This window comes from Mustela nivalis (genome assembly GCF_964662115.1).
Source record: "Mustela nivalis genome assembly, chromosome: 1".
NCBI lineage: Eukaryota > Metazoa > Chordata > Mammalia > Carnivora > Mustelidae > Mustela > Mustela nivalis.
This window is the reverse complement of record NC_139020.1, coordinates 201,339,271-201,615,316: the sequence shown is the minus strand read 5'-3', so window position 1 is coordinate 201,615,316 and position 276,046 is coordinate 201,339,271. Positions and strand designations below refer to the sequence as shown.

General features: G+C 52.4%; 13 protein-coding genes across 57 annotated transcripts; 5 read left to right on the top strand and 8 right to left on the bottom strand.

The window, feature by feature from the left end:
- Positions 1 to 5,708: 5,708 nt before the first annotated feature.
- SUGP2 (SURP and G-patch domain containing 2) lies at positions 5,709 to 36,445 on the bottom strand. Of its 33 annotated transcripts, none has more exons than XR_014304686.1 (12): positions 36,336 to 36,445; positions 34,524 to 34,655; positions 29,007 to 30,611; positions 25,691 to 25,811; positions 19,796 to 20,283; positions 18,650 to 18,761; positions 14,056 to 14,576; positions 12,239 to 12,300; positions 9,231 to 9,367; positions 8,417 to 8,537; positions 7,845 to 7,936; positions 5,709 to 5,977 (listed from the first exon to the last, which is right to left on the bottom strand). XR_014304686.1 is itself a non-coding variant. In XM_082706228.1 (12 exons), exons 2-11 carry the CDS (start codon positions 34,642 to 34,644, stop codon positions 8,417 to 8,419), a joined length of 3,216 nt encoding a protein of 1,071 aa, XP_082562354.1. In that variant the 5' UTR covers positions 34,645 to 34,655; positions 36,336 to 36,417; the 3' UTR covers positions 5,709 to 8,216. The 33 variants fall into 33 exon arrangements, 29 of the variants coding, with proteins under 29 accessions (XP_082562354.1, XP_082562365.1, XP_082562377.1 ...); XR_014304687.1 differs by lacking the exon at positions 36,336 to 36,445 and adding an exon at positions 36,045 to 36,124; XR_014304688.1 differs by lacking the exon at positions 36,336 to 36,445 and adding an exon at positions 36,004 to 36,091.
- Positions 36,372 to 51,551, top strand: ARMC6 (armadillo repeat containing 6). 4 transcript variants are annotated; one of them, XM_082706660.1, is made up of 9 exons: positions 36,372 to 36,515; positions 40,557 to 40,730; positions 41,839 to 41,921; positions 45,619 to 46,192; positions 47,830 to 47,975; positions 49,073 to 49,204; positions 49,536 to 49,673; positions 50,792 to 51,034; positions 51,447 to 51,551. In XM_082706660.1, the coding sequence occupies exons 2-8, from the start codon at positions 40,604 to 40,606 to the stop codon at positions 51,002 to 51,004; spliced, it is 1,413 nt and encodes a 470-aa protein (XP_082562786.1). In that variant the 5' UTR covers positions 36,372 to 36,515; positions 40,557 to 40,603; the 3' UTR covers positions 51,005 to 51,034; positions 51,447 to 51,551. The 4 variants fall into 4 exon arrangements, with proteins under 4 accessions (XP_082562786.1, XP_082562785.1, XP_082562787.1 ...); XM_082706659.1 differs by having other exon boundaries at positions 50,792 to 51,551; XM_082706661.1 differs by lacking the exon at positions 49,073 to 49,204 and having other exon boundaries at positions 50,792 to 51,551.
- A 5,152-nt stretch (positions 51,552 to 56,703) lies between these two features.
- Positions 56,704 to 83,581, top strand: SLC25A42 (solute carrier family 25 member 42). Of its 2 annotated transcripts, XM_082706727.1 has the most exons (9): positions 56,733 to 56,821; positions 63,889 to 63,985; positions 72,433 to 72,547; positions 76,122 to 76,227; positions 77,792 to 77,817; positions 78,685 to 78,851; positions 79,227 to 79,343; positions 79,945 to 80,096; positions 81,281 to 83,581. In XM_082706727.1, the coding sequence occupies exons 2-9, from the start codon at positions 63,924 to 63,926 to the stop codon at positions 81,586 to 81,588; spliced, it is 1,053 nt and encodes a 350-aa protein (XP_082562853.1). In that variant the 5' UTR covers positions 56,733 to 56,821; positions 63,889 to 63,923; the 3' UTR covers positions 81,589 to 83,581. The 2 variants fall into 2 exon arrangements, with proteins under 2 accessions (XP_082562854.1, XP_082562853.1); XM_082706728.1 differs by lacking the exon at positions 63,889 to 63,985 and having other exon boundaries at positions 56,704 to 56,821.
- A 4,776-nt stretch (positions 83,582 to 88,357) lies between these two features.
- TMEM161A (transmembrane protein 161A) lies at positions 88,358 to 104,943 on the bottom strand. Of its 2 annotated transcripts, none has more exons than XM_082706624.1 (12): positions 104,869 to 104,943; positions 101,957 to 102,060; positions 101,220 to 101,303; positions 100,764 to 100,861; positions 100,497 to 100,653; positions 98,701 to 98,852; positions 90,338 to 90,398; positions 90,092 to 90,235; positions 89,856 to 89,969; positions 89,510 to 89,684; positions 89,287 to 89,383; positions 88,358 to 88,960 (listed from the first exon to the last, which is right to left on the bottom strand). In XM_082706624.1, the coding sequence occupies exons 1-12, from the start codon at positions 104,869 to 104,871 to the stop codon at positions 88,707 to 88,709; spliced, it is 1,443 nt and encodes a 480-aa protein (XP_082562750.1). In that variant the 5' UTR covers positions 104,872 to 104,943; the 3' UTR covers positions 88,358 to 88,706. The 2 variants fall into 2 exon arrangements, with proteins under 2 accessions (XP_082562750.1, XP_082562751.1); XM_082706625.1 differs by having other exon boundaries at positions 100,497 to 100,578.
- A 4,031-nt stretch (positions 104,944 to 108,974) lies between these two features.
- On the bottom strand, positions 108,975 to 126,723 carry MEF2B (myocyte enhancer factor 2B). Of its 2 annotated transcripts, none has more exons than XM_082706688.1 (9): positions 126,508 to 126,723; positions 112,930 to 113,012; positions 112,187 to 112,390; positions 111,073 to 111,207; positions 110,470 to 110,617; positions 110,167 to 110,300; positions 109,980 to 110,073; positions 109,708 to 109,819; positions 108,975 to 109,415 (listed from the first exon to the last, which is right to left on the bottom strand). In XM_082706688.1, the coding sequence occupies exons 1-9, from the start codon at positions 126,653 to 126,655 to the stop codon at positions 109,190 to 109,192; spliced, it is 1,284 nt and encodes a 427-aa protein (XP_082562814.1). In that variant the 5' UTR covers positions 126,656 to 126,723; the 3' UTR covers positions 108,975 to 109,189. The 2 variants fall into 2 exon arrangements, with proteins under 2 accessions (XP_082562814.1, XP_082562815.1); XM_082706689.1 differs by lacking the exon at positions 126,508 to 126,723 and adding an exon at positions 120,557 to 120,796.
- Positions 126,724 to 132,114: 5,391 nt separating this feature from the next.
- On the bottom strand, positions 132,115 to 142,349 carry BORCS8 (BLOC-1 related complex subunit 8). Of its 3 annotated transcripts, none has more exons than XM_082706778.1 (6): positions 142,245 to 142,349; positions 139,224 to 139,336; positions 138,681 to 138,745; positions 134,957 to 135,067; positions 133,594 to 133,669; positions 132,115 to 133,355 (listed from the first exon to the last, which is right to left on the bottom strand). In XM_082706778.1, exons 1-5 carry the CDS (start codon positions 142,279 to 142,281, stop codon positions 133,636 to 133,638), a joined length of 360 nt encoding a protein of 119 aa, XP_082562904.1. In that variant the 5' UTR covers positions 142,282 to 142,349; the 3' UTR covers positions 132,115 to 133,355; positions 133,594 to 133,635. The 3 variants fall into 3 exon arrangements, with proteins under 3 accessions (XP_082562904.1, XP_082562903.1, XP_082562905.1); XM_082706777.1 differs by having other exon boundaries at positions 132,115 to 133,241; XM_082706779.1 differs by having other exon boundaries at positions 132,115 to 133,237.
- A 6-nt stretch (positions 142,350 to 142,355) lies between these two features.
- On the top strand, positions 142,356 to 148,150 carry RFXANK (regulatory factor X associated ankyrin containing protein). 2 transcript variants are annotated; one of them, XM_082706742.1, is made up of 10 exons: positions 142,356 to 142,442; positions 142,691 to 143,295; positions 143,741 to 143,935; positions 145,208 to 145,291; positions 145,430 to 145,495; positions 145,705 to 145,805; positions 145,977 to 146,102; positions 146,466 to 146,532; positions 146,910 to 146,990; positions 147,930 to 148,150. In XM_082706742.1, the coding sequence occupies exons 3-10, from the start codon at positions 143,749 to 143,751 to the stop codon at positions 147,998 to 148,000; spliced, it is 783 nt and encodes a 260-aa protein (XP_082562868.1). In that variant the 5' UTR covers positions 142,356 to 142,442; positions 142,691 to 143,295; positions 143,741 to 143,748; the 3' UTR covers positions 148,001 to 148,150. The 2 variants fall into 2 exon arrangements, with proteins under 2 accessions (XP_082562868.1, XP_082562869.1); XM_082706743.1 differs by having other exon boundaries at positions 142,393 to 142,482.
- On the bottom strand, positions 147,603 to 149,690 carry NR2C2AP (nuclear receptor 2C2 associated protein). 2 transcript variants are annotated; one of them, XM_082706765.1, is made up of 5 exons: positions 149,344 to 149,690; positions 149,084 to 149,174; positions 148,746 to 148,851; positions 148,603 to 148,670; positions 147,603 to 148,328 (listed from the first exon to the last, which is right to left on the bottom strand). In XM_082706765.1, exons 1-5 carry the CDS (start codon positions 149,379 to 149,381, stop codon positions 148,212 to 148,214), a joined length of 420 nt encoding a protein of 139 aa, XP_082562891.1. In that variant the 5' UTR covers positions 149,382 to 149,690; the 3' UTR covers positions 147,603 to 148,211. The 2 variants fall into 2 exon arrangements, with proteins under 2 accessions (XP_082562891.1, XP_082562890.1); XM_082706764.1 differs by having other exon boundaries at positions 148,142 to 148,670; positions 149,344 to 149,683.
- Positions 149,691 to 154,913: 5,223 nt separating this feature from the next.
- NCAN (neurocan) lies at positions 154,914 to 180,585 on the top strand. Its single transcript, XM_082706211.1, has 15 exons — positions 154,914 to 155,067; positions 159,722 to 159,801; positions 160,901 to 161,314; positions 163,453 to 163,627; positions 163,741 to 163,868; positions 164,407 to 164,700; positions 165,074 to 165,664; positions 165,859 to 167,304; positions 171,090 to 171,206; positions 172,244 to 172,357; positions 173,708 to 173,866; positions 174,860 to 174,942; positions 176,900 to 177,044; positions 177,789 to 177,971; positions 178,213 to 180,585. Exons 2-15 carry the CDS (start codon positions 159,729 to 159,731, stop codon positions 178,356 to 178,358), a joined length of 4,068 nt encoding a protein of 1,355 aa, XP_082562337.1. The 5' UTR covers positions 154,914 to 155,067; positions 159,722 to 159,728; the 3' UTR covers positions 178,359 to 180,585.
- Positions 180,586 to 184,694: 4,109 nt separating this feature from the next.
- HAPLN4 (hyaluronan and proteoglycan link protein 4) lies at positions 184,695 to 190,908 on the bottom strand. The gene is made up of 5 exons (XM_082706714.1): positions 190,819 to 190,908; positions 189,787 to 189,904; positions 189,129 to 189,491; positions 187,639 to 187,974; positions 184,695 to 187,248 (listed from the first exon to the last, which is right to left on the bottom strand). The coding sequence occupies exons 1-5, from the start codon at positions 190,819 to 190,821 to the stop codon at positions 186,857 to 186,859; spliced, it is 1,212 nt and encodes a 403-aa protein (XP_082562840.1). The 5' UTR covers positions 190,822 to 190,908; the 3' UTR covers positions 184,695 to 186,856.
- Positions 190,909 to 192,344: 1,436 nt separating this feature from the next.
- TM6SF2 (transmembrane 6 superfamily member 2) lies at positions 192,345 to 198,525 on the bottom strand. The gene is made up of 10 exons (XM_082706757.1): positions 198,317 to 198,525; positions 196,584 to 196,687; positions 196,078 to 196,175; positions 195,907 to 196,010; positions 195,412 to 195,494; positions 194,893 to 195,017; positions 194,594 to 194,695; positions 194,190 to 194,282; positions 193,376 to 193,495; positions 192,345 to 192,655 (listed from the first exon to the last, which is right to left on the bottom strand). Exons 1-10 carry the CDS (start codon positions 198,409 to 198,411, stop codon positions 192,449 to 192,451), a joined length of 1,131 nt encoding a protein of 376 aa, XP_082562883.1. The 5' UTR covers positions 198,412 to 198,525; the 3' UTR covers positions 192,345 to 192,448.
- Positions 198,526 to 201,300: 2,775 nt separating this feature from the next.
- Positions 201,301 to 233,093, bottom strand: SUGP1 (SURP and G-patch domain containing 1). Its single transcript, XM_082706579.1, has 14 exons — positions 232,992 to 233,093; positions 230,930 to 231,104; positions 225,748 to 225,848; positions 223,519 to 223,719; positions 221,307 to 221,430; positions 220,673 to 220,773; positions 219,614 to 219,737; positions 211,809 to 212,164; positions 204,486 to 204,592; positions 203,445 to 203,622; positions 202,927 to 203,033; positions 201,967 to 202,112; positions 201,752 to 201,881; positions 201,301 to 201,498 (listed from the first exon to the last, which is right to left on the bottom strand). Exons 1-14 carry the CDS (start codon positions 233,023 to 233,025, stop codon positions 201,472 to 201,474), a joined length of 1,911 nt encoding a protein of 636 aa, XP_082562705.1. The 5' UTR covers positions 233,026 to 233,093; the 3' UTR covers positions 201,301 to 201,471.
- A 220-nt stretch (positions 233,094 to 233,313) lies between these two features.
- On the top strand, positions 233,314 to 259,535 carry MAU2 (MAU2 sister chromatid cohesion factor). Of its 3 annotated transcripts, none has more exons than XM_082706588.1 (19): positions 233,314 to 233,659; positions 241,192 to 241,209; positions 241,616 to 241,681; positions 242,357 to 242,452; positions 243,854 to 243,948; positions 245,657 to 245,684; positions 245,984 to 246,139; positions 247,344 to 247,490; positions 247,574 to 247,664; positions 248,827 to 248,930; positions 249,486 to 249,563; positions 249,846 to 249,911; positions 251,885 to 251,971; positions 253,055 to 253,104; positions 253,298 to 253,375; positions 253,537 to 253,648; positions 254,961 to 255,051; positions 256,126 to 256,253; positions 256,636 to 259,535. In XM_082706588.1, exons 1-19 carry the CDS (start codon positions 233,384 to 233,386, stop codon positions 256,708 to 256,710), a joined length of 1,842 nt encoding a protein of 613 aa, XP_082562714.1. In that variant the 5' UTR covers positions 233,314 to 233,383; the 3' UTR covers positions 256,711 to 259,535. The 3 variants fall into 3 exon arrangements, with proteins under 3 accessions (XP_082562714.1, XP_082562713.1, XP_082562715.1); XM_082706587.1 differs by having other exon boundaries at positions 233,315 to 233,659; positions 251,885 to 251,968; XM_082706589.1 differs by having other exon boundaries at positions 233,315 to 233,659; positions 256,643 to 259,528.
- The last annotated feature ends 16,511 nt before the right edge of the window (positions 259,536 to 276,046 follow it).

Sequence of the window (276,046 nt, the reverse complement as noted above, 5' to 3'; positions counted from 1 at the left end):
GTCAGGGGCTGGAGAGGTTAGGAGAAATAGAGAGTGATGGCTAATGGGCACAGGGTGTCCTTTTGGGGTGATGGGACAGAATGTTCTAGAACTGGACAGGGCTACTGGTTGCACAACATGGGGAATGTACTACCTGCCACTGAATTGTTCCCTTTAAAATGGTTAATTTCATGTTATGTTTACATGAATTAGAAACCAAAAAGTTGGGGCAATGCCCATGGAACCCAGCAGGGAGGGGGCGTCGTCCTTGCCAACACAGGCAAGCAGGCAAGCAGGCAAGCGCTGGGTGTTAGCCGTTCTAACATTTAGCTGGCATGTGGTCAGCAGGAGGGCACTTCTTCTCGGGCAATTTATTTGCTGCCTGCGTTGCTGTCCTCTGAATCCCTTACACAGAAATTCTTCTTGGCTGATGTTCCAGGATGGGAGGGATATCCTTATTCTACAAATGAAGAAACTGAGGCATTAAGGGGTGAAGGGAATTTTCCGAGGTCCCCCATTGTGGCCTGCCCAGCACATCGCAGGGTTTAGGTAGAGGCTTGCGACCTTTATCTGTAGCAGGAGGAGCACATGCCAAAGTCGATTATAGTATTCCAAACCTCAAGTTCCGCTTTGCTCGGAGCTGCCTCTGGGCGAAAAAAGCAAGTCACCGAGACATGGATGTTGAAATCTCTGAAGCGGAAACTTCACTGCTCACAACCAGACTAGGAGCTCCAGGAACTGAGAGCAGGCGGCACTCCCCCAAGTGTGACCTGAGAATTCCCTGGAGAAAACTAGAGTGAAGCAAAGATCAGCTCATGAGGTCCCCCTCCTGGGGTCTGAAGGAAGTGGCTGGTCCCCGAATCAGAGAGAAGCTCAATTCCTGGGAATGTCCAAGTGCCCACGGCGGTGATGTGGGCTTGGTGGGAAGTAAACCGCGAGCGCATGCATACCTGTGAGTCTGCCCGTGTCTGCAGGTGCCCGTCTTTGAGCTTGTCCAGGCACACGTGTATCTTTGGGTGTGGGCATGCACGTGTTTGTATGGGGCTGTGTGTGTGTGTGTGTCTGTGCCAAGCTTCAAAACCAGATAAGACCAAGTGGAAATCCTGGTGTTGAGTGGGGGTCTGGAGTCAGACTGTTCAGGGCCCGTTTCTCCATCGAGAAATGGACCTGCTTCTGCTGGATGCGAGGATTGGACTCCACGGAGACCAGGAACTATCAGAAGATCTGGCACAGGATACAGTCTGTGCTATGGGCTCTGAAGTTGACACCTGTGATATTCTTTGACTCTCAAAGCAAATTCAAGGCTGAGTTTATCATCCACATTTTCAGACCCTTAATTTTCTTGCCATTTTAAAATGATACAAGCAGAAGCTTCAAACCACACAGAAATGTATGCAGTAAATTGAATATTTGGGGTGCCTCGGTGGCTCAGTGGTTTAAAGCCTCTGCCTTTGGCTCAGGTCACGGTATCAGGGTCCTGGGATCAAGTCCCACACTGGGCTTTCTGCTCAGCAGGGAGCCTGCTTCCCCCTCTCTCTCTGCCTGCCTCTCTGACTACTTGTGATCTCTTTCTCTCTGTCAAATAAAATCATAAAAAAAAAAAAAGAGTGAATATTCTACCCACCACCCAGCCCGCTTCCCAAAGGAACATCTGTTAATAGGTGGGTGTGGAGTTTTCCAGAATTCGTGACCACGCATTTACAGATTGGAGTTTGTTTTCTATTTCTATATAGTCCAATATAGTATATTTAAATGGTGATGAAAATACTGTAAAAAGTGGATTTTTTTTTAGCAGCATCTTTATTTTTTTAAGATTTTATTTATTTATTTATTTGACAGAAGAGATCACAAGTAGGCAGAGAGGCAGGCAGAGAGAGGGAGAAGCAGGTTCCTGCTGAGCAGAGAGCCCGATGCAGGGCTTGATCCCAGGACCTGAGATCATGACCTGAGCCAAAAGCAGAGACTTTAACCCACTGAATGACCCAGGTGCCCCGAAAAATGGATTTTCAATTAATGGGACATCCTTGACTCCTCTAGCACATTCTTCCTTATCCAATGTTATGGACGCAGGCAATAGAGTCCCAGAGGGCACAGAGCTTGCTCAAGGTCACCTGTTGTCATAACCCCAAGCTGAGACGTGGCTAGGGTTTACCGTGCATCCCAAGGTGGGTCCCTTCTGTAAGGATGGGACTTGAGACACAGTTCACTTGTTTGTTGTCCTTTCATTGAACACTTACTCGATGCGGTCCCCTGTGGAGGTGGTCCCAGCCCGGGTACAACAGAGCTGGGCACCCTTAGGTGCCTACGGAAGCCAGAGGGCTCTATTTGGAGAGAGAAGGGTGGCAAGTGGGCCTTGGAGGTTGAGTGGAGGTCCCCACAGGCATGGTGGGGTCTGGGGGCAGGGGGAAGCGTCCCCCCGCCATGTTGACCGGCTGGGTGGCTTTGGAGCCAGACCCACAGACCCACCCACATGGGGAAACTGAGGCTGGAGCAGGTGTGGAGACTTTGAAGGCTTTGAAGAACCGGTGCAGCCTGGGGACAGGCTCTTCCTCTTCCGGAGCCTCAGTTTCCCCAAGAGTACAACGCGGCGGGGGCAGCTGGCAGAGTGGGAGCTAGGCAAGAATCTGGCTCCAGCTCCAACACGGTCACCCTCCCTCCACCCCGCAACTCTCAACCCCTCAAACACATGGGAGTTCCACATTACTCCTCTCTGGCTGACCCTAGGCCTCAACCCTTCCTCTCTCAAAGTGGGTTAATTTGGGGGTGTGACCCCACCCTCCAGCTGGCAGCAGAGCAGGGCCTGGGTGTACCGTGACTGGGCTTGGGGAATCTTCATGCACAAGGTCTGCCTCCCAGGAGGGGAAACAGGTTCCAGATCAGGACCAGCCCCTCCTAAGTAAGCCATCTCTCCATGAGAGGTCCTGGATTACTGCTTTTATTTTATTTTTTTTTTTAAAGATTTTATTTATTTATTTGACAGAGAGAAATCACAAGTAGATGGAGAGGCAGGCAGAGAGAGAGAGAGGGAAGCAGGCTCCCTGCTGAGCAGAGAGCCCGATGTAGGACTTGATCCCATGACCCTGAGATCATGACCTGAGCCGAAGGCAGTGGCTCAACCCACTGAGCCACCCAGGCACCCTGGATTACTGCATTTAATTCTGTAAGGCCAAGGCCTCATTTTCCAGGAAGGCAACCAAGGCTCGGAGAGTCCTACTGCTCACCAGCTGTGGGGAGGGTTGCCGTGGCCTCCTCCCTGCTGGCCCATCTCTGACCTTTGAGACCCACCTCCATGGGTGGACACCAGACGGCCATTGGATGGAAGGGGACATCAAGAACTGGAGGGACCCAGGCTCCCCTCTGCCCAGGCCAAACAAGGTCACCTGCAGGAAGCTCAAGGTTAGGGGGCTCAGAGTGGGGGAATCTGGAGGAAGCACAGAGGGGTGGCAGCTGGGTCCCTATCTGGAGCAGAGCATGGGGACTGGGTCTGGAGGGGTCAGAGCCCACGCTCTGTGGTTCAGTCCACCTTGAGGGTAGAGCCTGCCTCTTCTAGGGACCATAGCCCCCCACATCCTGGAGGCAGGTACAGCTAGGGAAACTGGGGTGCTAATGGGGTCACCCCAAAATCGCATAGCACAGGAATGCTGTAGAGGCAGGCAGTGAAGTAGGGGAGATGCCAGGAGCATGCCCTTGGTCCCAGAAATGCCATTTTGAGGGCTTTATCCACAGAGAGTGCTGGGATGTAGGAGCCAAGGTTTGGGAACAACTCAAATGCCTCTGGGTGGGGAACTTAAACAACAGTTCATTACATATGTATGTAAATTTTCTGGGGAAAAAATTTTTTTTAAAGGATTTATTTATTTGACTGTGGAGCTCTAGTCGCATGAGGATGCAAGTCTCCAGGGAGCATACCTGGCGTCTTTTTTTTTTTTTTTTAAATTTATTTGACAGAGAGAACTCACAAGTAGACAGAGAGGCAGGCAAAGAGAGAGGGGGAAGCAGGCTCCCTGCTGAGCAGAGAACCCGATGTGGGGCTCGATCCCAGGACTCTGGGATCACGACCCAAATCGAAAGCAGAGACTTTAACCCACTGAGCTACCCAGGCGCCCCCAGCGTCTTATTTTGAAAAAAGTTTTTATTTGATATTTATATTTCATGTTTATGTGGGGGGGGGCAGCTTCTGTGTCTTACTCTGCAAGTATGTGCTGCCATCATTTGCAAAGAATACATACACGTGTTGCTTGAACATGCAGGTCTGTGTGCGTCACGTACCCACTTTACGGACACCCACGTGCGTGCATGCGGAGCAAAAGCCTGCTTTAAAACCACAGCTGCTTTACACATTCTTCTCAGGGCCTTGGGACACCCCAAAGGCTTCCAGGAAAGGGTGCTGGGGAGGAGAAGGAAAGGGGAGGGGCCCTCTGGGCCAAGAAAGGCATATTTAGGTCCCAGTTAGCTCTGAACAACAAGAGAGCAGAGGAAATCCTTCCTGCCAGACTAGAAGAAAATCCTCCCCAGGCTTCGGAGTGGAAACAAAGCCGAAGATCAAAGCCTAAACATGGGTGTCCCAGCCTGGAGACTCTTCCTCCATGTGTCCTCATCTAAGTGACCTTCACCAGCCCGGGGAGGTGACAAAATGAGATGTTGGCTTGTTAGGGGCAGCTGCTGGAGAGCCAATCTGCACATCCCCTCCCTCCAGTCTCTTGAGAAGGGGTGGGAGAGGAGGGGGGGCAGCTGTAGGGTCCGAGTGACTGTCTCAGGGAGGGAGGGCACAGAGGTCCACAGTCAGGCACTGTCCTCTCAGGCTCTTGTCAAGATAAAGGCAAGAGGAGCACCTGGGTGGCTCAGTGCGTTAAGCCTCTGCCTTCAGCTCAGGCCCTGGTCTCAGGGTCCTGCGTGTTGAGCTCTCTGCTCAGCAGGGAACCTGCTTCCCTCTCTCTCTCCCTGCCTCTCTGCGTACTTGTGATCTCTCTCTCTGCCAAATAAATAAATAAAATCTAAAAAAAAAAAAAAAAAAAAAAAAGCCAAGAAAAGCATGTTTTCTAGGACACAGTAGGGTAAGGGGCACCTGGGTTTCCACATCAGTTCCTTGGGGGCCCTGTTTCATCCAGCCCTAACTGGCCCCTTCCTGGGTCCAACAGCAGCCTGGCTCCCGCACATCAGTCCGCCCTCAGGGGGAGGCCCCTGCAGGTCTGGTTTGTGCCTGATGCAGCCTCTGCCCTCAGACCTTCCCCACAGGGCCAGAAGCTGTCGGTGGGGGAGTCAGACACAGAGTCGCAGCCCGCAGAACAGCAGGGAGCTGAGGGAGCTGAGAAGATGCCCCATAGGCAGGCCTCTTTGGTCAGGGGGAGGCCCAACCAGTAGCCCCGGTTGAACACCTGACAGCTGGAGCGCCGACCTGGGAGCGGGTGAAGCCTTGAAAGGGGCAGTAGGGCGGGTATCCCTGATGCTCTTGAAGGTGGGTTTCATATCCAGCAGTAATCCCCACTCAGAAGAGGACATGTCCATGCCCTCTGGTTAGCCCTGGTCCCTGTCTGCTCTCTGGCACCCTCCAGGCTTTCCCAGCAACTCAACAGGCCCGCCGGTGGGGGCGAGCTGGCAGAAAGGCTCTGGAGGACAGAGGGCGCGCCTGCGGGGTCTCGGTGTGTCCAACCGGCTTCCCTGCAGGTACTTCAGCATCCGTCACGTGGTCCCTGACCCACCACATTTTCAAAACACATCACCAGAGACCATTGGATTTCCTCTACATTTATTGCAACTGCTAAATGATTAACAACATTCACAACTTCTTAGATTAAAAAAAAGAAAGAAAGAAAAAACAAACCGAAAAACTTCCGTTTTGTAACATCACAAATGTCTTCTAGGTTTTATCAAGGACCAAAAACGCTAAAATTCTCTATATGATTTCCAGTGATGGAAACAAGCCAGAGACAGTAAGCACCCAAAGTGGCGAGTTAGCACTTTCCGGATGCCTGTCGTCCTCATGGAAGAGACCCTGGAACTAGAATGACAGAAAAGACACTGTGACTTTGACGAGGCTATGCAACTGCACATCGCGCTCGCACACACACTCCCTGCGAGCAGCCCCTGCCAGAGAGGGCAAGGGCGAGTGCCGAGGGCCTGTGTGCCCTGGTCCCTAGCCAACGGCTGGCATGAGGACACACCACCAGGCTCCGCCCCGGCTCCCATGACGCCACCCCCCAGGAAAAGCATCACCTGAGTGCTCAGAGGACATTCCAGGATCAAGAAGGTGTTCCCTTTGACGTTTGCCAAAGGCTCCCAGGGTCAGCTCAAAGCGGGATGTCCCCAGGAGGAAGAGTGGCAGGAGGCTGCAGGGACAGGGCTTATAGCCTGGGAATCCCTATTTTACTTACAGATAAAAGCGGAGTCGACCAAGAGCGAAGATACTAGCACAGAACCAAGATGATGGGCAGAGCTATCTACGCTGCAGAGAAAGAGCCAGAACCTATCTGGGGAGTCCATGTTTTGCTTGGGGCCAACGGGCGCTCTGTGAAACGCCAGAGAAGACCAAAGCCCTGTTCTCAGAGTTCCATCCACCTGCTCCACCCACGGCCAACAAGGAAAGCTACCGGAAGGATGAGGAAAGAAAGGAGATGAACCCCTACAGCTGTGGTCCCCACACCCTGCAGGCTGCTTCAGCTGTGCCGAGGAGTCTCGTCATCTGCCCGGCCACAAAGATCCGCCAGGAGCCCATGCAACAGAGCAGTGAGAAGCAAGGAGAGCCTGGAGGCCGCACCTGATGCGAAGAGACAGCACAGGCCTGCGACGGGGGTGGTGGTGGTGGCTGTGGTGGTGGGGATGGTGTGGGCCCCTCAAGACGGAGCCTGAGGAGCCCAGGCCTAGAGGCGAGGCCTACGGCTTTAAGAAACGGAAGATGCGCCGACATGGTAACTCACAGCTGTGCCCCTCTGTCCCCCCAGCTTGCAGAGTCAGCAGGATCCCAAGGTTCCCAGATCCAAGCATGCATTTAAAGCTTCCACACTGCTGCTTTACGAGAAAGGCTTGAGAGCCCCGCAGCCCGAGAACCTCGCACATAGCTGCAAAGAGTGTGCACCGGGAGAAGAGGGAAAAGCGGCGATCACGCGCCTAGAAATAGCGAACAGCTGCGGGCCCGCCCCACAAGGATGACGCTTTCTGTTCTGTACAAGGGCCCTGACAACACAATTCTTTGCCGAGGTGCATGCCAGAAACGATGCTTCCTGAAGAGTCTACACCCCCGCCCCTTCATAGAAGAGACTCCATATGTGGTTTTTCAAAAAAGCAAACTGCAGTGTGTGGATTCTAGGGAGATCAGCGAATTTGAAGGAAGTTTCATCAACATAATGATTACTCCCCACCAAACACAGCTCTGTTATCCTGTCGCTCAACTTCCACTCCGTCTCTCGGGAGCCGAGCCTCCATCAGTCACATGTTCGTGGAATCCAGCATCTCCGCTTCTCAGATCCTGAGCCCCAGCCCGCAGGCTGTGTGCCAGAGCAGACTCCACTAATACCGGATTACAGCCCCTATTTACGGCCTAGAAGCAACGAGAAGCCCCCATCTGTCATCATTTTGGCACCAAGTTTGCAAAGAGAGCACCAAAGAGAGCAAGGCGCCCTGCGACGGGAAACCCGACCAGAGCCGGCGCTAGAGCACAAACAAGGAAATGGTGCTTCCAAGGGCAGCACCACCTTCTGTGGTGGGAGCCAGGAAAGACTTGCAGGGGACTGGCTGCCGCAAGCATTTGGAAGAGGGGTAAAGGCAAAAGCAGATCAAAGTGGTGCACTCTCTTTTAAGAAGAAAAGCCAGGGGGACCTCCACACCAGAGCTGCAGAGGCGCTCGTCTCTCGAGGACGCGCCAGACCTACTTGGCCACTGGCTCCAGGGCAGATCCGGGCAGAGGTGGTGCTTTAAGAGTAACTGCTGCTTCGAGCCTTATTTGTCTCACCAATGGTTTCATCTATTCAGGGAGAGAATGATTTTGTTCATAACTGAGTTGGAAATTACAGGTGGGAAGGCTACTAAGAAGAGAAGAGAAAGAAGGGAATGTTTATATGGGCCCAAGGCCCTTGAGAAGGAAAAGGATTTGAAGATGCTCAGAAAAGGGATGTGGCAAAGCAGCTACCCGGTGCAGCGCCGGTTTCCAGATCGCCCTCACACTCGTGGGACACCAGGCCCCTCCCAAGGCCCGCTGGTGGGCTGTACGCCTGTGAGCGCAGGGCTTGCGCCTTCAACCAAACCTGGAAGGGGAGAGGTGGGACACATCCACATCCAAACACTCCTTGTTAACCTCACAGAATGTTTTCGTGCACGTCCGTGTGTGTGTGTGTGTGTGTGCGTGCATGTGTGGTTTCCTGTTTGGTTTTGGGGGAGGAACCGCCTCTACGTACCAGCACGTCAGCTTGGGCGGAATGCCCCATGCACCAGCTCCCACACATACCTATTTGTTGGCCCGCTTGTGTCTGTACATCTGCATCATCCTCTGACGGAACACGTCAAATGTGTCTTCCTTGTGCTCCTGCCCGTCGGCACCTAACCCCTCCCCTTCCGACGCAGTTCCCCTAGGAGCAAAATGGAGAGTTAGCCACACCCATGCACAGAGCCTGGCCACCAGGGGACTGGAAATGGCACAAGGGGTCAGAGTGGATGGAGGCATGTGGGACACGCAACAGGGAAAAGGAGAGGGAAAGTGAAGACATGAGTCACCGCGTCGAACAAGGGTACTCACCTGCGCGGGTGTGTGGACTTTCTGAGGGGTGCGCTCACAAGCCTGATTACAGCAGAAAGCCTCCCCCAACAGGTGGTAAGCTCAGTTTTAAAGGCAATCCCTGCTGGATATTAATGGGGCCTAACAAACTCTGGGCCATCTTCTCCCACCCTGGCTAGCTGGCTTATGGGTTCCCAGAAAAAGCAAAGTGGTTTTTATTGGAACTACCTAGATTACCACTGAGCTTTTCTGACAATAAGGAATGTGGCTGAAATGCCAGGGGCCAAGAAACCATTTAACTCATCTGTGTGAGTGCAACAAGGAGCCTGTAGGAACACCTGTATATGTAAATCATCTGCTTCTCACCTCATCTGAAGACTCCCTTTGTCAGGGAAAAAACCCTGCCAGTTTGAAGCCATGTTTAACATGAGGGGAGCCAAGAAATCAGGCTGCGGATCAAAGACTCAGGACCAGAATCCCAGAGAAAGCCTCTTCTCTCCAAGCACGCTGCCCACCCCATCCCTGGCCCCAAGCGCCTGCTGCGTACACGCTGACGGGCTCCCTGATGCCCTTCCCGCAGGAGCCCAGGCCGTGGCCCTCCTTCCAGCCCATCTTCTGCAGCATCTGGAACCCCAGGTTCTTGTCAGTCAGCTTCTGCTGGGCGAAGTCAAAGTCCTTGGGTTTCTGAAGAGAGATAAGGGTATAGCACGTAAGAACTTTGCAGACTGCAAAAAGCGCCCGGAGCAAGGGCCTGCTTGTGCTGCACCTGGCACAGTCCAGCACCCCCCCCCCCCCCCCCCCGCCGCAACTGACTCTGATTCCACAGACACTGGGGGACACTGGGATGAAGCCACGGGCTATTTCCCACTTCCCAGCAACACTCCCTGGGTGGGCTGGGGCTTCTAAAAGTGAAGAGTAAGAGATGCCCGCACAGAACCCAGCCAGACCAGGCTCTCAGGCCCCAGTGTGACCACCAGCACTGTAGTGCTAAGACCATGAGGAAAACCCCGAGGGGCTGGAGGGTCTTGGGGCCAAGAGGTTAGCAGGAAGAGCCCAAGGTGGTGATGACCAGAGGGTACAGCCCCACACTGGGGTAACCAGAGGAGAGGCTTGAGGCAGCAAGGCCCCTGGTGTAAGGAGTCAGAAGGGAGGCAGGGCTGAGGCAGGAGGGGGCTGAACAGGCCATGAACCTGCTATAGAGACACTCTGTGAAAAAGTGGCTCACAGGGTCCTCCCTACTCCCCTACCTGTTTGGAACACGCCTATGGGCTTCCGGAACTTGAGCAGTGACCCTATCCTGGAAACCTCTCCGCTCGCCCTCAGACATTGCTCAGCAAACCTGAATGACTTGTTCATCTGTCCAGCTGCCCCGTCCCAGGTCTGGGAGCTCCCCAGGGGCAGAGACTGGGTTTTACTGGGACTCTGGGATCCATGTCTAGCACAAAGCAGACCTCACTGAGAGCTGGGAAAGCTGGAAAGAAGGACTAGGGAAAGACCCTACAAGTAGAGGAGCAAGAAGCCCTGGATAAGACATGGGCACCAGAGCTGGCTGTGGGAAGACAGGTTAAAAGGCCTGGGGGGCCTCTGGAGAGCCTGCCCAGTGTGAGCAGAAAATATTTCCGTTTATGGGGTGCCAGGATGGCTCAGTCAGTCAAGCGTCTGCCTTTGGCTCAGGTCCTGATGGAGCCCCACATCGGGCTCCCTGATCAACGGGGAGCCTGCTTCCCCCTCTCCCTCCACCCGCCACTTTCCTTGTTTATGCACGCATGTTCTCTCTCTGCCAGATAAACAAGTAAAATCTTTAAAAAAAAAAAAAAGTTTTCATTTACTCATGAATATTCATAAGTACACACTGTCCCTACCACCTGAGCCTATTTTTAAAAACATTTAATTAACACCGAGGACAGTCTGGGTAGGCTGAGAAGGCCGCACGGGGAAAGGGCTCCTGCATCCTGATCAGCTGGTACTGAGGGTAATGGTGAGAGTCTGAGGGTCTGAGCAGGAACACGTGTGGGAGGACAAGGGGGTGGCTAAGGCAAGGGAAAGGCCGGCCACAGGTCCCCAAAGGGCAGATCCTCACCCCTCCGGGAAAGCGGCTCAGACGGAGCAAGCTGGAAGCTCTTGGCCCACCGAGAGACTGGAGCTCGCAGGCCTCGGCTGCATAGCCAGTTAACATGCATTTCTTTTCACCCATTAAACCCCCTCTGAACCAAGTCACAGAGGTACAAATGGAGACTTGGGAACCACATGCTGAGATCAGGGGGCCAGGTTGAGCCCGAGCCTGGGTGCCCCCTCACCCCGACCACCGGAGGCGCAGCACCAATTCGAACTGAGCGCATCAGTTAGGACCACGAGCTTTGGGCCCAGGAAAGTGCCCCCTCCCTGTTGTTCGCCGACCCTGCCTCTGGCTGCTGAGACCGATAGTGCTCTCGAACAGGTGTCCTCCACACAGGCTTTCCTGACCACCCCACACCAGCAGAGCCCTCACCTGGTTCCCGACTCATCTCCCTGACCTCTAAGGACCTGGGATGTGCCACATATGTCCTAGGTGATCTCGGCCAGCCTTAACCTGCCCCCACGTATGCACCTGTCTGGAGTGCACCCCATCTCCCTGAAGACCTGCCCCCCACCCCCACCCCGGGTCTGTCCATTTCAGACAGTGGCAGCTCCGAACTCCGAGCTGCCCGGGTAGACAACCACGGAGGCGGCCTGCTTGCTGGGCTTTGGCTATTCCACACGCAATCCATCGGCAAGTCCCACTGACCGTGTCTTCACCCTCCTGGGCCCCTGTTGACAGGCTGCTCTCAGCACAGCAGCCACAGCGGCCATGTCTTCCCCTCAAACTACCACCATGGGTCCCTGCGGGCCTCGCCCAGAGAAGCAGCCTCACTGCTGACATCTGTCTACGGGCCTTCCATGAGCTGGGGCCTCACTGCCTTTATTTCCTCACCTCCTTACCCCATGTGGGGGCCACAAAGGGCTACCTGTTGACACAAGACCACCCTGGGGCCTCTCCCAGGCCTCCCTAAATAAATGGCACCCCAAACCCCACATTATTCCCTATTTCCCTTAGACCTGCTTCTAGCACACGGGCCACAAGAGTCTCACATATTCCTGTCCCTGTTGGCCCTGCTTGCTGCTGCCTCCAGGTGGCAGACGGGGCCTGGCACATGCGCAGGGTCTGCCAGTTACTGCACACATGTGTGCACACACCCATCCACACAATGTCTTGGCTTCTAGCCAATCAGTGAGCTCTTTAGCTACATTTACAGTCCGCTAAATCCGAACTGTAAGGGCCAGGACGTTACCTTGTTCATCTCTCCCAACACAGTGCGTGTATCAGGCCTCGCCTATTGGTTAAATAAAAATATTACTACTCACCTGTGCTTCTGGCAACATAAATCAGTTTCAAGAAATCCCCAAGAAAAAAGGCTGTTTGTTATCCTTTGTACATTGTGCGGTCTAAAGTACCAGTGTCCTTAGTTATAAGCCACAGTGTCCTTTAAAGCTCCGGCAAATCCCAACTGGCATGTGTGAGAACTTGGTCATGCTCACCTTCTTTTTGGACACGGGCCGCCCCCGAGGTCTGTCATAGGCGATGCGAACTGGTTCATGAACTGGAAGACACGAGAAACATACCCGTACACACACATCAATTTCTCCGCATCTCTCAGCACCGCCCGCACCGTGGCCTGCGGGCTGCCTCTCAGGAATCACGGGCACCAGGAGCACAAAGGCAGGAATACACGGGCCCCAGTGAGGGCTGCTCAACTGGAAAGAGTCTACTTTAACAAAGGACTTCCTGCATCTATGATGAAGGGTTCGATGCACAGGCCACTTTCCATGACTGTAACAACACGTTTTGCTTCAACAAATAAATTATTCGCAGTCTCCAGCCCTCCTAGAGTTTCTGCAACTGTTCTGCTGATAAAGACTTAAACGTCCACATAGAACTTTCCAGTACAAAACAACCGTGCTTCTCATACTGAGCACTGCATCACATTATAGCCTTATTTTTAATGAAGGAGAGATCAGCAGGGCTGGGTTTTTTCTCATCAACCACCCAAGGAACTGAGAGCTTCCAAAACAGAAAGAGCTCCACTTTTTCCCCATGAGAGACTTGAGGCATTGGGAGAGGCTGCCAGCAGCAGCAGGAAGTTCTTACGGACATCTGAATTGGGTAGAACAGCTGGCAATCCGTGGTAGCGCCAAAGTTTCCAAACACAAACCACAGGACTGTTCTGTCAGCAAGAGAAACTGAACTGATGCTCTTGGAAGTAAGTGTGACAGTGAGCACAGAAGTGACACAAGACGGGGCACCGTTTGCCACAACCACCTCCCAGGAAGGTACGGCAGCAAGCACAGCCCAGGCCTGCGTTTGTGACGACACCTGGAAGGGTGGGGGGCACGAGGAATAACGAGGGCCAGGGCCGGTCCATCAGAAGGTCGCACACGATCCCATTCTGTCTGCTGACAGTCTAGAAAAGGCACGACCACGAGGCCAGAAAATGGGGAGGGGACCACAGAGAGAGAGACAGACATTTCTGGAGAAAGGCTCCAGCTCCACCGTGCTGGAGCAATTCCTGGCTGTACACGATTGCCCAAGCTCCTCAGACTGTGCCCTTAAGAAGGACGTGTGTTACTGCTGTTAAACGGTACCTCAAGAATCTTAACCCTCCCCACGGAAGAAGAGCAGATGACCTCCCGTGGCCCAGGCAGCAGAGCACAGGGCACATGGCTCCCACTAACCCTGCCCAAGACCAGCCCCACCTGTGCCCTCCTTCCTCATCATCACTAAGCAGGCATCAGTGCCCTGGGCCGTCCAGGGACTCAGAAGGCTGGGTACTCCCCAAGGTCACCAGCAGGAAACAGCTGACATGACCAAGGCCTGTGCCCTTCATGGCTGGGGCTCCTCCTCTGGACTGTGAGCAATCCTGGAAACACCGAGCAGCCTCTGATGCTGACACACGGCCGCTGCACCAACACGGCAGCATGTCCTCGGACTGCCAGCCCTACACCAGCTGGCAACGTGAGCTTCGCAGGAACATTTCGGAGTGGTATGCAAAACCACTACAATTATTTTAGGTTAAAAACACAAGACCAAAGAACTTCATGTTCTGTTGGCCCTGGGGGGTTTAGGGAGATAACGTCCAGGCTGGCAGGTATAATCAGAGGCGGGAAGGGGGACAGGGACCGGCTGGTCATCTTGTGGCTAAAAGCCTGGGCTAAAGGCCAGTAAACTTTTCCATACTGTCAGGTGACGTCACCTGGTCTCCACAACTTTTCCTGGTCACTACTGAGCAGCATAGCTCCTCTGAGGTGCTGACCGGAAGGCCGTGTTAGGGCAGATGGGACGATGACCTGGCACTCACCTTTGGGCTCCTGGATGAGACACAGCCTCTTGGGAGCTGGGATCATGCCGACCTTCAAGGACTTGCTGCTGACCCTCTTCCGGGGGAAGCAGGACCCCGAGGAGGCCTGGGACAGCGCAGGTGCCCCAGCTGGGCCATCTTCGGCCACCTCACTCGGGAGGCCATCGGTGGGGGGGCTGCCCTCAGAACCCTTGGACTTGGCCGCTCCTCCTGCGGACCTGGAGGACCCTCTAGGAGTGGAGACCTCTTCACCCCCCTCCTCCTCGTCGTCATCCTCCTCCTCCTCATCCTCCTCCTCCTCAGGCATCACCTCTGGGCTTTCCAGCTCAGCCTCGTGCTGAGGGGGCTCATCTTCGAACTCTCCTTCCCCTTCCATGGGATCAAGGGGGCCTTCCTGAGAATCTGCGCCCTCACCAGCGTGGAGGTTCCGTGGAGACGATGTAAAACAAATCGACGGGCATAATTCAAATACTTTCTTTCGATAGAATTTGAAGGCTGAACTATTTTGGTCATGGAGAAACCTAGGACAAGGATGAAGGATACTGGTTAATCAGAGTGACCTCTGAACGTTCATATTTATTACACTGTCCAGAAGAGATCCAGCAAAGCTGGAGTGGGACCAGGAAACAAATAACCTAACCCCTTTCTACCAAATACGGTTGATGGCGCAGCCGCACAAGGAGATAGAGATCCGAGGACTGGTGGTAACCAAGCAAAGAAGCCTCATTGCTTTTCAGGGGAGGGAGGTGGAGGAACATGGTACGCAGGAATGACTAAGGAATGTGCTGCTTTAGCATTGTAGTCAGAGATCCAACCTGGCCCTCTCCTCATCCCCTTCTAGTCTGTCACCAGACACTCTGGGACTCCCGTGCACTCGCTGTGACTGTACGGTTCCTTTCACACCGCCAGGTAAGACAGAGGAAAGCACATCACTCCTGCCCCTCATTCTACAGTGAAGCTGCGTCAGCATGGTGGCAATACTGCCTCTCTGAGCCTCTGGGTCCCCCGGCCACCTTGATCCAGGGCCACAGCTAGTGTGAGAAACTGAAAACATGCACGAGGACACAAATACACTTGGATCCAAGTAAAGAAACCCTTGTTCTTGGCTAGAACAACTCAACCTTATAATGATGTCAATTTTTCACTGATCAAAGTATCAATGCATAAATCTATCTCAATAAATGCCTCATTTTTTTCCTGCATTTGAACATGATTCTAGACTTCACAGAGGAAAAAAAAAATCTGTAAGAGTATCTGGGAGAACTCTGAATAAAATCAATGAAGGGTTCTGACCTTACAGATATTACAGTGTACGAGGCCCCTACAGTTATAGCAGTGTGGTACCAGTCCTTGGATACACGGACAGAAAACACCAACACAAAGGTCAGAAACATGGTATCTGAAGTCAGCTACAGAGATGGCTTAGAAATAAACTACACTGGGGTGCCTGGGTGGCTCAGTGTGTTAAGCCTCTGCCTTTGGCTCGGGTCATGATCTCAGGGTCCTGGGATCGAGCCCCACATCGGGCTCTCTGCTCAGCAGGAAGTCTGCTTCCTCCTTTCTCTCTCTGCTTCCCTCTCTGCCTACTTGTGATCTCTGCGTGTCAAATAAAAAACAAACAAACAAAAAACAGAGAAAGAAAAAGTCCCAAAAAACCAACAGAAAGAAGGGCAAAGATTAAGAATTTGAGCCCTCCAAAAGACAGCTAGAATGAGAAAACAAGTCACAGAACAGGAGAAAATATCTGCAAATCATACACCTGATAAAGGACTCCGATAAAGGATGTATGTAGTGAACCCTCAAAACTGATTAATAAGTAAAAAAAAAAAAAATTCAATCAAAAGATGGACCGAAGATCCAGACACTTAAGTATAGAAAACACACAAGGACACTTGTGGGCACTCAGCACGGCTAGTCCTTGGAGAAATGAGAACTACGGCGCAACCCCGTCTCCCCATGCTGGGACGCTAACATGACCAAGCTGACACGAGCAAGTGCTGGCGAGGATGGGGAAGAACTAGAACTCTCGTCCAGGCTGCTGGAAATGCAAAATGGTGCCACTCCTCGGAAAGGCAGCTTGGTAGTTTCTTCAGAAGTTAACCATAGACTCATCATGGAGCCAGCCTTTCCTAGAGAAAAATAAAGACCTTATCCACAGCTGCTCACAGCTGCTTTATCTGTAACCATCCCAGACTGGAAACATCTCGGTGCCATCAACAGGCAGTGCGGAAACCACTGGTCTAGCCGCACAGTGGGACACACTCAGCAGCAAAGAGGAATGAAGTGGGCGCACACGCAACAAACACAACTGACTCTGAACAACTGCGCTGGACAAAAAGTGAGAACAAGCTGCATTTACAAAAAATTGTAAAAAATGCAAACTATTTACAACACCAAAGCTTTTCTAAAGGACAAACGTTTCTTTCTTTCTTTTGTTTTTTTAAAGGGACAAATGAACAGTCCACAGGAAAATAAAGGACACAAGTTTATGAAAAGATGTTCAATTTCACTCCTAAGGAAAATGGAAACTAAAATTTCATGGAAATGAGAAATTTCTCATAACTCCTACTGACCCTAAGGCATGCCAAAAGGTGAGGGGTGGGGACAAGTACTCTGGATACTGCTCTAGGCGTGGCCCTCGGGGAGGGGGATTTCTATTATCTAACAAAATTACAAGTGCACTGACCCTGAGGCCCTACAGTTCCCCTTCTGAAAGATACATGAAGATTCTCTCCAGGAAGTCACTGTGTGTGAGGCCACTGATAAGGCCATAAGAACAATGTGAATGTCGAAGGCTGGGGAATGACCCTGGTGTGGCTACATGTGGAGAATGACAGTGGACAAAAGAATGAAGGGACAGGTGGGGAAGGCACAAGGGACTTCTGGATAGGTGGTGAAGGGTAAAAAGCAAGATGCACAAGTGTCTATTACATATAGAAAGTTACATGTAAGAACAAAGGGGTTAGTGGTAGAAGAACAGGGGGAAATGCACACACCCCCTATAATTGAATGAAAATGGTTTCCTGTTGTTGGTGGGGGGATTCCCACTCAGAGACTTCTCTGAGCTTATCTTCTATAATTTCTACTTTAGAACCATTCAAATGCTGAATTTATTTTTAAAATTAAATTAAAAAGGGTAGAAAAATATAGCCCTAAACTGAATCTCTGTAGAAACAAATGAACCTGACAATATGTCAAATTGATGACCTAACCACACACAAAAAAAGGATTTAACTCAGATGACTATTGAGCACGTTAGAGGTATCATTTTTCTAAAGGAAAAGAAACACAAAGTCACTTTGACATTTATTATGTATGTGTGCTGCCAGGTGCAGTCATTCTCAAACTGCTCCCTGAGCACCGGACTGGCGGACAGGGGGAATCACTCCACCTAATGTTGCTGTACAGTGGGGGACTCTGTGTGGGGACAGAAGGGACAGTGCCGCCTTAGGAACATTGCTCAGAAAAGGCTGTCAGAAATGGTGACAAACTCAAACCTGGCAGTTGCAGGTTCCTAGAATACTGCAGAACTCTCACTTGGAGAAAAACAGACAGACAGACAGACAGACAACACAACCGATGGAATGCTCCCGGCTGCCCTTAGCGGAGCCATCCCCTTACCTGGGTCCTGCCCAACTGTGAGGCGTGCTAGGCCTAGCTGGCCCCAAGGTCACCAGGCCTGTAAAAGGCAGGACGGGCTGAACCCCATGAAGCCGTCGGTGCTCCCCAAGGCTGGACTGGGTCTCACAGGAAGCAGGAGGCAGGCCCAGTGCAGAATCTACTCAAGGTCCCCAACAAGCTAGAAGAATGTGCTGGGTCACTACTGGGTCCCAGCAATGCTCTAGGACATGTGTAGTTTTCAACCCTAGTCTTCATTCATTAGACTAAGGCATGGCTCTCCAGCATGGTAGGAGCAAGGCAAGGGTCCAGAGTTCCCAGCCGATGGGAGGATAAAATACACACAACATGGGATCCCCACCTGGGTTACGGCTCAGCACCAGGAACATGGAGCTCCTGGGCAGCCTCCCACTGAAGGAGGGGAACCCACCCCACAAGGCAGTGCAGACTCCTGGTTCTGTCACCCGCAGGCTGTGTGCTGTTGAGTGGGCACGGCATCTGAGGAATGACAGTGGTAGCAGCACCCCCTCCTGGCAAAAGGATGCCAGGCCACTGCTAAGTGGAAGTGCCAGCTGCCCACGGCTGGACCGGGCGCCATCCATCACCACCCGGAGCACTGGTGTGACCAGGGACAGTGCCCCCCCTCCCCCTCCCCCACAACACTTGACCTCTGTAAAGATTCTGGGGAACCCACTGGCCTCTATGCCTGGGTGCTCTCTCCCCCTTGCCCTGATCAAAGTCCACTTGACCTTCAAATACAGCTTAAACTTCCCTCCAGGGGAGGTTTTTTCCTGATGCCACAGATGAGGGCAGTACGGTCCAACACCCCAAAGCAGATGCTTCCTCCTCACAGCCCTGAGCTTGGCAGAAGTGATGCCATGACTTCTCCTCAGGTGCCTCTCGGGGCAGAAGCGTCTGCCAGGCCACCCAGAGGCTCTCAGGACACTCAAATTCAAAGGGCACGATGGCTACATACCACAAGTCGGGGTTGTCGGTGCTATTTTCTATGCTGAACTGTTCAATCTCTGGTCCCACCTGAGCAACAAATCTGGCCAGTTTCTCCGCAGTCTCCATGGTCTTCGTGTCAACTACAAAACAAAGTGACTGTCACATGTCAATTCTGAGCTGCTGCTTCCAATTTCTGCTTTGGGGGTTGGGTATGGAGACTAATTATAAAGACAGCCCCTGGTGTCCCCTCACTGCATCCCTGCCCTTTGCATGGGACTCTGCAGCTCTGTCCAGCAGAGGCAGATCCTCTTCTGTCCCCCCAAATCAGGGCTGGCCTGGAGCTGCCTGCTGACTGACAGGAGGAGGCGTCAGTGTGGAACCTGGGCTTGAGGCCTTGAGCACCATCACCGCCCTCCTGACTGTCAGGTGAACAAATCGAGGCTGACTGCTAGGGGGCGACAGGCATGTGACCCAGGCACCAGTTACTTCCGCTGATGGCCCCATAAAACCTGCTGCCTGCAAACACATGTGTGGGCCCAGCCCAGTTCAGCAGACTCGGGGCACTGCGCCCCCCGTCTGAAGCCACAGTTCAGAATGGCTAGTTATATGGCGACAGCTAGAGAATGTAGCAGTGGTGTAGATTCTGGTTCCCCTCTCCGTTCATACCCAGTGCTAAGTGGGCCAGGGGCAGGCTTGCCACACAGAGAAAAAGTAATGGCCAGGAGAAACAGAAGAAACGGCAGGTCAGCTAAGTCTGAGGAAGGAAACAGAGACCTCAGGGAAGAAGGAGCAGAATAAGAGACGAGGGCAGCCCTATGGAACGTAAAGAGGGGCAAGAACAGAGAAATGGATCGAGCAGCTCAAAGCCCCAAGCATGGCCCACGGCACAACTTGGGGGCGGGGGGCAGTAAGACGACCTTGCAGGGGAGCGCGGTGAGTTAGCTCCATCCCCGGACAGGAGGAACACGGCTACAGGACTGGAGGGCCAGCCCCTCTAGGAAATAAGTGGAGTGCGCCTCCACGTGCACCTGTCCTGACCAGGTCCCCGTTGCTTCTGCCTGCTGCACCACCACTCAGGCCACCCAGGTCTACCACCCCCACTCCTGAGAGACCCCTGGAGGTTGGAGAGTTGAAGCTGGGGCCCGTTAAGAGGGGGATGGGAGGGAGCACCCACCGTCAGCAGATGGGCAGGGAGAGGAGGTTTGAGGGGCTCCAGAGACTTCCACTCCTGCTGGCTTGGGGGATGGGCCCGAGGCTTCTGGGCTGGGGTCCCCAGGAGAGGGTCCGGCCGGGTCAGGTGGGCAGTCCTTGGCAGTATCATTTCCATCTGGCTGGTACAGCTTTCCCTGCAATGAACCTGGAGCCTGCCGGCCTTGGTGTTTCAGTCTGGTGCCCGAGGAGAGGAGGGTCTGGGTCCCAGTGGTTGCTCTCCTCACCTTCCAGCCCCGGAGCCCTTGGGTGCGGAGCAGCCCCCGCCGCCGGCCTGGGAGGAGCCTCTTCTTGAGGCTCCGGATGGCCCGGGCATACAGCATGGCCCGGACCGCACACTCGGCCGCTGTCGGCTTTTGATCTGCTCCCGGCAAGGTGTGGCTGACCCGCTGCACTTCTGCCAGCTTCAGTTTGTAATACTTGTACTCCAGACTACTGTCATCGGACAGAAACCTACATAACAAAACAGACACAGAAGGATATCGGTTAAAACACCACCACGTAGGGGCACCTGGTGGCTCAGTTAAAGCCTCTGCCTTCGGCTCAGGTCATGATCCCAAGGTCCTGAGATCGAGCCCAGCATCAGGTTCTCTGTTCAGCATGGAGTCTGCTTCCTCCTCTCTCTGCCTGCCTCTCTGCCTACTTGTGATCTCTGTCTGTCAGATAAATAAATAAAATCTTAAAAAAAAACAAAAACAAACAAACAAACAAAACCACCACCACGTACCGAATCAATGCTATGATCCCATTTCTGTACACCCTTGCCTGCCGTCTGAGAGGCTCTGCCCCACGGATGACCCGGGTCCCCTCCTGCCCAGAGTAACTGCAGGGCAATAGGAGCTCTAAACCAGCACTGGTCGTTCCTCCTTGGGTTTCATCCCCAGTGATGAAGGTGCTCACAACTCGTGGTGGCCTCGTAACACATTCACTCTGTAGCCACAGAGACACTGCCACTCTATCGCTTGTGGGTGCCATTTTTGGGAGATGACATACTTCAGAGGGCCCAGGGACGCTGGGTACTCAAGAGAGCCTGGCTTCAACTGCACCACTGAGGCCAGGGTGCTGTGGCTGTGAAATCATATGCCGGCGTTATAACGAGACAGAGATGCTGGGGTGGTTAAGTGTCTGCCTTTGGCTTGGGTCACAATCCCAGGGTCCTGGATGGAGCCCATCAGGCTCTCTACTCAGCAGTGAGCCTGCTTCTCCCTCTCCCTCTGCCTGCTGCTCCCCTGCCTGTGCACGCTCTGTCAAATAAATAAATAAAATCTTTAAAAAGAAGAAGAAAAAGAAGAACAGTATAGGAAAGAGAAGGAGGGTGAGTCCCAAGCGCTGACACAGAAAGACACCCACGATATAGGCGGAGAAGGCAGCATGTTACAGAAGAACAGCATCGACATGGACCACATGAATCTGCTCTGTGTACACGGATCCATGTGCATCTGCTTTCTTCCCATGGGTAGAAAGAATATAAAGCAAACTTAATTAGCCCTGGGGAAAGGACATAAGAGGCACGGAGGGGAACTTAAACTCTTTACTGTTTTCCACTTCGTGAGCACCTTCTTTCATCTCCATTAATCCTTCCCTTCTAGGGTCTGGGCTTTTCTCGCCATTTCCTTCTGGCCTCCTGGGTGAATGCTCACATTCACTCTATTTCTGACAAAGGTGTCCCACATTGAACGGTTGCAGCTGGATGCAACGGGTGCAGAGCGCCCCCTGCTGCTTCCTTGTGAAGTTTCTAATGTCCTTGCTCCTCCTCCTCCACTCAAAAGTTATTTAGAAGCAAGTTTTATTTTGGTTGTTGCTAGTTTTGACTTATATGCATTGTGTAATGTGGCCCATGTGATTTTCCTTTCCTGGGATGTGCTGAGTTTCTCCGGGACCTCGCACATTTCAGGAGTTCAAGAATGTTCAGTTTCAGTTTGTGTTCAAGAGGAATGAACACTGGTGGGCAGGGGAATATTTCAGGTGGCCTTCAGACTGCCTGACATTAAAAGGTGGCTGAACTGGTGAGGTTCCCGATTAGGAATGACAGAGGCTGACTGGAGGCAGGGCTGCGTGAAGCAGGGTGCTGGCAGCATGGCCTAATGTGGAGAGCTGCTGGGGGGCAGCTTCCCGGGCAGCTCTCGTTAAGGTCTGCCTGGATCGGATGGAGCATACCCTCTCCATCGCTGCCCTGGACACTCTGCTGGGCCAACACCACCATCCCGTCGGATGGCCCCATAACAAGCAAGGGTTCCCACATACAGGAGCACTGACTAACAGAAACGGTCTGGTTATCCTGTTAATTAAACACAGCCCCAGTAAGGTACCCCCTCACCCAGAGCAGAAAGCAGAGTCAGCACCCAGGTGACTCCAAAGCCCAGGATACAAGCCCCATCCCCTCAGACAGTTTTTTTTTTTTTTTTAAAGATTTTATTATTTATTTGACAGAAATCACAAGTAGGCAGAGAGGCAGGCTCCCTGTTGAGCACAGAGCCCAGACTCGGCTTGATCCCAGGATCCTGGGATCATGACCTGAGCCAAAGGCAGAGGCTTAACCCACTGAGCCACCCAGGCGCCCCAATTCAAATGATATTTTTGATGAACTACATACATGTACTCTTAGTCCTAAGTTTACTAGTTTCTTATCATTCTTTCTTGGCACCACATCTTCTCCTCTGATAGTCTCCAGTAATTCCTTCTGAAAGAGTTTTCAGAGTCAAGTCTGAGTTCAGCTCCCTAATCTGTTCTTCATCTGGGTCTATTCTAGCCAACCACTGACATTTTTATTTCAACATTGAGACTTTTCATTTCCAAGATCTTTAACACAGGTTCTTTTCAAAAACAAAAAGCTCCTATTTCATGGATACAATATACTATTTTCCACCTAAGACTGTTAATTACACACATACATGTTTAGACTAATTATTTTTCTTATAGTAACTCCATCTTCTCAGGTGTCAGCTCTATTTGAGTTTGGTGACTCTTCTTCATGATGATTTTCCTCAAATATTTGATTTCTAATTCAATGCTTACTTCTAATTTTGTACCTCCCATAGTTACAACTCTGGCTATGATTCTGTCTGTTATCACTGGCCGTCAGGGACCATGAGCCTGGTCAATTGTGATGCAGAGGTACATGTCCTCAGTCTTCTCGGGGTCCCCTTTCTCTCCAGCCCAATCACCTGGAAATTGCCCCTAGGCCTTCCAAATCTGGAGTACCTTACCCAAGAGGATTTGGTCTCTGCTTTCACCCTTCAATCTGAGGTTATCTAGCTTCCTTCCTTCAGCATGCACACTGATTGAGGCCAAGAGCCTGGATGAGAATCTCAAGTTTGTCTTACTAGTTTTGCACTCTTTAGGTAAGAGGCCTCTTTGATCCTCAAGTTTCCTATCTATAAAATAAGGATGAGAACATATCTGTCTCACAAGGTTTATGAAGATTCAGTCAGCTAGTGCTTAAATCAGAAAAGTGCCGAGAATAGTACCAAGTACAGAGAATGCAAGAGTGTTTGACAATCAAGATTTCAATAAATTATGATGGGACAATTTGTTTATTGGGCTGTTTGTTTTTTTAATTTTTAAATTATATGCATACCTCATTCTAAACATGAAAATAATCCAAATGAGTCTGAGAATCCTGTAAAAGTAAAACCATGTAAGCTCCAACCCTCCCGTCTGGTAAATGATGCTGGTTAAGACCAAAACTCTAGTAACGTTACAAGGAAATTTATGCTTTCAAAGCACTTTTAGCGATTACAACAGCAAGAATATTGAGTCCAGAATGGGTACAATATTGATCACACAAGACCTAAATAGACACATAAAAAGAGGAACTACAACTAGATATACTATGAGGAAATGTATAATCTTTGTTAATTAACAAAGGACTAGGAGGTAAAACATCACACTATGAAATTATCTTTAAGTTAAAACACAGGTGAGGGCATGGCATGCTTAGAGAGTGGTAACAGGTCTCAACTGGGACAGATAAGCCACAGAAAGTAACCTGATGATAAAGACTGATGGCTTCCATCAAGGGCAACTCCTGCCCCCAGTGGGAAGGAGAACTCTACTGGCATCTAGTATAAGGGGGAAGGCCAAGGATGCTGCTAAGTGTCCTGCAAAGCTCAGGACAGCCCCCACCAGAGGATTATCCAGTCTCAAAGGTCAATTGTGTTGCAGCTGAGAAAAAACAACAGAGATCAAAGGCTTCTCAAGTTAACTTTCTCTTTAACCCAGAAATTTCACTCCCAGATATTACCCTAATCAACTGCCAGAAATGTAGACAGAAATAAATAGAAAACATTGTTTATCGTAATGGTGTTTACAGTGAGGAAAAACTGGAAAGAATCTAAGAACGCATCAACTGGCAATGGTTGACTGTGCTCGGGTACCTGCGTACAACAGAAGAGCACGCAACCGCTGCTAACAGGGACAGCGATGTTAGGTCTGAAACACAGGACACGCTGAGAGGGAGAAGTGGTGGAGTGCTGAGTGATGGCATCTTTACCTTCTTTATTACTTTTTTCTATTACATTTTTCTAAAGGACATATGCTACTTTTAGGATTTAAAAAGTAAGGGGCGCCTGGGTGGCTCAGCTGGTTAAGCTCCTGATTCTTGGTCTTGGCTCAGGTCATGACCTCAGGGTCCTGGGATCGAGCCCCGAGTTGGGCTCTGCTCTGTGCTCAGTGTGTTGTCTGCTGGAAACTGTCTCTTGCTCCCTCTCCTTCTGTTCCTCCCCTGCTTACATGTTCTCTCTCTCAAATAAATAATAAAATTTTAAAAAATAGAATCTTACAAAAAAAAAGTTAAAGTGTGAATATTTTCCACTTGCAGCAATCTAGAGGTAATCCTAAACACACCAGAAAATGGGATGCATTAAGCCATTCACTTAACCAGTTTAAAACAGTATGCAATCAAAATCATTCTGAAAGTGTAGCCAGAGAGGGATGGCTGACTGAACTCCGGCCACCTCCACTATGGACTAACAAACGCAGCTGTCTGAAAATGTTTCTGAAAAATAAGGAATACGAGCATTTTCCTGTGCTATCTAAAATGAGCAAGAAAAATACATACATAAACCGCAAAAGAGCAACATACATTATAGCACAGTGAAATCATAGCTACATGACACGAAAACCCAAACAGTCCACAACAGGCAGAAAGACTGGAAGCAAATAAGGAAAACTGGCAGTAGATACCGGCGGCACATGGGGGGCTTCCCTCCACTGTCTTATTCTCGATTTCCTCTAATAAGCAAGTACCGTATGTATGTGTATATTAAAAGATTTTATTTACTAAAAATTTTTATTTATTTATAGACAGAGAGAGACACAGCGAGAGAGGGAATACAAGCAGGGGGAGTGGGAGAGGGAGAAGCAGAATTCTTGCCGAGTAGGGAGCCTGATGCTTAATGAATGAGCCACCCAGGCGCCCCAGCAAGTACTGTATTTATGCTGAAAACTTTAATTTTAAAAACTTGTTCCACTGGCGTGAAGAGGCAATGAGGCAAAAGGAGAAGAGAGTTTAGCGGACAGCAGCAGGAAGTCATAAGCAACTGAGGTGACCCACCCTGAACTTCATGTGCTCTTTACATGCGCCTCTCCCCTCATCCTTAAGCCAGCACAGAGGCATGAGGGGCTCCCTGCCCGGATGAAAGAAGGCCAGAGTGGCAGGGAGACCATGGCAGGGTGGCAGGGCGGCAGCGGAGCTGGGGCTTGAATGTAGGTGAACCCGACCCTCTCTCATGCTCTTCCCACTGGCTAATACCATGCCTCAAAATCGCTATCTTACCCTCCGCAGCGGACACCATTGAGACACGAATTTTGCTGTGTGTTCTATGGGAGGGATTCAGAGGGGCAACATTTAAAGACCTACCAGTAAGCAGGGTCCTCCTTGAGAAGAGCTCTCTCTTTGGGAGACAAGCTGCCTTCAACAACACGAGTGACCAGTTGGTCGATGGTGTCCACCACCTTGTGATCCGCTCGCTGGGGCACTGCTGGAACACAAAAAAAGGGCTTTTCTGAGAAACACACTGGACCAGATCGGGCCTGAGATGACCAGGATGGAGTCAAAAACTTAGGATGGAATCTAAGCAGGCACCGGTGACCAAAATCCTCATTCAAGAGAAATCAGCATTGAAAAGAGGAAAGCAGCCCAGTATTCTAAAAACCAATACCCAAAACATCCTCCCAAAAGACAGAAGAGCATAACCACTAGAAGAGAAAGTCACAAGCTTACAATGACTGTACAGAGCAACATATGCACATATTCTACAAAAGGAAATGATACGAAGCAATTCTATTCTGCTTGTCAGGTATCGCTTAACTGGAATGTTCACATTAAGTGAAAAACATAAAGATATAAAATGTGACTCTGTACAAAATACATAAAAAAAAATCTAGATTATGATTCCCAGTGTGAAGGCAGGAAGAAAAGATACATAAATAAGGACACCCAGGGACAAAAAGGAAACATGCCAGAATATTAATAGATATTCTCTATGGGTAGATTAACCAGTGACTTCATTTTCTTTGTGTTTTATCTATAAAAAATAAATATGCATGTGCTTTATAATCAGAAAACATATATGTAAATTTGCAAAGAAAAATTCCCTAATCAAATAAGTCAGTGGTCATAAGATAGGTGTTTACAGAAAATATTTGCTGAATGTATGAAAAGAAAAACATTTCTCAAAGAGTAAATCTCCTTCAATATGAGGTGTATTTCTTGTTTTTGTTATTTTAAATAAGCACCAGACCCAGTGTGGAGCCCAATAGGGAGCTTGAACTCAGGACCCTGAGATCAAGACTCAGAGCTTTAACTGACTGAGCCACCTTTTTTTTTTTTTTAATTTCTTTTTTCTTTTTTTTTTAAATTTGACAGAGATCACAAGTAGGCAGGGGCAGGCAGAGAGAGAGGGAAGAAAGCAGGCTCTGTGCCAAGTAGAGAGCCCGATGCGGGGCTCGATCCCAGGACCCTGGGATCATGACCTGAGCTGAAAGCAGAGGCTCCAACCCACTAAACCACCCAGGCGCCCCCTGACTGAGCCACCTTAACATAAATTTCAATTTAAAAAAGGCCCCTGGCAACACAGAAAAGCATCTGGCACTCAATTAGTAAGACTGTTTCATTTTCAGATATTTGCTGGTTTTAACTGCACAGAACAGTCTGTTTGTTTAGTCATTCGATAAAAACCACTTCTGAACTGGAGAGGTTTCCCAGTTTGTCCTGTCCTTGCTCATGCCTGAGTTGCAGCTTTGAGCTTATTTTAAACCTCACTGTGAACTCTTTATACCCGCTAAATGGATTCTTCAATTGTCAGGCTACTGCAACTATTTCCCCGTTGAAATTGCTTCCTTTTTTTTTTCTTTTTTTTTAATATCAGGTTTCATCTTACAGAATTGCTAGTTTTACATGATCTTACCAAAGAATAAAAGGTTCAAAGTTGGAAGCTCTTAAAAACAATGCAATTTGTGGATTACTGCAACCATCTCTCGAGAAGGCAACCATAAGCAAGTATCCCAGCTTTGATCCCACACTCCTCCTCCCCTGACCATATTCTGTAGAGGGGAACTTAAAAAATAACAATAGCAGTAATCCAAACATTCAACGGAAGATGTCATCCCTGTGTTTCTGACAGTAATGGAAGCAGTGGCGGGGCAGTCCCCCATGAGACGGGCGCTGGTGCCAGCAATCTGCTGTCCAGACAGCCCATGTTTGCAGACATCAGTTACAAGAGAACCCGACTCTGCTCAGCCTCAGAGGCCTCTAGTAAAAGGCAGCCTGAGTCCACATCAAGGGAAGGGTGAGGTCATTTACGTTAGGTCAGTATCATGAGGCAGCAAATGCTGCAGAAACACAGAAAAAGGCCTTTGATGATCCTGTAAAAGAACAGACTGTAGTGTTTTCAGTACAGCAAGACCGCTGCTGTGGGGGGCACCTGCAGAGCAACAAAACCAGAAAACAGTGGTGGGCGACTTTCAGTTATGGGTGTTTTCTTCCTCCTTCAAACAAAGTTCTTCATTATCATCATTACACTAACTTTCCACTCCACCACTATGAAGGATGTGGGGAGGAGGGGTCCTGCTTCAGCCCTAAGCTCACTTCTGGAAGGCTCCCTCTCCAGGATGAGGGGTGGCTGCCCATCCATGGTGGGACCTACCCAGTGCCTGATGTAGTCAGGGCTCCGCAAGGGTGTAGAGAAGTAAAGAGACTCAGGGACAAACAAGGCCTTCCCACTTGGTTAGGGCACTGGAAGCTGAACACTGCCTTGTGGGGAAAAGGACTTCCTCTTGAGATAAAGAGGGGGAAAGTGCTTCCTTGCTGGTCACATGGGCACCACATATGCTCATGACTTCTGGGATGTCTGGGCTAGGAGAGCATCCATCCTTGGTGCTAAGAGGGAGAGAAAAGGGACACTAAACAGCCAAATATTTCTATTACTACTACTTCTTCCTTTTTTTAAAAAAACTATTACCTCTTTCTTGGCCTTTCTGGAACCTCCACGAAGCTGACTCATTACCTACAGATTACCAGATGTACCTAACTGATGTATCGACTTTTAGTCATTCTAGAAAAGCAAGTGGGTAGAAAGGTGCTTCTACTACCTGGGCTGATGTGGCTAATCTCCACTGATCCATCAACACAGCTCAAACATGGCCTCCCGGCCTCCCCCGGGCTGGGGGCTCTTCCATCCCCTTCATCCTGGCACAGGAGGGTTTTTTGACTTGTCCCTTAGGAGCCTAGGGATTCCCCAGAGACAGTGTCCAGTGCTTCCTTTCCCCTCTATGAATGAATATCTTAGAGTGGGGGGAGGGAGATGCTAACAAAGGGTTCTTAACCTTGGCTGCAGGATGGTATAAGCCCCCCAGAAAGCACAGACAGAATTGTGTACAAATATGTGTGCCTTTTTCCTGGCAAGCGCCACACCTTTTCATCAGATTCCCAAAGGAGTCTGTGACCCAGAAACGCCTAAAAACTTCTGTGGTAGACAGAAGATTCCTAATATATGCTTACAGAATGAACAGCGCCCACGCACACTGGCCAATATGAGTTTTCTGCTAAAACTCTGAATGTTTCCAGTTGGCTAAAAAAACTTCGGGGCAAAAAATCTCAAAAATAAAAGACATTGCAAGAACACGTGAATAACAAACTAATCACAGTAAACAGGAACTTTCGGTGCTTTCCTTACCATCACTCAGACCACTCGGAGCCTTGGCCTGAACTTCGGGTTTGGTAGGGGGAGCCATTTTCTCCTCCTCTTGGGCTGGCTCAGGTTCGGCTTTCTTGACCTGGAGGGGACACCCACTGCTGACCAGCCAGGCCTTCAGGTGATCGATGTACTCTCTCCCAAACAGAGTAGAGTCCTCAAAATTTGGAAATGCGGCAGGAGAGGGAGCTATATCTTGGAGGCCCACGGCTTCTAAGATTTTCTCTTGCCGGAAAGAGGAGGCCAAGGAGAAAGTCTGTCCCAAGAGGGCTAAAGATTTCCGGCAGAGAGAATTGGTGGTCTCCAGGGCAAGAGCCAAGTCCAGGGGGTTACTAAGGGTCTTCATCTTGACACTCAGCTCATAGGCGTTGCACGCCATGAGCAGGGGTGTGACACTCTTCAGGAGCCGGTCTTGAAGCCGCATGATGTACTTGTCAAAGGGCTTTATAATTTCAAAAAAGCAATTTTTGGTCTTCACAGCACCTTTGTCTAAAAGCATGTTTAAAAACTCGTTATCAACTCTGGGTGTTTTCAAAGCAGAGTGCTTTAAAAATTTGATAGTAAAAAAGCAAAAATCTCGGTGCTCTGGTTTTAAGGAGCATTTGAACGAAGCAAGCATTTTAGCACAGGTTTCGGTTTCGAGTTCAAAGAGAGTCTGGAAAAGCTGGGAAAATTTAACATCATCTTTTATGGTGTGAAATCCTGCCCATTTGATTATTTCTATCCCAAATCTTGAAAAGACATCAGACTTATCTATGAGGTCAAAGCTCATCTTTCTTCTGGGGAGCCGAATATCCTTCAGATTAAGCCCCAAAGGGATCTGAGTGGGAAACTGGATATCTTCTGTCCCTGGGTTTGTCCCCAGGGTCACATCAGGACTTGAGGTGGTTTTCTGGATTTGGTTGGTGCCCTGAGTTTTGGGAGTAATACGATTTACAGTGGGTACTTTCTTTGTGCTCACACTTCTCAGTGTGACAAGTTTCCCAACTCCCCCTTTAGTTGGGAGCAGGCCCTGAGTCTCTCCCTTTCCTAAAAGGGCCCCTTCCTGGTCAACGATGTTTAGACCTCGGCCTCTGCCCTGGACTTGGGCACTGCCCCTGAGCACAGAGTCTGCCTCTGCTGGACGGTCCACGTCATAATCCCGACTCTCTTTCTCCAAACACTCTTTCTCAATCAGCCTGGAGGAACCAAAGTCCCCCAGGAGTGCAGAAGGACCAAAATTATACTCCTGTGACCAAGGGGATTCTTGAGAAACTGGGTGGGCAAAGTCTTGTTCCCAAGAGCCACGGAGCGCAAATTTCCAGTCCTGAGAACGGAAATGTCCCAATTTCCGGTGGCCAAAAACCTGGTCTCGGGATTCAGGGTGGGAAAATTCCAGATCCCGGCCACACTCTTTGCGAAAGTAGTTGTCTTCACTTACAGAAGGATTGCTTGATCTGAAGGAAGGTCCTGGAAATACATCACCTCGCAGGCTTTCTCTTCCAGTGTCTCGAGCATGAGCTACAGATCCAGCCAGAGTATATCTGCTGTCACTAGGAATGTCATCATACATATCTGCTCTGGCTCTTGGGACTGTCCTTAGAAGATCTGAAATAAATGATTCAAAGAGAAGCACAAAGGTAATTTAGACCAGAGGTTGCAAAAAGACAGTCCACATACCAGCAGCCAGGAGGGGTCCTTTTTTTGCCAGAATACATTTTAGAAATTTGTATTTGTTTCTAACATTTAAAATGTGGGTGGCTTTACTTAAAAATCCGGACTGTCAACTTATAAAAATAGGAGACCTCCAAGCACTGGCCCTGCATGTGCCTGGGTGACAGGCCACAGAGGCTGGGCAATAGTGCCCGTCACTCATTTGGCCTTGCTGTCCAGGCTCTGCAGTCATCTTTTATTAGCCCTCTTTTAGACTCACAGAAGGGTGTCTGACCCCCAAATAACCCGGGCTTCTTTACTACAACTTTACTACAACTACTACAACTTTATACAACTTATGTATTTCTACCTTACCACACAGTAGACAGCTCCTCTGGCGGCTGCCTGCCCTCCCTGCCTCTGAGGAGAAAATGTTAGACCACAGTGCCACTGTGGCTGGAGCCATGTCTGACACTACACCCACCAGAGCCAACCATAGCTGAGCATCTGACCCAAAGGTGGCAGACAGGCTCCCTTACAAATGTCCACTGGGCCAACCAATTCTCTGAAAAAACAGAGAGACCAAAACAGATAAGAGAGAACGCAGAAGCTAAACAAGCCACAGCGAGAGAGGTCCCAATGAAAACAGAACAGAATGTGTAGAAATGAGAAAAACAGGAGCCTAAATTTGCACTTGCTTATTCACACATAAAGAAACTCTGTAAGAAGCCAGGAACACGGGAAGAGCAGGCCTCAGGGAGACTTTGCAGAGTTGCTTTCTAACTTTCTAGCTTATGGCAGAATATTACCTAGTCAAGAAGTCAAGTAAAAGGTAGGAGAGATGCCAGGAAGGAGTAATGGGCCAAGATACCACAAGAAGCTAAAGCTATGTATAAACCCAAGTTGATTTGTTCAACAAATAAGCAAATGAACAACTACTGTGTGTGGGCACTACTCAGGCAATGGAGTTATAGAGCAGGGAAAGGAGACAGCGAAGTCCCTACTCCTCTAGATTTATCTTCTAGATTTATCAGTTGAGGGAGCCAGCAGTAAACAGAAAGCCACCATACGTAAGAATCAAGCAGACAGGAGCAGGAAGAAGAGAGCCATTTTCGGACAGGTTGGTCAAGGAGGGCTGCTCTGACAGCATCGTATCTGTGCAGCAAAGGCCTGGTGTAAGAGGTCAGACTGTGCAGTTATGGGGGAAGCCTTCCAGGCAGTGGGACATCAGGACAAAGCCCAGAGCTAAGACTAGCAAGGAAGGAGCAGAGCCAGAACGGAACAGAGGAACCAGGGGCAAAGTGATAAAAGGTGGCCCCTAAACTCTACTGCTTACTGGAGTCCTTCAGGATCCCCAGGCATCCTTATTTAAGTAATTGGGATGGGGATGTGGCCTGGGAATTAGGAATTTTTTTTAAATATTTTATTTATTTATTTTACAGAGATCACAAGTAGAGAGGCAGGCAGAGAGAGAGAGGGGGAAGCAGGCTCCCTGCTGAGCAGAGAGCCCAATGCAGGGCTCGATCCCAGGACCCTGAGATCATGACCTGAGCGGAAGGCAGAGGCTCAACCACTGAGCCACCCAGGTGCCCCAGGCATTAGGATTTTTTTTTTTTTTTTGCATTAGGATTTTTAAAGGGTCCCCAAGGGGTATCTAATTAGCTCAGTTGGTTGAGTCCACTCACGATCTTAGGTTCATGAGATTGGGCTCCACACTCATTATGGAGTCTGCTTGTCCCTCTCCTTCCCCCTCTGCCCCTCCCCATGCACGTGTGCATGTTCTCTAGCTTGCACATGTGCTCTCTCACTAAAATAAATAAATAAAATCTCAAAGGGTCCCCAGATGATTCTAACAAGCAGCGAAGTTAAGGACCCGCTATGCTAGAAGATGTGAACAGAATGGGGGTAACAAATCAAGTCAGGCCCTCAATGGGACTCCACAGTTTATTCTGAACAAGATGGAAAGCCATGAAGGGGTCTGGAGCAAAGGGGAAACCTCCCTGGCTAGTGCACAGGACTGACCACTCAGGTACAATAGTGAATATGGATGTTCCAGCAAAAAGTCCACTGGGATAACGCAGGTATTGATGGCTACTGACAGCACGGTTAGGGCAACAGCATTAGGAGTGGTGGGGGATGGGGTCTGCACAATGGGGTTTTCTGACGCCTTATAAAGCAATACAGACTAGAACAGACACAGTGAAAGGCCGGTGGATGGACCACGCAGCTATCCCTGTGACAAAGTGGTGGTTCCAGAACCATCTAGCATCCTGCTGGTTTCCTGGTACAGCTACCATCCCCCATTTTTCTTGAGGAGACTAAGATACATTGTCAGTTAATGTCTGAGTCTCTAGATAAAAATAAACCAAGATTTAAATCACTAGATATATACATGTGTATACATACACATAACAAATATATACATATAAATGTGCCTGTATGCATATGTCTATACGTAAATATTTAGGATTACATAAACGTATCATGGAAGAACTGAAGTATTCACAAAACACCACAGATATGGTTACCTCTGAGGGGTAAGGAAGCAGCTAGAAACTTTTACATTATACTCCTAACTACTGCTTTTTAAAAAAATTTTATTTATTAGACAGAGCACGCTCACGTGCACACAAGCAGGGGGAGCGGCAGAGGGAGAAGCAGGCTCCCCACCGAGCAGAGCCAATATGGGATCCCACCACCCTGGGATCGTGACCCGAGCCTAAGGCAGATGCTTAACTGAGCCACTCAGGCGCCCCATACTCCTAAGTACTTCTTAATTCTTCCAATCCCTTATAATGGGAATGTTCCTGTGTAGAAATATTCAAGCATTTAAAAAAATACAGTAGCTGAAGATAGCTTCTAGGCTTTGGTTTCTGCCCATCCAAAGTACACAAGTTATCCCTGCCCCTGCATTCAGACTCACTTGATCAATACTGAGGCAGCTTCCTCAGTGGACACTGGCTCAGAGGCTGGTGCAGGGGACAGCACAGGCCCAAAGAAAGCCTGGAGGAGGCTGGCCCACCTCAAAAAAGGGAGTGCTCAGTGGGCCCAGGAGAGCAATCAAATCAACCTCAAAACCTGCCGAAGCTTCCTGAGGGAAGGCACGTGTAAGCTGGGACTTAGTGCCCGAGAGACTTAACCAGGCTGGCCTGGGCTGGGGAGGGATTCAAAGCACAAACAGGCAGCACAGTGTCACTGAAACATGAGCCCCAAAGGTAGGAGACGAGGTCTGGGAGCGTTAGGTGCCTGGTGAGGGACCCCCGTCATCTTGCAAACGGTGTATGCACCATTTTTGATTCTGTGGGTGTCACATTTCAAAACTTTCCAAGGACAATGTTTTCAGGCAAGGCCTACACTTGGCAACCTCCCATGCCCTCATCTTGTACACACCACTATTACCATTACCTGGTTGCTCCTGCACTTGTCCTGAGGATGTAACCCCAAAATGGGGAACCCCGAAGAATCCAAGCAGGACCTTGGCCCAGCAAGGCTGGCATTAATAGACCTGTCGGGGAGGGCCGATTTGAGGGGAATGGAGCCAGAAGCTGAGAGACGGTTCAGAAGATTACTGCAATAATCCAGGCGAAAACTAGTAAGAGCTCAAATGTGGGCAGCGGTGGTGGGGACAATGGAGACAGACTGATTCAAGAACCCTTCTTCAGGTGGGGGAGGACAGAAGCAGAGAAGCTTCAGACCATAATGCCCACTTCTGCATAATGATTTGACAGGTAGACCAAAAGATAACTTTATCTCCCCTATTCAAGGAGTTGAATAGTTTGCCCAAGGCACTGATATCCTACTGCCCTGACGCTAAAAGAACGCCCAATAACTACCCTCCCCCCAAAGAAACCAAGCACTTTAATTCACCTTGAGCTTTAAACTGAAGAGCTTCACCTACGGCCTCACCACTGGGGTCCATGTGATATCGGTTAGCTTTTTCTTGCAAAACAGCATCAAAAGTCTCCTGTGCAATTCGCCTAGCTGCCATGTTTCTCTGACCTGTAGCGAGAGGGGAAAAAAAGACACTAAGAATGACAACTAACGCTCACACACAACCTGCTTAATTTCACCTAATCCTCAAAGTAATGAGACAGTAATTTATAATTCAGATGGTGCTTCAGAGGGAGGCTGGATTATTTGAAGGGGGCTTCTGCCCTTACGGAGCTCACAGGTGTGTTGGTTAGAAGGAACAAAACGAGCACTGTGACCTTAGACAATCTACCTTGCTTCTCCGAGCCCATTTCCTCAGACTCCCTACCTGTTGGGGCTAAGAGGAGAACTGCAGTAAAACAACACACACAAATGAATGTAAGTGGGGGGCGGAGCATAACCCTTGCAAATGGTGGTTAGGAAAGATGGGATCTTTCCCATTTCTATTCTCTTGTATCACAGACATGCAAAGAGGCTCTGAGAACTGCCCAGCCCTCTGAGAACTGCCTCTCAACAAGTGAGTGGAGGAATCCGTGGCTAGTGACAGAGCTTGCTCTGTACCAGGTCCTCTCGGAGGAAAGGGACTCTCACAATCTCCTTTAGTTTTTCCAAGAACCCAGTGAAAAGCAGATCCTGTTATGAATGACAGTATACAGAAAAAGAGAAAGACTCGGGCTAAGTGACCCACCCAAGGTCAGAGAGCCCAGACCGGAACCTGGAAAACAGGGCACTGGTATCGGGGACAAAGCCCTGAAGACTGACTGGAAAAAGACTTGAGAAGCAACGCTCAGGAACCCGGTGGCTGCGTCCTTAACCAAAATACCCGTTCCGTCTTGAAATCTCCAACCTCAAGACCCAAACCTGCCCTTCCTTCGAGCTATTTCTTATAACCATCATCCCCTTTTCTCATCCCTAAACCCTTTTCCTGGGGCGCCCCTTGTTCTCTGCTGTCGAAGGACAGGGTCTCCCAGTCAGGCGGCTCCGGATTAAATCAAGTGACCGAACCTTTTTGCGCCTCCGTTTCCCCATCCATGTAATGGGCAGCTAATGGTGGGGGCTGTTGTGGGGATTGAACCGGGTGAAAAATGGTCAAGAGCCCGATACAGCGGTCGGCTGCGGTAATCCCCGTACGAACGGAACTGCTCTGGGCTCGGGTGGAATGAATGAACGAATGAACCCTTTCGGGCGTGGCCCGCCTCCTACCGGCCTCCGAGAACGAAGACAAGGGGGCGTCGGGCCCGGGAGGCCGAAGACCGCCCCCCAGGCCGAGCAGGCGGGGACGCGACCGGCGCGCAGCCCGAGGGCCGAGCTCGCGGCGTCATCGCGGGGCCCCTGGGCCCCGGAGCGGAACCCGGGCCTCCCACCCGGGGACCCGCCCACCTACGACGCCGGGGCCCAGGCCTCACCCCGAACCCACCGCGCGCGGAGCCGCCCCCGCCACCGCCTCAGGTTCCTCACCCGCCGCCGCCGCCGCCGCCGCCGCCGCCGCCGCGCGAGGCGGGGACATGCAAATGAGCCAACGGTCTCCGCAGCGCCGCGCCGCGCAGGCGCAAGCTGCCGCCGAGCCCTGATGCGCAGGCGCAGGCGGCCGCCGCCAAGTTCTCTTGCGCAGGCGCGTTGCTCGCTTCTCAGGGCAGACGCTCCCGAGGCGAAAGATTAATTTGTTGAGAGCGGCGGCAACGGAAAGCGGCCGGGAAAACGTGCCAAAGACGCCGCCGCTGCACACCTGTTGGCTCTTTCTGCTTTTACCTGCGCTCGCGGTCTCTCTTGAGCTCTCCGGGAGCGGTCCGTGGAGCTGCGGGAGGCCGAGGCGAGTTGGCGCCAGCGCGGCTGCGCCCGTACGGTGGCCGGAAGGGACCAGAGGTGGTTCTGCCGGTGACAGTCGGGAGCGGGAGCCCCACCCTTTCCCCACGTGGCTGTGAAAACCGGGTGAGAAGCCGGGGCTGCGGAGTTCCCTCGCGCGGGGAGGGGAGTGGGCACCGCGGGGTCGGACTGGTGACTGTGGCGCCGCCCTCGGGGACTTGATTTTGGGGAGTGACTTACAGAAGCCGCCAGGGAACAAAATCCCTGTTTCCCTGGCCTCCTCTTTCTTTTCATTCATTTGTTTATTCATTTCTTTTCATTATTCATTCATTCATAACCTATGTACTGAGTGACTGCTGCGTGTCTGACTCCATCCTGGGCAGGGGGGGGGAAGGTGAACAAAGTTAACTGAGCCCCAGTTGTCCTGGAGGTTAAATTTTAATTGGGAGGGGAGGCTAGACAGTAAAAGGCAGTAAGGTAAATGGACATGTCGTTCCAGGTAGATACAGTACTCAAAAAGGATGATGTGATAGGAGGGTGGGGCAGCTTTAACCACAGTGGTTATTAAGAGCGTCCCTTGGCTGGCTGGGATGCGCAGGTGAGAAGGTCTAGGTTAGAGACCTAGGTAAGGTCCATGTAGAGAAAGTGCTGGTAGGTAGATTGGATTTTGTTGAGAGGGTTGGGACGCCAGTGCAGGATTTTGAGCAGTGAGGTCTCTGTGATTTCAAGTTTCTCCCTGCCTGCTGAATGGAGAATAGAGGTACAGAGTGTGGCAGGGAGGAACCTGGTGAGACTACCCTTAGGACTGTGCCTGAACCAGGGTGGTTTTGCCGGGTGGAGGAAGATGATAGAGTCCCTGCTATGTCCAGGGCACCGTTTTCTCAGTGAGTGGAACCCTGGCTTAGAAAGGAAAACCGGCTGTCATTTGAGGTCTTGCTAACTCCCTTTCTTTCCTCCAGGACACCTTGCTTCTATCATGGGGACTGGTAATGCTGTTTTTCCCCCTTCCCTAACCTGGACTGTTCCCAGGTGGCTCCCAGACGACCATTCCTAGGCATTGTCTTTCTCATGAACTCCAGATACGTACTTTCATTCTGCCACCTAGCCTCGTGCCTAACCTAGGGGACCCCTGTAGGACTTGCCGTAGAGGGGGATCCCAGAGCCAGACATTGATCTCCCAAGCACAGGACTGGGCAGAGGAAGGTTCATGGGGTAGGGGAGCCAAGGCCAGAAAGCACATACAGGTTCTAAGTGGTCAGGGAAGGCACCCAGGTAGCAGACACTCTGCAGAGAACCCAGGTGGAGGGAAGGCATTAGTGAAGCAAGGCGGCATGATGGCCAGGCCTCTTACTGCTTGTGTGATCTCTGGCAGGTTCGTCCCGTCTCTGAGCTTCAGATTTCTCATCCATAAAGTAGGCATAATTGACATTCGCCTTTTGGACTGTGTCGCTGTGGTAGTGTGGCCCCTCACTGTTGGCCCACTCAGGTCTGAAGCATGGCTGGGGTGGTGGAAGCATCATTTGGTGGCAGAGTCGGAAACAGAGTCCTTCCAACAGCCCCAGCGGGGATGTTTCTGCCCCTCGAAACTGGTCAGGAACACCACACACGCATACCAGCCTGGGTGCCTCACTGAGAGGCTCTTTATTGAAACAAAATCCTTATTTTTTTTCCTTCACCCTTGACCATGGAAATCCTTAGCAACCCCTAAAGGGATCCTTGTTCTTCTGGGGCAGAAAGAAGTAAGGGGGCTATCTGCAAGGAAACAAGGTGAGGTGTGTGATGCCCTTCTGCCTCTCCCCCCAATTAAACTGGTTGAATTACTTCTAGACAGCAAAGGAAAGGAACAACCGCTAATGTTTATTGAGCTCCTACTCTGTGCCAAATCCTATTTAAGCACTTTATAGGGATTGTATGCTTGAAATGGCACTACAGTCCTATGAGGTAGATTCTCTCTGTTCATCCCCATGTTACACAAGAGAGAGTTGACCAACAGTGAGGTTAGGTGGAGGGCCTAGGATTCAAGCCGTCACTGCTGGCCCCAGAGCGTGTCCTCCTCTTCCCCCAAAACATCTGCACAAACACAAATGGAGTCTTCACTTCCTGTGCCACCTCCAGAAAGAGAAGCACAGGCTTGAGTGGCCTGTTTCCCATACAGCCCAAATCTGCCCTTGGACTTTTGCCACATTCCCTTCCTGGCGTCCTAGTACTCCCTGTGCCTTTGTTCCCCTTACATTTTCTGTGATGTACGATTCTTTAACAGACCTGGGACGGAAGTAATTGTTTTGAAAGACAGCCTTAGGACAATTGAGAAAGTTGGTCATGGAGTGTCTATTAGAAAATAGTAACGTATCGCTGTTAAATCTCCTGTGTTAAATTTTCGATGCACATTGAATGTGTGAGAGTGCCCTTTTCTTGGGAGATTCATGCTGACGTCTTTCAGAGGGATTCCTGATTCCTGGAGCGTATTCTCACATGGCACATGTGTGTGCAGGAACACACGCTCTCAGAGATTAACTTGGCAAAATGTTAACAACTGGTAAAGTTAGAAGGAAATAGGTGTTCTTTGTACTATTCTTGAAACTCTGTTACAAATTTAAAAAGTGATGTATTTTAACAGAAACTTAATATTACTTCGATAAACAAAGTAGAAATAGCAAAAGAAGCAAAATGAAAGGAGTTGTTAACCCCTGTTAGGCTCTAGGCCAGAGGCCCGTTTCCCACTTTGTTGAAAAGAGAGAGTAGAGCGCCTGGGGGGCTCAGTCGGTTAAGCAGCCCACTCTTGATCTCAGCTCAGGTCTTGATCTCAGGGTTGTGGGTTCAAGCCCCATGTTGGGCTCTACTCTGGGCGTGGAGTCTACTTAAAACAAAAAATAAGTAAATACAATGTACAAAAAATAAAAAGTACACGTTCAGTGCCTCCGTCACCTTAGCTATATTTCAAGTGCTAGAACCCACCTGGACGGCACAGATAGGGAATATCCCATCTTCACAGAAAGTTCTGTTGGATCCATTGTCAGATTGGGTTTGAGTTTTTGGCAAGAAGACTTCACAGGTGCATTTCATTCCTGTCTGGAGACAGGTAGTATTGGGTTTCTCTTCTGGCCATGTGAAATCACACAGTGGATGAGGGAACAGTCCCCTCATTGTCACGTTCCCCATCAGGTTCACTCCTCATGGTTTTACGGCCTATGGGGACTGTCATCTAAATCTGGCCTGTTGTGGATAATTTGTTGGAATTCATCTACAAAACAGAACTTTTCCTCTTCCTGTCTTTATAATCTGGTAATTAGGAAGTAGGATGAATGCTATATTCTTTATTAGCCAGTTTTCAGCAAAATGAGATGCCTGAGTGGCTCAGTCGGTTAAGCGTCTGCCTTCAGCTCAGGTCATGATCCCGGAGGTCCTGGGATTGAGTCCTGAATCCGGCTCCTTGCTCAGAGGGTAGCCTGCTTCTCCCTCTGCCTGCCATTCCCCCCCTTGTTCTTTCTCTCGCTGACAAATAAATAAATAAAATCTTCAACAACAATAACAACAACAACAAACATGAAACAAGGTACATTTGAAGAAAATAATCCAGCTTCTATTCCTGGCTTCATCCCTCTTTTTCCAACTTCCCCTTATGGTAATTATTTCTATTAGTTTTTGATTTAGCATTCCACTTTATTATAATTAACTTTTATTTTGAAACTTTTGTTGGTATAACAGCATACCATTGTAAGTAGTTTTATTACATAGTTACATATGAAATACCTAAAGTATATAATAAAATGCCATATAGTTCTCGTGTTACATATTACGACAAATATGGCATATCATAAATAACACATTATGTAAAATGTGGCATTATAACCGTGTTATTTCATTATGATCATGTAACAACTTACAACCTGTAATATTATTAAACTATTATTTTATTCTTTGTTAACTAAAAGGACATGTATTAACAGTCTCTCTTTCTTAGATAAAATGTCAACTATCTGCCCTCTTCTGCACTTCTAGAAGCTGTGCAGGTGCTGGGGTATCAGCCTTCCCTGTGACCCAGCTTGTAAGACTTTTTCCTGGGAGGTCCTGGGCTTTGGCTCTTGGTCACTCTTCCCTAAGTGATAGCCAGGCTCGCGGTTATCATCTCACCCTCCATGAAGCTTTCTTCCTGTCTTGATTTCTCAGTTTGAGAGTGTCTGTCAGGCGGGCACCTGCCGCCCCATGAGCAGGAGATGAAGATGTCCGCCAAGCGCATCACCCAGGAGACCTTCGATGCAGCCGTTCGTGAAAACATTGAAGAGTTCGAGATGGGGCCAGAGGAGGCAGTAAAAGAGGCTGTGGAACAATTCGAATCACAAGGTAAGGCACTGTGGCCAGGCCCAGCGCTGGTCTGGCTTTTTGGCCGAAAGTCAGTTCCATTCCCCAGCTCTTAACGTGCGAGAATGATTTCCCACCATGGCTCTGTCTTGCCTCTGGTGGCAGCCCTGGTCCCCGACCTGAGCAGGCTGGCGGCTTCCTCCCACTTTGTTCTTAGCCTCCCTCTACTTGCCTTGACCCACTCAGACATCTGCAGGGCTGAATCCTTCCAGATGGGTCTCTTTTTTAATTGCCACTTCCTTGAAGAGGCTTTTTCTGACTGCCTCCCAAGAAACAGGGCCGCCTGCCTCCCTGCCTCACCGACACTCCAGCCTGAGTTCATGGAGGGTTGGTCACCAGCCTGTGGCATTTTCAAAATAGGCTATGGAGGACAGTGGTTAGGAGGGGATTATTTATAGTGGTGTTGCCAGGGTTAGGAGATCCTGCTGGCCATAGCAGGGACCTCCCCAGCCCCACAACAGGCCATGGCTGGGGTTGGCGAGCCACCTGGCAGAGGCAGGGAGCTGGGAATAAATACCCCACCCTCCCACTCCTTTTGATCTGAAGTCCTATTTCCCATTGGCCAAGCCCAGTCAGACTCAAGAGGGCAAGGGTTCAGGGGGTCCAGCCTCAGATATCAGAGGCTGGTGTCCCCAGCACAGAGTGAGATCTAGATACTGGCCAGGGACTGGAGGAGTACCCGCATGTGTGTTGTGCAGTGCAAGCTTCTCCTGGGGGTGTCAGGGAGGGTGGGGGGTGCAACCAGGTTGAAGAACAATGGGAGCCCAAGGGAAAAGGCTATGGGGTCCCCTCCCCTCTTAGACCACCAAGTAGAACATGTCCCTCACTGCAGTGATGACCTGTAGCCTCACGACTGCTCTGCTCCCATTGGCTGGACAGGGCCCAGGGGCAAAGACCACCCTCTCCATATCCTATATCCCTTGTATGAATGTGGCCCTGGTAGGGAGGGGGTTAGGGTGGGGAGCTGAGCAGACCCCCAAAGGCCTCCAGAGTGGGGTGGTTCCAGAAGAAGGGACATGAGTATGTTCTGGAAGGCCTATGGGGATGTTGGCTGTCACTTGTTTCCTAAACCCCCCCCATCCCACTGCAGGGGTTGATCTGAGCAACATTATAAAGATGGCACCCAAAGTCTCTGCAGATGGACCCCAGGAACCTACACACGACATCCTGCAGGTAGGTGGGCGTGGCCCATGTGGGCATGGCTGACCTTACACATGTGGTTCCACACACGTCACCATTGAACAGTCTGTTAGGGGCACCTTTCCACTGGTTCCTAAATGACAGATGCCAGTTCTGAAGGGCAGGCACCCAACATGTACATGGGAGCCCGAGCTTGCAGCCAGGGCTCCCTGAATCCACATTTGAGTGTCCTTTTTGGGATGAACAACACTCAGGTTGTCCCCAGTGTTGGCAGCCTTGGGGGAGAGGGCACCATGGAGGAGCCTTTCAGGAGGACCCTCCCAACCGCTAAGTCTGCTCAAAGATGAATAGGAATTACAGAAAGTGTGCTCCACCACCTGTGGAGCACTGATTATTCAGCAGGACACTATTTAGCCCCTTTAGCACGAAAACTGGCCTGTGAGGTGGGTGTTGTCATCCTTCCTGACTTACTGATGGGCAAACAGAGGCCCAGAGCCTACCCTCACTCTCTAGCACACAGACAAGGAAGTTAAAGATCACAGAGATTATATGCCATCCTTAAGGTCACCTATTAAACAACGATAAGCTGTTGATAAAAAGGCAAAAGGCTGTAGTGTTTATTGAGAACTGACTGTGGAGTCAGTTCTGTGTGAGGCGCTTTCTTTGTGCTGTCTCAGTTGTTCTCTCAAGATCCCTGCAAGGCGGGGATTACTATCCCATTTTATAGATGGGTAATCCGGAGACAAAAGCAATGATTTACCTGACAGCAAGTGAATATCGTGACAAAAGAGGAAGTTGGAGAACACAGCCTTGGGTATGAACCCAGCTCTGCCTAAGGCAACGTGTTTACTTCTCTCTGCTCTCAGGGTCCTCACCATCTCCAGCCTCACAGAGATTTTGAGAAAATTACCTCATTGTTTTGACTTATTTGTTAGTAAGAAATGCATTTGTTGTCTTGGCAGTTTTTTTATTGGGTTGTTCATCTCGTTCTCATTGATTTGTATGTGCCCTTTACATATGAAGGGTCTCAGTAACAACAGTCTCTAAGAATCACTGAGCACTTCTTAAGCACTCAGCATTGTGCTAAATCCTTAAAACATATTATCTCAATCTGTTGTTAGCCTATTTTGCTGATTAGGAATCTGAGGCTTCCAAAAGATAAATGACTCACTTGTGGTCACAGCCAGTGAAGGGCAGATCTAGGACCCAGATCCAGGTCCATCTCCCAGGGAAATCAAGCTGGGAACAGCTCTGTTGTTTTCTACCAGCAGTACAGAAAACTCCTTTTGTTTACAACCTTCACTTTTTTATTCTTCTTAATTTGACTTTTAATTTTATTTTTCCATTACTGAAGAAGAATGTGAATATGTTCTTGGCATAAAAGATTCAAGCAGTACTCAAGCATTTATAGCAAAATCTGATAGGCCCTGTCCCCTTCTCTCCCACCAAACCCCTTCTCTCCCTTCCTGTGTGGGAGGCGCCACACGCTTTGGGTTTCATATCCTTCCTTATTCTCACCTTGCAATTGAACCAGCCCCTTCTCTTGCCACGGCAGCATTGACCTCTGCTGCTGCTGCAGCTTCAACCTGTGAAAAATGCTTATCTGTGGGGGAAAAATTCAACTCTGCTGATGTCTTTTGAAATGAGTCTACCAGAGTCAGGAAGTTTGTTGCACACAAACTTGCAGAAACAAAACCAAAAAGTCTTGGAACACTAAGGAGAAAACAAGCTGGACTGGTTTTATATGCGAGGAGTGTCAGAATCCAAGCCATCAGCCATAGAGAGAATGACCTCCCAGGTTAGTGGACAAAGCCCCCATCATCAGGCCAAGGTGTCACAGGTGGGGCACAGCTGACTCTGCCACCTTCACTTCAGTGACTATCCTCTCCTCAGCCACCCACAGGGTCTGGGGTCTCAGGCAGCACCTAGGGGCGATGAAGACCACTGTCTCAGCCAGCCAGCGCAGAGACTCACCTTCCTGATGCCATCTGGGGCAAGAGGAGATTCCGACAAACTGGATAGAGACTAGTGTGCAGCTTGTGCCCTTTATCTTTTCCTCTCTCACCTGACTAAATCCAGAGTGTTGTAACTCCAGCACTGTGCATCTTAATGGCACTTGGGCCACCGCTTTTCAGGTTTCTTGCCAAGTTCCTTCTCAAATGCTCCATCCTCTGCTTTGGGTTTGTGGTAAAATATTACACAGATTCACCATCTTAACCGTTTCTAAGTGTACATTTCAGTGACACGAAGTACTTTCACACTGTTGTGGAACCATCACCCACCAGCCATTTCCAGGACTTTCTCATCTTCCCAAACTGAAACCCTGTCCCCATGAAACACTAACTTCCTGTTCCCCTCTCCTAGCCCCTGTCACTCAGCATTCTCCTTCCCGCCCCTCTGAATGGGACTTCTCTGGGGACTCCTCTAAGTGCAATCACAGAGTTTGTCCTTTCGTGGCTGGCTTCTTTCGTTCAGCGTAATGTCATCAGGGTTAATCCATGTTGGAGCCTGGGTCAGAATTTTGTTCCTTGCTATGGCTGAATAATATTCTATTGCGTGGATGGACCACAGTCTGTTTATCCATTCGTCCGTGGATGGAAAGTTGGGTTGCTTCTAGCTTTCGTCTCCCAGAATTAATGCTGCTGTGAACACGGATATACAGACATTTCTTTAAGACTCCTTTCAGTTCTTCAGGATATATCCTTGGAAGTGAGATTGCTGGATCACGTGGTAATTGTATATTTACTTTCTTGAGTATTTCCCTAACCACTAGCGATGTGGACCATCATTTTGTCGCCATAGTAGCCACCAGTATATTTTCTTTGGTGAATGTCCATTCGAGGCACATTCTCTGCTTTAGGCCTATTAATATTCTGTGTCATTGTAACATATCCTCAGTTAAGTCCAGCTCAGGGACAGAGAGCCAACTGGCATCCTTGCCATTCAGAGCAGTGGTGGCCAAATCCCAGCCCTCTGCACTGGGTTGATGGCATCTATAGAGCTGCTCTCCCTAGGGCCAGGGACCGGTGATTTCTTAAGTCCCAGGAGGCTCAGGTTCATCTTGGGCTCATTGCTGAGGCAGATCTGGAGGTCATGGAATTGAATGGCAGCTAGAGTTGGATGCTCTTTTCAAGTCGTTTCCTCTCATTATTACTGTTTTTCCCCCAAAGGCTTTGAGTTGAATTTGGGCAAATCAACAGTGTGTATGGTGTGGTTTCATTTGGCAGATAAACGTTTGTGGAATGGATGGGAGAAACAAACAGGAGACATCTGGTAGGGGCCGGTCTGGCAAAGGTAACTTTCACCTTCCTTGGAGAGGTGGCCACTGGAGGGTATGTCGGTTAGTTGTAGCTGCACAGTAAACAACCCAGAACAATGGCCTTTTCTTGTTCCTTATGGTTTGACTGAGCTCAGCCAGATGGTTCCACGGGTCTTGCTTAGAGAGCCTCTTGCAATGGCAGCTAGGGTTGGAGCATTGACTGTGCCTGCGCTCACATGTGTGGCTCCATGGAGGGACCCTGAGATAGCTGGGTCTCTCCGTCTCTGTGTGACCTCTGGAGCTCGAAGCTCCTAGAAGCCCATATGTGGAAGCTACCGCGGCTGGACTGCATTTCCACCACAGGCCTAGGTCCCGGGAAGGGGGATCTGACGGGGTGGGGGCACAGGGGCATTGTTGCTATAGAACCTCTTTGGGCTGAGCTGACACTGAAGTCTCTCCCGTGTCCTCTAGGCCCTGGATGACCTGCAGGAGTCCGTGGCCCGCTCTCACCCCCAGGAAGTATCCGCACACCTCACCCGCTTTTTAGAGCAGTGCAAGCAGCATAAGGCGAGCCGCTTCCTGGCAGCCCAGAAGGGGGCCTACCCCATCCTTCTCGCCGCCTGGAAGCTTGCTGTAGCAAGCGACCAGGGCCTCCTGCTCCAGGCCCTCAACGCCCTGTCAGCCCTGACCGATGGCCAGCCTGATCTCCTAGACACCCAGGGCCTGCAGCTGCTGGTGGTCACACTGGCCCAGAATGCCGACGCGGCTGATCTGACATGTTCTGGCATCCGCTGTGTGTGCCATGCCAGCCTGAAGCACGAGCAGAATCGGCAGAGCCTGGTGAAGGCCGGTGTGCTTCCTCTGCTGACGGGTGCCATTACCCGGCATGGCCACTGTGCTGATGTGGTCAGGGAGGCCTGCTGGGCCCTTCGAGTCATGACCTTCGACGATGACATCCGTGTGCCCTTTGGCCATGCCCACGACCATGCCAAGATGATTGTGCAGGAGAATGGAGGCTTGAAGGTACTCATTGAGGCCGCCAAAGGTAGGAGCGGTGTGAGAATGAGAGTTGGGTTTTAGGATGGCTTCAGGTGTGGCTGGCTCCAGGCTCCACTTGCCTCTTCTGGCTTACCAACACCCACATGCCAGCCCTAGTGGAATAGTTCCTTACTCTTGGTTGCTCTAGGTGAGTTCCCAGCCAGGTCTCATTGGCCAAGACCAAATCTTGTGCCCATCTCTGGAGCCATTTGAGGAAGGGGCTTGGCTCTGTTCAACCACACAGACTGAGAGTACACGGAAAGGAGAGCTCCCCAAAGGGACAAATAAGGGTGTTTTCTAAAAGTGGGGGAGTGTGTCTGGTTCCCAGTGAAGGTTTACAGTTTGGTTCATACTTAGCCTCAAATTGTTATGCACGTACATGTTCCCAACTGGGATGACCAAGACAAGCCAGCCGTAGGAGACCACAACACTGATGTTCAGACCCGAAATTCCCTGCCCCCATCCATTGTACCCACTAGAAAAGGCCTGACTGTGGTCTGGTACACAGAAGGTGAGAGAAGAATGAGTTCTTCCCAGCCTGCCTGTAGCTCTGGCCCTATAGCCAGTCTTGTTTGTGGGCCTTTGGCCATCTTCTGGAGAGGCGAGCCTACTACCTCAGTCTCATACCTCTGGAGAAGGTGAAAACAGTCCCGCCATCTGTGAAGTCGAGCTCCTTTTCTGAGGGGGAGTTTACATCTCTCTCATTTGTTGACAGGAGCTCCTATTAGTCTGGGTTCTGCCAGAGAAGTAGAGCCATTGGCGGGGGGGGTGGGGGGGGTTTCAAGGAATTGGCTCATGTGGCCGAGGGGCTGGTGAGTCTGAAATCCACGGAGTAGCTTGGGCAGGAGCCAACAGCCAACACCACCAGAGAGCTCTCTCCTCCAGAGAGCTTCTTCCTCTTCAGGAAGACCTCAGTTTCCCTCTTAAGGCCATGAGCTGACTGGATGAGGCCCAGTCAGACCATCAGGGTTCATCTTGAAGTCAGCTGATCACAGATGTCACCACATCTAGAGAATTCCTCCACCCAGATTAGTGCTCCCAGCATTGCTGGGGCTTCACCCTGACCATGGAGACATACCAGCTGACTGTCACAGAGCTTTGTATAAATTAGGGCTGTCCACCCGCCACCCTTCCACTCCCCACCACCCCACCCCCATCTGAGCCTCAGCACAGGCCTCTCCTCCCTAGGGCCTCTGAGCTTTGTCTTCGGCATCTGTGTTCAATTTTACCCAGGTCCGCTCTATCCATATGTCGCTCTACAGTTTCTGGGTTTCCCGTTGCACTTAGAAAGGTCATTCCCACCCCAAGAACATAAAAATAGTCTTGGATGTTTTATTATAGCACTATTATGGTTTTCTTTTTTTAGTTGGGATCATCAGTTGGTCTGGAATTTATCTGGGACACGGTGTGGGGGAGGGTGTGTTTGGCTGTCTTCTCCTGCGGCCAGCAGGGGGCACTCCAGGCCTGGCAGCCCTGGTGTTCAGTGGGGCTCTCCTGGTGTGTGTGGCCTGCCTGCTGGGCAGAAGGGCCCCACTTCCCAGGTGGAACAGGATTTGTACCAGGACTGCTGGCTCCTGGTTCCAAGCTGGGACTGGTTCTCTCCATGTCCTCGCCCCAGTGGTTCCTCTCCCTCCCTCTCCACAGCATTCTCTGACAACCCCAGTGTCCTGAGTGAGCTCTGCAGCACCCTCTCCCGCCTGGCCGTCCGCAATGAATTCTGCCAGGAGATTGTCGACCTTGGGGGCCTCGGTGTCCTGGTGGCCCTACTGGCCAACTGCAGCGACCACCAGGTGGGTGTCCAGGCTGTCTTAGGGTATGAAGCACCCTTCACTTGGATTTCGATTTGTCATTTCTCTTGATGCTGCAGGAAGGTTCCAGACCTCCCAGTGAACTCTGCCCCCTTGAGCCCCAGCCACCCAGACCAGCCTGAATCAGAACACACTGGCCCTGTCTGCTGACCCTGGAAGCAAAGTGCAATTTTCACTTCTCATTGACCCCTGGGCAGGAAGTTAAGTTTTGGGGGAAAACAAAGCCACCCACCCTCTCTTACTGACCTTTAACACCTTCGTATTTTCTACCAGCAGTGGGAGGAATGCCAGTGGGTGTTGGCAGGGGCTGGCCCAGCTCCCAGTTCAGGAGTGTGATGTTTGGGTGAGGCAAATCCTTAGTGCCTCGGTTTCTTCATCCATAAAATGGGGCGGGGCCTCCTATTCATTATTCTTTCATTTAGCAGCCACTTAACCCCCTCTCTACATGCCTGACCTAGGGCGGGAGTACCTCCCTGTCCTGTGGCAGCAATGGTCCTGCTGGCCCCAGCTTCAGCTGGTGATATCAGCCAGTCTCCTTCTGGACACATGGCAGAAAGCTGAATCTGAACCAGCTTAAGCACATGAGGGAATGCATTTTGTTTGTACTCCTGGACAGCCAGGCAGTGGGTGGAGGCTTGGTTTCCCTCCCACTGCTTTCTCTTTTATGGCTCTGCCCCTCAGCAGGGCGGTTAGGAGTCCCGGCAGCGTCTGGTCAGCTGTCCTCAGCTCAGGACCTGGGGACTTAGCTATGGCCAGGGGACCCTATGCTTTGATTCCTGGCCTGAGCCACATGCCTGCCTCTGTGCGTGAGGGGTGGATGTCCAGGTTGTCCAGACACTTGGGCTAGGCACAGGCGGGCTAATTCATAGGCTCCACCTCTCTGAGCCTCCCCTGCCCTTACTGGCTCCATGTGTGCCCCAGGGTGGCCCCACCTGTTTTTTGGACCGTGGAACAACAGACTCTCCTCAAGACCACCCCCCCGCACCCTCCACAAACCAGCAACCAAGCAGTTAGTGTCTGGCCCAGCACAGGAGGACAAGCTGGCCAGAGCTGACCCCCACCTCCCCCCATCCCCATAGGATGTTGTAAAGCAAGTGTTGAGTGCCCTGCGGGCCATCGCAGGCAATGATGATGTGAAGGACGCCATTGTCCGAGCTGGCGGGACAGAGTCCATCGTGGCTGCCATGACCCAGCACTTGGCCAGTCCCCAGGTACCTACCCCAGGCAGGCGGCGCACCCGGTGGGGCACAGTGGCTGGAGTCCCAGCTCAGTGTCTGGGTTCACCTGGTGCTCTGCCCCATTTCCTCAAGCGGGGCTAGGGTGGGGCCCATGAGAGGCCTGCGTTGAGACCATGCCCCCTAAGCGCGTGGTTGAGGTTTTTATCATCCCTGTTATTACTGATCAGATATATGTGCAGGCTGGCCGCGGACTCTCCAGGGGAAACTGCAGGGCACTCACCTGGGGAATTAACAGTGGTGGCCATGGAGGGCCGTCGGGGTAATGGGCATCTGATTGTCTCCGCTGTCCCCGTGACCCCCACAGGTATGCGAGCAGAGCTGTGCGGCCCTCTGTGTCCTAGCCCTGCGGAAGCCAGAGAACAGCCGGGTCATCATGGAGGGCGGCGGCGCCCTGGTAGCACTGCGGGCCATGAAGGCGCACCCTGCGGAGGCCGGAGTGCAGGTGGGCCTGGGGGCAGGAGGGCGGGGCAGACCCAGGCCCTCCCTGTCCCTGTCCTCATCCCCAGCCTAGCCCACTTCTCTCCAATTCTTCTTCCTTCCCAGCTCCCGAAGGTATCTACCCATCCTTGAGAATGCACCCAGTTCTGCCCTCGGCTGTCTTCCTGCTCCTTTGCTCTTCCAGCATTGATCTTTTCCTAACAGTTCCTTCAGAGGGATAGGAAGAGGAGGAGATGGGAGGAGAGCAGGTGGGGATCTTCTGGGACTTCGGGAAGGTTCCTTGCTGTCCGTGGGCTGCTCCTTCATGTTCAGCACGTGGGACCCACAGTCCATACCTTACTGGGGAGTCAGTGAAGCTGAGCAGTAGACGGGGCTGCGTGCGCCCCTGCCTGAAACCCACACACTTCCTTGTAGTTTCCAGGGCTCTCCCTGCCTCCCTGACTCCCACCTCAAGCGCCCTCCCAGCCCAGGGGCCTCCTTGTTGGTCTTCAGACATACCAGACTCTGTCCCACTATGGGTCTTTGCCTCCCTCTTCGGGATGGTGTCTCCTCGGGAACACTGCCCTTGGCTCACCAATCACCTTGCCTACCCCTCACCACCCTGGCTGGGCAGCCTCTCCCACCCCACCTACTTCTCTTCTAATTTCCTAATGGTGGGGTGCTTTGTGGCACCCACACACAGCAGATAAGCAGGGCACAGATGTTGATGAACGTGTGATGATATAATTGACAGGTGGGCCCTGTGCACAACCCCCTCTTCCCACTGTCTCTCTGCTCTCCTTTCCTGGGCTTCCTACCCAGGCTCTTGCCAGCCACAGGGAAATCTTGCCCTGAGGCTGAGGGTCCCATACCTGAGGGATCAGCCACACCTGCCAAGCACTTGACTGCCCTGAGCATCTGTTTCCTCACCTGGGAGATGGGGGAATTAGCCCTGCTTCCCATGGCGATTGAGAGGATAAAGTGGAGAAATGAATCTAGCCTGATAAGTCACACAGTGTAGGCACCTACCGGACCTTGACCGTGGTCACCTTTGTCTTGTTATGTTATGATGAGGGGGCCCTGAGGTCAGAGTGGACCCCACCCACTGGCACACCACCACTCACCTTCAGTTCTTCCTCCCAGAAACAGGCCTGCATGCTGATCCGTAACCTGGTGGCCCGCAGCCAGGCCTTCTCACAGCCCATCCTGGACCTGGGGGCCGAAGCACTCATCTTGCAGGCCCGTGCTGCCCACCGTGACTGCGAGGATGTGGCCAAGGCTGCCCTTCGGGACCTTGGTTGCCGTGTTGAGCTGCGGGAGCTGTGGACTGGCCAGAAGGGCAACCTGGCGCCGTGACCTCAGGCTCAGTCTGGGCCATGGCTCTGGGTGAGTTATGTGACTCAGGAACAGGAAGAGGTCCATGTCCTGTCACTCTACTCCCCGGATTCCTCTCCCATTCAGGGACAGGTGTTTTCTGATGGCCACCAGGTACGGGGGGGTGGGAAGGAAGCCATGATGAAGCGTCTACACAGCAGAGAGCAGCCCCTGGGTCCTGGCCTCCTTTTGCCTTGTTCTCCAGGCCAGCTGACCACATTGCTGTGACCCGTCCTGCCCTCCCAACCCCACCCCGTGCCCTTTCCTAGCAGAAGGAGGGCCCTTAGTATTACTTGGGGGCAAAGTGCTAATTGAAATGTGGGATCCATACTGGCCAGTCTCACAGGAGGGTGGGGACCCTGCTTTGGTTCCTACAAGTCTGTTCTCTCCCCTGCTCGTCTCTTACTTATAATATGGTTTGTAGGTGTCTTGCTCTGCTGGACAGAGAGCAGGGACCAAGCTCTTCTGCCTCCAGGGGTCCCAGGTCAGCCAGTACTGCCCAGTAATAAAAGACTCTCTTAGTTAACAATGGAGGGATCTCTTCCATAGCGCGATGGAGTATGGGTGCTGCCTCCATGGCTTCAGAGAATGGGAGAGGGGCAGATGTCTGGGGAGGCCATGGAGTCGCTGAGGAAAGTAAAGGGGTTTTGAGAACCGCCTGGGATATATGGTCTGCTGGGGCCATGGTTCATACCTGGGGTCTCGGCCCCACGGCCACTGTTTCTGATTATGTCTCACTGAGCTCTGTGGCCTTCAGCTAGCGACGTATTCTGTCTAAGCCTTGATCTGATCTTCTGTGAAATGGGGATGGGGTGTGTGCAGGCAGAGCTGGGCACGTGGGAGGCACCTGACCATCTTAGCTTCACCACCTCAGTCACCCTCAAAGGACTGTCCTGTACTCGTCTGCCCTGCTGCTTGAGGTCATTGCTCGCAGGGCGGCTTGGGAAGTCTGCCTCCTTCTTTGAGCCTCAGTTTCCCCCTCTGTAGTATGGACATCAGTGTTACTGCCTCAAATACCCACTGTACCTCCAAAGTGTTCTGGGGGTCCCCAAGCAGCTGTGCTTAGCAAACCCCAGCACTCCTCTGCATTTACACCTGGGGGTTGTGCCGTGGTCACCCGGCAGCTTGTGCATCTCATGTGGCCCAGTCGGGTGGTTAGCTTCAAGAGCTCTGGTGGGCTCCGGGCGTGGTACCTGAACTCTCTTGAAACGCAGTCCACTGCTGGATATACATCTCCCCTAGCTCAAGCAGGACCTGAATTTGGTCCTTAATATCAGCTCAAGCCCCTTCCTAGAAGGCTTCTGGTTGCCATGGCTGGGCGAGTGGCTGGGGTGGCGTGTGGCGTCACCCGGGTCCTAGCTCCCCTTGGTGGCAAACTGTTCCCCACTCCTGGCTGGGAGGGCCCTGCCAGCTCTGAGGGGTTGACATGAACCTCTAACCCAGTCACCTCACCCTGACTTCCCCCACTGGGAACACACCCAGCCTGTAGAAGTTTCTTGCACTTGCTCCAGGCTGCCCTGCCTTGACTTCTGCCACCCATGTGACCTTGGGGCATTCTGCAGGCCCTGTGAGCCTCATATATCATCATCTGTCTCATGGGAGGTGGGTGATGCCAGCCCATTTCTGGGGAAGCCTGAGGTTCCGTTCCTGTAATTCCTGCCCAGGCTCTGCTCTCAATCTGCCCAAGGCTCCACATTGCCCTCTCCGCAAAACCAACTGTCCTCCAGGACCCGTCCACCTCCCAACTTCATCTTCCCCACGTTCTCTTTTATTTATTTATTTATTTTAAAAAAGATTTTATTTATTTATTTGACAGACAGATCACAAGTAGGCAGAGAGGCAGGCAGAGAGAAAGGGGGAAGCAGGCTCCCCGCTGAGCAGAGAGTCCGATGTGGTGCTTGATCCCAGGACCCTGAGATCATGACCTGAGCCGAAGGCAGAGGCTCAACCCACTGAGCCACCCAGGTGCCCCCCACCACGTTCTCTTTTAGTTGTCTTTCTAGCCACATCAGCTTCCCCATTTTCGGGCCTTTGCACATGCTGTCCTTACATGGAGCACCTTTTCTCCAGCCCTCCCCATGGCTGCCTCTTCCCTGGCACCAAGTTCTAGCTCACATGTTGCCTCCAGGAGAGATCCCCTGCTGTTGTCCTTCACTGGTGCCTTGGTCCCATCACCTCTTGTGTTGTGTCTCTGATCTCTGAGCCTACCTGAGGTCTCCTTGCTTGTGTGCTTTTGTGTTTATCTGTCCCCTACTGACCAGGAATTGCATGTAAGCAGGCTCCTCTCCCTGCTCTGCTCCAGCTTCCTCTGAATGTTTTTGAATATACACCTAAATAATAAGGGGGTGGTTTGGAGGGAAGGCCTCTGCCCCCACAGCTCTAGTCCTCTCCCGCGACAAGGTCCTGGCCAGCCTTCCTACAGTTGCAGGCCTCTTTGGGGAGGCAGAGCTCTAGCTTCTCCGTCCTTCCCACCTTAGTCTGAAGGAACGGACTTCGTCAGTGAGCATGGCTCAGGGTCTGTTTGGAGGTCCCCGCAGTGGGTAGGCACAGAATTGAGGCTGGCCAAACCTGGCTTCCAGTCCCTGCTCTGCCGCCTCAGGTGAACCTCAGCCTCCTCCCCTCCCCTGAAAACAGGGTAAGTGTGTTGCTATACAGGACCACAGCCCCAGTAAGATACACAGCCCCTCTCTAAAGAGTGTTTTCCATCTCCGTTGATGACCTGGCTGAATCTCTGGAAGGCTGGCTGTAACTGCCTTGACACCAGCTGGGCCTGGGTGACATCACTGTTGCATTCAGCAGGTACCCCTCCACCCAGGGAAGGACCCAGCATCCTGGCTTATGCATACATCTTTGAGAAGAAGGGCCTATGCACACCATTTCTCAGATGAGAAATAGACTTGCTGGCCTTTGAGGGGCCACAGTGGGATGAGAACCCAGCTTGGCCTGCCTCCATGCCCCTCCTTTCTTGCCAGCATTGCTAACCTGACCTTGGGCCAATGGCTCTCTGGCCTCCATTGATTAAGCCCTGTCACTCTGCCCAGGCCTGGCTCAGAGCCATCGTGTCAGATGATTCCAGGGATCCCCAAGACCTAGAGGAGACTGGGGGACAGAGAGACAGTGTCCTGCCTAGAGCCAACCAGGGTGACATGGAAGAGCTGGGATCCCAGGCACCCTGACCAGGCACAGCTGCAGTGCCCACAGTGGGGGTGTCAGTCGCTGGTGCCAAGGGGCATTACTGGCCATTGTTGGAAGGTGGCAGGGAGGTTGACCGGCGCCAGCATGCTGACAAGCAAAAGAAGCCAGAGCCCAGGCAGTGCCTTTGGCACTCTCAGGAGAGGCAGCCTGGTGCTGGGCTGCTGCCTGACCCTTGCCTCAGTTGGCACTGTCCCTGGGAGTACCGTGAGACCTTCCAGGAGCTTGCTGCCTCCCTCCCAGGACCTGGCAGGTGGGTGCTGTGGGTAGGGACTCCTACATGAATATCTCTCCCTCTTTGGGTGGCAAACCCCACCCATAGTTGGTCTATGTCCACATTCCATGAAGTGCTATTTACAGAAAGGAAACAGGCCCCAAGAACAGTTTATCTATCACCAACACTCAAAAAGCGCTGGCTGTGGACCAGTGAAGTTGTGAGTTTTTTACTTCCATTCATCTCGTTAGTGCTGCCTTCAACCCTGGGATGTAGTTGGAGAAACTGAAGCAGAGAATTTGAGTCTCTTGCCGAAGATCTGGTGGCCAGCGAGTAAAAAACAGCAGGGATTCAAACCCAGCCTCTGGCCATTTCAGTAAGGAACACTTGTAGTGTGAGGCTCAGTTTTCTCATGGGCAAAGTAGGTGCTATCGCCTCCCCCCACCATCTGGGAATCACCCAGTAAGGATCTGATACCCATTAGGTGTTCAGCGGACCTCAATGTCCTCTGCTTGTCCAGAGAGCAGAATGGAGATCAGGACCTGGAAGTTGGCTGGGAAGCAAACCACAGTAGGGAGGTATGGGAGAGAGGCCATATCACGGGAATATCCTGAGTCAGATGGTGGCCTCAGGCTAGTGACATTGACAGTGTGAGCCTCAGTGTTTTCCCCTTCCCCCGTCCTTACCGGCAGCCCTTTGAGATGTTGTGGATTAAGCACTAGGCAGGGGACTTGCCCAGCCCTGAAATGTGAACCCTTATTAAGGCCTAGCTTCAGGTTGCTCCCTCCCAGCATTCCCTGGTTCTGAACTTGATCTCCACCAACCCTAGCCGGCACCTAGAGGAAATAAGAGCCAGTATCTGGGAACATTTGTAACCCTTTCTGCCCTCGAGATTAGGAGTGTGCATTTGGTGAGTCAGAGAACTGGGTGGACTTGGGGGGAGTGCCAGGGACACAGGGAAGCACTGGATGGCAGGTGTCTTCTCTAAACTGCTGGCATCTGTCTTCAAAGAATCCCATGAACTTCACCTCACAGAGAAGCTGAGGGTCCAATGCTTCCACCAGAAGGTCAAGGCAAGGGCTGAGATATAAGTTCTCCCAGAGGAGAAGCCTAAAAGAGTAAAGATCAAGGTGTAGGAATCCCTGTCCTCTGAGGAAACTGATCCACAACCACCTTGCCCAAGGTTATGTCTTGGGCCTATGGCTGGACATGGATTTGGGCCAGTGGCTGGACATGGAATCGGCCCAGATGGCTCAGCGCCCTGGTCGCTCTTCTCTGACACTGCTTTACCCCACTTCCAAAGAGCAGGCTGCTCTAAATTCACCCTTAGATTCAGCCACTTGAAGCACTGTGGGCAAGGAGCTGGACCTCTCTGCACTCTGTTACCGTAAAATGGCCAGTGGTCGCTTTGACCTCATGAGATAGTGGTTAGTTTTCAGTTGATTCACAAAGGCTTATCCGGGAGGAGGCCGGATGGGGCTGCCATTGGATCCCGTAAATGAGAAAGCTTGAAATCAGACAAGTACAATACTTGCGGAAAGCCATAAAGCTCATGGGTAGGGATTCCACCTGTTTCCGCGTCTTCACAACACCCCGGAGCTGCAGAGGACAAGCCTGAGTGTCCTCAGAGAGTCTGCCTTCTTGTAGTTGGCAGGGAAATAGCGGGGAGTGAAGGAATGTAAAATCATCCAGGAGTCTTTTCAGCTGCGATGGCCCATGTTCACAGCCAGAGTTGGAGGTCCTGCCTCCGCGCTGCGAGGTCCGAGGGCCTGCCTCTTCCACACAGCCTCAGGGTACCCGGCCCGGGGCACCTGAGGCCACCTACCGTCGCCGCGCTCCGGGCCAAACTCTGCACCTAGCGCTCTCCTGCCCAGTCGCGAGGCACACCGCCCACGGCCCCTGCGATCGGCCACAGGGCCTGCCTGTCTTCGGCGTCGCAGCCAATCCTCATCGCCCTCTAGGCTACGCCCTCCGTTCTTCTAGCGCCAACCGCGCCAGCCACTTCGGAGCCCTGCCCTTGCCCCTCAGGGATTGGTTACTAGGGATGCTCGTCTTCTGCCAGAGCTCCAATCCTCGCCTACCGCCCCGCTCTCACCTCCAGCACCTCGCACCCTGCAGGACCACCTCTGGGACCGAAAACCTTACCCAAAAGCCCGCCTCTACCCATCAGTGACTGGCCTTGGGAGCTGCCCGTCTGTCTCATGACAACCAATCGTTGTCTTTTTCGACGCCGACTGGCCATCGTGCAGCCAATCGGAGCGTGGCGTGAACCCCTCCCGCCGCGCGCGCTTGGGAGGGGTGGTGCGCGAGGCGGAGCCGAGGTGGCCGGAGGCGGCGGTGGCGGCGGTGGCGGCGGCGGCGGCGGTGGTGGTGAAGGCGACTCGTCCCAGCCGGTGAGGGGGAGCAGAGGGCGCGGGGTGACGCAGGCGTCCGGGGACCCGCGCCCCTCGGGCCGAGCCAGGGCGAGGCACTGTCTTGTCGTGGTCCGGGGGCGGGGGCGGGCGAAACAGGGCGTGACAGCAGCGTCGCAGGGGTAGGGAGAGGTTAAAGCCCCCTGCCCCACACACACCCCGCGTCTGGTGCTCTTTGGGGGCCTTTCTAGCCGGATCTGAACCCTCACAGTCCGCGCACACCTGACACCATGTCCCTCCTTGTTGACACCCCCCCCCCCCCCAATACACCTGAGACTGTCCACTTCACTGACGTCCCCCACGCCTCTGGAGCCGTGTCTCCAGGCGCTTGGCACAGTTGGATCTTCACACCTATACGCACCCGAGTCCGTGTCCCCACCGATATTCTCCCTCACACACCTGCCACCGCCCGCGTCCTTATGGATACTCCTCAGATCACCTAAAATCCTTCCTCTGATGAGACCTCCACACCCAGATCCATGCACCCCCACCTCTGCCACTGGGCCTGCACCCCCTCCACTTAGGCCTGAGCCTGTGGTGCCCAACTCGTGGCCCCCACTCACACCTGGACCGGTTCATATCCCCTCACTGCTTTTGCTCATGTCCAGGTCTGTGCCCCTCTCTTGCTTCTTTCCTTCCTTCAGCCACTTGGGTCAGGGCCTTCAGGTAATCTCCCCCATCCCTCCACCTGCTCTGTGCGTTTCCAGGCCTTCTCCATCACACAGCCCAGGCTGTGTGCCCACCTGTACTTTCTTAAATGTGCACCTGTATTTGTGCCCCTCTCTGTAATCCTTGAACCGCAACCCACCACCACCACCACCACCCCGTCCCGCATACATCCAGGTCCCCCAACATTCACCCAAGCCTAGCAATCTCAGGATATCACCCTCCCCCACCCAAAAGAAGAGCCCACCCAGATGTTATCTTTTCTTTTTTGACAGTCTGTAAAGTGATTTCCAGGCTTACAATAATCCCTTTGGCCACCGCAAACCCAGAATTATCTCCATTTTATCAGCAACAAACATAAAGAGACTTGAATTGGGGAGGCAGAGCCCATCCCTCCCTGAGCTTTGCTGACCCTTCTTTGTAGACCTTCCCCATTTTGCCTATCTGTTGTGCTTTTCTCTGAGGGGTCGGTAGGGGAGGGGACCCCCACCTTCTCTGCAGCTGTTCCTCAGGAGTCATGACTTTGAGTCCGGAAAGACTGAGCTGGAAGGGGCGGCCCCTGATCGTTGCTGTAGCACGTGTCTCAGTGTCCCGGGCTGGGTGGGGGCGGGGATACTGCAGGGGCAGGACTTCAGCACCTTGGCTGCCTCCAGCGGCTGGGTCGTCTGGGAGGGAGTTACAGGCTTCCGGCCTTTGACCCCAGCTCTTGCAGTCCAAAGACCCTCAAGAACTCCTTGGGCTCTTAAAGTTGATAAACCTAGAGAGTAGGGAAACACTCTTCAGATTGAGGAGAGCTAATACTGGGGCGCCTGGGTGGCTCAGTGAGGAGAGCTAATACTATAACCACTCTGAGCCAAACTGTAAAACTGATGAGGTGCTGGGAGTAATGATCTTTCTGGAACTGTGTAAGTTTCCTGGAGTATGATTTGCAAGTGTGCAGCATAGAAGGAGACAGTAGCTTTGTTGTGGAAAAGTCATAACATGGTGTGGTTTCCTGTGAAGTCTGTATAGTGCCTCACCCCCTCTGTCTCTCCTGGCAAAGATGGTGCCAGAATATGCCAGAGGGTCATGTCACCTTCACCTTCAGAAACCGAAGCCAAGGGGGTTTTCTGTCCACATTCCAAGAGTGTCATTTAAGATGTTTGTGTTTATGTATGTGCATGTGTGTGTGTGTGTGTATATGTAGATGTATACATATATATGTGCATATACATACGTTTTATATACTACAGATGTACATATGTTACATATATACATATGCAAATATATAAACTTGGACAAAGTATTTGATTTATATGGTTAAAAAAATACAGAAGGACATACAGTGAAAACCAGGCGGGTTTGTCTGCACCCTGTACCCTTCTGGAAGCATCCATGGTCAACTTGCCCTGTTTCCTACCAGAGATAATCTATGGCTTGTATATCCCCCACCTCTTTTAAACCCCTGATAGATTTACCTGAGATTCTTACCAAATGGGTGTGCCAGTTTTATAGCCAGTCGCTTATCAACGACTGTTGAAGTTGTCACTCATACTTTCTCCTACAAGCTGCGCTGAAATGAATAGATGGACACAGTCATGAGCAGATACGCAACGATCATGTGTGGGTTCCAGCCTGATGCTTCCGAAACCCCTTGGTCTTCAGGGAGCTTCCTAGGAGAGGCCAGGCCAAAGGGCATGTCTATTGAAATGGTAATGTTCCTCCCTCAGTTTTCTCTCCGCTGTAAAACTGGCTTGCTTGTTTCCTCTCCCAGCCGCCAGAACAGTTAACAATCAAGTGTCCTGGTTTCTCTAGTCTGATAGGTAAAGCGCAGCCCGAGAGATCCTTTTGAACGCCACTTCTGGGCTTTCTGTCCATCTCTTGGGTGTTCTGGCCCGTGCAGTGGTGATTAAACATTATATCTCTATTCCTCTTCCCCAGTTGGACTAAAGTTCAATCCAAGGAATATTTGAGTCCCTCCTCTGTAGAGCTCTGGAGGAAACCTTGGGTTTGACGAGGGGCCGGGTTGGGTGAGGGGGGTGGGTCCGTTACTTGCAAGAGACAGACCTGGTCATTGGCCACAGTCCTGGGAGGGGAGATTTAATTTTGGCTGTTACTAAGTTTTTGTTTTTCCCTTTGGATCCAGCAGGAGAACTTGACTGTCAGATGAGATTGAGATAAGTCAGATGTTAAATCTTTTGGGGGAAGTTGTCAGCTGTTTCCCGCCATTGGTGCCAGGTGGAGGGCATCATCAGACTGAGGCCAGGCCTTTTCCCACCCGTCCTGTTTTTGTTTTTCGGTTTTGGCAGTTAGATACTAGAGGAATGCTGAGATGATCAGAACTATTAGCTTGATTGGGTTTTGCCAACCAGCTCTTTTTAAAAATGCGTTATATTTTCTATTTGGAGTGCGAAATATTTCTTAATAGCAAGTCCGTAATGTGCGTGTGAAAAGAGTGTACAGGATAACAAAGGTGACACTCAGCTGAAGAGATAGAACGTGGCCCCCGGCAGCCCCTCCCCGGTCACTGCGCTATTTTTAAAATATGCTTGTCAACGTTTGTTTTCTTCCCTGAGTACCTTTTGCTGCAGCGGAGTGCTTGGATTCTAGGGTCTCAACAAAGGTCAGCAGAAGCCAGGTTTTCTGTCGGAGCTGTGTCAACAGGGCGCCCTGAGAGATCCAGGGAGGGGAGGAATGACCTCAGGGCCATGGGCAGGGCACCCGCTGGTGCCAGGAGCATTGGCCTTAGACTCCTGTGTCAGCATCCTGGGGCTGTTGTAACAGATTACCACAAACTGGGTGGCTTCAGACAAGAGGAAGTCATTCCGCCATAGTTATGGAGGTTAGAAGGCTAAAATCAAGGTGTTGCCGGGTGCTAGAGATGGATGGTGGTCTCCGATGGATGGTGGTCTCCGTGAAATTCCTGTGTGGAAAGCTAATCCGAACGTGATGGCTTTAGGAGGTGGGGCCTTGAGGAGGTGATTAGGTCATGAGGGTGGAGCCCTGCTGAATGGGATTGGAGGCCTTACAAGCGGGCCCTTGCCCTTTCTGCTTGGTGAGGCACAGCAAGAAGCCATCTGTGGACCAGGGAGAGGGCTCTCAACCAGACACGCAGTCTGCTGGCACTTTGATCATGGACTTCCCAGCCTCCAGAACTGTGAGACATATTGTCTGGAAGCCACCCAGGCTATGGTCTTCTGTCACCGGCCCCAGCAGACTAAGACTGCAGGGTCGCTTCCTCCCAACGGACAGGAGGGAGAATGTCACCAGGCCCCTCTCCTGGCTTGGTGGCTGTTGGCAGTCCTCGGGGCTTTGGCTTACAGCCACGTCAACCCAGTTTCTGCCCCCATCTTCACACATCGCTCTTCCCTTTGTGTTTTTTTTCTTACAAGGAAACCCATCCGTGGGATTTAGGGCCCGCCATAAATTCAGTATGATCTCATCTCAATATCCTTAACTCATTTCACCTGCAGAGACCCTATTTCCAAATTTGGTGACTTTCTGAGATTCTGGATGGCCATGAACTTTGGGGGGGGTGCACCATTTAACCCCTCCAGCTGTAAAGCCAGAATTTCTGCCAGGATGTTATTCAAAGAAGTGTGTGTCTGGCTGCCTCTGCTGTTTCGGGCAAAACAGGGCTGGGTGGTTGAAGTGAGCAGCCCCTCACTCAACCTGCCTTCTTACTGGAAGGTGGAGGCATCTGCCCAGAGCTAGCAAGGACGGAGACAAGCGAACATGTTGCATGTATGTTTTGCTCTTTGCCCGCCCTCAGCTTGTGCTTACTGGACTGTGAGCTTGGTCCTAGATATTCCAGTCTGTAGAGGAGTCACCAAGGGGAGAACATAACAGGAGCCAAGATGGACGCAGGTTAGCCCGAATCCAGACCCCTGTCCCTTAGGCAAGTCACCGGTGGCACTCATGCTTTATGCTGCTGTTAGACATGGGCGTCTTTAAGACGGCCAAAACGCCACCATGGTGCCCGGAGCCTGGGCTCCAGGAATGGAACGAACTTGAAGCCTGACCATACCATTGTTCTACAGTCTGTAAATACCTGTGAGACAGGGACAGATGCAGAGGAGGCAGAAACACTGGGGCTCAGAAGGGTAGGGGACGGAGATGTGGATCCGTTCTCACCAAATGACTGGAGCTCTGTAATTGATGAGTTCTAGCAGAGGATTGGGATGCTAACTCAGGGAGCAGAAGATTCTCAGAGATCTGAAAGCCAGCAAGGAGTTAGCTAGATGGCAAAGCATTGCAAGCAAAGGGAACAAGAGAGCCTGGGTATTTGGGAACACAAGGCAAGGAGTGTGAGAGGAGATTGAGGGACCTGGTCCGTGGAGCCCATAACAGGCACAGGAGGGGACTCACCTCGAGGCCACTGCCAACAAGGCACGGTCACCATACCTGAGCTCAGAGCCCTTAGCAGCCCAGCCCGTGCCTCCCCAGCACAGGGGACCGGGACTGGGGCAGGAGGTGACAACACCTTGTGACCATTTGCAAGCCTGCCTTGATGAAATGTGCCCATGAAGTGCTCCCGACAGAAGTCATCACCGTTATTCCATCTCTAGGTCATGTGCCTTTGCCATGGGATGAGTGGAAAAAGAGAACATACATGTTTGCATTCAGTGTTAATTAGCCATGCTGACCCAAGTCCCATCCAGTCTATAGTATGTGTCCCTATCGTAAGGGCAGGTTCCCAGGCCTCACTAAGCAGACCCCAAATTAAGCCTGAGGAGGAGCTCAGGAATCCCGTACAAGTGTCCTGGGGATTCTGGAACAGGTGTTCTTAGAACTCCCTGGAGTAGCAGCCCAGAGCTGGAGGAAGATCCTCTAGCTGAAGGAGGGGAGGGACGAGGCTGGCGGGCCTGGCTTCCAGCAGACTGGACAGGCAGACAGGACCCATTACTGGTCAGGCCTTAGGCTGGTCTAGCCTTGGGCTGGCAAGAGGGCATGTGGGAGCCAGGCCTTGAAGAAGGGATAGATTTGGGGACTGTGAGCAGCCCCTTTGGCTTGGAGCTCACGGGTCAAAGCCAAGTGTCAGCTAGCTCTGAATGTCAGTGTGGGAGATGGCGCCGCCCGTTGTGTGGGACAGGGGCGCTGGCATTGGCAGAGCGCTTGGCTGGAACACGTGCTTCCTAAACCATTGTCATGTGGCGGGCAGCAGGGCCCCACCAGCCAGCTTCTATTTAATGCTTTGGGGAAATGAACCTGGAGAAAGCAGGGGTGGGGCGATGCTGGACGCCAGGAACTGATGCTTAGCTCTTTCAGAGGCCCTGGCATGGGGGATGCAGGCTGAATGGTGAGATCTAGGAACTGGGGAGGCCCACTCAGTAGGACCGGGTGGTGTGCAATGGGCTCCATCCCAGCTCTGTCTGACTCCTTAGTATAAGGCGGAATGATACTTACCCACACCTGTGACCCAGCCGACCAGTGTTACCCCAATAGAGTAACAGATGGAAATGGAGGCCTGGGGAGGCTGGCTGGCTTGCTTGCTTATTTATTTATTTATTTATTTATTTAAAAGAGGGAGAAAGAACACAAGTAGGCAGAGAGGCAGGCTGAGGGAGAGGGGGAAGCAGACTCCCCACTGAGCAGGGAGCCTGATGTGGGGCTGGATCCCGGGACCCTGGGATCATGACCTGAGCCGAAGGCAGATGCTTAACTGACTGAGCCACCCAGGCGCCCCCTGGGGAGGTTTAGTAACATGCCCAAGGTCACACGCCGGATTCCATCTTCCCACCACACCAGCGTGGTGTGGCTGGGAACCTATATGGTTCTACTTGGGGAAGGATGTGGACAGGGTAGAAGAGGTGCATTTCTGCTGCCCTGTGAGGGGCGCCGGAGGGGCCGGATGACAGATAGCAGAAGCCCCTGTTAGCAGGTATGTGCCTCTGACTGCTTGCTAAGCAAGGACCCTGAACACAGCCCTGGGCATTGCCTCCCACAGACACGCCTCCCCCCCACCCGCCCCAGCTGGGGAAGCCAGTGGAAAGCAGCCCGTCTCATGCCACAGGGAACCACAGAGTGCTCAGGATAGGGCAGAGCAACTAAGTTCTGGGAGGCGAGGCCAGGACATTTAGGAAGGGCTTTGCAGGCTGTGGAGGAGTTTGCCAGGCCCAGGGTGGGGAGAGTACAGCCAAAGCAAAACTTGATATGTCCAAAAAATTAGTGACTTCAACCAGCAAATAATTGAGTAGATAACAAGCACTGTGCTAGGCTCCCCCTGCGAAAACCCAAGACTTCTGTGGGGATGAGGGCTTTCCACAGGTGAGAGGAGCGTGAGTAGTGTTGAGTACCTTGGTTTGTTGTAGGTCATTCAAGTGCAGTTGGTAACAGGTGTCAGCAGCCCTGTGTTGAAAGGACCCAGGACAGTGATTGACAGTGAGATGTTCTGTGTCTTGCAGAGGCCAGTTTGTCTGGAAGACCCAAGTAGAAGCGAATGCAGCAGGGAGAGACGGGCAACAGCTGGTCGGGGCTGGGTCACCAGGGAACAGCCATTATGTAAGATGCTACCGCTCTCTTAACGGCAGAAGTTAATGCTCATTAACTGGAAAAGAAAACAGCCTTTATCAACAGCCAGAGAGGATGTTAATTGGCTTCCGTTTACTGAAAGATTACAGGATCCATTCCGTGATGGCTTGTAAACTCCATCAACTGTGAAGCTGCCCCCCCCACCCCACATACCCGCTCAACGGCGTTTGCGCAAACATTTTCTTTGTCGCCTGGAGTGGCGCGCCACGCACTCACCAACAGGAATGGTGGCCCTGGCCAGGGAGCTGAGGGAGCCAGGCACACGTGTGCGTGCGTGCGCATGTACCAGGATGGAGGCACACGCGGAGCTGCTGTGGGGATGGGGGTGCTTACAGACTGGGCTGCTTAAGATCCCAGAGCCCTGGTTCCCATTTCCTAGACCATGCTTTCCTAGACCATTCCTAGACCTCGCTTGTGGAATTGCACCCCCCACCCCCATCCTGCTTTGCTGTGCTTTTTGATGGGTGGTAAGATTGCTTGAACAGAAATACGATGTGAAAAAATGAATTTTTGTTCACTGGGGCTGGTCTGTGACTGCTCTCTGCCCGTGGCATGTGGGGTGGAGGTGGCCCCATTGCACTTGACCCCTGGTTCATCCGCAGTGTGGCTCGTGTCAGAAGGTCCTTCCTCTTTACAGCTCAGTGACATGCCTCTGTTCGGACAGACCACATTGTGTGACTGTGTTTGGATTGTACTTAGACTCAGTCAGTGCTCAGTCTTTCGCGCTGGCTTCTCGCTCTCCACTGTTATGTCCGAGGTTTGTCCCTATCGTTGTGTGTGACAGCAGCTCATCCTTTTCTGTCGTGTGGCACCGGAGGCGTGTGACTGTGTTCACAGAAGGTGCTCGACATCCCCGTGAGACAGGCTGTACTAGCGATCCGAGTCCCCAGATGCAGTCTCAGGGTTGCCAGCACTGAGAGAGGTGCTGGGGGAGGCGTGTGGTGGTCAGCTTGGCTGCAGTCTGGAGGTGGAAGCACCAGCAGGGGTGTTGTGGGGCGTGGGTGTTTGGTGTTCTCCCACAAGCAGAGCCTTCGATAGCCCACGTGCACCAGCCTGAGCTGCCTCCGGCCTTGGGGAGTCCCCTTTCTCCCTGCTCCGGCCACCCCAGGGAGCTCATTCCACCACTCCCACCCTGCACGTTCCTCAGGAGGCCTTCCCAGACCTCAGGACAGACCCTGCCCTGCATCTCTCCTGCCGCAGAGTCCCACTCAGCAGCATCCCTGTGGGCCATCTGCCCGCACTCCCCATGCCATCTCCCCTGCCCACTGTGGTGCCACCTCCCCAGGGTGTACACTCTGTAGGCACATGGATCATCGGATTCAACCCCAGAGGGGTGTCCATATTGGACCAGAGCACGCCGGTCTTCAGGTCTCCCCTTTCTAGGACCATCCCCCTGAGTATCAGGACAGGAGGATTCTAGAAGCGTCAGCCCCCATCACAGGCTCCCAGCCTGGCCAAGGCCTGGCCTGCCCAGCAGCACCATTCCAACTTGCCGGGCTCGTCTTACTGGGAGCAGAGGAGTGAATTCCCTTCAGTGCCCCCTGCCCGGCCTCTGAGTAACCCAGAGTACCCTGTGGAAGGCTGGGGCGGGGGGGAGGTGTCTCAAAGCCGGGGGAGCACGGTGAGCGAGTGGGGTAGAGGGATGACATGGGAGCAGCAAGGACCAGGGAGATGAGCAGCAGAGCTGGGCCTCAGGCAGGAGCTTGCCCTGGTCCCTGCACCACCCAGCCTCACCTCTGTGTCTGCTGAATCAGGCTCGGGCACATTCACACCTGTCCTCTAGCGTCCTGGTCCAGCTCCTGCCGCTGCTGGGATCCTCTGGACTACCGCTTGTTATCTGCACAGTGTCAGTCCTCCCACTGCCCTCCTGCCCCCCACCCCAAACCTGCCCCTCCACGTCCAGTCGGCAGAAGGGATCTCGGCCTGGGGCCAGCGTTGGAACAGCAGATCAGTAACAGAGCCTAAGTAGCCATCCACAAGGTCATTGTGATCTGAGCAAAGGACTGAGGAAGTCGGTCAGTTGGGAAGAAGAGAGCACAGTCTTGGTATAAGAATTCCTAGTCACGGATGTCGATTCTCCTGCTCCAGGAGGGGAGCTTAACTCCCCCCCACTCCCCATGGGGCACTGGTTCCAAAGAGAAGAGTCTGGAACAGGGTCACTCAGCAGGCAGACAGATGGCCGCAGACCCCACCTTGACCAAGAGGTCCAAGTTGGCTTCACCGGGATTAAGTCTGTACTCTCAGGTATAATGTCATGAGGGAGGCTCAGCTCTCCTCACCGGCGAGGTCCTCCCAAGACCACACAACCGCAGGCTCATGGTGAGAAAACACCTCAGACAGATGGGCTTGGGGCATGAGGGCGTGGGATTCTGGGGCAGAAGAGGGCAGCTGGGGGACTAAATGGCCAGACGGAACAAAGCCCAGAGTTGTGTGGACAGTCGTGTTGGAACAGGAGTTGTAACAGTCTCACCGACCCGGCCAGCCCGGGCCGCCTTCACGACCAGCACCTCGGGCCAGGCTCCCTCTTTGGTCGCCCTTCTTGGCTCTTCAGGCCGTGGCACTGCAGGGTCTCAAGAGGCCCCTGCTTCTTCTTGTTCTGTTTTATCAGATTCCGCCATGGGCCACTGTCCACTGCCCCTTATTGTCCTCCACTGCCAGGGAACCAGAGCCTCAGAATCCCTGGGCGCTGCTTCACATGAGGCCCCACGTCCGGAAGGTCGGGCAGCCGGGGTTCCTCCCACTCAGACCTTCGGTCCGTGTTTTCAGATGTCCGTGTTTCAGAATGTGTTTCAAACGCCCAGTCTGTTGTGTGCCTCATGCGCTTAGGTTGTGTCCAGAATATTAGGTTTTTCGAATCATGCAAGGCCCAGGGTATCAACCCCAGACATGATTTCTGCAGGCTTCTTCTAGGCTTGTGGGAGCCGGCAGACCAGGGCTACCTTCCAAGTTCAAGACTGGAAGTTCTCAGGCCTTGGTCCCTCAAGGACCTCTTCCCATTCCTTCCTTCTGCCAGGTGCCAGCCCACAGCAGGGACTGCTCACCCAGTGCCCCTCCTTGTCTGTCCCTGCGGGTGGCCTCGCCAGCCCTTGTCTGCCTCTTCCAGGCTCCCGCCCCAGGCACAGAGCCTTGGGCCCCTTGGCTTGCAGCCCAGGAACCCATGCTGTCCCTTTAGGTGCACGACACTTCTGTGAACAGGTTGTCCGAGGGCTGGGTACAAGTTGTCCTCAGGGGATGCTTGAGGGAGGCCGGACCTTCACCCCGCTTTCCCTCCCCTGCTGTTCCTTCAGGTTAAGCAAAGTCTTAAGGGGCACATGGTTCTCTAGAAGAATCATCAGGTCCTGGGGCTGTCCAAGGGTAAGGACTCTAAGGAGAAGGATATGGCCATTTGACTTTGGATATATGCCATATGACTTTGGAATCTGGTGTCAGGGTTGGATTTCCTTATGCCCTTGGTCTGACCCAAGTTTTTCTGTGTCTCATCAGCAAGGTGGAGAAAGAAACCAGTGATCACGACACCCCTAATTGATGGTGGCAGCGGTTACCACCATAGTTGTCTCCAGCAGGGGAACTCGTGCTGCCTTAGTTTCCCCATCGGTAAAGCAGCACCCCTATCGGTGGTGAAGGCCGGTCAGATTAAAGAGCACGGGAGCAGAGGGAGTTCCTAAAACTGCTGTCATGTCATCGTGTGTAGCGTCTGCCTTCACCCTGTTCTCAGCCCACGTGCAGAGCCACAGGTGGGCCCTGGGTGAAGGCCTCAGCCTGAGGGCCTGCAGCTGTGACCTCCAGCACCCCACTCCCAAGAGAGACCAAGGTCAGGCTCTCCCTGCCAAGAACGGTGCTGGTCTCCCCAAAAACTGGGACCCCCAGTCCCTTGCACGGGGCTCCCAGGGCTGCCAGCGCCCTTCCCCAACCCAACACACTAAGCCCCTGGCTTGGAGGCCCCAAGTGGACAAGAAGGAGCCAGATCAGCCCCCCAGCCCCTCCACAGCCACACGCATCTGAAGTGTGTTTCTCTGAAACCTCTGGCACATCCAGAAGCTCATGGTTTTCATAGGGCATTTTTTTCTTTAGTCTTTATTTTAGGGTGACAGAAAAGTAGCAGAAATGCTAAGAGTTCCAGTAGATGCTCCACCTAGCCACCCCCAGTGTTGGTTAGCACCGTACCCGGCACAGTCAGGTGGCAGAAAATAGGCAGCAATGCCACGTGGGAGCTCCCCTCCAGTCTGGCCGCAGGCCTCCCCAGTGCTTCCCCTAAAGGGCTCCTTCCGGTCCAGTCACACTGTCTGCTTCCTCTGCCCAACCCATGACAGCTCCTCGGTGCTTCCCTCATCGTCCACAGACTTTGGACTTGGGCTGAGAACTGCTCGTTCGGGTGTCGCCCAGTGTCTCCTCGGTGTGGTCTGTTTGCTGCTTCCTCATGATCCTTTGGGAGGAATCCCGCCGACGCCATGGGGCATCCTTCCTGGGGCACCACATGGGGGAGGCGAGCTCTCTGTCAGCCCTGTTGGCCCTGTCACGGGTGGTGTTGACCTTGATCACTTCGTCAAGATGGGGTCTGTTCATGAGTGACAGGCTGGGTGGCCTTCTCCTGTGGGGATGTGAGTCACACATTCCCTCTCCCCACCCCCCCCCACCCCCCGTGTAGCTTCCCTTCCAGGCCTTCACTGGCACTTACCTATTCACCTTAGTGGCCCCGAGTCCTCATGCTCATGTATTGGGGAGCACACATTCCAAGGCGTTTGCCAGACCCCCGCCCCCTCCGCAGAGAGGTGTCCCTCCGGCCTCCCTCCGTGCCCGCCCCCATCTCCTGCCCGTTGCGTTCCTGGCTCTGTACTTGCAAACTGCCTTCACGTGGAGTCGGGCGCCTTTCTGGTTTTCTTTGTTTTTTGTTTTTATCATATTTTAAAGATTTTAAAGTTGTTTCCTGGTGACCTGGCAGTTTCTTTGCCTTTTTTTTTTTTTTTTTTTTGGTCTTGGGTTGGTTTTTTTGTGTTTTACTGACTTGAAAGAGCAAAGAACTCTACTTCTTAGAGAAATTAGCCTTTGGTCCAAGGGACAAACTCTGAGATCTTTCCCCCCTCGCTTCTCCAGGGCAAGGATCTCCTTTCTACCCTGTGAGCCTTGGAGAGCTGCCAGGAGGCGCTGAACCCTAGGGAGCAGTTGGCAGTCTCAGACTGCCCGCTCTACTGGGGTGGGGTGGGGGGCCGGTACACTCCCCGCTTCCCTAAAAAGGGCCCTCAGTCTTAGTGTCCTGTGGCGGCCGTAGCAAGTCGCCACAGACTGGAAGCATGAGACAACACAATTTTGTCTCACCATTCTGAGGTTCAAAGTTCAAAATAGGTGCGTGTCAGAGTGGGGGGGGGGGTGGAGGGGCCCCCCTGCACAGTCTCAGAAGGCCCCAGGGCAGGATCTTGTCTCTCCCAGTTCTGGAGACTCCTGGGGTTGCCCGGCTTGTGGCCACATCACCCCAGTCTCTGCCCCCAGTCGCATGGCATCTGTGTCTCCCCTCTGTCTTACCAGATCACGAAGGTGAGGGGATGATCTGGGATGATCTCCCTTCGAGATCCCTTCCTTAATTACATCTGCAGAGACCTTTTACCCAATCCCTTTGGAATCCAGTCACGAGTCGCAGGTGGAGATGTCTCTGGGAGAGCTCCCGTGACTTGCTTCCGGCGCGCTGTCACCTGCGGTGACACAGTCTCGTAGGTCAGCACGACTCTGTGTGGGGACGCTGTTTCTGTCCACAGCCACCACACCAAGGCCCCTTCATGAGTGGTCGGCATTGAGTTTCCGCAGCAGGTCCCGGAGCCAGGCACCTGAGGGAAGGAAGGTCCCGCGGGCTCGACAGGCAGCCCCCTCTGAGCCTGCTTGGCCTGCCCAGTGAGGAGCCACCCCCACCTCCCGCCCCCGCCCTGCTGGATTCTAACCGGCTGGTGCTGCCTGGGTGGCTTGAAGCGGGAGTTGGAGGGAGGGTGAGGCCACAGAGCAGGGCCACTTGAGGCCGAGACCAAAGGGCTGGATCCTTTCTCAGGAAGGCACTTTCACAAAATGTGTCCACAGTAATGTGCCCACGTCCCCGACACAGCGCTGAGAAAGGCTGCACTGTCCATCGCATGCCCAGATGTGGGCATCGTCCCCTGGGGTCCATAGCCGGGGTCCATAGCCTCGGTCCACAGCTGTCCACACCACGGGTCGGGGTGATGCGGTCTCCATGCCCCCCACAAGCGAGGATGCCAGCAGCTGGCTTGAGACGTTCCCTAGGGCCTAGTGTCTCCCTGTGTGTCATGAACAGTTTGGGGTTTATATAAAAATTGGCAAAAGTACCAGCTCCCCGATTCCCCACACACCTAACTCTCCCTACTAATGACATCTTACTTTCCTTTGGCACATCTGTCACAACTAATGAGCAGATACTGACAGGTGACTATTAATTAAAATCTTTGGTTTATTCAGATTGCCTCGGTTTTCCCTGACGTCCTTTTCTTGTCCCCAAATCCCACCTGACATCTAGTTGTCATGTCTCCTTGGGCTCTTCTGGGCTGAGACAGTTTCTCAAACGTTCTTGTTTTCAATGACCTTGATCGCTTTTTTTTTTTTTTTTAAGATTTTATTTATTAATTTGACAGATAGAGATCACAAGTAGGCAGAGAGGCAGGCAGAGAGCCCGATGTGGGGCTCGATCCCAGAACCCTGAGATCATGACCTGAGCCGAAGGCAGAGGCTTAACCCACTGAGCCACCCAGGTGCCCTGACCTTGATCGCTTTGAGGAGAGCTGGTCAGGTGTTTTGTAGGATGCTCTCCAGCTGGGATTTGTTTCGTGTTTTTTTCCTGGCTCACCTGGGTGATGGGTTCAATGAGGACCACACAGGTGAAGTGTCCTCTTTGTCACACCGTATCCATGGCACATGCTGTCAGCCTGACTCTTGGTGGCTATTGACCTTGATAACCTGGCCGAGGTGGCCTCTGTCAGATGTCTCTGCTGTAAAGTTACTCTCTTCGCCCTGTGGGTGCTGCACTCCTTGGGAGGAAGTCACCACATGCAGCCCACACCCAAGGGGTGGGAAGTCACACACACACCCTTCCTCCAGAGCAGAGCAGCTACACAAATTATTTGGGATTCTTCTGCCTGGGAGATTGTCCCTTCCTATGTATTTATGTATTCAATCATCCTTTTCTTTCTTTCTTTCTTTTTTAAGATTTTATTTTTAAGTAATCTCCACACCCAGCGTGGGGCTCGAACCCACAACCCTGAGCTCAGGAGTCCCACACTCCACCACTGAGCCAGCCAGGTGCCCCTAATCATTGACTTCTAACTGTGGGCTTGGGGTTATCTATTTTATCCCTCGGGCTGTAGTCCAGTACTTGTTGCTCAGGGTGTTCCAGCTTCGGTCACCGGCTGCTCTTTCCTTCCCCTCCCTCTCCCGTGGTCACACCCGCATGGGTTTGGTTCCTCCTTGGCAGCTCCAGGCGCTCCGGGCTCATTCCTGCCCGTCTTCCAAGCAGCCATTCCTCCTGGAGCCAGGGCCCATTTTAGGTAGGAATCAGCAGCAGAGGACAAGTGGAGGGGAATCCTATTTGTGCTTTCTAGGACCTTTTCCGCGCACCACCCCCCAACTCCGGCATTGATGTAGGGTCCCTGGGAGGACCTGGAAGGCAGGAGAGGCCTTCACAGCCCACTATTGAGATGTCTGCGTCATTTGCAGCATTTTACAAGAAAGCACCTTGATTTATTGGATAATCTTGAAGCACAGAAACAGAGACCTCAGGAACACCAGTGCAAGGTTGGCATCTTGGTGACATCCGTCCTTCATCCGTTTTTCAGTCTCTTCCTCTCCCTGTTTGCTGAGCTTTGCAGGTACTTCCTCCTCGAGGTTAAATGGAGGTTTCCAGGGATGAATCCTCAAGTATGAGGACCCTTTACTATAAGCTTGGCCAGAAAGAGGCAAACTTACAGTAGGAAAAAGTAATTTCCTAAGTGTTTCTGTGGAGAGATACTCAGGTCCAAGCTGACGAAAGCCCAGTGGGTGCTCAGGTCTAGGCAGGTGGAACCACCTCTTCCTCCTGCTGTGTGACCTTGCCAGAGTGGCTTCATGTCTCTGAGCCCATCTGCCAGGGAGGTACTAGGTTAAAAAAAAAAAAAAAAAAAAAAAGCTCAGAGGCTTGTGATGATCAGATCAGAGAGCTGACGAGGAAGGCGCTTGTCAATGATTAGGCGATCGGCTCCAGGGACCAGGGTTGGGTGGCAGGATTGCAGGTGCCCACATCCTTCCCCCACAGGGGACGGAAGCCAGGCTGGGATGAGCGCCCTGCTGGGGCAGTTCTGGCTTCAGGTGACTCAGGGATGAGTCACAAGCCTGAGGCAGGTCGGGTTGGCCTTCCTCTCACCAGGTCTCTCACCCTGCCGCTTCTGTCCCAGGACCAAGTCTCCTGCCGCCCAGAGCTGGCCTGGAATGGGTAATGGTGTGAAGGAGAGTACGGCGCGCGTGCGTGAGGATGCCGAGGCCATCCTGCCCTCACCCGTCAGTTCCAAGGCAAGTACCCTGCCTCCCGGATGGGCATCTTCCTGAGGTCCCTCTTCTGTGTTCCTGCACGCCGCGGCAAATCGCACCCCCCACACACACACACGCACACACACGCACTCTGAGCCGAGCTGTGTTGTTGGGAGGCCGTGGGCGGAGTGGGGCGCTGGTTGGCCACCTTCTGTTCCATTTCAAGTCCCGTTTGTGATGTGGATCCAATCTGCCCAGCCACTTGGTATGACGCCAGAACCTCGCCCAGATTTTGGCTAGGATGCCAGAAGGTGTCCTTGAACTCCCCTCCCTGCTTGGATTTGCGACCAGGAGCATGAGAGAATGAGTCACGGGGAGGGCCCGCTGCAGGGGCAGACGCTCGCACGCAGGGTGTGCTCCCAGCTCCAAGTCTCCTCTCTGAGGTTCATCTTTGAGTCCACCCTTCACTTGAAGAGAAGGGATATTCCCTTTGAAAGAAGTGGGAGCAACCCTGTCCTTGTTCACCGAAGAGGCCAGTAGGGGCTCTGGCGGCTGCACCCGAGCACAGGCTGACCCAGCCCCACACAGAAACCCGGCTCTGGCACCCACGGGCCATTCTCAAAGTCCGTGGGATCCAAGGCCGCAGCGGGGTCATCCTCTGCCCACCCCACCCCCAGCTTTCCCCAGATTCTAGATTGTTCTGGGAAGCACCAAGTGGGCAGGAGGACTGCTTTGTAGGGTCAATGTGTGGGGCTGGTGTTGCCATTGCTGGGCATGGTGTGGGGGACCAAGGCCAAAACCCAGAGCAGGCACATCTGTTCCTGGTGTAGCAAAGTCCCCAGCCCCTGGCGGGCTGGCTGAATCCCACCAAGCAGATGTGCCCAGCCATAGGCCCAGCATCTATCATGCACTGGGACCGCTTGCTGGAGCTGGTTTTACTCTGCACTGGCCAGCACGGCTGTGGTCAGTCTGATTCTTGTGGCCAGCCTGATGGGGGGAGCCTACTCTGTCAAGTCCCATGTCTTACGAAGGAGCCGTGGGGCATTCACAGCCCACATGGCTCCTATCTGGGGCTTGCCTGCTTTCTCTCTGCTGCGCTGTCTGGCTCATTCTTCACTTGAAGGTTCTCTCCGGCGGGCGGGTATGAAGCCTGGCCATTCCATGATGCCTGGGCTGAGCTCTTCAAAGAATCAACTGGCCCTGGTCACTTAAGAGTCACCGGGAGCGTTGGCCAAATGCGGCAGTGGCCCCCTCTGCTGAGCACGGGTTGGGCTCGCGGCGCATCCCCAGAGCGCCAGACCCTGAGTGAGGGTTTAAGGATGCACATGCCAGGCTCGTGACCGTGAGCGCCACAGGTGGCCCAGGCACCTGCCTGGTGAAGGCCACGGAATGGGCACCTTGGCTCTGCCTCTAGTAGCAGCAGGGCACACGGACCGACCATGGGTAGGCCCTCAGCTCATGGCGGCTCACAACGAGAACGGTGCTCACCTTGACTCCTAGAGGAGATTGGGGGCCGGCTGGGCCTCGGAGCTGGTGCAAGGAATACCACCGAACCTTCTGGTTCCTGACATCCACGGTTCACAAAGTGGGTGTAGATAGCCAGACCTCCAGAACCTTGCTGTGTGATCCAGAAAAGGCAGGGGTCCCCCAGTGACAGGCTTCTATCAGCAAGGAGGAGATGGAACCCCACGGTGAAGCTCCACCTCAGAAACTTAGAAGGGAAAACAGTGCCATGGGAAGTTGCTTCTTCAGGGAGGGGAGATCCCGGGGACATTAAGAGAAAGGAGCTGAAGCCCTCCAGGGACAGGGCCGGGTCGCAGGGTGTCATGGCCCCAGGGAGCACCCAAACCTGGCCCCAGACAGCACGTTGGTGTGTCAGAGGTGAGGAAAGGGGATCAGAGAGGCATTGGTCACTGTAGGCAATCAGAACAGAGCCCAGGTTCAGGCCAGGTGTGTAGACAGACTTGGAGCCCAGCCCTTTACCCTGATCCACCCACTGAGCCAAGCAAACCTGGGGAGTCGCCCTGGACCCCACCATGCCCACCCAGACCCAGGCTGCCGGTTGTACTCCCCACATGCCCCTTATCTGTGCCCTGGTCTTGCCCCCCATCTTTTCACCCTGAGCTTCTGCAGGCGCTGCCTCCTCTCTGGTTAACAGTTAAAAGGGTCTGCCTACCTTCCGTGCATCTCCATTTCTCTTTGGGTAAACCCCAGCCTGCTTGTTGAGCCCACAGGCACCGTGGAGTCTTGCCCCCACCTGCCTTTCATCTCCTCCTCCCTGTGCCCCCTCCCTTTCCCTGTGTCAGCCACCCTGCCTTTCTTGTGGTCCCCTGGGACCCCCAGCTTCTTCTCAGCAAAGCCCCTGGGTGTTCCATTCCTCCCCCTCTAATACAGTCTCACACACAAATCCCGGTTAGCTGCACCTCAGCCCCCTACCCCCACCCCCCATTTTCTCCTGGGACCCTAAGCCCCCTCATTATGGTCATCCTAGATTGGTGACTCCACACATTTTTATTTAATTTTATTTATTTATTTATTTATTTATTTATTTATTTATTTATTTATGAGAGGGAGAGGGACAAACAGACTCTGTACAGAGCCCAGAGCCCGATGCGGGGCTTGATCTCAGGACCCTGAGATCATGACCTGAACCACAATCAAGAGTCGAGGACCTAACTCCCTGAGCCACCCAGGTGCCCTACACGTTTGTCTAAAGCTTCAGTTCATGTCTGGCTCTCCCTGTGGACTAGCAGCCCCACGGACAGTGGAGTGTTGTACACATCCCTGCCCCCCAAACACAAACGTGTCTCATGGCCCCTCGGGGCACCTGCTTCCTGTCAGACTCCAGGGAGTCCTGGGATCACTGACTGGCCTGCCCCGCACCGTCCTTCCTCACTGCAGAACCACGGAAGATGTGAGCCCCTCTGGTCCCCAGTGCTCCTCATGATTGCTTGGCAAGAGCTCTGTGGCCAAGTCAGCTGGGGGGACGGAGACTCCAAGCTGATGAGGGGACTTCTTGTGCGACTCCTCACGGGGAGCTTCGAGAAGACTCGGGAAGGTGCTGGCTCTGAGGCTGGCCTAATAATGCAGGCTGGCCACCATCACCATCACCCTTGCCTTGCCTGACCACTGCGGACCTGATGGAACTTTGTGGAAAGGGGTCACCCGGACACGGGGTCTGGTTGCCCAACCCCGACCTCATCCCCGGACCATAGGGGCCCTTGTCCAGCACGCACAGGCAGTAGGCACAGCCTGTGTCTCCACTTAGGGTGGAGTGACCCTTCTGTTTGGGGCCAGTCTTACTGTAGGCTGTCCCGAAAAGTTGGAAACTCATGGGACAGCCCACCGGTGGGTCACCTCTCATGCTAATGGTCCCTGTCCTCCGGAAGCTTTTCACTATGTCCCACCCAGGTTCTGTGGCTGTTGGACTCACGACGCCTTCCCTCTGGCCTACGGTACCCTGGGCCCAGCAGGACTGTGAAGCCTGAACAGCTGTGCCTTTTACAGCCCTTGACTGGGGACAGAAGGAAGATGCTTCTGCTCGGGGAGGTCCCTCGCAGAGCCGACCCCTGTCCGTCCCTTCCTCGTGACAGACTGTGTGTGTGTTTTCTTGCAGAGTGATCACAGGCAAGTTCTCAGCTCCCTCCTGTCTGGGGCCCTGGCGGGTGCTCTTGCCAAAACGGCTGTAGCTCCCCTGGACCGAACCAAAATCATCTTCCAAGGTAAATGCCTCCTGTGTGTCTGTCCTGTGTGCCAGAGAGGCTTCCCAGCAGCCCCCCTCCTCCGCAGCCCCCAAACTGCACTTACAAATGGGCTTTAAAAATGCCTCTTTAAAATCCACTTAGAAGCCCCGTTAGCATCCCAGGGCCGTCATCACAAAGCACCACAAACCAAGCAGCTTCCATTCCAGAGGCCAGAAGTCTGAAATCGGGGTGCCAGCGGGTTGGTTCCTATTGTGGACTCCAGGGGAGGAGCCCTCCTGGCCTCGTCCAGCGCCCCAGGCTCCAGGCATCCCTGGCTGGTCGCAGCACCCCAGTCTCTGCTTCCCCCCATGGCGGTGTCCTCTCCTCTTAGAAGGATCCTTGTCATTGGATTTAGGGCTCACTCCACTCCAGTATGACCTCATCTTAATAAAATTATATCGGCCAAGACCCCGTTTCCAAGCCTTCAGTTGTACTGGGCTCAAGGGCACAGACATATCTTTTGGGGAGGCCCAGTTCAGATGACCATCAGCCTCCCTCCTTGGGTTAAGCAGCCATAGGATCCCCTGAGGGTGAGGCCTTTCTGTCCCACAGACAGTGACCGGTGCCTACAGGAGGGCAGGCATAAGCCGGGACCCCTGCCACTCCGCGGTTGGGGAGGAAGGGACTGCAGATTCAAGCCAGGCCGTCCCCATTTGTGCGAGCTGGTCCCTTAGCCTCCCCATGCCTCGGTTTCCTCATCCACAAAACAGGACATTCATATCAGCCTCCCGAAGGCGCAAGCTGGCATGGGAAAGAGCCTTCGGCTGGGCGCCCAGCTCCCCTTGCGTCGGCAGCGTTGTTACCTGGAGCGAAGGCACAGCGTTGTGCCCTGCAGGGTTAAAACCGGCCGCATCGGCGTGCGCACACGTCTGCACAGATGGGTGTGCGAGGGTGTCCTGGGAGCATGGCAGACACTCGGCAGATGCTCTGGGAATGAGGAGAGGGAGGCTGCAGGACACAAACCCTTGTGGCCGCAGCGGCTCAGACCCCTGCCAGCAGGGCACCAGGTGGCGTCGGGGAGCAAGGTGCAAGCGATCGAGGGGGGGAGAGGCTGGTCAGGGGCGCCATGCCCGCCCCCGGAGAAGAAAGGGCCAGCTCTGGGCAGAGAGCACAGCGGGGCCCAAGGCCCTCCGTCGCTCTGCACAGCTGGCAGCGAGGCCTTTCCTGAAGGGGTTTGGTTGACTTGGGGTCCACCCGGGTGCAGGGTGCTGAGTGTCAACCCCAAGAGGCACAGGCATCCACAGAGACCCTCACTTTTCCCAGGAGTGAGGTGGCAGCTCAGTCCCCCTGCCTAGGGATAAGTCAGCATGCGGGACTTGGGGAGTGGGGAGGTGGGCTGGGCAGGGGGTGGTGGTGTGGGGCGCAGCAGGTGAGGCGGTTCCCTGGAGGAGGGTGACCCTGCTTGGGCATGCCCCGCCCCTCGGCCCCTGGCGGGGAAGCATCCACACGGGTGGTTCTCGCTCCCTGTGCATTGGGGGTCCCGCAGACCCAGCTCTGCCCTTCACAGCTAATGGCCTCTGTTATGTTTTTGGTTTTTTTCCAGTGTCTTCGAAGAGATTTTCTGCCAAGGTGAGCCACTAGGTCACCAACTCCTGGCTCTGGGGCCACTACCATGTTCCCTACTAGGCTGGCAGGAGGTGATGGAGGCACAGGGCCCGGGGGTGGAGGGAGAGGCTTTACAGAGTGTTTTTTCCATCTGGTTCCTCCACAAGCCAGTTCCCCGAGCTACCAGGGGGCCACCTGTCCTGGTACCCCAAGCTCTGCCCGGGTGTAGCCCATTCTGGCAACTAACAGGAGACCCCCCCACCATTCTTGGGGCGGTGGGGAGGGGACTTGGAGTTCACATTTTATTCTTTTTTTTTTTTTTAATTTTATTTATTTATTAGGGAGAGAGCAAGTACAAATGCAAGAGCAGGGACAGCGGGAGGGACAGGGAGAAGCAGGGAGCCCGAGGTGGGGCTTGGTCCCAGGACCCCGAGATCATGACCCAAGCCAGAGGCAAATGTTTAAGCGACTGAGCCACCCAGGCGCGCCCCCCCCCCCCATTTGATTCATTTTTAAACAGAGGGGGCATTACTTTCTTGGGGAAAGAGAAAGCATGTCTTTAAAAGCTGGACTACTAGACCGACGGACCACACACCTTCTCTGTGGGGCTGCCGTCTGCAAACCTGGCTTGCCCTGGCTCACTTTACTCCTCGTAAGGTCAGGGCAGTAGGGAGAGAGGGGTCCCCGTGTGGGGGATGTGGGGGAGAATGTGAGGGAGATAAGGCGGCGGGCAGGGTTTCGCTAACGTGGGCCCCTGTCACAGCATCTGCAAAGACCCTCACTTTTCCCAGGAGTGAGGTGGCAGCTCAGTCCCCCTGCCTGGGGATAAGTCAGCATGCCGGACAAAAGAGGGTGCTCACGGGGGAATGCTGACCTTCCCCTCCCCGCCAGGAGGCCTTCCGGCTGCTGTACTTCACCTACCTCAACGAGGGCTTCTTCAGCCTGTGGCGCGGGAACTCGGCCACCATGGTGCGCGTGGTGCCCTACGCCGCCATCCAGTTCAGCGCCCATGAGGAGTACAAGCGGGTCCTGGGCCGCTACTATGGCTTCCGCGGGGAGTGAGTGCCCGCCCCCACCTGTCCCCACTCCCCCCCAACCCTCTTAGCTCTGTCCGGTCACCCTGCCCTCCTGCCCTCCACACGCTCGCCATGGCAGAAGTCCTTCCCTGAGAACCCAAGTCCCCAGAGGTCCCATGATCCCAGCTTGCCCCGCAGTGTCCGCAGGGAAGGAACTCTTCCTTCATTTATCCGCACAAGCCATCGGGAAGGGACAGCAGCCATGGGAACCTCAAAATGACATCCACCCCAGGGACCCCACTACTCAGCCATGAGGAAGCCAGCCCCTGCCCTTCGCTTGGTTCTCCCCACTGGCTGAGACCTGTGGGCACCCCGAGTCTTGAGGGGGTCTCACTTTCTCGCCTCCCCCTCTTTCAGAGCCCTGCCCCCATGGCCCCGCCTCCTTGCGGGTGCGCTGGCCGGAACGACAGCTGCTTCACTGACCTACCCCCTGGACCTGGTCAGAGCCAGGATGGCCGTGACCCCAAAGGAAATGTGAGTCCCCAGGCCGGGAGGGCCGCCTGCAGCCACGCTAAAAAGGCACTAATTGTTCCCCCTCGCCCCGGGCTCAGCTTCTGCTTACATCACGTCCAAAGTCTGCACTTCTTTAAAAGATCTATCCATCCATTTTTAGAGAGAGAGTAGGGTAGGGGTAGGGGCAGAGGGAGAGGGAGAGCACAAATCCCAAGCAGACTCCACATTTGAGTGTGGGGCCTGACATGGGGCTTGATCCCATGGCCCTGAGATCATGACCAGAACCGAAACCGAGAGTCGGACCTTTAACCAACTGCACCACCTGGATGCCCCCGCCCCCCTCCCCCCCTTCGTTTGGAATTAACACAGGTAGGTTACACGTGGCCACAGTTAAAAGACAAAGGCGGCTCCCTGCAGTGATCTGGCCTGTGAAGGTGGGATATGGCCCGAGGCACCCATTTCCCCCTCCAGTGACCAAGATTTCGCAGTGCAGTTGTGTTCCTTAAAGAAAGCAAGCACCTACACCCAGCCCCCATTGGGGGGGGGGCAGCTGTGCATTAGCGGAGGCCAGCGGCCCCTCTCTGTGCCCAAGAGCCACCCGCCCCGTGCCTCTGTCCTGCAGGTACAGCAACATCTTTCACGTCTTTATCCGCATCTCCCGTGAAGAGGGTCTGAAGACCCTCTACCATGGCTTCACGCCCACCGTGCTGGGGGTCATTCCCTACGCGGGGCTCAGCTTCTTCACCTATGAGACGCTCAAGAGCCTGCACCGAGGTAAGGGGCTGGTGGGGAGGCCGCACAGGCCACACAGGCCGTGCCTCCCCGGGGCCATGCTTCCCCGGGGCCACGAAGACTTAAGAGGCGGGCCACTGAGGTCCCTGCCCTGGGAGGGACAAGCTCCCGGCCAAGGTCCAGATCAGAACGGCACGGACACCAGGCCACCACGGAGGCAGCTGGACTCCCAGCCTTCCTTGCCGAGTTTTAAGACTAGCTTGGTGACATCCTGAGTGTCACCAAGAGCAGTGACAGTCACTTGTGCCCAAAGCGTCCGGATACAACCTAGCCAGAAGGGGAAGAGGGCTCTTGGGTGGTGGTAATTTTGAGGAATTCAGAAAGCGCAGAAGTGTACAGAGAACAGTAGACCGCTACCCGGACCGGCTACCCCAGGCAACCAGGTGTTAACAGTGTTCCAAGATGGTTTTTGTTAAAGAAAGCAAATGTTCCCGCTCCCAGCTCTGCTCCCTCTGCAGGGCCCCAAGCCACCTCTGAGTCTATCCTGCAGTACCCGAGGCTCTGTCCCATCGGCTTTGTAAGCCGGCCTCCCCTGTTCCCAGGTTGTCAGGGATCAGCCCGACAGCGATCACAGGTGATCACCCCGGAGTGCCTCCCTGTGTGTTCTGTGTGAGCCCCAGGTTTTGGCATTTACTCCACTCCCCCCTCTGCCTAGCCCCATCCCTGCTCACTCACCACCCTCGGGTGCTGGTGGAGTCCTTCACCCTCGGCCACTGTGCGCGGTGAGGAACGCTGTCTCACGGGGCTTGCTCCTATTAAATTTATAAGCCCATGTTTTTAAAGAACTCTGTTGTTTGGTTGCTGCCCCCCACTCCATCCTGCCCACATGTCCTGTCCTGGCAGCTGCTCGCCCTGCCTGCCCCTGTACCCCTGCAGACAGTGTCCATGGAGCAGGCTGGGGGCGTGGAGAGGGCTGCCAGCCCCAACAAGAGGGATCAGATGTGAGCTCGCTGTGCGCGGTAGGACTTGGCTAAGTGATTATTTGTGCATTTCTGCCTTTCTTAAAAAGTTTTCTTCTCAAAAGGAATGGCTAGAGGGTGAGGAGGCCCAGGGCGGGAAGGTCCTGGGGAGCAGGGGGTCGGACTGTGAGCTCTGAGCTCGTGTGAGCGCCAGCTCGGGGGTCCGGCCCCCACACAATGACGCCGCCCCTCTGTGCCCGCCCGCAGAGTACAGCGGCCGCCCGCAGCCCTACCCCTTTGAGCGCATGATATTCGGGGCCTGCGCCGGCCTCATCGGGCAGTCGGCCTCATACCCGCTGGACGTGGTGCGGCGGCGCATGCAGACGGCTGGGGTCACCGGGCACCCACACGCCTCCATCGTGGGCACGCTGCAGGCTATCGTGCGGGAGGAGGGCGCTGTGCGCGGCCTCTACAAGGGCCTGAGCATGAACTGGCTCAAGGGCCCCATCGCCGTGGGCATCAGCTTCACCACCTTCGACCTCATGCAGATCCTGCTTCGGCACCTGCAGAGCTAGGGACCCGCGCGCCAGGGAGCCGGGCTTCCATGTGCGGTGGACCACCGACCCCGTGTTTCTGAGCCTGTGGGGTGAGGGTGCGCTCGATTCCACCCTGGGAACCGGGACGTCGGAGCACCTTGTAGAACAAGCTGGGGGGCCTTGTTGGGGTCCCAAAGGCAGTGGTCCTTGAAGTGCAATGTTGGGACTGGTGGGCGGGGCCTCTCAGGCTCTCCCCAGCCCTCCTCCCCAGGTGGGAGGCCCTGCGTTCTGGAGGGGCTGCCCTAAATGCCCCAAGCTGGGAGTGACCAGCGCCACCTCCTGGTGCTCTGTGACCTGGGACACGGTCCTGGTTCTAGTGACCCAATGCCCATCGGGCCTGGAGCCAGACTTCGCCTGCCCCTGTTCTTACAGAGAGGAGGGAGCCCCAGCATGGACAGAGAGGCCCCAGCCTCCCAGCCCTGGTGAGGTGGGGCTGTCCTCATTTTCAGCTGGGGCTAGAAAAATAGTATCTTGCCCCCCAACTCTGCCCCCCAACCCCCAAACCCACTTCCCCGCCCACCTGTCTTGCCTTTGCCATTACTTCCCAGATGACATGACTCCTCTGTCACCAGAGCCTCCTGATAGCATTATTTGGGTCCTGGACTCTGTGGCCCAAATAAGGCCCCAGGAGTAGGTCATCTCCTCTCTTGCCCACCCACCTGGTTTGTAATGTTCCCAGGAGGGTTGTGCCGCCTCCAGCCAGCAGGGTTTGTGGAATCGCCATGGCTTTGGGCCTGAGTCCTAACCTGGAGGCATCTGCTGGGACCCAGGTCACCTCCTCTGGGCCAGGAAGCTCCCACCACTGTCCCACAGGCCTCACCACCAGAGGCCAGGCCTCAGGCCCTAACCCTCAGCCCCTAGGCACAGTGGCTCCTGGAGGCCTGTGGCATCTGACGTGTCCCTGGCTCCCCTCCCCCCCTTAGCAGGCACTTGGCCAGGACTCGGCGCAGTTTAAGGCACACAGGGTAGTCTGATTTGCATAAACAGAGTGCATGGAGGTGACCCGCAGCCTTGATCCTCCCAAAGTGAGAGCGCCTGAGACACTGTGTGGCCTGGGGGTGGGCAGTCAGGGTACCCCAGGGAACCCCCAGGGAGTGGTCTCGGAGATGTTCTCTGGGGTCTGCCGGGTATCACAGATGCAGAAACACCCATTTCTGAATGACCTGTGGAGTTTCTTGATTTCTTTTGGCTTTGCTTTTCAATCAGGCTGCCCCTGGGTCTAGTCACAGTAAACCCTAACTGGCCTGATCTGGTTCCAGCAGAGAGTGACCAGAGGGCGACCGGATCCATGGGCAGCCACCCTGTGCAAAAGGGTCTGAGAGGGCGTGCTTGCCCCACGCACAGTTCCAGTCATGACTTTCATTTCTCCCTTGTGTTCTGTCCCATTTCTGTTCTTGCCTTGGACCTGCGGGGGTGAAGACCCCTCTCTCTGTCCTTCCTTGCATGTGTCCCCCGGCCAGCCTGAGTCTCGTCCCCAGGGCCCCTGGCTGTTCTGTTGGGGGGCTTCCCACCTCCTCTGCCAGCCTTGCCCCGTGCCCAGGAGAGGCAGGAGAGGCAGGGGCCCCTCTCAGGGAGATGGGGTGGGGACCCAAGGGCCCGCTGGCGTGAGAGAAAGCAGCAGGGGCTGGGGACCACCCCAGGCAGGTGAGACCAAAGGAATGGTTAGGCGGCACCCTTCTCTGAGCCGCAGGCTGGGCCGCAGAGGGAAGGGCCCCCAGGTCCTGCTGGCCCCAGTGTGCCTCCCCGAGGTGGCTCAGCTGACGGCCTCAGCAGCATCCCCCCCACCCCCAGCCCTGCACACAGCTGGGCCAGTGCCCTCCTCGGCCTCACCCCTCTCACCGGTGTCCATCCTGATCTGGAGTTACATTTTGATGCCATGAAGACACTTTGTTTATATATAATGTTTATATATTTTAAAGATTTGTGCCAAGAGAGTATATTTAATAAAAATTAAAATGATTTTTTTTCCTGACTATGTCCTTCTTTTCTGCGACTTTTTTTTTTTTAAGATTTTTTATTTATGTATTTGACAGACAGAGATCACAAGTAGGCAGAGAGGCAGGCAGAGAGAGAGGAGGAAGCAGGCTCTGCTGAGCAGAGAGCCCCATGTGGGGCTCGATCCCAGGACCCTGAGACCATGACCTGAGCCAAAGGCAGAGGCTCAACCCACCAAGCCACCCAGGCGCCCCTCTTTTCTGCGACTTTAACCCCCAACCTCCACTCCCTGTGAACCAAAAACGGTTAGAGTTGAGGTTATTTTGACAGATTTTTTTAATATATTCTTGAATAAACCTTTTTTTTCTTCTTTTTTTTTCTTTAAAGTAGGCCCCACACCCAGTGTGGGGCTTGAACTCAAGACTCTGAAATCAAGAGTCACATGCTCAGAGCACTCAATGGGTTGAGCGTCCACTTCTTGGTTTGGGCTCAGGTGGTGATGTCAGGGCGGTGGGATGGAGCCCGGCCTCCGGCTCTGTGCTGGGAGTAGAGCCTGCTTGGGAGTCTCTCTCTACCCCTCCCCTACCTCTCCCTCTGGGGTTGGGGGGCAGTCAGAGCTCGAAAGATTGAGCCAGCTAGATACCCCTTGAATAACCCTTTTTAATGTGTTTATTATTTGCATTATTACTACATACAGGTCTTCTAGAAAACTCCCAACTGCACAGAGGGTTGCGGTGAGAAGTAGGTCCCCCTGCCAGTTCCCTCCGCTGAGATGTCTTCTGTTACCAGTTTCTCATGTGTCCTTCCGGAGACATCCTGTGCATGAACACTTGCTCCTTTTGAGGACATAGGTGGCTCGCCACATCCCCAGTCAGCACGGGTTGCGTCCTGCTGCAGCGAGCAGGGCCGCAGAGGCCCGCTGTTTGTCCCCGGTGCCCTGCCAGCGTGCCACGTGCCAGGGGCTCCACTCTGAAGCTGGTTTAGGAGCGAGATTGGCTGTCTGCGGGGCCCAAGGTCGAGGCCGTCAGAGGTCTCACGTCAGCCACTGAGACTTGCTTCTGCTGCAGCCCGGCTCCTGGACCAACTTGCAGGGCCCGGCCAGCCAGAGGCAGGAAGTAGGAGCCTCCACGTGCCAGGGGAGGGGTGACTGGGTGAGCATGTGTGCCTGGGTGGGCGCACTCTGCAGGGTCAGCCTCGGTGGCCTGGAGCCGCTTGGCCTGCTGCTTTCTTCCAGCCGGATTTCTTATACCTTCGTCCCCACTGCGTATGGTTGATCTCATTGTTCAGCCACAGTTTGGTGTTTCCCCCAGGGTGGTGGCCTGTGATGACCTCTACCCATCCTTTATTGATGGCCATCAGGGTTGTTCGATGACAGTGTGGTGGCAGCTCCTGGGGCCCATCCAGCTTGCCTCTCATGTCCTACCGATTTCTGTCAGTCCCACCTCTCGTCCCAGCCCCTGAGCCTCAGAAGATGGGGATCAAATCCCCATTTTCCCCCAACCACCGTTGCATCCCCTAAAATACAGAGGTGGGTACATGACCCCATTTGAGCCCATGACAGCAGGGGAGATGTTTGTTAATCCCTTCCAGGGAGAACGTCTAGAGGCACCCTCCCTTTCTCCCACTGGTCTTGAGGGAAGAAACACCAGCACAGGCAATTGGTGGGACTGTCCTACGATCACAAGATAGGAAGTGATCCCCGGATGAAGGTGACATGCAGAAAACAGAGAAGGAGTGGGATTATTGGTGATGTTGTCTGGGCTGCTGGATCCAGCTCTGCCTGAAGCTCTCGACTACTTCTCAATGTCTAGCAATAGGAGTGGCTATATCCTGTCTATTGAAGACAGTTAGGGTTGAGCTTCCTGGCATTTTCTGAAACAAATCTTGTATATGCCTCTTTGCTTCTATGCACTAGTGTGTCTATGGTCTTTCAGGAACAATTTGTTAAGAAAAGATCAGGGGATATGTTAACCGACGCTGCCAGTGCCCCTCACTAAGTCCAGCGTTCATGGTTGCCAAAACTGCTGTGGGCTGTAAGCCCCTGCAGCCTGGTCTGGGGGCCCCTGTGAAGAAGCCCTGACACCCCAGGAGTGGCCCTCAGCGGATGATTGTGGACAGCTTCTCACCACTGGGGTGGGTCACTCAAGGGAGATCCACTGTCACCCGAGGGCCCCCCACAGGACCAAGCCCAGGTGGCCCACTTCCTCACCTGTTCATCGGCACCTCCACAGGGCTCCTCCCTCCCTGTTTCATGTCTCTGGCCCCAGGGAGTCTCCCTGGGGTGGCCTCCCAAGTAAACCATGGGCCCTGAGTTATCTTTGAAGGGAATCTATCCAGGGAAGGATAGAAATGCCAGATACTCCTGCAAGGACGTGGTAGCATATTTTTTTTTTTAAAGATTTATTCATTTATTTTAGAGCAAGAGAACGTGTGCGCGTGATGGGGGGGGGGGGCAGAGGGAGAGAGAGAATCCCTGAGCGAGAACCCACTGAGCCGAGCCAGATCCCAGGACCCTGAGACCATGATCTGAGCCGAAACCAAGAGTTGGGCACTTCACTGACTGAGCCACCCGGGCACCCCGATGGGAGCCTTTCTTTGTACCTCATACCCTCACTGTCTTGAGTTTCCTGTGGCCGCCATAACAAAGCACCCCAGACTGGAGGCTTAAAACCAATATATTCCCTTCATGGTTCTGGAGACCGGAAGTCCAAAATCAAGATGGCAGCAGGTTTGATTCCTTCGAGGCCATGAGGGAAGGGTCTGTTCAGGCCTCTTGGCTTACAGCTGACCAGACGGCTGTGTCTTCACCTTGCCTTCCTTCTGGGCATGTCTGTATCTAATTTTTCTTATAATGAAGAAAAGGGGGAAGGAAAAAAGCAAATTTCCTCTTATAAGTATACCAGTCCTGTTGGATCAGGGCCCATCTTATGACCTTATTTGAACCTGATCACCTTTTTAAAGCCTCAGTAACCACGTATAGTCCTATCCTGAGATCCTAGGGGTTAGGACCTGCACATAGAATTTGGGGAGAACATATTTCAGCACCTCCCCTCAGTAAGAGCCAGCCATCAGCTGGATGGATCTTTACAATCTTTACAATTCTGACCGGGAAGCCCCAAGACGTCCAGGGCCTGGGTGGTGACCAGGCAGCAACAGGGGAAGAGACAGCCAGGTCAGGAGGCCCGAGGGCTTGACCAGATGGAGGCCCCAGGGACCCGGACCAGAGTGGTTCGGAGGTGTGAGCTGTGTGAATGCATCTTGGGTCCTGCTTCTGATTTGTTATGTCATTTCTTTCCACTGGTTTTTTTCCTTTGCTCACTTCCTAGAGTTGAAAGTTTGACTTGTCATTGGGTTTCTTTCTTCTTCTTCTTTTTATTTATTTATTTTTTGGTAAGATTTTATTTATTTGTTTGAGCCACAGAGATCACAAGCAGGGAGACCAGCAGAGGGAGAAGCAGACTCCCCACTGAGCAGGGAGCCTGACGAGAGGCTCAATCCCAGGACCCCAGGATCACGACCTGAGCTCCCCCAGGCACCCCAATACCTTGTTTCTTGTAACACAGGGCTTCTGACATCCGGGCTCCTCAGGGTGCTGAGCAACATCCTTGGCCTCCACCCTCCAGACAAAGTAGCGTCCCCGTCCCCTCTCGGTCGTGACAACCAAAACTGTCTCTGGAAAGTCTCCAGACACTGACTAGTGTCCCTTGTGGGCAGACTCATCCCCTCCTTTGCAAAGCGCTGATGTGCGGTGATGACCACCGAAGCCAGGTAACAGGAGTGTAACACTTCTGAAAACACAGGATCCTGACCACCCCCTTCTAGCTTCCCTCTTTTTCCCTGATTGTGGTTCCATTTTTTTTCTTTTTCTTTTTTTTTTTTTTCAGTTGTGAAATGTGTCCCAAAGTCTGTGGTTTAACGCTCCATGGTGAGAGCCAGTGGCCATCGGGAGTTCTTCCTGCCTTGGCTGGCCTGTGGGCCCCACACCCTATTGTACCTGCTGTGCCTGATACGGTACCACTCAGGCCCTTGCTTTTCTTTAGGCCGTTCCTGCCTTCCTGTGTGTCCCTGAGGGTGTTGCACTCTGAGAGCAGAGAGCACCCATGGCCCTGGCTGAGCAAGCGAAGGGCTGGGTGGCCAGCCGCACCAACGCCGCTGGCTGACACTGTAGGGGTGAGGGGGGACTGTCCCAGTGGGATCCGGGCGCCGGTTTCGGGGACTCCTGAGATGCTGGCCACAGTGCAGAACAGGCAGAACTAGGAGAAAACTCCATCATCTCCTGATTCCAGGTGTGACCTGTCCTGGCACGGAGCTGGTCTTCATTCTGGAACTTTCCAGACACATGCCTTGGGATGGGGCTCTTGTCCCGCAGCACCTGGAAGCTTGCGGTCCTGGGGATTGCCATCGCCTGGTTCCTTCAGGGTCTCCCTCTGCTCCAGTGTCTCTTCCCAGAAGTCTCTTTCTTTGGGAGATCTTCTGGGCTGGTTCTCTGATTTCCTTTGTCTTCCATATTTTATCATTTTGTTCCTCCTGCAAGATTTCTAAAGCTTCATCTGTCATCTCCATCTCCCTCCTTTCTCATTCTTGAGTCCCCTCCCTTCACTCTCCCCTGCCCAGGCCCACCCACCCCCCTTCTCCTTCTCCCCTGACTTGTGGCATCTCCTCTCAACTTTGTTGCATTTCTTCTCTCCCCTTCACTTCTTGCTTCCAGGCCTTTGCTCACTGTCGGTGTCACCCTGTGCTCTCCCCTGTCATCCCCTTCTCTCAGCACCAAATGCCAACATGGAGAAAGCTACCTTCCAGACCACTCCAATCCTGACAGTAAAAATCAGCCTGTTCTTTTATTTGTTCTGAAGAATGACCCCCCCCCCCCCACCTCTGCCTCAAATTTGGCGGGGGGGGGGGGGGAGCGGAGCATGCAGTCCGAGAACAACGACCCTGGGATCCTCTGCCCCTGGGCCCAGGGCAACAGTTTTGAGGCAGAAGCACGGGATCCGAGGGGCCAGGGCTCAGGCACTGCGGTGAAGTGGGCGGGCACAGCAGGTGCTGTGGGGACTCCCGGGCCCACCTGGCACCTGATGACACTGAGGCACACACGGAGGAGGCGGCCCTTAGCCGCTGGCTCAGGCCCGGACCTTGGGGCCCCGGGGGGCCTCTGCAGGTAGCTAGGAGCCCGCCAGGTGCCGGTGGAAGTAGAGGCCGAAGAGGCTGGAGAGCAGTTGGCAGGCTGCTGTCCACCAGATGAGGAAGGTGAGGACGGCGCGGAGGAATAGAGGCGTGAGGAGGCTGCCCAGCGCCCCAGCGATCCGGGCCGCGGTCTGCTGAGCCTCGTCCTCCCCGAGGCCTACCAGGCGGTCGCGGGCTGAGGACGCGGCGGGGGACAGCGTGGGGACCGGGCCTGGCCCCCAGGAGTAGCCGCCTGTGCGGAGAAGAGGGTGGAGGTAGGGAGGGGTAGAAGTACAGGCGCTGTTTGATTTCTGGGACCCTCCCCCAGCCCCAGGCTTCACCTCTTACCCCCGCCCCCACCCCAACTCTATCTCCTGCCTCCCACCCCAACTTCGGCCCGCCTCCTACTCGCCCCTCCTCCGAGCCCTCCAGGCTCCGCCCCCTCTCCGCCCCCGATTATTGCCAAGTCCCGCCCCGCCGCCACCTCGCTCCCTTTCAGCCCAGCGGGGCTTTGCTCCCCAGCCGCCCGCACCTCCACGCACCCGGCTCCGACCCTACGCGCCGCGAGCCGCTTCTCACCCAGCGTCTTGAGCAGCAGCGTGCAGCTGAGGGTGAGAATGAGCGGCGTCAGGTACTGCAGGCTCACCACCGTCACGTAGCAGTAGACGCGCACCACCTAGGGGGCCGGTAGCAGGGACTACGTGGGGGAGGGGGCTTTCTGGGCTTCCGGTAACCCTAAGCCCCAGGGGCAGGGATCCCTGCCCTGAGCCCCAGGTTCCCTCCCAACCTTCGGTGCCCATACCCGCCTCTGGATCTCACGGGCCTCTATGCGGCCGGCCTCCCGTCGCAGCTGCTCCACACGGGCCTTGGCCAGGCACAGGTAGGCCTGCAGGTGAGGCCTGGTCACAGCCAGCCTTAGCAGGCACAAGGCCACCAGCACCCAGAGGCGCAGGGAGTCGAAGGCTGAGTCTGACAGCCTGTGGGAAGGGAAATGAGGGGGCTAGGGAAGCCTCCCCTGCTCCAGGATCACCCCCAGGATCCAAGGCTTCTCCCTGAGCCTCAGAGACTGGGCTACACAGCACCCACCCTACGCTCCTACCCCCCTTCCCTCACGCCCCTCCCCCCTCCAGGCACCACCGGATGCGCACAGGGGGAGGGGCACCTCCCCCAGGGGTGCCTGGTGCAGGAAGTCCCGTGCAATGGGCTTGGTCCAGAGCCACAGGATGATCAGAGGGGACACGAAGCTGGTATGCAGAAGGAACCTAGGGATAAGGGCACAGAGGAGTGAGGCCTGGGCACCCACCATCCCCCTAGCCTCTCCTTTAGATTCCCACCTCCACCCACCCACCCCGCCCAACCCCCCAGTCTGGCACTCTGCATTAACTGCAGCATGGGCCGGTCCTCCGACATGGTCAGTGCATCCAGGTGTGTCTGAGCCAGCCGCAGGCCTGGAAAGGTGAGGAAGGCACCCAGCATGGATCCCACGAATGCCAGCCCTATGCGGACGCCCAGCTTGGCCAAAGGGAGCCTGGGGAAGAAGAGAAGGGTCGGGGAGGCCCCAAAGCCCGTTAGCACCACCCACCTAAAAGTCCCAGCCAGCCCTTGCCCCACCTCGCTTCCCAGGACTCACGCCCAGTCCCAGCCCTGAGTCTTCAGAAGTGGCTCCAAGTTCTGGGTCATACTGGCCAGGCCTGGGGAAGACAAGGAGAGAGCAGTGTCTAGTAGACCCCTGGAGACTCACTGTCTGCTCTGCCCCCATCCCAGATAGAATTTTGCTCCACCCGTAGGATTCTACCCGAGGGAGCCAGCCCTGGGCCAGGCAAAAGGAAAACTTTATTGTGTTCTGGTTATGTGCATTTTTTAGTTTTGTTTTAAAGAACAAGAAAATGTATCAGGCAGACACCCTTGACTGGCCTGGGGGAAAGAATGGTGGGGAGGGGGGACCACTGAGTCTGAGTTTCTGGGACTGTACCAGGAATCTGGAGGTGCGTGAAGGACTCCCATAGGAGAAAGCCAAAATCCTTGAAAGAATCCTCAGTTCAGGCCCTCAGATTTTCCGCAGAGTAAAAGCAAATAAAAATGAGCTTACAACCCAAATCACCAAACACACCACTGAACAAATCACCATAAAGCCCGGGGGGGGGGGGGTAGTTTAGACCCTACAGACTATAGAAACTTTGCAGGTGTTATTATGTGTGAAATTACTGAGGAAAATAACAGGTGGAATCACAGAACAGGCAACATGAGGCTACCTTAGATGACCAGATATATCTGCCATGGAACCAGTTAAGCTCATCCAAAGGGAAAATACAATTATTGAAATGATAGCTTGTTAAATGGCATATTCAAAACAGCCAAAGAAAGAATGAATGAATGAATTGGATCTGAAGAAATCACTCAGATTCCAACTCAGAAAGATAAAAAGGTAGGAAATGTGAAGGGAGATGAAAAGATAAGGAAGACAGAATAGAGAGTCCCGCAGAAGTCAAATAAGAGCCCCAGAGAGAGAAGGGAAGAGAGGATAAAGAAGGACAGGGGATTTGGAAGTTGGAAAGACTGAGGAATGAATGACACACACAAAGTATATCAAACCAGAGTAATACAAAGAAATCCATACCTAGACACCGTAGTGACACTGGAATACCAAAAACAAAGAGATCGCAAAGCAGCCAGGGATTTAAGACAGATCACCTATAGAGGAAAGACAATTAGACTGGCAGCCAATGTCAACAGCAATCACAGAAAAAGAACAAAAAGAAGGTGAAATGGTAAGATGGTAGAAACAATGCCAAATATGTCAGTAATCATAATAAATGTAAGCGGATTAAACTTTGAAGTTAAATGACACAGACTGTCAGACTTGAAACTATCTCGCTGTGTGTTTTTTAAGAGACATAACTCAATACAAGGTCCCTGTAAGCTGGAAAAAAAAAAAAAGGGATGTTAAAAAGATGTGACAAATACTAATCAAAAGAAAGGTGGTATTGTATATTTGAGAGTTGCTATGAGTAGATCTTAAAAGTTTTCATTGTAAGGAAAAAAAGTTGTATGTGTAAAAAAGGAAGTTAAGCAGATTTATTGTGACTGTTTTGTAATACATACAAATATTGAATCATTATATTGTGTACCTGATACTAACAATGTTATATGTCAGTTATATCTCAACTTTAAAAAAAAGCTGAAAAGACTATATTATTACCAGATAAACTAGTGTAAGACAGAAGTATTAAAATCAGAAGTGGTTAATATACTATGATAAAATGGTTGATTCACCAGGTATATACAGAAATTCTACACTTGTAAATACCTTGTCAATTAGCCACAAAACATATAAAGAAAACACTGACTGGGGTGCCTGGGTGGCTCAGTCATTTAAGCATCTGACTCTTGATTTCAGCTCAGGTCATGATTTTAGGGTTGTGAGATTGTGCCCTGCACCAGGCTCAGCACTGGGCATGGAGCTTGCTTGGGATTCTCTCTCTTATTTTGCCCCTTCCCCCCTCTAAAAAAAAAAAAGAGAGAGAGAGAGAGAGAGAGAGAGAGAAAAGGAAAGAAAGAACGAACAAAAGAAAAATCATAATGGAAACTTTAAAATACAAAGAACTGTGTGATAATGAAGATTACAAATCAAAATTTAAAGTGGGACTTAGTAAAATATTTATAGCTTTCCATGCTAGAAATGCTAGAAAGAGAAATAGAAGAAGCTGAAAATTAATGAGCTAAATAGCCAACTAAGAAATTGGAAACAAGAAAAAGAGGCCTACCAGAATAGGGCTAGAAAATCCAGAGGTCCTAGCCACACAAGAGAGAAAGACTGGAAAAGATAAAAGAAAAACCAAAAGAACCCACAATTCACTAAAAATACAATTGTACAGCAAGGTTGTCCCATGGAAAAACACTCAGTTTCATCCCTATTTCATAAGACAGTAGTCAACTACCAGGAGTTTAAGGGTTTATGCGAGAGGCAAAATTGAAATATCATGTCGGAAAATATAAAATATCTTTCTGATTGTAGGGAAGAGAGGGGAATATCTTCAAGACAAAAATCAACTAAAATAAGGAACTGCTATTCATCAGAAGAAACCAGAGGTGAGGCCTGCAGCTATATTCAGTGGCTGAGCCCAAAAAAGTGTGGTGTATTCATGTGCAGAGAATAATGCAAATGACGCTAAATGAATCTAGGTCAAGAGCATTAGAGGATTCTTCCTCTAAGAATCCTCATTAGAGGAGTCTTCCAATCATTCTGCAGGTTTGGAATTTTTCAAAATAAAAACATTTGAGGACAATTTTTAAAAAATATATTTTATTTGACACACAAAGATAACAATTAGGCAGAGAGGCAGGCAGAGAGAGAGGAAGTGAAGCAGGCTCCCTGCTGAGCAGAGAGCCCAATGCGGGGCTTGATCCCAGGACCCTGGGATCATGACCTGAGCCGAAGGCAGAGGCTTTAACCCACTGAGCCACCCAGGCATCCCTTGAGGACAATTTTTTTTTAAGATTTTATTTTTAAGCAATCTCTACACCCAACACAGGGCTGGAACTCACAACCCTGAGATCAAGAGTTGCATGCTCCACCCACTGAGCCAGACAGGTGCTCCACAATTTTTTTAAGACAAAAAAACAAAAAAACAAAAAAACAAAAAAACAAAAAAACAAAAAAACAAAAAAAAACAACAAAAAAACACCACAAAGAAAGTAAAAAGCCATGCCACAGATTTGAAGACACACTCCCCATCCCCCACTTTAACTTCTTTAAAATTGAAATACACATGACCACTGATGACATGCACTAGTCTAAGTAACAAGTGTTTTCAATTTTTTTTCTTCAGTTCCAGAAATAATGGTGTGTCATATTTCATAGAAGGAAGTATGTGCCACACATGTAACAAAGGATCAATTCCCATGGTATATAAAGAAACTCTACAAATCAACAAGAAAAAAATAATAATAAAGATACACAGCCCAGAAAAGCTTCATAAAACATTGGATTCAGTGATGATGTCTTAGATCTGGCACCAAAAGTATGAGCAACAAAAGAAAATATAGACCAGTTGGACTCATGAGAATTAAAACATTTTGTACATCAAAAGATACTACCAATGGAGTGAAAAGGTAACCCACAGAATGGGAAAAATATTTGCAAATCATATATCTGATAAGGGACGAATATCCCAAATATATATAATATATACAGAACTCCTAAAACTCATCACCCTCCCCCCAAAAAAAACAAAAAACCCAGGTTCAAAAATAGGCAAAGGGGGCATCTAGCTGGCTTGGTTGGTGGAACGTGTGACTCTTGATCTCAGAGTTATAAGTTTGAGCCTCAAGTTGGGTGTAGAGATTACTTGAAAATAAAATCTTTGAAGAAGAAAAAAAAATAGACAAAGGAGTTAATAGACAATTTCTCCAAAGAAGATATACAGATGACCAACAAGAATAAGAAGATGGGGGCGCCTGGGTGGCTCAGTGGGTTAAAGCCGCTGCCTTCGGTTCAGGTCATGATCCCAGGGTCCTGGGATCGAGCCCCGCATCAGGCTCTCTGCTCAGTGGGGAGCCTGCTTCCTCCTCTCTCTCTGCCTGCCTCTCTGCCAAACTTGTGATCTCTGTCAAATAAATAAATAAAATCTTTAAAAAAAAAAAAAAAGAATAAGAAGATGGGCTCAGTGGGTAGCTCAGTGGGTTGAGCCTCTGCCTTCACTTCAGGTCATGATCTCAGGGTCCTGGAATCCAGCCCCAAATCGGGCTCTCTGCTCGTTGGGGAGCCTGCTTCCCTTCTCTCCCTGCCTGCCTCTCTGCCTACTTGTGATCTCCCTTTCTGTAAAAAAAAAAAAAAAAATGCTCAACATCACTCATCATTAGGCAAATACAAATAAAAACCACAATGATGAGACGCCTGGGTGGCTCAGTTGGTTAAGCAGCTGCCTTCGGCTCAGGTCATGATCCCAGCGTCCTGGGATCGAGTCCCACATCGGGCTCCTTGCTCGGCAGGGAGTCTGCTTCTCCCTCTGCCTCTGCCTGCCATTCTGTCTGCCTGTGTTCGCTCTCTCTCCCTCTCTCTCTCTGACAAATACATTTTTAAAAATCTTAAAAAAAAAAAAACACAATGAGATACCACTTCAAACCCACTAGGATGGTCACTCTTAAGGAAAAAGAAAAGGAAGATAACACATGTTGTTGAGGATGTGGGGAAGCTGGAAATCTTGTGCATGGCTGGTAGGAGTACAAAATGGTGCAGCCACCCAAGAACACAAGTTGGTTGACTCCTCAAAAAATTACAGAGAATTACTACATAATCCAGCAATCCCACCTCTGGATCTGTACCCAAAAGAATTAAAAGCGGAGACCTGTACACCCATGTTCATAGCAACACTATTCGCATCAGCTGAAACACAGGAGCAACAAAAATGTCCACCAATACATAAATGGATGAGCAGAATGGGATATATTCCTGCAAAAGGAACACTATTCAGTGTTAAAAAGGGAGGAAATTTGAAGGCAGCATGGATGAACCTTAAGGATATTATGCTGAATGAAATAAGCCAGCACAGGGCACCTGGGTGGCTCAGGGAGCCTCTGCCTTCAGCTCAGGTCATGATCCCAAGGTCCTGGGATTGAGCCTCATATCAGGCTCTCTGCTTAGCAGGAAGCCTGCTTCCTTCTCTCTCTCTCTCTCTCTCTCTGCCTACTTGTGATCTTTGTCAAATAAATAAACAAAATCTTAAAAAAAAAAAAAAAAAAAAAAAGGAAATAGGCCAGCACTGAAAGACAGCTATTGCATGATTGCCCTCATATGACGTGTCTAGGGTGGCTGGATTCATAGAGACAGAAAGTAAGATGGCGGGCGCCAGGGGCTGGGGTGGGGGAAAATGGAGAGTCAGTGTTTAATGGGGACAGAGTTTCAGATTCGCAAGATGACAAGGGTGGGGAACAGATGGTGGTGATGGTCACACAACAAGGTGAGTGTGCTTAATGCCACTGAAATGGACTCTTAAAGACAATTAAAATAATAAATGGTATGTGTATTTTACCACAATAAAAAAAAATGGAGGGAAAAACACATACCACCTCAAAGAAAAATGGGCAACAAACATGAACAGGCTCTTCAAAGAAGAGGAAACGAGAATCTTAACTAGACAGACAGGAAAAGCTGCTCAGCCTCCCAGGTAATCGGAGAAATGCACGTTAAGACCACTAAAGGCATCATTTCCCACCACTAGATGGACGAAAATCAAGCACTTCCCATGGACCTCAACTCACTTACAGCTGACCATGTCCCTGTAAGGTTCACCACCTTACAAGCAGGGAGGTGAGGCAAGGGGCTGGTGCAACTTCACCCATACTTGCCCAGGGTGGCTGGGACTGAGTCTGGGGGTCCACCCTCAGAAGCCCCGCCTGCATGGCTGGTGGGCATGGGAGAGAACTGCTCTGAAAATGCCGAGGCACCATCTTATGAAGGTGAACACATCCCCCTTGTCCCCAGATCCCATGCCCCAAAAAAATGCCTACACATGCATACAAAGAAAGGTACAAGAATGTTCCCTATAGGAACTGTGAAAAAAACCTCAAACCTGGAAACCACCTAGATGTCCAGCAACAGGACACTGGACAAATAAAGACAAGGGGCCTCACAACAGAGCGCCATTCATCCGTGTGAAGAGAGAAACGAAAGCTGCCCAGACCAAGAGGGCCTCGTTCTGTAAACAATATCAAAAAGACTGGAAAGCACCAGCTGGCGGATTACACACTGGCTGACGCCACCCACAACAGCAAGCAAACTACGATGAATTCTTTAGGGACAGAAACATATGTGATGAATGGGAGCCTGGGTGGCTCAGCCAGTTAAGAATCCGACTCTTGGTCTCAGCTTGGGTCTTGAGTTCAGGATTGTGAAGTTTAAGCCTTCCATTGGGCTCCACACTGGGCATGGAACCTACTTTAAAAAAAAAAAAAGGCAAAAAATGATAAACACAAGATTTGAGAGACTAGTTGGGGCTGTGAGTAAAAGAGGAAAGTGTGAGGATTGGAAAGAAGCACCAGAGACATGCAAGAACGTTGGGAAGGTTCTAGTTCTCATTTAAGAAGGGAGGTTGTGGGATGCCTGGGTGGCTCAGTTGGTTAAGCAACTACCTTCAATTCAGATCAAGATCCTGGAATCCTAGGATCGAGTCCTGCAGGGGGCTCCTCCCTGCTTGGGGGAGAGTCTGCTTCTCCCTCTGACCTCTCCCCTCATGTTCTCTCTCTTTCTCTCAAATAAATAAGTAAAACCTTAAAAAAATGAGTCTGTTACATTATTATTTTGCTTTGTAATTTACATATACATGTTCTATACACATGCATATATATATCAAACATTATATAATTTTACAAATTGAAAAGCAGGGAGAATTGGTGAAGACAAAGGTCAAGGAGCACAGCAAGGCTGTGCACAGCAGAGTGAGTATTTTGATCTTTATCCAAAGACCACTAGAGTCTGGCATCAGGCAGAGAAGTGATGTGATCCAGATTATATTTTTGAAAGATCATCCAAAGAGTAGAGAAAGTCAAAAGAAAAATGGGAAACTAAGAAAAAATATTTGCAATAACTATCACACACAAAGACTAATGTCTCTAATATATAAAGAGCTCCTACATGTCAATAAAAGGGTCACTAGAAAACTGGGCAAAAGAACAGATCTTTCTGGAAGGCAGATAGGAAAGATGCTATCTTTTCCACCTCGGAAAGATGCTCAACATCGCCTACGTTTCACCCATCAGGTTACCCAAGACAAAAAAAAGTCCATGGAAACACATTGGAGAGAATATGGGGAAGTAGGCACTTCATTAATCTTTTCCTAAATGGCAATTTACAACACTATTGAAATTGCAAATGCACTTACTTGCACAGGGCCGCCTTCCCTTATGACTATGGGCTATGGGCTACGGGCTATTCCCATATGACACTGTTGTAACAAAACATGGTTTTGAACAATAACATTTAATAGTGAAATACTTATATGTCCAGAAGTAGGGGACTGGTTAAATAATCATGAAACCTCGGGGCGCCTGGGTGGCTCAGTGGGTTAAGCCTCTACCTTCGGCTCAGGTCATGATCTCAGGGTCCTGGGATTGAGCCCTGCACCAGGCTCTCTGCTCAGCAGGGAGCCTGCTTCCCCCTCTCTCTCTGCCTCTCTGCCTACTTGTGGTCTCTGTCTGTCAAATAAATAAATAAAGTCTTTAAAAAAAAATCATGAAACCTCCATAAAATGAAATACTATGTGGGTGTTATAAAAAAACACACACACACACACATACCACAAGCCCACCCACACTGTATGTTGTGTCAAGGGACAATCTCCAAATTGATGCTTTTTAAGGAAAAAAGACAAGGTGTAGAGCCATCAACACTACTGTTTTATGGGGATAAAGGAAAGTGGCCTCCCAGTTTTCCTCTTGGAAAGAGAGCCAATGTGGGTGATTTTTACTCTATGTATATCCTCTTGTACTTTGTGAATGCTGTGCCATTTACCCATTTCCTTCACCAAATTAAATTAGAATGGGGAAGTATGAAATCATTACAGCTGCCTTGGAGAAGGGCAGAGGCAGGGAACCTGCGAAGAACTACAGCTACAGGGGGCACCTGGGTGGCTCAGTGGGTTAAAGCCTCTGCCTTCAGCTCAGGTCATGATCTCAGGGTCCTGGGATCGAGCCCCGCATTGGGTTCTCTGCTCAGCGGGGAGCCTGCTTCCCTTCCTCTCTCTGCCTACCTCTCTGCCTACTTGTGATCTGTCTGTCAAATAAATAATAAAAAAATGAAATAAAATCTTAACTACAGCTACGGGCCGCCATCAGAGGCAGCGAGACTGGACATCCTCTTACCCTAAAGCCCCAGGAGACCCCAGGACAGGAAGCAGCCCTAGAGACTACTCAGGCCCAAGGAGGCCCCCTCCCTTCACCTGTCCTGTGCTTCCGTGAGGGAGTGATGGGCGTGGTGACCCCAAAGGCTGCACGTACCTGGCTCCAGGCCCAGCTCAAGAGTCTCCTCCTGGACCACCTGCACCAGCATGGCCAGGAGCAGGAAGAGGAAGGCAAAGGTGAGGCAGACAGAGCGTTCGCCCCCCTCCTCTGCACTGAAGTACAACCGGGTCACCATCAGGAACATCTTGCTGGGGGCAGGGCTAAGAAAGCCTGGAGCAACTAGGGTGTCCCTTCCCCACTCCCCCACTCCCAGCCAGGGATTCCCCCCAACTGCAGAACCCACACACCAGCACTGGAGTCTGGCGTCTCGGGGAGCAAGACGGTGACCCAGGAGAAGAGCGAGCCACTGAACAAGTTGAAGACAAGAGGTCCAGTGCGGCTCATGCCTATGTCCGCAGGCTTGGGGTGTGGGTGGGTGGCAGGTGTGCCTGGGCCTCCAGTTCGGCCTCAGCACACGACCTGTGGCCATTTCTTTCTTTCCTTTTTAAAAAACATTTATTTTATGGGACGCCTGGGTGGCTCAGTTGGTTAAGCAGCTGCCTTCGGCTCAGGTCATGATCCCAGCATCCTTGGATCGAGTCCCACATCCGGCTCCTTGCTCGGCAGGGAGTCTGCTTCTCCCTCTGCCTCTGCCTGCCATTCTGTCTGCCTGTGTTCACGCTCTCTCTCTGACAAATAAATTTAAATAAATAAATAAAAAAAATTAAAAAAAAATAAAAAACATTTATTTTAGAGAGAGAGCAAGTGGTGGGGAGGAGCAGGGGAGGAGGGTGTGGGAGAGGGATAGAATGTCAGGCAGACTCCATGTCAAGCTTGGAGCCCCAGGCAGGGGCCTCCATCCCAAGACACTGACACCATGATCCCAGCTGAAACCAAGAGTTGGGCGCTCAATCAGGCACCCCCCACCCCGTGGCCATTTTTCCCTGAAAGAGCTAGCAAGTCCGTTTCTTCAGGAGGTCTGGCCTCCCTGACCCACCTAGTCCGGCTGCATTTGCAGCAGGGGAATTTCCGGTTCCTCTGAGAAGCTCTCAGAGATAAAAGGGCTGTCTGTATCCCGAATCTGCCCCGAAAGAGACCCATGGGGCTTTCCAGAACAAGTGTGGGCTTCAAGATGGATTTTTCTGCACAAACCCATTCCATGAGCGCATTTTCTCAGACTTGGGTCCTCAGTGTCACAGGTTTGCCTCTGTTCCCTAGGCAGCTTCATAAAACACAGCAGAGGGAGACCTGGGTGGCTCTGTGGGGTTAAGATCCCAGGGTCCTGGGATCAAGCCCCACATCAGGCTCCCTGCTCAGCAGGAAGCCAGTTTTCCCCTCTCCTTCTCCCTCTGCCTGCCACTCTCCCTGCTTGTTCTCTCTCTCTCTCTCAATGTCAAATAAATAAATAAATAAATCCTTTTTTTTTTTTTTTTAATTAAAAAAAAGGGGGAAAAAAAAGCAGAGGGGACATCTCTTTTCCTGTCTCTGTATCTGGGCCGATGACTTGCTTTGACCGAGAGAAGGGACAGAGATGGGGGTGGGCCAGCTTCCTGCAAAGCCTCAGAAGGCTCGCAGCACCCCTTCCTCCTTGCTGGTGTTTCTGCTGCTAGGAGGAAGCCTGGCTTACCCTGCTGGAGGGTGGGACCCCTCAGAGCAGAGATAAGGCTGTGGCCCAGGAGCAGATCAAGTAGAACAGTGGCCATTTTACACCACCACCCAGTTCTGGGGAGTTTTGTGGGACAGCAGCTGATAACTGATATACCAATTTCGGGACAGCGGGGAAGGAAAGCTCCAGTCGGGCTCCCACATGCCTCCCGCCTCCCTGACCATTTCGGCAGCCTGAGGAAGGATACAGGGAGAAGGCGACGGTGAGCAGGCACCAGAACACAGCGATGTTGGTCTCTTTGGCCGGGCCCAGCACATAGTAGTAGGCCTCTGTGAAGACATACACGCCGCAGGAGTACACGGCGAAGTCCACGAACCACTGGTACTCCAGGAAGAAGCGCAGGACTGCGGGGAGTCTGCGGCTCAGTCCGCAGCCCCGCGCAGGACACCCCCTCACCAATCCCCCCGGGGTGTAGGCTGAGGCTGGGATGCTGGGGACCCAGCTGGATGGTTACCGAGGGCATCAACCGCTGTGAGGGGGCAGGTCTCCAGCTGGAAAGGGGCATCTCGGGGCACAGACAAGGGCTTTTCTTCACTATAGCCATTGGCCCACCTGTTGGGGGAGGGGGGAGGCGGTAAGGAGAGGAGGAGTGTCAGACCAGCATCCTCTGTTCTCTCCTCCCCAGCCAGACATGGCAGCCCTCCCCACACCAGTCTGGAAGTTCTACTGTGCCATCCTCGGAACACAGGAGGAGCTGACTTGGGAGGTGCCTTCTCCCTAGCCGGGGTCTCAGCACACCGGGGTGCGGAGGCCAGCTGCTCACAGGGCTGGCCCCGAGCAAACTGTCAGCTAAAGGCAACCAAGGAATGACACGGACATCTTCTTAACCTGGGGTGTCCACCACTCTCCCCGGTGCCCAGAATTGCACCTGGAAGGGAAGCCGTTCCCCTAAGTCTGGGGCCTCACTCACCGCTCCTTCCTGCCTCTGGGCCTCGGTGGCTTTCCCTCCAGGGCCCGAAGCTCTTCCTCAGTAGGGTGCTTGTATCGGAAGAGACTGAGGGCAAAGACGGGAAGTCAGGAAAGCTCCAGCATGGCAATGAATCCTCAAACCCAGGACTGGTGTCAGGGGGAGACCTGGACCCAAAATGCATGGGGACAGGATGGACTGGGGCTATGCAAAACCAGGGGGAACGCCTGGGGGGGGGGGCTGGGGGTTTGCTGGGGGGAATGCCGCGAGCAGCTCTGGGGAGATCGCAGGGTGGCGGGGAGTCCCGGACACCCCTGAATCTGCCGGCTATCTCTTCTGGTGGAGCAGACGTGTGCCTTGTCCTGGAGGGAAAGTTCAGTTTCCACTAGGTCTCAGAAAGGGTCCGAGATCCCAACAGGGACAAAAAGCACTGCAGGAAACAGATCTACAGTGAGAGTAGTGTGGAAGGGGGTTTAGATTCCAGGAAGGCAGGAGTGGGGAAAAGCAGCTGCTCTTCCCAGTGTGGAAATGTGGTCGCGCGGGTGTGGACACCTGTCAAAACGGATCCAACTGTGTGCTTCAAATATCTGAAGTTTATTGTGTGTCAGTTATATCTCAATAAAGTTGTTTTTAAAAAACTAAAAACACTTTAGAGGGCGCAAGGCAGGAATGGGAGGAAGCCGAGGGGGCGGGGCCCGGTGGGGGCTCCTCCCACCACCCGGGGCGGGGCTGCGGCTCACCTGCCATTGCAGAGCAGCCAGCGTGCGAAGGAGCAGTGCGGTGCCAGCCTGTGCATGAGGGTGGCGGTGAGCAGCGTCACCACCAGCTGCACTCCCAGGACCGCCTGGGGGGAGGGGATACGAAGGGCAGTGCCTGCCAGGAGGTCACAAGCTCACTGCCTCAGAACTCAGGCTATTTATAGAGAGGCTGGGGCCAGGTTGGAGAGGGTGGGCGTCCTGGGTTCCAGCTGAGTCTTGAAGGAGGGTCCTGGGGTGGGCTCAGACTCAACTGGGGGAGCCCCTGCTGTGTGTGGATTCCCGCACTCCCTACCACCCCCACCTAGCTGCGGGGTAGGGTGGTGGAGAGCTCACGCTGGGGTTCGCTTCTGGCCTTTGCTATGGATTTCAGGTATTCATCTCCCTGAGGCCTCAGTTTCCCCATCTGGAAATGAGGTGCTGCCTATTTTGTTTCATGTACTGTCCACTATCCGGACCTACAAGGAGCACAGCCAGTGAAAGAGGCTCCCCTCCGTAGTTCCCCCTGGCAGCTCCGCGTCCCACCAGAAATTATCCTCATGATTCCATCGCCCTCTCCTCCTCCCTCCCTTTGTAACCAACCTCCTTGAAAAGCCTATTTCTGGCCACTACCAGTCTCAGGACAAAAGACTTACACATATGAAGGGGATGGCTTTTTAAATTAGGAATTTCTCACTAAGTTCTACATAACAAAGTTTTTACCAATTCATAACACGTTTTCGTATATTAATTTTAAAACGTTTTAGAAGAAATGCTTTTGGTAATCAGTTGGAAGCTGGGTTTTCCTGCTTGAATGCAGTAAATACCAATTTGGTATCAGTAATTATGCAATTATATAAAATTATGTGCTCAGGAGTGCTGTCGACTAGTATTATGATATTATAATTAACAACTAAAGTGAAATAAAGATTACTTTAATATTACAATTAATTATTAAAATTATCCTTTTAATCAGGCAAGACTATGCTGACTTCAGTAGGAAAAGCTCTAATGGGATGGGTATCGGGCCAACACAGTAATTCAGAACCACTGCTGAGAAATCCATCATTAAGATAACTAACAGGATATTTTCTCTATGCCTGTAACTTGTAAACCAGAAACATTTTCTCAGTAATGAGGTCGGGGCCCCAACTTTCTGGTCATTAAATCTCACTGCCCACCCTCCCTAACCCCCAAGTGCAGGCTGGCTAGGGGTCACTAAAGACCGTGGGGACAAGCACAGTCAGGGAGCCCCAAGATCAGTGAAGCAGGCCTCTCGGAGGGCCCGCGGCTCCTCCTACGATCCTCTCCAGCCCTTTCCCATGCCACCCCCAGCCTCCCATCAGCGATTCTGCAGACATCAGATTCTGGGGCTCCCCTGCTGATTTTCCTCTTCCCTCTGTGGCCTCCACCCTGTGATTCAATCTCCTGCTAGGTTTTTAGCCACCTACGGCCCTGCACGACCCCAACACAGCGGCACCTCTAGCCTGCACCTCTGTGCGTAGCGCGCAGACCATCTAGGTCTCTAAAGGCCCCAGTACCCGCCCCTCACTCCCGCGAACACAACACTCGGCCCTTTCCGGCGAGTCCTGATGTCAGTCAACATCCAAATCCTTTTTGCAGCCTGCAACTCTTGGAGGGCCCAACTCAAGACACCCTGCCTCTCACTGGCCGGCTTTCTCCGTAGCCCTCTCTGCGTCAATTCACTGGGGTCTCAGAAGCCCTCCCAGACCCCTGGCCTCTCCACTGCAGATACCTATCAAGCTCTGACACCTCCCAGGGAGGAGACCCTTGTTCAAGCTTCCGTCCCAGCACCTAGGACAGGTAGGAGGGAGAGAAGACTTAGGAGAAGCAGGGAGGAAGGGAAGAAGGGAAGGAAGACAAGCTTCCCTTCACCTGAAGCTCCTGAGGTCTGTCCAGGGATATATTTCAAGCCCCGCCCCCCAGCAGCCTCCGGTCTTGTCCTGCCTCTGCAGATTTCCAAAGATACCTGGAGCCTCCCATCAGCTCACGTCCCTTTCCTGCTCAGTCTTTCCCTGGACCTACAATCTGAGAATAGGAGACTCCTGCTACGTGCTAACACCAATAAGGCTTTCCTCCATCCTGTTCTCGGGAACCCTTCCGATTATCTCCCATTCCTTCCCGCACCCAGGCCTGGAACCATGTCCACTTTTCAGGTTCAGGCGCACTTCCAACGCCCCTCCTTGGGGAATCCTCCACACAGGGTCCGGTCGTCCTCTGGGGCCCCTCCTCTGCCCAGTTCGAACATTTAGGGGTTGGGAGTCCCCGCTCTCGCCCCGCATCAGCCTGACCCACCCACAGTGGCCAGGCTAAGTCTGAAGAATAAACTCAATAGGTTGGACCCAGGACTGCGTGAGACCTGAAGCTTCCGACTGTGCTGTCTCCGATTCTGGGACCCTCGCGCGCCCCGAAGCCTCCCAGATCCCCTTGGCTTGGCTCCTCCTCTCAGGGCTCTCCCTGGCCCTTCCACACACCTAAATCCACGCAGCTGCCCTCATGCTTCCGCAGGACCCATGTCGCCAGCCTGGGCTCCAACGGGACCCCAAAATTTCCCAGCGAGGATCTGTGCGTTCCCCAGTCCCCTTCGCGGGGTTGTGACCCCTCGGCAGGACCCCAGGCCCCTAGAGGGCCCTCAGAGATCTTGCAAAATTCCCGAACGCTTGGAAGCCTCCAATTCTTTAGGCAGAATCCCCAACCCCCACATAGGTCCTGCAGGGATATTGAACCCAGAGAGGGACACAGGCCCTCAGCGCGACCCAGAGTCCCTCAGAGTTCCCAACCCCCACAAAGGGATCCCAGTCCCCTCGGTGTTTCCCTGGACCCCCTCAGCTGGATCTCCTGCCCCTCAGTCAAGCCCCTCCCCACCCCCCACCCCATGCCGCTGGCTGCCGGCTCACCATGTCGCCGGCGGGAGCGCGGTCCGCTGACCTGAAGCTCCGGGCGGCTCTCGGGAATCCAGCCAATCAGAGCCCGACCTTTCTGACAAACAGCCCTTAGGACCAATTGTCAGGCTGTAGCTGTAGCAAACCACGAGGGACACGAGGTCGCTCGCGTTGCATGCTGGAAATTGTAGTTCGAAGACCCACGGTAAGATCAGGCACCGGTGGAGTCAGGACTCTCTGGTACCCTGTGTGGCTGCCCTCTCTGAGATTTAGTCTCCGAGCGTCTGCACCCATCTCGCAGGTCTGAGGCAAATTCACTCTCCCGCTGGAGAGTTGTGAGTGTGGAACTCCCCTGATCAAGAGCATTCTCTGGCTCCCACTGACTGGACTCCCAAGTGCTCATAGTCTCATAGTAAAGTCTCTACCTGATTTCAGTCATCCGCCAGCATATTGTATACACTAGAATACAGCTTGCCACTGGCCATGCTATCTGCAAATGCTATCTTTCATCTCAGAATACCTCCTTTCTCAATCTTTTTCATTTAGCAAAGCCTTATTCATTTCTGTAAGTCAGGACTCTGATTGAATACACACACACACACACCCCAACTCAAATGGGCTCCAGCAAAAAAAGGAAAAATTTTGTGACAAAGAACTATAAAAGCATAGTGAGCTTCAGGCATGGCTAGATCAAGGACAAAAAAAAAATGTCAGTCTCTAGAATCCAATGTGTTTTGTTTTGAGGCTTGGAGGAAAGGGCTTCTAGCAAGGGTACTTAAGTTTTTATGGATAAGTGTGTCTACCTGAATGTGGACATATATGTGGGTATGATGAGATGTCTGAGCTGTTTTTCTTTTAACTTTTTAAAAGTTTTTTTTTAAAGATTTTATTTGACAAAGATAGAGAGATCACAAGTAGGTAGAGCAGCAGGCAGAGAGAGAGGGGGAAGCAGGCTCGCCACTGAGCAGCAAGACCGATGTGGGGCTGGATCCCAGGACCCTGAGATCATGACCTGAGTTGAAGGCAGAGGCTTAACCCACTGAGCCACCCAGGTGCCCCTCCTTTTTTTTTTTTTTTTTTTTTTTTGAGAGAGAGGGAGAGCAAGTGAGAGAGAGAGCTCGGACTGGGGGGAGGGGCAGAGGGAGAGGAACAAGCAGACTCCCCCCTGAGCAGGGAGCCCAATGTGGGGGCTCAACCCCAGGATCCTAGGATCATGACCTCAGCCACTTAACTGAGTCACTTAACTGAGTCACCCAGGCACCCTAGATGTCTGAGGATTTTTATGGGGCCTGTGAGAGGGGTCTATATAGTTGATTGCCTTGTCTCTATGGGTGTTATTGGTTTTTTAGATTTTTTTTTTTTTTTTTTTTGACAGGCAGAGATCACAAGTAGGCAGAGGGAGAGTGGGAAGCAGGCTCCCCGTTGAGCAGAGAGCCTGATGCTGGGCTCAATCCCAGGACCCTGGGATCATGACCTGAGCTGAAAGCAGAGGCTTTAACCCACTGAGCTACCCAAGCACCCCTCTGTGGGTGCTTTTGTCTTTGTTTATGAGCACATGTGGATGTCTGTTTGCAGGGGATTCACTGTAGTTTTGGTCCTGTGGACTCAGAGTGTCCTATGAAGATGGGTGACAGTTGTGGTGAGGGCACTGGGATTTCCCTGGACTAACACAGTTCTGTGAGCCAATCTATGAATCCACGAGGGATTCAAGGAAGCTGGGATTTTGGAAGGGTGTCAGAGAAGGGGACCAAGAAAGAAAGGAGGGACATGTACTGCAGGTCCTCCGAATACCAGGCTGGGAGGGGTTGCTGACACTTGTGCTCCTTCCATTAGGTTGAAGTGGCAGGACGATTGTCTCCATTTCATTGACGCAGACACTGAGGCTCTGGGAGACCCAAATCTCTACATGACACCTTGACCTCTCCTCCTGGACCCAGGGCTTATGAGTTTAGGTGTCCCAGAGGCGCCCATGCGGTGAACCACGGGAAATTCACACAGGCTGTCCTGATGTTCCGTCCAGCAGCTCCCCATCCTCCAGGTGATCCACAAGCTCTGGAGTTGACCTTGACTCCTCTCTCACCCATACGTGATCTGTCAGACCCTACTGATGATGGTTCCACCTTCCAAGCGTAGCCAGTCTCACCAGCCCCATGACCTCCACCCAATCAACTTCCGTCTTATCCCCACTGCAGTCTCCAGCTCCCCGATCTCTGGCTTCCACCCCCACACCTCACCCCACCCCCCCCCCCACAGTCTATTTTTCCCAGAGCAGCTTGAGGACACCTCTTAACACTTAAGCCAGACAATGTCCCTCCTTTGTTCTAAAATGGACACTCCTTCTCTCTACTCTACATTGGACGTGCATGTTATCTGTTCCACACTGGACACTCCTTGTTCTCTGTTTTCCACTGGGTGAATACACATTCCCTGTCCTGCACTGGGTACTCCATGTTCCCTGATCCCTCATACAGACATCCCTAAGTCTGTCTGTATTCGCCTCCCAGCTTCCCTGACTACACTGAAGTCCACATTCTCATTCCACCATCTCTGTGTATGATGCACTGGAAAATGCATCTCTCAGGTTTCCGATTCCCGTGGCTGCATTTGTGCCACAATTCCCATGATGCTTTCAGCCAGTGACTGAGCTCCTGGGAGACTCAGGTTCCCTCTGATGGTGACAATGGCTCTGACTGACATCACCATGGTGTCCTTAGAAAGGCTGGCAGAGGACACTTTCACACAACCCTCACTGCTCCCCACCCTCCTCGGGCAGAGCCAGCAGCTGCAGAGCTGGAGTCTGGAAAAAGGTGTTTTCAGAAGCCAGTAGCCTGCGGCTCACTGACCTCTCCACCCAGGAGACCCCAAGCTGTACAGTATAATTATACATGTGCAGGCAATATGTGACACAGTCCTTTCTGAGTCCCCAGGCTCAGACCCTGAAAACATGTGGTGAAGCCCCTGGAAGGCAAGAAGGATTTTATCTTTTAATTACCTTTTTTTTTTTTTTTTTAAACTTTTGAGCAGGGTGTACTTTTGAGCAAAGTTCGCTCTTCGGCGCCGCCTAATGGACGATGGCGAAAGTGCAGTCTCCCAAGATGGGCATGCGGAACTACACCCACCAGCCCATGCCCCCCAACCCCGAGTCTTTGAAATCAGCCCACATTTTTAGGAAACCGACACGGGGCACTTAACCTGTGGGCACTGACTTCAGGGGCTGGCCTGGCTTCCTGTTCCCCGTGAAGATGAGATCCAGAGGCTAAGAAGGGACCCTCTCCAGCCTTGCCTCCATTTTATCCAGCCAAGGCTTGGGACAGGAAATATTTCTAGGGGTGGGGGTCAGAGCAAGAGACATGGTGGGCGACAGGGGCAGACAGAGTGAAGGGGTGGGAGCAACTCAGGAGCTCGGAAAGGTCAGGGATTAGATCTGAGTGCTATAAACATCCCACGAGACAACCTCGGGGATGACTGGACGGAAGAACTAGACGGAGCTCCTTCTGGTTCCTGGACACCCATCTGCGCTCAGGATACCCGCCAGAGTGGGAGGAGTTTGTGCCCCTCCCCCCCACAAGAGTGGGTAGATAAACGCCCGGCTCCCTCCTGCCTCTGGCGGATCGAAATTGCTGGGTCAAGGGATCAAGGGATATGCCCATTAAAAGACGAATCGTGTAGTGACCGCTCCCAGCCGGCAGGTAGGTAGCGCAACGTTCAAGACTCCCAACTACTTGCTGCAAGCGATCGCAACCCAGCCTGGGAACTTGCCCTTGAGCACACGACTGGACACCCTCAGAGGCTAGTAGCCCAGCCTCTAGCCTCTGGAGTGGAACCCCTATAGGTGCGCACTCTAAGCACCCCCACCCCCGCTGCCCAGTGGACCCAGGGACGGAAGAGGTGGGCAGCGATGCCCACGGAGTCACCTGCTCGCTGGCGCCCCCTGCAGGGCTCCTCTCTGTCACATCCCTACCCCTCAACTGCCTTCCACCGGGATACCCACCTTCGAATCCTAGTCTCAGGATAGGATTCTGGAGGGGGGTACCCCAAACCGTGACAAGGCAAGACTGATATTTCTTGGGAACAGATGGGAGGGCCCGCATGTGGTGGTGGCTCTGAGCAGCGACAGCTAGTTTCGTCCATGGACACCATGAGCGTTTTATTGGTGGATACACACACAGGAAAGGGAGAAGGGAGCCCCCCGACCGTGGATCCGAACTCCAGGCCCTCACTTTGGAAGGACGTAACTGCTGGCTCTTCTCTAACGAGGCGGGGAGGGAGACTGGGGCCCCACGTGCCCTCACCCAGCCCTGCGTGGGAGGAAGGACTGGTGCCATCCCTGGGTCCACTATCGAGCCCAGCCGTCGGCTGTGGGCAGCCGGCGCAGGGGGGGCCCGGGCCGTAGGGGCTCTGCCAGGGGCCGTGACAGGAGCAAGGGATAGGGGAAAGTCTTGGGAAAGTCGCCGGGGCCCCCGGGGGCCGGCGACAGGCGTTCGGACTTGATGCTGACTGGGGGGGTCGGCGGGGAGGCGCCACGGGCGGGGGGACCCTCCTCACTCAGGCTACGGCTCCCACTGCAGGGAGAGACAGAGAAAGAGAAGGAGGGCTGTGAGCTCAGCGAGGAAGGGAGGGAAGCCAGGGAAGTGGTATGGCAAAGGCTAGGCAGGAGGACCTTGGGAAAGGAGGGGGTGGCAGTCCCTCTTGGGGTTTCCAAAATAGCCACTCATCCCACCAAGAACAGACGGCAGGGGCTGAGTGTAGAACCAGGAGTGGCCACCAGAGGTCAGCAGTGGCTAGGTCTTGGGAAGACTGGGAGGGGCCACACAGCTAGGGAGGGGAGAAAGGAGGGAGAGTTGGGGCACTTACCTGGGCTGGGGTGGGGCAGCTGGGGGCCCATCACCCCTCGAATGCTGCCAGGGGGCCAGGGTGGGGGGCTGCAGCAGGCCAGGGGGCGGAGGGGGGTCTCCCAGCCCATATTCTGGAGGGTAGGAGGAAAAAACTGAGGCCTTGACCTCAGGGAGACCCTTGCCCAAGCTTTTTCCATCCCATCTGGTGGATGGGGAAATGGTGACCCTCACCCCCAGAAGTCAAGTGTATGGATACCTCCCAGGGCAGGGTACAATGGGGGGGGTGTATACCTGGGGGACCTGCCGGGAGGAAGGGGAAACTCCCGAGTGGGGGTCCCGGAGCTGTGGCGGAGCACGGACTCTGTAGGCTACCGTAGAGGCCTCTCTGTGGGGAGACAGGGTCAAGTGGAAACTGAGGCCCACACCCACGCCATCCTGCCCTCCCCCATCAGCCCTGCCACACTTCCCCCTCACTCACTGAGGTGCTCAGTCCCCCTCGGGCCCCAGCCAGGCTTCCAGGCAGGTCGGGCCTCCGCCCGTCCGCTGCTAAGTACAGGGGCGGTGGTGTCTTGCTGGCAAGGTGGCTCGGTGAGAAGAGAGGGTGTGCCAGGCCTGAGGAGCAGGAAACCCCCGAGAGAGGGCATGTGGCCATGTCATCGAATGAAGTCTGAGGTCCAGAGGTAATACACACAGACAAGCAGGGCCTGAACCAAGATCCCCCTTACAGGCCCCCCTGGGATTCCCACCCCCTTTTGCCCCAGGGCCTATGACCCATGCTCACCTGGGGGCCCAGCTTTGGGGGCTGCTGGCCGGAAAGGGGATGGGCGGCTCTGGGCAGAAAGGGCCTCCCCAAGCCCACTGGGGTCGCAGCCTGGGGGAGGCAGGGCCCCATATACCATGTCCGGGCTGGGCATCGTAGGGGCTGCAGGCTGCAGAGAATGGGATTGGTGGAAGAACATGGAGATAAGGACATCAGATCCAAGACAGAAAACCAGGGGCTAGCCTCTGCCTCCTGAAACCCTTGCTATGCTTCTTTCTGGCTCCTTCCACAAGATGGAAGGAACCTGTGTTTGGTGCTGTCACTCCTCAACAGCTAGGCCCAGAGCTGAGGCTTCTTATTCAGCGTGGTGTTGACACTGAGGGGGCTTCCCAGGATGTTTGATGAATCAAAGAAATAAAGAAGGAAAGAAACAGCTGTCCACTGAACCCTTATTCATCCTTCAAAGCCCCAACTATAATGACAACTCCTCCAGGAAGCCTTCCCATTCTGCCTAGGCAGAGACCAGCTCCCTAACTCTAGGTCCCTGTCTCAGTCTCAGCCTTGACCATTTGGGCCTAGGAGGTGAGGGAGTGCCCCATCATCGAGGTGCGGGAAGTCACTTACATAGAGCCGGGGCCGGGGCAAGGCTGGGTCACCCCCGTCACCTGCCAACCTCCGCAGCTTCTCTCCTGGCCCGTCAGGCCCTTCATCGGGCTCCAGCTCTGGTCCATCGAGGCCCACACCCCTCCTCTTCAGTGTCTGTAGAGAGGGGAGAAAATACGGTGACCCTCCCCTCCCCCATCCTAGCCAGGGAACCTGGTTCTTTGGGAGAGGGAGGAGACCTACCCCCCCCCACCTCTGTGGGCGGACCCGCTGGAGTGCAGGCAAATCCCATTGACCAAAAACCCCGGTGAGTTATCATCTAGCAAATTCCAAATGTGTGTGACAAAGGGACTGTCCTGCCCTGGGACCAGAGAGGCCCAGGTCACACAGTGGGGGCCGGGATCCACCAGCCCTGCTGGTGCTGTCCTAACTCTCCTGAATATGACCCTGGTGCCTCCATTCCACGCTCAAGCATAGCCTCCACACCCCGCGTGCGACAGGTGTTTCGTAAATGTTGGAGGACAACTTTCTAGGCTTTCCTGAGCTGCCTCTCCCTGGACCTGCACACTCCTGGACCCCTGCCTCTTCTTTGACCACTCCTCCCCACCCTCCTGAAACATTAAGGGGGCTCCACGCACAGCCCTAGGCCTGCTGGTCTTTCCGTCTCTGTGGCTTCGGCTTCCCATCTTGGGAAAAGATTCCCATTTCCAAAGGGAAGTGATCTCACCCATCCTGGATGGCGGGTGTGGGGGATGAATCACCTGGCACCAGGCTGCCTCTTTCTCCTGGGGACACAGCAGCTCAGACAAAAATACTCCTGGCCCTCAGTGAGGTCTCCCTTGCTTCGATGTGCCCTTTATTCTGTTTCTGCCCTCGCCAAACAGGGGACAGGATTTAGTGAGATGAGCTGTGTGCAGGGCATGCCGTGGAGCCCTCGATGCCCGGTGGTAGGTGTTTTTATCTCTACAGTGGGGGCAGATGCCCCTTCGAGGGACCCCACATTGCCTCAAACCTTTTACCAGCAGCAAAGCTAGATTGCAACACTGGTCTTTTGTGCCAACCCAGAGTCCCTAGGCTCGGAGCGAGCGCCCGGAGCTGGACATCAGGGTACTGGGGAGGAGGGCCCCAGGGGTACCTCGAGGATGTCGGTGTTGGTGCGGCTCTCGTGGGGCTCGCTGTACTCCGTGTACTTCAGGAGCACGCGGTCCATGTCTGTGCTGGCGTACTGGAAGAGGCGATTGGCGCTGTTGAAGATGATGAGGGCGATCTCACAGTCGCAGAGCACGCTCAGCTCATAGGCCTTCTTCATCAGCCCGAACTTCCGCTTCGTAAATGTCACCTGGAGCCCGGACCCACAGGCAGGGTGGGAGGAGACGTGGATTGGGCGTGGCAAGGAGGAGAGGGAGGGGCCAACTGGTCCCCGATCATGCCTCAAGATTCTGTAGGGCTTTGTGCATACTGTCCGTTCTGACTATACTGCTCCCCCACTTTCCACTTCTCAACTGGGAAAACTCCTATTGGTGCTTCAAAACCTAGCCTGAATATCCTCTCCTTTGGGAAGTTTTCCTGGGTCTCCAGGACAGGGCCCACATTCCCTCTTTGGGCTTCTCCGTTCTGTGCCTCCCTCTGGACCAGCCCTCTGAGTTGGGTGGGTTTGTGTCAAGTGTCATCTCTCCTATGACTGGGGCTCCCGTCATCAGGGAGAATAAATGAATAAATCAGCATGAAAATGAGCAAATGTTATATCTCAAACCCCAGGCACCACCTCAAGGCTCCCCATTCCCTCGCAGTTCCCCCAAATGGACAGGCCTTTGCCCAGGCTCGGTCCAGTGCCAAGAACAACTTTCCCCCAGCCGCTTTTCCACCCAGTGAACTCACCTGCCGATTCCTTTGGTCCAGAATGCGTGAGATCTGGATTTTTTTCCTCCCCATTGTGCCAGGCTGGGTGGAGCGACCTTGGCCTTGGGGGGAAGGAAAAGAGAACAGAGTGGGTGGGTGGAAAGTGAGACCAGGTACCCAGCCTCCCTTCTGTCTTCCACCTGCCCCTGCCAAGCACTGAGAAGGGAGATGACGGGGATAATCAAGGCAGTGTGGCAGTCCCACAGTCCCCACTCAACCAACCCCAGATGCAGCAGATGCTCAGTGAATTCCACATGAAGAGAAGGCTAACCGAGGGCAAAGGGTCGGGATATAGATGCCCCACCCTTGGCCCTAAAATGAAACAAGCTTGTAATTGTGGGACCTTGGGGGACCTTGACCTTCCTAAGCCCCTCGGTGTGTGCAATGGCTTAACAGCGTCATGCACAGCCCAGTGTTGTTGGAAGATGAAATGAGCTAGCCCATGGGAAATATTCACATCCACCCAGCATACAGCAGTTGCCACATATGTGCTGCTATTATGAATACTGGCAACAGCCTAAAAGCCCTTGATGGGCCCCGTTGGATGGACATCTGATGCCCATACCTGGTGGTGCTCAGGAAACATTGTTCACTGAATGACTAATCTCGAGCCATTGGAAAAAAACAAAAACAAAAACCCGGTCTGCACACCGGACACTGGGAAGCCATTCAATCCTGTAACAGCTCCCCAACAAGCAAGATCGAGGGCTGTGGTTCCCAGAAAACGTATTTAAAAATTGCATCGAGAGTAGAAAAAAGACTAGAAGGAAATGAGCAAGATAAGAGTCACTGCTGGGTGGAAATTTATGGGTGAAGTTTCCCCCCTTTTAAAAAAAATTTAGATGCAATTCACACCACCTGAAGTTCACCAGTTTAAAGTGTGCAATTCAGTAGCATGGAGTGTGTTCACAACATTGCACAAAACCACCTCCAGCTAGCTCCTGAAAGTTTCCATCCCCCCAAAAGGAGAACCCATGCATATTAACAGCCACTCCCTATCCTCCCTCCCCAGCCGGTGGCAACCATGGCTCTGCGGTCTCTATGGACTGGTGCATGCTAGATGTTTCATAAATGAAATCATACAATGTGTGAACGTTGGCCTTTTTTTCCCGCCCTTTTCAATTACCTGAATTTTCTAACTTTCCCCTCTCAGTGATTATAGATTACATTCATTTAAAAAGAATTGGGGGCACCTGGGTGGCTCAGTGGGTTAAGCCTCTGCCTTCGGCTCAGGTCATGATCTCAGGGTCCTGGGATCAAACCCCACATAGGGCTCTCTGCTCAGTGGGGAGCCTGCTTCCCCCTTTCTCTCTGCCTGCCTTTCTGCCTATTTGTGATCTCTCTTTCTCTGTTAAGTAAAGAAATAAAAAATCTTTAAAAAAAAATAAATAAAATAGAAAGAATTGGGGCCCTGGGTGGCTCAGTCAGTTAAGCATCACCTTTGGTTCAGGTCATGATCCCAGAGTCCTGGAATCGAGTTCCACCTCAGGCTTCCTGCTCAGCAGAAAGCCTGTTTCTCCTTCTGCCCCTTACCCTGCTCGTTCTCTCTCTCTCTCAAATAAATTTTTAAAAAATAAAAAAAAAATAAATAAAAGAATAACAGGGGGGATACCTGGGTGGCTCAGTCTGTTGAGCCTCTGAGTCTTTTTCTTTCCCCTCTCTTTTAAAGATTCCATTCATTTATTTGACAGAGAAAGGGAAAGCCCAAGCAGGGTGAGCGGCTGGCAGAGGGAGAGGGAGAAGCAGGCCTTCCATAAAGCGGAGAGCTGGATGGGGGGCTCGATCCCAGGCCTCTGGGATCATGACCTGAGCCGAAGGCAGACACTTAACTGACTGAGCCACCCAGGCGCCCCAAGCACCTGACTCTTGATTTCGGCTTGGGTTCTGGTCTCAGGGTCCTGGGATCAAGCCCTGTGGGGCAGGACGGGGGTTGGGGGGTTGGGGGGCGGTAGGTGGGGGGCAGGTGGTTGTGCTTAGCAGGGAGTCTGCTTGAGAATTCTCTTTCCTTCTCCTTCTGCCCCTCCCCCCACAATGGATAAATGAATCTTAAAAAAGAAAAAAATACGTAAACAAGGGGCGCCTGGTGGCTCAGTGGGTTAAAGCCTCTGCCTTAGGCTCTGGTCTTGATCTCAAGGTCTTGGGATCGAGCCCTGCATCAGGCTCTCTGCTCAGCAGGGAGCCTGCTTCCCTTCCTCTCTCAGCCTGCCTCTCTGCCTACTTGTGATCTCTGTCTGTCAAATAAATAAATAAAATCTTTAAAAAAATACATAAACAAGAATAACGGGTTGGAGTAGGTCCCTAAAAGGACCTCAAGCGTAGAGCTCACACTGGGATTTGAGCCTGAGGTCAGCTAGAGAGAAATGCTGCACCCTTCTCACGAGGACCTCCCTAGAAGGGTGCTCAGGGTGAGAAGGGAGAGCTCGTGGAGGGCAACATGTTCCCCCAGACAGGCAACATAGTGGGCTCCAGGCCTTCCCCAGCTCTCCCCATGCCGGGCTTCTTGGAATGAAGGAGTCACATTGCCCGTTGTAGAGCACACCTCCCACCACACGGACAGCCTCCCCAAGACATCCAAGACCCTTTCCACCACGTCTCCGACCACATGACCTCCTGGCACTTCTCATGTCACAGGTGACTGAGGCTTTAGGCGGGTGGCCTGCCCAGGGTCAGGCGGGCCTGCTGGCAGATCCCAGACAGCCTCTGACCCATGGGGCAATCCTCAGCAAGGCAGGCCTCTCCCTAGGCCTCAGTGTGCTGGTCTGGGTATGAAAGGGGCTGGGTATGAAATACAGAGCACCTGACACGAGGCCTGGGAATGAGCTCTTGGGAAGTGGAGGAAAATGTAGGTCCATCTCCAGGAGCAACCATACCTGCTTCCCAGACTCCCCCCAAGGGTCTGGGTGGGACTCCCCCTGCCCCTCACTGTCCCAGAGTCCCAGGCCCAGTCCTGTTAGACACTGTCGTATTTGGCTTGCTGTGTGATCCCAGGTGTGCCCTCTACTCTCTCTGGTCTGGGTCTCTGAGCAGTCACAACCAGGCAGAGCCAGGACCCACGGGAACCCCAGTCCTGGCCCCCCAGCTCCAGCTCAACTTGCTAAATTTAACTTCCCAGGCTAATTTTACTCCCTGGCCGGAATCGGGTGCGTTCCCACGGCTGGGACGTGTTGCCCCAGCCCTGACAGGTCCCTGGGGACAGAAGGGGGGCACTGGTCCGGAGGTCCTGGTGCCAAGGTGACTCCGGAAATGCCCCCGTGCCTGGGGTCCCATGGGAACATGGGACTCAGACATGAATCTCCGGGCCTGGCAAATCTGAATCTGGACCTTTCTCAGTCTGTCCCTGGTTTAGACAAGGACATCCTGGCCAGGGCAGGGTTCACATAATGAGGGAGATCCATGAGCCAAAGGCTGGGGTGGTGGGTCTCTTTGAACTGAGACCTAAGAGCCAAGACAAAAAGTGAGTTCCAGGTAGAAGGAGGGGCAGGTGCAAAGGCCCTGAGGAAGGGCGAGACATGGTAATGAGGCTAGAGCAAGGTGGCCAGGGGTAGAGGCCACAGAGATCACTCTGGGTCCTCTGATCTGTGGGGAGGACTATGTGTTTTGGTCTAAGTGACAGAGAGCTATGAGAGGGTTTTGAGCAAAAAGGAATGGGGTTTTGATTTATCATTTATGAGCTTAGCCACAGCTGCCATGGGGAGCAGGACTGTTGGGGGCCGGATGAGAGAAGACAGGAGACTTGAGGGGAGACCAGGGCTGTGTCCATCAGGGGAAGAGACTAGGGGTGATACCCCCTCTGTTCTAGGCCTACAGCATACACTTTAAGTCACTGTACTCCAGGGGTCTTTGGTTCCTCCTGAAGCCACCAGATCCTCTGCCATCTCTGGGGCCAGGCCTGACAAATGCAGATGGGCTCATGCAGGGGCTTGACTCTTCCAAACTTCAATGACTTTGGAATCCCCAACCCTCACCCAAGAACCGAAGTCATTCCCAATTCTGGCCCTTGAGCGATCTACCCAACATACAGCTCTGATCGTACCCTCTTCCTGCTCACACACACTTCATGGCTCTCCTCTGTCCTCAGGAGAAGTTTCTAGTCCCCAGCCTGGCATTTGAGGCCCTGCCCCAATCAGCCCCTGCCCATCTTAATCTACCTTCAGCAAAATGACTCTGCCTGGAAAGCTTTTTTTTTTTTTTTTTTCCACTTGGCCAACTCCTATTCACACTTCAAAACCTGGCTCAAAAAATTCATTCCTCTAGGAATCCTTCCCTGCCCTTACTCTGGACTCCTACAGCTCCCAAACTTCCCCTCCAGTTTTGACCCCATGGGACCACGGGTGTGTATATCCAGCTCTGTCTCCCTCAGACTGGAAGTCCCGCAGGCCCAGATTTAGTGAATGGAGCAGGTCAAGAGAGACTCTGAACTCCCCCCAGCCTCCCTCAACAACTTCCTCTCAGACTCCCCCAGCTGACTCCCTACCCAGAAATACATGGGCATGCAAATCCAGTCACTCAGCGTTGACCTGTCTCAGGCCCAGGTGTGAAGGGCCAGCTAAGGAATGCGGAGGCGAAGGCCCAGGGTGTGCATATATATTTGTACTCACATGCAAATCCCCACCGAGCCGCAGACAGACCCGGTGGCCTGTTCTCCAGATGTTGGCGTGATCAGAACTGCTGGGGGGAGGTGGCAGCACATGCTGAATGTGCCAGGCACGAGGGGGGAGGCCTCTTCTGTGCACACATCCCCCCCTCCACCCTCATGACAGCCAGCTAGGAGGCAGAGAGCTCGTGGCATCTGCCCAGCAGAAGAGCAAAGAGATGGACCCATTGACCCAAGAATGGAGCAGCAAAGAAGGGCCAGGAGAAATCCAAGAGGGCATCTCAGAGGAGGAAGCACGTGGTTGGGCCTTGATGGACAGGTTGAATGGGGGTCTGAGCAGATGGGAAGGGGGTGGGCATTTGAAGCCAAGAGTCCGGCACCTGCCTACCCTTTTCTTCATACCCTCATTCTTAGCATGTAGGAAGTATCAACCATGTGCCAACCCCTGCGATAAGCTGATCACAGAAGTAGAAAGTTTAAGTAGACCAATGACCACAGAAGAATAGAAAAGTGACTCAAGACCTACCATTAAAAGGACAGCAGGCCCACATGGTTTTAGGGCTTTTATCAAACCTCAAAGGAGAGGGAAACGCAATGTTATTGAAACTAACTCAGACCATTGCAAGCAATGAGAATTGCCCAAGTCATTTTTATGAAAAATCCTGTATGTCAGAATCTGACTAAGTCCAGAAAGAGATGTATGAACCATGAAAGGGGCAATGGGAATCAGGGATTTCAGGAAAGACCTCCCTGAAGAGGTGAGATTGGAACTGAGAGCTGAAGCACAAGAGAGACATCAAAGCAAGGGAAGAGCCCCTCATGCTAAGACAGCCTGGGGTGAGGTGGGGGGCAGGGGGCACGGGTAGGGGGAGGGGGGATGGGTGGGGTGGGGGAGGGTGTTTCTGGCAGGGGGATCTCCAAGGGCAAAAATCCGAAGCAATCAAGAGTTTGGTATTTTATTTTTATTTTTTAAGATTTTATTTATTTGTCAGAGTGAGAAAAGCACAAGCAGGAGGAGCAGCAGGCAGAGGGAGAGGGAGAAGCAGGCTCTCCGCTGAGCGAGAAGGCTGAGAGGACTCCATCCCCAGACCCTGGGATCATGACCTGAGCCAAAGGCAGATGCTTAACTGACTGAGCCACCCAGGCATCCCAGGAGTTTAGTTTTAAGTTTTAAAGCATTTTTTTTTTTAAAGTAGGAGCTTTTTTAAAAAGCAGGAGTTTTAAAGCATTTTTAAAAGATTTTTTAAATTTATGTATTTGACAGACAGAGATCACAAGTAGGCAGAGAGGCAGGCAGAGAGGTGGGGTGGGGGAGCAGGCTCCCTGCTGAGCAGAGAGCCCGATGCGGGGCTCGATGCGGGGCTCAATGCGGGGCTCAATCCCCGGACCCTGAGATCATGATCTGAGCCGAAGGCAGAGGCTTAACCCACTGAGCCACCCAGGCGCCCCTGGAGTTTGGTATTTTAAAAGAAATCACAGAAGACTCTATGGCTGGACAGCATGACAGTGGGAAGAAGGGAGAAGCATGAAGGACGCTGGTGGGGAAGATTGTGAGGGTCAGATCACATAGGGCCACAGTGAAGACAGTGGGCTTTACTCGGAGGTCAACGAGGAGCCGTGGGGAGTTTGGGGGGCAGGGGGGTCGGGATATAATTTTACAGTTTGAAAAATCCCCTTGCGCTCTCTTACCTGGCCGGTGGGAGGGGGAAGAGGTGGAGCCACTCTGGAAATCTATCTGGTGTCTACTAGTAAATATCCGTCTTCCCTATGACCAAGCAGTCTCTTTGCTCAGTATTCACCCAAGAGAAACGGGTCCGTATTTTACCGAAGGACACAGATAAGAATGTTTTCAGGAGCTCCATTCATCCTTGCCCCGAACTGGAACCCACCCAGATGCCCTCCCTGGGAGAATCGGCTACTACTCTCCACTAGACTCCACAATGGACGACTACAAAGCCCAGTAAAAGGAAGCATTCCCGCTCGGTGCGACCGCATCCTGGACCTCCCAGATGGCGGGCCCTCCCCACAGTGCTGGACGAGACAGCGGGGACACACAGTGTAATCCCATTTACATGAAGTTCCAGAAGAGGCAAAATTTCCTTACAGTGATGAGGGTCAGCTCAGTGGCCATGCGGGGCAGGCGCTGTGGCACGGTTGTAGGAGTTGCCGGGGCCGCTCGCTCCCTGGCCCAGAGTCCAGGCACTCAGATGTGCTTAGTTTGTGCAGATGTGTTAGCCCTACTCTGATGATTGGTGCCTTTTTCTCTCCATGATGTATCTCAATCAAAAGGTTTTTTTTTTATTATTATTATTAAAGCATCCCCCGGGGCGCCTGGGTGGCTCAGTGGGTTGAGCCTCTGCCTTTGGCTCAGGTCATGATCCCAGGGTCCTGGGATCAAGCCCCGCATGGAGCTCTCTGCTCAGCGGGGAGCCTGCTTCCTCCTCTCTCTCTGCCTGCCTCTCTGCCTATTTGTGATCTCTGTCAAATAAATAAATAAAATCTTTTAAAAAAATAATAAAAAGCGTCCCCTGTTCAAGGATGCTGTGGGGAGTAGCATCTGAGAAGGAGGAAAGTGACAGAGAGAGGCTGGGGCAGGTGTCCAGGTGGGAGATGAGAGGCCTGAACGGGGTTGGGGGGTGGGGCAGAAGCAGAAGAATCCTTTGTCAGGGAAAAGGCCCGGATGCACTGGTGGCATCTATGAGGGCTGGGAGAAGAGCCCAGCTCCCAGGCCTGAGCACTGTGCAAGCAAAGAACTGAGAAGACACAGGACGGTTCCATGAGTGCCCAGAGCACCAGAAACTCTCTTCAGCTATCCCTGTGGTCACTAAGACGATCAACAAACATGTCTGGGGTCCTTCAGGCTATAGCATGTCACCTCTTTGACTTGGTGAGGCCTTTTAGCACCTTGGCGATGGAGATACGGGAGCTGGAAAGAATAGCACCATTGGTACTCTTGCCCCCACTGACCCTTTACCATGGTGCACACCCTGTCTGAGGACTCAGTTTTCTCACCTGTAAATGGGGGTGAGACTCCTTCTCCCCCACCAGCTGGGGAGGGCGGGGTGGTGGATGGCTCTGCTGAACTTGTCTTCTGGCCCTTCCAGAAGCCAGAAGGAAGAAGGGCCAGGCCTTGGAGCTGGGGGCGCTGAGTCAGCATGCCATCTTGGAAGACCACAGTGACACACACACAGCGACAGGCTGGGTGACATCAAGCTCCCATAAAATGGGTCACAGAATTCTGACCTCAAAGGCCTTGTGGGAAGGGTTTGAGAGAAAAGACCAGGAGCCAGTCAAGTTCCCCTTCTTGGCTCCCAGTGGGGCATAAATGGGGGGATGAGTGGCACAGTCACGCTGCCCGACCCCGGAGCCTGGAGGCCACAGCTTGGCGGAGCACCCGGACCCAGACCCGGGACAGGAGGAGAGGAAAGGAGAAGTGAGAGGCAGGTGGGTGGCGGTGGGGGGGGGGGAGGGGAGGGCCCACGGGGACTGGCGAAGCGGGGAGGGGGCGCTGCTCCTGGGCGGCCACAGCGAATCAGGCCTGGAGCCCCGCCTCACGCAACCCAGCAGCTGGTTTCATCACCTGTTCCCCAAGTACCTCATTACAGGAGACAGGAAGAGCCCCTTGGAAAGCTGGGACCCTCCCCCTCCCCTCTCCTGAGGGCTCAAGCTGTTCTGACCCCAGCTGCCAGAGACCCTCCCCTTCCCAGCAGGGGCCCTGGGCCTGCCTCCTACCCTGGGGGCCTGGGGAGATGGTGCCCCAAGTGTGGGGGTGCCTCTGTGGATGACCTAGGGGCTGATTCAGCCCACAGTAGTCCCCGAGGGCAGGTGGGCTCTGGCAGTGACTCTGGTGTGGCCAAACTTCTGTGGGCCTCAGTTTCCTCCACCAGGAAATGGGAGAGTCAGGGCTACCTTGCTGAGCTGGGGTAGGGGGGCGGGGGAGGGGGCTGCTGGGGCTTCCGAGGAGGTCCTCTATAGATACTGGTTCTCTCCTTCCCCTGTGCAGCCAGCTTTCATGGTCACATGGTCACCTCTGCTTGGTCCTGGGAGGTGCCCAGATCTGAGCAAGCGCCCTGGGCAGTCTAGGCAGGGGGGCTGAGGAATAGGGGGACAAAGAGAAAGCCCATTCCTCAAATGGACAGATGTAGGTAGGGAGATGCCCCAAACACATGCAGAGCCCCTCAAAATCAACAGAGATCTCCTGGACACATGTATCACCCTCCAACACAGTAGATCCCTCCATACAAAAGTCCCCAGAAGACATGCGGCTCCAAATACACAGGGACCCCCTTAAGCCCAGGCAGCTTTCCAAACACACATATCCTTAAACACTCAGAACGTGCTGCACGTGCAGACCCCCAAGTACATACAGACCTCTCCAGACGCTGAGCGCCCAACACATTCTAATTCCCCAAATGCACACAGACTCCCCAATACACGCAGACACTGCTCAGCATACCATGCCCCCCCAAAACATGCATGCTTCTTGTCCATTTCCTGTAAAGCCGCAGACACAGGTAGGGCTCCCAGCCCTGCGGTGGTAACAATGCCCAACCCACCGGCTTCTGGAAGCACAGTGGTCAGCAGCTCCAGGGGACGGTTGGGGGCTGGGGAGTGTGTGGGAAGTGAGCATCTAAGGTGGGTCACATATCTGGAAGCCTCATGCAGCTCTGAATCCCAGAAACTGAGAATGTTCCAGTTGGAGAAGGCCCCTCAGGGCCCCTTGTCCATGAGGCCCTCTGATATTCATGGGGAAACTGAGGCCCAATGGGGTCCCTCAGACCTTCCCTCCCAAGGTCTGCTCCTAGGAGGCCATGTGCTGAGAAGCCAGGACTGTGGCTGTGAACCTGGCCAGACCACAGTGTTATAATTCTCAGCTCCACGGCACATTCACTGCCTGACGTGCTTCGAGCCTTAGTTTCCCCATTTGTACTCTGAGTCCCTGGGAGCCCCCCAGTGCCCACCCACCTGTCCCTCCTCTTTAGAAAGGCCTCATCTACCAGCAAATTCCCAGTACCCCTTCTGCCCCTTTTTGGGCATCTGACACATTTCCACCCCCGGGCCTTTGCCCAGGCTGGGCCTTTCCCTGGGGCTACCACCCTTGCCAGGCTTGCCCAGGTCTGAGGAGCTGCTCCATGTCTTTTAAGACCAGGCAGAAATCCCTTTTTCTGGAGGCGCCCCTTTTCCCAGAGGACAGTCACCTCTCCCTGAGGCACTTGGCCCCACTGGAACCTTTCTCTGCTTCTTTGCTACTTTCTTTGAGGCTTATGCTGCCCCACTCGGATGTCCGCTCGGTGAGGGCAGGGACAGAGCCCTCCCCGCCCAGTGCCCGGCACACAGTAGGCCCTCAGTCACCCTTCCTTGAGTCGATGAGCAAACTGCTTAATCAACAGAAACATGGACAACTGGTTCAGTTTTCTTTCAAAGGCCCTGTGGCCACTAAAATAAATTTGTGCCCTGCCCCCTTCCAGTTAGAGACCCGGCTCTAAACAGCCACTAGCACAAGAGCCAAGTGAGGGGTGCTCATGTTCCTCTCGGGCCCAGGGACTGACCCTCCATAGGTGTCAGTGTCCATCCAAAAAGGAAATCTTGCCTCTCATCTGGCAAGAAGGCCAAATTCTTTGACACAGCCACCGCAGAGAGAAGCCCACTACCCCATCACACCTTCCTGATGGGTTTGGGACCCTGACACTTGTTGCTGGGAGAGCCTTTACATTCAGAACCCAACCCTGCTGTCCCAGGTTGGAGTCCAGGGCCACCCAAGGCACCCGGTGATGTCCCCTGAGCCTTAGGGGCAACTGCAGGGACGGCCCAAGATTACTCTCTCTTTGTTCCAGAGAAAGATCTCCCCATGGGACCCCAGAAATTCATCCCCTGAGGCCAGGTCCTCCCTGCTTGGGAAATTAGCACATCTGTCAGCGCTGGGCAGAAGGGACTCGGCCCATAGCCACGCAGACCCAAGACATAGCCATCCAAAGATGGGATCTTTGGGCATCCCTGGCCCCCACTCTCTTTCCCCAGAAATGTCTGAGAGTACACCAAGGGCAGGGGACACAGCGACAGGGAGTGGACAGATCAAGCCCGTGGGAGCGGGGACAACAGACACATAATCATGGCAGAGACAGAGGCCTTCAGGGAAGAAATTCAACAGGGGGAAGCAGGAGGGGTGAGTGGCAGGGGAGGGAGCTGCTTTGGACAGAGGCGTCAGAAGGGCCTTTCTGAAAAGGGGGCCCTCAAGGACTAGAGGACACCAGCCAGGTTGGGATGTGGAGGAGAGACCACCTGGCGGAAGAAATGGCAGGTGCAAAGGACCTGAGGTGGTCAGCTGCTGGTCAGCTTCCAGGTGCAGGGCAGCCAGTGTGACTAAAGCAGGGGGGAGCCGATGGAGACAGAGGAGGGCATAGAGGCCACATGGGGCCTCAGGGGTGGGGATGAGAAGGTGGACTCGAGAGCAATGGGGAGCCACGGAGGGTGCACAAGGAGGTGAGAGCTGTGGTCTGATTCAAGGTTTTCAAAAGACACCATGTCTACTGTGGGGAGAAGTCCTACTGGCACAGGAGGCCAGGACAGCATTTTGTGGAAGACAGGAAGGCTGTGGGTGTGGACAGTGGACAGGAGCAGTCCTGTGTCCACAGCCTGTGACTCCCTATGCCAACCGGCCTCAACTGCTCAGTGCTGAGGGCCCTGCCTTGATTCTGGCTGAACCTGGACCTGGAGGAGAGCAGGCCAGGAAAGCAGATAGCTTTAAGGCCTCCTAGGCCCTGGTAGAGGGTGGGGTGGGGATGGGCCTAGATGGGGCTTACAGGGATTTCCACTTGGTCACAGTTTGGATGGTAAATCCTATTATTGAGTGACTACTGTTTGCCCAGGCCTACGTGCCACTTTATTTACACACAGAACCTGCCTGACCCACAAACAGCCCAGTGAAGCGGAGATCACTGTCCCCATTTTATACAAAAGGAAGCAGTCTTCTCCAGGCCACATAGCGAGACCCCCACAGATTCTCACTCTAGCCTTGGCTTGTGCCCCAGAGCCATTCTGCCGCACTCCCAAACCCCCACCCTTGTATAGTCTGGGAAGTGAGCCTGAGGCATCATTGGGGTCCAAGACACTCATTCTTGGGCCTGAGGCTGGTGACAGGGCAGCCTCATAGCTCCCAAGATGCAGGCCTAGGGAGACCCCCCTTTTTGGGGGTTGGGAAACAGGACCCAACCTGTGTGTGTACCCCACAGGAATTTAAGGGCAAGAACTGGGTTGAGCTCTCTGACCCCGAATGGGATCCCAGTATATGATAAATGCTCTGAAGAATAACATCTGTCTTCAGGTGCCTATGTTCCTCAAATCTTCTAGAAGGTTAGACCCCAAAGATTTCTACAAGCATTGCATCTGAGTTGGGGTGACAAATAATTTTAATTCCCTTTCCCCCCTTAATTTGCATTTTCCAGATGTCTGCCTGGTTGGCTAATGATTTAACAAAATAAATCATTAGTTGGAGGTGGGATGTAAAACTGAGCTCAACGCTCAGGTCACGGGGGCAGCTACAGAGCTCAGAGAGGTGCAGGGATCTCTCTGAAGTCACACAGAAAGGGGAGAGAGAAGACTAGGCCCTCATCCCTGGTTCTGTTCTCTCTGGATGGCAGAACGGCAGCCTTGAGCCCATACTTTCTCTGGGGGGCCTGTATGTCTCCATCTAGCCTCAGTCTTCCCTCCTACAAAGTGGGCACTTTAGACCAGATAAACAGCCTCCAGCTCCTGCAGGTGAGATCCCCGCTTCCCCCAGGCCCTCAATGTTCTACAATTTCATTCCCTGGAAGTCAAGATTCACTCCTAGACTCAGGCAGGCAGTGGGAGGCAGACACGGGGACAGGAGGGAGGAAGGCCGACTTCTCCCAAAGCCCCTTTGACCTTTGCAATCAAACCCCACACACTTGTCCTTCCTGGTCTAAATACTGCTTTGAACCCAGTTTCTGTCACCCCAATAGTCTGAGAGCTCTCATGACTGGATGTCAAATGTCCAAAGGTCCTGACCTTCCCGGGTGAGGCTTCTGGGGCAGGCCAGGTATGGCCTCAGCTATTTCGGACTTCTCAAGTCTGCAACAAAGGGACCGAGGACAGCCAGGTAATCAGTCAGCCAAGTCTGCAGCCCCAGACCCTGGGAGAGGTGCAGGAGGTGCAGGGGACGCGGGTAGGGGGAGCATGACTGCGAAAGTAACAGAGTCACCAGCTTGTCATGTGCTGACAACCTCAGAGGGCTGTGACTATTGTTCCTATACCCATCTCCCCGATGGGGAAACTGAGGCACAGGGAAGCGCAGATCCAGGCAGCTGTGCTGCCCACCCCCCAGGTCTCCACACCTCCTATCCTGCCCCCAAGCTTCACAGACACCTCGTGGGCCCAGCTGAGACCCCCACACTCACAGCCTGAAGCTCGGACAAGGGTCCTGGCAGTCACATGCACACATGCAGAGTCACGCCACATGCAGGTGCAGGGCAGTAACATACAAGGGCACAGCCACAGCAGAGAGGCATGGGGTTGTGTACAAGGGTCCGGAGGATGTACAAAAGGGATGCATTCCCGGAGAGGGGCACAGTCCAGCTCACAGACCAGACACACAACTCATAGACACGTAACAGGGGCCCAGGGCCCGACAACTTTGGACACGCAATTTTGTAAATGACATCAAAACCCTCAGACACGTGCCCCTTGGACACACAACCTCTCAGAAACACAACCCTTGGACTCGCAACCCTTTGGACACACCCCTCCCTTGGAACACAACCCTCAGATTCACACTCTTTGGCCATAACAGGACGCACAATATCTCAGACTCACATCCCGGGACGCACATCTCTTAGACACACACAACTCTCCAATGCACAGCAGCACACTCGGGACTTCCAAAGCCCACTAACCACAGATGCCGTTCAGGTGACACCGCACAAACCACGGCCTGACGTGACACGCACCTGCTGGGCCCGGGGCCCTCTGGACGCTCGCGGACGGGTCTGGCAGCAGCAGCAAAGCGCTCCGAGCGCGGGGCGGCCACAGGTGCCTCCAGAATGGGCGGTCCCGCCCCCGCGGGAGCTGATTGGGTGGGGCGGTGAACATTTGCATATGGACCGTGATGGGCGGGCACTAGGGCGTGGCCCCGCCCAGGGAGTTCTGGGGACGGGACTCAGACCCCGGAAGACGCTGAAATGAGGGCGTATAATGAAGAAAGGGGACTAGGGCGGGGGCTGGATCAGACCCGCGAGACTTCCCCCGCCCTCACTGGGGGCCCTGACCTTGCTACTGTGACCCTGACGCTAATTCGGACCTGGTCTCTAGTTCGGATCACTGCTAGTCCAACCCTAGACTTATTCTAAACTGAGTGAAATACAACTTGGTCCCGAGACCCTGAAGGCTGCAGGGGTGGTGCCTGGAAGCCACCATTGATCCTTGCTCTCACCCAAATGGAAGGACTGCAGAAAGTTGACTCTGGGCTCCCCGATGAGGTGCCCCTGTAGCCGAATGCTTGCTTGCTTCCTGTGTCCCCACAGGAGGGCAACAGACCCCTCTGGCGCTGCGTGCAGGCCTTCACTAGAAAGGCCAGCTGTGTGCAGGGGGTGTGGCTTCCAGAACCAGACCCCAGCCCAGACCCCTGCATCCACTTCCTCCTTGGGATCCCAGCACCACCTAGCAGAGGTCCAGGCACAAGGAAATCAGAACAGGACTGGTGAGAGAATTAGTGTAGATAGAATTACAGAATGAAGATGATTTTGGACTGTGTAGTCCTAGAGAAACCACTGGTCTGGAGAAGGCAGAGCTGTCACACACATTGACACCACGCCCCCCCCCCCCCCCCCCGCCCCAAGCTCTGGGGAGTCAGGACTGGGCCAGAGGGGCCAGGGAGGGCTTCCCAGAAAGGGGGGGCATTTTTTTGGGCCTCGAAGCATGAATAGGAGTTTGCCATTGCGAGAAGGGTTTTCCAAGAGGCAACAGCACTTGCAAAAGTGTAGAGGCAGAGAGCAGAGTATTCTTTGGTGGGGGAGATGAGGTAGATGAAGCCAGAGCAATAGGAAGCAGCAGCCTGGGCTGGGCACATAAAGAGAGGCTGGGAGATGGAGAGGAGGGGGAGGGATTTGGGGGGGATTTGGGGTAGATAAAGTGGGAGAGCAGGTGGGTTGCAATGGCTGCCTGGTATCCAACTTCTTGGAAGATAGCAGGAGATAGCTAGACTCCTGGACTCTGTGGGGAGCAAGCAGAGATGTCAGTGTGTGGGGGACACTGAGGCAGGGAACTGGGGTTCTGGAAGGCCTCTCCCCAAACTTCAATCTACCCATTTGTGACATGGGCAAAGCTTTCATTTTTAGACATAAGCTAGGGTTCACATTGTCAAAGAAACATAGGGACCAGGGGTCCTGTCTCTGCCCCACTGGGCTCCCCCACAATGCTCCACACCAAATGCTCAGATGTCCCAAGAACACACCAGAGCCCAGGCTAGGATGGGGGCTTCTGCCTTGGCTCCAAAGCACAGAACAAGGCTTGGGGAGCGTGGAGGTGGCTGGGGAGCCCCGGGCCCCCCGAGGGCTGCTCTGTTTACCCGTGGCTGCCCGCCCGCCTCTGATGCAACAGGCAGGCTCTGGTTACGTGAGGGCAGCAGCTGGAGTAGCTGTGGGAACAGCCAGAGTGTGTCAGGAAGGGTCTGCCTGATTTGAGCTGGTTGGGTCTACCCCCATGCATCCCACCCGCTGCCCCATCCCACCACAAGGGCTCCCTCCCATGTTCCTGCCCCCACTCACCCCCCACTCTGTTCCACTCCCCCTTCCTATTCTGGCCAGTCCCATCTTCTACCATTCATACTGTTTCCTCTAACAGCTGCTTCTTTTTGTCTTTACTCCAGTTCCTGTCCTGTACCCTCCCCCATCACTGGCTGTGTCATCCCACGTGAACCTTCGTCCCCCATCAGGGCAGTCAAAGTCTCGACCTCAGTCTTCTCAGATGAGGGGACACCCTTGGTTGCTGGGGGGGAGAAGGGAGTACAAAGGGTCACAGACGGGGATTTGGGCAGGGGCCTGGACAATGGGAGATGCGGGGAGGTGGAGGTAGGGGTGAGAAGATAGGATGGAGGTGGAAAAACCTCCTCTCCCTCTTCCAGATCCTCTCCCACAATGTCAGGATGCAGGGGTCCTGAAGGACCCGCTGTGGCAAGTATAGTGTGACCCAGTAGATAGGCCCAGGGTTAGAGAGTCTGGGTCCCCACCACAGCTCTGGTTTCCATTCACCACATGACCTCAAGCTGGTCACTGCACCATGAGCCTGTTTGCGCATGTGAAAAATGGGGACAATAGCAGCTCCTCCTAGAGGCTGGAATCATTTTGAGGCCCCTCCTCCCATTTGGGGTTCCTCTACCCCCATTCCTCTTCCCAGCCCAGCACTGACCCAGGCAGTTGGGGATGTCTGTGTGTGACTCGGTTTCCCCCATTGTGGAGGCTCCTCCAGGACAGGTCCTGTGTGGGGTCATACCAAAAGGGTGTCTCCAAGGGTTTCCTGAAGAACTAAAGAGACCTGGAGAGGGTCTGAGCGATGGAGGCGCATGAGGACCAAGCTTGAGGCATGGTAAGACCTTGCTGGGGGATGTGGCTGAACTAGGAAGGAATTTCCTAGGGGTAGGGCGCTCTGGGAGTATAGAGCAGGACTGAAATAAAAAACAGAACTTAGACTGGGGCTAAGGACAATAAGCCAAAACTGAAGTCTGATTCCCATTCTGATCACTGTGGGCCAACTAGGGGCAAGCCACTGCTCTCTCGTGCCTCCTTTTACTGCATCCACAGATCTGAGAGAGCCTGGGGTGGCCTCACAATTCACCCAGAGCTGAGATCCTTTTCAGGTCATCCCTACCCTCATGGGTTCTAGATTCTAGCTTGAATGCCCCATGGCACAGGTTGCTCACTGCCTCTCTCCCAGCTACCCCCACCTCCTGTCTCTGGGGCTGTCCTGCAAGCAAATCCTACTGAATCGGGGCTGGGAATGCCCACACCTCCACCTTGGCAAGGAGACTGCCAGCACAGCCCAGGAGCACATAGGGGTTGGTGCGAGGTTCTGCTGGGTAACCCGGCCTCATGGAACCCTAATTCACTTTCTGAAAAATGGGAGCGAGGACGTATGGGGTGAAAAAGTAAAGAGGATCACAACATATCCACCAGGAACAGCCAAGAGTGGGGATGACCACTTGGGAGGCCCAGGGGCCTAATCAAGTCTTTGCCTCTTGCGCCTCCTGGTGGCCAAGTGGGTGTGGACGTTCTCTAGGTGGGAAGTGAGAGAGGGACATGCAAATGAAATGCAAATAAACCAGGGACATGGAGAGCCCCCGGGGCAGGGAGTGGAAGGGGTCTTCAGCCCAGTCCTGCTCTTTGAATGGAGAAGACTATTTATTAATCACTAGGGGAGATCGCAGAGAGGGACCGTGGATGATGAAGGGGGCCCTGGGAGGGTCTGGGGGACCCCACGACTATGCCCACCTAGTTCACAACACGGAATAGCCCACGGCAGCCCCTGGAGTATATGCAATGAACTCATTTGGCTGTCCGTCTGACCCCTAGGTCTGAAAGGGCTGGGCTTTCTTGCTCACCAGGGCATCCCCTGGGCAGGGCCTGGCCCACAGAGGGCAGTCAAGGTTGGCTGGACAAATGACTGCTTGATGGACAGGTAGAAGGACAGCTGGACAAGAAGTGCCTTCAAGGTTGGCCAACAGAGGGCGAGTGACTCTGGGGTGCCACACACCAGTCAAGGCCATTAATGGGATGGCCCTAAGGATCCTCCCTCGCCGCCAAAATGAGCTGGGGGCAGCAGGGAGGCAGGATGGCGAAATGAGGCCCCTAATAACACCCCAGAAAGGAGACAGAACTGACCCATTTCCTGGCAGTAGGAGGCAGTCCTTCTCCCACACCTCCTGTGTTCATGAACCCTGTCCTAGGCCCTTAGGCTCTTCCACAACACTGACACCCCACCAGGACCCTCTCCCCCCTAGGGTGCCCTGATCCTTGCCACCCCTCTCTTCCAACCACCCACACCACCAAGGGAGGTGTGGGGATCCCCTCAGAGCAGCGGGTGTGGGACCCACCCAGACTCCAGCCCACAGACGACTCCATTCTGATCTCCCCGATATGTGGTGCTGGACACTGCACCAGTACACAGCTGGCCTCAGCGGGGGGCAAACTGTGCCATGACCTTCCAGCCTTGACATTCATAGCAGTCAGTGTGGGCTCTTCTGTAGTCAGCAGAAATGGACTCGGAGCAATTTTGGCGAATATGGTAAGTTGCAGACTAATGAAACTGAAGAATCAAGTTTTGCTAGTGTCGGGTACAGCTGGGTCCAAGACCCAGTGAGTGTTCTTGGTCTGCCATCTGCCTAGCTCAACGACCCTCACGGGAAGATGGTGACTTTCCCTCGCTTCCCAGCAAAATTCCTGGGTAAGACCGCTCACCGGGTCACATGCTCATGTCCACCCCATCACAGTGACCTGGGAGATGGAGGCTCTGATTGGCCAGGCCAGTGTCCCACAGCCACCCCTGTAATTGAAGGTGGCTTTGCCATATGGCCTGAGTCTGGGGTAAGCATTTCTGCTCAAGACAGAATGTGGGCCACGCATACAGGCACACAAATGTCCGCCTCAGCCTGCAGAGAAGGTCGAGGCCAGTTTTCCTTGTCCAGGTGGAGAAAGGGAGGGCCAGAGAGACCCAGCTCTGGGGTCCAGGTCACACAGCATCTCAGAGACAGGGCTGGGACTAAGCCAGACTGGAGTCCGCTGACCTTGTACAGCTCATGCCACCTCTGGAAGGCTCTTTTTCCATTTGTACTTGTGGGTGACACCTGTCTTACAGGGCTGCCTGAGGATGAAGGATGAAAAGATGAGCCTTCCAAAAGCCCCAGCATGGTGCCAGGCACAGTGGGTGGTTGATCAGGTTTAACAGGATGGCAGTTATTGGTCTGCAGGCCTGTGGCCATGACCATGTCCCTGATTGATGGGGGGCAGGCAGAAGTCCAGGAGCAGCAAAGCCTTGTCTCTAGACATTCACAGAGGGCCCCCAGAGGCTCTGAGCAGAAGAGGAATGTGCTGGCCACACTTGCTTGGTTTTTAGTCCCTGCCAGATCCCAGACTTGTGTCCAGAGGCCCAGCTCTAGTTGGGCTGAAGGGCGAGGGTTCGGGAGAGGTGGGAGACCCTCAGGGCTGCACGGCCACCCGGATGAGACAGCACCTGAGGCAGGAGCTTGGGTGGGACTGGGAGAAGTGAAACCCAGGGCTTAGAGGGTCTGGATATGACTCCCACTTCTGGTCAAGGGCAGTGACCATGTCTCACCTGTCTGGAGCCTGTTTCCTCTTCTGTAAAAGGGAACCATGCCTACAGGCCCAGGACTGGAAAGGCAGGTGAAGTCAGAGGCCAGGGGAGACTAGAACTTGATACTATAAAGGTCACGAACCACCCTGTGGGGAGCGGTGCTGGGGGAAAAGTGGGGATGGAAGGCTCTGTGAGGGACAATGGGCAGCAAATCCAAAGAGGAAGGGACCAGGGACTGCAGGGACCAGGCAGGATCAGGAGGAGCCACAGAGCATTTTATTCAGAAAGGTCTGCAGCAGCAGAGGGATGGCAGGTGACAAGGGCTGTGGGAAGGGCAGTAGCCTTGAGGCTGGATGGTGGGGGAGGGGCACCGGGGCAAAGAGATGGGAGGGGAGAGAGAAGGTGATGTGTGAACCCAGGGCTGGTGGGCAACCTGGTGCAGGGCCCTGGGTGGGCTGCTGAGCCTCTGGGCAGCCCCTCCGGCTCCAGGCCCTCCCAGATGCCCCCTAGGCAATCCCACAGCCTGCAGAAGTCCTCAGTACCCCCAGACAGAGAGCTAAACCTGGCACACAGCAGGCGTTCATTGAGTACTCTGACTGCACAGGCATGAGCTCTGCTGCCTCTTAGGTCTGGGAAGGGGCTGTTGCTCGGGGGCTGGGAAGGCCCCGTTGCACCCATGCCTCCCCAACCCTCCGAGAGGGCCTCTGAAGCCGAGTGTGCCATCATTGTGGCTAGCAAATGAGCAGGGCTTTAAGAGATACAAGAGTTGAGGGCTAGAAAGTCCCTCAGAGGCCTCCCATCTGCCGGGGTCTGTCCTCCATGGGCAAAGAATAGCATGCAGCTGGCCTTGACCAATGGGGCATTCACAAGGGGAAGCAAGAAGATGCTGGATGAACACAGGTACACTGGGGCTGCCCTCTTGGCACCTGGTCTCCAGAGAAGCCTGGGCAGGCCTGCCAGGGAGGCTGGGCACAGGAGAACTGGAGCCCCAGCAGCTGATAGCACTGGCCGATGTTCAGATGTGTAAGCAAGGCCACCTCTGACTGGGCAGCCCCATCGAACTCTGAGAGTGCCAGATGGTGGCCTCTGGCTAAGCCCCGCCAAACTGCCCAGCAGACCCAGCCCACGCTGCAGAACTGTGAGCAGCCAGATGACTGGTGTGTCGGCCGCTAAGCTCTGGAATAGCTTATCACGCAGCAGCAGCTGACGGCTACAACACACGGCACTGGGCAGCAGCATCCTCTGCTGCCTGATGAACCACTCTGACAGAAGGGAACAGCAGAGACCAGAGAGGGGAGGGACCTCCTCAGGGTCACACAGCAGGTCGGCAGTGGAGCAGAGATTCCTGAGCTGGGTGGGTACCGGCCATGCTGGGCTCTGCCTGAGGGAACAGCATGAGTAAAGCAGACAGCTGGCATGTGGCAGGCTAGGAGAAACATGGGAACCCCTTTCGGTCTTGGCAGGTGTGACGTGGGGTGGAGACAGGGCCTGTGGTCTGGAGAAGGGACAGGAAGATGGCAGAAAGGGCATGAGGGAGAAAGGCTGATGACGTCCGGAGCAGCGAAGGCCTCAAGGTTCCTACGATCCTGAAGCCTCGCACTGAGGAAAGCATCCTACCGGCCCCAGGGAGAAAGCCCCAGCGGTTAGACAAGCGGGTCCCTTCTGGGACACAGACAGGGTGGATTAGTTCAGAACACGGAGGACAGAGGCTCACGACCCCACTTGTCACTGACCTGAGTCAGAGGGGCCGAAGCACCTCCAAGTCTCTTCTGGGATCAGGCTGAGGAGGGCAGGGGTGGTTCCTCAGGGCTGGAACAAAACATGTGCAGCGCCCCTGAGGCCAAGGTCAGAGCCCCTTGGGCCTGCTCAGTCAGGCTGGAGATGGGCCTGGGTCACCCTCTAGTCCCCTAAGACCCCGGCCACAGTCTTCAGGGAACCCTCTGTAACCATGGGCCCAGCCACCGACTTCAGAGGTCATGGCGGGGACTCACGCAGGCCCGGGCCCTTCAAAGCCACAGGGCCTGCTCAGGGAAGCGGCAGTAGCACCTCAGTGACTCAGGCCTCTTTCGGAAGTACCTGCATCTTCAGAGCGGCAGGCACAAGCAAGGCCTTGGAAAGCACTCAGCGGACCATGAGTGAAGAGTCAAGAGCCATGGCCCTCTGCAGCCCTACTGTGTCCAGGGTGCCGTTTGTAACACCACACAGTACATTCATCTGGACGGCTGTCACCGCCCTGCAGCAGAAGGAACCCAGAGACACGCACGTGGGACTAACTCAGAGCCGCAAGCCCCTTCTCACACATCCTCGGGGCTTTTTTGTTTTTGACAATTCTTGTGTCTCAGTTCTCAGCAATAGTGATGCAGATTTTTTCCTTCTTTCTTTCTAAATGTCTGGTGGGGGACAGGCACGCTGGAGCCCCAAACTGCAAGGGCCAGACACACCTCAATGTCGAGCTCCAGCTCCCGGCACATGCCAGGGGGTTCAAATGCATGTTTATTATGTTAGCATGACAATGAAAACAAAAACTCTTTCCGGGGCGCAAGGACTTGAGGCCATCTGGTCCCGGGTCTGAAGCCTCCTTCAGCTCCGGAGCCCCTGCCCACCCCAAGGTGGGCAGCCACACCTACCTCCTAGCCACACCCACCTCCTAGCCCTTCCTCCAACACCAGCCCCAGGGCCTCTGGCCTCACCCCTGTCAAAACTGGAGCACCCTCCCCGCTGCACCTCTGCACAGTGTGCAGGCCTCTGCTCCCACCTCCCTTTCCTTCCTGCAGGCATGTGAAGTGCTCTCATCTGTTCTGTGTTTACACAGTCGCTGTGTGCCTCCCTGTGAGACCACGAGCACGCAGTGTTGGTCACTGCCGTGTCCCCCATCCCTAGCCGGGGCCGGGCCCACAGCAGAGCACAGGACTAGGAGCTGAGTGGCTGAATGGTCCCCGCTACAGATGCCGAAGGACAGGAGGAAGCCACCAGACACCGTGAGATGAGGAAAAGGAGCTGTCGGAGGAGCGAGAAGCGGCAGTTCCCGGCTGAGCAGCAAAGGTCCTCACAGCGAGGAGGCTGAGGGCAGCAGGAGCGGGCGGTCCCCGGAGCTACCTGTGGCCCTGCGCAGTGGCGTTCATGTGGTCCCGGATGCTGATGGCCTGTTTGAGAAGACCCTCCACGCTGCGGAAGTAGAGGCTGCTGTCCACCAGGTTCTTCACGGCGCTGAAACAGGAGGACGGACCGGTCAGTGCCACACCTGCCTTACCCTCCCCGTCCCAGGCCTGCCCATGTATCCTCCCTACCAGAGGCTCGTCAGGGGCCCACACGGGCTCAGGGACAGCAAGTACCCTGCGGATTCAGGCACCTCCTCCCTGAGGGCTCATCGTGGCCTTCAAGTTTCAATTTCCCTGCCCTGCCTAGATGGCATCCATCCAATAGAACACATGATGGCTAGAAGCAACTTTTAAATTCTTATTTATTTATTCATTTAAGTCCTTTCTACACCCAGCATGGGGCTCAAACTCATGACCCTGAGATCAATGGTCGTATGCTCTTCCGACGGAGGCAGCCAGGTGCCCCGAGATGCACCTTTTACATGCCTGCTGCCAGGTCACCTCATGGTTTCATTTGTTTGGCTGAAAATTTTATTTATTTATTTATTTATTTATTTATTTATTTTAAAGATTTTATTTATTTCACAGAGATAGGCAGAGAGGCAGCCAGAGAGAGAGGAGGAAGCAGGCTCCCTGCTGAGCAGAGAGCCTGACGCGGGGCTCGATCCCAGGACCCCGGGATCACGACCTGAGCCGAAGGCAGAGGCTTTAACCCACTGAGCCACCCAGGTGTCTTAAGATTTTATTTATTTGAGAGAAAGAGCACACGCGCTTGAGAGTGAGCGAACGCACAAGTAGGGGGAATGGCAGAGGGAGAGAGAGAAGCAGGCTCCCATTGAGCAAAGAGCCTGACTCGGGGCTTGATCCCAAGATCCCAGGATCATGACCTGAGCCAAAGGGAGACACTTAACCGACTGAGCCCCCCAACCAAGCCCCCCAGCCACCCCAGATCACCTAATGTTTTGAAGAAACTATAACCCTGTAAAGATGGCCTCAAAGACATCTTGGCTTTCCTCTCAGATAACCTATTCCTGCCTCTGAAGAAAGTTTTATCAACTCAACTATGAAAAGATCTGGAGGTTGAGTTTGGAGGGAACTAGAGTAATTCACCACCAAATGGGGGTGGGGAGGCACCATGGCAAAGCTGTGCTAACCTCATCTTGGTGCCACACTGAGGAATGTCTAAGGAAAGTGGCCCTTCCAGGCCACTCAGGGCCTTGCTAATGCCAGCAAGTCACCAGCATAACAGCTACAGGAAAAATGAAAAGTATCTTTTTAAAGCTCTTCTATTAAAGACAAAGAAATCACTCCCACTTGTTATCAGTCAGGGACCTGCTGGAAAATGGCCAGGAGATCAAAGCCAGGGGTGGGGTGGGGGGTAGCAGGGGTGAAGGGGGGTCTGGGGGGGAGGGGAGGAGCCTTGGCCGATACCCGCTGTTAGCTTGCTCATCTTAGCACCACCAAACGCGGTCAGCTCTAGGATTTGCCCACCTTGATAAAAAACTTTCCACTATTAAGTTCCCTACGAAATAGTTTACCCCAATTCAGTAACTTTAAATTTCACACCGTTAACACTGTGTAAAGCATTCTGAACAACTAGAAGATAAGGGCTCTTTCACGTCCCTAAAGGAAACCTGGTCTCTTAGCAGACAGAAATTTGCCTCTCCCTCAAGAGAAGCACTCTGAATACTCCAGCCTCCTGTCTAGCTCAGCATGGCCCGGTGGAACTTTCTGGAACATCTTTATCCACTGACTTGGCTGCTAAGCAGTTAAAATATGATTATGTGAGACAGAAGGGCTGAATCTTTTATTTCATTTTGCTGCATTAAAATCCGAGTGTGAACAGTCCCCCACAGCCCAGACTCCTGTGCTAGATGGGGCGGCTAGAAGAACCGAGACAAAGTGCAGATTCTGATGTGTTCCTCCTCGCGGCTGTCCAGGAGCGGTCTGGCAGCTGTCTGGCAGATGTGAGAGAGAAAGTCCTCTACTTCTTTACTACTGTTCCTTGAGCTAATCAAGGAGGGTGTTTGAGGACATCAGCCTCAAGAAGATGCCATCTGTCTGGGCTGCCTTCTGTCCCAGTGGAGGAGTCCAGGCTGCTAATGGCAGAACACACAGCTCAGTGCCCCTGGCAGCAGGACTGCCTGTCAAGGAGCCCTCGCCCACACAACAGGAACAGGCAGGCCAAGCCTGTGGTGCCACAGATGAGAACGGCTGGGATTTCTGGCCTCCACCAAAATGGCTTAGCCAGCACAAGGGACAAGCAGCACTTCTAAACAAAACTGCCGGGCTCCCGAGGCAGACAGAACGAGCCAGACCATTACACATATTCAGGGGAACCAACAGAAGAGCGGGAGGCGAGACCTGCAAAGGAGCAAGGATGACAAGGAACGCTGCCTGCTGGTTTTGGCTCTCTCACACATCCTTCCCTTGGGAAGGGGGCAGGGATCTGAAGATTTAGCCAAAGCTAAACACAAAATAGGAAGAATGAGATTCAGTGGTCCACCCACGTTCACAGCAGCGCTCTCCACAGAAGCTAGAGCATGGGCGCCACCCGGAAGTCCACTGCCAGACGCTGACGACGTGGTGCCTCCACGTGCAGTGGGATGGCACTTGGCCTTCAAGAGGAAGGACATTCTGACTCAGGCTGTCACATGGGTAGACCCGGGGGACAGCACATGGAGGGACAGGAGAGGACATGAAAAGACAAATCCTGGAAGGTTCTATTTATGTGAGGTCCCTCGAATGGCCAGATTCATAACCAGGAAACAGAATGGTGGGGGCCAGGGCCTAGGAGAGAGGGGAAGGGGAGTTAGGGTTGAACGAGGAGTTTCAGATTTGCAAGATGAAAAAAATTCTGGAAATGGATGGTGGGGACAGCTGCACAGCATTATCAATGTATTTAATACCAATGAACTGTACACTTAGAAATGGTCGAGGTGACACATTTTGTGTATGTTACACAGTAAAAAAACCTGGAGGAGTGCCTTGCTGGCTCACTAAGTGGAACCTGGGGCTCTTGATCTCAGGGTTGTGAGTTCAAGTCCCACACTGGGTGTGGAGCCTACTTAAAGTTTAAAAAAAAAAAATTGGAAAGAAATAAAAATTTAAGGGGTGCCTGGGTGGCTCAGTCTGCTAAGCATCTGCCTTCAGCTCAGGTCATGATCCCAAAGTCCTGGCACCAAGCCCCATACTGGGCTCCCTGCTCAGCAGGGAACCTGTTTTTCCCTTTCCACCTGCCCCCCATCCCCACTTGTGCTTTCTCTCGCAAATAAATAAGGAAATCTTTAAAAAATAAGTAAATAAAAATAAAAATTTAAAAATAAACAGCCATATTTGTGCTTTGGCTCTCCCCCCAAGCTGCTGCTCACCCCACTAGCCAGTCTGTGGTCCTGGCTGTGGCAGGGAAATGCCCCTTGAGGCCTTGGCTCCCTGGCCCAGGTAGCACCTCCCTGAAACCATTACCACCCTGTGCCACATGGGGAGGGACTCCCGAAGCAGCCTGTCTGAGGCACATGTGGATTGGGGCGATGGTGAGAGGAACCTGCCTGGGCTGGAATCCGCTGTGTGGCCGGGTAAGCCAAGATGCACATGCCCCAACTCAGGTGCATTCAACAGGGCAAGATTCACTGGGCGGGTGGCTGTGATGTGCCTGAATGCCCAAGAGCTGACCCCGGGGCACAGTGGGACCAGCCAGGGAGTGGGGAGGCCACCTTGCTCACCTGCAGGCATACTCCACTGTGTAAATGGCTCCCTGGCTCTGCTCCTCCCACCGTTGCATGTCGGCCTGTGGGGGATGGGAAGCTGTTAATAAGAGGGCTCCCACCTCCATCCTCCTAGTTCTCTGGGATGGAGCGCCTGATCACCCATCACCATGGCCACAGAGACCAGCCCCCTCCATCCTGATCTTTCCTCCTACAGATCCCCTGCCCCACCAGTCTGGGCTTTCTGTGAACACCTGGCTACCGTGCTTCGGGGCCTTTGCTCTGGCTGTTCCCTCTGCCCAGCACACCTTTCCCTCGGGTCCACGTGCAGCTGCCTCCTCCCTTCTCACCACACAGATCACAACTAATGCACATCCTGCTGCCCTCTTCTTCTAAGTCTGTCCACCCAAGGCCCCAACCTGTCTCAGTGACCCTCTGCCTCCTTGCCGGTGTCCCAGCCTTGACTCCGCCCCCAACAGCCAACAGCCCCTGCTCCACAGAGCAGGTCTCAGCTCATGAGGACTCTCAGGGAGGACAGGGACAGGAGCAACTGGGGCTCACCTTATGCTGGGCCAGCTCGGGCAGAGAGCGGCGCACGTGCTCCTGCAGCCGGTATAGGGCCACGGACGGCTCGTTGGCCAGGACATAGACGCTCTCAGTGAACTTGTCTGTGACTGGATCGGGAATCGACAGTTGGGGTAGGAGTTGATAGGGCCGGGGCGGGGGGTGGGGGTGGTGGTGGCAGAACAAGGGGAAGGGTAGGGAGACACAAGGAGACAATGCGTAAGACTCTTGACTGCTTAATTCATGAATCCAGCTAGAGCAGGGACTGTCCAGGAGCTGGGTCACCTGTGGCCCCAGGGATAGGTGGAAGGAGATGGTCACAAAACGGCCTCAATTAATCATGATGCTAACCCATCCGCGGCACTCACGATCCTTCCCCTCCCAAGCCTGCTTCTGTCCACTTGGAACCCCTCACCTTCCTTGTATCCCAAGAAACGAATCTGAGATTCTTCTTCGAGGAACCCACCAGTTACTGCATCTGAAAATGCCTGGATGCTCAGATCCCTGGATGGCCTTCAGTCCTGACTGACCATGAAAGGGTATTAAATCATGCCCCATGCCTTCTGCTGGGACAATGTATACCTCATCCTTCTGAGTCCTCCTGAAGGATCAGGCTGAGAATTTTACCTGACAGCACTCCTTGCTCAGCTTCCTCCCTATCCTGTTGCCCCCTTCCCTCCTCCCTTCTTACACTACACCACACCCACTGGTCTGGGTTTGGCCACCTCCCACCTGGATACCAGGTTCAGTCAGCTCCTCCCTGGTCTCCCAGCTGCCCCTCTGCCAACAGTCTGATCTCCACACAACAGATGGAGTGAGCATCTAATGACCATATCAAGTCTTTCCCTCCCTTGTCTGAAATCCTCCCATGGCTCCCATCCGCCACAGCAGAAAATCACCCAACTTACCATGATCCATAAGGCTCTGTATATTCTGCCTGCTGTTGCCCTCCCTGCCCTCCCCACCCTCCACCCATGGCACAATGGCCTCCCGGAACACAAAGTGTTCCTTGAACACTGCCAGGACTGTCCCAAAAGAACTTTCAGAGATGACAGAAAGGTTCTATAATCTATAATTGTCCAATAATGTAGCCACTAGGCACATATGGCTACTGAGCACTTGAAATGTGGCTAATATGACTCACAAACTGAATCTTATTTTATTATTTTTTTACATTTTAATTCCAGTATAGATCACATACAGTTTTATATTAGTTTCAGGTGTAATAATGCAGTGATTGAATAATTCTATACATTACGTGGTGCTCACCCTATGAAGTTTAAATTTTACCTAATTTCAGTTAAATTAAATACCCACAAATACTGTGTGACCAGGAGTTGCTGTATTGCTGCACAGCTCTGAACACTTTGCCACCTCGGCGCCTCTGCATCTGTTGTTCTGCCACTAACCCGCCCTTCCCTCACTGACCTCTTTTCACCCCTTCTGTGTCAGATCAAATGTCACCTTCTGGGCACGGCCTTCCCTGATCAGCAAGCTTTTTTTTTTTTTTAAAGATTTTATTTATTTATTTGACAGAGAGAGAACACAAGTAGGCAGAGAGGCAGGCAGAGAGAGAGAGAGAGAGAGGAGGAAGCAGGCATCCTGCTGAGCAGAGAGCCCGATGCGGGACTCGATCCCAGGACCCTGAGATCATGACCTGAGCCGAAGGCAGCGGCTTAACCCACTGAGCCACCCAGGCGCCCAGCAAGCTTAATCTGATGGCCCTTCCACCTCATTCTCAACCTCAGCACTTGCTCATTTTCTTACACTTAAATTCTCATTCTTTATTAGGTTATATGTTTACAAAAAAAAAAAAAAAATCAAAGCTTGGACTCTGGAGTGGAGGGCAGGGGCTTCTCTGAGCCTGTTTCCTCATCTGTAAAATGGAATAATAGCACCCACCTTGAGGTTTGTTACACAGATGGGCCCCTTGCTATTGACCAGCACAGGGCTGTAGATGAGAGAGAACCCTGATGGGGGTTGAGGGGCACAGTCAGGGAAGGCTCTGCATGAGTCTGGCTAGTGACAGTAAGTCTAGCTCACTACTGCCCTCAGAAGGGCACAGCCCATCCTGCTATCTCCAAACTTGTGGAGTCCTCGTTTTGAAATCTTCCTAGTCGTCCTCCTTTTGAAAATGAGAACAGCTTACCCTTCGGTGTCCTTGCAAATGAAATGTACTTGTGCCATCTAAATAATTAATTAGAAAACAAACGTGTGTAGGGGCGCCTGGGTGGCTCAATGGGGTAAGACTGCCTTCGGCTGGGGTCATGATCTCAGGGTCGGGATCCAGCACTGCATCTGGCTCTCTGCTCAGAGGGGAGCCTGCTTGCCTGCCTCTCTGCCTACTTGTGATCTGTCAAATAAATAAATAAAATCTTTTAAAAAATTAAAAATAAAAAGGGTGTAAGAAAATACCAAAAACCTTTGTGATTTAAAAATCGTTTTTGGCGGGGCGCCTGTGTGGCTCAGTGGGTTATAGCCTCTGCCTTCGGCTTGGGTCATGGTCCCGGGGTCCTGGGATCAAGCCCCACATCTGGGCTCTCTGCTCAGCAGGGAGCTTGCTTCCTCCTCTCTCTGCCTCCCTCTCTGCCTACTTGTGATCTCTCTGTCAAATAAATAAATAAAATATTTATTTAAAAAATCGTTTTTGGCACTTGGTAATTTGTAAACGCGTGACTCACAAATATTTTAATGTAAAGCTAGACAAAAGCGTAAATGCATTCAGGAATAATACGCACGACTGCCAAGTCCCAGGCGTTCTTCCAATGCATTACAAATACCAGGTCACTTAATTCTCACAACAAACCTATGCGGGGCCAGGAAAGACTGCTATACACCCCATTTTACAGATGACAAGACTGAGGGACGGAGACTTTCTAAAGGTTTTAAAACTAGTCATCGGCCAAGCCAGGGTTAAATGGTAGTTCAATCAGTTCCCCTGCATGCTCCCTCCAAGCCACTGCCCCCTTCTTCCCTCTGTCGGGTCCCCCTGCTGCCCAGCCCAGGGCTCCGCACCACCTTTCTTTCCCTTGAGCTGCATCTCCGGTTCCTCCATAGCTACCGCGGACCGTTCCGAAGACCGGAAGCGGAAATCGGGTGCTGGGGAAGAATACTTAAACCTCCCACCCCGTGAAACCAAACGCTATGCCATTCTAGTTCCGGTGTCAATTGGCCCGCCTTCCCCACTCCTCTCTGTAACCAGGCTGGAAAGAAGCCGTGAGTGAGAGACTGGGGAAGGAGGCACACCGGTGGGCGGGTGAGGAAGGGGCGGAAACCCCCTGAAGCTCCAGAAGGGACACCCAGACAGGGAGAGGCTAGGGTACCCTCCCTTCCCGAATTCCCTTTTCCGGGGGCAGACGGATTGGGGAAACGCTCCAGACATTGCCCACTTCGGGCTGTGTAAACGGTCTTTCTGTACCCCTTCTGCTGCCATTAGATTCTTACAAATGCTCGTAAGCCCCCAGGACGCAAGGAGGGCATTGTTGTGGACGGGTGCAACGGTGTGTCGCCCCTTTAAATCCCTGACGCCCCGACTGCTCCCCGCCCACCGCCATCCGACCGGAGAAAGCCCCACCCATCCGGCCTCAACTGGAGCCTAGAGACGAGCTCCGGAAAAACCTGTGGGCGGAGCTGGAAAAGAGTGACGGAAGACAGGCGCAATGAAATCCTCGGAGCCCTCTGAGGCTCCACCCATCCCTCCTGACCCGGCCGGGCTCCCTCCGGAGTTGCCGGAGCAAGAACGCGCAAGTGCGACAGCAGAGCTCGGGCCCCCAGCGGAAACCACGCCCCTCCCTTGAGCCTTAAAGGGCCAGAAGCAGCTTCTGCTCTCGCCTTTAGGCACTTTTGGGGAGGCAGGGTGCGCAGGCGCAGTGGGGGAACTCTGGGGTGGGGGTAGCGGTCGTGTATCAAGTTGCTCCCTGTCCCGGCAGAAGAAACAGGGACGTTGAGGGTCCAGGCTCTAGCTTGCTCCCTCCTGTATCAGTTGGAGGAGAAAAGTTTGTGAATTGGGCCCCCAAGTTTTGGGGGACCCGGCCTTGCGGCGTGAGGTGACAGAGGAGGCTCGTTAGAGGTGAGTGGACCTCTTGGATCTGTTTGGGAGGGGCCGGTGGGGATGGGACCAATCACATCTTTGTTGAACACTCACTGGTTCCGGGGACACCCCCCCCCCAATAACTACAGGGAATGTTTATTAAGCTCTGCCCGTGTGTCAGACCCCCAGCTTAGCTGTTTACAAGCATGATTTTGACATCACTTCCCTATTTTATTGAGGAAACTGAGGCTCAGATAAGTTAAATCATGTGCCCGGGCCTATAAGTGGAGGGATTCGGACCCAGAGAGTTGACCCCATTTTAAGTTAGGCATGTAATATGTGTCCTGGTTGGGGGTAGGATGGAGGAGTGGACCTGAAAGGAGTGTAGCCACCCTCGCTGTGCAAGGCTGGGTATGCTGTAGGTGCCTACTCAATAAGAGTTGTTGATAAGTATTGTTCTCTCCCCTTTTGATGCTTCTTCCAGCTTCCCCCATGGAGCCCACCCAGCCTGCAGAAGACCTCGGTGGGACCCAGCAGCTTCCTATCCCCGAATTTGGGGACCCTGAAGATCCTGGGGATGAGGCTCCTGATGGCTCAGACACTGTGGTGCTCAGTCTTTTCCCCTGCACTCTGGAGCCCGGGAATCCTGAACCGGACGCTGGTGCCTCCTCACCTCAGGGTAGGTGGGACATTTCCCCTGGACTCCTTCCGCCTCTAGGATGCAAGGACAGTGGAATGTCAGGCCCCAGATAGGACCTCTGTCTTTGTGTTTCTCTACCTAGCATGTGTCTTCTCTCTCCACCCAGTGAGAGATTGCTTTTATATGTACATAGACACACACACATACATGAATATATATGTATATATGATGCTTAAATCCACGTAACATAAAAGTTACTATTTTAAGGAGACTTGCAAACAATTCAGTGGTAGTAAGTACTTTCACAGTGTGGATAATCCCCCCTCTATCTCTTGTTACAGACCATTTCCATCACCCCAAAAGGAAACCCTATTCCTTAGTAGTCACCCTCCATCCCTCCTCCCCTTCCTTCTTCAACCACTAATCTACTTTCTGTCTCTAGGGATTTGCCTGTTCTGGACATTTCATATAAATGAATCATACATGTCATTTGTGTCTCACTTCTTTTGCTCAGCATGATGGTTTTCTGTTTTAAGTCTTGTTTATCTAATCTCTACCTGGGGCTCGAACCCACGAGCCCGAGATCAAGAGTCATGTGTTCCTCCAACCGAGCCAGCCAGGAAGCCCTCAGCATGATGGTTTTTGAGGTTCGTTCGCATTACAGCATGTCAGTGCTTCATTCCTTTTTCTGACCTGATAACAGTCCGTTCCAGACCACATTCTGTTTATCCGTTCACCCACTGATGGACACTAGGGTTGCTCCTCTTTGGGTGATCGTGACTACCGTTGCTGTACACATTGGTGTACAAGTTTTTGTCTGAGCCATTGATTTCAACTCTTAGGGGTAGATACCTAGAAGTGGAATTGCTGGGTCAGATGGTGATTCTGTTGACCCTGTGGAGGACCCAAGGACTTCTTTGGACTGGAATCCTTGAACACATCAAATTCCGTACCTCTTGGGGCCTTGGTCCCTGCTTCTCCCACCTCTTCCCAGCGCTGGTTTCTTCAACTGACCAAGCTCTCCATTGGTATCCCATCCTCGGAGTGGCCTTCCCTGACCACCTTGTCTAAAAGGGACTCACCCCCTGCCCTCCCCTCTTTCTGTTTTCTTCTCTTTTTCATAGCTCCTGAACACCTATTTTTCTATTCTGTCCCCTCCTTGAGGGCAGGGACTGTCTCATCTGCCCAGAACATCACCAGGTGGAGAGGAGAAAGGCTCATCTGGGTATCCAGGAGGGCAGAGTGAGTGAACAATGGTGTGAGGCATTGTCTTTGGTAGCTGAAAACTGAGGCCCTTCCTCTCTGTTCCAGGCAGCAGCTCCCTGAAGCATTCCACAACCCTCACCAACCGGCAACGGGGGAATGAGGTTTCTGCCCTGCCGGCCACCCTGGACTGTAAGTGGGCCTGTAGTCCCTCAGCCTCCCTAAGTAGTAGGAATAGTGGGGGCTGAGGGGAGCAACTTCGGGTGGGGTAAACAGAGGCACGGAGTGGGGACAGGACGGTTGAGGACTCTGCCTCTCTCTGGCCCCTAGCCCTGTCCATCCACCAGCTCGCAGCCCAAGGGGAGCTGAGCCAGCTGAAGGAACATCTGAGGAAAGGTGTGTGTCCACATGAGTCCGCTGGTGTGTCTATACCCGTCTTGACCACATGTGCTGGGGTAGGCATGTGGGTACTGAAAGGACCTGAGTGTCCACATGTGTAACTCCCACTCCCATCTGACCCCAGCCACCCGCCCTGTCCCTGCTCCCGCCAAACTAGGGAGAGTGGGCAGGGGTGCATCCCAGTGGTACCACCCCCCTCCTGCCAGGCGACAACCTCATCAACAAGCCGGACGAGCATGGCTTCACCCCCCTCATCTGGGCCTCTGCCTTTGGAGAAATCGAGACTGTCCGCTTCTTGCTCGAGTGGGTGCGTCCCAGCCCAGCTCAGGGCTTCCCAGAGACTGGAGGGTGGGCTGGGGTCCAAGTCTGCTGGTGCCCTGTCTGTAAGATGGGGCTGCGATAGGTACTCCAGGATTCCAGGGTATGCCCCCACCCATCCCATCACCACTCCCTCTGCTCCCCGCTACCACCACTGCAGGGTGCTGACCCCCACATCCTGGCCAAGGAGCGGGAAAGTGCCCTGTCACTGGCCAGCATGGGAGGCTACACAGACATCGTAGGGCTGCTACTCGAGCGTGATGTGGACATCAACATCTACGACTGGGTGAGGCACCTTGCAGGGTACCAGACCTGTTCTAGGTGTTCAGAACACAAGACAGACCCATCCATGACCTCGCAGAGCTCCTAGTTCAGGGAGAAGGAAGACAACACGTAAACAGTCAGCTGAATTACAGTGAATAACACTGTAATAGCAGACACACAGGCAACTCCAAGAGCTCAGAGGTAGCCTATATAGCCAAGGGAAGTCAAGGAGGGCTTCCTGGAAGAAGGGGTATCTAAGCTGAGACCCAAAGGGAGGAATTAGACCAGGTGATGAGTAGGAGGAGGAACCACATTAAATTAGAGGGTTGGGGGTGTTGTGCAAAACTGGAAAAGACAGAATGTTGGTTGCCCTTGTCCTTGACAGAATGGAGGGACACCACTGCTGTATGCCGTGCGTGGGAACCATGTGAAGTGCGTAGAAGCCTTGCTGGGTAAGTGGGAGTAACAGCTGGCCCCACAGGAATCCTGAGGTCCAGGGAGGGGTCCAAGCTGATTGAACAGCTCTTGGAATGAGTGATCATGATCTGCTTTTCCCAGGGGACTGATTTGGGAACAGGAGATGGTGGGATAGTATGGGGGTCTGGCTGACCAGGTTGAACATCCATACCCTCTGTGCCTCAGGGGCCCTGGAGGTGGGGATGCTGTTGGCCACATTCTTCGGAGAGCCCAGGTTCTCATCCAGGCCCACATGGGCAAACAGCAGGCCTGTGGCTGTCCTGTGAGGGATCCCTGGACTTCCCAAGTCACCATGCCCCATTCTGGGCTCCCGGTACCCCCGCCTTCTCATAGCACCTGCTTTGCTTTACAGCCCGAGGAGCTGATCTCACCACTGAGGCTGACTCTGGCTATACCCCAATGGATCTTGCCGTAGCCCTAGGATATCGGAAAGGTCAGCCTGAGACATGGGGTGGTAACAGTGTGCTGTAGGCAGGATGACCGTGAAGGGGTACACAGGACATCTCTCTTAGTTATGTCAGATGCTAGCAGTGAGAGCATTCATGTTAGCAAACACCTAGTGCCACTGTGTACCTGGCCTGGGCACGTGCAGGAGGCTGACATGGGTCAGCGACTGGGTTCATCATGGGATACACACAGGCGCTGGGAGGCCCACAGGAAGCCCTGGCCCAGCCCCATGATAGGTGGGAGGCGGGGAGGGCTGCCTGAAGGCCTGACGGGTGGGAGGATGGTGTCCTGGCTGGAGGAACAGTACATGCAGAGGCCTGGCAGGATGAGAATATCAAGGAGGGGCTGGGCCACAAGGCACAGGCTCACCGAGGCCAACCCTCTCCATGGCAGGAGGTGGGTGTGAGCAGGACCATAGGCAGACCCCAGTTTGATTTTCTACTTCCCCCTTCAGCTTCCCCATCTCCAAAATGGAGAGAGCCTAACAGAACCAACCCCTTGGGGTCAATGAGGGATTCCTTTGAGATTTATCCCATTTGGGACAGAAATCATTCCTCATGGTCCTTCTCATCCTTTAGTACAAGTCACAAGTCACCAATTTTGTTTGGTAAAGATTATTTTTATGACCCTAAAAAGCATCCCAAAGTGCATTTCTACAAACCATGGGGAATTTGAGTTTCCTGGCTTGGGTGCCTCAGTTTTCCCAGCTGTACTCTGTGAAGAAGAGTGTGGATTTCCCCATGTATGAAGTAGATCCTCCATCCATGTCCCAGGGTTTGGAGATCCCTGTTTGTTCCCTGAGGGGCAGGTGCAGTTCTCACGGTGGGAAAACCCAGCTCATCCTCCAGGAAAGTGCATAATTTGGCCGGTGCCTCTGCAGCCTCCACTGGACTTATGGGCCACATCTCCCCTGTCCTGTTTCCAGTGCAACAGGTTATCGAGAACCACATCCTCAAACTCTTCCAGAGCAACCTGGTGCCCGCAGATCCTGAGTGAAGACTGCCTGCTGGGCACTCAGATACTCAGGGAACAAAATAGTTGACCCAGAGCTGGGGAAACCCAGAACTGGCTTCAAAGGCAGCTCCTGGACGGACAGCGGGAGGGGATCCTTCCCAAGAGGAACCAATAAACCTTCTGTGTGCGTAACTTGAAGGGCTTTACTGTGCTTCCCCAGGGGCCTCCTGGAGGAGTCAGCTACCCAGGGGTCTCACACCCTCTCCCCCAGCACCCGCAGGTGGTAGATGACAACTCGGCCAAAAAAGTCAGTGGCGTCCTCAAGGGTCACCTTCAGCTGGTCCACCTCGGCAGCTGGCACAGGGAAGGTGTGAGCACAAGCAGTCAAGGGAGATAGGTAGCTCATCATTTCCCATCTGTCAGGCCCAGCGTAGACATGACCAGTGTGCCACATGACCCAGCACATTCTGAGCCCCTCTGAAGCTCTCACACAGAACAGGGTACCACCAGCTCATTTTACAGATGAAGCAGTGGAGGCCCAGAACCCACTTACTCAAGGTCATACACCAGGGTCCATAGCTTTCAGAAGCACAGACCACCTCCCATCCCCCCACCTTGCCACCCCAGAGGCCCAGGCAGGATATTTGAAGGGAGTTGTTGTCCTCGGGATAAAAGTCCACAATCTTGCTAAGAGCCTCACTTCCCTGGGAACCTGCAGCAGAGAAAGGGGTAGGTGTGAGGCTGGGGTGTCCCTCCCAAACCCCCACCTCCCAGAGCCTTCCAGTACCTTCCAGGTGGCCCCGGCGACTGGAGAAGCCCCCCTGGAACTGGATCTGCAGCTGGGAGACACGGATGCGCTGGGGAAACTCTAGTATCACCCACTGGGAGGGGCCCTGGAAGGAGACAGGGAAACAGGCCCACAATCACTTGCTCAGAGCCCTGCTATTCCCGTCCCATTCACACAGTCTATGGTGGGGTGGGGTGGGGGGCGGAGCGTTGGCACACCTTCCCTCCTTGGCCAGCCTGACTCCCCAGCAGGAGTGCTCCTTAGTTCTCAAGTGCTCCTTAGTTCTCCGTGAATCTGATTCACGGGAGGGGTAGAGTCCCCAGGAAGAGGTGCCTCACCTGGTCCGAGTTCCAGCACGTCTCCTCATTCTGGTCGAACAGATGCTTCTTTCCAAACTGCCGGGTGTCGCGATTCAGCACTGAACTTACCCTGGAGGCACAGAATACCGGAGAAATGAGGGACTGAACGCGGCACCGAGGCCCCGCCCACTAAGGGGCCCGCCCCCTCCTCACCCCTCCAGCTTTCCCCGGCGGACCCAGCTCGGTCAACGCTGGACTCAAGGGCCACGCCCGCCGCTGCCCCAACCCTAGGTTCTCACCTGCTCACTGTCTCTGGACAAACCAAAGAGTGGGTCATCTCGACTCCACAAAGCCTCGCAGTCTCAGAGCTGACTTCAGCCGGTGTGCGAATCCCGGCGCCAACGCAGCCACGGCGGCACGACCTTCACACCCGATTCTGCAAGGGTTTCAAAGAAATTGCCAGTGACCCGAGGCCAGAGTTTCACAGCAGGGTTAAGGAAGGGAAACAGGTTTCATGTGGGTTTCGGGAGGTTGCTCAGGCTCGGAGCCTCCGTTTCTCGGCAAACAGCTCGGAGAACCAAAGCGAGACCCGGAACCACGAGGACGCCGCGCAAGCGCAGTGTGACTCAGACCCGCCCAGCCTGCGCTCCCGGGGCAGGATGTAATCTGAGCCCCGCCCCTCCGTGCCCGCCTCTTAAAGGGTTACCATCCCCCGATTAAGTTTCCGTTGGAGCTGGAGGAAGAAGGCGGGCATCTAAAACACTGTGTGCCGAGTGTGTGGGGCTCGCAGTCTCTGGTGCCTGTGGGTATAGAGCACTGGTTTTGGAGTCTGAGAGACTTACTATAATGATGTCTCCCTACCCGGGGAGGTCTGCCAAATCCATTCTGTAACTGCTAAGGCTGCCTCGCACCTCACTGCCTCCCAGGGACCAAAGGAAGAGCCGAGAAAGAGACCACGATGTTGCCTGTACAGGGAGTCTTCATCAACCTCCCGTGTTTCAGATGGAACACAGGCTTAGCCTCCAAATCTTTCTTTCCAGTAAATGCTGCCTGGGACAGGCTTCATGGAGCGGGGCATGTGAAGTGGGTTTTGAAGGATGAACAGGGGTTTGCGAAACCAGATTGCACAAATGCTAAAGATTTGGTTCACTGATTTACTAAATGACTTGCTCCCTACTGCTCAGCTCTGTGCTGGGTGGTGCTGGGGACTGTGAAAGGCCTTGGTTCCAGCCCACCACCTGAGGGGCCCCCCGATTTGGGTAAGACACAGCTAGACACACTCACCCCCAGACTCATGTGGCGAGGGCTGAACAAGAAAGAGAATAGGGCTGGGAGACCAGGGGTTCTACCTGGAGGGAGGGCTTTCTGGGAGAGGAGATATTGTGTCTGTACTTTAATGGGTGGGCAGGAATTTATCAGGGTAAGAAAAATGGGGTTAGATTTGTCCAGGCGGGAGAGCAGCATAACTAAAGGCCCGGTTGGGTGAAAGACCATGATTTTAGATAAAATATATGGATCAAGATCCTGGGCCTGAAGGTGTTTGGGAAAAGGCAGGACACTGTCCCTGCTGCATGAATGGAAGGTTCTGAGACAGATCAGCCATTGGCAGGAGGCTGCAGGTTCCTGGCTTTAGCTGAATGATCTAGAATCCAGCCCCTTTCTTCAAGGGCTAGGGGAATGGTTCTCTTGGCATCCTGCTAGCATCGTCCCAAGCCCATTCCAGGAGAGGGGGCTGGCTGGGAAACTGGGGCACCAGCGGAAGAGCCGCCCCATCAGCCACTGCCTGCCAGGACTTCCTGCATTCAGTCATGGCCTGGTGCCATCTAGACCTGGATCTCTTTGTCTCAGGGCTGGGGCCAAGACTGCGGGTGGCAGAATAGACCTCCTTACACCCAGAGGAAGGTGGGAAGAGCATGGACCCTGGAGCGTCCAGATTTGGTTTGAATCTTGGGTGGGTCACTCACTCACTGGCCATGTGATCTTGGACAACTATGCTGACCTCTCTGAACCTCGATTTTCTCATCTGTAAAATGGAGGGAATTCTATTTATAGGACTGCTGGAGAATTCAGTGGATTCTATGGGCTGACACATAACAAAGATGGCCAGCCCATCCTGTGTTTGACTTGAAGTCACATTCTATCTCCATCCACTGTTTCATTAAACCTTCTGTACGGGTCCATATCACCTCCATTTTACAGCTGAGGATACAGCCAATAGCTCCCAGGGAGGATATGCATGGCCCTAGGGCCCTGCACACCACTCTTGGTCTTGGCATGGAGCCACCTTGCCCATTGGGATGAGGCCAGCTCAGTACCCTCTTCCCGCCTCCTCACCCCACTGGCGCCTGGGCATGAAAGAACCTCCTGTTTCTCCAGGGAATTAGCAGCTCTAAGCTCCCAGCAGGGCAGCCAAAAGTGGCCCATTCATTTGCCTGGTGCGAAGAAACTAGCCACTCCCTCCCTCCTCACCCAGAGGTTGGGGCTGAGGAAGCTCTGGAAGAGCCAGGAGCTGCCACTCCAGTTCACCGAGGGAAACTGAGGCACAGAAAAGCAAAGTCATTTGGCTAAGGTCCTCCAGGGGGACCAAGATTCAAAACTGTCTGGCTCTGGAGGTCTTTTCCCCCTGGATTGGGTTTTGCGTTTGTCAAGAGAGGAAACAGGCTCAGAGAGGTTCAGGTATTTGCTGAAATCACACAGCCAGTTTGGGTCAGCAAGGTCTCTCTCTGGGGATACAGCCCCACCCGTTGCAAAAAAAAAAAAACAGGTCCAACTTCCCATGTGTTTGTCACAGCAGAGCTGGGTAGGAAAAGGTCTTCAGAAAGCTTCAAGCCTTGGTTTCCCCTTGGGGGATAAGTGTAATGATTGCTTCAAGGCCCCAGCCTAGAGTCTGTGGGGGTGAGGGTGACCGTTCCCAGGCCAGCAGGTCCCAGTGGGGCAGGTCCAGGTGTGACTTATCTGCCAGGGTCTGCCTGGTCCGGACAAGGCCCACCTTAGAAGAGACATGGACACTAGCTGCCGGCTGGACTTGTCAGTCCTAGCGAGGTGCGAGCCTGGGAACCTGGGAGCCTGGAGAAGTGGAGGTGACAGTAGGAGTGGGAGGGGGTGGCCGGGTGTGTTGAATGGTGAGCACGATTGGCTGGGCTCTGAGATGGCTCTCTGTGCAGGTACCAGGGGGGCCCAGGGATTTTCTCTGGGTGCTGGCTATCTGGAGGTGCACCCTTGTCTATAAACAGGGTTAGAGGTGAGCGATGTGGGACAAATGTGGGCCTTGGTGGCTGCCGGCAAGGCAAAGGGGCAGTAGGTATGAACGGTGACGCGTGTATTTGAGCGTGAAGGGGCTAGAGGTGTGGCTGGGATCGCAGCTATGAGTTTGGTTGTGTAACACAAGTGACTTGCGTGTGACCAAATGAGGTCGTACATGGTTGGTGTGACATATATGCGGCCTTGTCTCATGTGGTTCTATATAACCCACCTGTGCTGTCACAGTGTGTCTGGGATGTGATGTGGGTTAAGGGTTTGTTGGTGACATTGTGTGACACATGTGAACGGAACTGCTTGTGTCAATTCTGTGTCACCTTGGGTATGTTAAGAAGCACGTTGGAGTACTGTCCACCCCTGAGAACCAGCTCTCCTGGAAGCTCCGAACTCCTGGCTCCTGCTCTTGCCCACCAGCCTCCTCGCCTGTTTCCTCCCCCAACTTCGCTCCAGCCCCTGGCCTGGGCCCCAGTGTGGGGGTACAGAGAAGGCACTCAGGGCTGGCGGGGGTGGATCACCCAATCCCAGTGCAGGCCTATAAATAGTTCTTTGAGCCCAGCAGATTCCCAGGCAAGGTTGCCTCATTCAAGCCCCCAGCAACAGCCTGCCCCTCCCACCTCCCCTGGGCCGCAGGCCAGCCCCTCTAAGCTCAGTCCTGGCACTGGCCAGGGGGACATGGGGGTAGGGAGGAAGGGGTGTAGAGAGGTGGGGGCAGTCAGGGGCGAGGGTCAACTTGGCTCTGAGGCCATGAACCTAGGCTCCCACTTGGCCTGTATCCATATCGTACAACCTCAAGCAGATGGTCCCACACCTCTGAGCCTCAGTTTCTCCAGCTGGAAAATGGGCAACAGCCCAACAGCAGCCCCCATCTTATGTGTTTACTTCCCACTTCATTCTCTCAGCAATCCAGTAAGCCTGGGACTCTTATTAATTTTCCTTCTTTTAGATAAGGTAACTGAGACACAGAAAGATGAAATGGCCGGCCCAGAGTCACTCTCTTCGGAGTGGAAAAGAGACGTTTTGAACCCTGAACTCGTGGAGGCAAAGCTGCTTGGATCCCTTGCATGTTGCACAATCACACCCAGACCCCCGACCGCCCCACCAAATGCTGCCACGATCACCTCATACACCAGCCTGTCAGCCACAGACACTGATCTCATCATGATCCCTGACCTCCATCTCTCCTCTGTGATGAGGACTGAACAGTAAGCGTCCCTTCCGGTGTGTCACTCTGACCCCTACGGCCGTTACTGGCCCACTCCTGGACCAGAAGACTGGGGCCACATGCACGAGACATGGACCCGTACCGATGCCTTGAGGCAACATTGCTCTCTGAGATTCTTCTTCAACCTTCACTCATTTCCATCCCCTCTTTGCTCTTTGGTAATATTGTCAAAACTATCTTGTCACCTACTTGTCCCCCCATCAGCGTGCACACACACGTGGGATAGGGGGGATTTACCATTTTCAGGTGTACAATTCAGTAGCATTAGTTATATGTGCCTGAGGGAGCAACGATCACCACTATCTTGTTCTAGAACACTTTCATCATCCCAAAAGGAAACCGGGACCCATTTGCAGTCATTCTCCATTGCCCCTCCCCCAACCCGCGGTAACCGCTAATCTTCCTGTCTCTGGATTTGTCTGTTCTAAACATGCCATATAAATTGAACCATACTATGGTCTTTTGTGTCTGGTTTCTTTCACTCAGCATGCTTTCAAGATTCATCCATGATGTGTGTGTAGCAGCGCTCCTTCCCTTTTTATGGCTGAATAATATTTCTTTGTAATGGATCTGGACTTCTTTTTTTTTTTTTTTAAGATTTTTTATTTATTTATTCAACAGAGAGAGATTACAAGTAGGCAGAGAGGCAGGCAGAGAGAGAGGAGGAAGCAGGCTCCCTGCTGAGCAGAGAGCCCGATGCGGGACTCGATCCCAGGACCCTGAGAGTCCCAGGACCCTGAGATCACGACCCGAGCCGAAGGCAGCGGCTTAACCCACTGAGCCACCCAGGCGCCCCTGGATCTGGACTTCTTAAGGTTGAAGTCTTTCTGCGAAGACTTGCCCAAAGCAAAAGCATTCCTGTGATAACAGTATCTGCTCATGCGCTATGCATGCCCACTGGATCAAGGAACGAATGAAAGAATGATACATTCAGGCTGCAGCTGATGGAAACAGCTGTGGGGTGTGACAAGCCTGGGCTCCAGCGCTGCGAGTCTCTCACCAACTATGTGACCCAGGGATATTCATATCCTCTCTACACGCGAGATAAAACAGCAACTGTAGCCAAAACTGCTTTAGGTGTGAGCCCTGGAAAGTCAGGCAGAGCAGGGTTGGAGTACCAGCTCTGCCCTTCCTCTCCGCGCTACCGCGGGAGCTACTTCGTTTCCCTGGGGCTCAGTTTCCACATCTGTAAGATGGGACAGACCCCACCATGGGGAGTCTGGGAATATTTAATGTGATTCCTGGGGCACATGAGCGAATGGTCAGGAAATCAGACGCAGTCTTCCTTTGGGTGGGGTGTGAGGTGACAGAGGTGGGGAGGGGGGCTTTAGGTAGGTGGAGCCCCCGCTCTCGCGCAGCCGGAGGCCTCTGGCAGGCAGGGGCGCATGCGCAGAGCAGCCCCGCGGCCCCTTTATAAGCGCTGAAGCGGCTCTGGGGCGAGCGGAGCGCAGGGCGCAGGGGCTGGACCCCGCGCAAGCAAGGCGAGCCGGAGCGTCTTTTGTGCCGCGCGACCGCCCCGGGATGCGTCCGAGCTAGGAGTCAGGTGGGGGGGTCCGTCGTGGGGAGGGGGCCGCGTTGGGGGAGAGGTCCTCTGGATTAGAGACAGCACAAGATTGGGGAGGGGGCCTGGGATCAGAGAGAAGCCCCCAGAAAAGGGGGGTTGAGCGGGGGGGAGGGGAAATCCAGGTTGGGGAGAGAACGCAAACTGGGAGGGCGTTTGGGAATATCAAGGGGACTTGGATTTGGGGGTCAATCCCCGGCTTGCCGGGGAATGCGGAGACAATCCCAAGGTGGGGAGGGGGCAGGACTGGGGGTGGGTCTCAGAAGTGGGGAGGGGACACTGGGAACCAAGGCTAAGGGAGGGCACCCTGACTTTAGAGAGAAGAAGGGGACACCCAGATGCTATATGGGGGCTCCAGAACTGGGCATCCTAGTGTCTGAGACGAGACACCCCAGGATTTTAAGTGGGGATTCCCAATTTGCAGATGAATGGAGGAATCCAGGCTGGACTGCAGCAGGGAGGGGGTCCCTCCAGATTAGCCTGAGTATGATGAAAGGGGGCCTTTCCTGAGTATGAACCGCCACAGGAAAGGGGCACCCTACAGGCTCCCTCTCCTTTTGGCCCAGGTCCTGTCACAACATCCTGATTCAGGGAGGAGGCTCTGGGGGGCTCCTTCCCAAGGTGGTCCCTGTTGTTCCCTCAGATCTAGAGTTGGGGTGGTGTCCCTTCTCTCAGGGAGCACACTGGGTCTCCCAGGTGAATGCTAGGCGTGAGTCAACAAAAGCCCCCAGTTAGGATCCCCAGGACCCGTGAGGGGCACCCAGTCCCAAGAGGGGGGGCCTCTCCCAGCACCTCCACATCTGACCGTGTCCTCACAGAGAGACACAGACTCTTGCCTCACCCCTTTAGTTCAGGCTGCCCACAGAGATGCTTGTAGAAGTCCTGGCTTGGTTTGGGGGCATAGGCACTAGAAAGTAGGGGACTGGGACCCCAGGCCCAGCCTAGGGAGGAGCGACCCCCATTTCTGTGCGCGGGGCTTTGTTCCTCTCAGCAGCATTAATGGGAGACAGCCAGGATGAAGAGAGGGTTGGCGCTGGGCCCCAGCGGGGGATGTGGGGGAAGGGCAGAGAGGGAGGGGTGGGCAGATCGTGGGACCTCAGAACCCAGCACCTTCGCTGGCTCAGGGACATTCCCAGATGGAAGGTGCCCCCGCCCCAGGAGGTGGTATGTGTGTGTGTGTGTGTGTGTGTTTGTGTCTACCCCATGCTGAGAGATGTTGTGTGCCCATGGAGGGTCTGGGGTCCTCTGTGACTCTAATGTGACTGAGATTGTGTCTTTGTCAGGAAACTTATGCCGGGGGCCACATCACCAGGTGGCAAAATGATGTGTGCCCACCAGTCACCAAGGCCACATTTATCCAGCCTGGTCTGTGCCAGGGGCTGGCATCACCATGTGTGAGTGTGTGTGAGGAACTGTGTCTGCTGGTATGGCCTCATCGAGGGGTTTATGTGGAGAGCCTGAGACTGTGGGTGTGTGTCTTTGTGCAGAAGACGTGCTGCCTGCCTTGTAAGTGCCCATATTGTCTCTCTTTGTTAATGTCACTGTGAATCCGAGTGTGCGTGTGTGTCTCCCAGGCTCTGAGTCTGGGGTGTGTGGCTGCATGTACAGAAAGGGGGTCCTCTCCTTGTGATTGGTGGTGTGGACCCTGAGCATGGGGGTATAAGATATGGTTTGTGTGCAGAGTTGGGGAGCTAACGGGGAGACATTGGGGTTCAGGTTCCCAAGGGGCAGCCTGAGATGGTTTATTGAGCCTGGCTTCCGTTCTCCTCTGAGGAGTTCCATGGTCATGGCCATGCTCACGAATATGCCCAGACTCCAAGGCTAGAAACACACATGTGCTCATGGCCCCTGCAGAGGGGCACTTGGACCCGCACACCCAGAGACCACAGTGGGTCTCCTATGCTCCATGCAGTGCACAGAGCGGCTGCAGACCCATGCACATATCTGTACATCACAGGGCACAAGTTCATATCCTTGCCTGGACACAGCATCCTGATGTGCATCTAGGCACACACAAAAACGCCTGCTGGCAATCTCACCCACATTCAGTCCCCACTAAGACAGGAGGTGGGTATGAGGGAAGGATACACACACACACACACACACACACACACACACACACACACTCCTTCCGGGCCGCCCCTCCTCCAAGGCCCCACAAGCCCCTGTTTGCATATGCATGAGGCTTGTGCATTATTCATGAGGGGACGAGCCCCAGACAGCTGTGTAAATGTTCACCTCTGGCTGCTCTGGGGAGGAGGTATTTTAAGAAAAGAGGTGTGGGTGTGTGAGGGTGCAAGTGGAGGGAATAGAGTGCATCTGGGAGGGCATGTGTGCACGTGGGAGGGTGCACCTGAAACTGTCACTGTTTGGATCACCTCTGTACATTTGCATGTGTACATGAGGCTTTGTATACAAAAAGCTGATTTTTAATTTGACATTTCTAGCACGTCACCAGTCTTAGCTTGTTCCATCCTCACCATAACCCTATGAGGTACATGCTGGGTGATCACCATTTTACAGGTGGGGAGACTGAGGATGATGAAGCAGCCTGTTTAAAGGGTCATATCATGTATGAAAAGTAGAGGCAGAGCTTTTTTTTTTTTTCTCCTACTTAATCTCTACACAGTGTGGGGCTTGAACTCATGACCCCAGATCAAGAGTCACATGCTTCTCCAACTGAACTAGCCAGGCAGCCCTGGATGTAATCTGTGCTTTTAGTCATACTCTGTGTGTATGTGTGTGTGTGTGTGTGTTCTGTGTATTCTCTGAACTCACCCCCTCTTAAAGCCGTCTTGGGGCAGGTGCAGCCCAGAGTCCTGCCCCACCCTCTAATACCTTGCCAGGCCTAGAACAGCCATCAGGGGACGTCACACTTATTCAAGGTTCCAAGGTGGAGAAATGAGAACAGCCTGGAATAGAGAGAGATGTTGCTGAGATTTACGGGTTGGTAGTTGGGAACACCATCCTGGGGTCTGGACTCTGCTCTGCTGTGCAGCCTTAGGCAAACTGCTGTCCTCTCTGGGCTAGAGGTGCTGCCAGAGGAAGGCAAGGAGACTAAGTGGCAGTGTCCCCTCTGGGCAGGGTCCCCTCATTGCTGCCCCAGAGTTCAGCACCACGGATAGGTCCCTGGCTGGCCTCCCAGTAGGGATTCTGGGATCTGGGAAAGGTCCTTGGGGATGGGACTAGTTGTCCTCCACAGCCCCCATTCTGGCTCTATCTACACTCCCTTTCTCGGGGCTATCCTTTTAATGGGGTAAGGGTGCAAAAGCTGGGTTTATAAAGTGTGTTTTAACTTGCCACCTGTCCCTATCTCCTGAGCCCCAGTGAGGGGAGTGGTACAGAGGGTTGGAACACATTGGGGAGGGACTACCTCCCCAGGGTTTCTAGTCTCTGGAAGGATGTGAAACCCGGGAGGGCACTGCTGTGTCCCAGTGCCTGGTTTGGGCCTTATGGTTGGCACTCAATAATTGCCCTCCCGGTTGTGGTCCTCCTGGGGCCAGCGGGGAGAAGGCCGGACCCATAACTGGAGTTTCTCTGTGGACCTAGGAGGCAGCTTCACTAGGTAGTATGAAGACAGAAAGAGATTGGGGTGGGCAGGGGTGAGGCCCCTTCCTCCAGCTGGGACTTGGCAGCTTCTCAAAAATCTCAGAAACCAAGAATAGAATCTTGGCGACAACCAAATCCTGGAATTGAAGCTGAGAATCGTGTCAGTCAGCAAACCAGATTAAAGGCTGGCATGGAGGCCAGCCTACTGCCAGGACTGGGGACCCCAGGCAGACTGGGACTGACTGCTGCCCTTTAGGAAACCCTAGTCTTACGGGTGAGGCCAACCTGAAAAATGAGATTTCGATCTTGGCTGTGTTAATGTCAATAATAATAATAATAACAACAGCTCAGGGGAGGCTGGTGGTGTAATTGGAAGAGCATGTGGCTTTTGATCTCACGGTCATGAGTTTGAGTCTCAGGTTCGGTGTAGAAATCACCTAAATAAATAATTTTTTTAAAATAATAATAACAACAGCTCAAATTTACTCCTTCATGTGAAGCAGTTCTAGGCATTTTATTTATTTATTAGACAGAGAGAGCTAGTGAGTGCACAAGCAAGGGGAATGGCAGGGAGAGGAGAAGCAGGCTCCCCACAAAGTAGGGAACCACATGTGTGGCCTGATTCTAGGACCCTGGGATCATACCTGAGCTGAAGGCAGTTGCTTAACTGACTGAGCCACCCAGTTCTGGACATTTGATATGTATCAACTGTATTTTTGCATCTGTTCCTTCCAACTACCTGATGTTATCTCTGTCTAACCTACAAAGAAACCAAGGCACAGAGAAGCTAATCTGCTTTCTCCAGGTCACACAGCAAAGAACAGGCAGAGAGATAACCCCAACTCTGATTCACTCCAGCACGTATGCTTCTGACTGTGAGACTTGTTTGTTGGGATTCTAAAGTCAGCTGGTCGTGGGCTTAGATCCTAGATCAACCTTTGCTTGCTGACTGTGTGACCTTCAGTGACACACTAGCTGCTCTGAACCCCAGTTTCCAGATGTGTAGAGTGGGGGGACTTGGTCCTTCCACACTGTCTGGGAAGGTTACACTCACTCCCATTCCACTTCTCTCTCCATCTTGTTCCAGGTCCAGGATGGGGGCCACATCTGTGTGGGCCTCAGGCCTCCTGATGTTCCAGATGCTGCTGTTTGTGGCTGGGGAACAGAGTGAGTGGGCTTGTGGGGTGGGAGAGGTTGGTTTCCGGGGTACTGACAAGATGGGGAAGCTTTTTAACTCTAGAGCCTTTTCCTGCTGGCTCTCTGGCTTGGTCTGGAGAATAAAATGAGAATAGATAAAAAAGGTCTTTGAACAGTCAAAAGCGAACAAGACACCTGAGAGGTTATTTTTAGTCATTGCCAGCGGAGGCTGGAGGTTCCTGCCTCTCACTGTTTTGCTGAGATGAGCTGGAGAGAGAGGGGGAAAAAAAATGATGAGAATAGTGTAGAGATTGATTAGTGATGCCTGCCAAGGGTGGGGCAATTGAAATAAGGTATGTGTAACTCTCCTTGGCATCTCCCCAGTGGTGGTTAAAAGCCCAGCCGTTAGAAATGCCTCCTGATTGGTTCTGTGGTCTTAGGCAAGTACAATGATGTGTCGGAGACTCAGTTTCCTCATCTCCCCTGAAACATAATGAGACATGACTACCTCGGCCTATGGTTATGAAAATCAAATGAACTGATTGCTATGTATAGAGTGTCCATTATCTAGAAGGTACTCCACAACATTTCCCTTCTCATGGCTGCCTTAACTTTTGGAGCAACTGTGACTCAGAGAAGGACAGTGACTTTCCCATGGCCGTACAGTGAGCAGTGACAGAGAGTCAAACCCCTGGCAGCCAAGATCTGGTTTTGGAGTGGAGGCAGAATATGAAGGGATCTGACCCTATTACACCTCTTCTGCTCACAGATCTGTGCACATCACAGATCCGCTGACTATATTATGACGTTTTATTTTATTTTTTTAAGATTTTATTTATTTATTTGACAGAGAGAGATCACAAGTAGGCAGAGAGGCAGGCAGAGAGAGAGAGAGAGGAAAGCAGGCTCCCTGCTGAGCAGAGAGCCCGATGTGGGACTCGATCCCAGGACCTCGAGATCATGACCTGAGCTGAAGGCAGCGGCTTAACCTACTGAGCCACCCAGGCACACGTTTTAGGCAACCTACTCTTTCTGGCTTCAGTCTCTCCATCCATAAGGTGAGGGAAATAACGTTCTCTGATAGTCCTTGTCTTTGAGTCCTGTCCTCTTTCCATGTTGTCCACTCCAGGCACACAGGACACCACTGCTGCTGCCTCTGCCACCATTGACAAGGGGCTCCACATGCAGAAAGTGGGGTCGGGGTTGGTTCGGGCCGCGCTGGCTGAGCTGGTAGCCTTGCCCTGTCTCTTCACCCTGCGGCCACGGCCAGGTACAGCCCGAGAAGCCCCTCGGATCAAGTGGACCAAGGTGCGGGCTGCATCGGGCCAGCGTCAGGACTTGCCCATCCTGGTGGCCAAGGACAACGTGGTTCGGGTGGCCAAGGGCTGGCAGGGACGCGTGTCCCTGCCTGCTTACCCACGGCGCCGGGCCAACGCGACGCTGCTACTGGGACCACTGAGGGCCAGCGACTCTGGGCTCTATCGCTGCCAGGTGGTGAGGGGCATCGAGGATGAGCAGGACCTAGTGCCCCTGGAGGTGACAGGTCAGTTGAGGGCAGGGGAGAGGACAAGCCTGGGAGGGGGGCTGAGCCTGAAGCTCATCCACAGAATGTCACCTTAGAGATCACTTCTTGAACAATGATTCTCTTTTGAGTCTTCTGATAACATCCCAAAGAAAATTTTCTCCAGGACTACCCTTTCTGTCACACTTCTCTCTTAGCTAAGAGAGAGCAGCTTCTGGCTCAGTCTCTTGTGGACCATAGTATTTTATAGGCTTTTATAACTTTAAGTCCCTTCCATGGTTACTTACTTTCCCATAAGACAGAGTATATTGACTTTCTATTTGAAATAGGAATACAGATTTGCTTTTACAATAAATTTATGTTTTTAATACAATAAAATAAATTTATGTTTTAAAGAGTGAGGTTTTCCTTCTAAAGTCAATTGAAAAATATCTTAAGTAAATAACAGTCCTCAAATACCTGTTTAACCCACTTCAGTATTAAATTCCTTCTGTTGAAATATCCTGTGCTTCTTTTCCTAACTGATCAAGGTGAACAAAACAAAAAAATTTCTTGATTATTAAAGCAAAGTCCTAGAACAGGGTGTGGCACAGTTGATGCGTAAAAAGGTAATTGACAAAGGACTCAGTGAATGCGTGTTGTGTGGAAAACATCCTGTGGATGCTTGCTGGGAAGTTGATTTCCCTTAACCTTTGTTGGCCATGGGCAAGTCCCTACACCCCCAGTCTTCCCCCACCCAACAGTGTCTCACTGCATATTTTATGCGGTCAGCCAACTATTCCTTTTCCAAGGCCTTGCTGCTCAAAACTGATAAAGCTTGAAGGAAACTAGTAAATGAGGAAGGAAGAAAATTCCACCTCTAGGCTTGTTCAATCGATCCATTCAATGAAACATTTATTGAGCACCTACCATATGCTAGTCTGGTGCTGGGGATAGAATCATAACTGAGATGCAGCTGTTGCCTTCCAGGGCCTCTGATAAAAGAGAATAAAATGTTTCATTCCTTTGTTTTGCTCAGATATTTCTTTCATCCCTAAATCAAAATTTCAGTCACAGTTAGCCCATGTCACCTCCTCCAGGAAGTCTTCCATGACTCCATTTCCAGGCTGAGCAAGAAACACTTGATCTCCCATTGTCATCTTCCATAGCTTCCTCTATCAATACATATATTTAATCCCCCCCCCCCGTTTTAAGATTTTGTTTATTTCTTTGACAGAGAGAGAGACAGAGCGGGAGAGGGAGAAGCAGGCTTCCTGGTGAGCAGGGAGCCGGATGTGGGGCTCCATCCCAGGACACTGGAATCATGACCTGAGCCGAAGGCAGACACTTAACAACTGAGCCACCCAGGCGCCCCTTAAGATTTTATTTTTAAGAGGTGCCTGGGTGGCTCAGTGGGTTAAAGCCTCTGCCTTCGGCTCAGGTCATGATCCCAGGGTCCTGGGATCAAGCCCCGCATTGGGCTGTCTGCTCGGCAGAGAGCCTGCTTCCCCCTTTCTCTCTCTGCCTGCCTCTCTGCCTACTTGTGATCTCTCTCTGTCAAACAAATAAATAAAATCTTAAAAAAAAAAAAAAAAGATTTTATTTTTAAGTAATTTCCACACCCAGTGTGGGGCTTGAACTCACAACCCCGAGGTCGAGTTGCCTGCTCAACCAGCTGAGCCAGCCAGGTGCCAGAATGTACTTATATCTTAAAAGGCAGAGTTTCTTGCACTCTTTTCCATGCCTCCTGTCACTCCCAGGGTCTAAACTTGGCCATGGCCATGGAGAGTGCTATCTTTGAAGCCAGACCATCCCGGATACAAATTTTGGCTGTGCCTCACACGGGCTGTATGGAACTGGACATGTCCCTCAGCCTTTCTTAGCCTCAGTTTTCTCCTCTGGAAATGGGGCTAATCATGGTGTTATTATAAGATTTCAATGAAAAAAGCTTATAAATGCTTATTACATGGTAAACCTTTGACAAACTGTAACCCTTTATGGCCATTTTTATCAGTTTCCCTATCTAAAAATGGGGGCCTATCAGTCTGGCATGGTATAGGGCAGTATGGGGGGGCAGGTCTCTTATTATCAAACCAGGGGAAGGGGCATCCTACAAGAGGGAGGTCTGTTCTTGAAGATCCCAACATAAATCAGCCTCTGTCCTGGATGTTCTCCCACAGGTGTGGTGTTCCACTACCGGGCAGCTCAGGATCGCTATGCACTGACGTTCGCAGAGGCCCAGGAGGCCTGCCGGCTCAGCTCGGCCACCATTGCAGCCCCACGGCACCTACAGGCCGCCTTTGAAGATGGCTTTGACAACTGTGATGCCGGGTGGCTCTCTGACCGCACCGTTCGGTGAGGGGGCACACAGGGTCAGGGGACGTGGAGACCAAGACCCTGGAGAAAGATGGTCATGGGGGAGCCCCACGCTCACATATTTGACAGGGACCCCCTCCTTGTCTTGTCAGGTATCCCATCACCCAGTCCCGTCCTGGTTGCTATGGCGACCGTAGCAGCCTTCCAGGGGTGAGGAGCTATGGGAGGCGCGACCCACGGGAACTCTACGATGTGTATTGCTTTGCCCGTGAGCTGGGGGGTAAGTCTGGGGCTGGCAGGACACCCCCACCCCACTTCCTGGAGCTCTGGTTACCTCCCCAAGCCCCATGCTTCCCTAAATCCTTGCCGAGCTCTCTTAAGTCTCATCCTTCTCTAAACCTGCAGCCAGTATCTGAACTCCCCCTTTTCTGAGCTTTCCTACCCTCCCTCAGCCCCTCTCTCTGAGACCCTGTCCCTTTTCTGAGCCTCTCCTTCTCCCTGGCCCTCTCCCTCTTCCTACTCTGTCCTCTTCCTCTCTGAGCGCCCCCTCACCAAGCCCCTCCATTTCTCTGAAACCCAGCACACTCAAGGACCTGAGTTACCCTGTTTGTAAAAAGAAGTTAAGGCCCTTCTCTTAGCACTGCATGAGAGGTCAAGACTTAGACGGTCAGGATGAGCACAGCTGTGGCTGTCCCCGCCCGCCTGGTTTAGCCATCACCCAAACCCGACCAGGCTGGGGTTTAGAGTGGGACCCCCTTCCCGGGCTCTGGGGAAAGATCCTCCAGGCCGGGATGACGTTGGACCCGGCCTTCCCGCAGGCGAAGTCTTCTACGTGGGCCCGGCCCGCCGCCTGACACTGGCCGGCGCGCGTGCCCAGTGCCGCCGCCAGGGCGCCGTGCTAGCCTCGGTGGGACAGCTGCACCTGGCCTGGCACGAGGGCCTGGACCAGTGCGACCCGGGCTGGCTGGCCGACGGCAGCGTGCGCTATCCGATCCAGACGCCGCGCCGGCGCTGCGGGGGCCCAGCCCCGGGTGTGCGCACTGTCTACCGTTTCGCCAACCGCACCGGCTTCCCAGCGCCGGGAGAACGCTTTGATGCCTACTGCTTCCGAGGTGCGTTTAAGGGCCCGCCCCGAGGTGACACAGCCAGGTCAAGGCCACGCCCCTAGGAGTTTTGCCTTCTGGTGGAGGTGGAGCCCAGATGGAGGAGAGACCCTTGGAAATGAGCTCTGCGATGCTCCATCGCAGGGTGAAGGCCTGACCGACCTTGACAGTGGGTCCTAGCCTGAACAGTAGGGGTGATAATTTCGCATCTCCCTCTCTCAGTCTGGGGGAATCCCAGAAACCACTCAGAAGTTTCAGACAGAGAGGCACAGAGAGACAGATACACAGGTGTGTGCAGCAGCATGCTGGAATGGGAGTAGATTTCAGGTAGATTTCAGCCAGCCCCTGGACCTGACACAACCTTTTTGGCTTTCTCCCACAGCTCATCACCCTACACCACATCAACACGGAGACTCAGAGACCCCCTCATCTGGGGATGAGGGGGAGATTCTGTCAGCAGAAGGGCCCCCAACCCAAGAACTGGAGCCCAGCATTGGGGAAGAGGTGGTCACCCCCGACTTCCAGGATCCTGTAGTGTCCAGTGGGGAGGAAGAGCCTCTGATCCTGGCAGGGAAGCAGGAATCTCAGGAGACCCCCAGCCCTGCCTCTGGAGGCTTCACACTAGCCTCAAGGGCCCCCCTGGAGACTGAAGAAGTGTGGCTAACCACAGTGGCCCCCAGCCCTAGCGGCCCTAGCACTGCAGTGGGCACACACACGGAGGCCACTCCTACTGGCCCCATACCCAGGAGGAGGGGACGCTTTAAAGGGTTAAATGGGCGCCACTTCCAGCAGCAGGAACCCCAGCAAGGCCTAGAGATGGGGCTTGAGGATGGCACCCAGCCCCCGACCCCAGAGGCTGCTGGGAATCACGTGGAGCCTCTGCTGGCCACAGGAGCCACAGAAGCCTCAGGAAAGACCCAGAGCCAAAGCCCCTGGGCCGTGCTGACTAATGAAGTGGATGGGCCTGAAGCTGGTGAGTGGGATTAAAGGAGGAGGTGGGACCTGCTGGGGGGCGGTTTGAGGGGGACGTAGGAAGAGGCTCCATATCCCAGCTGGGGCCCCCGGCCTCACCAAGCCTCAGAAGCCCCCTCTTCCTTGGGCTAAGGGGACTCAACAGAAGGTACCACTGAGAGATAATTCGAATTATTCTTGTTAATATTGTTTCAGGTTTCCCTGGTGGCAGGAGCCCCCCAGACCCCTGGCTGTGGCCCCCAACTGCTGTACCACCTAGCATCCCAGGCCCCAGCAGTGTCCTTGGCCTGAAGTTAGAGGAAGCCAAGGGCCCCAGTGTGAGGCCAGCCATTCCTGACCTGCCCTGGTCCCCCTCAGAGGCCACTGCCCTGGCACCCAGCCCCTCAGAAGGCCCCAGCACTGCCTCCTGGGGGGTGTCCCCTATGGTCTCTTCCCCAGACTTCCCTGTCATGGCCATGCTTCGTGCCCCGAAACTGTGGCTACATTCACACCCTACGCCCCTCCCCACGCAGGCCGACAGGGTCAAGGGGCAGAGTGAGGTCATGGCCACTGGTCCACCCTCTCCTGCCTCAGAGACTGAGGCTGTCCCCCAGGACCCCATCCACCCAGTCCCGACAGGACAGAGTAGAGAGACTGCATCCCCGACAGTCGGCAGCTACCGAGTGGGACGTCCAGTAGTTTCTTCGCAGACAGCCACAGACACGCAAGCCGGAGCCAGTCCTGACCATCCCAGGACAGACTTTGGAGAAATGGGGGAGAGCCACCCTACTGGGTTCAGCAAAACTGAGCTCCCCAGATCCAGTCCACAAGCTTCTGTGGACAGGAATGTGGCAGAAGATTTCTATCCTGCCAAGATAGCCACTGAGCCCACAGGACTGAGAGACATCTCGGGGTCTGAGTCTGGGGTTTTCAGCACAGCGGAAAGCCCCAGTTCCAGTTCTCAGGCCATCATGGACGAGGCACAGGGCACGTGGCCCTCACTGCACACTGATGGGCTGGACTCCCGCTCCCCATCGGCGCCCTCAGGGGGCCCCAGAGTCGTCCTGATTCCTGGGGTCACCCCAAGTTCGGAGCCTTGGGCCCCCATAAATGGAGAAGCCATGTTGGAGCCCACAGATTCCACAACCACACTGGATCCCAGTGATGCTGATGGGATTTGGGAACCTGGATCCCACGTAGTTGAGGGAGCCAAAAGCCCTACCTTGAGCCCTCAAGTGGCTGTGGATTCAAGCATGGCAATGTCCCCCTGGTCCCAGGGGGACAAGGTTGGGGTCCTGGCCATGTCCACAGTGGTCTCCTCAAGCTCCCAACCCCATCCAGAGCCAGAGGGCCAGATGGTGACCCCGGGAACACTGGGAGCCTTGGCCCCTTCACATGAGGGCAGCCCCCCAGAGGAGCCGGTTTTTCCTTCTTGGGCACCAACGGCAGCCAGCGTGGACAAGCCTGCCTCAGTTTCCTCAGGAGCGCCTACAGTGCGGGGGGACTCCCCCAGCACCCTTCTGCCTGCCTCCCTGGGCCCAGAGGAATTTGAGCTGGAGGTCCTGGCAGGGAGCCCAGGTGTGGAGGGCTTCTGGGAAGAGGCAGCGAGTGGAGAAGAGCCGACCCTGCCAGGGACCCCTGCAAATGGGAGTGCAGAGGAGGGTGAGTTCAAAGCTTGTGACCTCATCTAGCCCACTGTGGTCATGGCTCAGGGGCAAGAGGCCGGGGAGCTCAGCGCTGGGAAGGGAGGGTTATTCCCGGGGACCCAGCGAGGTGACGTGGCAGGAAGGGCTTTTTGTTCAAGTAGGAATTGCAAGTGGGATTCAGTGGTGCGGATCGTGGGGGCCCTTGAGCCACAGGGAAAATGGGTACTGGGAAGAGGCAGGAGGGGTGGGCATCACCCCCACTTTATAGAGACCAAAATAAGACTTAGGGAAGTATGTCTGCTTCCTAGTGAGTAGCCAGACTTCAGTCAGAGTCCGAGTCTGTGGCAGCCTTAACCTCTCTCTATCTGGGGGAGTCCAAAGAAAGTCAAATGCCTGGTTCTCCTGGGCCTCGTCGGCCCGCCACCTCAGCTAGCAAATGCTGGCTTTTTTTTTTTTTTTCCTTTTTGGTTAATTGAGGTTTAAAAAAAAAAAGGCAGCAGCAGCTAACTAAAAGACACTTTTTCTGAGTTGCAAAACACTCTTATTAACACAACTGGTTTTACACTTGCTCCTTTTTTTGAAGGCCAGGTGTGGCCATGCTGCAAATAGCAGAGGCATGGTTCCATCTTCCACCACCCCCCCGCCCTGCTCACCCCTGGGCGGTGTCCAGGATGGCATCTCCTTTTCTCGGATGCCCAAGAGGCAAGTGGATTCTGGCCAGGGGCACAAGCCTCCGTAAAGGCTGAGGCTTATCAGCGCTTCTTGCTTGCTTGGCTTGTTCTGGGGTCTTTTTTTTTTTTAACCCTTCTTTTTGGGATCAATTGATTTTTTTAAAAAAGATTTTATTTATTTATTTGACAGAGAGAGAGATCTCAAAGAGGCAGAGAAGCATGCGGGGGGGATGAGGAGTAGGCTCCCTGCTGAGCAGAAAGCCTGACGTGGGGCTCGATCCCAGGACCCTGGGATCATGACCTGAGCTGAAGGCAGAGGCTTAACCCACTGAGCCACCCAGGCGCCCCTTGTTCTGAGGTCTTTACTGGAATCAGCTTGCTCCATCCTTATAACGTCCGTGTGGAACAAGTCCTAGCATGATCCACTTTACAGATGGAGAGACTGAGGCACAGGGAAGTCAGTGGCTTCAGCCGAATCATGCCGCTGAGGAGAACGTAAATGCTAAGATTTGAATGAAGGCCATTGGACAACAGTGTGTCCCAGACACTAGGTCGCATGGTGCATGTTTCATTGGTATCAGAAACAAACACCCGAGGTCTTGGGGAAGGGGTGAGCTCACCCAGGGAAGGAGCAGAGAAGAGACTGGTGGCGGGGAATAGGCAGACTAAAGGAGGCTCAAAGCCAGAGGAGCTAGAGAAGGGGTTGCTCAGAGAAGCAGAAGGGGAAAATCATGGGTAGGGGTGCTCAGGAAAGGGCACCCTTGGTGGAGCCCCCAACACCATAGTTGCGTCTGTCTTGGACTCTGCTGGGTTCTTGGCTCCAGACTGAAGCCAGTGGCAGCCTGGGTAGAGGGAGGCAGCCAACGCTGGGGGAGACCCAAGCGCCTACCCACCCGCCTGCTTGTAGCAGAAATGCTAATGAAGCCAAAAATAAACGCAGCACCAGTGTGCGACTGAGTCACCGCCAGCCCGTGGGTAGGTGTCGGCAGCTCGGGGCACCTGGCGGGGCTCACGCGTCCCAGCACCCGGCAGCCCCATGCATGTGCACACACGTGCTGGGATGGTAACAGGGACGGATCCATCCAGCCACAGGCCCCTCTGGCCATCCACGGGGGCACATGCCACCACCCCGCGGACTAGCATGGGTGTCTGTGAGTGACAGAAGGGCCAGCAGCTACTTGCATTCAGTTAACAAGCAATTAGTGAGTGCTGTGTTTCAGGCCCCATCTGGAGACCAAGTCCCTTGTCCCCTGGAAGCTGACATTCTGGGGCAGCATTCTAGAACTTTAAAATGATAGAAATGTTCCAGAGCTGTGCTGTCTAACATGGTAGCAACCAGCCACGTGGGCTTACTGAGTCCTTGCAATGTGGTTCGTGTGACTGAGAAACTGTGTTTTTACTTTTATTCCATTTTAATTTGAACTTGAATAACTATATGTGGCTGCCATGTGGAGCGTCAGTGTTCTGGGGGAAGACACAGACCAGTAATGATGACCCCAGTAAATAAGCAAATTATACGGGAGGTTAGAAAGTGATATGGGCAAAAGAGAAAAATAAAGCAAAGTGTGGGGTATCCCAGTGGGAGTTTTCTCATAGTGGAAAGGGGGAGTCAGAAAGACCTCTCCAACCACATGAAATCTGAACAAGCCGGAAGACGGTGAGGCAAGAGCCATGGAGAGATCGAGAGGAAGAGCATTCCAAGCAGAGGGAATAAACTGGACAAAGGCAGACCCCTGCCTGACCTGTAGTAGGAACAGCAAGGCTAGTGTGGCTGGAACAGAATGAGCGAGGGGAAGAAAGGAGGAGGTGGGGCAGGGAGAGGTTGGGGAAAATCACACAGAGCCCTGTGGGCTGCAGTGAGGACTTTGGCTTTTCCTCTGAGGGTAATGGGGAGCCATGGAGGGACCTAGGCAAAGGAGGGATGTAACCTGACTCAGGTTACATAGGCTCTCTCTGGCGACTATGGGGAGAACAGCCTATGGAGGGTGAGAGCAGAGATCAGATCAGGGAGGAAGTCAACTGGTTATTACCATCTCAGTTTCTTGGGAGGCCTTGGACCAGGAAAAACGGAAGCAAATTCTAGATTTTAGGGGCCAGAGAGAGGCCCTTAAACTTCCAGAACCTTGGAGGCCAGACTTGGTTCTCATACTGTTCTGCTGTGTGACTTTAAGCCAGGCCCACTCTTCTCTCGGTGATGGCTCTAATGTCTGCAGTAGAAGATGGGTGGTTGGCCTGGGATAGCATGACAATTCTTGCTCTTCCCCTATCAGGCCCAAGGGTGGAGACCACCCACCAAGACATCTGGGCCTCAGAGAGGCCAAGGGGAGACTCAGCTGCCTCCAGGGAAACCCAGCTGATGGGGGGAAATGGTGGGTGAGGGAGACAAGGACGCATATTCCTCACTGCCCCGTGAGTGCCCAGTCCATACCGAGCAATGCTGAGACTCTTCAAGATGCCTCAGGTTGATATAGACAGAGCCAGACAAGACATTATGGTCGCGACTGGGAGAGGGATGAATTGTTTTGATTTCTATCTTGTAGATGAGGCAACTGAAATTCAGAGAAGTAATTTGTCCAGGGTCCCTAGTGAGTGGCAGAGCCAAGGATTAAACTAACCTCTCTGATTCCAGAGCTCGTGGTTAGAACTACTATAATCCATCACCTCTCTGCAGTAAAACCACTGAGGTTGCATCAAAAAAGATTGAGCCACCAGAATGAGGGAGGTGATGATTCCCACTATTGCCAGTGCTGCTTATACCCCACTTGGAACCTTATGTCCACTTCTGTGCTCCAAACTGGGAGAATTACGATGACCATTAGGGCAAGCCTTGAAGAGAGGGACAGGTCAGGGAGGCACTTAAACCCACATTCCAGGAGACTTTCAAAAAGAAGCTTCAGGTCTCGTTCAGTCAGTGTGCATAAGCAGAGTGGCCCACTGATGCTCTGGGCAGTTCCTGAGGGGAGTAAGCTCCTCATCACAGGAGCATGCAAGAGGAGATTGGTAGCTGCCTACTGGAAGTTATAGAGGGGACTCCCTGGAGAGGGTTTTTTGGGATTCTTAGGTCTGGCTTCCGGGAAAGCAGGCAACTTGGTGGCCTACCTCCTCTTCACACTGCCTGTCCACTCTGCAGCTGCCTTGGATCCGTGCGAGAACAACCCTTGCCTGCATGGGGGCACCTGTAAGGCCAACGGTACCATGTACGGTTGTAGCTGTGACCAGGGCTTCGCCGGGGAGAACTGTGAGATCGGTGAGTGCCCCAGACTCAGGATGGGAACCTAGACTTACTTGAATCCGAGGCCTGGGGTCTACTCCAGCGGGCATCCCCAGGAAGACTCAGGAATAAAAAAAAGGCTGACTTCAGAAGCTCCCTTCCCCTCCCCATCTCCTGGGATCCAATAAATCAGCCCCAGTTTGCTGAACCAGCACCAAACAGCTGAGCTCTTGTCCTGGGGACCAAGGCTCAGGTGTGCTTCCTCCCATTTACTCCGGCAGAGATGAGAGGGGAAGATAAACGATAAGGCTCGGACTCCTCCCAGATCCGAGGGGGCCCTTCTGAGCCCGAAAGCTCAACACAGGAAATAAGAAAAATTAGGAAATTTTAACAACAAATATAAATGCTATCAGTCTTGACCTCTGCGCACTACCTCATTGACTTCACAACCACACTAATTACAGAATTATAACAATAAACATAAGCAGTGTGATTTCTTGAACTCTTTTACAACCCTCCACTTACAATCACCCTTGAGAAGGTGCTCTTTTCATCACCACTTTGCAAAAATTAAAGAGTTCCAGGGAGGGGAAGTGACTTGCCCAAGGAATACAAATCCTGGGCGCTGTCTACACAGGAGTTGTTAGGAGAGCTCAAATGATAGCTAGGTCCACCTACAAACAGCGTGCTGCCTCGGCGCGTGTCCTTGCAAATGCTCTGGATGTCGGTTTCCCTAAGTTCCGCATTCTGGAAAGACCCTCCATCTTTGACATTCTGTGAGTCTGGTTGCCAGAGCATTACTTTCACTGTTCCGAAGTCCAGTGGAACATTCCACACACCCAGGCCCTCAGCTGGTCCAGTGGCATCTGCTCTCATTAATGCTAATTCATGTTAATTGCGTGGGGTTCCTCCCCTTGAACTCCAGAGTCCTTGGGCCAGCTGTGCAGACCACACCGTTGGTTCTCTCTGGCCCAGGACGGATGGTAGGATCATGACCTCATCTTCTGCCTGGTTCCTTATGGAGCCTGGGAGCCAAGGGGAGGCCGACTTCTGACTCTGTCCCACCCCTCCAGATATTGATGACTGCGTCTCCAGCCCCTGTGAGAACGGAGGCACTTGCATTGACGAGGTGAACACATTTGTCTGCTTTTGCCTCCCCAGCTATGGGGGCAGCCTCTGCGAGAAAGGTGAGTCTCTCCCAAGACCCTGGAAATAGTACCAAGGAGTGGGTTTGGTGGTTGGGCCACACATGCCCCTCCCGTGCTTTAGGTCTCCATCTCTGCTTCTGTGGCCATGGGTTGAACAGATGACCAGTTGTCGTTTGGGGCTGAAACTCACATAACATAGAATTAACCTTAGAGTGTACAATTCAGTGGCATTCAGTACATTCACAATGTTGTGCAACGACCACCTCTAGCCATTTCCAAGACGTTTTTGTCACCCTGAAAGGGAATCCTGTATCCATGAGCAGTCACTCCCCATCCTCCTCTCTCAGCCCCTGGGAGGCACCGATCTCCTTTCTGTCTCTATGGATCTGCCTGCTCTAGACGTTTCATATAAATGGAATCCCGCACTGTGTGTCATTTTGTGTCTGCCTTCTTTCGCTCAGCATGTTTTCAAAACGTATCTACATTGTCGTGTGACTCAGGGCTCCATTCCTTTTTATGGCAGAGTAATATTCCATTGTAGGGATCGACCACATTCTCCTTACCTGTTCATCACTTAATAGCTATTTGTGTTGCCCCCCCCCTTGTGGTTAATGTGAAGAGTGCCACTGTGAGCATTCATGTGTAAGTTTTTGTTTAGATACCAGTTTCCTTTCCTCTTACCTCATTCTTTTTGGTTACACCTGGCTGGAATGGCTGGGTCACAGGGCAATGCTGTGTTCAATGTTTGGAGGAACTGCTAGGCTGTTTCCCGCAGTGGCTGCCCCCATTTTACATTCCCACTGGCAATGTACGAGAGTGCCAGTTTCTCCACATCCTTGCCAACACTTGGTGTTTCCCTTTTAATTAATTAATTTATTTATTTATTGAATTTTAGCCCTCCTAGTGGGTGTGAGGTGGTGTCCCATGATGATTCTGATTTGCATTTCCTAATGGCTAATGATGTTGAGCATCTTTTTATGTGTTTATTGGCCATTTGTGTAGCTCTTTGGGAAAAATATCTATCTGAGCCTTTTGGCAGGAGAGAAATTTTAGGACGTTCTGAGATCCATTTCCCAAGTTCCCCGGGGCCACACAGAGTGTGCGGGCCAATCAGAGAAGGAGACGTCAGGGTTGGGATGAGAGGGGTGGGTGTAAAGATCTCCAGTTGAATCTCTTCCTGCAACAGAGAAGTGAATATGGGAGGGGAGAGATGACCAGGGTTGGGGGGAGGGCAGAGCCTCTGGGGGATGGGGACAGGAAGAGGGGTGATCTGGCCCCACAGTAACCTTGGGTTTTGTCCTCTCTCTGGTGCACTGGCTGTGCTCATGGCCAGGAGGGCGGGGCTTGGCCCAAGGCCAGTTTCCCTCACACTCCCATCCCACCTCCCAGACACGGAGGGCTGTGACCACGGCTGGCACAAGTTCCAAGGCCACTGCTACCGCTACTTCGCCCATCGACGGGCGTGGGAGGACGCCGAGAGGGACTGCCGCCGCCGGGCTGGCCATCTGACCAGCATCCACTCACCTGAGGAACACAGCTTCATTAACAGTAGGGACGCTGGGGTGGGCAGGGTGGCCCCTGCTGTCCCTCTGCCTGGGCATCCCCTAGGATCCTGAAGACCCTACCTTTCTGAAGCTATGTGCATTCATGCCGGCCCTGACCCCTTGAATTCACATGTCCATTTATCCACTCGCCATTCCATTTATTCACTTCATTCCTTCATTCACCAAAAATTGACTGAGTATGTGCTGGCACCGTTCCAGGCGCTGGGACACAACGGTGAGTGAGACACAGATTGTCCTGTCTTCAGGGACTGACGTTCTTGCGGGGGCTATTGGCAAACAAGTAAATATCTAATTAAATAAGTCTATACTATAATTTAGCTGGTCCTGAGTGCACAAAGACAAAACAGAGCCAGGGGAAAGAGGGCAATGAAGAGGCATCTGTGATGTGGGGGATGAAATGAGGACGGAGCTCTGCAGAAATCTAGAAAAAGAGCGTTGCATCAATTACATCTGGCATTTATCGATTTATTCATTATCCCCATGCCATTGGCTCATCCATCCAATGATTCGCATTTCCCCCATCCCCTCCCCTGCTCCCCTGTTAATTCCTTCATCTGTTCATTCCTTGGTTCCCTCCTTGTGATTGTTTACGCCTCCATCAAGTAATCAAACACAGTCAGTGACTAATGCCCTCACTCGCTCACCTGCCTGCCCTGTCCGACCCCACTGCGGGTTCTCCCATCCCTTACTCTCCTTTTCTGCAAAGATCTGACGCGTCTCTGTTTATTCCTTCTTCTGGCTGTTTGTTGAAGCCACAGATCATGGCAAGACTGGAGCTTAATCCCGGCTTTTTTCATGCTTCCCTCCCCCTCCCCCTCTCATCCATGTGGGAAGCGAGGGAGCAGGAGCGAGCCCACACAGAGGCTAGGGGAAGGGCTGGGCTCCTCCCTCCCCACACCTTCCACCACTCCTCCAGCCCACATCCCAGGCTGGGGGAGGGGTGGGCACCCAGCCCTCAGGATGCCCCACCTCGCAGGCTTTGGGCGTGAAAACACGTGGATCGGCCTGAATGACAGGATCGTGGAGAGGGATTTCCAGTGGACGGACAACACGGGGCTGGTAAGTGGCAGAAGCCAGGCTTGGGTCTTCCTAGGACAGTGGGATGGGTAGTGGGCTCTGTGCTCTGACCTGACTTTACCCTCATGTGCAGATCCACCAGAGGTCCTTATAGCTCTGAGATTCTCAACTTGGTTGGCAAAGGAGCTTCAGCAAAGCCCCAGATAGCCCTTGACTTCCCAGCCCTGTAAACATCTGGTCTACCCAGTGGCTAAAGTTAGAAACCTAGGGCCGGGGGCCTGAGGCCTCCTCTTGCTCACGACCCTGTCCTCGAGCCGAATGCCCTACAGCTTCCCTTATCACTCACTGGGACCCCTCCAGCAGCCCCTCAACCCCATCCCCAACACACCCGCTACCCACACTCCTGCCCCTCCACCTGGCACCCAGGAGAACTTTTTGAACAATTGTGGTGAAGTTCACATAACATAAAATTAATCATTTTAAAACTTCCTTTTTTACATTTTTTATTTAAGTCCTCACACCCAGTAGGGGGGCTGGAGCTCATGACCCGGAGAGCGAGCGTCGCATGCTCTTCCGACAGAGCCAACCAGCTGCCCCCCAAATCGATCATTTTAAAATGTATAAATCAGTGGTATTTAGTACCTTCACAGTGTTATGCAACTGTGACCTCGGTCTGGTTCAAGAATGTTTTCATCACCCCAAATGGAAAACCTATATACACGGGGACCTTCTAAAAGTCACACATCAGATCACGATTCTCTCAGACTCTCTATTGTTCTCAAGATAAAAGGCCACCTCTTCCTGCTGTGGAAAACAGTCTGGCGGTCCCTTAAAAAGTTAGTCACATGGGACTACCACATGACCCAGAAACTTCACTCCTAGGGAGACACCCCAAAGAAGTGAAAGCAGGTACTCAAACAGACGTTTGGACCCTCATGTGCACGACAATACTATTTATAATAGCCAAAAGATGGAAACAACCAAATGTCCATCAGCAGATGAATGGGTGAACAAAATGCCGTCCATCCATATGATGAACACTGTTTGGATACTAAGCGAAGACATGGTACAATGAGGATGAAACTTGAAAATATTATGCTTAATGATGGGGCACCTGGGTGGCTCAGTGGGTTAAAGCCTCTGCCTTCAGCTCAGGTCATGATCCCAGGGTCCTGCTCAGTATTATGCTTAATGAAACAAGCCAGGCATAAAAAGGTCACATAATGTATGACATATGATTCTATTTACATGAAATATCTAAAACAGGCAAATTCATAGAGACAGAACATAGATCAGTGGTTGCCTGGGGCTTAGGACAGTGCCGAATGGGGAGTGATTGCCAATAGGACAGAGTTTCTGTCTGAAGGGATGGCAAAATCCTGGGGACAGATAATGATGAGAGTTGTACAACGTTGTGAATCGTATTAATACCAATGAAATGGACACTTATAAATGGTTAAAATGGTAAATATTATGTGATATGTAGTATGCTCAGTTTAAAAGAATCCACCTCCTCTACTGCAAAAACTGGCCCTTGGTCCCCTACTGACCCCAACTCCATCTAACAGCTCCTGCCCACTGGCCTCCGTTCTGTTCCTCAAACAGGATAAGCTCTGTCCTGCCTCTGGGCCTTTGCACTAGCTCTTCTCTCTGCTTGGAATTCTGTTCCCTGCCATTTCTGTCCTTGAGTCTTCGGCTATCCCCTTGCCTCCTCAGGGAATCCCTCTGGGACCTTTGTTCAGCTATTCATGTAACAGTGACCCATGTGGAAAACAGACTGTCAGGGAGAAAGGAAGGAGGTAGGAGGGCTGAGGAAGAGGGCACTGCCGCCTCTTGGCCAAAGGAGGGGTGACTCCGAGTGCAGCAGAGGCCACTGTCAGGAGTGGTGCCCGTTGTGTAAATCGAAACACTGAGTCCTTAAAGTTTGAACTGTCTGGCCAGGGGAGTCCTGCGCTAGGCAGTGACAGAGCCTGAGTCCCTCTCTTCCCTATTCCCGCAGCAATATGAGAACTGGCGGGAGAACCAGCCTGACAATTTCTTCGCGGGCGGGGAGGACTGTGTGGTGATGGTTGCACATGAGAGCGGGCGCTGGAACGACGTTCCCTGCAACTACAACCTCCCATACGTCTGTAAGAAGGGAACAGGTAGGCTGCTACTCGCCCCACCGCTTCCCTCCTGCCTCTCACACTCACTGGTTCTTTGTTTTATTTCCGTTTTTGTAAGTATAAGTCAGCCCTGCCCACTTTTCACTACAACACTGTGTGAGAGTGACCATTTTTTCCCACTTTGGCCAACTCCGTGTGTTCTCCATCTTTTTGTTCTGTGTTCATCTGAGAGGGGAAAAAATAGTATCTACTTGTTATGGTCGTTTGCATGTCTTTAAGCATGAGAATAACCAGCTGTTCCTATGTCAATAAGCTATTTGTATGTGTTTATTTTTCTAGGAAAATAGTTCATCTCCTTTGCATAACTTTCTGTAGGCATGTTGGTCTTGTTGATTTGTAAGAGCTCTTTACATATTAAGAGAACACTTGGAAGCAGTCTCATGTCTACCTACCTCTGATACTTTTGTTTATTCTTACCTGTGTTTCTTTGCCAGTTTTCGTGTCCTTTCTTCTTTTCATTTGCACAGGTTTATTCTTGTCTCCCACCTTCTTCTCTGCCATCATGTGTAAGAACTGAGGAGGGTGGGATGTGTCCAGGAGGTTTCTGTCCCTAAGGAGCTATTGGTTTGAATAGAGGAGACCCGCAGTCACATCCAGCTGGAGAAGTCACAGCTGGGCAAAGGGCAGGATTTTGCTGAGGGGTGTATTATACCCCAAAAGAGAGGAAACCAGTTCAGCCCCAGTTGTGGCCACTTCCCTAACTGGTGGTTCCTCTGTCTCCAGTGCTTTGTGGTCCCCCTCCGGCAGTGCAGAATGCCTCACCCATTGGTGCTCGCAAGGCCAAGTATAATGTCCATGCCACTGTACGGTACCAGTGTGATGAAGGATTTACCCAGCACCATGTGGCCATAATTCGATGCCGGAGCAATGGCAAGTGGGACCAGCCCCAAATCGTCTGTACCAAACGTAAGTGGCTGTCCCCAGACACCCCAACACAGGTTTCCAGCTATTTGTAGTCTCCAATCACAACATCTTATTGCTACACATGTTGATCTGCCTGATAATACAGCCCTGCAGATAAGTGGGAACTTACCAGCCCACCTGGTGTTTCCTTCATTTCTCCTCTGCCTGGAAAGGCTCCCTGCATCAGGCCACCTGTCTCTCACCACCTCTTGCCACTTCCTTGTTCTCCTTCATTTCCTTGCAGCCAGACGGTCCCATCGGATGCGGCGACACCATCACCACCACCAGCACCATCACCAGCATCACCACCACAAATCGCGCAAAGAGCGCAGAAAACACAAGAAACACCCAGTGGAGGACTGGGAGAAGGAAGAAGGGAATTTCTGCTGAGAAACCAGGCAAAAGGAAGCACAACCCCCTTCCCACACCTTCTCTGGAGCCTTCACCTGGGGAGACAGAGCCCAGAGAAAAACAAGAGGGTCTGGAAGCCCCTGTGCCCCAAACCACATCCCACCCCCATAACCCTTTGTAAAAAACTACTCTCTCCTCTTTCTTATATACACAAGGTCCACTTGGCAGGCAAAGCCAGGTATCTGAAAGGTCACTTCTAGTCAGGCTGAACTCTGGGAGCATCTCCCAGTGGAGGGAAGCACAATCAGCAAAGATCATTCTTTGCACCGGTTAAGTCTTTTGTTGGTGAGGCTGAGCTTAGTTGTTGAACTAAGGCTTTGATGAGGGTGCAAAGGTATATATTTGGATTCACACTAAGGAATTGTTTATCACATCAGACATGCAGGCTTAGTAAACCATCAGATGTCCTAAATGTGGGCTGGAGCTTTTAATTAAGGTCATTGGCTTTGGAAGTTGAAAGTTGAACTTGACAGCTACTCTTCCTCCACCCTGGACTTCAGCCCAAGTTCCGTCTTTGGTCTTGGGAGATAAATGGAGTGTGGAACTCCAAACGTACTGAATTTTAGGAATGTTTTAGAACAACCTCCTCTGTGCCCTCAGAGTTAGGGGTCAGGATAGTCAGAGCAATATATGGGCAATGGAGGGAAGGTGTATTGCTTACCCTCCCAGGTCGAGTCCAATGCTGAGATTTGGTGGTTCTGTATGTGTGGTGAGTCTCTCACACACACACAGAAGAGAGGATGTTTAGGGCTTGATGAGCCCAGATTTCTTCCCCCTCCATCTCTCAGGGAGACAAAGAACCTCCTTCCTGGACCAAGGAGGTGCCAAGTTTTCTAGCTCAGTGCCCATACCCATCCCTCAAGAGACATCAGTAGTGCCCCTGCCCTGGGTCCCACTCCTATTCCTACCCCATCCCTGTCTCCATTCATTGCCTGGCGGACTAGAAATGCTTAAAACTTGAAGTAGTGACATCTACCTGCAGTCATGTTGTAGAGAAATGCACAGTGTTAAAACTGAAACACACACATACACGCACACACGTGCACACACACACACACACACATATTTTTCTCTCATCGTCTAAAAAAATCTTTTAAGTGGGAAAGAACTGACTGAATCTGTTCCCCCAAATCTGCAACCTGTAAAAGAACTTTCCAGGCCAAAGGCCAGGATTCAGCTCCCTGATCTCTGGCAGGAAAACCCACACCTTATCCTCCATGTTTTGTCCGCTCTCAACTCCTCTACTCTGGGCAAAATCTGTGGATTTGTGTTAAAAACCACAGTGGAGAATGGTCCTCTGCAGGAAAGAAAAATAAGCAAACATATGGTCCAAGGGTTCCATAGAGAAAGAAACGTGTTCATTGAGCCTCTATTCCTCCTGGGAAATAATACTGTGGAGTCTATACTGAGCTAAAGAGACATACTCTCTCGTTGAATCTTCTCAACAGCCCGGTGATTTTGGAACCATTATTTTCCCATTTTATACATGACAAAACTGAGGCTCAGGTAAGAAAAATGCACTGGTTTGAAGTCACAGCCAAGATGGGAGCAAGGACTTGGTCCATCCACTGTGACTCCAAACACTGCCCTTTACTTTGGGGGAAAGGGTTGAAATGTAATTGCACTCTCTCACATACATGGCAGACTTAGGATAAGACTGAGAAGTGCAAACTAGACCCTTGTCCTTGACCATGGTTGTCAGTCTTCCCTGCTATAGACATTATCCACTGTTCCACCTTATTGTCATAGAGAAAGCCCAGGGATGTACATTTGCCTTCTTGCTTTGATAACTTTTTTGGTTTAAAAATATAATAATACAACTTCAGTAATTCATGTCATAAAATAATTTTCCTTTTGGGGGTGGTGCTGGGATGCAACTTTTTTGGGGGGGGTGTCTTGGTTTATGCTCCCTGCCCTTGACCCCTTTAGTCCCTTGCTCTGCCTCCATCCCAGCTCCGTGGTGGGAGGGGGCTCTGGTCTTTTCTAAAGTGGGTGGTTTGTCTTTTAGTCTTTCCCTTTGGGATGTACGTGTGTGTTTGCGTGTGCCGCGTGTGTGGCATGCGTGTGAGTGTGTGTGCGTGTGAACAGCTTCAGGTTCTGCTGGTTTTGCTGTGAGCTGCAGTGTTCTGTGGGTCTGTGGTATCTGACACTGTGGACATTAATGTACTTCTTGGACATTTTAATAAAATTTTTTAACGGTTCAACCTGCCTGTCACCTCCTGGGACCTTTCTTCATTTATTCACTCAGCGAGTACTTACTGAGCAACTGTTATGAGCCATGTACTGTGCTGGGAGCTGGGGAGACAACGGTGAACAAGACAGACATGGCCCCTGGGAGGTGGTCAAGGAAGGCTTCCTAGAGGAGGTGAATGGAATCTAAGGGAGGAATAGTGTCTACTAGATGAGAAGAGGAAGAAAGGAAGACAATTTCAGGCAGAGGGAAGAGCAAAGGCAAACATCCTCTTGCAGAAAGGACATCGATTATTTGAGAAACAGCAAGGAATCAACAGTGGCTGGAGGAGAGGGGTAGAGGTAGATAGTAGAAGGAAATGGGGTCAGAGATGCAGAAGATGGACAACTCGGGATCATAGAGGCTATAGTGAGGAGTTTAGGTTTTATTTAAAAAGCAATAGTGGCAGGGGTGCCTGGATGGTTAAGCGTCTGCCTTCGGCTTGGGTCATGATCTTGGGGTCTTGGAATGGAGCCCCACATTGGGCTCCTTGCTTGGGGTGGAAGGGGGAGCCTGCTTCTCCCTCTGCCTGCTGCTCTTCCTGCTTGTGCCCTCTCTGTCAGATAAATAAAAAATATATATTTTTAAAAGAGATTGAAAAGAAAAAACAACAGTGCCACAACAGTGGCAAAAACAAAACAAAACAAAAAGCAAAACAAAACAAAAAACAAAGTCAAAAGGCAAATGCCAAACTTGGGAACAATTTTTCATATCAGAGATAGTGGACTTGTCTTAATACATAAAGCGCTCCTACAAACTAATGGGGAAAAAAACCCGAATAATCCAATAACCAAATAGGCAAAGTATATGAATAAAACATTGACAGGAAAGAAAATACAGATGCTCTTAAACTACAACGTATACTCAACAGAATAATACACATTTTGCAAGGACACCAGGATGAACAAAGAGCATATTTATTTTTTAAAAAAGATTTTACTTATTCATTTGACAGCGAGAGACACAGTGAGAAAGGGAACACAAGCAGGGGGAGTGGAAGAGGAGAAGCAGGCTTCCTGCCAGGCAGGGGGTCTGATGCAGGACTTGATCCCAGGACTCTGGGATTATGACTTGAGCTGAAGGCAGACGCTTAATGACTGAGCCACCCAGGAACCCCAAGAAGAGCACATTTATTTATTTATTTATTTATTTATTTATTATTAATTAATTTATTTATTTTTAAAGATTTTATTTATTTATTTGACACAGAGAGAGAGAGAGAGAGATCATAAGTAGGCAGAGAGGCAGGCAGAGAGAGAAGGGGAAGCAGGCTCCCCACCGAGCAGAGAGCCTGACGATGCAGGGCTCGATCCCAGGACCCTGGGATCATGACCTGAGCTGAAGGCAGAGGCTTAACCCACTGAGCCACCCAGGCGCCCAAGAAGAGCATATTTAAAAAGAGAATCAAATCTAACAAGAGAGGGGACTTGCATTGATCAAGAATGACAACACACTCGAACTGTGAATGATTTATGACTTCCACCCCCCTGCACCTAAGGTCAACATGGGGGATGTTTGCTCAGGCTCACACATAATAAGAGAATTGCACGTGACAACCACAATGAGATTTTTTTTTTAACCTATCAAGTTGGCTAAAGTAAAAAGTGTTAACACACGATGCTGATTAGGATGTGTGGAAAGAGGCAGGTACATCTATTACTGGTGGGATCTAAGTTGTCCCCGCCTCCAAGAAGAGCTGGAGAGTGCTATCAAAATGGCAAGTTTCACTCCTTGATTAAACAACTTCTAATGTCATCCCCCAATTATGCTAGAATTTGTGTGCGGTGAGGCAGGTACTTATTAGTAATATCAAAATGGGAAAATCTAAACATCCGCCATTAGGAGACGGGCTATCAAATTATGGCGCATCCAAGCAATGAATGCTCTGGCCGACCTTTAAAAGAACGTGTGGGTAGGGCGCCTGGGTGGCTCAGTAGGTTAAATCCTCTGCCTTCGGCTCAGGTCATGATCCCGGGGTCCTAGGATCAAGCCCCTTGTCAGGCTCTCTGCTCCGCGGGGAGCCTGCTTCCTCCTCTCTCTCTGCCTGTCTCTCTGCCTACTTGTGATCTCTGTCTGTCAAATAAATAAATAAATAAAATCTTAAAAAAAAAAAAAAAAGAATGTGGGAGTGGGGGATCTTGATATGGTGATTGAAACTATCTCCAAAGTAAAATACTAAGTAAAAGGAGAGTGACTTGAAAAGTATACATGGCACATAGATGTTCATAGCAGCATTAGTCACAATCACCAAAAAGATGGAAAACCCCAAATGTCCATTAACTGATAAGTGAATAAACAGAACAGGGCACATACGTGACACAGAATATTATTCAGCCATAAAAAGGAATGAAGTCTTGATACCCATCACAACATGAGCCTCAGAAACATTATGCTGAGTGAAAGAAGCCAGACACATAAGGACACATATTATAAGATTCAATTTATTTTTTTATTTAGAGTGAGAGCAAGTGGCGGGGTGGGGGGAGGAGCAGAGGGAGAAAGAGAGAATCTCAAGCAGGCTCCACGCCCAGCTTGGAGCAATGCAGGGTTCCATACCACCACCCGAAAATACAATCAGAGCAGAGAATCAAGAGTCAAACAAAACAAACAAAAACCAACAAATCCTAAAGAGTGAGCCACTCAGGTGTCCCTATATGATTCTCTTTATGTGAATCAAGAATAGGCAAAACTAGAGAGACAGAAAGTAGATAAACAACTGCCAGGGGAGAGGGTAGGAAAACATGGGGGTGTGTTTGCTTAATGGGTATGGTGTTTCCTTTGGGGATGATAAAAATGTCTTGGAACTAGATAGATAATCTCCAACAGTGTGAATTGTGTAAATGCCATTTGTGTAAAAATGGGGGAAAATACACAAGCATGTTTGCTTGAATGAACACAACATTTCTTGGAAGGGCTTGTAAGAAACTTTGGATGTCTCTGGACAGTGAACTGGGAGGTGTTGGATGGGAAAGAGCGATTTTACGGAATATCTGGCGTCAGGAAGGTTTCTATCCGGGTTGCCATCCCTTAGCTCTCCTTCAGGTGGGCCCTGGAGACCTCCACTCCAACAGTGCAGCAACTTCAGCAGGACGAAGCTTCCTGTGGCACAACTGGTTCACCAGAATCCCAGGGACTCAGTGGCACGGTCCCCCTGCCTCTCTCTCCCTCCTTGGACCAATCAGGTTTTCCCAAGGAATTGCGGTCAGCACTCACTGGCTAAACTAGAAGGGGGTGGTGTCAGCCCCTCCGACTCTCATTGTACCCGCGGTGGTTAGAAAGTTACGTATTGACGGGGGAAAAAAAAGAAAGTTACGTATTCACAGGAAAACTAGAAAACTGGAACCACGGAAGGGAGAAAAAATGCCAGCGGGGAAAAGGCGGGATTCTAGAAATCCCATGACTCATGCCTGGACATATGCCCCCTACCATTCGTAATCAAGGAAGGAAAGAACCCAGCTGAAGCCCAAGGCCGTCTAACCAAGGGGCTGGGCGCTGCCTTCAGATGAGTGGTTTGAGTCTCTGGAAGTTCTGTCACGTCTGGTATTGAAGGATGAGAGGTAAGTTAACATCGACTATCTCCCGTCTACAGCCTAATCACTTTTACACGTTTTCCTCTTCTCCCTTTGCTTGTATCCCAGAAAGTTACAATGTTTCTCCGCCCACGATACCCCCCACCCCCACTCCACCTCCGCACCAGGGAAAATTTGCAATCTCTCTGCCTTCCTGGTGCAAGAGCTTTCCTTCCAGTTTTGCACACTTTGTGCCTGGGGGATTGAGAGGGACCACTTGGTGTGTCATCGACCCAGTCAGGCCAGGGCTGAAAGGGGCCGGACACATGGGGGGAGGGGATGATGCAAGGAAGAGAGGGGAGAGGGAAGGCAGAATTAGGGAAGACGGGGGGTGGGGGGTGGGGGGGCATTGGGGAGTGAGGATGGTCCTGAGGAACGAGGGGGATGCCTCCCAATCAAATCATCACCACACACACCCCCAGCTGGGAAATATTTTGTCCACCAAAGTGCATTTATGAAACAATTAGCCACCAGCTGTCCCATTTTCTCATTCATCCAAAAACAAACAAACAAACAAACAAACAAACACTTTTTTAATTGAGCCCCTGCTGTATGCTTTGCACTCACTGGGATCTCAGAACAGCTCTGGTACAGAGGAGGAAAACAGGCTTGTCACTTGGTCACAGAGGCAGGATTCAAACCCGAGCCCACCGGTTTCCCAAACTCACAGATGGGTTTCCTCAAGATGGGTGTGACAATAAGGTGGTGGGGGAGGGGTCCAGGAAGGCCCTCTGTGCTACTCCAGGGAAGACCTTGGAGCTGAGGTCTGCCATGGCTGGGGTGGATTTGTTCATGGACCGTCTCTCCTGAGCTGGCTCTCAACACTGGGAGTGGGAGGGGTGTCTGGCTAACTTCTTAGCACAAATTGCCCTTTAGAATCTGGAGCTCACTGTGGATTTTGAAGCTTAAAAACATTCCATCTCTCCTGGATCTTTAAGAAGTGGAATGTGAGGGCCGGGGGCAGTTAGAGGAGAGCAGAGCTCTGTGAGAATGGAGCTGTGGTCTCAGAAGGGAAGGGGGGAGCCGAGTACTTGCACAGGATAAAGGGCCAGGCCTGCCAGTCATTTGGCTCATCTGTATGGCAGCAATGCCAACACCTGGGGGTTGCAAGGGTTTCTCGTGCACTGTTGTCTGGGATAGAGTTAGCGTGCAAACGGAGGGTGTCCAGCAGCTCCAGAAGTCCAGCCATATCTAGGGATGCTGCCCGGGGGGGCTGGGCCTATCTGGTTAAGGGCAGACATGAAGCCCTAAGGGGTGCAGTTCCGGCCCCCAGTAAGAAGTTCGAGAGCCTGAGTGGGTTGTCATGGGGATTACGCTGACAGTCTCTATGGCAATAGTTTGGTGGGGCGGGGCCCTGCTGACCTGGGAAAGTCTAGAGGGAAAGGTGTTCTGTGACCTCAGACACCAGAGTTTGGTCTCCATGGCAACAGCTATGGGGTTTCAGCAGCTTGGAGGCAGAGTTTGGAGGGTGGCAAGGAGCTGGGGTGCACTGGGGCAGCCTGTTCCCATGGTGAGAGCTGGAGAACTGAATGTTGGGTCACTCTCGGGACAGTTGGGGGAGGAAATGGTCTTCAGGGCTGTTGGTAAGAATGGGGACATTCAGAAGTAGAGTTGTAGCTCTCTGGAATCCCGGAGGTGAGATGGGAAACGTGTGGTATCCATGGTTACAGCTCGAGGAGGTAGGCACTAACTCCATGGGTGTGACTGATGAGGGAAGGGCTGTATGACTAGGTTACAGGTAGAAGTTGGGCTGGTCGCCTTGGTAACAATGGGAAGTGGGACAGCTCGTCTCCATAGTGAGTGACATGGATCCTATGGATCCCTGGGCCCAGGGGATGGTCTCTTTGTTGACAGTTGGGAAAGAGGCCGTCCATTAGATGGGAGCGGGTTTTCTCCGTCCAAAGAGATACCTGAGGGCTGGGGCACGGCCACCAGTCATGCGAGCCAGCTGGGGCATATCATTCTGTTTTAGTGGTGACAGACAAGGCTAGTCTCCCCTGAAGCTGGAAGGGTGGGGGTGTTCAGGGTGACCTGGGAACATGGCCTGTTAATCGGCAAACTTAAAGGGATTCACAGGGGAAGGCAGCAGAATGGGAATACCCAATTTCCAGATCACCACAGGGTAGAGGACAAGAGCCCAGTTTCCATGTGACCACGGGGCGTGATCACCTGGTGAACTCCGAGGTTTCTCTACGTAGGAGGGGGAGGAGGGTTCAGGGTCCAGATGATCATAAGGGAACAGTCTTCAGTCTCCAGGGAGATGCAGAAGGCCTGAGGCCACTCTCCAGATAATCCTGGGGGTCCAGCCTCCAGGAGACCGCGAAGGGAGGTGGTTCTGTCTGTTTTCAAGTAACCTCGGGAGGCGTAGCCAATCTTAGGAGACCTCAAGGTTTGTTGGCCTCCAGGGGTCTTCAGGGTACATGGCCCATCTCCTGGGGAAGTCGAGGGAGGAGGGAGATCCACTGTCCAGGAGAAGTGGGGGCTTGATCAGTCTCCCGGAACTGGCAGTCTATGAGGACCCCAGGAAGGGCAGCCAGGGGTCAAAGACCACAGAAGACCTGGTCAGCCTGCAGGGTACCGCAGGAGGCGTGGCCAGTCTCCAGTCACGTGGTCCGTTTCCAAGAGACCGCAGAGCACTCGGCCAGCCGCCAAGCACCCAAACCAACTGCGCCCGGGGCCTAGACGCGCAGCGGGGTCCAAGCGGCCGGGTCGCGCGCGCCTCCGGCCCAGCCACCGCCTCCGGCCCAGCCCCAGCCCCAGCCGCCGGGTGCGGGGTCCGGCGCGCCGGGTGCACGGTAGCAGTAGACGCCAAAGAGCCGGCGCGTGGCGTCTGGGAAGCCCAGGCTGCGAACGCCGGGCCGGCGGCCGCCGCAGCGCGCGCGCGGATTCACGATGGGGTAGCGCGCGCTCCCGTCGGCCAGCCAGCCCGCGGTGCAGCGGTCCAGCAGCTGCAGCTTCCACGCAGCGAACAGCTGTCCCACCTTGGCCACGGCCGCGCCGCGCGCCGCGCACGCACGCGCTGCTCCCGAGAAGGGCACAGGCCGCAGCGGCTTCAGGAAGAACACACGTCCTGCAGTGGAGTGGGGGAGAGTGGTTAAGGCCACTCCCGGCAGACGGCCTCCTCCGGGTTCAGAACGCTTCCCACCCCCGACGTGCCTGCCACCCAGAACCCCAGCCACAGGATTCAGGAACACCCTCTCTCCTGCAGTCCTGGACCCCAGCCGTGTCCAGGATAGTGTTGGTGCCAGGCGATGCGTGATTGCTGCGCCATGGCAGTCCGGGGGTGGGATATCGTGTTCTGGACCTCCGAGGACCAGAGTAGATAGACGGGTTAAGAGCAGGAAACTGAGAGGGTGGGAAAGAGACTGAGAGGGAGGGGGACTGGGGAGAGGGTTCTATGGGGGCGGACCCCGAGCCTGTGGAGGGCGGGGTCTCCTTCCTAGGGGCGGGGCCTACACACCCGGGAGGTTGGACGTGAAGCAGAAGGCGTCGTAGCGTTCTTCGGCATTGTGGCGGTAGCCGTAGTTGCGCACGCCCCCGGAGGCGGTGCCGCCGCCGGTCCCGGCGCTTCCGGCTCCGCCCAGGCCGCCGCAAGGCTCCCGGGGCTGGCTCACCGGGTACTGCACGGACCCGTCTCGAAGCCAGCCTGCGTTGCACCAGTCCAGGCCGTCGCGCCAGGCCGCGTGCAGCTGCTCTGCCGACGCCAGGATGCCGTCCTGCTCAGCGCAGGCGCGCTGCGCCTCCGTGAAGGTCAGCTTGTAGCGGCCTCCACGGGGGTGGTAAGGGAAGACAACTCCTAGGAGGACATACGTAGGGGGTTCAGCTGGGGAATCCCAGCCCACCCCTACCCACCTAACATTTGGGGTGCTGCGTGACTCTTCAACCTAGACTTTCCACTCCATCCCTCACTCTGGACGTAGACCTGACCAGGCTATTCGCTATTCGCAACCTCACAACCCCTTGTGATTCCCTTTGCCTTAAGTCTGGGATTCATTTGACCCTCCCTCTTAAGTTACTTAATCTTAATTATTCCCTTTCCACCATGGGAGATCTGTTTATGTACTTCCCATTTCTTCCATCTGCTGAACTCCTATTCATCCTTCAAAACCCAGCCCCCACAACCTTTCTCCCTTCAATCTTCACTGCTTCTGACATTCCCCCAGTACTGGGAGCTCCACGCTGGTCAAGCCCTGAGCTGATGGAGCTGGGAATGTTTGTGTCCAGTGCTGACTCCTCCACAGGGAGCCCCTGAAAGTATGACCTTGGGCAAAGACTTCTTTGATCCCCAGAATTGTCCAGGGCAGTTTCCACTGGTTTCTCTTCCACCTTCAGTTCTTACAACTTGCCCTCATTGGACCCACAGTCAACTCACTTCAACAGCATTGTGTGTGTGTGTGTGTGCTTGAGGGGTAGACCTTGGAGGGGCAGATGGATCTTTCAGCAGACACAGGGAGGAGCAAACAGGGGCCAAGTGAACACCTGGAGCATGAAGACCGAAGCTTGAGTCCTAACTACGTCGCTTACATGTACCTCAAGCAAGGTCTAATCTCTCTGAGCCTGTTGCTCATCTGTTGGTAATAGCACCTCCCTCAAAGTTTTTGGGAAAATTAAACAAGAGATTCTTTTACTTTGGACAATAAGAAAACTTCCTGCTGTTATTGCTGTTATTTGTTATTGTTGGGAGGTACAGCAAGTGAGGGCTCTGAAATCTCTTCTAGAAGCTTCTCAGATGGACTGAGGAAGGCAAACAACAGGTGGGAGAGAATTTTTCAGGTAGAAACCCCACCTCCCAGGTCCATAGTCAGCCAATCAGAGCATCTCATCTCCCATTACCCTACCCTACCAAGCCTCAAATTCTTTAAGGCCAACTTGATATGGTTTCTGTCTTTTGCAATATTTCCCCCTCTTCTCTCTTAGAAACATGCTTTATTCCGTCCACCAGCTGGTTACCTTCCAGGTCTAGCTTGACCATGCCAGTGTCATCCTCCAGCTCATTGGTGACCTCGCATTCATAGCGCCCATAATCCTGCAGCGTAACGTTTCGGAGAACCAGGGAGGCATCCCCGGGTCCATCGCCCTGCAGCTCGGCACGCCCACGGTAGCTGCCAAATGCTCGGTGCTGGGGGCCCAGGGCCACGAAGACGTCAGCAAAGGCCAGTGGGTCCACCACCTTGGTCCACTTCAGACGGACGCCGTCGTGGTCGTGGGCAGCTGCCTCATAGTGGTAGCGGCAGGGCAGGACGATGGTGCCACCCCTGTGACTGACCACCTGCCCAGGCGCCGTCTGCACCACCACCGAGCCAGACTCACCCTCTGCGGGAGGGCCAAGCAGGGTTCAGAAGAGGGCCCAGGGGGCGGGGTGAGGAACCGGGGGAAGGGGATCCCGTGAAAGTGTTGTGGGAGAAGGCTTGGGCGCAGGTCAGGGGATCGTAAGGTTAAAGGAGATCAGGAAAGGGAACTGCGACTCAGAGGGGGAGGGGCGAGGGTGGAGGTCTGTAACCGCTAGGAAGGCTCCATGCCCTACCCCCTATATCCTCCCTGCATCCAGGCAATTACATTTGGCCGCTGCTCCTGCGGGGCAAGACCGGCTTCCGCTATCCAGACTCACCGAGCACGTGCACGACCTTCTTGCGTCCGCGCTGCGCCCCTGCGGGGACCGTGAGCAGCAGGACTCCCCAGGCCGCTGCCCAGAGCGCGCCGGGACCGAGGGCCGCCCGAGGACACACCTGGGGGCACAGGGTACTCAGTCCAGCCTCCTGGACTTTGCCTGTCGTAGGACTAGACCCCTGACCTTCCTTCCTCACGGCCAGGACTTCTCGCATGCCCAAGTCCCTACCCAGGCCAGGGTCCCAGGGGACTCTCTCAAGGAGAAGGCTAGCAGACCCTCCCAGCCCTCACCCCCTGTCCCCCGCACTCTCCCCGGACTTCACACTCCAGCTCCTACGCAAAGCCCACGCCTCTGGGCTCACCTGCGCTCAGTCCAGCGCCAGCGACCCGCCAGATCCCGTAACCCCAACACCCGCCGCTCGGAGCTCCGCCCCCTTGTCAGGCCAGCCTAGGCAGGGATGGGGGGAGGGGGAAGGAGTTGGAGCCGCGGCAGCGGCAAGGTTATCCGTGCGCCAGGAGACTGCAGCAAACCGGCCGGTCGCGGTGTGAGGGCGGCGGGGGGAGGCGGTGGGACGCGAGGGGTAGAGCCACAGAGATGTAGAGACACGGGGAGAGGGCCAGGAAAGGGAAAGAGACAGAAAACCAGGAAGAGATGGGGGTGAAGAGGTAGAGACTCAGAAAAGGGTATGGAAAGATGGAGAGACAGACTGAAAGAGAGAGCAAAGAGAGCAAGAGGGGGAACGAGAAAGAAGAGGGGGCTTGGAGGTAGGGAGAGACCGAGACTCAGAGGAAAAGAAAAGGGACCAGGAAGACAAAAAGAGGGAGAGAAAAGTAGGGAGAGGCAGAGAGGGATATAAAATGAGAGGCAGAATTCGAGAAACAGAGATACAAGAGGGTGAGAGAAGGGAGGGATGGTAGAGACAGAGCGGAGAGAGACTGAGAAGAGGAACCCGGAGGGACGTAGATTAAGACACGGAGCGAGACAGAATCCCAGAGAGGGACCTACACGGACCCGCGCCCGCGCCCCACTCACCATCTTGCCGGTGCGGCCCCCGCCGAGCGGCCCCTACGCGCCGGGACTGCGCTCCCCGCACACCCAGAAAGGACTGGGCCAGTTCCTTCGGGCGGCGCAATCCCGGCGTCTGCCTGCAAGGGGAGGAGGGAGGCGGATGGGGGTGCGGGGAGGAGCTTTAAAGGCGACGCGGCGACGCGCGCTCCGCGAAGAAACCTGGGCGCGGGCGGAGGAAGGGCCACACTGGACAGTGAATGCAGGACCACGTCGCTGATTCTGCTGGCTGATCTTGGGCGGGCAAAGGAACCTCTGGGCGTCAGTTTAACTCTCTTTAAGATAGAGGAGGGGGGCCCTGACGGTCTTCCATCTAGGATGCCCACGTGAGCCAGAGGTCTGAGTAACCTGGGAAAGAGGCTTGGCTTGCATGTCACAGTTTTCCCATTTGTCACTTGATGGCCATCGCCGTGTCCTGGGCTCTGACACGCGAAGGTGCTCACTCTGTGGGGTGGGGCCCCACAATTGTCACACACTCTGCAGAGGGAACCTGCAGCAACAAGTCCAAATCTGACTGTGCCTCTCAACTGCTGCAGGACCTTATAAGAGAGGCTTTGTCTCTCTGAGCCTCAGTTTCCACCTCTGGGAAATGGGAGTGTTGGTTCCTTGGTGAAGATCCAACGGTTAGACATACGATAGGGGCCTAATGTCGGTAGGAGGGGGAGCAGGGGAGACTGATCAAGCCCCTGACCCACTCTGCGGCTGACTCATACCAAAACCTGGCCTTTCACTCAAGTTCAAAAATCCAATCAGGAAAAAACAATGTGCCTTTCTCCCAACCCCTTGGCAGCGTCCTCAGCCTCAGTTTCCCCAAAATATGAGCCAACCATACAATAGAGGCAGGGTTATAGGGCCCATGGTTGGATAGGCTAGGCTGGCACGAAGTCCTTGAGCTCAGAGGCATCTAGGAGCCATGACCTCCAACAAGGACCTTGACTGCCTACAGGCTCAGTCTCCCCATCTGGAATATAGGGTGAGATCCAGCATGTAGCACTTGAGTTTGGCTCTTGGTGATGGTATGTGGTAGGTGCTTAATAACTGTGCCATGCCATCATTTATTATAATTTATTGTCAGAGCTTGGATTTTGGATGTTTCTCTCCTGATTGTGACATCAGACAGGTCTTTGGACCTCTCTGAGCCTCTGTTTTTCCCATCTGGAAGATGGAGCTGAACACACCAAACAGAGGCAGACTTCTGCTAGCCAGTACCTCCAGCTCCGATGGTCATGCTGGCAGTGATGGTAGGCCTCTAGAGAAGCAATCCCTCACCTCTGAATCCTGAAACACTTAAGCAGCAGCAATACTGAGGCTTTAAAAGTTTTGTGGGTTTTTTTGTTTTGTTTTGTTTTGTTTTTTACTGAAAGGATCCATGTGAGTATGATAGGTAAACTCTGGCGTAGAGCAGTCTGTGTGGGATTGGAATACTGTGACAGCTGAGGGTCCCTGGGTGTCCCACCCCGTGCACTGGGCTTATACCACCATAGCCAGGACCAAAGACACCTGAAGATATATTTCCTGACTCTAAGAGACCCAGCCCACCCTTCCCGGGGCAGGGCTCTTTGGGCATGAAAACAGAGTCGTAGGGAGTCCCCAGCTCTCAGTCCTCCTTCTTGTGGTGGGCCAGGGGACCAGGGGGCGGGTGCAGGAAGAAGGCAGGCCACCACAGGCAGCGGAAGGCCAGCAGCTGGGGACCCAGCGCATACAGCAGGTTGCTCCCGAAGAAGCAGGCCCAGGCGTCATCAGGCACGCGGTAGGTGAAGGGTGTGCGCACGTGCATCGAGGCCCCCATGTGCGAGAACTGTGCCTAGTGGCCACACAAGGAGGTACAGGTCAGGGGTCAGGAAAGAACAAGGCCCAGCATCCCTAATATCCCACCCTAGGGAGCCCAGAGGGTCCCTGTCCCTTTCACTGGCTGCTGACCTGTCTCCCCTCTCTAGTCCATCTGTCTGCCTCTAAATAACACTGTCACCACATTTCCTGTGCACTTGTCCGTGAGCCTCTTCCCAGCTGTGTAACCGGAACTGTCTTCACTCTTTCTGTGAGGCCCGCCCTGTTTCCCTTCTCCTTGATGTCGGTCCAGCTTCTCCTCCTACTCTTCCCTACCCTAGGTAGCCTCTTGTGCCTCTGACTCTCTCTCGGTGTTGTGGCTGTGCTAAACCACCATTCCCCTCTGTGTCTTTATGCTGTTCCCATTCCTGCAATGCTCTTCCTTACCTAGAGAACTCATACCCATACATCAAAGCCCAGCTCCTAGGCTCACTCTCCTAGGCAATCTTCCCCTTCTGCAATTGCTCTCAGCCCCTAGTCTTGACTCTCCCCAGTTCTGACCTCACAGGGTCGGGAGTGTTAGTGTTAGGTCCTTTCTCCCCAAGACGAGGGAATCCTAAGGTATGAAGTTGTGACCGGGGCCTCTTAGAGGCTCAGCAACCCCCCTGCCCAGGGAAAGCATGAAAGGAAACTGATGGGGAGGCAGGAACTTTCTTCCCTACAGACTCCACCCCTCTGCCCCCACACCCCACCACACCTGGCCAACAGCTCCAGCAAACACCAAGGCCCAGTCAGGCAGCCAAGAGCAGCCAGGGAAGATGAGGCCATAGACAGCCAGGCCATAGAAGGGCAGCACGTAGAACATGTACACCAGCATCTGTGGGGGACACAACCCATAGGATGAGCAGTAGCTGCCTCCCTGAGCCCCCTGAGGCAGAGGCCCCCAGGGAGGATCCGGCCAACCTCAGACCCTGCCCAGGATTGGGTGAGGGGGCTCTCTGAATATCACAACCCTGTGCACACTGCTCCTCAATTTCCCTCGACCCACCCCCACCCCTGGCCACATGCACACACACACACTGAGCTCACCCATGTTACTCCAGAAGTGGCATATGACCCGGGCCTGGCCAACTGGACCACTCCAGGCCCGCCGGCCATAATGACCAGCGACAGGATGCACCTGTTATTCAGTGATGATGGCACGCGGGCCAATCAGAGCCTGTCTGAGATTTGTGCTTAAGCTCTGGAGAAATAATCGCTCACATTCCTCTGGGGTGGCTAAGTAGGGCAGATGGAGGCCTGCTGCTGCCCAAGGCTGTCTCTGCAATCCCACAAAGTGACTACCTGGAAGTGGAGTCCATGCAAAGAAAACAGAGCCCTGAGACAGAGTTATCCTCGGCACCTAGATCCAGCCATACTTGAAGACCATATCTGTCTTCACTGGAAGACAGACATTTTTGGGAGGACAACAGATTGACTTTTGTGTTTCTGGTACCTGCTTCTAAGAGGGCTTGCTAGGCCTCTACCCCTTGCAGAACCATATGGTCCTCGTTTCCCATCTTTCTTCTCACCTGCACCTTTGGATAGGCCACAGGGTCCCGTAGGTATGGCTCATACTGATAGATGTACACAAAGCACGCATCTGTAGGGCAGTCAAGCACCACCTGGGGCAGACAGACAAACCAACAACCCCCATCAAATATTTTTCCCACAAGAAACCTTCTCTACCCTCCCAGGTGGGTCCCCTATCCCTTGCTCTGGCTTCCCCTAGCCTTGGTTCTTTCACTTTGGCTAGGAAGGTTACAGGGAATGGGGTTTTGTCATGGACAGACATGGATCAGACTGGATGAAGAACCTCCCGGATGATCAGACAGGCGAGCAGTGGTCTTTTCGCTTTGGTTAAAGGAAGATGATTGGTGGGGACAGGAAAGGGAGCTGGGGCAGAAGAAAAGTAGGCTGACCACTGCAGACTCACCAGGCCCCGAAAGAGGGTGAAGAACCCGGCGAGGGTGAGGTATATGACAAGGGCCAAGTCTACTGGACGTCGCAGGATACCCTTGCTTTGTTCCTCCTGTACCTGCCCCATAGGAGAGAGACAGCGTGAGAAGTCTGGTAGCCAACAGGCACTTGATAAAGGCTCATCCCTTCTTTACTAATGGCCAAGGAGAGCCTTCCAAAGAGTTAATGTTTTTGACCAGAAGCAATTCTAATGGGGGTCAGAGGGAGCATTCAGGCACGTTGGCACAACAAACTGTCTGGGGGCAAGGCACTTACCACATTGGGGGCATAGCAGGTTGGTGCCCGGGCCTGGTTGAAGACCCTCACACCAGCCCAGCATGGGACTAGCACATAGGGGATGGCAAGGAAGAAGGCTGGTCTGATCTCCGAGCTGTATTTACCTGTCATGGTAGGAGAGAGGGGGTGTCACTCAGGGAGGATCCCCCAGGCCTGGCCAGACCCATAGGTGAGTCACACCAGAATCCCTGGGTTGGAAGCAATAATTCATGAATGCAGTCCTTTTCAAGCTCCAACACCTCTGGCTCCCCAGTGCTCATCAGATGGTGTCCAGACCCCTCAGCCTGGCCTGACTCAATTTATCTTCTGGATATGGCTTCTTTCTCTCAGCTGTTCTTTGCTTCTCCTGAATACATCTTGTGTATTTCTCTAGCTCAGCCATCCCCACATACTGGGCTGCCTCTTCCCTCTACTTCCCAAGACCTACCTATGAACCTTCTAGGCGCAGGACAGTAACCCAGCCTGAGGAGGCGGGATCCTTCAAAGCCAAGTCCTTACCAAGGATGTTTCCTGGGAGGAACACCAAGACGCTCATGACGAAAGATCCCAGCCAGTACAGTCCAAGGTTCCTGTATCTCTTCCTGTGGTGGAGGATGGAGGGGTGACCAACAGATGCCTGTTCCTGTCTCAGAGCCCTAGCCAGGGCCCAGGGTCCACCCTTGGCTCCCCAGCTCTGGGTACCTCCCATTTTTGTCCAGGACAGAAGGGACAACAGTGAGGTGAATGAGGGACTGAACAGATTGTCTGTCTAAGGACACACATGGTTGCTTAGGCACAGAAGTGTACAAGAGAAGAGAGCTGACTACCACTTACACCTTGGCATTCTGGAACCTTCTCCGGGTTACTCCTGGCTGGAGCCCTAGAGAGGACTCATGATTTCCCCTACAGACACTGCTGACTGCACCCAAACTTGGGACCCCACCTGAGGACTTGATCTCCAGGGTCCAGGTGCCACACCGCCCCCACCCCAAACTCTAACCCTGCCCCATGCACCTTCTGCGGATGGCACCAGCCATGGCCAAGTAGAGGAGGTAGTGAACCGTGCCATCCCAGTAGCAGATGAAGACTCCGTGTGCCGTGCGCAAATAAGGCTCTCCCTGCCAGGGCAGATCAGGGCTCAGCTGGGCCGCAGGGCAGGAGGCAACCCGGGCGACCCCTACGTACCTCTTTAGTAAAGAATTCCATGAAGCCCCCCGCGTAGCCATCTTCCTGGAGAGCAATGAGGAGATCCACCACGGAGGTGAAGGAGAAGACAGCGAACACTGCGGGGAGAGTGGGCGGAGCCTGACCCGGGTGTGGGCGGGGCCTGAGGCCGCTAGTCTGGGACCCAGAGTAGAGGCAAGGAACCACACCCAATTGCTCCCAGTTGCCGCTTCACAGGTCACATGACCCACAGCCCTGTTGAGGAGGCACAGTCCTGCCTTTGGGAGGCCTCAGGCTGAGAAGGCACTGACCCTACCCTGAGGAAATCCCAAAGTGATGAGGAACAGTGGTCTCTCAGGGGCTCCCAGTCTGATGGGAGCTCTCAAGGGCCCCAGGTCTGAAGGGGAAGGCCCCCTGAGGTTCCCCAACCAATGTATTTCTCCAGTGTATTTGAGGTTCTTCAGCCTGATGGGAGCCCTTCAAGGGGATGGAGGAGGCCCCCGCTCACACAGTTCTGACTGACTCACCAGCATAGAGTGGGTCATAGTAGATCTCGCCAGGGGACAAACTGTAGATAGCCACAAAAAGCAGGCCCAGGATCAGGGCACTCATCAATGCCAGCCCTAGGGGGCTGTGGAGAGGGAAAACAAGTCAGAGAGGCCAGGCTCAATGCTGAGGCCCACCCACCCTGGTGAGGACAAAAGCAGATTCCAGGATGCTTCAGATGTCGAGACTGAGGTGTCTTTCCATCCAGGAATCTCGTTCCCTGCAACTGCTCTTTTCTATCACTAGGTTGTTACCTGAGCTGTTTCTCCCTCCTGGGACCTCCCTCTAGAAGTCTCTTCCACTTGGCAAACTCCTACTCTTACTCTGTGGCCCATCTTTCATGGCTTCTCCTCCAGGAAGCCCTCCCTGACTCCTTAGAAAGAATTATTGCGCTACTTGGGCCAAGTACAGAGAGGGCATCAGTCAACTCTTTCTGACTATACAATCCATCCCGTGTTCAACTCAATTTGCTCTCAGTCATTCAACACCACCAAGCCCCTCTGTAGCCAGACCCACCTCCCAAAGCCTGCAAGGTCTCTAATGCTCAGCCCTGTACACCTCACTTTCTGAAGCTCCTGACTCCTCCCAGCTGAAGTCCAAATACTTCTGTGAACCACACCCCACCCCTGCCCTGATCTGTTCCATCAACCAGATAAGACAGGTCAACCAGCTGCATAGATAAGAAATAGAAGTCAGGTTGGAAGCCTCCAACAACAGGTGGGCAGAGTGGGTGGGTGGGAAAGCTATCCAGGGTCCCACACTCCCCTACACGTTCTCCAGGCTCCTACCTTCTCATAGACCCCTCTGACATCTAAGATTCCCATCCTGGTCCCATCTGACCAACAATGACAATTATAGTAATCAGATAAGACCATGCAAGTCTTTGCACACAATTTATAATCCTTAACTCTACCTATGAGCCAAGGTCGAGGATTCTGTTCATTATACACTGAAGAAACTCGGGCTCCCAGAAGCAACCTGACTCACCCAGGATCCAGGGGGAATGGAGCCAGGTATTTGTACCCAAGGAGCCAACCCCACAGTCAAGACTCTCTCTACCCCATGTCTTGAGTGGAGCTAGGTCTGGGAGTATGAGGGGCCTATAGATGCCCAGTACCCAGTGGCAGGATCCACAGGACTGGGGTCTAGGGTTAGGAAGCAAGGGAGGTCACAGCATGTAGGTGAAACGGAGGCTAAAGACAGGGTGGGCCAAACCTTAGCAGAATAAAGTCTCAGGCCTGAGACAGGCAATGGAGGGGCTATCTGCTAGGGGTGGTGGAACAGAACGCAAGTCTGAGTGTGCCTGTGTCAAGAGCTGGGTCATCAGGCCCTTATCTGGGTCGATACTTTGACCTTTGGTAACTTTGGAGCTGGGCACATCCCTGGGAAACTCCAGAAACCCTCCAAAACTCTGTCCTGTGTGGGGTGTGGGGGGGCTCTCCTTCTCAAACTTTCTCCTCAAATCCTAAACGTCCCGGGAGCGACCCCACCCCCACAACACAACCCGCTGGCCGGCAGAGAGGGGACTTCAGGTTGCATGGGGCTGGGGTAGTTCCGGCCTAGGTCCCTTCCTCCCGGCGGGAGCTGCGCAGGGGTTCCGGGTTCCGAGCAGCCAGAGTTGCCGCCCGCGCTTCGTCCCTCCCAGCCACTGCCAACCCGGCCCCGCAGCCCGGCCCCCCTCCCCGGGGCTGGCCTGGCCCCTCCCCTCACGCACTGCGAGAGCGCCGAGACGTGGTTAAGCGCGTAGGACAAGGGGAGGGCGCCGAGCGACAGAGCCGCGATCTTGCCGGCCAGCGGCGGGATGTCCATAGTGGCGGCGGCCGGACCCCGGCTCGGTCGCCGCGCGGCCTCCGGGGCGCTCGACTCTTCTGCGGCAGCGCGTCTGGGTTCGGGGGTTGCCAGGGCCCCAGTCCGGGCCCGCCCCACCCCGCCCCGCCCCGCCCTGCGCAAAGGTCGCCCCCAGCTGTGCCTTGGTCCTGCAGCCTAGCCTAGCCATGACTGTGCCCCGCGCTCCCGGGGAGCCTCCGAGGCCCGTCCCCCTGGAAGCGGTCCCTTTCCCCAGCCCTCCCTTCCCCGCGTCACCGTCACCGGACTCAGCTTGGGACTCAGCTTGGTTTCAGTGGCCTTCCCGGCCGCCCAGCCGCGGCTTCACTATTAGTCTAAAACTCCGTGTTGCCCGATGCTACCGCTCTTGAGGCACGGGACTGCAACCTGGAGGCCCTGGGCCAGATATTTCAAGCTAGGGGAATTTGTTTTCCAGGCCTCCTTCTGTACTTCTGTTTTCTCCGTCCTAAGCCACCTGTGTACCTACCTCGACTCTAAAGGGGACCCTTTTAAATGCCACATCCTCGTAGGATGAAGGGGACATTGGAGGCTTTCCACGCGGATGGAGGAACCTCAGTCGCTTGGACACAAAGAGTTCCCTTCAGGTCCCTTGGATTTGAGTGTTCAGGCAGTGGCCACACATATTTAAATACGTGGCGGGGTGTAAAGCTTTGACTGGGTCTGGGGATCATCTCAAGGCAGGCAGCCAAGGTCATGGTTGGGGGCGGGGGGTCTCTTGAAGGACTGTGTGCTGTGTTCCTTCCATATAGCCTGAGCACCTTGTGGGCAGTTGAAGCTGTGCCCCTGCTCAGTGGGTGGTGTCCAAGGGAGAGAGTCCAAAGGGTGGGCTTAGATTAGGCATGGATTGCTAGTTTGGTGAGTTTGGAACAGTGTGTCTGGCAGAGAGACTAGCGAGTTCAGGCCTGAGGCTGAGGTGTGGTGAGGGGGCTCAGAGGGTCAGAGTGGCAGAGCTGAGGGAGGATTCTGAACAGCCTGTAGGGTCCACCGGAAGACGCAAATGGTATTGGTGGTGGTGGTGGGGGGTGGCACCAAGGAGGGAACTATAGTTGGGTGGGGAGAGAATAAGGAAGCAGTGCTTTCCAAGCAGCTTTGGACTCTCACCCATGTGGTACTCGTAGCTGCTGGAAAAGAGTAAGCAGGTACCCACTCAGTACCTGCCCTTGGGGGGCCCACAGTCTGTGGGTGGGGAAGAGTCATCCTTTTTCCATGCACCTCCTTGTCCTTGTGCCAGCTGGGTCCTTTCTCTGAGCCTGGGCAACAAGATGATCTTCAGGCCACAGACTTGACAGTGTCGCACCCAGCTGTCCATTGCCCATGGGTTAAGTTCAGGTTCCTCTGGGCTGACCTGAGGCTCCAGTCTTGTTTCTTTCACTTTTCCCAACTCTAGCGGTGCCAACGCCCCCCAGGACTCCTATCTGCAAAATGGATCCTCTAGTATTTCCTCACTCCTTAAAGCAGATCCCAATGTCCCCTCTTCCATGTAGCCCTCTCTGCCACCCCAGCCCCGCTCCTCCTGCTGCAAGGCCGGCTGTCTGATCCAGCTGTCTAACAACCCGGCCTTGTATCTGTGTCTGGGATGTGCCTGTACATGCACATCGAATTTGGGGGCCATTTTCCAACTTTCCATTTGCCTGGGGGTAAAGTCCATGGGCTGAGTCTGGAGAGCCTCCATGTCCCTAATTCAACCGAAGGGTGACATTCACCTAGGTGGCAAGGTGCCTGGGACCAAGGCCTAGGGTCCCCATCACTGGAACATCTGGCTGCCCAGAGCTACTCTTGTGCTCAAGCCCTGGGACCACAGGACAGCTGGCACACATGGGAACGTCAACCCTTGCCTTGCTGGGCACAGCATCTACAGAGGGAACATAGAGTGGCATATGTCGTCCCAGCCTGGGCTCTGCTGCTGAGACTCACAGTCCCTGAATGCCCCTGTTCCCCAAACTCCCCAGGCTGCCACCAAGACAGCAACCCAATTCCTTTTCACATTTATTAGTCTCAGGTTCACCACCACGGGACACAATACGACAGACTGGCTGCCCCAGGGCACAGAGCCTATCCATCCGGTTCACGCAGTTGGTGCTGCTTACTAAATGACTGTGAGAACGCAGACTGGCCCAGAAGCCCAACTCCAGCTGGAGTCCTCAAGCCCATGAGCCCACAGGGGTTGACCAAGACCCACAAGGCACATGTGTGGGCAGATGGGTGGGTTGTGGGGATCCCCCAGGTCTCCAAGCCATACTTGAATGGTGGCTCTCAGATTCCTAGGGCCCCACCCAAGCTGCTCACTCAGCAGCTACAACTGACCCCAGGTGGTCTCGGCACAGATGTTCGGCTCAGGCTCTGGCGATGTGGGGAGTACTTGGTATGCTGCATCTGTCCACAGAGTGGACATGAGCCCCAGAGAGTCCCGTGTCCATCCACTGAAAGGATCCAGGGCAGCTTGGGTGGCTTGGCTACAACTGTCGCGGACTAGCTTCAAGGAGTGGCTGTCAGCGCCACCTGCTGGTGAGGTGATTGGTACAGGTGTGTCCTGGGTCCAGCGGACCCGCAGATCTGAGGAGGGTTGGGCCCTGTCTGGGGACCCCTTCCACCCTAAGCCCTACAGCACAGTGCCACCATAGGAGGTCCCTGGTGCCCCTGGTCCAGGTGCAGCCAGGGCTTGTCTGGTCAGCCACCAGTCCCTCTCAGAGGATCTGTGGATCCTCCCCTCAACTCCAAGCCAGGCTGGTGGGAGAGGGGCCACAGACACAGGTCTAGACGGTTCTCATATTTTTCAGGCACTACGGAGCTTTCCCAGTGGCATCCCAGCCCCATCTGCCCAGCCCAGCCCCGTTGCTAAGGAAACAGAGGGGCTTCTGGTGATGGCAAAACCAGGCTTCCATGGTAGGCAAGCACTGGAACTTTAATACACGGCACGACATTCGAGACAATGGGAGGGGCAGGCAGAAATGCAGGCCAGAACATTTCACAGTCCAGGGATGGTCAGTCGTTTGGAAAATACATTTGTGTGTTTTTCCAGAATACTCAGTAGTAAGGCCGTCTGGGGTTGTTCTGTGGGAGGCAAAAAAGATAAAAAAGAGAGGGGGTCAATGCTAAAGACAGCAGTTTCTCTTGCCCAGAACGTTCCAGGGACAGCTAAGCCCACATCCTCCAGAGCAGAGGGCAGGTGGAAACGTGGGGAGTCGCTAGTGAGACCTGGCCTAGTTGGACTGTGAAAGGAGAGACAGCTCTGTCACCAGCACCGCCGCCCCCTGCTGAGATTCTGGGCAACCCAGAATCACACGGGGGCTGGGGACACACGCACCAGGGGGTTGGGCCGGAAGCGGTAGGCCAGCATCATCCTCTTTCGGAAAGCCTCATACTCATCATCCTCCTTGGAGAGCTCAGCTGGCCGGTCGATGCCAAAGCCTGCTCCATCTACTGTGGTGGTGCCTCTGCAGGGGGCAGGGAGATGACAGGGCCAAGTGAGCAGAGGGCCAGGCTGCTGGCAGCACGAGAGGCGGCAGGGGGTGCACTCACTTGTTCACTGGGTTCTTGATGCCCTGGCCCTCTGAGCCCAGCCCGTCGCCCTCCTTCCAGCCCATTTTCATCAGCATCTGGTAACCAATGTTCTCCACCGTCAGCTTGAACTCCTTGTACTCTGAGTAGTCAGGTTCTCGGCCTTCCTGCAGAGCAAGGAGGTACCTGTCATCCACCAGGGTTGCAAATGTCCCAGGTCCCAGCCCTGGCCAGAACACCACCACGTCCCACCAGCAATGGCCTCACTGGATGCTGGGACCTCCTGCTCATATGAAGCCTCTGTACTGGGTCAGATTCCTTGAGAACAGACCAAAATGCCCCTTCTCAGGGTCCCAAGGCCAGACTTTGTACCAAGCTGCCTGGTGGCCAAGTCAACAAGGGCAAGGAGACAGGTCACACAGGCCTCACCCACCACGGGAAAGATTAATGGTTCATCAGCAAAGAGAAGTCCTAGGTTCTGAGGGCAATTCTTTACACAGAATGCTAAAAAGATGAGGTCAGTAAGTTGTTGACGAGGTTATGCGGTACAAAAGAGTTTTACAAAAATCCCCCAAAAGATGACAAGGGAGGTGCCCCATCAGGCAGACTCTCCTCAGAAGCACAATGACAGCATGGGAGAAATGTGAATTCCTCTTCTGGAGAAGCCAGTCCATAGGGCCTTCTGCCTGTAAACTGCACTTAATTGGCTCCACTGAAAGCAGATTTTCCCAGAAGCCCTGGGAGATATTTCTAAAGCAGCAGCTGAGCTGCTTTCTGCTAATTCTCTCCACAGACGGTGTCTATCATCAACAGATGCCTCCTGAGGCAAGAGGGCCCAGCTCCCCCTGTGAATGGGGGGGGGGCTTGAGGCTGCCTCAGACTCCTGCCTTGTGAGGCTAACAGGAGGGGCTGGGCCACTAGCCTGGCTGCCTGCCAGCAAGCCCACAGCCCCTGCTGGTCCCGGGGACCTTCCCAGCTCACCTTCAGGGCCTTGAAGGTTTCCATGAACTTCTCCAGCTCATCTGGAGGCAGGAAGTCTCCGATAAAGTGCTTGCCGCGGCCCATCTTTGTCAGCTGCTCGGCCCACTCTGCCCAGAGAAGCGGGGGAAAGTGAGAGAAAGGAAGAGGCAGGGAGCGGGCTGGGTGGCCCCACAGCACAGATGTGAGTCTTGGGAGGGGGGCAGGGACTCCGGTCCCAGGGGAATGAGGTGTCTGGTTGAGGCCCCGACCCAAACCCTGCTCCTCCAGGGAGCCCTTCTAAGTGCCATGTTCAAACAGCAGTGACAGCTTAGAGAATTCCTCTTTTTTCCACCGAGCGGAGGGAGAGAAGCCAGGAGTCTCTGGCTCCAGACCGTACAAGTTGCACAGGCGGCTTAAGGCCCCAGGTGGTGCCTCTAGCTTCCTTCCTGGGCAGGCTTCCTGAGCCTGCGGTGCCAAGGGCACGGCCTCACCCAGAGACCCCAGCCTTCACCCCACCTGCAATGTGCTCCCCGGCGTACCCCGAGTCTTGTCCATCTCCATGCGCCGCAGCTGATGTTCCCAGGTGCCCAGCTCGCTGTCCACCTCCTCGTCACTGTCATAGCCATGCTGGTGCTGCTGCAGGGCCTTCTCCCACAACAACTGCATGTCCTGCATCGCACGCTTGTGCTGCATGATCATGTCATACATCTGCTGCATCTGTGGGCGACACATGCTGGTGAGTGGGGCCTGGGACCGCACGTGCAGGTGGCTAACCCCTCTGCCTTCCCTGCACGTGCCAGGTGCCCTCACCCGTCCCACGTCCCGCCCTCCCCAGGGCAGGCACAGGAGCAGGGCTCGGAGCAAGTACTCAGGAAGACACAAGGTCCCCCATCAGGGCGTACCCCGCCTTCCCTGAACACCTGCATGGAGCAGGGAGGCACCCTCTCTACTGCACCAAGTCTGGCCCGGAACCCAGCACATCGCAGGCACCCTTGCTGTGGACCAAGCGAACGCACCACAGGCCCCTGACCATGGAAGGGCTGAGGGAGAGGCAATGCAGCTGCTGGCCCTGAGGAGGTCACTGGAGTTGAGTGTCCCCAAGGACCAACAGACAGGTGCCCGCAGCTCCTCAGGAAAGCAGCAGAGAGGCCAAGTCAGCCCTTAGCCCAATCACAGCCCAACACCAACTGAGCATTTCTCCCATTGATTCGGGCACCCAGGTCTGTCCTGTCCTGGATGCCGGGGGGCACTGGAAGGAAAACTAAGTGGAGACTACCTAGTCAGGAAAAGCCCACAAGCATGCTGGGGAGTAGCTGCACAGCACCAGCCTCAGGGGCTGCCCAGGCAGTGGGAGACGGCCTCAGCTCTGGGTCCAGCGCAGGCTGGGGAGGGTCCCTGGTAGGCAGAATGCCGCTGACAGGGCCCTGTCTGCCCAAGGACCTCTCCCCTGACTGTGGGCTCCACCCAGCAGAGGGAGGCTCAGAAAGAACAGCACACGACCACTGACAACTGTGAGACGACGCGGGGGCAGTACCCCACGAGCCCTGCCAGAGCCTGCCTGTTCTGCCCCACAGACTTACCTCCTGCTGCTCCTTCAGCTGCTTCTTCTGGGCATCTGACAGCTCTGTGACACCCACCAGACCTACGGGCTTCCCTTTCTCATAGCCAAGCCCCTTGAGGTCCTGAACTGGAAACAAGACACAGGCTGGTCAGCCATGGATGCACAGGTCCAGACTTGCTCCTGCACGTGGCACAGTGTCCAGGCACATGACCTCTCCAGGCAGGCGCTATAGCCCCATGTTGCAGATGATGACATCAGAACTTACAGGTCGAGGGCCTCACTCAAGGTCACATGTCTGACGGGTGACAGGACGGGGACTTTGCAAAGGCAAAGACATGAGAGCCAAGATAGCCTGTGCCTGTGTGTGTGTGTGTGTGTGTGTGTGTGTGTGTGTGTGTGTGACACACACTGACTCTTGGAAATAGCCCTGCAGGGAACAGACACCCAGCATAGACACACAAGGGTTCAGAGTCTGGCATAAGTCTCGGCTGTGTGGCTGTTAGCTCCTTCCGGGGAGGCAGCCGACCATCCTCAAAGCAACTGACATTTAGTTTGGCATCAGCTTCGGAGTTTGACTGGAGCCAGCAACACTAATGCACACGAAGATGCTGTGATGGCCCCATCTGGGCGGCGGAAACCACCACCCCTCAGGCGACAGCTTCCTGGGGGAGAAGCTGGGCAGACGGGGTACAGAGGCCCTTCTGGTACATGCAAAGAGCCAGGTCCTCCCAGAACACCAGGGTTGAGGCCTTGCCTGCCAGAACCACCCACAAGTGCTCCTTGAGCCCATATTTATACCCTAATACCTTCTAGAAGGTCTGTGTGAGAGTCCTGTGAACAGGGCAAGGTAGGCAAGGTTTGAGCAGCCTGCTGTGTGCTTGCAGCATGCCCATCGTCCCTCTCCTTGGGCCCCTTTACCAGCAAGCAACCAGGTGGGGACTGCTCGACCTCCCCTTGGGACGATGCGGACCAGTGGGCCTTAAACCTGGACATGAGCCCTTGGAGCCTGTGCCTGCACACTAGACCACCCAGGGAGGCTTCCTCACCAGCTGGGAGATGGGCCACGCTTCAGGGATATGAGTTCTGAACCGCAGGGCACACACATGGCAGAAGAGCACTCACGGCTGAGCACCCTCCATTACTGTGGGCCCCAGAGTTGGACGCTTGATGGCAATCTGACCCGAGACACCCTCAACCCTGGGGAGTGATGCTATCTAGAACTCTAGGGAGTAGAAGAATCTTCACTAGCTTTTCTCCTTGGACTAAAAGACCATCCTCAAAGCTGGACGGTCAAGGCCAAAAGGCCAGCCACGTAACTTGGGTGAGCTGCCTTCCCTCTTGGCCCATCCTTGCACAAGAAACGTAGGTGTCGGCACCAGGGCGCAAAGGCCTCCTCGGCATACTTGTGCGTCCGGGGGCAAGGGCTGTGGAGAGGGTTCCACCTTCGGGCCAGGCTGTGTGGAGGGCAGTGTGCCAGAGGCCATGAGAAAGACTCTCTCACTCATTCTCACCTGCAGAATGGGATGGCAACAGATTCCCCACCCTGGTGGGTTTGTCGTAGAAAAGGAGAAATGAGACCACATGCTCTGGCCACCTCTGAAACTGTCAAGGAGGCGGACGGTGGAGTGGATTGTGCAAGACTGACTGTGGCAATCACGGGGCTTATCATCATGTACTTCCCAAGCTTTCTATGACAAGAATGGATCCAAGTACTTTAAAGCTTAAGGGAGGTAACAGGATCCATCTGTATGCTGTCTACAGGAGACTCGCTTTAGATACAAAGTCACAAATAAGTTCAAAGTGAAAGGATAGAAAAATATACTCTGTGCAAACAGTAACCAACAGTCAGCTGGGATGGCCTTACCAGCATCAGACAAAACAGACTTCTAGCCAAAAAGGTTACAAGAGACCAAGAAAGAGGTTCTATGTTGGTAAAAAATTTGAAACAGAAAAATGATGTAACGAGTATATAGCAAAATTCACAAAACTGAGGAGAGAAATACACAGTTCTACAATAACCACTAGAGGCTTCAATGACCCATTTTTTAAAGGGACGGGGTATCTAGATAGAAAATCAATAAGGATATAGAAGATTAAACACTACAACCAGGAGACCTAACCGATGTACACAGAACATGCAAACCAACAACGGCAGAATACAGTGCACATGGAACATTCCCCACGACAGATTACCTTTTAGGCTCCAAAAACGGGTTTTAATACATTTTAAAAGACCGAAATCATAACAAGTACCTTTTCTGATCACGATGGAATAAAACTAGAGATCAGTAACAGAGGGAAAATTGGAAAACTCACAAATAGGTGTAAATTAAACAACATACTCTTAAACAATCAATGAACCTAAGAAGAAATCACCAAGAGAGATAAGAAAATATTTAAGAGATGAACACAAAAGCATGAGAGCAAAACAGGTGGGATGGAACAAAAGCAGTGGTACAAGAGAAACATAGAGCTATAACTGCACATAATTAAAAAGAATGATCTCTAGGGTGCCTGGGTGGCTCAGTGGGTTAAGCCGCTGCCTTTGGCTCAGGTCGTGATCTCAGGGTCCTGGGATTGAGTCCCACATCGGGCTCTCTGCTCAGCGGGGAGCCTACTTCCTCCTCTCTCTCTCTGCCTGCCTCTCTGCCTACCTGTGATCTCTCTCTGTCAAATAAATAAAATCTTAAAAAAATAAATAAATAAATAAAAATAAAAAGAATGATCCCTAATCAATAACCTAACTGTATACTTTAAAGGACTAGAAAAAGAAAAGCAAACTAATTTCAGAGCTAGCAGAGGGAAGGAAATAAAGATCAGAATGAAGATATAAGAAGTAGGGAAGAGAAATACAGAAAACCCACAAAACCAAAAGCTGGTTTTTTGAAAAGATCAACCAAAGTGACATACCTTTAGACAGACTGCCTAAGGAAAAAACATGAGAAAAGACTCACTAAAATTAGAGATGAAAGAGGGGATATTACGAATGACATTACAGAAATAAAAAGGAACTATAAAAGATTACGATGAACACCTGTTAAGCCAACTACTTGGATAACATGGATGAAGTGAACCAATTCCTAGAAACGTATAAACCACCAAAACTAACTCAAGAAGAGAAAACCTGGGGCACCTGGATGGTTCAGTAGGTTAAGGCTCTGCCTTCAGCTCGGGTCATGATCTCAGGGTCTTGGGATCGAGCCCGGTGTCGGGCTTTCTGCTCAGCGGGAAGCCTGCTTCCCCCTCTCTCTGCCTGCCTCTCTGCCTACTTGTGATCTCTCTCTGTGTCAAATAAATAAATAAAATCTTAAAAAAAAAGAAAGAAAGAAAGAAAGAAAGAAAATCTAAACAGACTTTTATCAAGTAAGGAGACTGAATCAGCAATCAAAAGCCTTCCAATGAGGGACGCCTGGGTGGCTCAGTTGGTTAAGTGGCTGCCTTCGGCTCAGGTCATGATCCCAGCGTCCTGGGATCGAGTCCCACATCGGGCTCCTTGCTTGGCGGGGAGCCTGCTTCTCCCTCTGCCTCTGCCTGCCACTCTGTCTGCCTGTGCTTGCTCTCGCTTCTCTCTCTATGACAAATAAATAAATAAAGTCTTTAAAAAAAAAAAAAGCCTTCCAATGAACAAAAGCCCAGAACCAGATGGCATTACTGGTGAATTCCAACCATTTATTACTAATATTTTATTATTCATTTGAGAGAGAGAGAGAAAACACAGAGGGAGAATGAGAGGAAGAAGCAGACTCCCTGCCAAGCAGAGAGCCCTACGCAGGTCTCTATTCCAGGACCCTGAGATCCTGACCTGAGCCGAAGGCAGACACTTAACTGACTGAGCCACCTAGGTGCCCCGAATTCTACGAACCATTTACATATTTATTTATTATTTCTACCAACCTTTTTTTTTTTTTTTAAAGATTTTATTTATTTGAGAGAGAGAGAGTGAGCAAGCATGAAAAGTGGAGGGTCAGAGGGAGAAGCAGACACCCCACCGAGCAGGGAGCCCGAGGCGGGACTCGATCCTGGGACTCTGGGATCCTGACCTGACCCGAAGGCAGTCACCCAACCAACTGAGCCATCCAGGCACCCTCTAGAACCATTTAAAGGAACAATTAATGTTAATAATTCTCAAACTCTTCCAAAAAAGTGGAGGGAATATTTCCTCATTCCATAACACTAGTATTACTCTGATACTAAAAGCAGACAAGGACACAAGAAAACTACAGAACAACATTCCTTATGCATATAGATGCAGACATCCGCAACAAAATACCAGCACACTGAATACAGCATGTTAAAAGGATTATTCACTATGAGCAAGTGGGGTTTATCCCAGAAAAGCAAGGGTGGTTTAAACAGAATTCTGGTGCCAATGTGTATGTGGGAGGGTCACCCACACAACAAGCAATTCTCAGATACCTGCTGGGTGTCCAATAGGTCAACTCAGTTCTAGCACTATTCACCAGGAGATAGCACTGGATTCCATGGGTTAAGGGGTCAGTCTTTTCAGACTGCTCCCTCCACCCCGGCCACCTTTAGCCACCAGCTACAGGCCCAGGTCATCACATAAGCTACTGGCTAGCTGCAGATCAGACATTCTAGCAATCCCCTCCTGGGTTCAATTAGCTTGCTATACTGACTCACAGACCTCAGAAAAACACTTTACTTACCGGATTACTGCCTTACTTACATATCATGCATGGAAATAACTTAGTAAGGCCAGATGGAAAAAGATGCCCTGGACAAGGTATGGGGAAAGCAGCCAGAGCTTCTATGCTCTGAGTGTGCCATTCTCTCTAAACCTCCACGTGTGCAACCTGGAAGCTCTCTGAACCCTGTGTCTTTGAGTTTTGTGGAGGCTTCGGTGCACAGGCATGGTTGATGAAATTGCTAGTAGCTGTTGACTGATTCAATCTCCAGCCCCTCTCCCCTCCCTGGAAACTAGAGGGTGGGATGGGAAGTTCTAGCCCTCCGTTCATGGTCAGTTCCCCGGGCAACCAGCCCCCAACCTTAGGTGCTTTCCAAAAGTCACCTCAGTAATGTAAACCCAGTTGCGGTGGAAAGGGGCTTATTATAAACAACAAGACCCCCATTTCACCTTTATGGCTCTGAAGCATTTTCATGAACTGAGGACGGAGACCAAATAATAGAACAAAAGATGCTCCCACTGCTCTTATCACTCAGGAAATTCCAAGGGTTTTGGGAGTAACTGTGAGCTAGGAACTGTGAACAAAGACCAAATACATATGAGAAATATTATTTTGGTCATCTGAATGGCCAAATATGTATTTCTAGTAAACCACAATGTCACATGGCTCAATATGAGAAAATTAACCAATGTAATATACCACATTAGCAGACTGAAGAAAAAAACCCATGCAATCATTTCAACTGATTAAGAGAAAGCATGTGACAAAATCCAGTACCACTTCATGGTAAAAACATTCAATGAACTAGGAACGGAAAGAACACATCAACATGATAAACACATAGCTAACATCATATTCAATAATGAAAAACTGAAAACATACCCCTTAAGATCAAAATAAGACAAGGATGCCCATTTTCCCCACCTCCATTCAACTTAGTACTAGAAGTGCTAACCAGAGCAATCAGGCAAGAAAAAGAAATAAGAGGCATCCCACTTGGAAAGCAAGAAGTATCTCTTGTTGCACATGACATCACCATAATTATACATACGGAAAAACCTAAAGAATCCATCAAAAGATTGTCAGAGCTAATAAGTGAATTTAGTGAAGTTGGAGGATCCAACACGAACATGCAAAAATCAGTTGTATTTCTATACATTAGCAACAAACAATCCTAAACGAAAATTTAAAAAGCAATTCTGTTTATAATAGCATCCAAAAAAAAAAAAATCACTTTGGAACAAATTTAACCAGGGAAGTATGAGACATGAACAATGAAAACCACAAACCATGTTGAAAGAAATTAAAGAAGATCTAGATAAACACAAAGACATCTGTGTTCACAGTCTGGAAGACTGGTTGTTGTTGTTGTCGTTTTAAGGAAGACATAAATATTGTTAACATTATTGTGTCCATACTATCCAAAGCAATCTACAGACTCAAGGCAATCTCTATCAAAATCCCAACAGTGTTTTTGCAGAAATGGAGAAGCCCATCTGAAAATTCAAGATCCTCAACAGCTAAAGCTTGAGGAAGAAGGACAAAGTTGGAAGACCGACTTACTACAAAGCTAAAGTAATCAAAACAGTTGATACTGATCTAAGGACAGACATACAAACCAGCAGGACAGAAAAGAGAGCCCAGAAATAAACCCTTACATCTAAGGACAACTGAGATTTGACAAGGGCATCAAGACCATCCAATGGGGAAAGAAAAGTCTCTTCAACAAATGGTGCTGGGAAAACCAGATCTCCACATGCAAGAGAATAAAGTTGGATCCTTAGCTTACATCACATATAAAAACTGCTTCAAGATAGATCAAAGACCTAAAACTAAAAAAACTCAGAACATAGGGGCAAATCCTCATGACCTTGAACTTAGCTACGGTTTCACAAATGAAACCAAAAGCACAGACAATGAAAGAAAAAATAAATTGAACTTAGCCAAAATTTCAAAACGTTTGTGCATCAAAGGACACTAACCATCAAGAGACTAAAAAGACAATCCACAGAATGAGAGGCTGTATTTGCAAACCATGTATCTGAATAGGGGGTCAACGTCCAGAATATATAAAGAACTATTACAACTCAACAACAAAGACAACACAATTTAAAAGTGGGCAAAGGTCTTAAATAGGCATTTTTCCAAATAAGCTACACAAATGACCAATTAGCACAAGAAAATATGTTCAACACCATGAGACATTAGGGAAATGCAATTCCAAACTACAGAGGGACACCACTTCACACCTGCTAGGATGGCATTATCAAAATGGAGGGATGTGGAGAAATGGGAACCTTTGGGCGCCGCTGGTGGGACTAGCAAATGGTGCAGCTGCTGTAGAAAATGGTTTGGCGGTTCCGCAAAAAGTGAAACCGAATGATGGTATGACCCAGTGATTGCACTCCTAGGTAGGGACAAGAGAATCAAAATCAGGGACGCACACAGTACTTGGAGACCAACCTTCACAACAGCACTATTCGCAGCTGCCAAAAGGTGGAAACAACCCACATGTCCATCAATCAGTGAACGGATAAACAAAGTGTAGTCCCATCCGTGAAAATGGGAGTATTATTTAGCCGTTAAGAAGGAATGAAACTCTGACACATGCTACGACACAGGTGAAGTGTGGAAACGTTCCCTCAGTGAAGGAGCCAGGCTGTCCTGACAGAGGTGGGGGAAGGGGGTCAGCCCACCTGACAGAGGTGAGGGAGAGGCGTCTACATCCCTCTGTACCAGCTCGGCGGGTGGGAGTTCCACCTTGTCCTCTTCGGGCCCCCACCGGCTCTTTCGCTTCTTTTTCACAGTGGCTGTGGTGGCTGGCTTCCCGGGGGCGGCTGGAGCTGGGGTGACTGCAGGCGAGGGGGCAGACGAGGCAGGGCAGGCAGCAGCTGGGGGCAAGGACACCGAGGGGTTCTCAGGAGGGGATTTGCGTTTCAGGCTGAGGTCGGGTGCCACGACAGTGCCTGCGGGGCCAGCCTTAGCTTTCCGGAACTCTTCCAGCTTCTGGCGGTAGTATTTGTACCCTTGGCTGTTGGGTTCATATAGAAAGCTGCAAAGGAGAGTTGGAGGGGGGGCACACTGTCAGCTGGGCCCAAGCCCCCTGCCTGACTCTGGGCAGGAGCAGCTTGGGCCTTGTGCACACGTGCCCAGGTAAGCCAGGGTCATAAGAGGGTCGAGGTCTCCACCATGACCTCCTGCACTGCCAAGCTTCAGTGGCTGCTGTCTCGGGTGGTTCAAGCTAGAGGAATAGCATGGCAGGCTCGCATCTTGATACCATGCCATTCCTGCGAGCCACCTGTCACTCCCAAGTCCTGGTACCAGCACTATCAGGCACCCATCACAATGTAATTGACCCCCTGCTTCAAAGGACAAGGGGTGGGCTCTGTCAGACCTTTCCCAGGCTCTGTGGGGCTTCTTCCCCTGCTGTTCTAGATGAGCACTCTGGTGCCTTCAAACCAAGAAATCCTGAGTTGGGAGAGATACCTGGTGCTCAAACGGGCAGGGTTTGTCCCAAACCTGATGGCCCAACACATCTGTGCTTCTCTCCGATGTACCCTGAGAGGCATCAATAGCAAATGAGCCAAGACAGAAACATTGAACATCAGAATGGACAGGGACTGGACTCCAACTGAAGGGCAAAAGCCCCACACCTCACTGGAAGTTGAGGTCCCCTTGGTCTCTCCCTATCAATTCCAGTCCCAAGTGTGAAGCAGGTGGGGCTGGGTTCAGAGCTGGCAGAAACTATGGCTCCCTCTGCACCTGCCCAGCATGTCTCATCTCAGATTATGCACATCTTGAGCTGACAGTTCCACCTCTGTGGTCCACACCAGAGCGAAGAGTCACAGCTCAGTCACAGCACGGGCTACACAGGATTCCACATGGAGGGGCCAGACCTGCACTCGTGGACTTGAAGTCTGTGGTCACAGCATAATGCTGTGCTGTGAAAGCAACATGCAGGCTCAAGGATGCTATAAATTCTTTTCATACAAGAAAGACAGCAGAAAGAAGCACCATAGACATGAGAGCTAGGAAGGGGCAGAAGGACCCCAGCCCAGCTAATATCAGTACCTCAGGTGGGACAGAAGGGCAGAGAGATGGTGGCATCCCTTCTGCCTTCCTTTGTACTTCTTCGCCCTAGAGGTAGACAATGTGAACAGATGTACTTCTATTAAAGAAATGTGATGCCTGGTTGGCTCAGTCAGCAGAGCATGTGACTCATGATCTTGGGGTGGTGGGTTCGAGCCCCATGTTGGGTGTAGAGATTACTTAAAAATATAATCTTAAAAAAAAAAAAAAAGAAAGAAAGAAAGAAAGAAAGAAAATGAGTAAGTAATAACCTTTCAAAAACTGAAAGCACTAGGCCTAGGAGCTCACTGGTGAATTCTACCAAATATTTAAGGAAGAAATTATATCAATTCTCTATAATCCCTTTCAGAGGATAGAAGAGAGAATACTTCCTAACTCATCAATTACCCTAATACCAAAACCAAAGATATCACAAGAAAACTACAGACCAGGATCTCTCATGAACATAGATGTAAAAATTCTCAACCAAGTATTAGCAAACCAAATCCACAAATGTATAACAAGAATTATAGGAGGACGGGGGGAGAAGACAACATATGTGAAGATTAAGAGGTACAAACTTCCAGTCATAAATAAGTCAGGGGGATGAAAAATACAGCATAGGAAATACAGTCAATAATATTGTAATAACTTTGTATGGTGACACGTGGTAACTACACTTCTCATCGTGAGCATTTCGTGATATTAGCTGTCTAATCACGATGTTGTATACCTAAAACTACGTTATTATGTGTCAACCATACTTCAACTAAATTTTTTTTAATTTTTAAAGAATTACACACAGTGGATTTATTGCAGGCATGCAAAGATGGTTTAACGTAAAAAAAAAAAAAAAAAAAGCAACCCATCATTATCAACAGGCTGAAAAAGTTCAATCACATAATCCTATCAATAGCTGCAGAAAAACTCTTTGATGAAATCCAACACCCATTCATGATAAAAACAGCAAACTAGAAACATGAGAGAACTTTCCCAAAACGAGTATCTACCAAGAATCCTACAGCTAACATCATACTTAATAGGGAGAAAACCAGAAGGTTTCCCACTAAGAATGGAAACAAGGCCAGAATATCCTATCCCACCAATTGAGTTTCAACACTGTCCTAAAAGTCTTAGCTAATGTAATAAAAGAAGGTAAGAACAAGTACATTAAGAAAGGAGAAACAAAACTGTCTGTTCACAAATAACATGAGCATCTATGTAGAAAAAAGCTAATGAAAAAACTCCTGAAACTAACAGGTGATTGTAACAAGGCTGCAGGATATAAGGTTAGTATACAAAAGTCCCCTGCTTTCCTATACCCCAGCAATGAACAAGTGGATTTGAAATTAAAAACACAATACCATTTACACAACAAAATGTAGTTCTTAGGTATAAGTCTACAAAATATAAACAGATTCTATATAAAGAAAACTACACAACTCTGAGGAAATGCGTTCAAAACTAAAAATCTTGAGAGATATTCTTTAACAGTAAATAGGAAAACTCAGTGTTATCAAGATGTTGCTTCTTTCCCACTTGATTTATAGATTCAATGCCATCTGAGTCAAAATCCCAACAAGTTATTTTGTGGACACTGATTCTAAAGGGTATATAGGCATAAAAGACCCAAAACAGCCAACACAATATTGAACAAGAACAAAGTTGGAAGACTGACATGACCAGATTTCAAGGCTTACTGTCTGTATAGTATCAAGGCAGTGAGGTATTAGTGAGAGAATAAGCAAACAGATCAACAGAACAGACAAAGAGCCCAGAAATAAACCCATATAAACATGGCCAACTGATCTTTGACAAAGAGGCAAAGGCAGTCCAATGGAGCAAAGACATTCTTTTCCAAAAAAGAATGGATCTGGACATCTGCATGCAAAAACATAAAAAAAGAATCTAGACACAGACCTCACACCCTTCACAAAAATTAACTAAAATGGACCATAGACTTAAATGTAAAATGCAAGGCTATAGGGCTTCTAGAAGGTAACAGAGGAGAAAACTTAGATGACCTCATGGATGGTGATGACTTTTCTGATACACTCAAGGTACAATCATGAAACTGATAAGCTGGACTTAATAAAAAAAAAAAAATGGGGGGGGGCGCCTGGGTGGCTCAGTGGGTTAAAGCCTCTGCCTTCAGCTCAGGTCATGATCCCAGGGTTCTGGGATCGAGCCCTGCATCAGGCTCTCTGCTTAGCAGAGAGCCTGCTTCCTCCTCTCTCTCTGCCCGCCTCTCTGCCTACCTGTGATCTCTGTCAAATAAATAAAATCTTTTTAAAAAAAATTTTTAAAAATGTTTTTAAAGATTTTATTTATTTTACAGAGAGAAAGAGCACAAGCAGTTGGAGTGGCAGACAGAAGGAGAGGAAGAAGTAGCCTCCCCACTGAGCAGAAAGCCCAACATGGGGCTTGATCCCAGGACCCCAGGATCATGATTGAACTGAAGGCAGACACTCAACTGACTGAGCCACCCAGGCATCCCTAAAATTGAAAACTTCTGCTCTTCAAAAGATATCATCAAGAGAAGACACACCACTGACTGGGAAATAATATTTGCAAAAGTCACATCTGATAAAGGATTATGATCCAAAATATACAAAGAACTCTTAAAACTCAACAATAACAAATAACCCAATTAAAACATGAACTGATGATTTTAACATACACTTCACCAAAGAAGATACACAGATGGCAAATAAGCATACGAAAAGATCTTCCACATCATATGTCATCAAGAAAATGCAAATTAAAACAACACTGAGATACCACTACACATGTATTAGAATGGCCAAAATCCAGAACACTGAGAACATCAAACGTTGGCAAGCATGTGGAGCAACAGGAACCCTCACTCACTACGGAGGGAAATGCAAATGATACAGCCACTTTGGAAGACAGTTTGGCAGTTTCTTGCAAAACTAAACATACCACACGATCCAGCAATCACGTTTCTTGGTATTTTACCCAAGAGTTGAAAACTTATGTCCACACAAAAACCTGCACACAGATGTTTATAGCAGTTTCCTTCACAATCGCCAAAATCTGGAAGCAACCAAGATGCTCTGCTGTAACTAGATGGAAAAACAAGACTATTGGACATCCAGACAGTGGAATATTACTCAGTGCTAAAAAGAAATGAACTGTCAAGCCATATAAAGACATGGAACAATCAGTCTTAAATGAGTATTACTAAGCAAAAAGAGCCAATCTGAAAAGACTACATACTATATGATGCCAATTACACAACATTTTGGGAAAGGCAAACATGGAATCGGTAAAAAGATCAGTTGCCAGGAGTTGAGAAGGAAGAAGGGATGAATTATGTGGAACACAGGTGACTTTGGGGCAGTAAGAATACTTTATATGACGCCATGATGATGGATACATGTCATCATACACTGGTTCAAATTCACAGAAGGTACAAGACCAAGAGTGAACTCTAACGTAAACTGCGGACTTTGGGGGATCATGATGTTATCAGTGTAGGTGCATCGATTACTATTCTGGTGGGGAATACTGATAACAGGGCAGGCTGTGCACATGTACAGGCAGGGACACATGAGAAATCTCTGTACCTTGCCTTCAATTTTGCTGTGAACTTAAAACTGCTCTAAAAAAAAAAAAAAAAAAAGAAATGACATCTTAAAAAAAGTTAAGAGACCAAAGTGAAAAAATTTTCAAGGAGGGAAGGGAACAGTTGGCTGGATGTGAAAAAAGAACCTGGCAACCAGAAAGGGTCGGATATGGATTTAAGGCTATGGTGGGATACAGATCTGGTTTCTGTATTCAGATTTAAAAGATTTTTCAACTTGACAGCATAAGGGTTTCCTGTTAAAATGGCATGGAGTGTGGTGGTGAAGGCACCTCCTCCCACCAGTCTCCGCCTCAGTTTCCTCCCCTGTAAGAGGCCAGGAATGGGGCTTGAAAAGAACAACATGGCTCACCCAGGTGACAGGTTAAGAGTGGCACGTGTCTCATGGGCGATGCTGTGCTCGCTGCTACAGCCTTCATCTAACATGCCTTCTGATGGCCATGAGCCCACTGAGGGATGCAGTCATTAAATTTAGTCCACAGAGGGGTGCCTGGGTGGCTCAGAGGGTTAAAGCCTCTGTCTTCGGGTCAGGTCCTGGTCCCAGGGTCCTGGGATTGAGCCCCATATTGAGCTCTCTGCTTGGTGGGGGGGTTGGGGGGGAGCCTGCTTCCCACCCACCCTGCCTGCCTCTCTGCCTACTTGTAATCTGTCTGTCAAATAAATAAATAAAATCTTTAAAAAAAATAAAAAAGAAAAAAGAATTTAGCCCCACTGAGGCTCGACATTCAACTTGTGCCTCATTTTTCAAGACTACAGATGATGCTGTATTTAACATTATTTCTGGGGATGGAATCGCACAAGTGGGATGGCTGGTAGAAGGAATGGGTGTTTCCAGTTTCTTTATAGAATCAGCCATTGTTACAGATTGTTTCCCAAAATACAGAGCCACTGGGGTGTGCCTGGCCTGTGTGAGAAATCAGGAGGGCATGGAAGGGCCAAGAGAGGCAAACACAGGAGCTGCTCCTGTTACATTTGGAGGTGAAGGAAGCTGCCTCACACCTGTCTCCATGCAGAGATTAAACAGATCACGCTGCTCACCTTTGGCCACTTCCCCATCAGGGACCCCAGGCTCTGCCCTTGCCCTGGCACCCCTTCTTCCCTCTGGCCTCATCAGAGTAACACCCAATGAGCTGGGCGACCACCAGTGAATACCCACAGAGGACCCAGAGCTGCCTGTGCTGAGAGTGTCTCTTGAGTTCTGACCCCCTGGGAGGGTGCTGCTGGGGCCTGGACCTCTCTGACCAAGGAGAGCAGGCTGGGCTTGCAGCCTTGACAGAAATCCATAACCTTGCCCGCCTTACCTGCCATAGATTTTTTCATAGTCAGTCCTACTTATGACAAGTGACAGTAAATTAAGTGTCCTTAGTTAGGTAAATACCTTACTCAGGTAAATAGAATTTAAAAAAAACAATGCAGTGACTTAAAATATTAAGTCAACGCTGGTTTGGATGGTGCAGAGTGCTGGCCAGCATCACAACGTGTGAAGAGATCTCCGGTGGATCTCTAGGCCAGGCAGACCCCTCTCTTGAACTCCGGACCCAAACATCCCATTGCCCCCACAAGGGCTCCTGGCTGCCCAGGTACCATGTACACAGATCCCTGAATTCCCCAGCAGCGGTCCCCCTGCCCTCATCCACTGAGTCACTGACCCTTGGCCCTTCCTCCCCTAGTCCCCAAGGTTCGACCCACACGGTTCCCCCAACCCCAATGTTTCTCTTCTGCTGGTCTGCTTTGACCTGGTGTGTCTGACCCCATCCCTGCCCTTACTACTATGGCCAGTGCCCCTGGAAGCACAGTTTACCCTGTCACTCTCTATGCACACTCTCCAGAGGCTGTCAGTGAACACCTGCCCTCTGGGACCTGGCCCTAACTGGCTCCAAGGCCCAGGGCCCATGTGCACTGATGCTTGCCCTGCATGCCAGCCACATTGGTGCAGCACTTGGATTTCTGCTGCTTCCCTCCTGTTTCCTTTGTCCTGAGTCCACAGTGGCATCTAGAGCCACTGACTCAACTAGCCCAGACTGTTGCTCCCGGACTTTTTGTTACACATGCCATCACACCTCCTCGCTTCCCAAGTTAGAATTCGTGTTATTCATGGCCAAAAACATCCTCACGGGGCATCACCCCCACACCAACTTGAGCATCCACTTCCTAAGCCCCCGCTGGTTTCTACCGAGCAGCAGTGACTGCCCAGCCTCCACTCCAATGCCCTGCCCCCCAGGAACCTCCCCCAGCAAAGAGGTGCTGAACCCACAGCACGAATGAACAGGTAAACACACACCCAGCCTGAGGGCTGGGATGTGGCTGCATGGCTGGAGACAGCTGGGAGGCCAGGCTGCTTGTCCCAGGCCCTCCATGGAACCTGTGTACAGGCTGACGGTTCCCATTTCACAGAGCCTAAGGTACCCCATTCCAACTTCGCTGCCATTCCCTCACTGGAAAGGTCTGACCCTACTACAAATGCACAAAGTGAACACTTCTCGGAGTTTCTGCCCAAGACCCTGGCCTGCTCCTAGCCTAGGCTGCCATCTTTGGTACAAAGGGAGCCTGGGGAGCACCAGAGACTTTCTCCATGAGGCACGTTGAAAACAGAACACCCCAAGGGTCCCCGCATGCCTGCCTCAGAGATGATTTAGGCTCTGACAAGTAGTTGCTCATCGTTGCCCATGCAGGTGGCAGAGCTGGGCTTGGGGGTCAGAGCTCCTGGGCCTGACCCTGCCACCTTCTGACTGTGGGACTCTGACATGTCAAGCCCACTGGGGGCAGGGGGTAGTGGTGCTGTGATCAGTGTGTGTGGGGGGTCATCTTGTTTAGTTCCCCTCTTACCTGAATGCCTGGTTCTCGCGGTTGTTCTGGAGAGCAATGGTTTCCACTTCTGGACCCCCGTCCGCTATGAACCTGGCCAACTTTTCTGCAAGGTTCTTGGCCTCTTCGTCCTCTGGGGGTGAAACTTTAAGCAGGCTGTCAGTACTGAGCTCAACTCACCACACCCAACAGCCTAATTTCTGCTAAGAACCCCATGGGCAACAAGAGGGGTTTATTTTAGGAACAATGCAAAGAAAAACAGGCAAATGGGAATCAGATTACTGCACTGGGACCAAATTCCAGAGTTAATATTACAATATTATCTTGAGCCCGTACCCCCACCCTGCACCCTGTCCCTTCCCACCCCATAGATCATAGAATGGAACATGAGAGAAGGTCTGGAGCCAGGCCGCAGGGGAGATGGGAGCCCCACCTCAGTCTTTCTGCCATCCAGGTCACACACAGAAGTGGGCCTGGCCCTCCTCTCCTGGGGAGAAGGCGCAGGAGGACAGAGGGCGGTGGGAGACAGACAAACATATTGACCTCTGTGGCCTGTGTTTGGCCTGAACATCAGTGCGCCTGCCACCCACCACAATCTGGCTGGGATTTTACTTCATGATGGCTGGAGACCAGCTAGCATCTCCCCCTCCCCTGATACATACCCCAGCAGGAGCTCACCAGCCAAGATCCTGGCTGTCTTCAATCCCCCTCCCCAAGTGACAGGCACATTTGTCTTTATGTCCTCTGTGCCAGAGAGGCAGCAGGAGCTCATTAACATTTATTTAAATGACCAAGAACCAACAGACAAGCATTCCACCCCTTTGCACCCTATACATGCACAGAGCAGTGCTCTTGAACATAACAATGACCTTGACCTTGGCCCTCAGACTCTTACTCACCGCCCACCACTGGTGAAGGGGGCAATGCCATCCCCAGTGTGACCCTGGCTGCCTGAGAGGGCACAGACCTGGGCCCTAGGCACCACCCCATGCACCAGAGCCTCCCAGAACCCCATTTCCAAATGGGATGTGATCTGTCCACACATCTTCCCAGAACCTCCCACCCCCTCCACCCACTTACCTTTCTGAGAGGATGCCTGCAACTTTTGTGCCTCCTTTCTTATCTCAGCCACCTTCTTTCTGTAGTAGAGGAATTCCCTGCTATTCTTATCATGCAAAAACCTGGGGAGAAGTTCCGAAAAACAGACAGAATGGTGAGCAGCGGGATGGGGTGACCCAAGCAGCTTCTGAAGAATGTTGTACAAAAGCAAGCTGGTGGGGTGTCTGGGTGGCTCAGTCGGTTAAGCACCTGCCTTCGGCTCAGGTCATGATCCCAGAGTCCTGGGATGGAGCCCCACGTCGGGCTCCCTGCCCAGAAGGGAGTCTGTTTCTCCCTCTCCCTCTGCCCCTCTGCCCACTTGTGCTCTCTCAAATAAATAAAATCTTAAAAACATTAAAAACAAAAACAAAACAAAAGCAGTCTGGTGAGCAGAGACACCTTGATGGGTCCTAAGACTAAGCCTCCGCATCATACCGGAGCCCCTGTGGCCTCTGGTGTGAGTAAGTACTTGGAAACTCAGACCAGTCTGGCCCACACGAGCAAGCCCCCAGCCCCGACTAGCCTCAGTAACCAGCAGGATTTTACAAGAGCGAACATACTACTGTGTGTCAAGAATATTAAGTAGTGGTGGCCTTCCCCTCCCAGAAATACTTACGAAAACGCCGGGTTATCCTTGTAGTTCTCCATAGCTACTTTTTCTAACTCGGGGCCTCCTTCTGCCACAAAGCGGGCCAATTTCTCTATCACTTTCCGAGTCTCGGCTCCCTCTGGGGGTGAAACTTTAAGGAGGCTGTCAGTACTGGGGTTCAACTCACACACCCCACAGTCAACAGGCACACTCTCTCTATGGACCACAACGACAGAGGGGTGGGGGAGAAGAGGGTGAAATGCGGGAGGTTGTCGGGTGTCCTGGGTCCAAGCACAAAGCACTGTGACGAGGGGGGAGGCCGTCTAAACAGTCTTCGTGAGACACACTGGGCGGGAGAGAAGTGTGGGAGCTTCTGGGAGACCAGGCTGATGCCCATGCTTGGAGAGAGACGTGAGAAAACATAGCCAGTCTCCCCCTTTTTCTGAAATGCTTCATTCTTTTTATTCACCAGGGTTCAGTTTAACAAACTGGTTTCCTGTCACCCTTCAAAGATGACAGATTCCTTTTTAAAGTATCATTACAAGCTCTGACTTAAACACATTGAGTGAGTTTCAATCCATTTTAAACATATCAGCTGGGTTTCAATCCATTGCAATTAACGTCATCACAGAAGCTCAATTGTCCCCTCTGCGGCTGGTAGAGCCTCTTCAAGCTGGCTCCCGAGGCCTTTGGGCCTGACCCCAGGAGTCTCTGATGGCCTCCTCGCTATCTGTTGGGACAAGGTGCTCCAGGGTCATCTCATACACTTCCTGACCAGACCTAGAGCCAGCCATTTCTCCAAGAAGTCCTGGTGTCCATGAGGGAGGAAGTGTTTCCAGACCACCATCTGGGTGCCAGGGGCGCTCACAGCAACAGGCTTAATCATTACCTCAGGGTCTTTACAGTGAACAGAGCTACAGAAATGTTCTTTTTGTAGTTTTATTAGCCTCCCCTTTGATCCGCGTGGAACTTGTTTTTGTATTTTATTGCTGGCCTGTTCCCGAGGCATCTCTAGGCCAATTTATAACTCCTGTTCCTTTTATGAGAACTCCCAGAAGAAATTTCTCCCTGCCACTGCCTAGGAATGTTCACTGCTCTCAGCAAGGGGCTAGACACCAAACCTGCAGCCAGACTTATTCCTCTTATTGCTTTGGCTGCCAGGAAGCTGCGGGATGGGAGGTCAGAAACCTGGAGCCTGAGGAGGACCCTCAAGAGATCCCAAGGACTTTCTGTAGCCACCTTTCCCCCTATCCTTACACTCTTCCTGACTGCCTGGTCATGACACTGACCTGCTTGCCATTTACAGGCACAGGTGCTTTTCCGAAGCCACATCAATAGCAACCCGTAAGAGGCCTCAATGACCTTGAAACACTCACTGCTCCCTGCTCTCCTAAAAGCATTGCTTCCTAGCAGGGTGCTGTCAGAGCTGCCGTGATGCCTCAGGAAAGAGCCCCCTCCCTGGCTCCATCCTGACAATGAATGGCCCCTGATCTGCTCAGATGCATGGCCACAAGCCAGCACCCTCCCTGAGAGTAACAAGTCTGAAGGCTGTCACAGTATAACTATATGGTTCCTTCAATCTGTCAGCCTGGCTGGGGCAGAGATGGCCCAGGCCTCCACACAGCTCAGGAGGCACTGAAGCCTCATTCCGAATGCAGATGGAGTCAGACACAGTGGGAGTGCTGCCATCGCACCGCACCGCACCGCCCTCCTACAATATATGGTCTAGACTGGCTTTCCAAGAAAAATGACCATCCTTCCCCTGGACAGGAGAGCATGTCCTCCAACCTGTGGGCTTGCACCTCTGGCCCAAACTGGTGGGGACAACAACCCATGATGAGAAGAGGCGTGTGGTTCTCAGAGGGCTCAGAAAGCACACACCCAGACAGGGCAAGCAGGGAAGCTCCCCCTCTCATGTTGGGACAAGGAGAGACATAACTGAACCCTCCTCTGAGAAGGCCACAGCCCTGGCTGCAGACCAGCCCACATGGGTGGAGGATGGTTCCCACGGCTCCCAGAACAAAGTCCACAGTCTATAGCCCCTCCACACTTCCCTTTCACTGCTCCCCACACCCTTTCTTCTCTCCCCCCAAGCCTGGAGGGTCCCATGCTGGCCCTCGGCTCAGCCTGGGGGGCTGGTGCCCCCCCCCACTAGCCACACCTTCCCCACTGACCACGGGTCCCACCCATGGAGCTGGAGGGCAGTGGTCAAAGTAAGGTGGCAGCTCCCGCACCCTACCTTTGATCTCCAGCCACTGCTCGTAGTCTTCCTCCTCATCCTCATCAGGAGACTGGAAGACACTTGGGCGGCTGGCCACGGGCAGCTGCTTGGCGTGCACATAGTTCTTCACCTGGCCTGGAGGGCTGCTGATGAGCGGGGGCCTCTTCCCAGTACGTGGGGGGACTCGAGTGGGGGCGCTGGGCGTGCTAGGTGGGGCATCTTGGCATAGAAAGAAAGACACCCATGCTCAAGGTCTGAGACGCACATTTCCCCATCTTCTCTCCTAACACGTAGGCGTGAGTGCATTAAGTAGGGCGGAGTCCTTGGCTTCCAGCATGGTGACTGGCAGGGGGGTGGGCACCAAGAGAGGACACCACCCTCATTTTATAGAAGAGGACACTAAGGCTCAGAGAAGAATGACTTGTCACGGTCACTCAGCCTGGAACAGAAAGGCTGGGCTCTGCAGGCAGCAGCTCTGGCAGAAGACTCCCTAACATTTGCGCCCAAGGATGTGCCAGCTCCGCTGGGTCAGGCCTGAATCCCCACACCTGGCCATGACCATTCCTCCTGCCAGTGGCAAGCTGGAGACAGCCTACTCGGGGCTTTTCAAACACAGCTTCTGGCCTAAGATCCTTCAGCGAAGGGCTGAAATTCTCCCTCCCTCTGTGGATGATTTCATCTTAGGTTAGTTAGGTTAGGTTTCTTAGCTATTTCCTAGAAAGACTGACAAAGACTGAAGGTCAGCTGTTTTGCCAGCAACTTTCTTACACTAAAAGTAAGCTGACTGAGGGGGCATCTGGATGGTTCAGTCAGTTAATGATCCGACTCTTGATTTTGGCTCAGGTCATGATCTCAGGGTCTTGAAATCTGGTGTCACTACAGGCTACCCACTCAGCGGGGAGTCTGCTTCAGATTCTATCTCCCTCTTTCCCTACCCCCACCCATGCAGGCACTCTCTCTAAAATAAATGAATCTTTTATAAAAAACAAAATTGGGGGGCATCTGGGTGGCTCCATCAGTTAAGCAACGGCTTTTAGCTCAGGTCACAATCCCAGGGTCCTAGGATTGAGCCCCACATTAGGCTCCCTACTCAGTGCGGAGTCTGCTTCTCCCTCTGCCTCACCCACTCTCTCTAATGAATAAATAAAATCTGCCTTCAGCTCAGGTCATGATCTCAGGGATCAGTGCGGAGTCTGCTTCTCCCTCTGCCTCACCCACTCTCTCTAATGAATAAATAAAATCTGCCTTCAGCTCAGGTCATGATCTCAGGGCCCCGTGTAGGGCTCCCTGCTCAGCTCCTCCCCCCTATTCCTGCATGCTCTCTCTGAAATAAAAATAAATAAAAATTTTAAAAAATTAAGCTGACTGGTAAACTGTACAACCACAGATATGGGGGGACTCCCTGTAGTGAGGGATTCTCACACCTCACATGTCCCATGGAGCTCCCATAGACCAGGTGGCCCTCCTACCTAGGGATGGGGTCCCATCCCTAAACCTAAGTTGCTGCCCTAACTCATGATGTGATCCCACAGATCTAATGTTGGTCTGTAATCCTCAGGGGAGTTTCCCTGGTGTAATCTGAAACTGGCCCCTATACTCAGAGAGCAGGAAGAGACCACAGAAAAAGGAAGGCCACTCCAGGCTTGTAAGTAGCTGTAATAAGCAAAAGGAACTTGCATATGAGGCTTGTCTTGGGCGGCAGCAACATGAATGGATCCCTGCACCCGCCCACCAAATCTTGAAAGTTTATAGAGACCTCAAGTGGGTTCAGTCACATATACTCACAGATGTTCTCAATACCACAGCACTCTCTCAAGACTATGTGCTTGGAGTAGCTTCCAGGAGTGGGAAAAACAAGGGGAGCCCGCATTTCAAGCACAGGGGAGGAGGCAAGGGGCCGCTGAGTGCCAGCCAGGGTCCAGCTCACTGGCCAACTGGAGGGCACATCTTTTCCATGACATTCCCCAACACCCAGGGCGTTTTTAGTCAGGCCCCTGCCCGCTGGACTGAAACCTGGCTTATCTGTCTCTGTTCCTTTAGGGTAAGCACCTTGAAGAATGGGTCTAAGCTCTCCCCTTGGTCAGGTACTGTAGGATGAACAGAATTCATCCCAATCAGTACGGGATCAGAGGAATAAGTGTGAGGCAGGGCCTGCTATTACTGTGATGCCTAGGGACCCTCAGAGGAGAGAGCCAGCAGGACGAGTCACAACAGAGGGAGACTCAGGAAATGGGTGAGGGCACTCACCTGTGCTGGTCTGCGCCTTCTGCAACTTCAGAAACTGCTGCAAGAAGCTGCCATCATTAGCAAACTTGTTGGAAATGGAAGAGTTGTGTGCATTCGCAATTCTAGACCCAAGACAGAGGACAGAGATGGTGAGCCACAGAGGAGGGGCAGGGGTCTGTCTCTCCCATCTCAGCCCCACACCCAACCCACATTCTTACCTAGTGGGACCTAAAACCCTCCCCCAGAGAGTGGGGACTACTAAGTGCACAGAGCAGCCTTCATAGTAAAATGGAATAATGTTGCTCCAGTCAAAGCGATACTATCTATATTGACAGCTCAGAAGCACCTGCCCCGCCCGCATAGCACCTGCATCCTTGTTAACTATTTGGGCTGTTCCTGGCTCCCATGTCTGTCTTCTCAGCTAGATATCAGAGATTTCCAAGGCAGGGCCTGTGTGTTTATACCCACGTCACTGCAGTTCGGGGCCTGAGCCAAATGGCACTTCTGTGGGTATCACCGGTGCACACCAAAACACCCAAAGCAATCATTTGGTAGAAGAATTAAAGGGGAATTTTGTATTCTTACTATTTTTACACTCTCTTTTGTTTGCAAAGTTATGCTTAAACATCTATTTTCAACAAGTCAGCAATAAAACAAACGAAGGAGCCTAAATGTTTAATTCAAATTCATTTTTCCTGATCATAAAGGCGAGGGAGGCTTATTATGGAACAAACAGGAACATAGGAAAATGGAAAGCAAAGGGAAACATCCAGAAGAGTCTCTTCCCTCAGAACAGCCATTACTAACTCTTTAGTGTATTTCTTTTATTTGTCCCCTAATTAGAAACAGAAGGAAATAAGGCTACAATCATAGTATATATCATATTTCTTCCGGTTTCTACTATAACATACCACTCTGCCCAAACCTCAGAAATTGCTCATATATGTTGCTTTCAAGGCCACACAACCCTCTAACTTTTGTTATTAGTTATTAAATTACTAATACTTGTGTAATTGTTATATATTACATATTTTATTATTATAACACAATTATCATTATCGTTACAGTGACACATCCAATAATTGGTAAAGGCTCAGGGAGCCCACAGGCCTAGAGTTTTTCCTTCAAAATTAAGTTTTATTCTTCTAAAAATTGTAAAATTCTAAAAAGTCTTATTCTTTTAAAAATCTGTTATAATGAATTAAAAATGGAAAAAAGTAGCACTAGTTAAATAAATCACAGGACTTCCATTGGGCAGATGAAGCAGCCCTGAAAACCAAAAATTCTAGAGATAAAGCAATAAAGTGCAACTTTATATGAAAAAAAAAAAAAAGCAGGATATAAAACTACAGGGGTGGTTAAGAATCCCACTCTTTCTTTCCTTTTTTTAAAATTTCTTTTTAAAACTTTTTTTTTTTTAAGATTTTATTTATTTGACAGAGAGAGAGATCACAAGTAGGCAGAGAGGCAGGCAGAGAGAGAGGGGGAAGCAGGCTCCCTGCCAAGCAGAAAGCCAGATGCGGGGCTCGATCCCAGGACCCTGAGATCATGACCTGAGCCGAAGGCAGCGGCTTAATCCACTGAGCCACCCAGGCGCCCCAAGAATCCCACTCTTGACTGCTACTTAGGTCATCATCTCAGGGTGAGACTGAGCCCGACATCATTCTCTGTACTGAGCACGGAGCCTGCTTACGATTCTTTCTCTCCCTCCCCATCTCCTCCTACCCTTCCAATGCCACCCCCAAAGAAAACCAGACAACAACTACAATACGGCCTTATTTATGTAAAAAAAAAATCTGAATTAAAATTGTTAGGGGCGCTTGGGTGGCTTAGTTGGTTAAGCAGCTGCCTTGGGACAGAGTCCCACATCTGGCTCCTTGCTCAGCGGGAAGTCTCCTCCCCTGTCTGCCATTCTGCCTGCTTGTGCTTACTCTCTCCTCCCCAACTATGTCAAATTAAAAAAAAAAAAAAATTGTTAGGAAAAAACATCAAGAGGTGCCTGGGTGGCTCAGTCATCAAGAATCTGCCTTTGGCTCAAGTCATGATCCCAGGGTCCTAGAACTGAGCCCCACATCAGGCCACCTGCTCAGCAGGAATGCTGCTTCTCCCTCTCCCTCTCCCCAAGCTTATGTTCCCTCTCTCACTATGTCTCTCTCTGTCAAATAAATAAATAAAATCTTGAAAGAAAGAAAGAGAGGGAGAAAGAAAGAAAAACCCATTGAAGGGTGTCTGGGTAGCTCAGTCAGTTAAGCATCTGCCTTTGGGGCCCCTGCTCCCGGGCAGCCTGCTCCTCCCTCCACCCCTCCCCTTTGCTCATGCTCTGTTGCTCTCTCTCTCACAAATCTTAAAAAAAAAAGGAAAAAAACCCAACAAAATGCTAACAGCACTGTTTCTGGGTTGCAGCGTTAAAATTCATTTTGGTTTTGCCTCGTTTTCCTCTCCTTCAGTTTCCATAAAGTCTGCCACATATACGTAAAGTTGTGTGGGTTTTTTTTTTTTTTGAAGATTTTTTTTTTTTTAAGATTTTATTTATTTGTCAGACAGAGAGAGTAGGCAGAGGGAGAAGCAGACTCCCAGCTGAGCAGGGAGCCCGACACAGGGTTGGATCCCAGGACTCTGGGATCATGACCTAAGCCGAAGGCAGACACTTAACCGACTGAGCCACCCAGCATCCCAAGATTTATTTATTTTTTAGAGAGAGAAAGAGCCCACACAAGCACAGCAGGGAAGGACAGAAGGAGAGGGAGAGAGTGTATCAAGTGGACTCCGTGCCAAGCATGGAGCCCGACGTGGGGCTTGATCCCACAACCCTGAGATCACCCACAACCTGAGTCAAAACCAAGAGTTGGACACTCAATGGACTGCACCACCCAGGTACCCCTGTAAAATTTTTTTTCCCCCATACAAAGGAGAAGGTTCTGCTGACCCTGCCCTTGTCCTCATACTATGAATATCTCCCTCAAGAGGGATGGAAAGAAGGTGGAGACAATGAAAGACAAGAAAACACCTCAGGGCAGCAGCAAGCAGCAAATGAATCCCACTTGAAAACCACCCATTAATAGGTGGTAAGAGATATTACGCAGCCTTTAAAAATTCTGGCTCCTGATAAAAGGATAAACAACACATGATCCATCCACACAGCAGAATATTATTTGGCCATGAAAAGGAATGAAGTCCTGACGCTTTCTAAAAAGTAAACCTTGAAAGCATCCTGTCCAGTGAAAGAAGCCAGACATAAAAGGCCAAATGTTTAAAATATGTAGGACAGATCAATCCATAATGATGGTAAATTAGGGGCTGGCATGGGCCGGGGAAGGAGGAAATAGGGAGTGAATGCAAATGAATACTGAGTTTCCTTTTGGGATGACACAAATGTTCTAGAACTACATATTGGTGATGGTTGCATGACATCGTGAATTTACCAAAAAATCACTAAATTGTATAGTTTAAAAGACCAGGGGCACCTAGGTGGCTCAGTGGATTAAAGCCTCTGCCTTCAGCTCAGATCATGATCCCAGGGTCCTGGGATCGAGCCCCGCATCGCCTCTGCCTTCAGCTCAGATCATGATCCCAGGGTCCTGGGATCGAGCCCCGCATCGCGCTCTCTGCTCAGCAGGGAGCCTGCCTTCCTTCCTCTCTCTGCCTGCCTCTCTGCCTACTTGTGATCTATCTGTCAAATAAATAAATAAAATCTTAAAAAAAAAAAAAAGACCACCTTTATGACATATTAATTATATCTTAGTAAGAATAAAACTTAAAAACTATAATGGTTCTAAAGAGTTGCGATCCAGGGAAAGGTTTTCTTTAAAAAAGTTGAGGGGTATGGGATGCCTGGGTGGCTCAGTCATTAAGTGTCTGCTTTCAGCTCAGGTCATGAGCCCAGAATCCTGGGATCAAGCCCCACATTGAGCTCCCTGCTCGGCAGGAAGCCGGCTTCTCCCTCTCCCACTCCCTCTGCTTGCGTTCCCTCTCTCACCGTGTCTCTCTCTGTCAAATAAATAAATAAAATCTTTTAAATATAAATAAAATAAAAAGGTGAGGGGGAAGTAGCACATGAAATGGATCATAACTTTGTGAAACAAAGCAAAGACACGGAGTAGGGTTAGGGTTAGCAAAATGGTTGCCTTGAGGCAACTTGAATGTTTATTTCTTCAGTGAGAAATTCTAACACTTGTTGTTCTAGGCTTTTACAGTTAAAGAAATAACCTTATTTCCAAAGCTAACTGTATCATGCATCCACCTGCCTGATGCTGGTGCTGGGATCCAGCTGCTTCCAGGAGACCTACTTGGAAGCATGTCTATAGATCTCTCCCATCTTGTGCAAGTCCTTCTATAACCCTAGGGTAAGAGCCACAAGCCCACTGACTGACGGATCACTCCATATCCAGTCCCCACATTCATAAGTGCCTTGGAGATCCCAGGCTCTGGGTTCTCGTTAAGAATAAGGTCTAAGTCCTCCCCTCAATGATGTGCCATAGATTCTTAGAAAAGGTGGAAGCTGAGACAGCTCTGTAGAGGGTTTAACATACTCCATGCTTCAGACCCCAGAGGAAGGGGCCTGTCTCTCTGACTGTCAATCTCCACCCTAAAATTCTTGGATCTCGTCATCCTAATTACATCACCCCTGCTCAAAACTCTTGGGTGCCCTGAGCATTTCTCCTCCTCCTGCTTGGCTATGAAACAACCACTTTGATGCAACAGCTTGAGCCACCTGACACACAAGGGCTCTCTTTCCTTCCTGTCTTCTACTAGATAGGTCTTTCCCTGCTTCCTCAGTGGGCTGGCTCTGAGAATGGAGAGCCTCTGCTGTGCCCCCACAGTGGCTCCTGCACCGGGGAACACACTGCCTCATGATACCCATTGGCAGCTCTGGGGTAGAACTGGCACCCTCTTCGTTAGTAGACCATGAGCCCCAAAAGGGTAGAGATGGGAGTCTGGGGTTTTGTTCCGTGCTACATCCCTGGGCCCTAGCCCACAGCTGGTCAGCAGTAAATAACTGGTGAATATAGGCAGGCCATCCTCTGAGCTCCCACACGACACCAGTTTCTCTCTTGCCACCTGAGCCTTCTGAAACAGAGCATCTGTGTCACTCCTTGCATCACCAGGTTGTGGCCAGGTGCTAGAATACCCAGACTGCCCTTGAACACAAAACCCTCTGCCAATGACCCTCTAATACCCCAGCCCAGCTGCAGGGGGAACTTACTCGCCAGGATGTGGGGGCTGAGGGCTGATGACCACCTGATTCTGCTTGGCTTTCTGCTCCATTTTGGCTTCAATTTCACGTTTCTTCTGAGCAATGAGCTCCTCCTGGTGAAGGATGTTCATGTTCATTTTTCCGGACTTGGGAGGAGCAACCCCAAACCACCGGTTAGCCTTTCCTGAGGAGAAAAACTCAGATCAGAAATCATCTTTGCTCCACATACATGTATAGCGGCTGCTACAGGAGCAGCCCAGTTGTGGCTGCCTGCACCAACTGACATTCAAATGTCAACTTCTTGATTTATTCCATGAATATTTACTTAGCTAATGTACCAGGTGCTCAGCTCAACCAGAGAAGGGATCTCTGCCAATGTGGGTCTCACCTTGGGCAAAGAAGGCAATAGGCTTACACCCAAAAAGCTGCAGTAAAATTGTAGTAAGAGCTCTTTGCTAGAAACCAAAAAAAGGGATTAGAAGAATGATAGATGAGCACCTATACAGCTAGGGCAGCCAGAAAGTAACTGATAGAAGAAAAGACATTTAAGTTGAAACCAGAAAGATAAAGGGCCAGCCTCCTGAAAAGCCACCTGGGAAGCTATCTGGGCAGAATAAGCAGTTGCAAAAACCTAAAGCATGAGGCGCTAGGTAGCCCAGTAGTTAAGCGGCGGCCTTCAGCTCAGGTCATGATCCCAGGGTCCTGGAATCGAACTCCGCATCAGGCTCCCCACTCAGCAGGAAGCCTGCTTCTCCCTCTCCCACTCCCCCTGCTTGTGTTACCTCTCTCTGTCAAATAAATTTTAAAAATCTTAAAAAAAAAAACACAAAAAACCTAAGGCAAAAAGAAGCCTGGTATATGCAAGGGCCCTCTGTGGCCAGAGCACACTATTTAAGGAATGGAAGTGGGGGGTGCAAGATGGAGGAGTCTAGGTTTTACTTTAAGGGCTCTATGGAGGAACAGAGGAGTATTAAGCTGACAAACAGTATTTTAAAGATAATTCTGGATACTAATTGTAGAGTGCACGGTGGCAGCAAGAAGACCAATGAGGAGGCTTGGATGGTGTCTTGGAGGATGATGGTGTCTTCAGATGAAGGTGAGAAGACACCTCAAGGGTTCCTCATGGGACTCAGACTAAAATCCAAATTCTGAAAGTTGATTTTCAGGGCCCTGTCAGAAGAGACTCCCCTCCTCACTTCCACTTCATTCTTGACATTCTTCAAAATGACAAGCCTGTCACAGCCCAAAGACTTTGCACTGGCTGTCACCCCTCTGTGTGGGAAGGCCTGGAGGGCAGAGCTCTGCCCTCCAGGCCTTCCCATAGCTGCCATCTTCTCATCTCAAATGCCTTCTGCCTAAAAGGCCTTCCTTCACCACCCAATATCAGCAGCCTCCACCCCCATTCTCTCACATCATTATAACCTGTGTCTTTGTAAATACTTCCTCTGGGTGCATTGTCTGACGGCCCAGTAGAAAATAACCTTCAGGAAAGTAGGACCCTTTAGCATTACCACTGCATCCCCAGCGCCTAGCATAGGGCCTAGCACAGTATTTGCTGAATGAATGCATCCCAGTCTTGAGGGCGGGGGACCGCTAGGGCTAGGAGAGAGGAAAGGGAAGACTTGTGGTAAAGTGGGGGCTCAAAAGACCGAGAAAGTGTGTAGAGACGGTGCTAGAGCAGTTCCAAAAAGCAGCTTTTTCGCCAAGTGGACACAGGCCAGACCACGGTTGCTACGAACAGAGGGGCGCAGGACAGCCCAAAATTGCTGCTGTTTCGCGGAACAGAGCTCTGAACAGTCCTGAAGGCGATTGTTCGGGAAAGGGAGAACAGGGCCGACCCAGGGGCGGCCTTTATGGAACACCAGGCGCCCACAGCAAACCCGGCGGTGGGGGCAGCAACTGGGTCTGGGGTCTCAGGAGACGGGGAAGATGCATAAGCCTCCGCTTTGGGATGCCCTAGGGACTGAGGCGAGGAGCCCGTGGGTCCGGGCAGACCCGATGGGAAGACAAAACCGCGACGCGTAGCCCCGCTGACCCAGGAGGGCGCTTCAAGGGAGGCGGGGGCTGTTACCTGCAACATCCCGGTTGTCCATCTTGAGACTCATACAATCCCACAATGCTCCGGTTCCACTTGAAAAGGCTAGTTATAGTGCGCATGGCCTGATGGGAGATGTAGTCCAGTCCCCCAAGAAAGTCCGGCCACTGAGTTGATACCTGGGGTCGTTTCCCAAGAAAAACAAACCCCAGTCGATTTGCAATGTCTGTTCTCAGTCCCGTGGACCACAGGGCACCGACTTTTCGCACACTTCCCCGGAGCCGCGGCCACTCCAAAGACGAACTACATGTTCCAGAATGCTTTATTAGGCAGCTATCGCGAGAGACGTGAGAAGGGTTTCCCCGGCCCCGCCCCGCGCGCCTGCTTCCGCCTCCCTGTGGCGGCGGCTTGTTGTTGTGGAGGCCAAAATGGCGGCTCAAGCGGCGGCGGCGGCCCAGGCGGCGGCGGCCCAGGCAGCGCAGGCGGAGGCGGCCGAGTCGTGGTACCTGGCGCTTCTGGGCTTCGCCGAGCACTTCCGAACTTCCAGCCCTCCCAAGATCCGCTTGTGTGTGCACTGCCTGCAGGCCGTGTTCCCCTTCAAGCCCCCGCAGCGCATCGAGGCCCGCACGCACTTGCAGCTCGGTTCCGTGCTCTACCACCACACCAAGAACAGCGAGCAGGCGCGCAGCCACCTGGAGAAGGCGGTGAGCGCGGACCCGGCCGCGAGGGAGGAGGCGCGGGCTCTTTTCGGGGCCTGGCCTGACACACTGCGACCCCAGCGGGCAGGGGCCGCCTGGCCTCTCTTCGGGGACCTGGGGCGCGACTTCGGCATGGGCAGCAGGACCCCGAAACCGCCAGCCTCTCAGGGACCCCAAGGGCCTCTCTCTGTACCTTACTTAATGTCTTTGGTGACAGGCAGGGTACCAGGACCCCGCTCAGGGTACTCGAGAGTTGTCTCTTGTCAGGAGCAACAAGGTCCCCAGATTCTTCAGGATTTCAGGAGCATATCATCTGTTGGCGCCTTAGGGAAGGCCACCAGATCGGCCAGTGGGATCTGCAGCTTCCAGCTCCTCAGGGCTCAGCCCCTGGAGCTTCAGCCTGAACGGTCCCTCCTGACGTGACTCCGGATAGGAGAGGGTCAGGGTGACAGTACAAGCATCCCTTGAGAATCTGAAGTTTGGGCTCTCAGGAAATCTAAGAAGGGCTTCTCTCCCTGGACCTGGAAGTCTGTTAAGTGTCTGGAGGGTATTGTGCCCCAATCACTGATGCAGGGTGTCACAGGCGACGGGCTGAGGCTCAGAGAGAAGAGGTTAAAATCCTCTAAGGCAGGACTGACCGGGGCCTAGGTTCCAGGACCACTTGGTTCGGTAGGGTGGAATGGGGGATGATCTCCAAGCCCCTGCTCTCTCTGTATCCCTGGTGACTTCTCCTCCTCCAATCATTCATTCCTCTCTCCCCTTCAGAAGACAGACCCCATCTCCCCCAACTTGACTTGTGGGATCTTGGTGCTTCAAAGGATGTGGGAAAGTGGCTGTCATTGTGACCCTTCTGCCCTTGGTGTTGTTTCTTGTCACAGCTACATTGTGCTCCCATCAGACCAGGCCCCCATTTGCCATTTATCCAGCTTTATTTGACTTAACTGATTCCTTAAAAAGAATCAACTTAAGTTTTTGAAATGTATTGATCTGAGGTAAATCCCAGCCCACCTGTGGCCAGTAGTGAGTTGCCTTTGGGAGGATATCAAATGTTTGTTTTGCAGAATGTAGAGTTGGAAGGGGTCTTTAGTCCTTGCTTGATCACCTTCCTTGTTTTAGGAGTGAGGCAGTAGGGGTCCCAAGAGATAAAGTGATTTGCCTAAAGCTACACATCAAGTTATTAACAAAAGTGGCTCAAACCTGGGCTCAGGATCTCCAGCTTCAATGCTTAGACAATAAGTCATTATTGTTTTTATGAATTTTTTTATCCCTTTTATTCATTCAGCAGATATTTATTCAGCTCATACCAGGTGCTAAGCTCTATTCTAGGTGCTGTAGATCAGTGATGACTAAAATAGTCCCTGTTAATGTGAGCGTGAGCTTACGTTTTCATGTGAAAGAGACAAATACTAAATATGTAGTAAAAGGGAAAGCCATGATAGAACAACCATGGAAAATATGGTCCAGGGTGAAAAGATGGTGCTTTTTTTTCGCAAAGGTAGTGAAATCTATTTGCAAGAGTGACACTTGAGGAGGCCTGAATGGGATGGAGAAAGCGAACCTGGAAAATGACTCAAGGTGTCAGGTCGATCCCAAGGAATGCCTGAGCTGTGACCAGTTGGTGTACAGTCTCTCCTAGGCAGTGATGAGGGAGAGATCAGATGAAGCTCCAGACTCTCCTGGGTGTGGGCATGCTGGAGGCTGACTGCTCTGGCCTGGTAGCCCTGTGCCTTCAGTGAAGAGTGGTTCTGAATCTCTCCCTTCTCTGGATTCACAACATATCCTTCCCTCCCCTCCCTCATCTTGAGGGTTATTCAGTCTTTTTCTAGCAGTGGTTCCTATTTGCTGTGTATATTGTCCCATTTTGCCCACCCGGTGCTGTGGAGTTCGGAAGCAGCCATGCCTCAGATTGCTTCTTTGTAGCCGCTGGGCTTTTGGACCCTTAATTTAATCTCTTATGCTTGTGAAATGTCTTCCCTTGATTTTACAGAACCTTGAATCTTGCGGGGTTTCCCACAGAGCCACAAGGTCCCCTCTGCACTCACACTAATGTTATACTTGGAAATCCCTTCCTTTCTGTCAGTTGCATCCACAGCTAGGAATTTGTCCAGATTTCAGTTAAAGTGCTGTTCTCAGTGCTGTTTTTCTTCTGCAATTGTATGTAATCTTCCATTGTGTTGCAACACAAATATGTTTCTTGAATCTTCATTCTTTGTTAGTCTTTTGATTTTCCCCCAATCAGGCTACTTTCAACTTTTATTGGTTCCTTTCCCACACTCGCTCAACAAAAAAATTGTTAATATGTTCTACTTTTAGAAGTGTTTTGTTTCTAGTCCTGAAGAGCAAATGGCCAAAAAGGTTCCAATTTCTTTTTAGGGAGCCAAACTAAAGTATCAAAAAGCATTTTTTTTTCTTTTAAATAAACTCTACCTCCAACATGGGACGCTAATCTCACGATGTGAAATCAATAGTTGCATGTTCTGCTTTTTTTTTTTTTTTTTTTTTTTTTTTTTTTTTTTTTTTTACGTAAGTGATTCTTAAGTGTTTTGTGACTATTTTCTCCTGGATTATTCCTTGTGCTGTTCTTTTCTGAACTAATTTTCTGTAACTTATGAGTGTTCTAGGTAAAACTTTTAATGGGTCTCTGAACTTAGTATCACATTTGGCTTCCCTGTTATTTTCATGTCTTTTGTTTTTCTCTCTTGAGCAATCCCCAGCCTCCTTAGTAAGCACTTTTTTTTTTTTAATATATATATATATATATATATATTTATTTATTTATTTGACACACAGAGAGAAATCACAAGTAGGTAGAGAGGCAGGCAGAGAGGGAGGGGGAAGCAGGCTCCCCGCTGAGCAGAGAGCCTGATGCGGGGCTGAATCCCAGGACCCTGAGATCATGACCTGAGCCGAAGGCAGAGGCTTAACCCATGACCTGAGCCGAAGGCAGAGGCTTAACCCACTGAGCCAACCAGGTGCTCCAGTAACCACTTTTTTACATATAAGGCTTGATTATTTACCCTCTGTTTGCCTTCTGTCAGTGTCTAACTGCCTCAGCCACATTTGTAAACATTGTAGAGGGAATATATTAAAGTATATAATATATTTGGGGTGTGCCTGGATGGCTCAGTTGGTTAAGCTTCTGCCTTCCGCTCAGGTCATTATCCTGGATTCCCAGGATCAAGCCCCATATCAGGGTCCCTGCTTAATGGGGAGTCTGCTTCTCCCTCTCCCTCTGCACCTCCCTGCCCTTGTGCCCCTCTCTCGCTCACTCTCTCTCTCTCAAATAAATAAAATCTTAAAAAAAAAAAAAAAGAATAATCTTTATACTTACCAATCAGTTTCATCAGTTCTACCAACTTTGAAATAATTATCTGTTAAGTGTTTCTATCAGAGTTATGAAGGATATTTCTCCATTGGCTCAGCAGCTTTCTCTGAGGTCAAAGCTGTTGGTCTCTCTGGTTCCTGCCTCTGTAGGCCTTTGGATCGCCTGCTGGCTTCTTCATTCCCCAGGTCTGCTCAGCAACTCAGTAGCTGTTGTGGCGCATGGGTGGACGCTCCACCTGAGAGTCTCTCCTTTTAGATTATGGTCTTGGCAATGGTGTGTGTGTGTCATCAGAATTCTTGGCTGCTCTGGGACTCCTGGAGTAAATAGTTCATGGTTGTAAGAGATGTTGCTTTACTCAGAAATCTCTTGGCTAAAGAATTTGTGAAGCTCTCTTCTGTAGCTTCTTTCATATCGTGTTCCTTTTCATTTTGTTTTCACCTTGGTTTTTCTCTTGCTGCATACCTGTGTCTATGTGCATTTTCAGTCTTCTCTTGCCTTATTTTCACACTGTGGTTCCAGCAGACAGTTCCGTTGTAGTCATTTGCACGTCTTCCGTGGAATCAAGAGAACCTGAGTGTCTGTACTAAGATGTGTATCTATACCCTGTTAACTAAACTTTTGATCACATTCCTCTTGATCCCTTGGCCTAGAAAATGCATCATCATCTTAGATGCATCATCATCTTAGACTTCACGAATTTGAAAGCCACAGAGGAGGAAGCGCTACTTTGCTGCAGTGAATTGTTCTCAATTTTCTATAATCCAGGTTGTCTTCCTTTATACACTTGTTTCTTTGACGGCGGTATCCTTGTTGGTGCCACGTTTGCTTTTTCTTTGGGTTTGGAATGGAGCTGCTTATCAGTGGTGGTTTTGCTCCCTGACTTAGAAAGCAGCTCCCAACTGTGCCATCCAGATGCTTTTTAATTCCTCTTCCAGATTTAACCTGAAAATCTCTGGTTTACTTTCTCAGCAAGTGATTAAATGCTTCCCTTTCTCCTCTGAAAGCCCGAAAGGGCCGAGTTCTGGGCCTTTCATCGACAGGTGTGGCTGGAGCAGATCTTTAATTGCTCAGCATCATGTCCTGCCAAATTCCATGCCCCATCGCTGGGAGCAAAACCTTGTGCAGAAGCTGCATCTGCAGAACTTGGCATTAAGCATTTTCAGGGAAGAGTGATCCGTGCTTCCTCCTGTTTTCATTTCTATTTTCTTCACTAACTCTCTGAGCCTCCCCTGACTTCAGGATGTGAAATCTGTCTAAGAACCATCCCTTCACGGTTCCACCAACTCACCCCTCTGCCTCCCCTCCAACCCCTGATTTCTTCCTGTTCCTGCTTGGAAATCATGGAAGTATTATTGTCACCTTCTACATGCCAGGCTCCACGTGTGGCCTTCTGAGGGACACTATCTCATTGCATCCCCGAACAAACCCATGAGGTAGGGACCACTTCCAACTTGCTGCTGAAAGGGGCTTTCTCATAGTCAAGGTCACACAGCAGAAGGAGGCAGGCTGGCTTCGTAAGTGCTGTGCTTGCATCCGAAAGGAGTTGTGGTTAATAACTATTTCTGCACATTTTGGTGGTTTTAAAAACCTGATTTTAAAAACAATTATTTTGATTTTGAGGCACAAGAAGCCTTGATGGTCTTCCAGGCATGAGAGATGGGCTCGTTCAAGCCCACCACCCCTCAGGGCTTGTGCTGGCACTGTGGTGACCCTTACTTCCCCCTGAGAACCCCAAGGTAACCCCAGGAACTTCTCGAGGGTTAGTTTGTATCCTTGCCCCGCAGCTGCAGGCTGCCTAGTAGTGGTGAGCTTTCGCTTTGGCTTCTTTCCCATCAGGAAGAAGGAGACATTAAAGCTATTTTTTAGCTTTGCACAGTAAAACCGTACAGATCAGGTGGCAACTTTGAATAAAGTAGTCACCTTAGGTAAAGTGTTCTATGTATCTAATTGTGAGATATATTTTCTGATGTGTCCATATTTCTCGTTTGTGTATTTATGTTGCAGGTGTTACAAAGATACAGAAGTGAAGTCTTTTGTCTGTCTGACTGACAGTCCTGGGAAAGTGACTGACTTGCCCTGACACAGGACCAGTCTTGCAGCTCTCCCGGCCCAACCCTATCTCCAGTCACACAGTTTCCTCCACTGGTTTCCCTTCTTCCAGCTGGTGGTCTTTGGGAGCTTCTCTCCCTGAACTGAACTTCACTGTGGGGATGGGTGGTTTCAGTAGAAAAGCACACACTGGGGTGCCTGGGTGGCTCAGTGGGTTAAAGCCTCTGCCTCCGGGTCCTGGGATCGAGCCCCGAATCGGGCTCTCTGCTCAGCGGGGAGCCTTCTTCTCTGCCTACCTCTCTGCCTACTTGTGATCTCTCTCTCTCTCTGTCAAATAAGTAAAATCTTAAAGGAAAAAAAGAAAAGAAAAGAAAGCACACCCTGACTTCTCTATTTACGGGCTCCATTGACATCACCCATGTGGCTGAACCTGGTCCTGCCTCCCCCCCTGGGGACCCTGAACCCCTCCTGTCCCTGCCACAGTGGGGCTTTGGGAGCGGACACTTAGGCAGGCTGCAGAGTGCCTTTTGCCTGGGCCCTGCATGTGTGCACGTTTGTGTGTGTTTGTCAGGAGCCCCATGGTGTGGAGGTTTTGAGCTCTGTTTCTCTCTCCCTCTCCCACAGCGTCCCCTCCTGGCCCACCTATGTTTTGCAGGCAGCTGATCTCTGGCAGCTCTAAGGCTCTCGCTGCCTCTATGACTTTCTGAGCCACCATTCACCCTTGGCCCAGAGGCATCTCTAGCCCTAAGACCAGCAGCCCCACGGCCCCTCTTCCTCCCTTCACATTCTCTTTGCTACCTCTAGGTACTTTTTTTTTTTTTTTTTTAAGATTTTATTTATTTGTCAGAGAGAGTGAGCGAGAGCGAGCACAAGCAGACAGAGTGGAAGGCAGAGTCAGACAGAGAAGCAGGCTCCCTGTGGAGCAAGGAGCCCAATATGGGACTCGATCCCAGGACGCTGGGATCATGACCTGAGCCGAAGGCTGCCCAACCAACTGAGCCACCCAGGCGTCCCTCTAGGTACTTTTAAAACCCAGATCTGATAGGGTGCTTCTGTTTTATGCTTCTAAGAAAGGCCCTGGGAGTGATATTGGGGCATTCTCACCCATCGGTAGTGCTCCCACATGCATGGCACAGAGATCCATCAGGCCTTCCAAACAAACCTTCCTGGACCTCTGCCTTTTTCTTGGGCTTTCCTCTGCCCCGAGTACCTCCTACTACTCCCTCTTTGCCTAGGGACAACTGCCCCCCTCTCTTTCTACACCCTCGCCTTTCAAGGCCCAACCCCAAGCATCATACCCACACACACACTGTTCTCCCACAGAGCATGGTGAGTCAGGGTCTTCTGTTCAGCTCCAGATCTTCCTGCCAGCAATTGGCAAGGCTCTGTGAATGTCTATAGGCTGAGTGGATGGGCCAGAACAGTGTCTGGCGTATGCTTGGGTTTTAGGTGGTCTGACAGAGCATGGTTGGTGTACCTCATGTGGTGGACTGGCCCATACACGTCCTGACCATCACCTCCTGTTGAAACGTGGAGCTGCAGGGCACAGCAGTCCCCAAGTGGGAGCATGTTATTTGAACCCGGTGCTGATGTGTGTGCCGGCAGAGGGTAGGACAGGGTCTTAGAGCCATCCCTGCCACCATCTGGCCATATTTACCCACAGCAGTCCTTCTCAGAGCACTCCCACCTCCACTCTGAGGCTAGCTTTGCTCAATTCCAAACATCTTTTAAATGTCATTTCTCCAGGAAGGACTGACACCTCCCGATCCACTCTCCAGTTGCAATTGATTCCTGTGTCATGATTTGCTGACTGTCCATGTACTGCAGTGAGTGGTACATGGGGGCTCTCAGCACTTGTCCTCCTGAAGCATCTCTGCTGTGATAGGAGGGGGCTCTGAATCTGACTTGGGGGGCTAGCAGGACAGAAAACTCCTGTCTGTAAGGAATCCCACAGGTACTCATTCTGTCTCCCCCAGGTGCACTCTGGTGATGGGATTGCAGGGAAAGTGAGCCCACCCTTTCAAGCCAAGCAGTCCATCTTCCCACTTAACTGAACACCTGCAGCTTTTGGTGATAGGACAACCTGTGTAAACCCTGAAGTGGACCAGTAAGCGGGCATCCAGTATTTGGTTGAGAATTAATCCTTTTTTCTTTTTCTTTTCAGTGGTTGATATCGCAGCAAGTATCCTTTTCTTATTGGTACCATATCTGTTAAAGAAAGCTCCATTGCAGGAGCCGGAGGTCGGAAGCAAAGATTTTGTTGTAAATTTGAATCCCCCCGTGAAGCACCCCAAAGTTTTAGGCTTTGCCTCAGCTGAAGAATGCCTTCTTGGATGTGGCTCCCCTTACAGACCAGCATCCTGTCCCTGGGTACCAGCCATGCTCTTGCCTGTGCCCTGTCATCTAGCTCTGCACCCAGCTGGCACCAGACATAGAAGTTGCTAGAAGAGTAGGTGGGAACTTGACATATCAGAGCAGGCAGGGGTGCTCCTGTCCCACCAGCCTCTACCGTGTAAGATCTCCAAGTTGTGGCCCTTTTGAACTGATCTCTTTGCCATGTCTCTGCTTCCTTAACTGGGTGTTATTAGATCCAACAGTTTGAAGATGTTAAATTTGAAGCAGCAAGTCTCTTGTCTGAGTTATACTGTCAAGAGGTAAGAGCACATGAAGGTTTCTGAAAGCAAAGTGACTCTCCCTGTGGCAAAGGCACAACGGCATATTGGGGCTCTCAGAAGTGGACTCCCTTCTGGCTTTTACTACTTCCCCTTTTTTACCTCCCATGCCCTGGAATAGAGCATCCATGGGTCATCACTTGCTATGAAGGCCAGCAAAATCTTTCCATCAAAGACTGTTGAAAAATAGCTGTGTTCCTAGGTTCTGGGCGATTCATTTCTAAACAAATCCATAAGCTGCCTTAACCTGGTTCCTAATCTCAAGCATAGCTGAAAATCACCTTTCCTTTCTTTAAGCAGCCACACATGAGGCTCCCTGGGAAGCAGGGAGTGCCTGCTTCATATCCCTGGCCCCTCTCTCTGGTTGTAGAACAGGAAAGATGGCAATTTGTTGTCTAATTTGACTATTCAAGACTTAGGGCTAAAGCTACTTTCAGTTTAGTTGAATGTGAAGTTATTTTAAGAGTAATGCAAAAACTTCTCAGCCACTGAGTCCAATAAAATCTTCTCTTTTATTAATAAAGTAAATTGGCACCCCACAAATCCTTTGGTGAGCGTGAACAGGAGTGGCCTTCTGGTGCCGCAGCTGTTCCATAAGGAATCCAGCTTGCTCTCCGGCTTGTTTTTTCCTTCCCAAACTTGACTGCTTCCTTTCAGAATTCCGTAGACGCAGCAAAGCCACTGCTGCGGAAAGCGATCCAGATCTCACAGCAGACTCCATACTGGCACTGCCGCCTGCTCTTCCAGCTCGCTGTGAGTACCTCGGGCCTAGCCAAGAAGGATGGGTGCTCAGCAGGAGCCCTGACCTTGGGGCAGGCCCTCCCAAGTACAAATAACAAACTCCAGGACACACTGGCCCTCCTTAGGCTGCTGCACTGAATGGGTGGGGGCACAGAGATGTTTCTTTTACCTGATAACCAGCCTCTGTCCTCTGCAAGACACCCACCACCCCAGGCAGCACCCAGGGTGATGGTGGGAGTGTCCATCCCCATGGGGGCTGACACAGGGCCTTGTCTTCATGTTCTCCTCCCTTCTGGTGCTTCCTTTGGCCTGTGTTCTTGTAAATTTGGGGAGCATTTCTTGCCAGTGACCCACTGTGTTTTATTATAAGAGTTGACCTAAGAGGGTGCCTGGGTGGCTCAGTGGGTTAAGCCGCTGCCTTCAGCTCAGGTCATGATCTCAGGGTCCTGGGATCGAGTCCCGCATCGGGCTCTCTGCTCGGTGGGGAGCCTGCTTCCTCCTCTCTCTCTCTCTGCCTGCCTCTCTGCTTGCTTGTGATTTCTCTCTGTCAAATAAATAAATAAAAATCTTAAAAAAAAAAAAAAAAAAAGAGTTGACCTAAGAGTCCAGGGGACTGCCTATTGAATCATGAGTGTCTAAGTCAAGCCCAGGTTCCATGTAGGTCCCCTGCCCAACCTCCCTTCAGCTCTGCAGACATAGTGCTTTGACACACTCCAGGGGTAGTGGCCTTTCTAGGCTGGGCCTTCCTGGCCACAGTGGAGAGGCCTGCCAGCTGGGGGTCAGGATGGGGACAGGTATGCTCTACTCTGAGGGACACCTCTTTTGTTCTGGGTTCTGCCCACACCTCCCCCCTCATTGGCTGGCCTCCAGTCTCTTCTGTCTCAGATCCAGCCTGCCTACCAAGCTGCTCTTGCCCACACTCCATGACAACCCTGTCACCTGCCTGTGCAGCCAGACTGTGAGTCACCTGCCTTGGTCCCTGCAGGGGCCGACACCCCTGACCCAAGACCCGGCACCTGCACTTACTTTTGAACCTGTTGAGCCTTTCCTGTTCGCAGTGTCTTTAGATACTTATCCCGGAGGGAGTCCCTCCTCACTTGGGGCCACTCTGGGTGCCTCCCCTGTGACTAGCCCCCAAAGGCAGTGACACACTCACAAAGTATTGGGGGTCTGTGCCCATAAGAGTTAACTCCTGCCTCTCTGAGCCATCATCATCTATACCGTAGACTAGATGAGGTAGGGTTCTCCGCCCAAAGTAATTAACGTGATGAGATGATTTGGTTGATTTAGCTCAAAACTGACACTGAAACATTTTGGTAGGTGGGGGGGGGGGTCAGTTTTAAGTCACCGGCAGAGCACTAAGGTCAGGTATTAGGTACTGTAAAGCAAGTGTCATTACTCTCTCCTTTCTAGCAACTGCACACACTTGAGAAGGACCTGGTGTCAGCCTGCGACCTCCTGGGCGTGGGGGCTGAGTACGCCCGGGTGGTGGGATCCGAGTACACACGGTAGGCACCCTCTCTCCACACCCCTCTCCCTCTTACTTGGAGACGGCCTGGCTGTCTGGTCCCGGGCAGCAAAGAGCATTGGCACTCTGGCTAGAAACGGGGATCGCTTTTGCACAGAGTAAAAACCACGAGGATGAAAGCAGCACCTGATGTCCCTTGCCCTGTTGGTTTGTGGAGTTGGAGGGGAGAGTGGACTGGAAGGGAGGGCAGCCTGCATTCTCGGAGCTTGCATGGATCTAGTGTCTCGTAAGATAAAAAGTGCTCATATGATGTGCTGGGCTGGTTCCTTGGAGGCACAGACGCAGGAGTGGTGCCCCCAGAGGGCAAACATGGTGTGCTTGGCAGTGCCTGCGGGCAGCCCCGGTGTCCCCGCTCAGGGGACACTGAGGAGCTTTAGATGTACAATAGGAGATTGAGGAAATGGACTTTTGTATAGAAGAGGGGACATGAGTTCATGTTACCTACAGAACTGCTTAGACCGAGGTCTGGAGACTGGTGCACTGTGGTCAGGAGTCAGAGGGCACTGGTGCTTCACTGTGTACCCTCTGTAAAGGCCTCCAGTCTACGTCTTTTTTTTTTTTTTTCCCCTTAAAGAGCTCTGCAGTAGACAGGCACCAGGCTCCAGTGCTCTTATTCTGTTGTATACTTTAGGGTTCTGGAACATTTGGTTTCACAGGGCTGATCTGAGCCCATTGAGCTGTTGGGAAAAAACTGTCCCCGACTCCGTTCTCTGAACTTGAGACTTGAAAGTGCCCACTGGAGTCACTCAGTTTCCTCCAGGCTGTCCTGGACTCTTGGCCACCCTGCCCTGAGACAGTGGCTGTCACACACTCTGGTCCCACATTCCTGGACTTTCCTGCCCGCTTTGTGCTGTAGCTGTCACTGGGTTCCTGGCACCACTCAGGCCCCACAGGGCATGGGGGCAGCTGAACACTATACATGTTCGCTCGAGAGTGTTTCCTGCCAGGTCTCTGTGCCACTGAGGACAGGCGGCCTGGGTGGGCTCCAGCAGAGCATAGCAGCTGCAGATCATTTGGCCCAGAACCTCTGACCACGGACTTAGGGTACTAACATGTGACACTGTGGGAACCTTGATAAAAAGTTCCCAGCCTTACATTTCGATGGCCATGAGGTAACAACGGAGAATGACATGGTGGCCTAGAGCATAGACATCTGTTATGTGTGACTGTGACCTCCCCACCTCACCCAGTCTCCTCACCCAGAAGATGGGGAGAATGGCACCTGCTGGATGGGAGTGTCTGTCGTAGCACACAGGCACTCTATAAAGACTGGCAGAACAGAAACTTTGCTTTTGAACAAACTGGGGGCCAGTGGGCTCTGCTCAGCCACAGGGACTCCGGAAAGCAGCAGCGCCAGCCTCCCACCAGCGCTTGCCCAGTACTATCCGCTGACAAGGAGCCCCTTTACTCTGTCCACCAGGCTGGGTTCGTGGCACGCTTGCCATTCTGTACTCCGCTCCTCCACACTTTCTCAGCCCCTGTTTATGCCTTCTGGGCTTTTGAACCTTATGAACACCTAGCCAGGCAAAAAAGAGATCAGACAGGGTGAAGTAGAACAGCCTATGAAACAGACCTCACTGGAGACCACCAGGGACTGCTGCACATTGGGTCCCTGTGAACATTGGGGTGGCACGGTCTTCCTGGGAGGTGCCAGGACCTCACAGACTGACTCACCCTCTCTTTTCTAGGGCTCTATTCCTGCTCAGCAAAGGAATGGTAAGTCAAGACTGGGTGAAGGGGGGCTGGTGTGGAGGACTTGAGGCCGGGCCCCACTCATATGCTGCAGTGTAGCCTCTTAGGGTTCCTGACCCTCATACACAGCAGGCTGTAGCAAGGGTGAGGCTCTGGTGCCCCTGCCAGGTTCAGAATGAAACTCTGATTCCAGGGATTTGTGCTAAGGAAGAAGCAGCCCCGGGTTAGTTTTGTGCTCTCTCTGTACGGTGCTGGTGGTCCCCTGGAGAGGGGCAGATCTGGGCACCAAGAGGTGCTCCCAGCACCCATGCATCCCTCCCCAGCTGCTGCTGATGGAGCGCAAGCTACAGGAAGTGCATCCGCTGCTGACCCTCTGTGGACAGATAGTTGAGAACTGGCAAGGGAACCCCATCCAGAAGGAGTCTCTGCGTGTCTTCTTCCTGGTCCTCCAGGTGACCCACTACTTGGATGCCGGGCAGGTACGTAGGGCCTCCCACCCAAGGACTGTTGGAGAATGGGCAGGCTGTGAGTGGGCTTTAGGCCAAGACGTCACTTCTGCTGTTGCCTCCTATCACTGGCCACGTGATATGTCTATCATTAAGGGCTCAGCCTTACCTACACACCTTGTCATGGTCTGGTATGGGTGCTTTGTCCCCATGGGCAGAGGGCACTGGAGAATGGGGGTCTCCTTGTCCTAGCATCATGGAGGGGGTAGTGGTGGCACAGATGTGTGCTCAGAGCATGGATGGCTGAAGGCATCTCAGGGCAGTTTGTGGAATCCATGAGAATACAGTGAGCATTGTGGCATGGTGCCTGGCCCACAGCAGGTGCTCTGATCACCATCCCCCAGCTGGTGACAGCTTTATGGAGCTTGAGAAGGGACTGACAGGATCAGCTGTATCTAGATGTAGACCGTAATCCCTGTGGGGCTGAGCAGCAGGTGCTTCTGTGTGTGCAAGAGCACCGCAGCCTTTTGGGGGTGCCGCTGCATCCAACCTCCCCTGCCCCGGCCTAGTGATCAGCCACAGGCAGGACCTCTCTGGTGTGCGGGGAGGCCACGGGTAGAGCCTAGTGGGTGTCTGATTGGTAAGGGGCCTCCTCTGTTCCCCTATCTGCACCCAGCTGTGCCTGTTGGGCTAAGCACCACACTCGACACACAGGAGTATAGAGCAAACTCTCGTGCTGAGCTGATGGCTGCAGAGGTAGCCTAGGGGGGCCTTGGGACAGGGCTTCCCAGTATAGAGAGGCAAGTCTGTACAAACCATGGCACCTACGGGACTCCCAGGGAGTTGTTTCATACCCTCAGGATAACCAGCAGTCCCAGCCCTACTTTCCTCTCCTGGGGTCACTACAGCAAAGAAGGAACATGGCTCTAGCAGGGTCTTTGAACAGGCTTCTCTCAGGCCTTGGGATTTGACCCAAAAGTGGGTGGTGGCGAAGTTTTGGTCCCCCAAATGACCTCCCTGGCCCAACCCTGTGCCCCAAGAGCCGGCTAACCCATCAGGGGGTGGGCCTCCTGTAGGCAGTGAACATAGCAGGAGCTCCTGGGAGGAAGGGCCTGAGAGTTGACTGGACAGGCAGGACGTGGCTAGCTGACCCCATGGGGGCCTCGTATCCTAAGGGGCCTGGCCCCGGTGGGAGTCGGCAGCCCATCAGCTTCTTGGCACCTCTCTCCCACTGCAGGTGAAGAGTGTGAAGCCGTGCTTGAAGCAGCTGCAGCAGTGCATCCAGACCATCTCCACACTGCACGATGATGAGATCCTGCCCAGCAACCCTGCTGACCTCTTCCACTGGCTGCCCAAGGAGCACATGTGTGTGCTCGTCTACCTGGTGAGTCTCCAGGGGACGGGGGCCACGGCTGCAGCGGGGAGAGGAGGATCACAGTGACCACCACTGTCTGGTCTTGTCGCCAGGTGACCGTGATGCACTCCATGCAGGCTGGCTACCTGGAGAAAGCACAGAAGTACACAGACAAAGCGCTCATGCAGCTGGAGAAGCTCAAAAGTAAGTCTCCCTGGGACTGGACTCTACTTGGCCGGGCATGTAGTCACAGCGCCCCCTGGTGGGTGGCCTGAGTACCACCTCTTGTGCTGGCCTGAAAAACCCGGAATGACAGCAGCCTTGAGCAGTCACCATGAATCCCCCACCCTGTGGGTCTTGTTAACCCAGTTGGAAGATGGGAGCGGTCTCGGGTTGGAGCAGACCAGGCCAGGCCTAGGCTTGATCCTCAATCCCAGGCCAGAAATGCTCTTGTGCCATGTCTGTCCTATCCCCTCACTGCTCAAGATGACTATGAGGGTTTGTGGGTCCCAAGCTGGGCCTGTTGGGACAGCAGTGCTCAGTTGAAACAGACGGTGGCTGTTTTTGCAGTCTGTTCTCAGTGCTGTGACATGGATCACGCCGGGTGTGGCTGGGACTGGAACTCAGATGTCCCGGACTAGCAACAGGTCCTCTGGAGGTCGTGGGTTTTTCCTGGAAGCTCAGCTAATCCATCCTGTGGGACCAGGGACCTTTGATTAGTAGGAACGCAGAGCCGTCCATGTCCCTGGCTGGTTCGGCACCCCTGATAATCCTGTGCCCTCATCAGTGCTGCTGGGGGTGGAGCCTTCAGAACTAGAGAACCGAAGCCCACGGGGATGGTGGTTCTCTCCCTCCAGATGAGCTGGGAAAGGGCTGTGGGTGCTGTTTGGCTCCAGTATGAGGACAGCCTCTCAGGGAAGCCAAGAGCTGGGTTCCCTCACTGCTGCCTGGGGCCTGTTGCTCATTTTCACTCTCCTGGGCTCCTGCAGCATTTCTAGAACCCACTGCATGCAGAGCGTTATGGAGCATGTCCCTGGGTCACAGTAGAGTGAGGATGGAAGGCGGATCTCTCCAGGGATTTCTTCCTCTTAGAACGCTCTGGTCACTAAAACCTGGCTCCAGGCCTGTCTTCCCACCTGGATAGGGAGATGAACCCCTCACTCTAGGGTACAGTGGGCACCGACAGAGGTGACAGAGCTGGTGCTGAACTCGTGCCTTGCAGAGCAAATGGGCTTAGGCCTGGGCAGCCAGGGGCCCAGTGTGGCAGGAGGTGGGAGGACGCAGAGTCCTGAGGAGGCTCTGTGTCCGTCTCCTTGGGTCTCCTCTAGCTGTGCATTGAGTGTTCACCCCCGCCTCTCGCCCCCAGTGCTTGACTGCAGCCCCATCCTGTCCTCCTTCCAAGTCATCCTGCTCGAGCACATCATCATGTGCAGGCTTGTCACAGGACATAAGGCCACCGCGCTGCAGGAGGTAATGCTGCCAGAGGCCACATGCGTGGGTGGGAGAGCTGTTGGAGCTGGCCGGGTCTCAGAAGTCGTCCGTGGGAAAGTGTAAATTTGCCCAGTGTGTGGCAGCAGAACATCTGAATCTTGTCATTTCACTGTACTTTGTTAGGTCATGGCCCCGATGGATGTGACAAATCAGTGCTCCTTCCCTAAAAGTTTGCATGCCCCAAGAACACAGGGTCTGAGGATTTGGGGTTCCCTGGCAGTGATCCTAGCATTCCTCCTGCCCCAATCCATACTCTCTGATGTTTATGTTCTTGAGAGAGTGGGGGGGGGGGCCCTGAGTAGGGGTAAGGTGCTGTACGGCTGAGACCCGTGTTAGAAAAGGAGGGTGAAGTGGGAGTAATGGACAAGGGTTGTTGTTCTTAAGGAGGTCAGGGCTGCACTTGGCCCTTGTGACAGATGCATCTGCTGGGACTTTGTGGCACACCTGTCAGCTTTAGGGGTCTCCCAAAGGCCAGTGGGACACCAGGTGCCACCATAGAGACCACGTGACGGTGATCGTGCTCTTTCCTGGCAGATCTCCCAGGTCTGCCAGCTGTGCCAGCAGTCCCCCCGGCTCTTCTCCAACCACGCAGCACAGCTGCACACACTGCTGGTAAGTGCCCGGGCCTGCCCACCCCCAGCCCCCTTCCAGCGAGAAAAACCATGACAGCTGCCCCAGGCGGGACCCAGAATGGTTCCAGTGGGCCGTATTCTGATAAGCATCTGAGGTTGGAGTGGAGTTGGGTCCCGGGAGGAGGGAATCATTAAGCATGCCATCTTTATGCGCCTTTGCGGGAGTAAAGCGCAGAGGTAGCCAGCTCAGCAGTCACTTGTCGAGTCGTGCAGCCCTGGGCAGTCTGCGTGGCCTCAAGCCCTCCGTGCCTCCTCCTTCCAGGGCCTGTACTGCGTCTCCGTCAACTGCATGGACAATGCAGAAGCCCAGTTTACCACAGCCCTGCGGGTAAGGTGCCGGCCCTCACTGCAAGGGGCGGGCGGTGCCTCTCAGTGAGGAACCGGGCACGGTCTGTGAGGAGGACAACCTCTGCACAAAACCGTGCTTGGTGGGTGACTCTGCAGCATTCAGCCTGACGCCGGCCGTGGCAGTGACGTGCCGTTTATCCAGGCCTTTCTGCGGCAAGGCCAGCACTGGCAGCACAGTATGACGAGGGATAGCTTTGGGCAAGGAGGCCTTTGGCCAGCCTGGGGTGGGGTGAACCTGGAGGGCCGCCGTCAGGGAGAGCCCGGTGCCCACTGGTGCCACGACCTGTTCAGCTGCTTTCACTCCCAGTTCCCAGCCTTCCTGATAACCTGCGGGTTGGTGTTGGTTCCTGTTACAGCTGAAGATGCAGTCCCTCGGCAGGGCTCTGGGGCTCCCTGGAGTCACCCCTGCAGCCGTACTGGGTCTGCTCTCACACTGCGGCAGGCTGATTGCCCCGGGGGGTCATAAAGGAGCTCTGCTGGGGCGACGTCCTCACCTCAGACAGGATTGCAACAGGCCCCGGGAGGAAGCTGGTGCATCCCCCTAGACAGGGCCACCCCAGGCATGGAAGTTGATAGCCCGGGGCCAGGTCTCGGTTCTGCCTGTCTTGTTCCAGGACCAGATAAGCACATCCCCACCTTGGCCTTAGTGTCCCCACAGGAAAAGGAGGCTGGCAACACCTTCCCGCCCCCCCAGGGTCCTGAGGGGGGCGCAAGCAGAGGTGGGCGGTGGGGGCAGTTTGCACTCTGTCAGATGAGGAGTTCTGCTCTGTCCCCTTGTGCTACTCTCCAGATCTCTTTGCTCCTGGGGTTGGGTTCAGAGGCATTACTGCTCCTCTGAGACGTTCCATGTGGCTCTGGATGCTGCCAGCCCCGCCGTTGGTCTTGACAACATGGAGGAGCCTCTGGCAGCATGCCAGAGTCTGAAGAGTGGGCAGGGGACCCACTCGCATGGCCTTCTGAGCCTCTTTGTCCTTGCCCACTCGTCTGGGCCCTGGGAGGCTCGCACTGCTGGCAGCAGTGGTACCGGGACACCCACACACGGCTGCCCTATTCCCTGCAATTACCCCATGGCCGTGAGCCTCCCCATCTCAACATGCACCTCGGGGCTGCTGCTGCTGCTGCTGCTTTGATGGTGTGCGCCTCAGGGGAGGCGTTCTTCCCACACGGCACTCCTACAGGCCACGTGGGAAGTGGTGCGGCCAGGATACACGCTCAGACCCTGGGCCTAGACACGTGCTCTTCCTGTGGTCCTACAGCAAACTAGAGCATGATACTCGCAGCAGAAGACCTCCTGGGCCCCCTCAGTGCATGCCAGGGTCCGGGGTGGGAGGGCTGCATTTCCTAGGCAGCCCCAGCCTCCTGCACCGCTGTGCTCACTCCGCCCTGCTGGGAACCAGGATCCGGATACTGCTTAGGCTGTTCAAATTGGTCTCTTGCTGGACTGTCCTCATTTCCCGATAACTGAGGACAGTGGTCCACCCACCAGCAGCTATGAGCAGCGTCTGTGGTGCCCAACAGCCTCTGTTACCCTCCTGGCAGCGGCCTTCCCAGGGCCAGCCTGGGCCTCTGCTGTGTCAGCCCACCCTGGGGTCGTAGGGGTCACTGCTTGTGGTGTGGAGGGAGGGGGTGTCTGGGTCTCAGTCTTGGGAAACAAGCAGAAAAGAGACTGAAGTGTAGTGTGTTCTCAGGGCAGGATCAGGGGCAGCTGATTTTCCTTTTCTGTTTCCTAAGTTTCTCCTATTATAGAGGATGGTTTTACAGTAAAGAGAGCTAACAGCTCTATGCTTCTGGGGTCTGGGAGGCAGGTTGGGGGATCTGTCTGAAAGGAAAGAAAAAGCATGATTCCAGATTAGCTTCCCTGGAGGATTGGATGACTCAGCTGCCACTGAGTGGCCTCAGTGTGATGGGGCTCTGCCTGGCCTGGCCCTCTAATGCCCATGTGTCCCATTCTAGCTCACCAACCACCAGGAGCTGTGGGCCTTCATCGTGACCAATCTGGCGAGTGTGTATATACGGGAAGGAAATAGACACCAAGAGGTAGTAGGTGACATGCTTCATGTTTGGTATCTTTTCAACTCTTACTCAGGGCGGTGGGGTTGGGGTGGTCCTGGGTACCAGCCGATCTCAGCAGCCCCAAAGTTTCACCTTCCAGTAGGGCTTGTCCTTGGAGGACAGGTGTTTCACACCAGGTTCCCTGTGCGACCCTCAGCCCTACGAGTCCCTTCAGCCCTGGGCATCCCCTCAGCCCTAGGGTTACCCACTCCCAGCCCTAGCCTCCTGCCTCCAGAGTATCGAGATTTAGTTGCTGTTCCACCTCCTTTCGTTTTATCTTTAGTCTAGAGAAAGGTTAGCCAACCTCCCAGCTTCTGGGTTTGGATGCATTGGGCTCCGGGGAGCAGAAGGCCCAGCCTTGTCTGCTCCAGCAGTTAGCAGTTAGGGCAGTGTCGTCTAGGACTAGGAGTGGGCTCTGTGGGTCACACTTGATGGGTCATGGGAGAGCTTGTCTTCCGTGTGTCTTTGCCTTCCCAGTGTCTGCCTCCTGGAGGTGCTGTGGGGCACTGGTAGCAGCTTCAGTTCACTTTAGCCATGTCCTTTACCCCTCCTTCCTCCTTGGCAGCCAGAGGAGACCTAGAACGTCAGTTCCGTGGCTGCCTATCAGAGCCTCCCAGGATTCCTGCACCTCCAGATAAACCCCCGGCCCATAAGACCCTTGTGGGCCAGTCTTCCCACCGCGCTCCCCCGCACTGGGCTCTTCTGACCATACAAAGGCTGAGACTGAGCCACTGCTCTGACCACCCAGCCCCCTCTGATGTGGGGCAGGCTAACGCTGTGAGGACCCCAACCTTAACTCCTCACACTGGAGGCCATGATTGCCATCAGGTGGCGGCGGGGGCGCTTAGGAAGTAAACAGCTCCATGCAGTCTCTGTAGTGCCCAAATCTGTCCTCGAAGGTCCTGACCCCACTCCCCACTCAGGTTACTCAGGCATGGGATTCGGGGTGAGGGCATGGTGCTCTCGGGTTGGGAAGATGCAAGCAGCCCTAGTCAAATTTAGTGGTGAATTTGAGGCTGAATTTTCCTGTTTCAAAATGCAAAACGATCCTAACTGACATTTCTGCCACAGCTGTACAGTTTGTTGGAAAGGATCAATCCGGACCATAGCTTCCCTGTCAGGTAGGCGGCCCAAGAGCTGAGTGCCCACCGGACCTGTTGTCTTCATGCTTTCGTTGCTCACGGGGTGGCGCCAGTGCTCATGGGACCCATCCGCCCTGTGTCCCCGATGCCTCGCCCCTCTCTTCTCACTCCCCTTTGGAAACCTGCTGCACTCGCAAAAACGCCACCAAAGTGTGCCCGTCTCTCTTGTCAGCTCACACTGCCTGCGAGCAGCAGCTTTCTACGTGCGCGGACTCTTCTCCTTCTTCCAGGGACGATACAATGAGGCCAAGTGAGTACGGGGAGAGGACAGGTTGCCCCTGCCTGGCGCCTCTTGGGCTGGCCCTCGGTGGTTTTGCTCCCTGACAGCATGTGCTCAGGTCCTTGAGGTGGCTGCAGCCTCTGCCTACTGATAAGGCGTCCGATGGGCCTTCAGCATCTGTTCTCACATAGGCGATTTCTTCGAGAAACTCTGAAGATGTCCAATGCAGAGGACCTGAACCGGCTCACAGCCTGCTCCCTTGTGCTCCTGGGCCACATCTTCTATGTGCTGGGGAACCACAGAGTGAGTGCCCGGGGCTGGGCCGAGAGGGGACCAGCACGGTGCTTGTGTACTACCACCAAGCAGCAGTTTGTATCCTGTGCCCCTCCGTGACCTTATCTCAGTAACCTCCCCACTGCTCCATGAGTCCTCTCCTGGCAGCTTCCAGACAGAGGTCCAACCCAGGCCTCGAGGAGAAGAGTAGTTTTTCGTGTTCTGTTGGGCATTCTGAGGTCTTAGAAAGACTTTATTCAATTCTGAAAAGGTTGGAGACCCACCTGGAGCTCATCTTTGAGGTGCCCACTGTGGGGCAGTGTGAAGGCATTGCGCTTTTGTGTTTTGAACAGTCCTGCCTGTGTTGAAACTAGGCCTCGGGAGCTGGTTTGGAGGGTTTACAAATCTCTCGGCTATGTGCGAGTATCTGCCAGTGGCTGCTGCACTGGGAGTTCTTCCCTGTCTGTCACCTTGAATCCTGCATCCAGGCCAGCAGAGCTTGTTGTCCCCAGGTTGAGCAGGGTCGGAACAGTGCTGCCAGTCATCATGGGGTCAGGAATGGGTGTTGAGGTCCCCCCGCCCCCTCTCGGCACATCCTAAGGATTAAGGGGGGCAGCATTATGAAGTCACACAGTTGGGGTTGGAGAGTTAGCGTGCCCTGATGTCCCACAGCACCACATGTCAGGTAGCCTCCCATGAAAGTGGGCTTGTATATAGAAGAGACACCGCCCTGCCTCTTCCTCCTATCTGTTCAGCCCTCCTCACCCCCACCAGGGCAGACTGCTTCCTCCTCCCAGGCCCCGCCCTGGGGTCTCTGAATGTGCTTTTTTTTTTTTTTTTTTTTTAATTTGACAGACAGAGATCACAAGCAGGCAGAGAGGCAGGCAGAGAGAGAGGAAGGGAAGCGGGCTCCCTGCTGAGCAGCGAGCCTGATGTGGGGCTCGATCCCAGGACTCTGGGGCCATGACCTGAGCCGAAGGCAGTGGCTTTAACCCACTGAGCCACCCAGGCGCCCCTGAATGTGCATTTCTAACCGGCTTCTGTTCTGGGTCCAGAGCTAACTACCTCTGATGTTCTGGTTAGAGACAAAGGCACGTAGACTCGTGCAGGGCCAGCAGCGTCCCCATGAGAGCGGAAGAGCGGGTGCAGTTCATTTTCTTCTGTGGTGGTTGAAGAGTACATCAGAGGAGGTCATTTGAGATGGGCTCTGGAGTAGGAGTAGGAGCCTTCCAGGCAGCAGCAGGAGGGCACAGCCTGGGCTGGGGGTGGTGGGTGGGTGCTGGGCTGTCCCTGCCACTGGCCGCAGCCCCCACGCCCTTCCCTGGCTGCTCTCGGTCAACAGGAGAGTAACAACATGGTGGTGCCTGCCATGCAGCTGGCTAGCAAGATCCCAGACATGTCCGTGCAGCTGTGGTCCTCAGCCCTGCTGAGAGGTGAGTACAACGGCCAGCCCTGTCCAGGCATCAGGGCTGTTGGGAGCCCGAATCTGAAAGAGCTCAGGTAAGCCCTGATGAACTTGTGCCCAGACTGGGCCTCTGCATGCCACACTCCCAGTTCTAGCATATGCCCAGGCACCATGGCAGGCCCCATTTGGGGGCAGTAGACACTAGGCTTATTCATGACATCACCTCCACACAGGAGCGGTCCGCCCTCTCTACAAGGCCATTTCTTGGAGTCTGGGCGAAGATGTGGGCTGTGAGTCCTAGCCCCCGCCCTCAGTTTCCCTCTCGGTGAATGGCTGTGGCAGTCGTCCCTATTGAACGGTACTGGCCAGGACACTCTGGGTGCCCAGGAGGCTCTCAGCAGGTGTCAGCGTCGTTACTGCTGATCCCTTCTTTAGATTGGACTATTAAAATCCAGCGTCTTTTTTTTTTTTTTTTTTTTTAAGATTTTATTTATTTGAGAAAGAAACAGCATGAGCAGGGGGAGAGGGAGAAGCAGACTGACTCCCAGCTAAGCAGGTAGCCCTATGCGGGGCTGGATCCCAGGACCCTGGGATCATGACCTGAGTCGAAGGCAGATGCTTAACCAAGAGCCACCCAGGCACCCCTAAAATCCAGAGTCTTGCCGAGGGCTCTGGGGAGGAGGCAGAGGGTGTGCAGTGGGGTTGTGGGCCCATGCAGTGTCTCTGCTTCCAGAGTGGGTATTGGGTACTCTGCTCTGGTGAGTTTCTTTGTGCCTGGGACTTGGCCAGGACCTCCCCAGGAGGGCCAGAGTCCACAGGGCGCAGCCCTGAGGCTCTCACTGCCCAGCCGACCCTTGTGTCACCCACACTGCTCACCCACCTCCAAGAATGTGACTCAGGAGCTCAGGGGGGCATGTGTGAGCGCTGTTGGCAGTGGGCTTTGCTGACCCTGAGACAGGCATGGCTTAGGGCAGGTGGCATGCCAGATATACAAGAACTCTCTGGCAGAGTGGGCTTTGACCTTAGGGCTCTACCCACGTCCAAGGGGAAGACGTGGGGCAGGGCAAGGTGGATCCACCCTATGTATGTGTCCCACCCTTAGACCTGAACAAGGCCTGTGGGAATGCCATGGACGCCCATGAAGCCGCCCAGATGCACCAGAACTTCTCCCAGCAACTGCTCCAGGACCACATTGAAGCCTGCAGTCTCCCTGAACACAACCTCATCACGGTATAGGACCTGGGTTTGGGGAGGTAAAATGGGGGTACTAGGTGACTCCTCAGCGCCTGCTCACTTGCCTTGTGACCTCCAGGGGGCACATTCCCTGAGAAGGGAAGTACACGCTTGGCTGTCATCTCCTTGCGTGTCTCCAGCAATCCCTAGCTCAGCTTAGACTCAGGGGCCCCCTCGGATGGGGGAGGTGGCATCAGTCCCCAAGTGGGTGATACATGGTGCTTCCTGGGGCCCCACTGACTCAGGTGTGGAGGAGAAAGGGCCCTGGCCGGGCATTCAGCCCAAAAAGAGAGCAGCAGTCCAGAGCAGACACGCAGCCTGGCACAGCTCTGCTCCTTCTTAGGAAAGACCTCACCTGTGTGTTCTCTGCCCTCTGCAGTGGACGGACGGCCCACCCCCCGTGCAGTTCCAAGCTCAGAATGGACCCAATACGAGCCTGGCCAGCCTCCTGTGAGGCTCCTGGAGGGAGCTGCCCAGCTTCTCAGGGCCTCTGTGGGGCCCGGTATATCCCCTACTTCCATCCAGACGGCACTTGAGCTTTCCTTGGAGGTGTGCTGGAGTGGGTGTCCCCAGGCCTCTTTTCTGACTGTCTTCAGAGCTTCCAGGTCCCCAGGCAGTGTGCAGGGCTGATTCCGCCCTCCCAGGAAGGGCTGGCCAGCCACTCCCACCATGTAACAAGACCCCAATGCTGAGGCTTGCAGGTGGGATGTTGGAGCCAACTTTCCAGAGCCATCCTTTAAAGTGGACTTGAATTGCCAGTTCTGCTTCTACGTCTGAGTCACGCCTTCAAGGGAGCGTGTCTGGGCGGGGAGTGGGGTACCAGTTGCCAGGGTGGGTGGTACCGCTGGTGCGTTGCCACGTGACTTCCGTCGCCTGGGCCCCTGTGCCTGGCTGGAGTGTTTCCTCTGTTCACAGCAGCTTCCAGAGCCCAGAGGCAAAACACCAGTTTCTGCCCCAGAATGGGAGGGAAGAAGTGATGGTGCATGTCAGGGACAAAAATGCACATCCTACCATAACACTTTCCCAGCTTGCCTTTCTGCCCAGTGTCCCCCCATCTGACAGCCAGGACCTCTGGTTCGAAATCCTGGGGAATCCAGGAACTCGGCTTCCAAAACATCAGCACCTTGACTGGAGTCCGTGTCCAGCCGTGGAGGTGCACGTTCTTGTAGACACGGGTGTGCACGTGTGTGCGTGTGTGTGTGTGGTGATTCATGGAGCTGGGGCGGGGGGCTGAGACTCCTGTTGGCGCCAGCCGCCTTCCCCCATCAGCATCCATACTGCTGGGCAGGAAGCAGAGGAAAAGGGAGGGGACCCTCCTCAGCCCAACTCAGGGTGCCTGAACGAAGAAGGGGCTTGCTTCCTGGCAACTCTGTGGCCTCCTCAGCAGAAGACATTTGCAGAGCCTGGTCCCTCATGCTGCTCTCAGGAGGAAGGATGAGGAGACCTACCCACCTTGGGTCTTGGGACAGCATTGAAAGCTCTCCCTGAGCTGGACCCCAGGAGGCTCTGCCAGGCCCAGACAACCATGCTTGGTTCTTTGTGCTCCTCTTGGATAACTGAGGGAGTTCCCCCGTGGTGATGGGGGCATTGGGGGCAGTGGAGGTTACCACCTCCTCCAGCTTCCAGTGCCTGGGAGCATCCCCCCACAGAGGAGTGGTGAGTGGTCTTGCTAGTCAGGTGGCTTGTTAGTTTGCATCTTGTTATCCTTACACTGTGAGGGCTGCTTTTCAAAGCCTCAGTGTCTGACAGAAGGAACACTGGGATCACTCAGGTCAGCTGCTCAGGCCCTGAGGCCTGAGTGTGCCTTAGCCACAAGCAGGGCTGTCAGCAGACCTCCCTGCGCAGGGCCAGTGCCCTTCCCAGGCCAGCATCAGGCCACTGGGGGCCAGCGACAAGCATGCAAAGTGAGCTGCTGATTGGAGGCATGGGCTGGCCGGGGCTTGTCATAAGAGGACCCACCATCTGTGTGGCATCCTGGGTCACCCAGGAGAGCCTAGCACTGTCCTGTGCTGCTCAGGGCCACCTTCTTGGCTGACCCCGCCCTCCCCGGGCCTGGGAGGCCTACAGAGGAGGGTGTGACATGTGGCCACGAGCTGCCCTGTCCTGTCTTCCTCCCGGCTCAAGGGTATCCCCTAGGCCCTCCCCTCCATCCACGGGACAGAGCCCCCCTCCCCTTGCCACAGGCTGCCCCTACTGGCCTAGACCCCGCACCGCCTGACCTCTCCAGACCCTCATTACTTCGATCACGCTGTGCATCATGTTTGTCTCTGCATATTTATTTAAGCCTTTCTTTGCTTCTAGGGCATTTTTTATGTAGAGCAGTTGAAATAAGAACCTCAAAACTTAACATCTGTCCCGATGTTAAAGTGCTTTTAGTGACCACTCTGTTATCTATGTTCATGTAAAGTTAAGGATAAGTTTTTATGTTTACAGCTAAAAATTCAGTACTCGATATTTAATATTCACTCTAGCTTTATGGAAGCCAAACCGGGTGTACATGCATTTCTGCATGTGCAAGCTTTGAACCTCCCCTTTCCCGTAGCATCTTCTGGTTACATAAAGCTGTCGTAAGTACCTTCCTGCAAGTCCAAATTGAGTGCCTCACAGTTTCTCACTCAGTCATCAGAATTAAGACAGGCAGCAAGTGAGCCCCCAGGGAGACCTTACACAGTGTCATAACTAAGTGTTTAGGAAGACCAGATTAAAAACTCCAAGCCTTTCAGTGTATAGCAATGCAAGGGAGCAGCAGAAAGATCCCTGTTGGCAGGTAAATTACTGAAAGCTCTTCTGACTCTCGTATGTTCCTCCCACCTCCTCCTGGGGTCCTCAGGGCCTGTAGGTTTGGGGGATTGGGCTGGGAGATCCCAGGTTCGCTGGCACGCATGCGCACACCGCTGCCTCCCCCTTGCTGGGTGTTTGCAGTCATCCATGGGTGAAGCGAGGGTCCTCTCCCTGGGGTAAGCACTCCACACCCCATTATTTGGAACACTGGCAAGGAAATCAGAAAAGGGCTGCCTGGTGCAGTGGGTAAATTTGTTGATTGCATTGTCTCTGTTTTGTTAAGGGTTTTTAATAAGTATGTTTGGCATAATGTCTTTTAATGGGTTTGTAATATCTATGGTTTTAGCAGCCTGTAACTTCAGCTGGTGCTTTTAATCAGGAAAAAAATTTTTGTAAATACAAAACATTGTTTAAAAGACATAACCATAGAACATAGATTCCCATTTGTGGATTTCTTTTCCTATATATTCAAAGTAAAATAATTTGCAGGAGCCGTCACTCGCTTTGTCTTTGTCGCGTTGTCCCTTTTGTGCACCACTGCAGAGACAGCTTTTGCCCTCTTCCCAGGGCAGTGGGGGGCTGCTTGGTGAGTGGGCATCAGGGAGTTCTGCAGACCGACAGAGCCCAGGCCCCAGACTGGAGGAAACCTGAGTCCTCTCCTCTACTGATGATGTTCCTCCAGAACAGCCTCGCCTGGAGGAGAGTGGACCCCTAGGACCTCAAACATTTGGCCCACAGCTGCCTGTTCCTCCCTGGCCCTCACCCCAGACACGCTTGCTCACCTAGTGTCCTATTTCCTGTGTTCCTAGAAAACACATCAGCCAGCCTCCATGTGCCTAGGGTGGTTTGGGTTTTGTGGGTTGTTTTTTTTTTTTTCTTTTTGACATGAAAGTCACATAAAATTAACCATTCAATGTGTACAGTTCAGTGGCACTAAATACCTTCACAATGTACAACCAACACGTGTCTAGTTCCAGCACATTTTCATCAGCTCAAAAGGAAACCTTGTCCCCATTAACAGTCAGTTCCACTCACCTTCTCTCCAGCCCCTGGCAGCCTCTAATCTGCTCTCAAGCTCTGATTTGCCTGTTCTGGACATGCCACAAATGGGATCATATGCGTGGCCTTTCAGGTCTAGCTTCTCTCACTCAAATGACTTGAAGGTTCATCGACCTAGCATGAATCAGAATTTCATTCCCGAAAGCTGAATAATATTACACTCTGTAGACGGACCAGCTTGCTTACGGGTTCCTCCACTGGTGGGCGTTTGGGTTGCTGCTTCCTTTTAACTGTTGTGAGTAGTGCTGCCATTGTGAATGTACCCCTACACATTTTTGTTCAAACGTGTTTTCAATTCTCTTGGGTTGTGCCTTGTTTTTTTTTTTTTTTTAGATTTTATTTATTTATCAGAGAGAGGGGGGGGAAGAGAGCAAGCACAGGCAGACAGAATGGCAGGCAGATTGTGCCTTGTTTTTAACGTGCAGAAATGGTGCCTGGCTGCCACCACCCTTTCTCAAGGCCCTCGTGTTGCTCATCACAGTGCCCCTCATGACACCAACGTGCTCTCAACTGCTGACTAATAGGGGCATGTCTGAGCTCTCCTTTGGGCCATGCTCCTGAGGCAGAACCACTGGCCACTGGGTGTATCAGGGATGCCATAGGCCCTTCCAGGAAGAACCCCTAACACAGTGATCCCACCCCCGCCCTATACCCAACAACCCAGCCATAAATGGCTTCGTCATGGGGTGGACTGCCTGCCCTATTGGCATGGACATCATTCTTCCCACCTTAAGTTTCACAGCCTTTCTGCAAGAATCACATCCTGAGCCTACCCAACCAGAACACAGCCACAAATCCACCATGTGACAAGCCACTCACCAGCAGGCATGTGGCCACCAGCTGGGATCACGTGTGGCTAGTAAGCCAGTCCCGAGATGGCCACTATTTCACAGGAAGTAGGCTCATTTGGGTGCTGCAGAACAATGCTCTGGTTGAATTAATCAGCAGTTCCAGAAAACTTTCCACGAATTGCCAAATCTTAATGAACAAAGAGTGGGTGTTGGAGTCCTAGGTTTTGGGGAATGTCTTGGGTAAAGCCGAGCAGATTCCTTTCAGCAGGACTGGTCAGCACAAATGGACACGGTATGGAGAAGCTCTGCGGGTGTGCAGGACACACTCAGGAAGTGGACGACGAACACAGGAAGTAGTCACAAGATGGGGGGGACAGGAGTGGGCCTTGTAGAGGCCAGCGGGTGGCCAGGGCAGCTGGCCCAAGCACTGAGTGACTGTCATTCACACACACACCCCCATCCTCAGAAATCCTGTCACTCCACCCTTTTCTGGCTATCTCCATTGCCCCTCCCCAAGTCCCCGCCACATTTCCCACCTGGATGTTGTCCAACCTCCTCCCTGAACGGTCCTGGAACACTCTGTATGCTTGCTCCCACGTCTCTGCCTGCCAGGGGCCCTCTCCCCGCGGCTCCTCTGCTCAGAAGCCCAGCATCAGCCAGGAATGTCCTGGCCCAGGCCTGGCACACGCTGGCAGTTCAGGGGACAGCCCAGGAGGAAGAACAGACAAACAGTTCTGGTAGACGCCTCCGTGGACACCTGCCTATGTTGTCTGCAGGTGGCAGCACACTCAGGCGCTGAGCTTGGCCCCCCCCACCCCCCCACCCCGGAAATGCTAACAGGACCCTACTGTACTGCAAGGGAGTGTGAACTTCACAGCTCCAGGCCAATGGGCACTGGGGGTCCTGAAAATGATCACAGTGTGTATTGGCTTCGTTTGGCCGTTAGACTGACATTTTTCCACAAAGAAGGCTACTCAGGGAGAGGCAGGCAGTCTTGCCTCTGTGGTCCTGTCTGTCCAGCACCTGGCATGGCTTCCTTGATTTGAACCACACTAAGACAACCCCAGTCAGTTCAGATGTGCCAACTGGACACAAGAGGCTGAGGGGCTTACTGTGGTCAGAGGAGGGTTGGGTGTCTCCTGAGGTCAAGGAACAGAGATGGGGGGGGGGGTGGCGCAAGGGAGCTGGACTCTGAGGGACTCTACTCCCTCTGAGGGACTCCACAGGGACTCTACTCCCTCATCCCCTACCCTCTCCAAGGTCAGCTGCTGGTCCCCAGAGAGCCAGGGAGGGGGAGGAGGAGGACTGCTGAAGAATTCAAAAATTCATTTCACCCCCAGGTCATGCTCACATTCTGAGATTACAGTGCAATTGGTTGGGAAAAGGAAAGAAAGATTCATTTCTATGTTAATTTGATTTCCTTAGCACTTCGATATTTTGGGTACCTTTTTCGAGGACCAGAAAATAGATAAAGGGACTATTACTGGTACTTTATGAAAAATACCATACTCCCGATGAATTACAGCTGCTACGATATATGGCATTTTTAAAATCATAGCATTTTTACACTAGATTAGAAGTTTGTGGGAGAGAGATCGGCACCATTTGCCCCATCCTTGTCGTATATATTCTAAACAGCCCTCTGAAACACGGCTCTCTAGAGATGGGCCACTTTGTCCGCGTGCGTTTCTTTTGTGTTGAGTGTCATTTCCAACCACGATTCCATTCCGTACACTTAGTGTCTGCGCAACACGGAGTTGAGGTTCCACCAGCAGTTAGTCACACTCTGTCCAGAGTGAGCATGTGGCCCTTATAAAACTCTACTACTTTCGAGTTCTGCGCACAGATGCTCCCCTAAAGGGTTAAGTACAAACTGCTCAGAAGTAAGGCTTTGAACCGGAAGTGTATCTTCTACTCCGTCTTCATCTGCATGTGTCACCAGTTGCTGTGGACAGCTTGGCCTGCTCCATCCTCGGCCACCAGGGGGCGCGGAGGCTCGGGCAGAGTTCCCACCAGGTTGGGCCGACAGGACTCCTGGGCAGGATGGGCTGAAAGTTGCCAGTCCCCACCCAGTGCGGCCTGGCCTTGTCCTCATTTGCAGGGATGTGGAAAAACCTTCACCACAGAGTCTCTCAGTTCCTCTCCTGTATCACGTGGGAGAGAAGATGCTGATCTCCCAAGGGTTAGGGCTACAACATTCCCTCCTTTTCTTGCCAAACAGCTATTTGGCACTTACTAGATGCTCAACGTCGGGGACACAGCGGGAGCCATTTCTGGCAAAGTCCCTACCCTCAGGGAGTGGACATTCTACCCGGAGTCTGACCACAGGCCTCAAGTAAGAGTGAGCCATACCCCACTTGTGAGATGAGACCAACACACTGTAGGATGGGAAATCAGGAACAGGTGGGGGACACTGTAACAGGACAGAGGGGAGACCTCCCTCAGCCAGCCAGTCAGAGCTAGATGGATGTTTCAACTTCTGCTACGTAGACGCCAAGACTGTGGAAAGGGGATGGGCCGGCCCTGGTGTCTGGCTCTTCAAGAGGACACTGGGTAGGCATGGGAGCTGCCAGCCCTCCGGTGGCATTCTGGAGGCCAGGGGCTGCCACACAACACCTTGAGTACCGCTGATGCCTGGGTCATGTCTGGGAGACATGGATGGGTGGGGAAAGTGGCTGAGCCCCCACTTCCAGAAGAGGGATCAAATCCCTAGATCTCCTCAGGTCCTTTCTTCTCCCCGCGTCACACTCAGGCCAATATCCCAGAAACAAACTGGGTGATGGTGGTGCAAACAGGGCTAGATGTGCAAAGGAGTGTGGGTCAAACAGTGGCAATGACAAAGATGAGGTCATTACCCCCTTGTGTAATAGGGACTCCCATCGGCAGGTGACCAGGGGCAGGGGCACTCCTGACATCACCACAAACCTACCAGATGCTTCAGAGCCAGGTCTCTGATCTGAAGACTCCTACCACACTGCTTCCTGAGCCACCCCCTCCCCAGGAAAAGGGAATTCATCGCTTAAAGGACTTCTTCCTGCCTCCAGAACATTCCCCTGTCTTCTGGTGCCAGCAGAAGGAAGTCCCAGCTGGGCCACACCCAAATCCCTCATTCACAGGATCTGTTTCTCTCTCGGCATCTAGTTCTCCTCAGACCCAAAAGCTTAAGGAGATTATTTTTCAGGGATTATTTACCCCTCCCTGACTGTGTCCTGAAATGGCCACAGGCCACACTTGTGGTTGGCCTGGCTGTGGGACAGCCACATACCTTGACTCCAGAGCGCAAGGCTGGGTGGACTTTGCACACAGAAATACCAGGGCAGTGTCCACTCAGTCACTGGGATGGGAAGAGCAACCCATGGCCATATCATCTCTCTCTGGATTCTTCCAACCTTCACACCTCGCCTTGGGCCTCACAGCCAGGGCAGTGGATGAGTGCTGAACACGCTCCCCTCCCTTCTCTTAACTCCCACGAAAAAGGCCAAGGGGGTCTGGGTGGCTCAGTAGGTTAAGCCTCTGCCTTCAGCTCAGGTCATGATCTCAGAGTCCTGGGATCGAGCCCCACATCAGGCTCTCTGCTCAATGGGGAGCCTGCTTCCCCCTCTCTCTCTGTCTGCTTCTCTGCCTACCTGTGATCTCTCTCTGTCAAATAAATAAATAAAATCTTAAAAAAAAAAAAAAAGGCAGAACTTAGATCTGTCTGAGAAACAGAATACAACATGATACACACTTGTGAAGCAGAGAACGCCAGAGTCATTTCAATCCATGCTATGTGGGCATCTAACAAGAGTCGGGGCACCCAAAAGGATCACCAGTTCAAGGTCACGATTTGGGGCCAAAGTGGGGTGTTTTTTTTTAATAATTTTTTTAAAAGATTTTATTTATGTATTTGACAGACAGAGATCACAAGTAGGCAGAGGCAGGCAGAGGCAGGCAGAGAGAGAGAGAGAGAGGAGGAAGCAGGCTCCCCGCTGAGCAGAAAGCCGGATGTGGGGCTCTATCCCAGGACCCCAGGATCATGACCTGAGCAGAAGGCAGAGGCTTTAACCCACTGAGCCACCCAGGTGCCTTCCAAAGTGGGTTTTTGAAGCTTGTTCATCTCTCTCTCCTGATCCACACCAGATTCTAACCTTCACATTTCACCAGTTCTTCCAAAGACACCAAGCTATGGGGTTATGTGAAATGAATGACTCAAACTGGACTGACTCTTAGTGGCGACATGGCACACGGAAGAGACTCTGACGTTCTCAGATAGGTTTATACTGAAGGACTCTCCCTCATTGATCTGAAATTCAAATCTGAGTGGGTGTCTTCTGTTTTCATTTGCTATGTCTGGACACCCAGGGAGCTCCATAATATCCTTGAATAAGAGAACATAGGCCCGCGATCGGAAAACTGGAAGTTGACTGAGTCCAAATAAGGAGTTTTCCTGGTGGGAAACAACTCATAGGGCTCTGCAGTACACTTCCTTCTTCCCATCAGAATAAAATCCCACCTCCTCCCAGGCCCAAAATATCAGCCAGCCTCTCCCACCTCTTCCCTGCCCACCAGCTTGCCAGCTGCTCTGTCCCGTACTCAGTGTCACCTGTGGCACTCACTATTCCCCTCTGCCCAGAATGCTTGTTTCCAGTTTGACTCTGTAAGATCCAGGTTTCTGCTCAAATCCACATGCTTGCAAGCCCATGACTTCTGCCCTGGCCAGAGCCCTCCCCAGTCACTGTCACACCCTTGATTATTTTTCTTCATCATCATCATCATCAGTAGTTGAAATTACCTTGTGCATTTCTTTGTCAGTCCGTCCCTTCCCACTCGCCTTGCTCACCACAGCATCCAGACCCATGATCACGGGTCTCTGAGTATCCATGGGTGACAACTCCAATCAGGAACCTGAGCCTTGCACCGAAACTCCCGAGCCACGGCACCCGAGACCCCCTATGCCACAAGCTCCCGGCTCTCAGCATCACCTGGAGCAAGAATGAAGGTTGCCAAGACCAGGCAGTTCGAGACACTCCTATACTAGTAAGAAAGGCAAGTTAATCTCTAAATCTAAGCAAAAGTTGGGATTCAGCATTTTCCAATAAAGGACATGTAGAAATGAATACCCTTACTTCAAGGATCTTAGCACCTTCCCCAGTGCAGGAACTTCTAGGGCTTTCTGTGGTGGTCAGCAATCTCAGTAACATTCCAGCGGCTGAAACCAAACCCCACAGGACAGTCCTGAATCACTGATGAGACTGGTGACTTGAATCTGTGGTTTGAAGCATTGCCCACCAGATCCCTTGTTTTCAGTTTAAGATCAGAGTCTGACATCACACAGCCTGTGGGCGAGGAGACCAGAGGCCCCGAAGTTCAGGGCGAAAGAGAGAGAGGCCTTCTCTCTGGTGCCTTTGCCCACTGCTCTGCCTCAGGATGTCTCACCCTTTTTAGGAGCTCAATAAACACTTAATGGCATAAGTTAATATACAAACAGATATGTGACCTTTTGAAAAGTTAGAACCAAAAGAACAAAATGAGATGGAAGTACTAGGAATCCCTTTTCATTCCAGGCCCCCTTGCGGGGCTCACCTTGCTCACCTGTCCACTGCCAGCCCTGTGTCCCTCTACAGGGGAGAAAGAGGAGAATCTGGGCTGATCAGGTCTCTTTCTATAGTTTTGTTTTGTTTTTTTAAAGATTTTATTTATTTATTTGTCAGACAGAGATCACATGTAGGCAGAGAAACAGGCAGAGAGAGAGGAAGGGAAGCAGGCTCCCCGCGGAGCAGAGAGCCTGACGTGGGGCTCGATCCCAGGACCCTGGGATCATAACCTGAGCTGAAGGTAGAGGCTTTAACCCACTGAGCCACCCAAGCGCCCCTGTTTCTATAGTTTTTAATTCATCTGGGGGAAAAAATCTTTTTCTTCCAGCTCTCTTGCCTATGCTTCAGCAACAATCCAGGAAAAAATTCTCATAAAGACCAGAGCCTTGGTGATCAGATGTGTCAGAGGCGGAGCAACAGGAAGGACAAGGCTGGCCCAGTCTGGGTGGAAGCCAAAGGCAGGGAACCTTGGTGGCTGCTTCCCCGCAGACTGGCCCAAAAGCCTTAACATGGAGGACGGAAGCCAATCAGCAGCGGCAGATGATGACAGCGACAGGGAAACCTCCCTTGCTAAGGCACATGTGTGACCCTTGGGGCATAGTCCCTGAGGGCTCAGAGCTCCTTGGGGACTGCTGAATTCCACCCAAGACAAGAGCACAAACTCTGGAACCCCAAGCTGTCTGTTCTCCCCCTAGAGCTTAAATAAGCAGGAAAGCGCAGTGAATGTCTGGCCTTGGAGACTGAGTCAGGCTCAGCTCAGAGACCAGCTTGGCCCTCTCCTCGCTACAGAGCTAAGTCACACCCTCTCCCGGCCCTGCTCCCTTGGGAAATGTAGAAGAAAGTGGAATGGCTGATTTCTTAACTTCCTCTTTGCTCTGACGGTCCCCAACGTGGGACTATCCACATGAAGAGGGGACACAGAGAAAAAGAAATGAGGAGGCATTTCCAAGAAGATGGGTGACCCAGGCAGCTATTGTTTATAGGTAATTGGCCATGTGTATATTAAATGTGTATGTGTATTCATTACATATATTCTGAGGAATATGGTGCTAATCCTCTGGGAATGTATTATCTAATGGAGATAAGAGAGGAAGAAAGAAGGGTGCCTGGGTAGCTCAGTTGGTTAAGTATCTGCCTTCAGCTCAGGTCATGATCCCAGGATCCTCAGATAGTCCCCCACATCGGGCTCCTTGCTCAGCGCGGAGCCTGCTTCTCCCTTTCCTCTGCCTGCTACTCCACCTGCTTGTGCTCTCTCTCTGTCAAATAGATAAATAAAATTAAAAAAAAAAAAAGAGGGGTGGGGGAGAAGGGAAAGGAGGGAGGGAAAAAGGAGAGAAGGAAGGAAGGGGACACTTTTGTGATGAATTAATGCAAAATACACAAAACCTAAAGGATTATAAACAGAAAATATTAGTCACCAACACATTCGTGGCCCCAGCAGGTAGAAAGGCTTGACTGGAGTCAGGGATTTTGTTCTTTACTCTGGCACCTTCCCACCTTCCCACGCTGTAGCCCAAAGAGCTGTGACCATACCCAGGTCTAATGTGAAGCAGCCAGGAGGGCTTTGGGGACAGTGTGGGCAACTGCAAAGATTTCAAGATTGGAATTCAGACTGAGGTTCTGGTTTTATTTATTTGTGACCCTGGCCAAATAAAAACCCCTGAGCCTCAATTGTATCTCCTCCAAAATGGGGCACTATCCCTTGACCCCAAATAACTACTAAGAGGGGCGCCTATGTGGCTCAGTGGGTTAAAGCCTCTGCCTTCGGCTCAGGTCATGATCTCAGAGTCCTGGGATTGAGCCCCGCATCGGGTTCTCTGCTCAGCAGGGAGCCTGCTTCCCCTCTCTCTCTGCCTGCCTCTCTGCCTGCTTGTGATCTCTCTCTGTCAAATAAATAAATAAATTCTTAAAAAAAAATAACTACTCAGAGAGGGGGAGGCAATAAGGGGTGACAGAAGCTGGCTTAGGCAAGGGCAGCATGCGGAACCAGCCCTTTTCAAACCATGACCCACGGTCTACCGAGCTCTCCTGGAGAGCTCTGTGAGCTCTCCAGGAGGTGAATGGGTGTTCTTAGAATTAAAGAAAACAGGGGTGCCTGGGTGGCTCAGTGGGTTAAAACCTCTACCTTCAGCTCAGGTCGTGATCTCAGAGGTCCTGGGATTGAGCCCCGTGATTGAACCCCACGATTGAGCCCCACGATTGAGCCCCGAATCGGGCTCTCTGCTCAGTGGGGAGCCAGCTTCCTCCTCTCTCTCTGCCTGCCTCTCTGCCTACTTGTGATCTGTCAAATAAATAAATTTTTAAAAAATTTATTTGTGACCATGTCACAAAGGAAGTTTGCAACATACCATGACAACATCCATTAACAATAGGAAAGGATTAGCAAAATCCTCTAGTTGAAAAATAATTTTTGTAAGAGAGAAACTAATCACAGAATCTCTGTTGACATCTTTTTTTTTTTTTTTAAAGATTTTATTTATTTATTTTACAGAGAGAGATCACAAGTAGACAGAGAGGCAGGCAGAGAGAGAGAGAGAGAGGGAAGCAGGCTCCCCACTGAACAGAGAGTCCAATGTGGGACTCGATCCCAGGACCCTGGGATCATGACCTGAGCCAAAGGCAGAGGCTTAACCCACTGAGCCACCCAGGCGCCCCTCCCTGTTGACATCTTGAGGCATTCTGATGTCCCATGGAACCCAGAGTGGGAACTTTTGTGCAGATCAACATATCCCCATGGGGGGTGGGCGGAAGTCCATTCCAAAACACCCAGTGGATGCCTGAAATCACAGACAGTACTGAACGTTATATATACTATGACTTTTTCATATACATACGTACCTTCCATAAAGTTTGGTTTATATTAGAAAGGCATGACAATGACAATAACTGATAATAAAATAGGGGCACCTGGGTGGCTCAGTTGATTAAGCATCTGCCTTTGGCTCAGGTCATGATCCCAGGGTCCTGGAATCGAGCCCTATGTTGGGCTCCTTGCTCAGAGGGGAGTCTCATTCTCCCTCTGCCTGCAGCTACTCCTGCTTATGCTCTCTCTCTCGCTCTCTCTCAAATAAATAAAATATTTTAAAAATAAAAATAAATAAGCTAGAATCATCAGAATATAAATAATAAAAATTAAGTGTATTTGGTGTCTCTTTCACATTCTCTCTAAATACCTTATTGTATCATACTTATCCTTCTTCTTGTGATGATGTGAAATGATACAATTCATACAGGATGAGATGAAGTGAGGTGAATGATGTAGGCATTGTGACAGTACTGGGCTACTATTGACTTCCTGACAATACCTTAGAAGGAGGATCGTCTGTATCCAGACCAGCATTTATCCTCAGGGAACTGAACCATGGAAAGCGAAACCTCAGGTAAAGGGGTTATGACACATTCCAGGAAGAAACTGGAGTGAAGGAAGGGTCAAAGAGAAGAAAGACTTTGAGTGCCAAGCCAAGATTCAACCTTTGGTGATGGGCAGCTTTAGAAAATTTCTTCTTTTTTAATTATAAAACCAATAGAGTACAGCCTCCTTGAAAATGGAAGTTTTTCAAGTAGGAGTATGACATGGTTCTTGATTTAAGAGAAATCTGTCTAGGGTGCCTGGGTGGCTCAGTGGGTTAAGCCGTTGCCTTCGGCTCAGGTCATGATCTCAGGGTCCTGGGATCGAGTCCCGCATCGGGCTCTCTGCTCAGCAGGGAGCCTGCTTCCTCCTCTCTCTCTCTCTCTGCCTGCCTCTCTGCCTACTTGTGATCTCTCTCTGTCAAATAAATAAATAAAATCTTTAAAAAAAAAAAAAAGAATTTTCAAAAAAAAAAAAAGAGAAATCTGTCTAACAGTTTGTGTGTAATTGATTATGAGAGAGTCAGAGCATTTTTGGGAATGGGTGGTAGTGACAGAAATCAAAAGAACAGACAGAAAAGCAAGGGGACAAATTATAATGTTGAACAACTAACTGAGTTTGATGAGTGATGTTAAAGAAATCTCCAAATATTTAAGAGCTTTCAACCTGGAACACCGGGAAGGTAATGTTAGTGAAGAAGAAAAGAGTGAAAAAGGGAAGTTGGTTGAAAGGATAAGGTCCCTCTCTCTTTTTCTGCCACTGTGGTGTGTGCAGCTGATTCTGTGCACAGATCTCATGTCTTTTTGCACAACTTTTAGGATTAACTTCCTGGTTAAGAAACAAAAGTAGAATCATTCTGTTCCCCATGGATTTTGATGAAAACTGGTAATAAAATCAAGAATAACTCTGGGGCGCCTGGGTGGCTCAGTGGATTGAGTCTCTGCCTTCGGCTCAGGTCATGGTCTCAGGATCCTGGGATCGAGCCCCACATAGGGCTCTCTGCTCAGCAGGAGCCTGTTTCCCCTTCTCTCTCTCTGCCTGCTTCTCTGCCTACTTGTGATTTCTGTCTGTCAAATAAATAAATAAAATCTTTAAAAAAAAAAATCAAGAATAACTCAAGAGGAGACACTGAAGAAAGACGAAACTGAATCTATAAGGAATCACTTATGAGATGACACACATATTTATACTCTATCAAGGTCACTAACATCTTACCATGTCATGTTGAAAAGATCACCACTCTTCTCTGAACAGTTGGATGTGTTTTATTAGGAAAATATATTTTTTTCTCTTTGTTTCTATGCTTCTGCATGAGTAGGTTGGTTCAGTAGTAATAAATATATGAGAACTTTTCTTTGGAAAAAAAAAAGAATGGAGAATGGGTCAAAGAGAAAGACGTCAAATTTTGTCTGAAATACATTTAGCTGTTGGGTTTCACTCACATCTCACCTGGAGGGGAAGGATATCCTGGACAGGAACTCAGGTGGACTGGAAATACAAATCTGGGGGTTCCTGAGTTCTACTCCTTGAAGGGATTCATTCTCTGAAGAAACATTGAAGGCACAGAGTAGTAGCAAGAGACGAGCAGCCTGGCAGAATTTCCAGGTAGAAGTTGGATGAAGACAGAACAGGAGACCAGAAGAGGCAAGTTCTCCAGAAGCTGTGAAAGACATTTCAAGGAGTAGGGAGTGTTCTCTAGATGCTGGAGGTTGGAGGAAATGCAGACCAAGAAGAGCTCCTCAAAGGGAATCACTGAGTTCTCAGTAATCTGAGAGAAGGATTTTAGTGGCAGGATTAGACACCAGCCTGACAGGGAAGAAGGAATGGCAAGAGAATGAAAGTAGTGGCCAGATTCACAGGTGTGATGTGCATGTCGCTTGGAGGCAGAGAGGCAGTCACTTCAGTCCTAGGGCACAGGACTCTTGTCTCAAAGCAGAGAGAGGTTGGGGGAAGGGTCTGAAATGCAGTGGAATGAAAGCCACGACCTGGGTTTTAGGCTCAGATGTAAGTGCTTGTCTAGGATGCTAAAGGCCTTCGGATCCCACAGAACCTCAGGGGAAATTCTCCACTGGTGCCAATAACGCAACTCTTTCCCGTCCAGCACTGCAGCTGGCTCCTCCCTCTGCACACAAAGTGGCCACACATGTCAAAGATCACCTCCCTCCCATTAAGAAATGTTTTCCATCCTGGTTGGGGAAGTCACCCTTTTGACTTAGTCTTCTAGGTTGTAGGCATGCAGGTATAGACAACAATATTTTTTGCTCCAGCAAAGGGTTATCACTAATCCCATTTAATTATGTCAGTAAGAACCAGGTAAGATTTGTTACTACAGTCCAGGTTTTTGACCTAGAGACTAAAAAAGCCTGGCAGAGAGGGCTCCTGGGCTCCAGCAGGACTCGGTTCCAGCTTTTCTAGCCATCCAACACCAATGAAATTACACTCTGCTCCTCACCCTTGAGTACTTTAGGTGCTCTCTGCCTTTCTGTTGGGGGAGCAGGAGGATGACTTAGGCCATCTCTTGATTTGGTAGTGTCTATTTCTCCCTGAAAACAGACACTGAATCTTTTCCTTGGGAGAACCAGGGCCAATTCCAAAGACCTGCTAAAGGATGCAGGTTTCAATAGATTAGCAATTCACATATGTGAATTTCAAAGTGCTTGGCAAACCCAAAGAATTCTGCAGTCCCACAATCTTAGGAGGCAATGACAGAAAGGGCACTTTGCTCTGGTCACTTGAACTGCCAAGTGACCCTGGAGGACTTTAACTTTTGTGCTTAGTACCCTTCCCACTGGTATTAACCAGCTGTCATTCTTCACTGTTGGTAAGCACTCTTCCTTATCCAGGACCATAACACCAATAGGGGGCTGGCACCCACCAGGCCCTCGTTTTTCTAACTATCACTGAGGCCTTGCCTTCCTTGCTGCCTGTGTAGTCACCTGGCTCAGTTCCCGTTTCCCTATTTGGATGTGAATGTCACTTAGCCAGTTTGCCCACATGATTTCCCAGACCCAGTAAGGGACACGCCTTGATGCCGAGAGATGCAATCATTACTACCACTGTGGAAAGGACAGCCATCCTTGGTATGGGTCACATGCCCTTCTTTTCATTTTTTGTGTCAGAAGCCGACTTGTGCCATCCATTTTGGTGGGACTTTCACTCGCTCTGATGAATGCCCATTTGCCTTGGACTCTTCCAGGATACAATTTCCCAGCCAAATGGCGTTCTTGTTTATGTTTAGGATTCCAGACTTCTCAGACATCCCTTAATCCAACATCGCTGCCTCTAGGCAATGCCTTTTTCCAGAGAAAAAAGAAATTCTGTACATTCTTAAAATAAAAAGGTGAAACATAATTATAGGTCCTGACATTTCTAGGGATTAGTCTGGAAATTACACAAGACATCCCTGAAATAACCTGAAATAACCTTGCAATCTCCCTTTGACAAAGTTAATTTCAGTGGCCTTGACCCTGGTTATGGTCCCCCATCCGGCCTTTTGCTCTTGGAGTTAGGGGGCTCTAGCAGATCTATATCCAGAATCTTCCCACGGCTTGCCTGAGAGAGAGATAAGGCTCAGGAAGTTTTTGATTCCTAACATGTCTCAACTTGGTATAAGGACTGAAGGGGATAGGTCCCTCTTCTCCTCTTTCCAGTACGTAGGCCCAACATGAGATTAAAGCAATGCAAGTTTAGGATCCAGCCATAGAACAGCAGTGGGATGTGAATAAGTCACAGTGGCCCTGTAGGTCTCTCCATTTCTCATGTATGAAATGAAGCTTTGGACAATGAGTTGCTCTTTGATCCCAGTTCAACTCAGTCACTATAAAAGCACTGAGAGACTACTTAAACGAATAAGGCTGGATCCCTGCTCTCAGAAAGCATCCTGCTTAGTGGCTGGAATGAAAGGGAAAGCTCCTGAATCCTACTGTGCACCATACACGGTACACTCTTCTCTGGGCAACTTTGAGATTGGTGTTCTCATTTCTGACAGGGCTGAGGAAAGTAACTGGCCTAGCTCCTGTGAGTTCAGCTACAGTTCTGCTAGTCACCAAATTTTGAGTGGTTATTGTCCACCGAGACCGGCTCAGACACTTGCAGAATGTGGTAAGTGTTACAACAGAGGTGCAAACAAGGGGCTCTGGGAACAAGTTGTCTTTATGTTTCCAGTGGCTTCCTTCTCTAGCCAAGGACTTTGTCAACCTTGCCACTTGAGTCCAGGCTGAGTTCAGGGAAATCAGGCCCCACAGGGCTGTCCGCCAACCTCCCATTTTTGTGACTCTCAGAATTTATCCTTTACTTTTCTTCCAGGAATGTTAGCCCACTTGTAACAATCTTTTCCACCACCGCTTCATGGTTTACAAAACAGTTTCACATCATTATCTCATTTAATCACATTCCTACAATATCTTCTTGGTATCTCTTTAGTATAACATTCTGCCTTGCCTGACAGGCCTGTTTCCCTTTATAGTATTCATCTTGGCTCACAAAGTTCCATCCTATAATTTAGGAATCTCAGTACCTTGCACGTTTCTGTGCACAAAGTGGGGAGATCAAAGTTTGCCATATTGAATCCTCACAGTGTTGTGGGCCTTTCTCTTGGCTACTCTCTTCACTCCTTTGATTCAATGGTTGGTTGGTTGTCTACGAAGGGCAAAGCTGGGTTCTTTTGTTTTGTTTTGTTTTTGTTTATTTATAAGTAATCTTCAAACCCAAGGTGGGGCTCAAACTCTCAACCCTGAGATCAACAGTTGCATGCTTTTCTGACTGGGCCAGCTAGGTGTCCCAGAGCTAGGTTCTTCAAAAAGATTTTATTTTTTTATTTTATTAAAGATTTTATTTGTTTATTTGAAAGAGAGAGAATGAGAGAGAGAGAGAGAGAGAGCATGAGAGGTGGGAGGGTCAGAGGGAGAAGCAGACTCCCTACTGAGCAGGAACTTGATCCTGGGACTCCAGGATCATGACCCGAGCCAAAAAGGCAGTTGCTTAACCAAATGAGCCACCCAGGCACCCCCAAAAAGATTTTAATTAATTAAATTTTAAAGATTTTGTTCATTTATTTGACAGAGAGAGATCACAAGTAGGTAGAGCGGCAGGCAGAGAGAGAGGAGGAGGCAGGTTCCCTGCTGAGCAGAGAGCCCGATGCGGGGCTTGATCCCAGGACCCTAGGATCTGAGCCTAAGGCAGAGGCTTAACCCACTAAGCCACCGAGGTGCCCCAAGATTTTATTTTTAAGTAACCTCATATCCAGTGTGAGGCTTGAATTTACAACCCCAAGATCAAGAGTCCCATGTTCTACCAACTGAGCCAACCAGGCATCCCAAAGTTGCGTTCTTTGAGGGGGAAATCAGGCAAGGAGTTCAGATCAACAGGGGGAAGACAGAGGCAGGCAAAGGCCTTTGACACCTGGTGGCCCACGGTACTTACTACAGCATAGGTGCGAACACTGCAGTTTGAGGGACTGATGAATTTTGTCTGGGGGTGGGTGGGAAGCAGGAATGCTTCCTGGAACGGCCCCACCCAGTAGAGAAGGAAACGAGCTAAAGAGCTCAACAGGGGACAGAATCAGGAATGGCCACAGATTTGATTGCCTCTTGGGAAAGAGAAGAGAGCTGCGCCGAAAACCACTCTCAAAATAAGAGAAAAGAGGGCTAAATGGGTGGCTTTTCCAAAAAGGAATTATTTAACTCCCCAAAATTTTCTAGGGGACCAGTCAAACGGTCACAGTTCCTAGAAAAAGGGGAGCCATTACTGCAACACGGACACTGTTTTGAAAAAGTTCAGGGAGCACAACCTGACATTTCTTTAGTAAAAGGGATGAGGGGGTATCAATCTCCTGAGAGTTGTCTCTGGAGAAAAGAGAGGTGCTTGAAGTCTCAAGTTTCTCCTCTGGTCGGGGGAGGGAGATACGACATAGGAATTTCCCGAGTTATCTTTAGATATGAAGGCCGCGGCACACAGCCCCCACTGCCCCTCAGCCAAGGGAGGGATAGGGCCAGTGGCCCCTAATAGTGCTCAGAAAAGAGCCAGGGTCTGCTCCGCAAATACTCTCCAGGAAAGGCAGTGGACCCTAAGTTCCTCCAATTCTCTTTAGTAAAGGGGGCAAGGACCTGAAACTGTACAAATCTGCTTAGAAAACAGAGCTAGGGGTGCGAAGCTATAAAATCACCCTCATCCTGGCCACACTGAAAAAAGCGGGCGGGGCAAGAATCGCCAAAACTTTCTTCAGGAGAGGGCCAGAGC

Bases quoted from the DNA above. Each gene is read 5' to 3' on its own strand.
- SUGP2 (XM_082706223.1), bottom strand. From the start codon at position 36,093: ATGTCCCCGCCTCGCGCGGCGGCGGCGGCGGCGGCGGCGGCGGCGGCG. The intron at 30,612-34,523 runs GTGAATTAAAGT...CATTTATTTCAG, and splicing joins TCTTCAGTTTAAAGCTCAAG to ATCTTCTAAGGACAGTCCCA. The intron at 12,301-14,055 runs GTGAGTGCCAGG...CGTGTCTTCCAG, and splicing joins TCTCATCCAGGAGCCCAAAG to TTCATGAACCAGTTCGCATC.
- ARMC6 (XM_082706660.1), top strand. From the start codon at position 40,604: ATGAAGATGTCCGCCAAGCGCATCACCCAGGAGACCTTCGATGCAGCC. The intron at 40,731-41,838 runs GTAAGGCACTGT...ATCCCACTGCAG, and splicing joins GGAACAATTCGAATCACAAG to GGGTTGATCTGAGCAACATT. The intron at 46,193-47,829 runs GTAGGAGCGGTG...CCCTCTCCACAG, and splicing joins ACTCATTGAGGCCGCCAAAG to CATTCTCTGACAACCCCAGT.
- SLC25A42 (XM_082706727.1), top strand. From the start codon at position 63,924: ATGCAGCAGGGAGAGACGGGCAACAGCTGGTCGGGGCTGGGTCACCAG. The intron at 76,228-77,791 runs GTAAATGCCTCC...GTTTTTTTCCAG, and splicing joins AACCAAAATCATCTTCCAAG to TGTCTTCGAAGAGATTTTCT. The intron at 79,344-79,944 runs GTGAGTCCCCAG...TCTGTCCTGCAG, and splicing joins GCCGTGACCCCAAAGGAAAT to GTACAGCAACATCTTTCACG.
- TMEM161A (XM_082706624.1), bottom strand. The intron at 89,685-89,855 runs GTGCGCATCCGG...CCCTTCCCACAG, and splicing joins GGGGAGGTGCCCCTCCCCCT to GCTGTCAGACTCAGCCTTCG. The intron at 88,961-89,286 runs GTGAGAAGCGGC...TTCTCCGCACAG, and splicing joins GCTGCTGCTCAAGACGCTGG to GCGGCTACTCCTGGGGGCCA.
- MEF2B (XM_082706688.1), bottom strand. From the start codon at position 126,655: ATGCAAATGTTCACCGCCCCACCCAATCAGCTCCCGCGGGGGCGGGAC. The intron at 113,013-126,507 runs GTGCGTGTCACG...CTTCCCCCCAAG, and splicing joins GAGGGCCCCGGGCCCAGCAG to GCCAAGGTCGCTCCACCCAG. The intron at 109,416-109,707 runs GTAAGTGCCCCA...CTCTCCCTGCAG, and splicing joins GCTGCCCCACCCCAGCCCAG to TGGGAGCCGTAGCCTGAGTG.
- BORCS8 (XM_082706778.1), bottom strand. From the start codon at position 142,281: ATGGAGGAACCGGAGATGCAGCTCAAGGGAAAGAAAG. The intron at 138,746-139,223 runs GTGAGCCCCAGT...CATCCCCCACAG, and splicing joins CCGAGCTGGCCCAGCATAAG to GCCGACATGCAACGGTGGGA. The intron at 135,068-138,680 runs GTGAGCAAGGTG...CTCCTGTTTCAG, and splicing joins ACAGTGGAGTATGCCTGCAG to CGCCGTGAAGAACCTGGTGG.
- RFXANK (XM_082706742.1), top strand. From the start codon at position 143,749: ATGGAGCCCACCCAGCCTGCAGAAGACCTCGGTGGGACCCAGCAGCTT. The intron at 145,292-145,429 runs GTAAGTGGGCCT...TCTGGCCCCTAG, and splicing joins CCTGCCGGCCACCCTGGACT to CCCTGTCCATCCACCAGCTC. The intron at 145,496-145,704 runs GTGTGTGTCCAC...CCCTCCTGCCAG, and splicing joins GAAGGAACATCTGAGGAAAG to GCGACAACCTCATCAACAAG.
- NR2C2AP (XM_082706764.1), bottom strand. From the start codon at position 149,381: ATGACCCACTCTTTGGTTTGTCCAGAGACAGTGAGCAG. The intron at 149,175-149,343 runs GTGAGAACCTAG...CTGTGCCTCCAG, and splicing joins TGTCCAGAGACAGTGAGCAG to GGTAAGTTCAGTGCTGAATC. The intron at 148,671-148,745 runs GTACTGGAAGGC...TCTCTGCTGCAG, and splicing joins TCGCCGGGGCCACCTGGAAG to GTTCCCAGGGAAGTGAGGCT.
- NCAN (XM_082706211.1), top strand. From the start codon at position 159,729: ATGGGGGCCACATCTGTGTGGGCCTCAGGCCTCCTGATGTTCCAGATG. The intron at 163,869-164,406 runs GTAAGTCTGGGG...GCCTTCCCGCAG, and splicing joins CTTTGCCCGTGAGCTGGGGG to GCGAAGTCTTCTACGTGGGC. The intron at 177,972-178,212 runs GTAAGTGGCTGT...ATTTCCTTGCAG, and splicing joins CCAAATCGTCTGTACCAAAC to CCAGACGGTCCCATCGGATG.
- HAPLN4 (XM_082706714.1), bottom strand. The intron at 187,975-189,128 runs GTAACCAGCTGG...ATGTCCTCCTAG, and splicing joins GGTCAAGCTAGACCTGGAAG to GAGTTGTCTTCCCTTACCAC. The intron at 187,249-187,638 runs GTGTGTAGGCCC...ACTCCACTGCAG, and splicing joins CTTCACGTCCAACCTCCCGG to GACGTGTGTTCTTCCTGAAG.
- TM6SF2 (XM_082706757.1), bottom strand. From the start codon at position 198,411: ATGGACATCCCGCCGCTGGCCGGCAAGATCGCGGCTCTGTCGCTCGGC. The intron at 196,688-198,316 runs GTGCGTGAGGGG...CCCTCTCCACAG, and splicing joins CACGTCTCGGCGCTCTCGCA to CCCCCTAGGGCTGGCATTGA. The intron at 192,656-193,375 runs GTGTGGTGGGGT...TGTGGCCACTAG, and splicing joins TTGCTGGAGCTGTTGGCCAG to GCACAGTTCTCGCACATGGG.
- SUGP1 (XM_082706579.1), bottom strand. From the start codon at position 233,025: ATGAGTCTCAAGATGGACAACCGGGATGTTGCAG. The intron at 204,593-211,808 runs GTGGGCTGACCC...TCTTGTTTCCAG, and splicing joins CTCTCCCTCACCTCTGTCAG to TTCAGGACCTCAAGGGGCTT. The intron at 203,623-204,485 runs GTAAGTCTGTGG...TGTCGCCCACAG, and splicing joins AGCTGAAGGAGCAGCAGGAG to ATGCAGCAGATGTATGACAT.
- MAU2 (XM_082706589.1), top strand. From the start codon at position 233,384: ATGGCGGCTCAAGCGGCGGCGGCGGCCCAGGCGGCGGCGGCCCAGGCA. The intron at 247,491-247,573 runs GTGAGTCTCCAG...TCTTGTCGCCAG, and splicing joins TGTGTGTGCTCGTCTACCTG to GTGACCGTGATGCACTCCAT. The intron at 249,912-251,884 runs GTAAGGTGCCGG...GTCCCATTCTAG, and splicing joins AGTTTACCACAGCCCTGCGG to CTCACCAACCACCAGGAGCT.